This window comes from Tursiops truncatus, chromosome 8 (genome assembly GCF_011762595.2).
Source record: "Tursiops truncatus isolate mTurTru1 chromosome 8, mTurTru1.mat.Y, whole genome shotgun sequence".
Classification (NCBI taxonomy): domain Eukaryota; kingdom Metazoa; phylum Chordata; class Mammalia; order Artiodactyla; family Delphinidae; genus Tursiops; species Tursiops truncatus.
In genome coordinates, this window is record NC_047041.1 from 9,692,622 (window position 1) to 9,980,979 (window position 288,358).

Sequence of the window (288,358 nt, forward strand, 5' to 3'; positions counted from 1 at the left end):
CTCAGACGTCTTCATGACGCATGAAGCTGCCTCTCTGCCTTAGTCTCTCCCCGGCTGCCCCCATGACACACCTTTCTCTCTTGTTCTCTCTGCCTCCTTCCAATCCTTCCTTTCTCTCAATTTCCCTCTCCTGATCTCCTGTACACTTCACTCACCTTCCTCTGTCCTCTTTCTTTCCAGCCCTTTTCCCTGCCCACCTCTTCCTGCTGTGTCCACGTGCCCTGACACCTGGGTGCCTTTGCCCGTCTTTCCCTGTCTTTGCTCTCTTCCCTGCCCTCCTCTGAGACGCCCATCCCACTCCCACATTTGGGAGCTCCTGGTAACACTGTCCCCGTCCCCACGTCCGAGCACCATTCTGGTCCTTTTCTCCGCCCTGTCCCCACCTCTACCCTGTCTTCTCTCCTACACCCTCTGCTTCTCTACCTGCAGATCTATGAGTATCGGAACGGCCACCAGGAGGTGGAGAGCCCCTTCCAGGGACGCCTGCAGTGGAACGGGAGCAAAGACTTGCAGGACGTGTCCATCACTGTGCTCAATGTCACCCTGAACGACTCCGGCCTCTACACCTGCAACGTGTCCCGGGAGTTTGAGTTTGAGGCACATCGCCCCTTCGTGAAGACCACCCGGCTGATCCCCCTCCGTGTCACCGAGGAGGGTAAGGCTAGGGCACAGGCTCCCTTGGGTGCCCTGCTCTCGGGGGAGGGAGGACAGCGGGTTTCCACATAAATGAGCCCCTTGCAGAATGCAAAACCCCATGTATCTGGAGTAGTGATATCTAAAAATGTCACCACTGGCTTGTCCTCCTGGGGCGACCAGCTTTCTGCAAGCCGCCCGAAAGCTTGCCTCTCTGTGTCTTTCCTCAAAGCAGAAAGGCTTGGAGATGATAGTGCAGTAATCTTGACCTGGTCCCTGGACTCTCACCTTTAGAGAAAGAGGACAGCCTCCCTGAAGCCTAAAACTGCCAAGACAGTTACACCTACTCTGGCCTGCACTGAATCTCGGACTCAGTGGGCTCAGAGAAATCTCCTGAGGTTCTCTAGAGGTCATCTACCCTCTTGTCTGTGACTCATCCAAACCTCTGAACTAGCGGTGCTCAAACTTCAGCCAGCCTCAGATTCCCCTGCAGGACTTTTTTTTTTGCGTTATGCGGGCCTCTCACCATTGTGGACTCTCCCGTTGCGGAGCACAGGCTCCGGACGCGCAGGATCAGCGGCCATGGCTCATGGGCCCAGCCGCTCCGTGGCATGTGGGATCTTCCCGGACCGGGGCACGAACCCGTGTCCCCTGCATCGGTAGGTGGAATCTCAACCACCGCGCCACCAGGGAAGCCCCCTGCAGGACTTCTTAAACCCAGGCTTTCTGATTCCGTAGATGGAGCATGACAAAAAAAGTTTCCAGGAAGTGCTGTTGCTTTGAGAACAACTGCTACAAACCAAAGTCTGACAGCCTCTGTCTTCTGTCTCCCTCCACAGTAGTCATACAAGAAATCCCCTCCCCATCCGTGGCGTCTCTCGTTATATAACCTCACTTTCAGCTATGAGAAGGGGAAACGCGGTTTGCTCTCCAATCTTTAAATTGTCCCGATTTCCCACAGCTGGTTCCTTGTTAGGCTGGGAAGTTCTTTCATCAACCTAACTCAAAAGTTTCTGTTGCGATCGAATCCAGAATCTTGAGGGTGAACTTAGAACTGGTCTTGTTCTGCTTTCCATGGACTCACTGTTCAGAGCACTGTGGCTTCTCACCCCTTGCAAATGTTCCTTCATGTGGCAGAGGAGCGATATACGCATCTCCCTTTGTGTTTTCTCACCCAGGCTAAATGATGACTCCATTTTACTTAGCCCTTCCTAGACGATCTATTTCCAGCACGTTCTCAGCATTATGGCTGCCCCAAGATGCAGGTCAGTGAACAGGCAAAAGGTGTGGGGCAGGAAAGAAAGGAGAGGTCAAATTAAAGCCAGGCTCTTCCTAGAAAAGGATGCCAGGATTCCCGACTTTCAGGCCACAGGTGTATTTATTTTTTTATCGTGTTATGGTGATTAAATTCATGAAGCAAACGGGAGTGCACAGCAGAGCGAGCGATGTCATGATTTAGACAAGACTAAAACGGAAGGTAGGTCAATCCAGATGCTGCACAGGGACTCTCAGGCCACTTGGCTCAGACCTGATGAGCCTCTTCCCCTCCTTGAGCCCGTCTCCTCTTGTGTGAATCGAGGGGGTTGGACTGGGAGCTCTCTAAGGTATTTTTTTGTTCAGAAGTTCCATTATCCTCTTCTGTTTACACACCTGTGCCCCCGGGGGAAAGGGAGCCTGGCGCCCTCTGCTGTTCACCCTCGGGACTGTCGGCTGGTGACAGCCAGGCCCTAGGAAGCTGCCTCTGTCTCCACCTTGTGCTCTCAAAGGCTTTTGCCTCCAGAGACCTTTGCGCAGCCAGTGGAAAGCGTGGCAAAGCGGAGCCAGTCTGCCTGCCTGCCGGGCACCAGAGCCAGACTTGGGTAAGAACAGAGGGAAAACAAGTTTGTCATCAGAGCCACAGAGCCTCTCGGGACGTTAGGGCTGGAAGGAAGCTTGGCTGTCTTTCAGTCCAGGGGTCTGAACAAAGAGCTGGCATCGGAATCACCCAGGGGCCTTTCCTTCAGTGCAGAAGGCCCCATACCACTGCTGCGGTGTGAGTGCAGCAGGTTGGGGTGCGGTCTGGCGAAAGTCAGTTGAAATGACTCCCCAGGTGGTGGGAGGGTGCAGCTCTGACGCCCTCATGTTGTGGCTGGGAGACAGAGCTCTGGAAGAGGAGGGCTTGCCCAGACATGAAGCATGTTAGCACCAGAAGCAGGACTGCGGTCCAGATCTTTGCCTCTATTACCTGTGTTTCCACTGCATCTTTTCCTTCCACCACCACCCACTCCCTGCCACTTTTTCTTTTTCTCTCTTCCCCCGACCCCGTGACCCCTTTGGCAGCCCTCTGCATCCCCACCCCCAGATATTCACTGCTCTCATACTGCTGCATGCTCCACCATGACATATTCCCCACGTCTGCTCCATCCCTGTGGTCCCAGAGAATCTCCCTGCTTCTCTTTGCTCAAGCTGGACTGATCCTGGCGTAGGCTCTCACCTCCTGGCTCTAAGACAGAAATCTGAGTTCTCTTCACCTAGAGGTAAATAAAGCTACTGAGGACAGCTTCCTGTGGTACTACTTCTGGCTACTGCATTTAAAAAGAAATAGGGGGGCTTCCCTGGTGGCGCAGTGGTTGAGAGTCTGCCTGCCGATGCAGGGGACACGTGTTCGTGCCCCAGTCCAGGAAGATCCCACATGCCGCGGAGCGGCTGGGCCCTTGAGCCATGGCCACTGAGACTGCACATCCGGAGCCTGTGCTCCGCAACGGGAGAGGTCACAACAGTGAGAAGCCTGCATACCACAAAAAAAAAAAAGAGAAAGAAATAGGGTGCTTGAAGTTGAGCACATCGCAAACCAGACCGTTGTCAGCCCGTGAAAAGACATTTGATGTGTCTGGCATTCTCCTGTGCCTCAAGCTGCATCTGTGACCTCCAGCTCCAGTTAGGAAAGCTGGGTGATCCTGGAGCCCTTGGACTGCTTCTCTGAGGTGAAGGTCATGGCTGTGCCTATATTGTGCTTTTAATGAGCAAGGCCTTGAGGATGACTTATGCCCTATGAATAACCATGAATCTAATTTGCTGCTGAGAGCTAGCAAAGGGAGTTGTGGCTGCAGCCTTCCTTGCCACTAGGAAGGAATATATGTCGGGACATTTGCCATGTATTATGTTTCAGTTATTTATTTATTTATTTTTGTCTGCACCACACGACTTGTGGGACCTTAGTTCCCCAACCTGGGATTTAACCTGGGCCCCATCTGTGGAAGTGCCGAGTCCTAACCACTGGGCCGCCAGGGGATTCCCTATCATGTTTTATTTGTCATTTTTGTTGGTTAGGAAACAAGGAAGGTCAATATTTATTTATATTCATTCATTCCACAAATACTTATTGAATACTTCAAGTATTCTAGGATTAGGCAACAGGCTGATAATTCAGAAATAAATATGTTCTTAGTAAGCATACAGTCAGTAGAGAAGAGAGATAAATACATCACAGTACAATCTGGGAAGTGTTATAATAGATGGATGGAAAAGTGCCTGGAGAAGAACGTGAATAATAACTGCACAAGAAGTTGAGGAAGGCTTCACAGAGGAGGTGACTTCAGTGGAGTCTAGAAAAATGGTTGGGAGATTGAAAAGCAGGAGGCGATGTTGGGACAGAGGTAGCACTGGGGTGTGAGATACGATCTAGGAAGAGGGAAGAGAAAGAAGAAACGTCCACAGATTCCAAAAGACCACAGCGTGTGTGAGTAGAGAGGTTTTGCTGGCCAACCGAATGGAAATGAGGTGAGGAAGGCTGCACGGCGAGTGGCCTCCTGTGCCCTGTTAAGAGAGTCAGGTCTCTATGCTGAGGGTGGTGTGGAATACTGGAAGGTTTTCAGTAGGTATATGGCAGGATCAGATCTGTGCTCCGGAAGTAGAACTCTGAGGACAGCCTGGTTCATATGTGGAATTCTCCAACCCTCATTTCTGTTTGGGTTTGGAATGACTTGGAGGGAAGATGAGCTGGGAACGTCCTTGCTTCTCATCCAGACATGCTCAGGTCACTGGGTGGGCTGACGGCACTGTCCACGTGGCCCTGTCCATGTTTTCCGACGCCCTCTTCCCGGGGGTACCACACTCCGCCACCCTAAGCTCAGAGGACAGAGTCGGCTCAACTGAGACATGTGCGTCATGTGCGTCACACCTGTGCAGACTTTTACATGTCCCAAGGTATCCTTAATGCATCAGGTAATGTGTGGTATGAATTATTACCCTCACTTTACAAATTAAGAAGCTGAGTCTCAAATCAGGGAAATGACTGTTCACACGCCGGGAAGTAGGAAAACTGAGACCCGGCTGCACGTATCTCAGCTCCAGGATTCCTTCCAGCTCTATAACTTCTTCCTCCATCCATCATTCTCCCTCATGCCTCCCTCCAGAGCATCTGAAGAAAGTCAGTGAGCAAGCGGACAGGCAGGAGAATTAGGGGATGTTAAATCTCATTGGTACCCTCTTGCGTTCCTTTAGACCCAGTGCTTATTTAAGACATACCTAGAAATAGGCCTCGTGTATCTCAGACCTCAGGGACAGCTCTGGGCTTGTGGGACATGCATATTGTGAGCCTCACTCTCCCCCTTGCAGCTGGAGAAGACTTCACCTCTGTGGTCTCAGAAATCATGATGTACATCCTCCTGGTCTTCCTCACTCTGTGGCTGCTCATCGAGATGATATATTGCTACAGGAAGGTCTCAAAGGCCGAAGAGGCAGCCCAAGAAAATGCGTAAGTCCAAAGATGCCAAAATGATGATAGCTCGCCCCTTCCGAGCGCCTGCTCTCATGGGTGAGGTGGTGAGCAATTTACACAGTCCTCCACTTTCCTCACAACAACGTTTGAGGTAGGCAGCACGAATATACCCATTTTACAGATGCGAAAGCTGAGCCTGGGAAAGTTTGCCCAAGACCATTATAAGAGGCAAAGCCAAGTTTGACTTCGTGCCTGCTACCTCGTGCCCTGCACTCTTAACCACTATGTAAAGCCCATCCGCTGCCACCACGATCCCATGACATTAGCATTATTATGACCATTTTATAGATGCTGAAGCAGTTCAAAGAGCTTAAGTGGCTTGCTGGGGCCACACAGATAATGAGAGGAGAGGCTGGGATTTGAACCGAAGCCTGTCTGGTGTCCTTGCTCTTCCCGACACATTCAGCTGTTTGCTGTAAACCACAGAGCTCATCAGGCCACCTGGGCTCTGCCGTCTATTAGCTAAGGAGCTCCAAACATGTTCTTCCCCCTGGAGCTTGGCCGTGATTGAAAACCCAGAGATGGGCTCTTCTGCTCCAACGTCCGGACTGTACCTTGGCCATTTTCACCAAGGCCCTAGTCACTCGAGCACAGGTAACAGATGATGGGGTCTGAGAGTCTAAGGGGCCATGTTGGCTTGTTATTTGGGGAGAGGAAAGATAGAAAATAACCCTCACAGTTTTACACAGTGGAGGTGATAAGCTAAAAACCCTAAGCTATTATCACCTAGAAATACTTGATAAAGTATCATTTTTCATGATATCTATGATCTCAGGAAAGTAAAAAATTATAACTGACCAGATAGAAGGAAAGAAAGGATATGCTGGGGAGGTTGTCATTCCTGGTGACCTGGGTGATCAGATTTCAGTGCTTGAGCATAGGAAGTGCCCACACTTGGACAGAAAGTGCCCACACTTGGACAGGAAGTACCCACAGCTGGCCTTGCACAAGAAACAGAGTTGGAACTGAGGTCACCAGCAGAACCAGGATCCTCAGAGGGCTACAGCTCGTGCAAAAGATAGATCAGTAAATAATCATCAGTCCACCAGCCCAGAGAAAAGCCAAGGAAACCTATCTACCTGGCCTGACTCCAAGTAGAAACATAAAAGATTCTTGAGAACCGGTAACCACAAGCCTGCTCTCACAATGTTTGGGATTTAAATTTATGCTACCCATGTGATCCAGGAACCTCTAAGCTGAGAAAGTCAATAAAAAAAAAATTAGTCCCCAGACAGTGATAACCATGTAGACGCAAATGAAAAACTATTTTCTGAAGGGACCCACTTTTAGCTGAGGCTTAACAGTGCTCCCCAGATAAAGCATTGCTGAATCTGATTCCACAGTCTCATCCAAAACTAAAAGACACAGCAGGAAATAATCCAGCATGAGCAAGAGAAGTAACAGATGGCAGGATTAAACCCCGGGAGCTTCAGACACAAGAAAGACCTGGTAGAATATGGAAAAGAAATTTGCTTAAAAGAGTTAAAACAAGAGTAGGAACCAAAACACAAGAATACAATAAGTTATTAAGAAAATAGAACAGGCAGATTTGAACAGGAGTAAAGAAAAACCTGGAAATGAAAAATACAGTCAATAAAATTCAAAACTCAATGGATTGGTTCACCAGAGATTGGATACTGGTGACCAGAAGATAAACATAAGGAAGTTTCACAGAATGAAGCACAGAGATATAAAAAGGTGGAATATCACAAAGAAATAGGAAGACAAAAATTGAGAAGATCGATTAGCATAGAAGAGAGAAAATGGAGGAGAGACAATATTCAGAGATACAGTGGCTAAGGAAAGGTATGACTCTTCAGATTCGGGTAGCACAATGTGTCCTGAGCAAGATAAATACATATAAGTCTAAACCTAAACACCAACCATCTTTAAACGGATTAATGGCAGCAACTAGTATAACCTACAGCAAATATCATCTATGTGGCAACTTTAGAAGAACTGCGTGTAATATTAGAAATATGTCAAGGATACCTGCTTCTATTCTATACTGGAGATCCTAGGTGGTGCACTAAGTAAATACAAAAAAAAAAGAGTATGAATTGTAAAGAAAGAAACTAAATTATCATTCACAGTCAATACGATTACCTATATAGAAAATCCAAAGGAATCTATAGACAAACTATTAGAACTAGTAAGGTTTCATAAGATTGTTGATACAAATCAAAATATTTATAAATATAAATATAAAAGCATCTATATTCCAGCCACAACAATTTAGAGAAACATCTCAATATTTAAAACATTTTAAAAAATTCAATTACAATAGCAACAAACACTCTCCAGCACCTGGGAATAAATCTGATAAAAACGTGTAAGATATTTAAGGAGAAAATCACAAAATTTTACTGAAAGATTTGAGTTAAATAACTGAAGACTAAAACCTCACTGTTACAAACATAGCGATTCTCTTCCAAATTAATCTGCAAATTCAGTAAAATTCCCATCAAAATACCCAATGGATTGTTCAAGGAACTTGATAAGCGGATCTTAAAAGTCATACAGAAGCCCAGAGGCTAAAACTAGTCTAAGCCAGAGGATGGTCAGATAGTAAATATTTTAGGCTTTTCAGGCTACAGAGGGTCTCTGTCCCCTATTGTTCTTTCGTTTTGTTTGTGTGCAACCCTTTAAACAAGTAACAGCCTTTATTAGCTCATGGGCCATAGTTTGCCTGTTTCAAAGAACAATAAGTTTGGGGGAGGTGGCTGGTAGGAGTTTTCCTGTCAGATATAAAGATTTCTTATACAGCTATTAGAGTAAAGATTTTATGATACTGGACTTCCCTGGTGGTGCAGTGGTTAAGAATCCGCCTGCCAATGCAGGGGACATGGGTTCGAGCCCTGGTCCTGGAAGATCCCACCTGCCGCGGAGCAACTGAGCCCGTGTGCCACAACTACTGAGCCTGCGCTCTAGAGCCCACGAACCACAACTACTGAGACCACATGCCACAACTACTGAAGCCTGTGCACCTAGATCCCATGCTCCACCAACAAGAGAAGCCACCACAATGAGAAGCCCGTGCACTGCAACGAAGAGTAGCCCCCGCTCGCTGCAACTAGAGAAAGCCCACGCGCAGCAACGAAGACCCGACACAGCCAAAAATAAAATAAATAAATTATAAGAGGAAAAAGAAAGGTATTTTCAAGACATGGAATCATCAAAGAAAAAGACAAATGTCTCAGAAGGAAAACTGGTAAAGCAAATGAAGTCATATTGCAGAAGTACAAACCCAAATTGCTTATAAACTTATGAAAAGATGCTCAACTTCACCAGTAATCAGGGAAAGGAAAATTAAAAGATCTATAAAATGTAATTTCCCATCCATCAGTTTGGCTGATTTAATCTAACAGTACTAAGTCCTGAGAACAATGTGGATAAATGAGAAGACTCATAGGTTGCTGGTGGAAGGAAAAAACAAAAGTATTTATTATTCTAGTCTGCTGAAAGGGCCATTCTCATTTTCTCTTGGGTAACATGGTGAGAAAGAAGAGCAGAGGTGTTCTAGAGACATCCTTGTTCCTGGGGCCCTTGCTCCTTCCCTTTTCCTGTGTTGGCACCTCTGGGTACAAATGCACTGATTTTCTTCCCCCGTCTCTCCTCCAACAGGTCTGACTACCTGGCGATCCCATCGGAGAACAAAGAGAACTCTGCGGTACCAGTGGAGGAATAGGAGGGGGCAACTGGAGGTGATGTACAGGGAAGGGAGGGGCAGGTAGATAAGGAGGCAGGTTGTACAAGTGACCTTGACACCCACAAACCAAAATGACTTTAGATTTGGTCCCTTAGATTTCTACCCTACCCAGAATCCCCACCCTCAGGGTACTTCTTTAAGTTGATGCCCAAGTAGTCAGAGCTCTGTGCGAGGTTCAAGTCCTTCAGAAGGTGAGTTGCTTTGGCCTGAGTGTTGGGGCAACTTGAACTCCTTACCCACAGTGACAAAAAATAATTCCCCATTCTCTCTCCTATGTAAGGATCGTGGATGAGGTCAGAGAGCCTTTGGCTGGGCTGGACTGGGCTGGCAATTCTCAGTGAGCTGTTTTATCACTGGTAGGTGGCCTGAACACTGAAGCGCTGGCTACCCCATGTTCAGTGATGTCAACAGCGTCAGGAGGGTGCCCCAGGGGCCACATCACTTCCCTTCACACGTCCATCCTTCAGTTCATTCATCATACATCCACTCACCTCTGAACTGTCACCTCTGACTTGCTAACTCCATCAGACCTCCACACACAAGACTTTGCGAGAACCAAGGAGCAAACATTTCTACACGACTCAAACCTCAGCCTGCCCTTGCTGTCAAGCAAGCAGCTCCCATGCCAACTGGACCCCCCCACCCTGTGCTCCACCCGGCTTTGAACACGTGCTGGAGCCGCTGATTCTCCATTGCCGCAAGTGAATGGAGGGCTTAACGGAAGGAAGCTGGAGTGATTAGTCTGGGTTAAAGCAAAAGAGTGACATGAAGTGGGATTCCTTGAAGTCAGTTTTTCTAAGTTCCTGGTCCACTTGGCTGGAGCATCAGAGCAAAGCATGCGCTTCTAGGCCCTCCAGTGATAGAAAGGTCATTAAGCATGGACTAAAATGTTCTCTGGACTATGGTGCTCCAGGGCTAGATCCCAAGAGGTCTCAAAGGCCTGGGTTAGTGTCAGTACTTCAAGAAGCCGAGAGCAGGGGACTTGGGAAGTCATACAACACGTTCATGATCCTCCTGGGGCAACGTGTGTGCCTTGCCAGGTGAACGCACCGCCGGAGATGGCGGGGTGGCATTGTTTTCCTGTGGGCACTGGGACTGCAATTCCTAAGTTCTTCCTCTCAAAATTTCTGTGGGTCAGTATTATTACTCATACAGGAGGCAACGGAGACTCAAGACAGGACTCCACTGATAAGAGACTTCAAAGGATACACTGGGGCAGATAGAAGCCTAAGGCGCGGTCCAGTTTACACTTCCCGAGATGGGATAATTTTGTCCTTGAAAAGACTTTGAAATTGAGTTTGGCACAGAACTCGGTGGATTGCCTGGATGAGGTTAGCTCTGATTCAGGCCATTAGAAATTGGCCAAAAAGGCAGAGAGAAGGATGGGAGGTAGATTTGAAGAATTTCTTTAGTGAAAAGGTTTGTGAATCTGAGACGTCTTCCAGAAGGGGAACGCATCCGGGAATGGCACTTAACTAAGACACATGTTTTTAGCCTGAGATAGATGATGGCAAATGAGTGATGTGATAGAGGAGGGACAGGCTAGGTGGCTTCCAAATATTTCACCTGTGAATTCATAATGTCCAAGGTTTTTTTTGTTTTCCCCTAGATGTTAGGAGAGCAGATGAACACTGGAAACATTTTAGTCGATATCTCATGTTTCACTTTGAGTAACTGGTGTAAGTGCGATGTCCTTCTGCACCTTGTGATGAGAGGGGGAAGGATGCTTGATGGGATGTGAGAAGATGAAAGTGACTGGGATTTGATGAACAAGATGTCCCTCAGATCCAGGGGCATCTATGGGGAAAGATCCCACTCTCTTGGCTTTGGGCCTCACCTGACAAACTCAGTTCATCTCTGCCATCCCTGGGAAAGCACTTGAATTAGTCCTTGTTTACATATTTGAGAGTCTGATCTTATCGAAGAAAATACTTTCAATAAATTCAAGGCCTTTCTCTTTGGTAATTTCCCACACAATCTCTCTGAAATAGGAGACAGAATATAGATTTTCCTTACTTTCCTGTGAGGAAAACGGGCCTGGATTACTGTGAGGTTTTCCCAGTCACGTGGATGGCGGATGACAAGCCTGCCGCAGAAACTCCTTTCTACCCCTCCACTTCCCTCTTGCGTCAGTAGACCACGCATCTAACTTGTGATCTAGAATGCACGTTTTCTTTTCCTTTTTAAAAGCCCAACTCAGATATCTCCTGGGTGATTTTTAATGAAGCTGAATGGTACCTCTCTTTTATTCTTATCCTTTACAAGTAATCTTCTCTAGTCTTTTCCTCCTCCTAACTTCTCAACTCTTCTCATCTTTAATGCTTTCTTTATTAAGCTATATGATTTACCAAGCATTTTAATTATCTTATTTCTTCTCCACAACTAGCTCTGTGAGGTGGATATTGCTAATACGTTAACAAATAAAGAAACATGCTGTCTGAGGTTAAGAAGCTTTACCAAATCCTAAGTTCATATAGTGGGTAAACAGAGAGCTGGAATTCAGGTCTTCTGAGCCCTCGCCCAGCTCTCTTTCCACTGAGACCATAGCTGCTTCCTTTCCTCTCATTTTTCTTTTTTTTTTTTACTTCCATCTAATCTTTGCCTCTCTTGCTTGTCCTGAGATGTTAAACATCTTCGCTCACCCCTAACCCCACTCCACTGCTCCTCTACCACTCTGCTTCTTGGTCCATGCTAAAACTGTGCTTTCAGAGTCTTAATCTCATGTTCGTTTCCCCTTTCTCGTTGGTTTGTACCTCATTATTTCTCCTGAATTGCAATTAAACTCCTTCCTGGGAGACTTGATCATGACTATAAATCCACAAGGTACTGTGATCACCAGCCTACTTCAAATCCTCACTCCCTCCCTGTTCCCCCGCATATTCCTACAAAGGACCCAGATAAACGTGCACTGCTCTGGAAGCTCTATCTGGTATGCTGTTCTATTAAAGGGCTTAGAAACGTTCTCAAGGGCTATCATCACTCTAGGAACCCCACCTGTTGTCTTGGTGCTGGATAATTCCCCCTGACTGACGCTTAATAATACAATTCCCTCAAGGCCAGCTCGGCTGGGTCTGGTTTTCCCTCCCTTGGGCTTAACAGCCATGACCTTCATTGCTCAACTCTGCTGGCCCTGTGAGCACCTCGCCCAACGGACCTTTGCCGTCAGCTCAGCCTTGCATCGCAGCCCCAACTCTCGTGTGGAAATACCTTGACGGTCAGCACCTGTCCCAACACCAGCCTTTATTTTCAGTCCATCTAAAAGCACTGTCCTTTAGAGTCACCACCCCCAAACACCCACACGCCCGGATTTCTGACTCTCTTGAGTTTCTGGTTTCTCCTTAGATGCCAAACTAGAAATGTTAGTAGGAAAGGAGTTTTTCAGAGCAGGAATGTGCTGAAAATATGTATAGAGCTATGAATGGTTAAGAGAAGAGACAGTAGCTCCTTTTTTCCCCCCAGAACTACGGGATCAAAAAGGAAAACATACCCATCTCAGAATCTGTGAACCCACCTGACATAAATCAGAGAGAAAAGGCCGTGTTACTGCATCTTGGCAGGAAGCAGCAGCAAGGAGCTAGACCCATTTCAGAATATACCTTGGCTCTCCTTCCCAAGCGGAAATGGAAAACTAAAACAAAAAACACCTTCCTCTCCCATCCCTTTGTAAATGAAAAGCCCCCAACCCAGTGGGTCCTCCCAGTCACGGCAAATGTATCTGTGTAGTACTTGGTGTCATTACTCCGATCACCCATTCATTCTGCATTTCGGCACCCTCTCTGCGTCGGGCACCAGTCTAGACCGAGTGTGCCCTGCGCCCTTAGGTTTTAAAAATATCATCATCCAAGCCTTTCCTAGTCTCTAAAACTCTACCATGGCAGACGACCCATGTTTGGCACCCCTCCCCTTACTTGAGGCTGTAGTAGGACCCAGTAGATGCACATTTGAAGCGAGTCTGAGCTGTAGCTCAGACTCAACCCCTATCGTAGGCCAGCGAAGCCTCAAAGCTGGTATTTCTCTTTTTTGGGCAGAGTGACAGGGAGGGAGGCACTGAAGGACGAGCGCTTGTAGGTTTGTGAGGCACCAAACACAATCAGCAAATTCGTACAGCCATGGAACTCGTCACCGTGTTGTCACCTTCGTGTGGCTTTTTCTTGATTTTCCACAGCCAATCTTTTTCTGAACTTTAGAAATGTTGTTCCTGACCACTCAAGCTCTCAACAACCTAATGCCTGTATGTGGTGTTTTTCAGTAAACTCCCTGTTCATGTCAATAAAGTGTCTCTAAACACTGCTTGCTCTGGTTTTGCTCCACGGTGTGTGTCTGCTACACATACTATGGCTTCTACCTGCCTCCCCAGCCCACATCAATTCCTGAACTCACAATCACTGGATATATGCCCAGAGAATGAAAAATACATTTAATAGTCTAGAATGAAACATACTGTCTCCCTTCTTTCCTTCCCTACCCAAATACAAAGGAATCCAAGAGCCAGAGTGTTCTCACCTGAATGACATCAAGCAAGTTGGTGAGGGGCTCCCAGCAAGGAAGACCTAGTGAAGGGAGGGACCCCACTCCCTTACCAGGTTGGCTAACATTAAGGAAATAAAGCAACGCTGTCCCCCAATGTGTGTCTTCCTAGAAGTGCCAAGGCCCCAAAAGGGAAAAGTTACACAAGAAATTGTCACTGGGATTCAGTCTACCATACACTCCTAGAACAACAATACTACTGATTGATGATTAATAATGATATAAAATCATTAATAATGATTAATAATGATATAAAATCATTAACAATGATTATAATAATGATATAAAATTATCTTCATATAGTACTAGCCACTATACTAAGAAACACAGACACACACACATATATTTTATGTTATCTCTAAAATAAACTGAGGCTGGCAGTAACGGTCGGGGCCCAAGGACACAGCTGGTAAATAGTGGTGCTGCGATCTGGACTCAGATCTGATTCCCAAACTTCTCATCCGTTCCACTTCATCAGGCTGCCGCCCTCCCCTGGGAAGGAGGTCCTGGATGCCTGGCTGTGCACGTGTGTCTGTGTGTGTGCCTGTGCACACATGCCTTCAGGGCTTGCTGTGATCACACCTGGGAAGACCAAAGACATCTGGGGCCACGAGGACTAACGAATCAAGCAATGGACACACACCGTTTATTACATGTAGTTCAAGACTTTTGCTTTTAATTCATACTGTACTTCCATGGCTCTGGCTACTTTACATGACGATTTGACCGGAAGCCTTGTTGGTCTCTAGGTACTAGCAGTTAAGTTTTTAGACCTTGTGCACAGCGCCAGGCAAAGTACAGTTATAGCTCCAAATACAGATGGCCAGACAACTCAACTGCAATCAACCTGTGTTCTTTCCCATAATGGCCCAGGGCAGGGGTTGGGGATGCTCCCTCTGCCTCACCCCACCCCCACCCCCATGTCAGGATTCTCCAGGGGCCGCAATGGCCTCGGACCCATCCCTCCCCACCTTGGAGTCTAGGTTGAGTCGGGGGGAAAGCACCATGGGTTTGGGAAGATGATCTGGTCCATGCAGAGAGTGGTCTGGCCCTAGAGTGCAGGACAGAGAAATGTGGGGAGCCACACACTGTCGCTGGCAAAAATGCTTGCTTTTACTCTGCCATCTCAGTGCGTGGCACCCAAGCCCAGGGCCAACTCCCCAGACACAGCCAGCTGTCTTGCCTGGTGCAGAGGCCACCATTTTTTGCTTCTGCAGTGTCTCATCGTGTTGAGAGAAGCAAGGAGGGCCAAGGGGCAGAGGTGACAATGTTCTTTAATGCCTTCACATGTCGGGTACATCGTCTGGCATCAACTCCTCTTGGCAGGCAAAGTGCTTCTCGCCAGCAGCCAAGCCTCCAGTCCAGGCTTCCAGGCCTGCTGAGGACCTCAAGTCGCAACAGAAAACGATGGCCCAGACCCCTGAGCTTCCCCCGGAACGCCAAAACAGGGAGCTGGCTGGGTCCATCGCAGCCACGGCTGGAGCAGGAGTGAGGTAACAAGGCGGGCAGAGAGGTGGGGAGGCGGGGGGCAGCTCTCTGCGCCGTGGGCAAGTTCCTGCTGCACGTCAGGCAAGCAGGGCCGCTAAAAGGTGGCCTTCCAGAAAGTGCTCCTCTCGGACCCAAAAATGCATCTTCTGGAAGAAAACCTAGAGGTGGAGGGGAGTGGGGCCAGCCTGCTGGAAGCTGGGGGATGAGGGTCGGGGGTGTTAAGTGGTGGATGGGATGATTGTCCCACAGCCTAGAGACGAAGGACGGAGGAGGAGAGAGTCAGGAAGAGAGGTCCTCAAGCTTCCTACTGGAGTGGGCAGGTGGAGTCAGGGGGTGCCCTACCACCTGGGGGAAGAGAGGAGAGCGCTATTTCTCCTGGGGACCCCTAGGGAGGAAGGGCTGGCCTTGGCTGCCCTGAAGAGCTAAAGACACAGCATGGTATGGCGCAGAAAGGATACTTCTGAGACCACACAGTCCAGAAAGATTCTCTCCCTAATCCTTCCTCCAAGATTTCACCCTAGACGTGCTGCCTGCAAACGTATGGACATGGTCAAGCTTGGGTCACAGACAGGGCAATGGAGAGAATCCACTTCTATCAAAGCATTCCTCTTGCGCTTTCTTGGTCCTCCCCCTTCCTTGTAATCCCAAGTTCTCAGTGTCAGCGCTCTAAGGCAACCCAAGGATTTTAGCCAAAGCTTCACACTTAATCCAAACCCCAACAAAGCTGGAGACAAAAGAGAGGTGGTAGAAGCAGGAAGGACTTCTCTCCACCGTTTGCTCTAGCAAGGAGGAGGGAGGATGGACAGACGGATGGAAGGCTTCCCAGCCCAGGGACGGAAGGTGGGCTTAATCCAAGCCAGTGTCCTTGCCACCAGCCTCCTCTTCCCAGCTGAGAGAAAGTCCAAAAGGACGCTTACAAAGTAAGACTAGGCCAACAAAGGAAGAAACACCCTCCTAGGTTAACACCGAGCAATACGGCAAGCTTCATCTTTCTCCCTCTCCCTCCCCCACCCGCCTCTCACTGGACCTCCCTGCCCCTCCTAGCGCGTAAAGAAGATTTAACCACCCTGGATTTCCTGGAACCCAGACCCTGCCCTATGACTCATCTAAACTCCAGGGAGGCTCTAGTCCAGAAGGCTTGTCCTCTCCTGGCAGGGCACCTTCCAAGTTTGAGAAAGCCCAGCCTCGCCAGTCTCTGACCCAGCCTCCAAGATCATGTCAAAGCTAGAATCCACCTTAGGGACAGTCCAGCTCAAGCCCCTCCTGTTACATATGAGGCTCCAGAGGCTCAGAGACCGGGGCTATGTGTGTGGGGGTGTGTGATCTGCCCAACAGCGGAGCCAGGACTCAGGCCCAGGTCCCCTGAACCCCTCAGCTCGCTGCCCTTTCAGAGAGCTCTAAGTTGCTGACCTTGCTGTCCTGGAATGTTATCCCTTTGTCCCAGGGAGTGGGATGGGGGAAAGGAGAGAGTTACAGACATGACTGGCCTCTCCAACACCAGTCCCATCAATTCCCCCCCAGTCAGCAGGAGTAGAGTGCAGACGCGCTGCTGTTCTCACCTGTCTAGAAACGGCAAAATCTTTGAAACTGAGTGCAAGCTCTCGGATGTCTCACCACATGAGTCCTCGCAGAAAGACTCCTATATGACTGAGTTCTTACGTGAAAAACGCCAAACAACAACAAAGAAAACAAAACAAAAAAATGCCCTGGCTGGAAGAAATAACATAAGACATGGTGGTTTTAATGCTCGCTTACGAGCCAGGGCTGCCAGCCACGAGTCACAATATCATTTACGTGTTTCACTCCCAGACTGAGCTGCCAGGGCAGAGGCCCCTTCTCTTTGACAGGTTCCTGAATAAAGGGGAAAAGCTTTTGTTTGGGAGTGAACACAGCTGTTGGTTTTCTCCTGGTTTGAAAATCAAAAAATTACTAGACTAGAAAGCTCTCACAAACGATCCTTGATCCTTAGAAACGAGGCAGGCCAAGAGATGCTCCCCACGTGCACATACTGTCTCCCGGGTTCAAAACCCCAGAAATCAAGAGGGTTCCTTGGACATCCCTCCCTGTCACCTACTCCTTCCTGAGAGGTGCCCGAGAGGTGAAGCAAAAGCCGGACAATTCCGCGTAGCCAGGCCCACTATACCACCTTACTCCCAGCAAAGAGTCCTTTTGAAGTCATCCCAAAGGTCCCAATATGGTACCTTTAATAATTGAATAATTTAAATAAATAAATATGTATGGAATAAATTAGAGAATTTATCATGTGTCCTTTCCTTTCAAAAGTTTCGGGGAATAATTTTGACTTCTGGTTACTCCAACCAGAAAATTCCTAGCAGCCTGCACTGTTTCTCCTTCTTTGGCTCACAGCCCATGAACCCTGACCCTCACCAGCGTCTCCCATTCGAAGTCCCGGACAGGGACAGGGACAGATATGCTCTTGAGCCGCTGGCCCGTGGGCATATGCACACTTCACAAGGATTACATGCAACTCCATTTGCTCATATCTCCTTTTCTAAAGAAGGGATATCAACATTCTAGATGACCATTATGGAATCATCTATCTCATCGTACTCCCCCTGGGGGGGATGGCCTGGGTGTGTCTCTTCTGTCTTCTCATCCTGCCCTTAGGGCAATAATGAGGCCCTCTTCTCAGACAGACTGAAGAGTCAAAAACTTTCTTTAATCGCTAAAGTGGGATGCTCAGGCCAGTCCAAGAGAATACAACATGCTCTTCTTTTGGGCTAGATCAGTGATCAAATCTACCTTTCTTTCCTCTGCCCCTTCCACCAAGGGGTCCACTAGAACAAGTGATCTGGAAGAGCTCTCCTTGCCAAATTGGTATAATCCTTTCCTGATCAAGAATCTCTACAAGCTCTGCCTGGGGCTGGCAGGATTCCTTGGGTCATCACAGGGAGAGATAGTAGTTAGTGTGTGAGGGATGGTAAGCCTGCCCAGATGGGCCATCAGTTCTGAGCCAGCCCCCAAAAGGCCCTAGATGACCCACTTTCCTAACCCATGGTCTCCTTTCTACCCCTTAGTGGTCTCATACCTCTCTGGGGCCAGAGACTAGAGAAGGCGCTGGTTACTCCCTCTGCCAGAACTTCCACTCCCAACTCTCAGAAACAGGGTTTGGAATGGCCCTCTGTGGGGTAGACTCCATCTGGCTTTTTCCTGCCCAAACCTACGCACCTTTGCCAAATCCATTCCCTCCAAGGCTTAGGTCTTCTTTCATGTGCAAAGTGTCTCAGACGGTTGTCTCCCTTGACTAAGCTGGTTCCTCGCTGAGAGGAAATGAGGCTGGCCGCCAGAGTGCTTGGATATAGGTGCTCGCGACCCATAGTAGTTCTGCGGTTAGACCCTACAATTCTTACACGGCTAGTGCATTCACTCTCTCAAACCCTGGAGGCCCTAGAACACACCCTGATTCATCCTAGAAATCAAATGACAGCTCTAAGGGAAGGGGTTAGAGCCACAGACCTGACTTGCTTACAATCGCTAAAGAGGTTTAACAAGATCAAAAATGCTCCCACCCTGACGAATAAACAATGTGCTCTTAGGGCACAGAGGAAAAATAGGGCTTTAGGCACTAAAAAGTGACACTTCACCCAGATCCAGCCTGGGAAAAGACCAGAGAGAAGGGGGGGGAGGGGGGGAAGTAAGAAATCCCCAGCCCTTATTGGGTCCACACCCCACGCAGGGTAGAGGAAGGTACAGGGGCTGATGGAGGAGAATGCCCTTCAGAACACAGGCCCTCAGGACCTGTGGCTACGAAGCCCAAACCCTCCAGCGCAGCCTCCCCAGCTGTCCCGCCGTCCTCTGCACCTGACTCGCGGTGCACGGCCCACATACAGGGGGCGGCCTCATATGGTAGAGTTTAGCTTGCGCCCTGCTTCTGATGCTTCCTTGTTCCCGAGAGAACACTTGGGGAAGTGTTGGGTGGGGAAGAAAAGATTCTCGTTTATTTTGGAAACAAATCAAAAGGGGATTAGGGAGTGAAGCACCTTAAGCGATGCCCCCTTGAGACTTCTTTTCACGACCCCAGGGTCTTCACAGGCATAACTCTGGCTCCACGTCTCCCTTCTCAGAGCCAAGAATGGCCAGCGAGGGAAAGGGTGGGGACGAGAGGACGGAGAGGAAGAGGCTCAGGGGAGGTGGGTGCTGAGAGGGGGTCCCTGCCCTCCTGGCCCCTCCGCCGGCCAGCACAGGGGGTGGGCCCGCTCCTTCTCCCTGGTACATAGGCATCATCTCTTTTTAAAATCTGTATATAATATATATATTTATATTCTCTCTCTATTTATACATATATATTTATATGGTCTATGTACATGTATTGCACAGGCCTCCTGCAGCTGCCCCCGCTCCTGCCTTGTCAGTGATAGCGGTTCCTCTTCTCTTCACTTTCTGATGTGTAGTCACGGGCCCTGATGCCGTTCTGAAGATTGATGAGGGAGTCCTTCATCTGTAAGACAGGGAAGCCCGCCCCAGCCCGGGTTTGTGCCCTTAGTGGGCTCCTCCATTCAGAGCACCCACCACACCCACGTCTGGCAGGTCCCCCCGCCAGGCCGGGCAGCTAAAGGCAGCAGGCTCCCGAAACGAGGGTCGCTCTCAAGGGACACAGTCTCAGGCTGGAGGGGGACGGCCGATCGAGCCCTGGGAACCCCTGGGGTAAGCGGTGCTGTGTCTCAATGACTTGTGGTCCTTGGTTCACGAAATTAAGAATTCTCTCGAACGTTCCGTTGCCATCAGGACCCGCGTCCGACGCCACTGATCGGTCTACTCACTCGCCTTGGTTTCCCTGTGATCCTGAATACACTGTCCTCCTCTCCTGGTACCTTTGCCACACTGTTCCCCCAGCTCAGACTCCTCTCTTGCCCATTCAACCTCACCCAGCTACTATCAAGGCCCAGAACAACTCCAAACTTTCTCTGGCTCACAGCCATCTCTCTCTCTCCTGGCCTTTCATGGACCCCTCACTAGGGCTCTGCGCTGCAGTCATCTTTAATGGCTTTGTTTCAGCTGTGTTGGGACTGCACTGTCTTATCCTTACCTTGTACACCCCAGGTGCCAAGCAGAAAACTGAGTAGGCTCCTAGCTGTACCCATGTCATTGAATTAACTGAATCTTAACTGAATTTCTTAACCTTCTTTAAGAAATAGATACATCCCACATCACGGGATGAAGTTTACATGGGACAATTCCAGCGGTAGAATCCTACCCTGGTTCTAGGTAAGCTGCCTTGTTAACACAGGAGGGTTAACATTTCACAGGTAAACAGTTATGGATTTTGAGAACCTCTGATCTCTCGGCCTAATCTGTCACTTTCGTCTCTTTAGTTCTTCGATATCAGGTGGGATGAAGGGCCCATTAATGTTCTTTTAAAGGGGACAGAACGATGGGAATTCCCTGGTGGTCCAGTGGTTAGGACTACGGCGCTTTCAGTGGCAGGACCTGGGTTCGATCCCTGGTCGGGGAACTAAGATCCCACAAGCCACGCAGCGTGGCACGCCCCCGCACCCCCAACCCCCAAAAAAGGGGGAAAAGAAAAACGAAAAACAAAATCAAGGGAACGGAACGAGACACCGATCTTAATGCTTGTAGAGTCGAGTCTACGAGGCTACAGGTCTGCCTGCCCCAAGCTCCTTCTGAAGGAGACCCACCCTGAATAGAATTCCACAGCTGGAAGGGGACCGGGTCATCCAGTCCAACTACCCGCCGCCTTTAATTCATAAGTCCCTCACCCCACATCATCACATCGCCCTCTGAGCACTTTCAGTCCTTCAAAGCAGCCCGTTCCATTGCTGGACTGCTCTACCCATAAGGAGCGTGCTTTTCGTTGATGACTCAAAAATCCGACTCCCTATAACTTCTGGCCCTAGTTCAGTCCCCTGGAGGTTCACAGCAGCCTAACCCTTCTTCTAGATGCCAGACCCCAACGTCTGAAGACTGGCCTGTGCTGCTCACCCACGCGTCTTCCCTGCTCCTGAGCACATCTTTACTTCTCTCAAGCCTTCCTGATAGGCCAGAGCTTCCAAACTCCTTGCTGTGTTGTCTGCCCTTGTTTGGTTAAAAAAAAAATGCCCTCCTTAAACGTGGCTCCAGTGTTATGCATGACACTCTAAACCCATTAACCTGGATCATGATAGCTGCATCAAAATTCTCTCTCCTTAATTTAGAGCTAAGAAACCAAACCATGAAGGGGAAGTAAAGTTGAATATTAACGAGTGCCTCCCGCGGGCCATCAGACCAAATGCAACAGCAATTTCACGAAGCAATGGTTATAATTCCAATTTTATAAATGAAGGAACCGAAGGTCCCTAATACTAAATCCCTTGCTTGAGGTCACAAAACTAGTCAGTGGCAAGGTTAGGATTCCACCTCAGTCTGATAAAATGAAGCTAACTATTGATTTTGCCCCAGAACGACTTTTTTAAAAAGACGCATCTAGTTTTTCAGAAAGAAAACCGTACCAGGAAGAAGACGTTATGAAAAGGAGACACGGTACCAGCCATCTTCCCAGACTCTCAGCACAGCCCCTGGGGAGGGGCCACGGCCTGGGCGTTGGGTGTCCTGTGCATGTGTTGAGGGCAGGAGGTGGGGGAGGGGAGCACACGTCAAAAGGAGTTGTTAGAAAGACACGCCCTCTGGGAAGAGCAGTCTCTGCGAAAAGGGGGTTATCTCTTTCAAGGCCTGTCAGATTATGGGTTACCAAGAAGAAAAATTAGCTCTCCTTCCATCTAACCTACAGTTTTCCTACTGCAAATCCAGTGTGTTATTTCACTGACATAATTTTGGGGAATACACGGGTGTCTCCCACAGCTCGCTCAGGGGTGGCTTTAAAATTAGAACAATGGATGGCCTGGGGGAAGAACGAATGGGAGGAGGGCATCTGGTGGACGATGATGGAGATGGCGCTCTCCTCAGAGCACAGGGCAGGAGTCCCATCTCCGTGAGACCAGGGCAAGGAGGGACGGAGGGGGCATCTCACCTGGTCAAGAAGCATCACTGAGGACTTGATGATCTCCCTCCATTTTTGGAGCTCGGTATCGTGGTACTTTTGCTGGGACTCTAAGAGCTGGGCCCACTCTGTCTGAGACTGGGGTAACCTGTGGGGTAGAAGAAGGGGTACCCCAGCAGCTGCAGTTATGGCCCGTCGACTGTCCTATGCGCCCAGACCCCTAAAGGACAGAGAGCCACATCAGAGCGCTCTGTCCTTTGCTCAGTGCCCTGGTTCCCCTGTGCCCCAAATCAGAAGCAGACGGAAACTACAGGGACAGTTTTCAGAGCCTGCCTAGGCACTCATCCCAGAGGGTTATCCCCCGGCCAAGGGCAGCGGGGCCGTCCCAAGGAGACTGGGAAGCAGGAGCCGGGACACAGTACTGGCTGGGGTGAAGGTGGGAGCAAGGGGGAGAGGCCAGGATTACCTGTCCTGGAGCCTCAGACCCTGCCAGGCAGTGAGGGTCTGGGTGGTATATTCCAACATCCAGAGTTTGTAGAAGAGCATCATGTTGAGGACGACCAGCAGCACCAGACTAAGAAGACGACAAGGGGGAAAGCGAGAGCCATGAGCCGGCGTCTGGGGGAGCCCCTCCCTCTCAGAGCCGGGCACTCCCCCGCCCAGGGGCCGCTGTCCTTGACCACTGGGTCACCCGACGCATCACAGGGAGTGGTTAAGTGAGCCAGAGGGATGCAGCGGAGGCGGGGGGCGTGGGGGGGGGAAGAGAGAGAGAGAGAGAAGCAGTGTCATCTGGAGGGGCCAGGAAAGGGCCGTGGAGAGGCGTGTGGGGTGAACGCAACAGAAGGGAGAGACATACAAGTCACCCGGAACCTGGGTGCTGGGGGAAGCGAGGTAAGATGGAGAGGAAAAGAGATGATGGGGTAAAAGAAGCAATCACAGAGTCAGCACCTGAAACAGATCCCAGTGCGAGCAAGGAAGAAAAACAGGGAGGAGGCAGAGGTTAGAAACAGGCTCGTGTGGGGAAGGGGAAGCCCGCTCAACCCGAGGCAGAGAGAAAGTGAGCGTCCAGGACAAAGAAAGGGCAGGAGCAGAGACACAGCAGGATGGGGACATCTAGCAGGAAGGAAGGGGGGCGCGGGGAGCAACTGTACACAGACTCTTAGCACTTCAAGGGTGATCAGTCGAGACAAGGTTCCTCCTACAAACCCAAACCGGGGGAGGAATTCCAGTGGGATTCCCAGCTCTGCCCCGATACGCCTCCCAGATGTTAGCACAACTGCCCGAGAGCTGCCGTCTCCTCCGTGCGCCTGCCACAGCCCTGCACGGGGCACGAGGACCAGTCGAGGCTTCTCAGGGATGGGCTGGAAGTGCTCAGAGTCAGGGAGGTGGCAGGAAAACCAGGGGCCGGGGGACCCAGTGGGGAATGATGAAGAGTCACTGAGGCCTGTGGGAATTCTCTTCTCTTGGCCTCAGTGCCCTGAAGATCATTTTATAACAGAGGTTCGTGGGATGGAGAGATGAAAGCTCTGGGAAAGAGAGGACGCAGACACGCAGAACTGGGCACAAAGCCTGGCTCACTGCTGAAACATCTCAACTTTCGATCAAGTTTCCTAGCTTCACTGAAAGCCAGTTCCTTCAACAGGACAATAATACCTACCCTGCTGAGGTTGTTATGTGCATGGAAGGAATGTACGTGAAGCCCTCCACAAGGAGCAGTTATTTTCATTAAAGGAGGAAGTACAGACACACAGGAAAAAGAATGACAAAAATGGGAAGATAAAACAAATAGATGGAAAGAAGACCAAAAAAGAAAGAAAACCTATACTAAGCCTCTGACCTTTCAAAGTGTGTGCTGCATGTGGTGTGTGGTGTGTGTGGTGTGTGTTACTGTGTTTCTCACCTGGGCTTCCAGCACTACGGAAGGCGGCATTCCTTAGAGCAGCAGCTGCAAATCCCTGGGGCTACTCAGCTGTGTTCTCGGGGCTCTCCTGAGTTTTCCACGAGAACTTCTTAATGTTGTACTGAATTTCAATGATACCACCTTTAATTGCATCAGGACGCCTGGACCACCTGAATGCCACTTCCTCAGAGTGTGCTGCACACAATCTTAGTACTTGCGTTTGGGTTTGTGTTTACAGTCCTGTCTGTGCTCAGTGGAGGTCAAGGGACACCCCTGCCTGCTTCCCGAGTGAAGGCTTGGGGGTGGTCTAAACGGAGAAGAGGTGGGAGGCTGGGGTCACCGCAGGGCAGGCTTATGGCAGCCGGGGCCTCTAAGACGCAGGGCAACCTGCACTGTACCAGGAGGTTCCACTCACAGGCTGGGAGCAGACCCAATGCCTGGGCCTTCTAGGGTTGAATGACGAGGCCCAATTATCCTAAACTAACAAAGCACCAATGTTTGTTAATATGCTATAAAATTTACTCAGGCCACTGGCCTTCTCTACTAAATAATGACAAAACACAGAGAGAGCTTAAACAGAACTAACCCAAGGTTAGAGTTCTCTGTTGACCAAAATCAACATCAGAGATTTAGTTTTAACAATGGATGAATCACATTAAAACGATGCTGCTAAACATGAATTCTGCTGGCTTTACGGTTGTCCTTGTGTTTAATTGTGTAAAAATAGGTTGGCCTCTTATGCCATAGTCAGAAGACTTTTGCATCTACTTTTATGTTACATATTCAGGTAAGGTTAGCAAAAGAGCCCCCTCGTGACCCTCAAAGGCCCCTCTCCCTGCGTGGTCCCCAGGTCTGTCCTCAGCCCATTTCCTTCCTCACGCTCCATACTCTCCTCCGATGATCACTCTCATTCCCACCATGGCTCTAACGCTACCGACAATTAAATCTGTAACTGCAGCCTGAACTTCCCTCCTAAGCTCCAGGTCCACATCAAGAAATAGCTATCTGTCACATCCGCCTGAACAATCTATGGCAGCTCAGAGACATCGGGAACTGACGGCATCTTCTGTGACAACTTTCCTCTAAGTTCCAGGTTTCTGTCCATGACACAACCATCTACAGGCACGCAGATCAGGAAGGCCTCTTCCTTCGCTACGTAACCAGGTGTAAGGAGCCTTCACCTTCGGGGCCCTCTCAGCCCCAGGAGGCCCTCATCTCAGTGTGACAGCCCCTCCCGCCGAGATCACTGCCGTTTACTCCTGTTGGCCCCCACTGCCTCCAGTCCGTTCTTGTCTAGCCCATGCCCCATACTGCCATCTGAGTGATATATATATTTTTTTTTTAAGTGTAAATCCAACCATGTCAGTCCAGGGCTTCCTTCCCAGATTCCTGTGGGCAGAGCTGTGCCCCTGCTTCTGCAATCCTGAACAATACTTTAGTGAAGGCATGAAGGGCTGGGGGTGGGGTGGGAGTCACAGAAGCAGGACAGAGCTACGCACAGTCTAACGCCTGGTGCACACCTGGTAGAGCCAGCGTCTGGGCAGCTCCTGAGCACCCCCCAAGCTATGCCGCCACGTCTCACAGCACAGCCCAGGCAGGAAGGGCTGGGCAGCCAGGCAGTGGGCCCGGCCAAGCGGAGGAGCTGTCTGTACTTAGCTGTCCAAGCTGCTCCTACTCAAGGTTTACCAAAGTCCTGAGCAGGCTCTGGGCTCACACTTCAGAAAGCTGTCTTCCCATCTTACACCCTCATGTTTCTCAACGAACTTGCTCCCTGGCCCAGCATCCTTCTGCGCAAGTTACTGAGCCCACAGCTTTACAGCATTATGGCAGTGATTATATACGGCTTATATTAAAATAAGCATACACTTTTCCTGGACTCTAGTCATCGATTGTGTCCGGCCACCCTGCCAAAGGGTGGGCCCCGTAAGTGCACAGTCCCGACGCCTGGCACAGAGCAGACACCCAGAACGTCTGTCACAAACAAATGAATGGGCTCCTAAAATGCTCTGTGGCATCTCTATGTTAGCATTTATTCAACAGTGTAGCAACTGTGAATCTCCTGTCTGTTTGACCCACTTGAAATTGAGCTCCTGAAGGGCATGGAGGCTGCATGCAGCATTTTCTTCTGAATCCTGAAGGCCTAGCATACAGTAAGTGCTGAGTAAAACAGAGAAAAAGCAGCAAAGAGGCAAGGAAGGACAGATAGAGCAACCGATCTGGAGAGGGACTAGAGGAGAGGGCAAAAACCAGGGCAGCAGCGAGGGTGTTCGGATGCCTGAGGAAGACAGACGGGGAGGAGGTGGCAGGTAAGAAAGGAAGGCGGCCGGGGCAGGGCGGGGGAGGAGAGCCGGAGTCCCTTACACACAGCTGATAACCAGCAGTAGCTTGGACACACTCTGCAGGTGGAAACCATTGGGGCTGTCCTCGGGGATGTGCCGTGTCTGCGTGGAACCTGTGGGGAGAAGGAACGAGGTCATCACCACGTGGTCCGCCAGCCCACCAACGACCGATGTGATGCTGGTCACGCACAGAACTGCCCGTGACACTGTCGTGGCAACGATGCGAGATGTGGACCCGGCCCTCAGGGAAGGGAAGCTCCTGGAGGGCAAGGGGGACAGGAAAGTGACCGAACAAATGAGAAAGTCACCTGACCTCTGTAGCTAGGACATGCAGGTGCAAGACAAAGCGACCTGCAGCCATGGAAGGGAAACAGCACTGGGCTGGGACCAGAGACAGCTTTCAGCTCTGGCTTCATCCATAACTGGCCGCGGGACGTTGAGTGAGTCGCGTAATCCACTGAGGGTCAGTTTATTCGAATGCCAAGTTAGCCAGGAGTCCTGTATGTAAAGCTCACGAACAACGTGGGAGCGCCCTGGCTGAAGCCAGGGGAGGGACAAGGAAGGCTGGCGCCCTCCTCCTTCCCCTGCCCTGCCCCACCCAAATCTGATGAACATCCGGGGAAGTGCAGAGCACAGCCTGAAAATCCCTTGCTGCATGTTTCCGCGACCGAGCAGAGACAGGAGGTTGTGAATGGCTGGATGGGACGAGGGAGCCCCACTGCCTGGCAGGGGCCCAAGGAGGGGGCTGCCTCGCACTCCCTGACCTTTGTGTCATGCGGTAACCCTGGGGGCTGAGCTTTGGCTTCTCCCTGGAGCATGTCCCAAGAGCTCGGAAGCTGCAGGCCTGAGCCGAGGCATGCAGGGAGCCGTGGAGCTCAGGGAACATGGAGGCAGAAACCCAAAGGCAACTTCTGTTCAGCAGAGCACACAGGGGGGTTCAGCAAGGGCTGAGGAGCTTAAGGGCAAAGGGAAATGGCAGAGCATCCGGAGCCTCAGATGTAACGAGTCGTGAGCCAATTATACACAGTCCACGCCAGGCTGCAAAATGAGCACGCCTGTGCGCCCGGCGTAGGCACGCAGCTCCCGCCCACAGCCCTGAGCCACGCCTCCCCGGCCCCCACCCGCGCACACCTGCCACGTGCTTGATCCTGTGGCCCACATCTTCATCGGTGGGTGTGGTCACGGGGCTCATCACCTCTTCCAGGTGGGGCACCCGCAGGTGGGCATGGGGACGCTTCCTCCTCCGCACCGACGGGGCCTTACTGGCCTTCTCCTTGGGAGACTGTCTGTGCAGCTCAGCCAGGTAGGTGCTCTCCGTTTTGGTCAGCTCGCTCTCTGTCAGGGTCCAAAGGCCACATCAGAGGACATCCGCCCCTACCTCCAACCCAGCACACTGGCCTCCAAAAGCAGCTGTCTACTCCTAGCCGAACCTTCTCTAAGGGGACCATTTTCCCCTATTGTACTCTGGGATGTTGCCTGGGAGGGCGGGGATCCCTCAGGGATGCCCGTGAGCCCCAGGAAATACTCCTGGGACCCAGCCCAGCCCAAAACCCTCTCTGGGTCGTTCAACAGTGTGTAGAGACAAAGGCTCCCAACGTGCACCCTCACGTATGCAATCTGGGGCACGTCACGTTTCCCAGTGGACGCCTTCTCGGGCTACTTCCTTCTCATAACAGCATCACCACCAGTGAGCCCGGATCTCAGGCTCATTTTGGGGGGGGGGGGTCACGGATCCCTTCATGACGACGATCTCATGAAGGTCACAGTCAGAGCCTCTTCAACGTGCATACGTTCACACACGTGCTGAACTTTGCATCCGTTTCTGGGGCAGACTCAGGGACCCCGTGAGGCCCGCTCACTGCCCCCGTCTCTCCCCGTGCCCCGTGACTCTCAGGCCCTGAACAGTGACAGCGGAACGGTTCACCCAGCACCAGGGACGGTGCTCACCCAAGTGGCGGAAGTAGTCCTCCAGCCCACTCCAGAAGTTCTTCTCGATGAACGTTTTCACCAGTCCCCAGGGCTGTTTTCGATAGCGCAGCTCCGTGGAGACCCTGAGAAACAAGCCACAGACTAGATCAGCCGTTTGCTAGGCGGACCTTCCTCTGCTGGGAAAAGGAAACTTCAGGTTTAAGGCCGAAGCAGCTTCACATGGGTGCTGCCCTTTACAAGTTAAAAAAAAGCCCCTTCACATCCACATCACCTGACCTCCCTGGCCACCCCCTGAGGTAGGTGAAGCTAGTGGATTTACCCTCCTTTCATAGAAGAGAAAACTGAGTCTTAGAATTTGTAAGCGGACCAAAGATTAACAAGAAGGGCTCTGACTCCAAGCCCACAGCTCGCTCATGATGCCACTCGGCCTCATCCCAGGAGGGCTCCGGATGGCGGGCAGCCTGCCGGCCCCAGGGCCCTTCTCTCCTTCTCCAGAGACTTTTAGCCCCGGGCAGGCTCTCGGGCTTCGCGGCTTCCACCTCTAAGGGCTTCATCAGCTCCTGGCCTGGCCCCTGCCTCTCCACCCTCCCCGGGACCTCGCCAGCTCCTGCTCTGTCCCCCGCACTCTGTCCCCGTCGTGGGCACCTCCGCTGTCCCGTCCCTGCAGCATCACCTTCTGCTGCTGCACCGTCACGCTGCTCTGCCTCTCCTGAAGGTGCACTTTCATCGGTTACTAGATGCTCCCAGTTTACGCTCCCCACGTTCAAGGCTCCCTGCTCTGTCCTCAGGAGGAAGAAGGGACCTCACCCCCAACCCTGGTCCGACGTGTGTGTGTCCACGGCCACGTCACCCCCACCCAGCAACTCTTCCCTGGATTGAAGGTGGGCACCTCTCTGTAAAGGTCTGTCTGGAGAAAGCTTCGTCCCTTTTCAAGGTGTGGGTACTCAGATCTTCCCGATTCCCCAGAGACCTCTCGCAGCCTTTCACCAAACTCCTATTTTATTTGAACGTGAGTGAATTTCTGCTCCGTATAACCAGAAGAACTGGCTCTAAGGTACAGGTACACGATCGGTTATTTTCAAATGGGTGTGTGTCTTGGCTTTTCAGTCAGACTACAAGCTTCACAGAATGTTAGGGTCTAAATTTCTTCCTTCCTTGAATGCACGTCACAGTGCCCAGGACAGGACTCGACCCACAAACGGCATCTAACTAATCATTCAATCAACCTTTTCTGACTCTGCTGTGTGCAGGCCCCGTGCTGGGTGCTGGGAACACAGTGGTGTGTGGACTGGGACTCCTGCCGGCCAGGATGGCCGGAGCTGCCACCCAGGGAGACACATGTGCAGGAACTCGCAACAAGCCCAGCACCCAGCAGGGTGGGAAGGGCAGAGACTTGTTTTTCTGAGACCTGGATTTCAGCACTTTTGACTCTTGGAAAAGTTACTGAGCTTGTATGATCCTCAGCTTTCTTATCTGAAAAGTGAGGATAAACCCACCTCCTTGGGTTATTCTAAAGAACCAGCTCTTGGAGGTGAAGTACCTACACAGTATCTTATAAACTGCAGACAACCACTAAAAAGCAGTGGTTGTAAAAGTTTTACTAAAGGGACACATAGAGGGGTAAAGGGAACACATGGTGGAGAGAAGCATGAACCGTCAGGATGGGCGGGGGGGGCGGGGGTCTCGGAGGCTCCGGAGAGGAGACAGAATAAAGGCTGAGGCAGCAGCCGGTACACCCAGCCTCCCCCTCGTCCCCAGGAGCACATCCACGCTTTCTGCTGCAAGCTCCCCCAGGTGCACAAGGAACTTGCTCCGCACCCGCTCGGCCGTAGAGACAGCACCTGAGTCGACTCTTGTTCCGGGCCACGCGGGTGAGAGTGTAGCGGTTGATGGTGTAGAAGTAGTCGTGATACGGCACGTCGTGCGTGAGGACCTCGGCGTCGACCACGTAGCACTCGCTCTCCTGGCTCGCCTTGTACATGGTCTGTGGGGAGGAAAGGGTCGTGGGACGAGGCTGACGAGCAGCAAGACGGGAAAAGCTCCTCCTTCCTAACCTCCCCAGCCCACCCCCAACTTCTGAACGGGGACCCAGAACCACGGGAAACGGCAGCATCTAGGCATGTCAAATGCCACCGTTTCAGGGCTAAACAACACCGTCACCCAGACACTCCTTGCTGACGTCTCTCCTGAATCCTCCACGACAGAACAGAGGCTTCTCCAGCCCGCCCTTACTGGCCTCTGCCCGGGGCTCACCTGTGTCTCCCTGACAGTGGCAGTTTTGGGAGCCAGAGGGTTGGTGAGGGTGATGGTGTAAAGAATCACTCGGCTCTGGTTTCCATTGTCTTCCTTCTTCCACGGATGGAAGATGATATCTGAGGGGAGAGAGGAGCCGTGGGATGACGGAGGGAGAGAGGCGTGCCATCCCCACATCTGAACGTCCCCTCCAGTGCCCTCCTCTTGACCGTACTGACTGCCGACTGGCCCCCAAAAGGAAGCCAACGGGAGCCTGAGGGCCGGGGGAGGAGGGTGAGAGGAGGGGGCGTCAAAGCAGAAAGAAGCTCATTGTAGCATGGCCGAAATCCTACACAGGGCTCCACAATGTTGATTGTTCCGGGGCTCGGGCAGGAGGTCCTGGGGCCACCTACGGGGGAGCTGGCAACACTGGAGTTACTGTGATGAGGGCCTGGGATCCTTGGGACCAAGCCCTCTGCTCCGAGGCACGACCTCCCCGTGCCCTCGGCTCTCCCCTCCTCCTGGCAGAGGGCTTCGCCGATGCCCAAGGGCTCTTCCACAGACCCGGACCCCGAGCAGCCCTGCCGATCCCTGCGGTGCGGCAGGGGCAAGGAGCACACAGGTGCCAAGCATCAACTCTGAGAGCTTGAGGTATGAGTCCCAGCTGGGCCCCTTCCTAGTAGCTGCATGACCTTGGGCGTCTAATAATGGTCTGAGTTTCAGCGTCCTCACTGGTACCGTGGGGATCACAACCCTGGCACACAGGGCAGGCTGGAGGACTGAACGAGACAGTGTAACGGGCCTGGTGGACAGCAGGTGCCGACAGGACGTGGTGGCTGCTACTCTCTACTAGACGGTGAGCCCTGGCGGATCCTGTTCACCGCCGAGCCTTTGGGGCCCGGCACCAAGGGTCTGGGCACCACGGACGAGCGTACAGCCGCGGTGGCGCGGGGAGGAGTAGCCCGCAGGGCCCCGAGGAGCTCCGGCACCGCGTGAGGCCACAAAGGAGGCGCCCCGGGCCATCAGGCGGCCTGGAAAAGGAGGGCGCTTGGGAGGAGAGGAAAGGAGAGGGGACAGAGCGGGAAGGGGTGGGAGGCACCAGCCCCAGGAGGGACGGACCTGAGAAGCGTCGCTGTTCCATGAAGTCCCGCTGGAAGGGCGAGTCGGTGAACAGGAGGTCGTACAGCTTATCCACGCTGAAGTTGAAGACTTCATTCACGTACTGCCGGCCACTCAGGTCCTCGTAGAAGGCCTGGACCTCCCCTGCAGAGAGGATGAGGAGGGAGACAGGGAAGGTGAGGGACACCTCAGGGACACCCCCAGAGCACCCTCTGTGGCTAATGTGGGAACGGCCACCAAGGCTCAAAGGAGGCCGTGGGGTGGGGCAGCGGGGCCCTGGCCTCCGCCGTCTGTGGCTTTGCGTCAGCCGGCCTCCTTCCTCAGCGGGCGTGCACGTTATGGACGCTATAGCTTTACAAAGAGTTTGGGAATGTGCTATTTGCCTTTACACTCTCAAGCCTTCCTAATTAAAGTGATCTTAGACCAAAGTCTAAATAGATGACTACTTCCTGGGCTTGCCGGAACCCAGAGGATCAGTTATCAAGAGTCTGTAAATTAAACCACAATTGACAGCAAATGTCATCGCAACCCATGGCACTGGTGTGTCCAGGGACGCTGATGAATCTGTTTTTACAAAAGCTTCTGAGGCTGGTCTGGTCTGCAGGGCCGTGATCTCTGCACAAGGTCTGCTCTCCTTCCATAAGGCAGCCTATACCCCCTTCAAAAAATTTCTTTTTCTACAGGAGAAAGTTTCTGAGTACAGGTGAGTTGCTCAAACCCCGGCATTCCTCTTGAGCCCTCGGCACCCCACAGGCCCTAATTACTGCCCCTGCAGGGGCTGTTATCTGATCTCAAGAAGAACGCTGCCATTTCTGGCATCCCTGTGACCCTGAGAAGGCCAGAGGGGAATTCACGAGCATCCTGGAGCGTCCGTGCGCACGACTGCAGGATCAGGGCTGTGGCGCACAGCTCGGGTGCACTTCGCAGTTTACATGACGGCACCCCGGTTCTTAGGCGGTGCCCACCTGCGCAGTCCTTTGCACCGACCCTGCACCCGAAATGGCAGTGGGCAAGCCCACCACAGGTGAGAAAACCCCTACAGGTGACTCGCAGGAGACCGTCCACAGGTGGGTAAGTGAGCACTGTCTGCACAGCCTTGCAAGTCAGAACCCACCACCAACTCAAAGGAGGTAAGCCATCAACCATACTCCTGAACACTGAGGATCTGGCCTGGAATGTCAGCGGCAGCGAGTTCCCGAGGGAGGGCTAGACGCCAACCCTACACAGGAGGGAAGTAAGAAGCTACCCACTTAGAAGTATGAGAGAGAAGGGCGGTCTCCTCAGTCTGTCTGACCAGGCAACAGTCTAGGTCCGAAATCCCCATGCTGGAGCCACCGAAGCAAGTGTCTGTTAAAACGTGTTTCCAGGGCCAGCGGACTAGCACTTTGCTTGTGGCGTATACGTGTAAACACTGTGAGGGGCAGAGCTGCAGGGCACGCCGGTGCCAACAGGGGGCACATGGAGTGACGGACTAAATGGCAGACAACCTAAGACAACACCGTAAAGCAATCATACTCCAAGAAAGATGTTTAAAAAAAAAACTGAAAAAAAAAAAAAGACAAAGACAAATATAAAACGACAAGGATACTACGGTGAGGGCCTGAAAAAAGGGATGTTTGCTAATAACAAGTGCACCTTTTTTAAAAGAGCTGTTTTACCCACCCACCCTTCCGCCAGGAACCCAGACTGACTCCAGCCTCCATATGGGAACATCCGTTAAGCCTTCAAAATGTGTGGAGACAGGAAGTGCCATTCTGCCCCCGCTGCCAGACGCCCACCTTCGTCGTGGGTGTCGGAAGAGTCACTGAGCTCGGTGGGGATGTCCTCGTTGTCGTTGAAGTCTAGCGAAGGGGAGTTCACGGGCGCGATGATCTCAATCTTCTCCCCGATGATGCTGTCGATGGCGAGCTCCTTCTCCAGGGACCCGTCGCCCTCCAGCACCTCCTCCTCCAGGGGCAGGCCGTCAAACTGGGGTGGGGACAGAGCGGTCAGACTGGTCTACTCTCCAAGAGGGAGTCAGAGAGCTGGCCACGGGAGCCCACACGTTCAGAACGCAGCTGCTCGGGGGCTGGGCTGTGGGGGTCAGGGGTCTCCCCAGCTCTGCCGGGGAGGACAGGACACAGCACAGGGCCCTGCCCTTCTCCTGACACCAAGCCCCACGCGTGGGCAGAGGCAGCTCCGTAGTCCAGCTCCTCTCCTGGGGCCAGGCCTCCACCGTCCTGTAACGACGTGGGCCCGCCTCCAACTAGTGCCCTGTTTTCTGAGAGGTTCAAAAGGCTTCCTAAGCAGTTTTTGATTCATTCTCCCATTAGCCCTGGGAGGGAATGGGTACAACCCTTTACATTTTAAAGTCAACCTCTGAGACAGAAAATGGAGATAGGCATCAAATGGATGACGCTTTCATTCTAAGGCCAAGTGGTCTGACCCCTAAGCCACTGGAATACAAGGCTCCCTTTTCTGGGAACCCTTTCTTCTTCCTGCCAGCTCACACCCAGACACTTCCCTCACCAAGCTTCTATCCCCTCTACAACCAAGTCCCAGAGGACAGTCCTTCTTATACATTTCTGTCTCTTCTGCAAAGTCTAGCACAGCAGGAAGATAAACCGGAGTGTCGACGCCAGGAGCTCCGTCACGATTTACGGAATGAATGAACAGAGAGAAGTTCTGCAGTCCTCTCTGCATGTACAGCTTTGACTTTAGATCGAGGCAGTGAAAAAACAAAGACCTGGAATAGTTCTCCACCAGTGGGCTGACCACAGCAGCCCACCAAGAGCAGAGCTCACACAGCGGACTTGAAATGGTTCTCATCTGCTCCGAAGCCAAACAAAACCTGGAACCCGAAGCACCAAGAACCCAGCTCTGGATTCTACACTCATCTGAATGCAGAGAGTCCCTCTGCCCAGGATGCCGCCCTGCGTAAACCGACCACAGTGTAACCAACCTCCCCTCCACCTGCTCCCCAGGTTGGGGTCCCGTGGAGTTAACAAGGCTGGGAAACACCGCCACTGGATTGGGTGGAAGCAAAGGGCTCCCCGCCCGTACCGAGACGGGCGCTTCGCTGCTCCCCGTGGATGTCAGCGTGCTGTTGGTGATGGACTTCTTGGGCAGCTGTGGACTGGCATCCGGCTTGGTCTCTATGCTGCTTTTGGAGGAGCTGTCATTCACTTCATTCTCCTCTACAGGGATCTCCTCACAGTAGCTGAAAAGAGACAGTGTGAACCCACGTTAGCCTCAGTGGCCAAGGCGGCAGACTCACAAGAAACTCACACCCACCGATCCATCCAAAACTATGGGCTTTCCTGCTTCTTTGCTCTGTGTGTGACCTTCCGCAAACCTCTCGCTGCCCCTGAACTGCTCTCCTAAAACCTCCTTCCCACCTGACACCCCCTCCCCATGGTAAAATTCTGTCCCCAAACTCACCTTTTCTAGGCACCCTCCTTAGATTTATCCCCACCTAAATAAGAAAACTGTCTTAAACTTTCTTTTTCCATTGGCTTCCCATCCCACCCCAACCTGACCATGTGAATCAAACATCCGGGCTCCGAGCACACATCTGATTTCCCACAGTGACCAGGACAGGACTCTGGACATGAGTGCCCTTCGAGGGGACCTGCCCAGATTCTGGATCATAACTAGCAAACTTCTCTGCATTGCACACCTGAGGAAAAACCCTCCTTGAGATAAAGGCAGGTGCCCTTCTGCGGACAACTTCAGGGATGCCATCGGAGCCTCCCCCAAGGGAGAAATGGTCATCACCGTCGTCATCGGCATCTAATTTATACTTTACATGTGACCTCATCTGGACGCATAACAACTCTGAGTAAATCATTCCATGCGTTTCAGAGATTATCAAGTAGATATTCACAGAGGCTAAGTGATAACTACTATTAAGTGTCAGAAGTGGTACCTGAGCCCTGGGCTATGCACCACACGTTTGACGTTCTTTCCTTGCTGTCCATTCCTCTTGCCTCTCACATGACCACCAAGCCTCTACCTTCCAACCTCAAGCATACTGTATCACTCTGCAGTCCCATCTGTCTTAGCCTGCCAACAGCACGTGGTGCAGCGACAGCCCCTTCTCCTCACAGCGTCCTTCCCTTGGCCTCCAGGATACGAAAACTCTCCTAGCGTTCCTCCTCCCTCACTGAATGTTCTTTTGTGATTTCTTTTGCTGCCTCTTTCTCTTGTTGAGTGTTCCCAGGCCCAGTCCCTGAGCTTCTTCTCATGTTAATTCAGTCACCTGGTGGTCTCAGCCACTAGTAAGCCCCAAGGTTATGTCCCTAGCCCAGACCTCCCGGTGAACTCCACACTCACACACACAGATGCTTATGTGACCTCTCCACGTGGCTAACAGTCATCTCAAACTCAACTCGCCTAAAACCAAGCTTCTGACCTTCCCCCGCATCTGCTCTGCTTATAGTATTGTCCATCTCAGTTCAGAACAACCCTATCCTTCCTGCTGGTACATCCTTAAAGCCACCTTTGGATCCTTTCTGGGCCATCAGCAAATCCTTCAAAATATGTCTGGTTCTATCTTCCAAATATATTCAGAAACTAACCACTTACTGCTGTTTCTACTGCTACCTTCCTGGTCCAAACCACCATCACCTCTCATCTAAGTGATCTAAATGATTCGGCAGCCTCTTAGCCAGCCTGCCCTGGCTCCCCTTCACTCTATCTTCAACCCAGGAGCCAGAGTGATGTTAAAATGTTATGTCAGATCTCATCAATTATCCATTCAAAGCCTTCCCTGGCTTCTCATCCCCCTCTGAGGAAAAGCCAATCATCACGCTGACCCAGCGGCCCTGAGTCCAGCCCGACCTCCCCGACCTCCCCGCTTCCCACCTGCCCTTTGCTCGCTGGCCCAGCTGCCGCTTCCGCTCCCTCCGCCTGGGAGGGGCCTCCCGGGGCCTCCCTCACTCCGCCAGGGCCTTACTTAGACGCCATTCCCCAGCCGCCCGCACCCCTCTGGAGAGGCTTCCCCGGGCAGCCTGCCCTCTGCCTCGCTCACCCCATCGTGTTGAAGTCGTCGTCGGGGGGCACGTAGTCCTCGTCGTCGCTGGTCAGGCCCAGCTCGTTCCCGTAGCACTGGTGAACGAAGTGCCAGAGCTCCTTGGGGCACAGGGGCTGCAGGGGCGGCAGACGGGCTCTGACCCTCCCTCCTCAGGACCCCACTCTCCACAGAGGCACTGAGCTGAGCTGGACGCCCCCAAGGGTAGGAGAAGCCAAACTCCAGGCAGCGCCTCCACAACAACCCCACCCCCCGCTCTTCTGATCTCAGCAAGACGCCCATCTTCCCCCTAAGAATACGGCTTTTAGTAAAGCCAGGAGCTTCGCCTGTTCCCTCGACTCAGGTCTGCATGGTGGGACCAACGGGCCCTTGAGGATGGCAACCGCCCGCCTCCCGCTCCTGTGGGTGAGGTCCGGCATTCAGCGGCACAAACCAAAACTCCTCTGGGGCCAAAGTGATCACAGAGCTTCTGACTTGGACTCAGAATGAGCACCAGAGGCCCCTGGGCCAGTCTCGCCCACGCTGCGGAAACCTCCTTATACTAACAGTGGTCACACAGGTCCTCACGGACCTGACCCAAGATGGATCAGGTCCAAGAATGAGGTGTGACCTCAAAGGTGGCCCATTCCACAGTCGGGCAGCTCCTGTGCTTGGAAAGAAGTCTACATTCTCACAGTTTCAGGGCCTCAAAGGTCACTGCATCCAGCCCTCTCTTCACTACTTGAATACTTCCTCCTTTATTCTTAATTACAATCAGTCTGCCTACAGTTCTATGTATTAGTTCCATAAAGAGTTTTTCTCATTTCACTGCGTGTCTACATGTCCTCCTCAAAAGCACTGTCCTAAGAAGAGTTAGCTCTCATTGAGGTTCAGAGTTTCGGAAAAGAGGCAACAGAATGTCAAAGAATGAAGGTCAAAGGTGGAGACCATGGATGAGTCCAAGGTTGGGAGGAGGGAGAGAAGGTGGGAGGGATAAGTATGGGAAAAAGAGAAGCGTTAAGAAAAACAGAAGCAGGGACTTCCCGGTGGTGCGGTGGTGAAGAATCCGCCTGCCAATGCAGGGGACACTGGTTCGAGCCCTGGTCCAGGAAGACCCCACGTGCCGTGGAGCAACTAAGCCCGTGCACCACAACTACTGAGCCTGCGTTCTAGAGCCCGTGAGCCACAACTACTGAGCCTGCATGCCACAACTACTGAAGCCCACCTGCCTAGAGCCTGTGCTCCACAACAAAGAGAAGCCGCCGCAGTGAGAAGCCCTCGCACCGCAACGAAGAGTAGCCCCCCGCTCGCCACAGCTAGAGAAAACCCACGCACAGCAACAAAGACCCAATGCAGCCAAAAATAAATGAATAAATTTATATAAAAAAAGAAAATCAAACTTAAAGAATGTTCCCACCAACGGATTTGATAAGGAGTTTGAGCTTTCTCTGACCCCATCCTTTCGAGGTATGGTTTAAGAAGTACGCAGCTGGCAGGATGCCATGAGCCAGGTCTCCGCGTTCCCGGCTGAGGAGAACTGCCTGGAATGGCCTAGTCGGGGCTCTCTGTGAGCCGGAAGGGTCTGGCGTGGCAGCTCTCTGTGCTGGCCGCACCCCCCACCCCCCGCCCCAGCGCCAGAGGGAGGCACCTGCTTCTGTACCTGGACCTCCTCCCTCCTCCCAGCAGCCTTTACATACACCATCCACCCTGCCCGGGGCACATCCGCGTCTCTGCCAATCCACGCCCTCCCCTTCTCCACAATTCACCTGCTCCACGCAGCCTTCCCTGACCAGCCCCACCAGGCTCAGCTTGTCTGATCGCAGCCAGGCCAAACACAAAAAGCAGACCCTGCTCATCAGGCAGAATTCTGACGTGATTTTGTGAGAGTTTTTGCGAACCACATGGATGACCCTCTGTCTTAGTTACAAATGACAGTGGTTGTGAGCTGAAAATTCAGACCTGCCAATGGAGACTCAAATGCATTTCTCAGTTTACCGTTATCCACGGCTAACAAAGGTAGACGATCAACTCAGGATAAGTTACCAGGATTTACACGAAGGCTACAGACTTCCAGGTTAGAAGAAACTCTAAATAACAAATCTATTTAATTTTCTTTAGACAGTAATAAGTTTGGGCTAGAGTCAAGGTGGATACACACATAAATTTAAATACATACAAGTCACATATATAATTGTAATTACAATATTATATAATTATATTACATAATTGTTCCCCCAGGTCTCCTTCCCTGGCTGGGAGGCTGTTTCTCAACACCCCCGGCATCTGCGTGCACAGGCTGCACAGCCACGTCTCCATCTGCATCTCCCACAGTGTCCCCTTCATCCAGGTGATCAACCGGTGGCTGTGTTAACTCTATCTTCCTATTTTCTGCATTTCCTTAAAACTTATTCTATTGAAGTATAGCTGGCTCACAATGTTGTGTTCATTTCTGCTGTACAGCAAAGTGATTCAGGTATACATATACATATGTATATAGATTCAGTTATATACATATATACATACCTATGCTTTCTTTTTCATATTCTTTTCCACATGGTTCATCACAGGATATTGAATATAGTTCCCTATGCTATACAGCAGGACCTTGTTGTTCATCCATTCTGTATACAAGACTTTGCATCTGCTAATCCCAAACTCCCAGTCCTATTTTCCGTATTTTTGATGCTCTAGCATCTGAGGTCTTGCTGACTGCGGAAGGCCTGCCCCTTGCAGGGCTAGCTAATTCCTAGAGATAGAACTCACCCTGCCAGGGAGACTACCTTCCCTATGTAAACAGGCCAAGCCAAAGCCCACACACCGAACCACCTTGTTTTTCTAGCTCTTACATACCAGGCCAATACTCTCTCGCACTAATTACCCCGGGACAGTCTCTCTGGAGACGGTCTCTCTACCCTGAAGCCCAGTGAAACATTCGAACTAGCCAGTCCAGTGAGCGGCTTGGCCAGCTCCCCCCGCCTCACTCATCCTTTCCCATGAAAACCTGCAATGAAGGCTCTTGCCCCGCTTCCCCCTCACTCTCCCTGCCTCCTGTCTGACCTCGAGCTTCCCCGTGTGGCCCTGGCTGGCATGCTGGGGCCTCTGCTTCTAGGGATCTGTGAGTATAAAAACCTCTTCCTTCATGACAGTCATTTCTGTGTCTGGGCGTCTTACCGCGCCTGATTAAAACAAACCCCGGTGCGTTTTAAAACGGCGGGAGTGCACTGCCCTGTCAACAGGGCCTTGCTCCAGGCGGCAGTGAAGCTGTTCACATGAGAGGATGTGCTACTCTCAGCACCTGGGTCACCAGCAGTGGAGGATATGTTACCGCGAGCCTGGAGGACTTCCAGAACCAGGAGAGACATGGGCTTCTTTGGAGCAGGCCAATGTCACAGTAAGAGCAATCACTCCAGTGGACCCCCACCCAAGCGGAAAGAACATTCTAGGTGGGTGTGCATCCTGAGGCTGAAGGAGCTGGGCGGGACTCACCTTTTCCAGGAGAGCGTTCTGCCAGAGCCGGAACATCATCATATACGTCCTATCCCGGGCCCCAAATGAAGTGAAAAAGTGCTGGATTGAACGAGAAAATGGCAAGAAGCGTCTGTTAAGACTTACAGTATAGTGAATGGAGACACGGTACTCCTTCCTTTAAGAAAGGCTCCTGAGTCCATCCTCAAATACTGCGGACTCTCAGTCACCCGTGATCACAGCACAGGGGCTCTGTAGTGAACGGGGTCAGCACACCAGGGACCAGGGCCCTGGGACCTCTGAGTCCGCACTGTCTCCATGTCCTTCAATGTCCACCCACACTTTCGTCAGTGGTTCTCTTTCTGGTTTGAAGTTCTCACCTCCATAAAAAACTTCCTGCGCCTACGTACACGGACTGGGCGAGTGGTGAGCTGGGAACCAGCCCAAGGGAAGGAGAAGGCAAACCCACTAACCCACTCACCCTTTGATTCACCAATTCAGCAAATACTTGAATATTAGTGTGTGCACTCTTCTACACGTACACACACTAATACGTGTGCACACACTCTTCTACATGTTTTGGGCACAGTAACAAACAAAACAGAAAGCTCTTATGGAGCTTACACATTCGTGGGGACCTTTTATAATGTGCGGGAAGAAAGCGACAGAGAACCAGATTTTACTGAACACATTCCAGGTGCTTCACAAATGCTCCTTCATTTAAACCACACAGAAGCTTTGGGAAATAAACGTAACTGCTAATCCTTAATAAAGAGAAACCGGCTGGTGAGGTTAGGTGACCTCTGTAATCGCAAAGCTGCTTCGTGCCAGAAACAGAATTCAAAGCAAAGGCTATCGGACCCCTGAGCCTCAGGGTTCTTGCCTCTGAAGCGCCTGAGTTCAAGGGCACTGCAGACCTGCGTTCAGTCCAGCCCCAGCCCCGAAGCTACCAGTCTTCAGGCTCTGGTTAAAGGTCAAAGATCACAGTGTTTCCTCCGCTCTCAATTTTATCTACCACATTTTCCCCATGCTGACGATATGGACAGTCTGTCTCCCATCAGACGCCTCATCCCTCTCGATGAGCTGTCCTGCTATAGGATGATACGGCTGACATTTGTATAGCACTTTGCAATTTAGTGTTTTCAAGTGTGTGAGGCCATTTCAGACTGTTAAACAGGCATTGCCGGCTCCGTTTTACATTTACAAACTGGGGCTCAGAGAGGTTCCGTAATGTACCTACAGCCACGGGACTCTAATTCAGGTGTTCTGGTTCCGAGTCCAATGTTCTGCCCCTCCACCTCGCCCCCTGCTCAGACCCCAAGCACCCTGCCCACCACGGAGGTGGCTCCCGTAATCTGCATCACCTTACCACCTCTCACCCCAATCCTACTGGCCTCCATATTAGTGCAACTGAAGGGCAGAAATCCAGCAGTAGGGGGACTGGGGTTTGGGGGAACAGAAAGTCCAGGATCAGGCTCTACTTACCTTTTCCGAGTCCGTGCAAACTTGGATGGCATTGGGAATGAGGCGGGCTGTTTTTTCTTTAGTCATGGAGCAGATGTCTTTCAAACGAACGGTCAGCTGGCATCCGCACAGAAACAGAGAATGCATAACAAGCAAGAAGAGGCATATTAATAGAGTCAGGCAAAGAGTGTTCACAGGGCACCAGTTCAGACAGAGGAAATCAGATCACAGGCTGCATACTTCTAAACCCAGAAGGGACCTCCTTAGAGATCACCTGGTTTGGCCCCTTATTTCAGACGCCACACGGCGAGCCTCGCCCAAGGTTCTCTTGATTCTTGGTCCGACGAGCTTTGCTTTCTCATTTCTACACAGCCTGATAAACGTGCAGAGGTCCCATCACGATTTGCCACTTACAGAAACACAGGACACTGGCACTGGATGGGACCTTAGAGTCATCTAGTCTGTCTTTTCTCACTTTATTTTATAAGATTAGGAAACAAGGCAAATAAAGGACTAGCCTAAAGTCACACAGCTACTGGCTGCAGAACCAGAAAGTACAAGCCCGTTCTCTTGAGTCCCAAGGCCAGTGCCCGTTTTACCCTACACTTCTGCCTCCGTGGTGACTCCTGCCAAATATTTACCTGCACTTCCCCCAAATCAAATGCTCACCCGAGGAGGAGGGAGGGGAAGGCATGGTAGAGAGATCCATCCTTCAAGATTCAGGCACGTGCTTTTGTGAATTATGCAAAGGCTTGGGCAGAGTTTGAAATCAACCAAAGGACAAAAGCGAGGGCAGCTTCCGCAGCCACAGCCCAGGGGGACAGCCCCAGGGAGCAAGCCCCAGGTCTTTACCAGAGTTTCCCAGCGGAAGATGTTGCTGTAGAAGCAGATCCAGTTTTCAGAGAGGTAGAGTCGGCCCTGAAGAAGAATGTCTCTTTGGAGTGCACAGGAGTAATCTGTGGTAGAACGGGGGACGGAGCTCAGGGACAGGGAGCGTTCTCGGCAAACCAGTACAATCAGGCAAGCCATCCCCCAACAGCCCCGGGAAGCCCAACTGCCCACCATGGACTAGGTGTGTGAAACACTAGTCTAGCGGCCAAGGGAGTCCCTGGCATCTCCTGATCAGGCAGGAGAAGGATGTGAACTACGTCAGAGGACGAAAAGGCCGATATAATTCAACCAACGCCCCTCCCCCTCCACAACTTCCCAGCCCCTCCTCCGCCGGGCCATCTGCAGGGACAAGAGTGGCAGCAACGCCTCCCAGGCCGGGCTCTCTGGAGGCCATCACGCAAGTGGGGCTCAGCCCTGAGTCCCCACCGCTGGGGCCAGCTCCCTGGACATCCTCGCTCCCTATTCCCAGACAGATGCTCTTACTTGGGGAACCTGTACTCAGAAGCAGCCTGATTGCCTTCCTGCCCCCACACGCAGGTCACCCAGCTCACCAACGATGAGGCGCTCCGTGTCTGGAAGTTGCTTAAAGAGCTTTCTGAAGTCTTCATTTCTCTGCTTGTAAGTGGGGCTTAACACCTGCGTGACAATGGCCAAGGTTAGCAGGATGTTCCCAGGTTCACGGGCTGGGGAGGAAGGTGTGGGAGGAGGACCTGCTTGCATGTTTCAAGGCAAAGCTGAGGCTCTGTTGCGCCAGAGACCCCAGGAGTTAGGCAAAGGGGGCCTGGTATGGAAAAACATGGTGGAGAGAATTTGATGCTGTAGAAGGCTTTATACCCAGTGTCCATCAGTGAGAAAATGTCAAACATACTAAGCAGGGCCCACAGAACATCCCAAGTGGACAAAGGGAGGAGGGACAGCCCTGGCCTATTGCTGTTCTGCCTCTGACAGCAGGAAGCACCACGGTGACACTGAAGCAGGCCCAAGGGGACTAAGGGGACCAAGGGGACCCCCACCCCCACCCCCCGGCAGGACCCAGGATATGACGGTGCCCAGTGTAGCCCTCAGAAGAAGCTGTCATTACGAGTAACACAGTTAGCAATTGGCTGCGTCTGAACTTCATGATTGGAAAACAGAAATCATGAAACATAAGACTAGTACAATGTTACGTCAATTATAGCTCAATAAAACTGGTGGGGGTGGAGCGAGGAATTACACCTTTACAAAGAGTGGACTAAAAAAAAAACCCCATAAAACTAGTACTAGGGCTTCCCTGGTGGCACAGTGGATGAGAGTCTGCCTGCCGATGTAGGGGACACGGGTTTGTGCCCTGGTCCGGGAAGACCCCACATGCCGTGGAGCGGCTGGGCCCGTAAGCCATGGCCGCTGAGCCTGCGCGTCCGGAGCCTGTGCTCTGCAGCGGGAGAGGCCACAGCAGTGAGAGGCCCGCGTACCACAAAACAAACAAACAAACTAGTACTAAAAAAAAAAAGCACACAAGTAGGGAATTTAAAAGCATATCTTGCGGGCTTCCCTGGTGGTACGGTGGTTAAGAATCTGCCTGCCAATGCAGGGGACACGGGTTTGAGCCCTGGTCTGGGAAGATCCCACGTGCCGCGGAGCAACAAAGCCCATGCGCCACAACTACTGAGCCTGCACGCCTAGAGCCCGTGCTCCGCAACAAGAGAAGCCACCACAATGAGAAGCACGTGCACCGCAACCAAGAGTAGCCCCCGCTTGCCGCAACTAGAGAAAGCCCGCGCATATCAAGGAAGACGCAACGTAGCCAAAAATAAATAAATAAATAAATAAAAACATATCTGGCAACTTGAGGTACCCAAACTTCACTCCCTCACCATCCCTTAGAAGACTGTCTAATCCAAACCTTACGTTACCAATAAGGAAACTAAGCCTGGAGAGAAGTCCCTGCCCAAAGTCCTCTGGCTGGTCAGTTAGCAGAAGTCTCGATCCGTGGTTCTGTACTCACCTCCCACCATCACCTGTGCTGCCAGGCACCCCTGAACCCACACCTAGCGTTTCGGTGCCTCAGTGAAAACTCAAACCCATCAACTGCCTTAATGAATCCTTCTTGGAAATTCCATGAACCAGTTGAACAGACAGGAATCCTGCTCTTTCCAAGCTTACAGCCAATCGCGTGCCCGTAAGTGAAAGGCACCCAAGGATGATACACGAAGACAAGTGCACAACCCGGGAAGGGCCAGGCCTCGTGACAGAGACATGTGCACTCCACCCAGGTGACTTGTTGACCTACTTATGCCAGGAACACACGCAGGTAGACAAACCGTCCTGCTGTTGCTGACAGATGGGTCTTGGCCATTTACACTTTCTCACCCACTTCCCCAGGAATCCACTGGCATACAGCTGGAGTTCACAATGGAGTGAACTCTGCACTGTTCGTTTCTTGGCTTTCTGCAAAGCTAACAGCCCATGAGACAGCTGAGGCTGCAGCCTGACCACCCTGGCAGCAGGCACTGACTACCTCAGCTCGGTGACTACCTGTGCCAGAGGAAACAGGAGGATTTCAGGAAGTTGGAGGAGAGAAAACAGCATGACTTCAGTTTGGGGGCGGTTTTCCAGGTAAGAGAGAAAGAAGAGGAGGAGTGCTTTCAACTACTTTGTCCATAGTTAATTTGACATTTAAACTCTTGTTTTGGCTTATTTATTTATAAAATGAGTTTTGTATGTGCAAGTGGACCCTCTGCTACCTTCCCCAAAGCAACAGATATGCTGTAGAATCCCAAACTTCAGAACTCACCGACCATATGTTTGAACCAAGTATCGGGGTCATTGGGAGGGAATGTCTGGAAGCCAGCTCATCCCGTGACTTCTACGGCTAGAAAAGACCTCAGAAGACAACATTCCTCGGACCCATCAAACTGATACTGAGGTATCCAATCTCAGTGGCCCCCTGGCCTCACAGAACAGAGTCCACACACTGAAAACCCTTGCCTGAGCACCTGACTGTCAGGAAGTTCCTAATTATGTCTAACCGACCTTGCAGAGCTAACATGGAGTGAGATATGACCCTGCATCAAACACTATCATAAGCCCTTCACAACATCCTCTCACCTGACCACAGGGTCGTTTTTACGATCCCGTTTTAGACGCGAGGAAGCTGAGGCACAGAGAGGTGAAGCAACTTGCCCAAGGCACGTGGTTACTAAATGCGAGTGTGGAATATGAACCGGGCGAGCAGTGTGGTCCACAGCTCTGGGTCTGAGCCATCACTCTGCACTGCCTCAGGATCCTTGCGCCAAGAAGGAAACAACAGGGATGCCCCAGCTGAGCACACCCTCTTGTGGATGAGGTGTTCACTTACGCGTGGGGCCCCCACTAGCCTTCCATGCCTGCAACTGGGGCTTTTTTGGGGCGGGGGTATAGTTTCAGTTTTGCAAGTTCTGGAAATTGGGTGTACAACAATGCGAACATACTTAACACTACTGAAATATATATTTAGAAATACCTAAGATGGTAAATTTTATGTTATGTGTATTTTACCATACTTCTTTCTTTTTTTTTTGGCCACGCCATGTGGTTTACGGTATCTTAGTTCCCCGACCAGGGATCAAACCCAGGCCTTGGCAGAGTGAAAGCGCACAGCCCTAACCACTGGACTGCCGGGGAAACCCCACAATTTTTTAAAAAGCTGTATCAGTCAAGTCGGTCTTAAAGTTCCAGTATCAGCCTGAGGACCAGCCTACCAGGTGGCCCCAGACCCCCTTCAGTTGAAAGTGGACATCAGGCATCCAATTGCCTGCAGCCTGGAAGTCCTCCCCTTTCTAAATGTTCCCTCTGTGGTGCTCTGTCACCCCTGCTCCTCTCACATCCAGTGAGGACTCAGACATGGACAGAGATGCAGGCGCAGGGAGTCTGGCCCTCATCTCCAACCCAGAGGCAAACGGAGGGAGCCGCCTCTCCTCCCCTCGGAACAAAGCCGTGGCTATGGGGAGGGGAGGGCCCATCCAGCCCTGACCTCAGAAGTCAGCCAGTTCTGCGAGGGCTGCCTCGGCGGGGTGTAGGAACTCCTTAACCCAGGCCCGCAAGTCACTGCCCTGATTCGAGCAGGCTGCCAGTGTGGAAGGTAGGCAGGCTCGCCTCCTAGAGTCTAAAGTCCAGAGATCTTAGTTGGCCCCGCCACCATCTACCTTCTTGTCCCGGGAGACTGTGACCCTCTCTCCCTGGCGCCCTCGTGCTCTTAAAGCCGTCTCCTCCGAAGGGGAGGCACGGCTCACCTATTTTCATTTTAAATGGCCAAAGACTTCTGGTCCAAGGCTTGTCAAACCCGGGGCCCTCTCAGGGAGCAGGGCCAGGTGGAGAACGACAAGGGCGCAGCAGACCTGTCACACGGCGCAGAGAAGTGAGGATGCGCACTCACGGCTGGGATTTCCTCAGACCCGGGCCGGCAACAGAGTTCCGCGCCGGCAGGTCCATCCGTCAGTTTCTCCAGGCGCCGCTGCAGGGGCTGGCTGTCCTGCTCCAGTAGGAGGCTCCAGAGGACCCCCGATTCCGTGAGAGATTCCATCCCGGTCCTCGAACTCCGACCCCCCCCCCCACCGTCCCCACAGGATGAACCAGTCAGTCTCGCCGGGGCTGGACGCAGAGAGGTGGCCTCTGGCTCCTCGGCAGCGGGTCTGTGTGACCCTCGCTGGCCCCCCTGGTGCCCCTAGAGCCCGGTTCCCGGCGCAGAGCCTCACGGGTGGGAGGGTGCGGTCAGCAAGGTTCTCAGGCGGCCTGGCCAGAGTCTCCAGGGGCTGGGCTCTGCCTCATCGCACTCAGCTCCCAGCGTGGCAGGTCTCCAGGCTGCGGGGGACCCAGATGGGACGTGAGGGGGCCCCTCCTCCGGGTCAGCGTGGACAGCCGCTCCGAGGGGCCAGCTGCGGCCAGGACGTGGAGGACGGGGCAGGTGCACAGGGCCGCCAGAGTCCCGCCCCACCGTTACTCACACACAGTAAGTACAGTGGCTCACGGCTGGTCTGAAACTCCAGGGAGGACAGACGCCCAACTCCCCAGCTCTGTCTGGCCCGTCCCGTAAGGCAGCCTGTTCAACGTGCAGTCGCTGCTCTGGGCGGGCGCTGGTCGCTGTGACTCACGGTCCTCACCCAGGCAGCGTGGCCACTGCTGGCTGGGGCACCAGGGCCTGCTCCCCCCCACACCCCCTTTCCTCCCAGACGCGCTCCTCTCGGCTGACCAGCAAACAACTTCTTTGTTAGAATCGCCCGTGGCAGGAGGGAGGGGGGGGAGGCAGGGCGGGTGGGCGGGCAGGGCCGGAGCCCTACACACGCTTCGAGTTACAGGATCTGGGTGATGGTACCGGCCAACGTCCTCCAGTAACCCCCGGCCTAGCCTGGCCTCCCCAGCAGATGTTTCCTGCAATGGAAAGTAGCTGGCCAAGGCTCTGCGTCGGGGAAGGGAGGGGAGGAGGTGCCAGGGGCACTGCTGTTGTGATGAAATCTGAAATGTGAGACCTGAACAGCCAGGGACTTCTTGGAGACACGCTCTCCCCTCACTGGCCCATCCATCCACCAACTCCCCCGTAGCAGCAGCAGCAACAGGAGACTTGGAAGTTTAACTCATCCTGTTTCAGATGTGCCGGTGGGGAGAAGCTGAGGCCAACAGCTCCCAGGTGTGTGGGCGGCATCGCCTTCCTTCCCAGGGACGCCGGGAGGGCACCCACTCAGCCTCTCAGACCTTGAGGGCCAAGGAACCATGCTAAGAGCAGAGAATCTGGGCCAGCTCCAAAGGAGACAGACAGGCTGCAAGGAAGCTGAGCCCTCTGGAGAGGAAAGAGAGCCAGGCCAATGAGGGCAAGAAGGGCTCTAGAAAGAGAAGCTGGGGCAGAGGTCAGACAGCACTGGGGCCGGGAAGATTGGATTCCCAGGAAATGTCAGACTCTGGAGACAAACGGGGCACCTCCCTCGCCCTCCCCAGTTCTGCCCGCCTTGCCAGGAGGGTCTCCAGGCTGCACAAGAGGGAGGACGTTGCCTTTGTCCTAGGAGTCTCAGCTACCGGTATTTGACGCAGTAATGCTCAAACTGTACCGTACTTAAAAATGATCTAACCATCGTATTAAAAGTATAGATTCCTGACTCCCAACACCCAAAATTGTGCTTCAGAGGAACCTGGGGTCTCCCAGTTAAGTCGTGTTGGAGGGAGAGCCTGAGTCCTCCCCAGAACTCCTGTTCGCGTCTCACTGTGCACACCTCGGACGCAGCCACCTCCTCCGCCCATCCATTGCGCAGGGTGATTCCTCTCTCAGACTACCATCTTCTCCAGGAAGAAGCTAACGCCCCCAACTATCTTCTCCAGCACCTGGTATGGTGGGTTTCAAGTCTCCGCTGCTCAGAAACTATTTAGCACATGAATGCATTCCTTCTGCGCCTCTTACACTGTCCCTATGTACACATCCACACACATCCCCGCTCCTCTAGGCACGGGCCCCTCAGCACCCAGTCCCTGCCAACACTCTCCAAGCCATATATCCGAGCTTCTCTCCGTCCTGCATCAGCCCCACCGTCAGGAGTGGGGGAGGAGAAGTCAGCAATTCCGTTTTCCAGGGTGACCGGAATGCTTCTCTCCTGGGCCTCAGCAGACCCCACGATCTAGGCAGTGCCAGGACCCAAGAGGGCTGAATCCTTACAGAAATTCCCTAGAAACACTTGAGTATTGCTGCGGCCAGATAAGGGGATGACTGTTTGGGGTCCGATGCAGTGAGTCAGGGGCAGGACACACTCAGAAAGATAAGCCCTGGAGATGAGTCTCAGTGCTCTCAGCCTTTGTCTCCTACGCCCCTCACTGGGCAGGGCAGCGGGCAACTTCCGGCCTGGGGAGAGGGAACTGGCCCCAGGCTAAACATTAACTCCAAGGCAAACACTGGGAGCTGGGACCAAGTGGTACCCCTCCCTAGATAGAGCAGCGGGAGGGAGAGGGTGGAGGAGTCCAGGAAAAAAACAGATGGATCTTGGTGACACATTGGCCTCACCTAGGAAGAAACCAATGGAGACCCTCAAAGGAGACGCTGGACTTTCAACCAGATCTGGGTAGGGAGGAGCCAGATGTGGGATAAGGGGCAGTGGAGACGGGGGAGGTGACCCAGCAAAGGAAGGAGAGAGGTGAGTGGGAGAGAGCGTACATAACAGAGAAAGGCGGAGCGGAGCGGGACAGGAAGTGGTCTCACCTGGAGACGGGGCCGCTCTGGAGACAGTTAAGATGGGGGCACGGGGGTCCATGGGTAAATAACAGAGGGAAGCTGGACGGAGGCAGAGGAAGCAGAGGCCGTCCCCGAAAACAAACAAACGAACAAAAAAAAAACGGGCGGCCAAGCTGTCCTCAGCGATGCCTTTCAGGGCTCTCTCCCACTTTCCTCATTGTCCCCCATCATTTGAATTTCATTCCTACAAAGCTTCGTCCTCTTGTTCAATAGTATGTCTGCCAGCCCTGCCTGGTCATTCCACAGGGCCGGCACCATCCCTCTTCCCCACTGGATGGCCAGCATTCCCAACGGGGACCAGCAGGCCACTTGGGCCCTAAAGTCTCAGGGCAGCCGCCAGCGTCTGGGCTCCCATCCTCTGACCTCAGAAACCTTCCTTTCCCTAGGTTGCCACGGAGATGACTGACCCTCCAGGAAAGAGGTGAGGCAGGTGAGGAAGCACCTTTGTCCACCTGGAGCACCGGGGAAAAGTCTTCTGTGACTTGCCTTCATCCAGGATGCGAGAGCCCGCTGCGTCCAGTGGGGCCATCTTTGGGGGGCAGATTGCAGCCCTCTGGCCCCTAACTCTCCCCTTGGTCCGCTGTTTCTGCTCATCCTTCCACCTGTGTATCCCCCAAGCTGGGGGCCTTGACTAATAAAACTGGGGTAGTCAAAGGGGGGTTCAGGGGCAGTAGATGTGATGATGCCTGGCAGGGACTCAGGCAGATGGCCCGGCCTTCAAACTCCACTCTTGACCTGAATATCCCTGGCTGGAGACCAGAGGCTCTTGCCTCAGTCCTTCCACGTGTCCCTGGGGTCCAGCCACCTCCCTCCGTGGAACCCACGCTTTATAAAGGCCAAGATGGTTTGTCATCATGGTGACAGTTCCTCCCTGGCTAAATAGGTAAAAGTAAAATGCAGAAGAGAGGCAGGTGGAGGGGGAGGCTGGGGAGGGACAGGGCGGGGTTGGGGGGGCTTCCTCTCACATCAGAGCTAGGCCACTCCAGTGGGCCTGAGATGTTCTCGCAACAGTCGGCAAGCACGTGCTGACCCTCCCTGTCCTGAATCCGGCCAGGCATTTCTAACTGTCCCTAGGGCTGGGGAGACAGAGCCTTTGCTTATCGGAAGGATGCCCAGTGCCAGCGATGGAGCCTCAGGCAGCAGCATAGCTGGAGAGCCACCAGCGGATCAGAGAGGGCTGTCGCAGAGCTGAGAAGGAGACACGGGGTAGCCTTCCTGATGGTCAAAGTCCAGCCCCCTAGGCCAACGCAGTGGTGAGGTAGGAGGACCGAGCAGATCGAGGGAAAACAGAGAACCAGGTCACAGCAACAGGGGCAGGGCAAGGGCCTCCTGAGAAACCAGGAATGGACTGGGGGGGGCAGTGCTAGGGAGCGCGGGCGATGAACTGAAGTTTCCTGATGGGGCCTCTGCGCACGAGCGCTGACACACACACACACACACACACACACAGCATACCGCAGGAGCGCAGGCCCCCGAGGACGGGGGTACCACACACCCGTGGGCATGGACTCAGGTGGTTCTGAGCTCAGGCAGGGAAACTCCCAGGACCTGGCTTCCCAGTGGAGTCAGGGCATCCAGCCTAGGGCCACAGCCACGCTCAGGCGGCGCCCACGGAGAAGCGCACTGGTACCATCAGAGTGGGCGTCCACGGGGGTGCCACTGTGTGAACACACAGCATCATGCTTCCTCCACGGACACCCAGGGGTGGACCAGCCCAGAGCTGGGGCACCAGCCTCAGGACGAGAGCAGGGTTTTACTTGGAAGAGGGGGGTCCCGGTGCTGCTTGAAGCCGGCCTCTCTAGAGCTCTACCCATTGTGGCAGCTGATGACCCTCCGGACGTGAAAACACGTAAAGAAAAAATGCCGAGATGCACTAGACACAGCCCCTGACATCTGTGGCTCAGGCCGGCTGGAGACCCCTGTGCCTCGCAGCTTCCCTCCCATCTGCTCAGCTTCTGCCGCTGCCTCCCAAGGCCCACCCGCCATTTCTCTCTCCCTCCCCGACGCTGGTCCATTCTGCTCCCTGTTCCGCCCACAAGTCACGATGTCCACAGTGGAAGTCCGGCAGGACCAGGAAGAAGGCAGCATCCCGGGGCCGGGTGGCAGACACAAGGGGCCACGTGTGCCTGGCAACCCTGAATCGGGGAGCAGGGGAAGCAGGAGGGCAGCAGGAACACACTTGTGGATGGGCCCCATGTCTGGTATGGCTGAGCTCCCAGAAGGAGCCCCAGTGTGAGAGCAGGAGGCCGGGAGGGGATCTCTGAACGCTGCTCAGCAGAGCCCCTTGTGCACTTGGCCTCTGTGAGTTAATGATTTGTGCTGGGTGGAGAGTCAGTGTCTCTGGAATCCATCTGGGGTGAGGGGTGGAGGGTGAAGGGAGACAGCCTAGGATTAATGGAGGGTGAGGGCAGGAAAGGCCTGGGAACCGGGTGGGTTCTGGAGGACGACTGTATAAGGAGATTTACGGAGCGAGTGAGGGCGGGCTGTTCCAGCACGTCTCCGCTGCAGGTGGAATCCACCAGGAAGCAGCGCTCGGCCATGCCGGGCTCCTCTGTCTGTCACTTATCTGCCATCAGAACGCCTGGCCTCTGGCCCCATGTGGCAGCTGGCCTACCACCACCGTCCAGCCAAGCGGCAGCATCTATTTCTAGCCTGTTGCTCTGCTGAGGGCTCAGACGCCAGTTCTCCTCTGTGGGGCTGAGGGAGAAATTAGGAGTGAAAGGAGGGGAAAAGTGGGGTGGGGGCGGGGGGGAGTAAACCTGCTAGAACCAGAGAGGGAGAGAAAGCCAGCCCGGAGAAGGAAAGTTAGAAAGGAGAGCAGCAAACGGAGGTGGAGAAAAGAAAACGGGGGAGTCAGCGAGGAAAGGGTAGGCAAGGATTCAAGGGAAGGAAACGTGAGACGGAACAGAAAAGCTTGCTGGAAAGAGGAAAGGAGAGAAAGGAGTAGATAAGAGGGAGAGGGTGGAGACGGGCAGCAAGGCTGAGGACCTGCCCGTCCAAATCTGGTCGATTTAATTGTCCCCTGGGTCTGCAGCCACGTGTTCCCTGTTCCCCTTTGAGGCACTGATTTTACAGTACCCCTCGGGAGCGTGGAAGATTTCGTGACGGAAAGGATGCTGGAGGCCCCACCCACTCCCAGGAAAGCATTCTCCATCCCCTCTACGTCCTCCCACACAGGAGCTCCTCTCCCCTCCAGGATGTCAGCTCTAAGCCACGGGGAGGCCACAAGCCCAGGTGAAGACCACTGTGGGTCCGAGGGGGGCTGAGGGGCTGAAGTCCGGCTTCTCCCACCCACAGGCCACCTAAGCCCTCAACTCCCCTCCTGCCAGCACAGCCCACCAACCTCTGCCTTGCCTGTGCTGGGTGAGGCTAAGGCTGGGATCCATCAACCCTACTTCTGCTTGGTCCCCTGAGCAGCAGGAGGTGGGAAGCCACGGGGCTGATGGACATGTGCTTGACTGTGGGGAACCGCTGAGCCCTGTGGGAAAGCACCCTCCACACAGCGATTCCGGCCCAAGTCCCTGCGTTAAACCCAAGCCCCTCCCCCCTCCTCCTGCCGCTCCCCCTCGCCAGAGCGTCCTCAACGCCCGTCTCCCAGGCGCCCGCTCCGGCACCTTCTCCAAGTCCATGCGACCTGCTGCAGCAGGGCCTGGTGTTAGGGGAGCGGGGAGGATGCGTCCACGTGACCATCAGGGTCAAGCACAGGCAACAGCAAGCTCAGGGATGAAAGACAGTGACCTGAGACCGGGCCACGGCTGCCCGCCCATCCACCGTGCAGCCGCAGAGGCCGGCGCACGACCGGGCAGGCCGCTGAGACTTCAGCCAGCTGCTCTTCACGGGAAAAGTTCAAAACCCTGTGGCCCCGGCTCTGTGACCCAGAGGATGTGGCCTCTGCAGGGACCACTTACTCCACGACTGGCTTCCGCGTAGGAGCGCCTGGCTGGACACCGCAGGGACGACCCCAGAGCCGGGGATGTGTTCTGGGAGGAGTGTGCCCGTGGGGCTACTGGGGGGACCCAGGGACAGAAGTCACATTCCGTTACATGAGACACAGCCTCGCTACAAACGGGCAACTTGTCTGACTGCTTTTCCCCCAAAATGTCTCAGTTAAGGGGAGGAAACCTCGGCCCTAAGTTTAGGCCCCAGGACTGTCCCGTCCCAGAGTTCTGTCTGGCCTTGGAATGCCTCCCAGCCCGGTCTCCTCCGTCAGGGCTGGAGGGCCCTTGTCGGGGATTCTAGCGGGGGGGATGAGGCAACCCATCCCTGCTTGGTCTCCGGGAATCGAACCCTCCCTCACCAGCAGTCCTGTCCTGCTACAGAAGAGAATCACGGTGTCTGGTTTTTGAGGGAGGGGGTCTGGTCAGGGGAAAAGCCCACCTTGCTAGGCCCCTAAGTTTGCCCGAGCCCACAGGGAAGCCACGCTGCGCCCCCCATGCCTCCATCCCCCGAGCACGGCCACCCCCCACCCGCCTTGCACGAAGCCAACAAGCAGAGAAAAGGGATACTTACGTTATACCAGCTCTGGCTTTTCTGAAAAAACAAAGTAAGAGAAGCAACGTTAGTCAGCGAGACACGGCGGGAACGGCCAGCGCATTCCTGGCTCCAGAGGGAAGGTTACACAGACAGCAGAGGGCGGGCGGGGAGGAGGAACCCCAAGGCAGCTGAAGGCTCCCCGTGTTGTTGCTCGGGGTGGGGGTCCTCCTTTCTCAAGACAGCTCCCGAAAGGAGGCCCAGGGAGCGGTCCATGCTGGAAGCCCCCGCGGCTGGGATGGCAGGCAGCGCAGCACCAGCTAGAGCTCGGCCGGAAGGGAGCAGGCCCCATCACAAGGTTCTTCTGATGGGGGCGAGGGATGCACTGCAGGCATCCGAGACCCAGTCCCCAATGGGCCCTGATCAGAAGCAAAGTACCCACGGAGACCAACACAGCCGTCCCCCCAAGTCGGCCCCCCTGCAAGGCAGGGTGGGACCCTCTGGTGTCTGGGAGTCAAGGGACTGCCTAGAAACTTCCCTCCAACTCAGTAAATTCCTCCTTCTGCCCAACTGGCTGATCACGTAAGTGACAGTGGCCAAGGAGTGGTTGGGGGCTGTGTGTTGGGGGGAAGGCTGAAGCACATAATTGCTAAAGGTCCTTCCCGACTTCATGGGGTTAAAATTCAATACCAACAAACCCTGGTCCGTCCCGACTCCAGAATTCAGGTGCTCTCCATTCCCAGCCCTGAGCAAAGGTAACAAAGTTTTTTAGGGAAAGAGGAGGGATGGCTAAGAGGAAGGATGGCCTAGTCTATCTCCCATCTCACTGGCCAGGAGTCCTTTATACATACACATCCCACTTGGAAGACAGACAGAAAGACAAGCAGATAGAGACAGACAGACACACACACGCACTCGCACACGCACACGCACACCCCTGCCCCATCCCTTCAGGTTTAGATTGGGTAGACTGGGGCTGGGGTATTTTCAGTTTTAAAATGCTTGCCAAAGGTGTATAATTCAGGAGGAGAATCACTGGGTAGAAGGAAGCTTTGCCTATGGGTCCACACATCTTAACTACAGGCACACCTCGTTTTACTATGCTTCATAGATATTGCATTTTTTACAAACCGAAAGTTTGTGGCAATAGGGTGTCAAGCAAGTCTATTGACACCATTTTCCCAAGAGCGTCCATTATTTTTCACTTAATTTAAAATTGTATTTTTAATGATAATTTAAGTGTATACTGCCTTTTTTAGACATAATGCTATTGTATACTCGACAGACTACAGCACAGTGTGAACATAACCTTCACATGCTCTGGGAAATCAAAATATCCACGTGACTTGCTTTACTGTAACGTCTGCTTCGCTGTGGTGGCCTGGAACCCAACGGCAGGCTCTCCGAGCTACGGCTGCATACGCAGAGGTGTGGATCGTGGGCACCCTTGGCAACCTTTATCCCACCCACCTGGTCTTACAGGGTCCCTACTCCTAAGGGAAGAAGGCAGGCGTGCTCTCAGGAGGTCTGCTGTGCGGTGTCTGGAGAGGGTGAGGGTGACTGCAGTGGCGAAGGCCTGGGCGTGCGAGCGCCCCCCTCGCTGGCTCTCCCATCCGGAAGAACCTTCACTCTGAAGAGGAAGCGTGTCAGCAGACGAAGGACAGGCGTGGGTGGTGCTGCCTCTGAGTGGCTTTGTTGCAACCTCACACCCTATCTCACTGGCCAGGGGGCAGGTGGCAAGGCAGGTGCTCAGTCCTCCTCTGCAAGATGCTCTCCTTGGTCGTTTCCCAACAAAGGCTGTCACCACGGCCCCACCCGGAAGTCACATATTCCCACCACAGCCTCATCTTCTCCTCCAATCCAGAGGGCCTAGCAGGTAAGGGGCCAAATCCAAATATTCAAAGCCAACTATCCCACCACTGAGGGAGAATGGGAATCGTGGACTGAAAGTTAGCCTCTAGTCATTCTGGAGGAGCGTGGATGGGGCAAGGAGGCTGCAGCGGACTCTACCCTGCGCCTCAGAGCATCTTAATTCTTGGGTCCTCATTCTGAGATCACAGGGCACGAGGCTGTACAGGTATCCATGAAAACACCTCTCTCAGTAGTGGAAAAGCACGCTCTAGAAGCTGCCGGCCTCAAGCACCCGCAGTTCGCCTGCGTGTCATCAAACCAAAGCCAGGTCATCAGACACCTGCTTCACGGCTGAGAAGACTCTCTGTACCCGCCCCCAGTTGCTCGCCTCACCGTCCTGGCCTCCACGTGAGACCCTTGGAGGAAAGGGGGCAGCAGGAATTTGATCCTTTACTTAGGCTCCCCTTCCTAACTCGAGTGAATGGAAGAAGGAGAGTTTCGTGCACTGCCGCACAGATGCACGGCCCTTCTGGATCTGTCTGGAAAAAGAGCTTCAGAGTGACAAAGAGCCTGCATCAGGGAACCTGGGCCCACCTCTGACTAGCTGTGTGATACCTCTGTGTGGGTTACTTGCTTGTGTAAATACGTGTTCACAAGTACTGCAATGTCAGACACACAGAGCGAGGACTTCTGTCCCTCAGCCTGAGACTCTGCCCCGATCCAGCGTTCTGTGGGCAGCTTGTTACCCATCACCACTGAGGGTGTCCAGCCCTCCGGCCAAATCCACGGCAGCCCCTGGGAACAGCCATGTGGGTGTGAGTCTCCCTGAACTCAGTTTGATCTCCGTGGCTCCGCTTTCCAGGACTGAGTCCTGGAGGAGCTGCTGGACCGGAAGGGCCCAGCTCACGGGGCAGGGAGGCCAAGGAGCGGTGGCCCCGGAGGGTGAGAGGGGTGTCCAGTGGCACTCGTGAAGTCTCTGTCCTGGTGGGTTCTCGAAAATGTCCTCCTGTGCAGAGAGGGCCAGAGGCAAGGGAAGAACAGAACGAGGGAGTGGGGCGAGGGCTTTCTGACAGGTGATAAGTGGATTTGGGCAAAGCGGGAGGACGGAGTCAGGAAAACCGCCCAAAGGCAGAGCTGCTGGGACAGGGCTGAGCTGAGCAGGTTTCTAAACTCCTCGCCGAGGTCTGAGGAGCAAGCACCTATGGGACTCCAAGGCCCCTGGAAAGAGACAAGTTCCTTACACATCCCCCCAATGCAAAGGCCCGGGAGTCTGGAAGATGGGATGTGGGCAGAGGAGGGATGGAGGAGCTAGTTAGAGGAGTTGGGGGGAAAGAACAATTTCTTACTTTGATCAGGTTAAGTCTGTCATACTGGAAAGGAAACCACAAAAATTAGGATTGAACAACAGGGAGAGAGTCAAAGGTGAAAAGGCGTGCCAGAGCCACAGAGCCCACGACACCGTACACCCAGCGCGGGGAGGCACAACGCGGGGGCCAAGCAAGGACCTGCCTGGGCTCCCGGCACCGCAGCGCCCGGTTCCAGAGCTGGCGGAGCAGGAAACGGCTGCGGGCTCCCCCTGGCGGCCATAAGCCAGCACTACAGAGCGGAAGCTAGGCGGTGGCACAAACTAAGGGGTCCTGGAATAGACCTGGGCCTTGACGTCTAGCCTAGGGCTCTCGGCAGGGCTGGCCGGGGTTAGGGCCCGCCTCAGCAGGACAGCTGCAGAGTCACAGGAGCGGGGCCTCACCAGCTACCTCGTCCAACCCCAGTGGACTAACACACGAGGAAATGGGGGCGCAAGAGAAGGGCAGGCAGACACTGTGAGCGAGGCCTGGCTTCAGGGAGAAGTGGCGGCACTCTCCAGCCGGCCTGAAAAATATGAGGTCACCTCCTCTAGCGCACAGGATGCAGGGAGCAAGGTGGCCTGGCTGTGAGAACAGTGGCAGTAGCTCTGGCCACCAGACCCCTCGCTGCGGTTGCATTCGGTCAACCTGAGAAAAGGCTCTACCGGGGGAGGGGTATCCCCACCACAAGACTCCCCTCCCTCTGCTCACCTCACCCCTGCAGCTCTCCCTCGCTCCCTGCTCCGGACCCTGACCGCGCAGAGCCTAATTCCTACACTGGTCCTCGTGTGTCTTCTCTGTCCCGCACGCACACTTCCCAGACCAACCACGGCTGCCACCACGTCCGCCTGGGGTGGCAGGCCGCCCTCCCCGCCACAAGTCAGTCCTTGTTAACTGCTGTGCTGTCGGTCGGTGACGATGGTCACGGCTGGGGAGAGGATGGGACCTCAGTCTGTGGCTGATGGGTTCAGGCACCGCCTCACCCAAGCTCTTCGTGGGGAAAGAAAACTTGGACCCCGCCAGTCACCTCCCTCTTCAGCTCCTTAGCAAAGGGGCTGAGGTGCACTCTGGGCTCACGCTCAGCTCTTGGTCTCTTCCTGATGCCTCGTTCTGCCCCTCCACAATCCCACTGGGAGTTCCAGCCTGGTTCCGTGCACCCGCTCCCCGCCTCCGACGTGAGCTCTCCCGCCTCCGACTTCATCCGAGCATCCCAACTGCTCGTGTGGTTCTGAAGGTCAGGTTAGGTTTGTGGATAATCTGGACACAAATAATCAGGATAATCTGTGTTTCTTATCTCCCTTCCCAGACTAGACGCTGCCTGGGGGTGGGAACCTGGTCTTCATACTCCTTTCTTAAGGAAGACCTACCATTTAGGGTTTTTTAAAAATCCTCACCATTGGCTACTCCCCTCAACCCATCACCTGACCAAAAGAGGCGCTCCGTTAAGTGCTGACTTCCGTGCTGTAGACCATAGATAAGTATTGCTCTGCTCACTGAGGGCCTTGCTAGGCACAGGGGTAAGAGTGTAAGGAAGCTTAGGGCTTGACCTTAGGATGGAAAAGTGCGTAAACACTGTGGGCAGAGGCAGAGACATGGAATAACTGGATGCCCTGTCCCGCCGCATCTGCCCTCTCCCCAGCCAGAGGCATGAGGGGCTCAGGAGGGGCTGACGGAGGTCATCTCCAAACCCCGTCCCCAAAAGGCCTGCACCTGCCGAGCCCCCCGAACCCACAGGGGACTCCTGGGGGCCTCCTCGGGGCAGGCAGAGCTCCTCCTGCCCTGCCCACAGCCAGCAGCTGGTGGTTTAAAATCCTCAGAGCTAAGATGAGTTTTTAGCCTGAAGGTCACAGACTGTAGGATTAGCCCTGTAGCCACTCGCTCATCCCTCAGTAACCAGAACAGCTGTTGAACCCTGCTCCTCCCCAACACCCTTACAGAGGCTTGAGACTATGATTAAGTCACCCCCCAGCTCTCTCTTCTTCAGGCTGTAGCCACCCCCTCCTCCCGTGGGTATCATTTCCTGAGCCCCGCTACTGTTGTAAAACACCTATTATTCACCCTCCATTCCCTCCAAGTTCTCCTCAGGCCTCTGAAATCCTGGGGTCCTGGGCAGACGCTGGCACGGGCTCCCTGACCTGGTTGCATCTGTGCAGGGCCTGAGCAGGGACAGCTCTCAATGTCCACGACCTCCCGGGGCTGATGCCACGCCCTGTGAGAGAAGACTTCTCCTCTGATCACCAGCCAGGAGCCTAAGAACACCACGAGCCCCAGGCTGGATGGCGGGTGGAAGCATTAAGGGGCGCTCAGGCTGAGCAGCTCTCAGCGGGCAAGCGGAGGGAAGGAGCGGGCCAGGGCGAGCTCCTGGGGTCGCTCTACTGCACCAGGGAACTCGTGTAAGGGAATTTGTGACCCTCAATCAGTTCGCCTGGGGAATCAGGAATCGCCCACCAGAGCAGGTACAAGGGGGTATCAGGACCTGCAGCCCCACCAGATCACGGGGGGGGGGGGGCGGGGGGGCTCCCTTCCCCAAAGGAATGAGACTAAGCCCTGGCAGGACTCTGCTTCTAGATGGTTCCAGGAAAGTAGGGAACAGACGCCCAGCCGAGGCAGTGTTTGGGGCGCAGGCAGAGACACGGGGGTGGGGGGCGGGTCTGGTCTCCGACTCCGGGTGCAGTGGGAATGGTCCGCTCAGTGACCTCAGCCAGCCTGCCAGGGGCAGTGGGGCCGGCCCTTCTGGGAAAGGGGCCAAGCGAGACGCATGGGCCAAGATGGGCGAGGGAAGAGGGAGGGGTGCGGAGCACTACAGACAGTCCAACACCGGAGGGGAGACCGAAGACAGAGACAAAAGATGGCTTACTTTTGAGAGGCGCTTGTGAGACTAAGACCATGCATGCAAAGAAGGTATTTGGGAGATGGGGGGGGGGGGGGGAAGAAGAGGAAGAACAAGAAATCAAACGACAAATTCAGGTGGGAAGCCAGCTCCCGAGCCTCCCGGGGTCCCTCCCCTTCCCAGGGCCTGTGAGTCCAGCAGGTAAGAGAAGCTCTTAAAGGAGCATCTAGGCAAAGACATCTCCTGCTTCCCAAAGGACTAAGGGGGTGGGGGAGAAGAAAGTCTCTGGGAACCATAAGTGGCCAGGTACCCAAGGCTTACTTTATGCCCCTCCTTAGGCAAAGGCCCGGGGCTCAGGTGGCAACTCTGACACACTTGGGAGGGATGGAGAGCCCTGTCACCGTCCTCTTGGCCAGTTGAGTACCAAGTAGGTTATTACCAAAGGTCAGGCAGGGTGACGGCCAGGGCGGAGGTTAAAACGGCATTCCGCAACCTTCCCTGAGGACTCCCTTCCTGGCACTACAGTTGTCCCAAATAAAGTTCCCTTCCACCCCAAATTTGGAAAAGGTAGCAGGGCTAAACAGATGACCCCTCCTGACCCCCAGAGCACCTCTCCACCAAGTCTCAAGGCCCGTGAGGCTCCCTAGCCCCTAAAGAGAGATAACGGTCATTGCGGAGTCATTTTTCCAGCTCCCGGGGCGCTCTCGGAGTGCTTAGCTGAGACGATACAATTTAACTAGGGTCTCTCTCCCCTGCCGGCCCCGCCTCGCCTCACTGAATCAAGGCTATCTCTGGGACACTAGGGGTCGGTCAATCACGTCAGGTCCCTGGATGACGGGGTTCTCTGCTTCACTGTCCCCCCAATGCCAGCTTCCCTGCAGCCAGCCAATGAACAAGGACAGAGTCCCCGGTGGGGTCTGGCTCACCTTGGAGTTCTTGCCACCACTGCGGCCGGACTGCGAGGGGCAGCTGCGCTGCACGCCCTGCTCCGGCGTGGATGGGGACTTGTCCGAGGAGTGGTCTGAGCCCTTCTCCACCATGCTGTCTCCGTCCGGGTTCTGAGGGGGTGGCGAGCGAGACCGCTTCCGGAGGATGGGGGAGCAGGCCGGCGTGCTGCGGTTGGAGTTACTGGCAGTGCTGCAGGGGCAGACAGAGAGAGGGGGCGGGGTGGAGAGGGAGGGGGAGGAAAGACAAGCAGTCAGTGACTGAAGGCCAAAGACGGGTCCCAACGAGCCAGCTCAGGGAGCCAGGGTTCGGGGCTGGGGAGAAATAGGGAGCAAAGGGCCCAGCTATGGACTTGCTGCACCATAATACTGCTGCTGGCCAGGAGGGGGCGGTGGTGTCCACGTGAAATGGAAATAGCAATAGGAAGGGGTAAGTAGGGCAATTAGACATGGAGAGATTCGTTCACCCAGCCATCCATCCGACCATCTGTCTGTCCATCCATCCATCAGATACTGTCAGGACACCCCCGCCCCCCCATTATATGCCAAGAACTGTCTAGGGAACACGGAATTTAAGATCTGAAAGGCTCATCAGAGGTGATATCAGTACTATCAGCTCATTTTATACATGCTGCAAAATCCAGTTTCTGCATTTGGTTTTGGAGATATTTGCCCATAAAAATAACAAAAATAATCCCACTTTCCAAAGCATTCACAACATATTATTTCACTGGGTCCTTAAATCATTCCATCAAGGTAGTAATGACGAGTGCCATAAGACCAGCGCGTGGCAGAGAGAATCAAGCGTCCTCTGATCACAGAGGGCTTGGAATTCACTTGCAAAAGGTACCTCGTACATCCCACCGTACCAAATCCCCTCACGTCAAGGCTTATAAAACTGTGTAAATATTTAGCTTGTGTTCTTAATGGACTAGAGGAGATGAAGAAAGGAAGAGGAGAGGAAAATTAAGTGCAGTTAAGTTCTAACAGGTGTTTGCTTTGCTCTGAGAGAATGGAGGAAGGAAAGAGACGGGGGAAGGAAAGGTTATGGAGGAAAGAGACGGGAAACAGGAAGGAAAGTCCACGTGAGACTGGAAAGCCAAAGCAGCATGCGGGGAGGGGGTGAAAAGCCCAAGGCCTGGCACAGGGCAGTCAGGGCAGGCTTGGGGCTCTGGGCACAGCCGGATGGATGCGAGGCTGTCAGGACCCCAGGAAGCACCCTGGGAAGCTGCATCCCCACCTTCCCTCAGCGAGTGAAGTGCAGGGCAGGGAACACTACCATTTGCATGAAGATCCAGCTGCAACCTCAGATGTCTCACTGGACCCATCTGCAATGAAAACCACTCCCCTTTCAGCAGAAGCTTCCACCTGGGGATCCTTGGCAGAGAGAAAAGGAAGGAAGCCCAAAGGCCCAAACCAGCAAGTGCGGGAGGAGGGCAGCAGTGGGGCGAGGGCAGGGCTCTGACTTTTGGAAGGAAACGGATGGAGAGAAGAAACAAAAGGAGACCAGAGTAAAGGAAGCCAAATGTGACCAGAGGGCGTATGGGGACACTAAGGCCGAATGTTTTGCTTCATCCCCAAACAGAATTTGAATTTGGAAACTCAGTTATAATACCAACAACAACTGTGATTCAGAAAGCGGCCCCTCAAGTTCTCACTCCACCGCCAACATCCGCATCGTCTCCGACTTCTGAACTCACCTACTACCATCTCCAGCCAAACCCTGGACAAAGGAAACTACGTTCTTCTCCCTCGGTTGGAAGAGCTGGGCCTTCGAAGAGCAGCAAGTGGCTCCTGGGACCCGTCCGGGGGTGGGGGCTGGGGGCCTCGGGATGGGCCGAGGAACAGAATCAGGCGCTCACCTCTCTGGGGGCAGCCCCGCCCCCTCTCTCGGGCCAATCGCAACCCACGGCCAAACACTCCAGGGCTGAAGCCGTCTCCTGGCACTGCCTCACTGGAAGGACAGCCAGGACCTCTGCCCCTCACCTCAACTAGTTTGCTCCGAGAAGCGAGAGCAAGGGTGTGGATGACACCAAGTGCACGCCTGTCTCGGACACGCGAACACACAGCTGGGCTCCTGTCTTTTCCCGAGATAAGGGACATCCTCACACATGGTGATTCCAGACCCAGGAATAGAAAGGAGCTCCCTTTATCCTTCCTCAAACTCTGAATCCCTGAGAAAACTGCCTGTTGAGGAAAGATTCGAGCAAAGGGTAGGCAAAAAATTCCAACCGGGAGGAAACTCACCGCAACTATCCAAAACCGCGTGAATCTGGGCGCTCGTGGTCGACGTGGCTAGATGTTCTCCCCGCCTAGTGACCCCACATCAGCTGACCCTCCATGTGCCACCCGACGGGCACCAAAAACTCTGCTTTCAACACTTCAGTCAACAGACAACTTATACTACCACGTGCCATTTTCCTCTCTCTGCTTCTAAGGCTGTAGATTTGTGTTGCTTTTGAAAATCTCTCCCCTTCTCCCTGATGCCGCACACCTCTCTCTTCCATTCCTCTTGCTGTCTCAGCAGCTGGCTCCTCCCTTGTCCCTCCACCTGAAATTTAGTCCTTCCCCAAAGGTGGGCCCTTCACCACCTGAGCCGTTTCCTGTTTTCCATGACTTCAACTATGCCTGGAAGCAGAGGACTCCTCTACCTGCTTCTGGTCCTGTTAGCTTCAGCCCAGCAACCTGTTGCCACCGTGACATTTCCTCCAAACGTGTCTCACGAGCACCTCAGATGCTCCAAACTGAGTTTGCCGTCTTTCCTCCCAAGCCGTCTCCCACTACTGCCCAATCTCCGTGGCATCCTCATTTCCTAGTCTCTCAAGCTGCAAGCCCATCTCTTGCATCTCACCCCACAGAAAGTGAGCCACTGAATCCCATCAATTCCATTTCCCTAAAGCTCCCATAACCCATCCTTCCCTTCCACCCCCAGGGCTCGGGTTCAAGCTCTCAACGCCTCTGGCCTAGACTTTTCTAATAACCTTCTAAGTAGTTTTCTCCTCTCCTTTCCTCTTTCATGCCCATTCACACCTTTGTCCTTGAATCTTTCTAAATAAAAGCCTGATACTATCTTTCTGCCCCCTACTAGCGTTCCTATTAAAGTCCAAAATCCTCAGAATAGAATTCAAAGCTCTCTACTGAAAATAATTTGACACTTCCCTAGATCTCAATACTTTCTCCCTGTACTCGCTCAAAGGGTGCCCATCTTCTCCTCCTACTTATCTTCCCCTGGTTTTCTTAATACACATTCTTCTTCCCCTGTCCCCTCCCTTCCCAACGGCTCACCACTTGTGCGTGAAGCGCCCTCTCCCTTCATATGTACCCAGTGGAGTCCTGTTCATCCTTTAAGACCCATGTCAAACCCCACCTTCTCCAAAAAGCTTCTGTAAACCTCCACCACTGAACTGACCAAAGCATTTAACACTTTGGTGTTTAACACTTCACTGGTGTTAAAGTGAAGACCTTCACGCTCCTGGACGCACACCTCGGAGCCTCCTCCCTGCTCAACGGGACGCTCTGTAAGTAGTATGAGCTCAGCTAACGCCTGAAGCGAGTCTCATTCTAGTGCACACCCACGGCTTTAACAACCCCCAGGATCACGACAGCTCCCAAATCTGCACCTCCAACCTGCTAATATTAATACAAACAGCTAGAAGTTTAGCAGTGCTTATGAATTCCTGGCACAGTGGCAAGCATTTATTAAGGCATTCTCTCATTTAATCTTCCCACCAAACTGTGAAGTATTAATGGATATTACCAGTCCTGTTTTTCAGGTGCTAAACTGAACGACTGACAGATTAAGTAGTTTGCCCAGGGTCACACACATGGGTAAGTGGCTGGAGAGGCCTAATCAAACGTAGGCCTATCTGATTATAGAGCTTGTTCCCAGAACCAAGCGCTCAGTAATGTCTGTTTGCTGGGTGACGAGACAGGAGGATAGAGGAACAGGATTGATGGGGAGCTGAACGGATGGAAAGAAAGAAGGAATCAACTTTCGGCCTCTAGCCTTCCATCCATTCTCTATTTCACTGTCAAAATGAACTTTCCACAAAAAGTAAATGGGTCATTTTTGGCCCTCCTCTGCCCCTGGTTAAAGCTCTCTATGCTTTTCTATCTCCCTGGAATAAAATCTGAACTCCAAACTATGATACAGAAGTTCCCCAACTGTCAACTCCAAGCTGCCTTTGAAAGCTCCGGCTTGGCTACTTCTCCCAGGACACACTCGGACTCCGCCACCAATCAAGGCCTATTCACGGACCCCCTGCCACGCTCCATCACTCCTGCACGTTTTATCAGTCTTTCCCACCCAACACTTACACTCAAGACTAAGCCCAAGTATTGCCCTCACGCCCCACCCCATGCTCCACCTCCCCTCTGATCCTTCGCTAAACAAGAAGAAATGTGAGGAGCTACTACAGTCCTAACTCGGCAGAATCACAGCTAGACTCGTTCGAGTCCTAAAACTCTTACTTTTACTAAGCTTTCTTATTTATTATTTTTTCCTTTGGCCACGCTGTGCGGCTTGTGGGATCTTAGTTCCCTGACCAGGGATGGAACCCGGCCCGCGGCAGTAAAAGTGCCAAGTACTAACCACTGCATCGCCAGGGAATTCCCCCTAAAACTCTTTTAAAAGGCACTCCATCATCCTACAGATTCGGACGTCCTGCTGAGCAAATAAAACCAATTCTTATGAATCTCATAACCTGTAACACAGTTTTTTCAACAAACTCTACAATGTGTGCCATTAATCTGATCCCGCCACCCTTATTAACAATAGTATTACATTATATTTCAAAATCCTTGGATTTTAAAGCTAAAAATGACCTTAGGTTTGCTGTAGAAAGAAAGGAAGACACGGATTTTGGAAGGGCTATTGGAGTAAGACCGCCCCCACTTCAGATTTCAGAATTAACATAGCCAACTCTTAACTTCACATATAAGAAACCTGAGAAATAGAGGTTAAAGGTTAAGTGCCTGGCCAAGGGGATAGGACTGCACATCTGGATCTTCTGTTCCACAAACATTTACTGAGCACCTGGCATAATACTAGGCGTTCAAGTTCATACTGATGAGTCAAAAGTATCCTTGTGCTTAGGACATTATCATCTGGAAGAGCTAGACACGTATTCCCCTCATTTTAATATAAGCAACAAGTGGTGTGACAGGAGAGAGGAAAGGAATCTCAGTCAGAGGTCAAGAAAGACTTCCTTGAAGATACGGCCCTTGAGACTTAAGCTGGGTCCTGAAAAATGTGTCAGAGTGAGCCAGGTGAAGGGCGTGGTAGTAGGAGGGAAGAGACAGTTCCTGAAAAAAAAAAAGACAACCCACAAAAACCAAAACAACAGCATGAACAAAGGTATGAAGGCCTAAAACAGCATGGAGTACACAGAGCAGTACAAGGAACTGTGTGTTTTTGAAACATAACATACTTGAGCGAATGTTTAAGAGATTCTTGTCCTCATCAACTCTCCCCAGTAACAGGTCAGCTGAAACGCCCCCAACCACCTTCAACCCACTGCAAGGGGCCCAGAGGTCATTCACTAACTTCCCGTCTCTCCTATTTTATTTTATTACTATTATTTTTTTTGATACGGACCTTTTTTTTTTTTTTTTATAAATTTGTTTTTGGCTGCGTTGGGTCTTCGTTGCTGCGCACGGGCTTTCTCTAGTTGCGGCGAGCGGGGGCTACTCTTCACTGTGGTGCGCGGGCTTCTCATTGCAGTGGCTTCTCTTGTTGCAGAGCAGGGGCTCGAGGCACGGGCTTCAGTAGTTGTGGCACGCGGGCTCAGTAGTTGTGGCTCACGGGCTCTAGAGCACAGGCTCAGTAGTTGTGGCGCACGGGCTTAGTTGCTCTGCGGCATGTGGGATCTTCCCGGACCAGGGCTGGAACCCGTGTCCCCTGCATCGGCAGGCAGATTCTTAACCACTGCGCCACCGGGGAAGTCCGATACGGACCATTTTTAAAGTCTTTATTGAATTTGTTACAATGTTGCTTCTGTTTTATGTTTTTTGGTTTTTTTGGCCACGAGGCACGTACGATCTTAGCTTCCCGACCAGGGATCAAACCCGCACCCCCTGCAGTGGAATGCGAAGTCTTAACCACTGGACCGCCAGGGAAGTCCTCCATCTCTCCTATTTTAAAACCTCCATTAAAGACTATGTCACTCCTCCCCTGGTTACTTTGCTAACAAACAGTGCTTCCTTAATTCTGGCCACAGTATCTCATGCTACACTTTGATCCTGCTTCCCATAGTTAGGTCTGGCTGAAGTCCCTGAGAAACAGGGGCACATGGAAAGAGGACCAAGGCTCTTGGGCTTTCTGTGGGGACCCTCCTGGCCGCATCTCCCACCCCCACTCGAGACGTGGGAGCCACGGCCCCGGTCTGCTTGGCCTTCTGTTCCCATCCTTCTGCCTGTGTAGTCCTGCAAGCCAGCTCCCTGATCAGCCACCCACACAGTTTCAGACCCCCGAGCAGAGCTGGATAGTCAGCTGGTGTCCCAGTGCTCTTCATTTTTTTTTTAAATAAAATTTATTTATTTATTTATTTTTGGTTCTGTGCCGGGTCTTTGTTGCTGCGTGCAGGCATTCTCTAGTTGTGGCGAGCGGGGGTTACTCTTTGTTGCGGTGCGCGGGCTTCTCATTGCGGTGGCTTCTCTTGCTGTGGAGCACGGGCTCTAGGCACATGGGCTTCAGTAGTTGTGGCACGTGGGGCTCAGTAGTTGTGGCTTGTGGGCTCTAGGCACGCAGACTCAGTAGCTGTGGCTTGCGGGCTTAGTTGCTCCGTGGCATGTGGGATCTTCCCGGACCGGGGCATGAACCCGTGTCCCCTGCATTGGCAGGCGGATTCTTAACCACTGCGCCACCAGGGAAGCCCTCCAGTGCTCCTCATTTAAGTTAACTTGTTTGCTTGCAGCAAAGTTAACTGTTTCTGCCCCAGGGATTTCAAGATCTGTACCTGTCGCTCCACCCCCAGAGGCTCCTTTCTGGCTCTCAGGCCACTGTGGGTTCCGGCCCTGGCTCATTCCCAATCAGACCCCCTCCTTCCTACCCCTGGACACTTCATGTTCACTCTATGGTTCGCCCTGAGCCCAGCTCTGCCATGACCTGGATGATCAAACGTACGGCTGTCACAACTTCAGTGCCCCATACTGGTAATTTTTTAAAGACTGCCTAATACATTCCAGTGCACCCCACCCCAATAGAAAGAGCATTTAATTAGAAATGTAGAAAGCCAGTTTCAAATGAAACGTTTGTTTGCTGAAGGCCTGCTTGGGCCCTGCAGGGTCAGGATTAATTGCTAGTGTGCAGTGTAAGCAGGCTCAGCGTTGAGTCCCAGCTTTGCCACTTGCTGTGGGACCCCGACCTCTAAGCCTTATTTTTCCTTCCCATAGGAGGGACCAAATCTACATGGGGTGCTCTCTTGAAGTGCAAAATCCCAGCTCCACCCCCACTCAATAAATGACAATCTCCAGGGGATGGTCTTACGAATCCACATTTTAAACAAGCACCATAGCTCATTCTGATGCACCCCGAAATTTAAGAACCAGTGTTCCCAAGGACTAAACCATATAAGGATCAAGGGATCAGTGACCGTATCTGCCCCAGATGACAGAAACCTGCTTATAACTCTCTTGAGCGCATCAGCTATTCAGTGTCCGCCGGGTGGGTGGACTCGCTGTAACAGAAAGTCAGTTGAGCTTGTCAGAGGAAGCGCCAATGGAAGAGACCCCCGGGCTGCTGGGGAGTGGGCTTGAAGGTGTGGTTCTCAATGTAATACTACGACTCAGCACACCTTCTTTTGGTGCAGGAGCCTGACAATTATCATTAGATCCCACGCCCACAGCCATATTACAAACACCGCTCCCCTCCCTGCCTTTAGTAGCATCTAGTTAAAGCGGATTCCGATATCGAGCGCTTCCTAATTCCTAACAGCTGACTATTCTGTTATCTAGCTATGCCCGCCCCCATCCCCATGCCAATTCTGAAGTTTCATCAGTAATCCTCCTCAGCTCTTTATAATAGCACTGCAAATATCCATGCAAATTAGCCAGCTCCACTTTGAATTTTCCCACAGCACATGTTCCGGTGTCTGAGATAGGATGGCCATAGGTGTATTTGCATAATAGTTGCATGAAATTTACATGCTTCCTGCAAATGCCTCCATTAGATCTGTCCACCTAAACTGGTTCCAAATTCAGAGTTGACGAGGATTCCCTGAAGATGGTTGTTTTTCAATCCCTTTCTGTATTCCTGCTTGTCACTTAGTGTCTCTGTACCCATAAATCCACAGCACGGTAGATGGGAAGGGCAGACCCAACCAGAACTTTGCAGAGGAGGAAAAATAGCCCAGATCACAAATCCCAGCTGGGCCCCAAATTCCCCTTGGGCCAAAATACCAAGTCAATTAGAAAAAAAATTTCCCAGGCCTGCTTCAGTTCTTGTTATGATGTCCCGGAGCTCCAGGTCTTGGCCCCCTTTACCCATGAAAATAAAACAACAGTCTCAGGTCCCCAAGGGATGATTGTTGCAGAGAAAGAGTCAGAGTCCTCTTACTGTTATGGATGGAAGCACAGGCCCAGGGAGGTGATGTGACTGTCCAGCAAGGGGTTAACAGGCAGCTGGACAGAGTGCTCAGCAGTGTAAGTCTCAGTAGCTTTTTCCCCCCATGCTTTTTAGGATACTGGATGGGGTGGGGTTTTGAAAGGATGGAAAAATGTACTATTGTTTCTCCTAAGAGGAGCTCCTGGTGACCATGTATAGAACTCACTCTTTGAGAGCCTATCACTTAGAATCTAAACCTGGCAACCACTCTGCCATTGGGTCCAATTCCTTCTCTCAGGGAGAAAAAGCCAACTGTGCTTTTTCTGTCAAACTGTGATTACCTGGTTGAAGAAAGGGGCCAGACAGCTTCTGAAGAGATGCCTTTTTGTTGTTGCTGGGGTTTTTTGTCGGTTTGTTTATGGCATAGAGGTTCTCTTCCCAGCTTATGCTAAAGCAGGTCTCTCTCAGCCTGGTCCCAGCATGCCACACTTTGGCCTGGATGTAGCATCGTGTTGCATTTCAGCAAAGGGCAGGCAAGGAGAGGAATCCTGGGATAATGCCTTTCTTTCCTAACACAGTTCATACGGGGCAACTGCAGAGCCTGACACTGAGCAGGCCTCCCTCCACTGCTGAGAGAGCAAGATTTAGACAGAGATGAACATCTCGCTCCCTCTCTTCTGTTCTAGTAACTTGCTGAAATGCCCCAGCGGCTTTCCAAGTTGGGCCTTTGGGTGAAATACACACAGTGTTCAGGGAGAGGTTCTGTCTGAAATTTGGAGCCAAGAAGGTGGAACTAGACTGTTGCCAGGTCAGACCATGGGCAGAGACACCTTACAAATGGAAGCCTGACAATTCTCCAGACTCACTATCTGGCCACTGGTCATCCAAACATTGGTTCACAGGGTCCACATGGCCCAGGCCCCACCCTCTCTCTGCACTGTGCCCCTCATTGGTCCCCATCTCTGTAGATAATTCAGGGCACTTCTTATGGCCAGTAAGTTCCGTGGACCCATTCTTCCTTCCCTATCTTGTTCAAGTACCTATGGAAAGCTAATTTTCTTAAATCTTACAAAGGGAATGAAAGGTGGCAGAGCCCATCCAAAACATCTGCAGCCAGCTTCCAGGTACACCTTCTAGGTACATTCTAGATACATTCTCATTAGGGAGCTACTTAAGCCCGGAAGGAATTACTTGTGGGGAAAGTCTTAGCAGTGACTTCAGTTGTTGATGAACTTATTAACTGAGCAATTCATGAAAGGGCAAGGTACATGGAAAGCGTCTGGCCAAGGAGAAAGGCAGAAGAACATCAGTTACCCTACTCTTGGTGTTCTTGGTCCAGAGAGGTGATAGGTGAAGACAGGGCTGGAGAACGGGCAAAGGTTGTCTGCCTTTCCAACACAAGCCAAGGAGAGATCGCTCATCACAATGGCTGCAGCCTCCATGCACCCTACTCCCCCACTCCCTGGCTTTCCTACAGCTTCTGTTCAGCCCAGAGTTTGGAATTCAATCCAGGAACAGGCATGACAAACACTATTTTTCATTTCCATGGAGACCAGGGCCCGCAATAGAACCAAGACTCCATGCCTGAAATGCCAAAACAGCCTGACCCACTTTTCCTCCTTCCTACAAAAACAAAATAAGTTTGTTTGGGTCCTGCCAGAGCTGAGGGAGAAGCCAGGGCTCCAGTTATCTCTATGGACATTTCGAAGAGGAACAAATGATGATAACCTTTGAAAACTCTGATGACGCTACAGAACCACGGTCAGAAGTCAGAGGCAGACATGAATTGTTCTGCACAAAGGTTCACAGGCCGCACCCTATCCATCCTGTGTCCTTGTCCTAACCTTCTGGAGGGATGGACTTAATGACTAGCAATCCAATTCCTGGGATCCAAACTCAGGGATCTGTTTCCTCAACTTTCTCTTGTACCACTTCCTCCCTCACTCTATTCTGGCCTCCTTGGACCTTTCTGCCCCTCCAACACACCAAGTTCACCCCTGCCACAGAACTCTCACTCTAGAGTTTTGAATTTTGATTCCTTTTCAACTTTTAGATCAAAGTTCAAATGTCACCTCCCCCAAGCAGCCTGTCTCAAAGGGCTACTGCATCTACCGCAGCCTCCCTGTCTCCAGGCCATCACGATCACGTCGTGCCATTTCCCACCTTCACGGCACTTATCCGGAGCTGAAGCAGTCTTATTTTTTGTTGCTGAGTTGCTTACACTAGATTGAACACTCCATGGGGGCCAGGGCCTTGTCTACTGTGTGGTTCCCCAGTGCCTCTAGCTCAATGCCTGGGGATCACAGATATGTACTGCATGAATAAAGGAAGGCACTCATTTTAAAGCCCCTGTTCAGCCACTCTGTTAGATATTGCTTTCTTAAGCCTGCCCCAAGTCTGCCTTCTTATAACAGCCCAATGGTTCTTGTTCTGACTTCTGTATCCATGAAAACTAAAATTTGACATCACTTCCAGACTTTGCTGGCCTGATCACTTTGTCTAGACGTAAGTGTACATATTTGAGTTTAAATACTGAGCTGTTTTGTGCCCTTGAGAAAAGTCACTTTATCCTTCTGTACACCTGTGTTCCTTGCCTACTGGAGGCTCACAACCTAGCTTACTAGGGTGACTGGAAGAAGCTAAAAACAAACAAACAAAAAACCCCAACTAATTAGACAGTGCATCCCCAAAGTAAAGGGCTTCCTATAATCTGCTCATGGTGGGAAAAAGGGGGTTAGAAGTAGGAAGTCAGTTTCCAGCTAAGGAACTGCATCCTGTTTCTAAATTCTGTCCTGTCCACGAGGCAAAGACAAGGGATGAGAATACAAATTGCTGGTATCCACATCTTCAGCTAGTCCCCACTTCCACAGGGCTAGGAGGATACAGACTTAACATGAAGTTGAAGATGCTGAAATTAAACACAGGAACTTACTGGTGGTGTACAACTTCCTTTCTCTGAGTTTGTTCACAGCAGGATAAACACCTAACATTTGGGAAACAGTCCTGCCGGATTCACAGGCAGTGTTGACCGAACTGCTCTCTGACAGTCTGCAGTCTGGAAGGGGACTTAGTGGTCATGTAATCTCACCTCCCACTGGACACAGGAATTTCCTCTTTGAGGCCCTGTCAACAGCCACGTCCCCCCACCCCCACTTCAGGCTTCCTAGGAGAGAGCACCCATTAGGTGGCCGTACATGTGTTGGAACAGCTCCAAAGGGACTTAATTTTAAGCGCCATCGTCCTTACTTCTCCACGATTCTCCGTGCTCATTCTCCATCCAGCTCTCTCTGAGCTACACAGTTAAGCTGACCCTGTGGATTGGATGTCATTAAACAAGCATCTACTGAACACCTAGCATGTGTCTCCTACTGTGTGATACGTATTCATCCTGAGGGCCCCACAGGGCAGCGACTGTGTCGTGGTTCTTTGTAGATACGCAAGGGTTACATCCACAGTACTAAACATGCTGGGCACACAATAGGGTCTTCATGCGTTTACACTTTTACACTACCAATCTCAGTCAAATCTAAGTACAATCTACCCAAAGTATTTCAGAAGCCTCAACACTCAGGAGAACGGGACCTTGTGAACGTGGAAAGGTGCCAAGCTATTCCAGGCAGCCCCTTCCTTGAAGGAGATTTCCAATCCATTGGGGGGCCACCAATCACCAGAACAAGGCAGGGAGGAGTTCAACTGAATAGAACGTCCAGCTGCTTCTAAGTTTGCTCCACAAGGACCCCCCTCCCCCATCCCACGCAAGAGAAACGTTGCTACTAGAACTGAAAGGAACTCGTGCAGGATCCATCCGTCCGTCCAACCATCCAACCATCTGACAAACAGCTGAAGAGAACATGCTCCAGATAATGAGGGAAACAGGCTCTACCTCTAAGGAACCCGCCGTCTATGAGAGAGACAGACATGTAATTAACCCTGCGGTTAAGACCTACTTGGATTCAGTCAAACAGTGCCCCTCATCACCTGTCAAGGGAGCTGGGCAGTCCGACTCGGCCCCTTCGCTGTGTATGATCTGGGGGCAAACCCCTCCTCCCTGAGCTTCGGCTTTCGTTATGCAAGAAGAGTGAGTGTGAATATATCTTAAGCCCCCCACAGAGACAGAGACGTGAGAGGGGGTGACAAAGAGCGTATAAAGGACACACCGCGAACTACTGAGAAGAGCGGCTTCTCCGAGACACAGGGACCCAGATCTACATCTGGCAAAGGATCCAGGAACAAGATCCAGGCTGTCTGGGCCCCTGGTTAACTCAGCATCGGCAGCTTTCCCTCTCGTCAGGGCCACGCCATCTCAGGCGCCAGAGCCCGCTGCCGTGCTGTCAGGAGAAAGTTCCCAGCCGGGCGGGCAGGCTAAGGGGTGTGCAGGGTATATACAGGTGGATGGGGCTAAAGAGAAGCACCCTTCCCTCCCGTCTCTCCTCCCCAACCAAGCCGTTTGAGCCAAGGGTATGGCTCATCCCCTCCAGAACCTATGGATTCAAATCCAGTTCTGACTCACTTTCTGCCAGAGATCAAACAGAAACAGGCTGAAGAATAAACATTATGTTAAAATCATAGAAATTTGAGAACAAAGAGGTCTGTAGGAGGGGTCGGCCAATCTGCCCGGTTGCAAGCAGATACCTATGTCACCCAAGAGAGGCTGTGTGCTCATTTAAAATATATTCAGAGTACAAAATTCCAGGGCTTCCACCTCTGATCCTTCTGACTGGCTTCTGCTACCATCAGCAAGTTCTTTATGATTAAAAAAGAAAAAAAAAAAAACCTGCTAGAATTCCTTTGGGTGGAATGAATCTAATGCCTCCAACCTATTTTTAGAAGCTTAAAATCATTTCTCCTACATCTCCACCTAATCTTTGTTTAGCGTCTACCTCAAGTGACAGAGAGATAATTAAATGATGATGTAACTCACTTCACCTTAGGACAACTCTTCTTATTTTAAGCTCAATCTGTTTCCTGTGGCTTCCCACCAAAGGTCCTATATCTATCCACCCGCTTGGCAGGTGTAGAATAAATCTCACTCCTCTTCCACATGGCGCTTTTGACGTGGCTCTCAGGCTCCCTCAGTCTTTTCTTCTCCAGACTTGCTGGTCCCTCTGGCCATCCCTCACACAGCACGACTATGGACCCCTTGGCCACTGGGTTCGCTCTCCTCTGAACGAATTCCAGTTCATCTCAATCCCCCTTAAACTGTGGAGCCCAGAAATGGCTGTAGGACAGAAAAGAAGTGCTCTGATGACCTCAGAATAGAGCAGAACCATCACTCCGTGTGCTCTGGAAATCAGAGTGCAAACACAGATTTTTGGAGTCATATTCTGAATCAGAGGAATCTGGAATTAGTCACTCTTCTCTTAAGAGTCTCTGGCTACAGCCTCCAGGCTAAGGAGAGCGCGTGCCCGTGTAATGTATGTATGCATCCCTACGAGGGACACTCCCCGCCCCCACCATTCCTTCCCCCAACCAGACACACCCACGTTCCAGTGGGATGAAGAAGAACCCACTCAGTCCTCAGCCCAACTCAGGTGATACTACAATTCGGAACGTTTATATGTATATTTCCAGGCCAGATACAAAACCACAGCCCTTAAGAGATTCTGGAGATGTCACGTCCTTAGCAAATGTTTTCCCGTCTTCTAGTCCAAACATTTGCTCCTTGGACCCTTACTGCCTGACTTACAGAGATGAGGTTTCGCCTGACTGGCCGAGAGCAATACTGTGAGGTTCTGTCTGAGGCCATTAGGAAAACTGAATCCAGCCCTGTCTCATCTGTCACCGGAATAGAAGGGTGCGTGTGTGCGAACACGTGCACAGTGAAGGCTGCTCACGCCCTTCACACTTTCCTAAGGAGGTCTCAGGTAATTATCAGGCCGCTCAAATCAGGACTAACTCATGGGTCAGCAAACTACGACCCACAGGCCAAATCCGGCCTACCACCCGTTTTTGTGTGACCCACAAGCTAAAAATGGTTCTTACATTTTTAAACGGTTGGGGGAAAAAAAAAAAAAAGAATGTCTTGTGACATGTGAAAATTATATGAAAGGGAAATTTCAGAGTCCATAAATAAAGTTTAATTGGGAAAACAGCCACGTGCGTTCATCCTTATACGTCTGTGGCTGCTTCCACTGTACAAAGCATTACAAGAGAGATGGCCTGGCCCACAAAGCCCAAAGTATTCACTCTCTCGCCCCTTACAGAAACACCTAGCAAACCCTAGTCCCACAAAATGTGTGACCTTGAAAGGTCTGTTCTGTGAGTCTGCCTCTCCTCCGTCAAGTTGAAGAGGAGGTACCTGTGTCCCACCGACAAGGCACCTGTGCTTGACGACTCCACAGTGGAAGGAAGGGGCTGCAGGCTGCCTGCCGCCTGCAGAAGAAATTTGTAGGGCCAGGAAAGAGAGGAGGGGTTTTTTTCCAGGTAGGGTGACAGAAGCTCCCACTCCTTCAGTCTCTCCCAGTGGGGTACCCAATGGGGTACGACCGTCCATGGCCTTGACACTGACACTCTCCTGCCAACGGCAGCTCCCCAAAACGTCCCTTTCTCTTCCCTTCTTCCAAAGCCAGCTCTTTCCAGCCCATCCCGAACTTCGCTAACCTATGGAGTGCTGTCCAAGGCAAAGGAGGAAAGCATGCCCACCTTAAGGCTGCCGGGAGAGGAGTGGCGGGAAGCAGAGGGGCCAGGCGGTGTCCACAGAAGCGATCTGCTAACAAGTGTCAGAGAAAGTAAAGAGGCAAAGATCCCTTTCCCCAGCCCTGGCTGGGCGCTTGGCTGAGTCCCCAGGGAGACAGAGCTTCAAGTCCTCCCCTACCCTCCACTTACCTAAATTAAGCAAATAACTAACAATACAAGGAGGCGTGGGGGAGTAAGGCCCCCCACCCCACCACTGGGTATCTATTTTCTGAAAACACACGGCAAATCTCTGAGCCAAATGCTGGCTAAGCCAAAGAATAAACAAATCTCTTTATTCCCCTGAGATGGGAGCTATTGACTTCCCCTCTGGTGCCCCCCTCCTGCTAGCTGGACCCATCCACCCGTCCCAGGGCTCTTCCCTGCAGGAGGAGCCGGATCTGTCTACATCTGAGAGGGCGGCCTGCCTTCTAACCCTCCAGCCCGCCTCTCCTCCCTTGCTAACCACTGCTCTGGTCACCTCTCCCCCACCAGAGGCACCCCAGAGCTAAGTCAGCGGGTGGAGAACAGGAGCACATGGCCTGTCCACACCTCCCCCAGAAGCTCCGGCCAGCTCTCCGTGACGCACCGCTAATGCAATCCTCTGCCCTCTTTTCTCCAAGTTCAGGGACCCTGAATAAGTCTTGCTGGCCAAGGGGACCCCACCAGCCTCAACCCAAGCCCTCCCTCCACCAGCCCCAGGCCCACCCCTCAGTGCTCCAAAGCTCAGCTCGGGCAGTGCTACTCTGAGGGCAGGGCTACTATGTTGGAGGTGAGGAAGGGGGGGGAGAAAAAAGCCAGGGAGGAAAAAGAATGTGGCATCTCTGCAGCATGATGTCACGCTGGCTGCTTTCAGATCCCCCAACACAGAACAGAAGCAAACAACATGGACTCCAGATTTACTGAGCCGGGAAAGGTTTGTGTTCTCAGCAGCTCCAGCCGCCTGCGCCAGCTGGAAAAAGCACACAGCCAGATAAGACAGGTCCCCCACCCGACCCCTGCATAGGCGCCCCTTCCAAAAAAATGCCTGGAGAAAACAAAGATGGACTGACATATACACACACACAAGCGTCAGCACGAGTGAGCACTAACCTGGCAGCCATTGGGAAGGTAGTGGAGAGCAGGGCAGAGCTCATTCATTCATGCACTGGGCAGTGGGGGGAGGGGGCGGGGAGCGGGGGGCCCTGAGGATGCCGGAGGGCACGCACCTCCATGACCATCCCACAGCCCTGTGGCTAACGGCGGGGGCAGGGCTCTCACAAGCTGGGGGAGCTTCCTTTCTCTGCTGTTTCGAAACGCTCTGGAATTGTTACGCGTGACTCCCCTTGAATTTCTTCCCCCCACCTCCTCTGCGGCCGGTGCCTGGTGTGGTCGTGCGGCCACGCCGAGCCCCTCTCTCCCGGCCCTCACTCCCTTTCTCTCTCTCTCTCGGACTCCCTCCCAGACAGCTGTCCCCGAGCTCCTGCACGCACGCGCATAGCGCACAGACACACTCAGACACGCACCCCTCTGGCGCGCAGACACACTCGCACACACGCACGCAGACACGCGCACGCACACCCCGCCGCCTGCCGCTTTACATAATGCAACTCTCTGGTGCACAGTCAGCTTGCCAGCTCTCAATTATTCATGCCGTCCTGGAGGACAGGGCCGCTGGGGCAAGAGCGTTATTTCCTCTCCATCCCCGAATCTGACAAAACACAGGATGATGCCCCTGAGAGATTCTGCTCCCTTCGCCGCCACCAGTTATTTCCCAGGTGTTGCCTATTAGGTCAACCTGTATCAAGGAGGTGATACCAAATCAAAACACAAGTGCCTGGCTCAGAATAGAGCCTTGCACCTTTCAAAGGATGACAGCTGCTCTTACTGCCTGAGCCTCAGGAACAGAGGAAAGGAGGAAGGCGGCACCGGAGACCACAGTCTTTAAAAGAAAATGGCAACGGCCTCTTCAGGGCAGCCTCCCCGACTTCCAAGGCAGCAGGCCGTGATACCTGCAGGTCAGACCCTTAACAAGTAAAACACTTACATTCATGACAAAGCACAGTCATCTGAGTTTTCAAACTCTAAGCAGCACCTCCAAAAATTGTTTTTTTTTTTCCTGTCCATTCACTGGAATGTAGCACTAGTACTGAAACAGCCCCCAGATGAATGTTCTTTCAGATGAGGCGTATTCTATTCAGCAAGGATATTAATGAATACTTTGAAAGTCATTCGCGGCTTACAAAGCACTTTCACTCACATTAATTCATTTGATTTCCACAACAATCGTATACATAGGCCTTGTGATGACAACTAACATAAGGATGCTGAGCCCTGGAAAGGTGGAGCGTCCCCACAGCTGGGAATCCAGATCACCTGACCTGAAATCCCATGACACCACAAGGATGACTGTGAGAATTTTGAGTACCACTGTCATCTTTTGAGGGGAGGAGCAGAGGAACCCCAAACCTGGGCCCAACACAACAAAAACAATGGTGACGGTTAGCTCAGTGTTTCTCGAATTTTAATCAGTTGAGGGTCTTGTTAAACCACAGCTTCTGATGTAGTATCTGTGGGAGGGATAGAGGGCCCAAGAGGCAGCCTTTCTATCAAACTCCCAGGTGACGTCCATGTTGCCATTCCATGGACCACACCTTGAGTAGCGAAGTGTTGGTTTGCGCATTCTCACTCCTTGGATGTCCCTCAAGGGCAGAGTTTTGTCTGCCTGGCTGCAGCTGCACAGGGTAACGTGCTGAAGGTGGATAATAACTACAATTCATCAGTGCCACCTGTGTCCTGCTCACCAGACTCAGGCTGGGAGTTCATACTTCTTGGGCATCTGTTGGCAAAAAGGCTCACTCTATGATTGCCAAGCCCTACAGGCTCATCAAGAAAGGTCTTTCTAGGATCGTTTCTACCTGCAACCAGTTGAGAGAATAGCAGCTTCATGGTGTTTAGGAAGCACCTAGGTTTGGTAACTGTCCCGCCTCAGTTACATAGAGGAATTTCAGCGCCACAGAAAGGTGTGCTGGCAGTGCCCTGGGATGCAAGCACTGCCCCATTTCTACCCGCTCCCACTTGTCTGGTCAAGTCCCACCTCTTCTGAAATGATAATCTCGCTGTGGACCACCCACCCACCTCCCCTTCGGTTACTCCAGGGAAAGATCTCGGACTTCGGGGGTCAGATCTGCATTCAAAGCTCTGCTTTGCTGCTTTCTGGCTCTGTGGCTCCAAGTTGCCCTGCCACCCCCTTCTCAGATGCAGTTTGTTCATCTGAAAAAGCCAAAAATAGGTATTTCCTCTCTTACAGGGCTGAAAAAAATGGAAGACTAAAATAAAGGTATGAAAAAGCACCCAGGAGAAGCTGGCTACATCCTCCACCTCTGAGCTACAGAATTTAGAACTTAATTGTAGATTCTGTTGTTCATTCTGTTGGTTTGATCTCCCTACCTAGGAAGATTGTAGGCAACTTCCTTCATGTCCCTCCAACTCTTAGGAGTACTGGGTACAGCACAGGTATCTGTAAATATCCTTGCACTGACTGTCCCGTCCTCCATTAAGACAGTAAACAAAAGGGTTGGTTGTCTTGCCTTCTCCATTCACTTACTCTGTGACTTTGGACAAATCATACTGACTTTTTGGAGGCTTTGCTTCTTCCGCTATAAAATGCACAGATTTCACCTTTCTTCTGAAACAGCTCTACATAGCCCAATAGTATCAGTATCTTCATGATTTAGATTGACAGCAATGGGTTAAAAGGGCAGACACAGAGATCAGACAAACCTGACTTCAAAAGCTAGTTCTCTCAATTACACTAAGTCCCCTACACACGAACCTTCAAGTTGTGAACTTTTAAAGGTGCAAAACGTGCCCATGTATGCTAGCTGTTGTACTGTACTATGGTACTTTTCAAGGTACTGTACTGTTAAGATTAAAAATGTTTTCATCGTTGTGTTTGCTTTTTATGTATTATTTGTGTGAAAAGTAGTATAAACATATTACAGTACAGTACTATATAGCCGATTGCATTAGCTGGGTACCTAGGCTAACTTTGTTGGACCTACGAACAAATTGGACTTAGGAACACGCTCTCGGAACAGAACTCGTTTATATGTAGGGGACTTACTGTACTAATTTTGTGACCCTTGAAGTTAGCCTCTGGCTTCAGACTTTAAATTCTTTAAGTAGTCACAAAAATAACAATATTACTGGATTGTGTGAGGATTAAGAGAGGTATATACAAATAACAAGCTTTTCATTGTATCTGACACAGTGTCTATCCAATAAATGAAAATTATTATCAGTACTGATTTAAAAAATAGCTATTTTTTAAAAACACAACAAAAGATATCTTCTAGTGGTGAGACAGGCATTCAGAAGCCTTCAGTTGAATCTGGATCTAAGAAAGATCTCAGTTCCTAAAGATGCATGTGGTATGTGCATGATATTTCCTCAGTTTCCAAAATGTTCTTTGCCTGCTCCTCCCAAATTGGACCTCATTAAATAATAAGAAAGTTACAGGGGGCTTCCCTGGTGGCGCAGTGGTTAAGAATCCGCCTGCAAAAGCAGGGGACACGGGTTCGAGCCCTGGTCCGGGAAGATCCCACGTGCCTCGGAGCAACTAAGCCCGTGTGCCACAACTACTGAGCCTGCGCTCTAGAGCCCATGAGCCACAACCACTGAAGCCCGCGCGCCTAGAGCCCGTGTTCCGCAACAAGAGAAGCCACCACAATGAGAAGCCCGCGCACCGCAACGAAGAGTAGCCCCCGCTCGCCGCAACTAGAGAAAGCCCGCGCCCGGCAACGAAGGCCCAACGCAGCCAAAAATTAAACACAAAAAGACAAACAAAAAACAGAAATAGAGTACTTTCTACACGCAGTGCAATTCGCTAAGTCTCTGATGTGAATGGTCTCATTTAATTCTACCAGCAACGGTAAGAAACAGGTACTCATCATCCCCGCTTTTCTGATGAACGAAATCCATGAGAAAGAGGGTTTAATAACCTTCCTATAGTATATGGTTAATAAACAGTAGAGCATGTTTCTGAAACCCAGACCCCCTTAGCTGGGTCCTACTCTTAACCATTAATTGTGTATGAAAAGAAGGCTACTGACTCCTCATGAGGAGGGAAGGGGCCTTTTCAAACTCACAGTGTTTATAGATTGCACTGTTCGCCTCATCCTTCCTGAAAGTCCCAGCGCAAACTCCGAAGAGGCTGGCTGAGCCTCAGAGCGTTCGCGGTGGCCAGAACAGAGCTGACCGGGCAGGTGGGACTCCTGGTCCCGGACTCAATCTCCGCGTTCCAGTGGCTGGGCTATCTGTTGCCTAAATCCCCAAGCTGCTTTTCTGTCAATGAATTGAGGAAATTGAGGTCAAAGTAGTTATCTTTTTCTGAATTAAACCTTTGCCATAGAGATATGGAAAACTGACATCAGTTTCTATTTTTTAAAGGAAAAGAGGTTTCTGAGAGTCTTGTACAGTATCAAAAGCACTTTCCAAAGAGCACCCTGGAGGACTTGGGGAAGAAAAAGAAGTTAATGTATGCCTGCAAATCCAATTGAACCAAGTGGTCCCATTCAACCCAATCCCATTCGATCACAAGCTATAAAAAGAAGGTCGGTGTCTACACAGCATCTGGTTCACCTCAAGTGCTTAACAAGTGTTGTGGACAAGAATGGGAGGTAGGGAGGATAAAAGATAAGGTCTTATCTTTGAATCCTACTCCCATCCCGACAAAAACAAAAGAATTTTTACATAGCGAATACTTCAAAGATTTTAACTACTGAATTTGTTGAATTATGGGGAATGATAAGCAAAAGTGAACCTGACTCTATCACGACCACCATCCAAAGCACAAGTGCTTTTCTGAAGCATAAGCATCCTGAAGATTCCTGAAGTGTGTGGGGTAAGTCAAAGGAACAAAGCTCTAACGCCTACTGAGACTCGACCATGTGCTAGTCACGTAGTTTACTTTATTCTATATTTACTTGTAGAACTTTTATTTAATCAAATAAATGAAGAAACTGAGTAGAGAAGCCTCTCCTTACCCAAGGTCACACTAGTATTTCTAAAATCTGTGTTTGCACCACACCATGCTATTTCCATAAATAAACACCTACTAAGGAAAAAGGCACTTCCCAGGTCACTGGCACTTAATCATAACCAGTTACTATCATAATACCGCATTTAACCTCAACACAACCCTGCAAGGTAAGTTCTATCCTTCCTCTTTACTCAGGCCGGCTATCCATTTATTGCCCCTCAGCTCCAAATCCACCCTTCTTTGCCTCGCCTTGTGATGCTGGAGCTGTGCCCTGTGAGCGGTTCACCAGCCTCCCGGGAGCATCACTGGCGTCCCGTGGGTGGTTTTCGGTTTATGTGCCCCACCCTGCAGCGTCTCAGGAACTTTCTGTGCCATATACTGGGCAACAGCCACTGCCCTCCAGAATGAGCTCTAAGTCTTAGCCCTGTGTAAGGGGCCACCCTTACAAATTTGTTCCTAGACGTAGTGGCTGCTCCCTACCTCTGTTATTCCTGCATTCCTTAGAGTCTGCTGCACTCGTTTATACTTGTTAATGATTCTTCATATTAAACTTTCCCTGTTCAACTTATTGGTGTGGTGTCAATCTCCTGACTGATGCTCCCTGATATATTACTACTCTACAGGGATGAGCAAAAAGCAGCTTAGAGGAGTAATACACCATCCTTGCCCTTGAGTTATTCAGTAAGAAGAAAATGGCTAAAAGCATCTAGAGCACTCTATGAGCCAGACAGATTTTATACATTTAATATGCACTCCCTCATTTAATCCTCACCTCAACCCTCCTTTACAGATGAGGAAACGGAGATATCTCAGAGATTAAATAATTTCCCCAGATCTCACAGTGGACAGAGAAACCAGAGTTTCTGACCCCATAGTCCATTCTCAGCCATGCCATGCTACAACGCTGCCACCACCAGCTGGCTGCAGTCAAAGAGGGAAAGGGGTGCAAGGAGGCAGAAGTGGGACACAGAAACACAACAGTCTTTCACGAAGTTTGGAAGAGCAAAAAGAAGTTAAATTGTTGTCCAGAGAGGTCCACCTGTCTCCGAAGGATTTAAAATATGAGAAGGGACCATTAAAGGTCTTTTAAGTCAGTCTCTTAGTGTAAGAGACTTGGTGTACCCTGGTCATCAGGTACTCGGGAGACCCTATTAAATACCTCTTTCAGAATTAATGCTTGTCCATGTTTTATGAACCATTAATGTAGAAGAACTGATGGTCCACAGATTTCCACTCTGCCATGTCTGAGGTCCCAAACCCAGACTTTAATCCATGGAACCTGGGTCAGGGGTTCCGAATAGGTATATTGATTGCCTCTGACCCAGCTGTAACCCAAGACATCTCATGAATACTGCAACTCTCACATGAGGAGCAGTGATGTCTACATAATTAAAACCTGAAGCAAGAAATGCCTGGAAGGGTGGGGAGAGAGGGGTGAGGATTCAGATAGCTCTAACACCAATCCCACCCTATGGTAAACCAACACTGCCACTAAAACAATGCCCACCCGTTAGGTCAAACTTTAGTAGGATAAAACCTTTCTCTAGAGCCAAATGCAGCCCCCTAGGATAAAAAGACCTATCGCCTAGCCCACTGGGAAGAGAATTCGCCGGGGATGGGGATCCTTCTGTATATTAGTCAAAGCCCGCATCACCATGCCTGCCAACACTCTCTACCAATTTTCTTATAACCCCATCCAAATAGAATAACTAACTCCTGAGTATCTCCTTTTTCAAAAATGTTCCTGACCATCAGCCCTAGATTTTCAGCCAGGATCAATTATAAACCCACTGAATGGTCTATGCCAGTGATTGCCAAACTTTACTACACCTAGTAGTTTTTACATATCCCAATGCCGGGTCACACCCTGTACCCGATTAAATCAGAGTGTCTGGCGGGGCGGGGTGTGGGTGTGGGTGAGAGCTAGGCTTTGGTAAATTATTTTTTAAACATTTATTTATTTATTTTTGGTTGTGTTGGGTCTTCGTTGCTGCGTGCGGGCTTTCTCTAGTTGCAGCAAGCGGGGGCTACTCTTTGTCGCGGTGCGCGGGCTTCTCATCGTGGTGGCTTCTCTTTGTTGCAGAGCATGCGCTCGAGGCACACAGGCTTCAGTAGTTGTGGCACGTGGGCTCAGTAGTTGTGGTGCACGGGCTTAGTTGCTCCGCGCCATGTGGGATCTTAGTTTCCCCAACCGGGGATCAAACCCACGCCCCCTGCAGTGGAAGCGCAGAGTCTTAACCACTGAACCGCCAGGGAAGTCCCTCATTTAATCTTATTATTCCAGTTTCACAGAAGAGAAATTAAGTCAAGAGACTATAAGCGCATCTACAAGTTTATTCAGGACACCTGTGAGACTTCAACAACTCTGAAAAGATCAAGTCATCCCATGTTATCTTTTCCCTGATCTTTGGGTTTTAATTTAACCCAATTACCTTTGCTCTATTCTTTTGATTTAGAAAACTGTTCTCTCTACATGAAAAGACAACGTCATGTACGTGTTTGGTGACATTCTGAAACACACGGAAAAACAGAATGAAAATCCCTCCATTTCCTAGATCTTCAGAATGAGAGTGAGTACTCAGAGGCCATGACAAAAATCTACACAAGAAAGCAGGCACTAGAGACTCGTTCAAGATGGCGGAGTAGAAGGACGTGGTCTCACCCCCTCTTGCAAGAACACCAGAATCACAACTAACTGCTGAACAATCATCGACAGGAAGACACTGGAACTCACCAAAAGATACCCCACATCCAAGACAAAGGAGAAGCCACAGTGAGATGGTAGGAAGGGCGCAATCACAATAAAATCAAATCCCATAACTGCTGGGTGGGTGACTCACAAACTGGAGAACACTTATACCACAGAAGTCCACCCACTGGAGTGAAGGTTCTGAGCCCCATGTCAGGCTTCCAAACCTGGGGGTCCGGCAACGGGAGGAGGAATTCCTAGAGAATCAGACTTTGAAGGCTAGCGGGATTTGATTGCAGGACTTCAACAGGACTGGGGGAAACAGAGACTCCACTCTTGGAGGGCACACACAAAGTAGTGTGTGCGTCGGGACCCAGGGGAAGGAACAGTGACCCCATAGGAGACTGAACCAGACCTACCTGCTATGTTGGAGGGTCTCCTGCAGAGGCGGGGGTGGCTGTGTGTCACCGAGAGGACAAGGACACTGGCAGCAGAAGTTCTGGGAAGTACTCCTTGGCGTGAGCCCTCCCAGAGTCTGCCATTAGCCCCACCAAAGAGCCCAGGTAGGCTCCAGTGTTGGGTCGCCTCAGGCCAAACTACCAACAGGGAGGGAACCCAGCGCCACCCATCAGCAGACAAGTGGATTAAAGTTTTACTGAGCTCTGCCCACCAAAGCAACAACAAGCTCTACCCACCACCAGTCCCTCCAATCAGGAAACTTGCACAACAAGCCTCTTAGACAGCCTCATCCACCAGAGGGCAGACAGCAGAAGCAAGAAGAACTACAATCCTGCAGCCTGTGGAACAAAAACCACATTCACAGAAAGAGAGACAAGATGAAAAGGCAGAGGGCTATGTACCAGATGAAGGAACAAGATAAAACCCCAGAAAACAACTAAAGGAAGTGGAGATAGGCAAGCTTCCAGAAAAAGAATTCAGAATAACGATAGTGAAGATGATCCAGGACCTCGGAAAAAGAATGGAGGCAAAGATCAAGAAGACGGAAGAAATGTCTAACAAAGATCCAGAAGAATTAAAGAGCAAACAAACAGAGAAGAACAACACAATAACTGAAATGAAAAATATACCAGAAGGAATCAATAGCGGAATAACTGAGGCAGAAGAAGGGATAAGTGACCTGGAAGACAGAATGGTGGAATTCACTGCTGTGGAACAGAAAAAAAAATGAAAAGAAAATGAAGACAGCCTTAGGGACCTCTGGGACAACATTAAAAACAACAACATTCACATTATAGGGGTCCCAGGAGGAGAAGAGAGACAGAAAGAACCCAAGAAAATATTTGAGAAGATTACAGTTGAGAATTTCCCTAACATGGGAAACAAAATAGCCACCCAAGTCCAGGAAGCGCAGAGAGTCCCATACAGGATAAACCCAAGGAGAAACATGCCGAGAAGATTACATAGTAATCAAATTGGCAAAAATTAAAGACAAAGAAAAATTAATGAAATCAGCAAGGGAAAAACGACAAATAACATACAAAGGAACTCCCATAAGGTTAACAGCTGATTTCTCAGCAGAAATTCTACAAGCCGGAAGGGAGTGGCATGATAAACTTAAAGTGATGAAAGGGAAGAACCTACAACCAAGATTACTCTACCTGGCAAGGATCTCATTCAGATTCGATGGAGAAATCAAAAGCTTTACAGACAAGCAAAAGCTAAGAGAATTCAGCACCACCAAACCAGCTCTACAACAAATGCTAAAGGAACTTCTCTAACTGGGAAACACAAGAGAAGAAAAGGACCTACAAAAACAAACCCAAGGGCTTCCCTGGTGGCACAGTGGTTGAGAGTCTGCCTGCCGATGGCAGGGGACACGGGTTCGTGCCCCAGTCCGGGAAGATCCCACATGCCACGGAGCGGCTGGGCCTGTGAGCCATGGCCGCTGAGCCTGCGCCTCTGGAGCCTGTGCTCCGCAACGGTGAGAGGCCCGTGTACCGCAAAAAAAAAAAAAAAAAAAAAAAAAAAAAAAAAAAAACGAAAAAAACCTCAAGACAATTAAGAAAATGATCATAGGAACATACATATCGATAATTACCTTAAACGTGAATGGATTTAATGCTCCAACCAAAAGACACAGGCTCCCAGAATGGATACAAAAACAAGACCCATATATATGCTGTCTACAAGAGACCCGCTTCAGACCTAGGGACACATACAGACTGAAAGTGAGGGGATGGAAAAAGATATTCCAGCAAGTGGAAATCAAAAGAAAGCTGGAGTAGCAATACTCATATCAGATAAAATAGACTTTAAAACAAAGAATGTTACAAGAGACAAGGAAGGACACTACATAATGATCAAGGGATCAATCCAGGAAGAAGATATAACAATTATAAATATATGCACCCAACATAGGAGCACCTCAATACATAAGGCAACTGCTAACAGCTATAAAATAGGAAATTCACAGTAACGCAATAATAGTGCGGGACCTTAACACCTCACTTACACCAATGGACAGATAACCCAAACAGAAAATTAACAAGGAAACACAAGCTTTAGATGACACAATAGACCAGACAGATTTAATTCATATTTATAGGACATTCCATCCAAAAACAGCAGACTACACTTTCTTCTCAAGTGAGCATGGAACATTCTCCAGGATAGATCACATCTTGTGTCACAAATCAAGCCTCAGTAAATTTAAGAAAATTGAAATCATATCAAGCATCTTTTCTGACCACAATGCTATGAGATTAGAAATCAATTACAGGGGAAAAAATGTAAAAAAACCAAACACATGGAGGCTAAACAACACGTTACTAAATAACCAAGAGATCATTGAAGAAATCAAAGAGGAAATCAAAAAATACCTAGAGACAAATGACAATGAAAACACGATGATCCAAAACCTATGGGATGCAGCAAAAGCAGTTCTAAGAGGGAAGTTTTTAGCTATACAAGCCTACCTCAAGAAACAAGAAACATCTCAAATAAACAATCTAACCTTAACACCTAAAGGAACTAGAGAAAGAAGAACAAACAAAACCCAAAGTTAGCAGAAGGAAACAAATCATACAGATCAGAGCAGAAATAAATGAAATAGAAACAAAGAAAACAGTAACAAAGATCAATAAAACTAAAAGCTGGTTCTTTGAGAAGATAAACAAAACTGATAAACCTTTAGCCAGACTCATCAAGAAAAAGAGGGAGAGAACTCAAATCGATAAAATTAGAAATGAAAAAGGAGAAGTTACAACAGACACCGCAGAAATACAAAGCATCATAAAAGACTACTACAAGCAACTCTATGCCAATAAAATGGACAACCTGGGAGAAGTGGACAAATTCTTAGAAAGGTATAACCTTCTAAGACTGAACCAGGAAGAAATAGAAAATATGAACTACACAAGTAATGAAATTGAAAGTAATGAAATTGAAACTGTGATTAAAAATCTTCCAACAAACAAAAGTCCAGGACCAGATGGCTTCCCAGGTGAATTCTATCAAACATTTAGAGAAGAGCTAACACCCATCCTTCTCAAACTCTTCCAAAAAACTGCAGAGGAAGGAGCACTCCCAAACTCATTCTATGAGGCCACCATCACACTGATACCAAAACCAGACAAAGATACTACAAAAAAAGAAGATTACAGACCAATATCACTGATGAATGTAGATGCAAAAATCCTCAACAAAATACTAGCAAACATTAAAAGGATCATACACCATGATCAAGTGGGATTTATACGAGGGATGCAAGGATTCTTCAATATACGCAAATCAATCAATGTGATACACCATATTAACAAATTGAAGAGGAAAAACCGTATGATCATCTCAATAGATTGAGAAAAAGCTTTTGACAAAATTCAACATCCATTTACTATAAAAACTCTCCAGAAAGTGGGCATAGAGGGAACTTACCTCAACATAATAAAGGCCATATAGGACAAACCCACAGCAAACATCATTCTTAATGGTGAAAACCTCAAAGCACTTCCTCTAAGATCAGGAACAAGACAAGGATGTCCACTCTCGCCACTATTATTCAACAGAGTTTTGGAAGTCCTAGCCACGGCAATCAGAGAAGAAAAAGAAATAAAAGGAATACAAATTGGAAAAGAAGAAGTAAAACGGTCACTGTTTGCAGATGACATGATACTATACACAGAGAATCCTAAAGATGCCAACAGAAAACTACTAGAGCTAATCAATGAATTTGGTAAAGTTGCAGGATACAAAATTAATGCACAGAAATCTCTTGCATTCCTATACACTAATGATGAAAAAACTGAAAGAGAAATTAAGGAAACACTCCCATTTACCACTGCAACAAAAAGAATAAAATAGCTAGGAATAAACCTACCTAGGGAGACAAAAGACCTGTATGCAGAAAACTATAAGACACTGTTGAAAGAAATTAAAGATGATACCAACGGCTGGAGAGATACACCATGTTCTTGGATTGGAAGAATCAATATTGTGAAAATGACTCTACTACACCAAGCAATCTACAGATTCAGTGCAATCCCTATCAAATTATCAATGGCATTTTTTTTACAGAATTAGAACCAAAAATCTTAAAATTTGTATGGAGACACAAAAGACCCCGAATAGCCAAAGCAGTCTTGAGGGAAAAAAACGGAGCTGGAGGAATCAGACTCCCTGACTTCAGACTATACTACCAAGCTACAGTAATCAAGACAATATAGTATTGGCACAAAAACAGGAATACAGATCAATGGAACAGGATAGAAAGCCCAGAGATAAATCCATGCACCCGTGGTCAACCAATCTATGACAGAGGAGGCAAGGATATATAATGGAGAAAAGACAGCCTCTTCAATAAGTGGTGCTGGGAAAACTGGACAGCTACATGAAAAAGAATGAAATTAGAACACTCCCTAACACCATACACACACAAAAAAACCCTCAAAATTGATTAGAGACCTAAATGTAAGACCAGACACTATAAAACTCTTAGAGGAAAACACAGGAAGAACACTCTGACAAAACTCACAGCAAGATCTTTTTTGACCCACCTCCTAGAGAAATGGAAATAAAAACAAAAATAAACAAATGGGACCTAATGAAACTTAAAAGCTTTTGAAAAGCAAAGGAAACTACAAACAAGACGAAAAGGCAACCCTCAGAATGGGAGAAAATATTTGCAAACGAATCAACGGACAAAGGATTAATGTCCAAAATATATAAACAGCTCATGCAGCTCAATATTAAAAAAACAAACAACCCAATCAAAAAATGGGCAGAAGACCTAAATAGACATTTCTCCAAAAAGGATGTACAGATGGCCAAGAAGCCCATGAAAAGCTGGTCTACATCACTAATTTTAGAGAAATGCAAATCCAAACACAATGAGGTATCACCTCACACCAGTTAGAATGGGCATCATCAGGAAATCTACAAACAACAAATGCTGGAGACGGTGTGGAGAAGAGCGAACCCTCTTGCACTGTTGGTGGGAATGTAAATTGATACAGCCATTGTGGAGAACAGTACGGAGAGTCCTTAAAAAACAAAAAATAGAATTACCATATGACCCAGCAATCCCACTCACTACTGGGCATATACACAGAGAAAACCATAATTCAAAAAAACACACGCACCCCAATGTTCATTGCAGCACTATTTACAATAGCCAGGTCATGGAAGCAACCTAAATGCCCATTGACAGACGAATAGATAAAGAAGATGTGGTACATATATACAGTGGAATATTACTCAGCCATAAAAAGGAACGAAATTGGGTCATATGTAGAGATGTGGATGGATCTAGAGACTGTCATACAGAGTGAAGTTAAGTCAGAAAGAAAAAAACAAATATCGTATATTAATGCATATATGTGGAACCTAGAAAAATGGTACAGATGAACCGGTTTGCAGGGCAGAAATAGAGACACAGATGTAGAGAACAAACGTATGGACACCAGGGGTGGAAAGCGGGGTGTGTGTGTGTGTGTGTGTGTGTGTGTGTGTGTGTGTGTGTGTGTGTGTGTGTGTGTGTGTGTGTGTGTGTGTGTGTGTGATGAACTGGGAGATTGGGATTCACATATATACACTGATGTGTATAAAATGGATGACTAATAAGAACCTGCTGTATAAAAAAAGAAAGAAGATAAAATTCAAAAAACAAAAGAAGGCAGGCACTAAAGTGCTCTACCCCAGAGAGAAAGCCCAGACCCCAACATGTTCCAGAACATTACACCTCATATGTGGAGAGGATCGGGGTCAAGGACCTGGAGTTGATGCCTGGGAGGAAAAAATGGGATTGAGGAAAATGAAGATAATCTACGGTCATGATTCCGTGGGGGAAGCAGGTGGTAAGAGGAGTCTGTGTGGAGGCCAGGGAGCACTGAGGAGTTAAAGTAGAAGAAGAAAAAGTGAGGAGGCTGACAAATGGGATACGCAGCGCAAGGGAAGAACTCAGGCTCACTGACAAGGGACCATCGTAAGGCAAGTCTGTCCTCTCTCCAGGCGATCCTAGCTGCCCAAGCAGGAAGGCCCTGAATGGAGAAACTGCCAGCAGGGTAGCTACAAGTGGGGCTGGAGACCTTTAAAACCTGGGCACAGAGCTAAGCGAATGACTTCATCATGCAAATGAAAGTAGTTTAACTTGCCCACAACCCCAGCGTTAACATGGAAGAGGATTACATAATAATACACCTGCTCTATGAGAGGGTGATTGTGAGGAAGAAGAGATGTTAAGGCCAAGTGCAACGTCCTTGACTCTGAGACATGTGCAAGGACATTATAGTGAAGCAGTTACCTCAGTGCGCTGCTCCCTTCCATAGAGAGGCGCTCATCTCCCTGTAGTAAGAGCTGCTGGTGGGTCACACCCTAGCTCCTCTTGGGGCCCTGCCCTTGACCAAAGAGAGCAGCCTCACAGGAGAGTATGCCCCCTCCCTGAGGACAGACCACCCCTAATGGCTAGTCCCTTGGGAATACGAAACTTGCCCCTTTGAGGATAACTTTTTTGGGAACCTTGCCTCAATTTGGGATAACTCTGCAGGGCCATCCAGAACCAGAGCTGTCCATGGGATTGGCCCAAGTGCATCAAAGTTTAACTTCTCCCTCTGCCCAATCCTGATTCCCTCACTCACTTCCAGGCTTGTTCCCAAGAAGTACTTCCCCATAAACCTCCTGCAGGCGAATCCGTGCCCACGTCTTTCCCAGGGTCTCCTTCCAACCTACGACACACACCAATTACCATGAAGGAGTGTGTGAATGGGGGGGTGACAGGACACACTGCTGAAGTGTAAGAAAAACGCCAAATTTCAGCCTCAAGAAATCAGTACCAGCCTGGAATTTCTAAAGAGACACCTGGTCCCCTGGGACAGGTGGATGACCATGCTATGGCTTCTACCTCTGTCCACCTCCGGGTATTAGGGGAGACTAAGCCCCGCTCCGAAGAGGTAACTGACCTCTCCTTAATCCTGGATTAAGGTCTTAGAGAGGGACGGCTGCTTGCTGGTGCCCCAGTTAAGATGCTGACACACTGTATGTACTTAAGGACAGACTTCAAGCCCTTCCGGCCACTGGCCTGAGGCTTGGGCCGCATGACTACCCCCTCCATCTCCCTCTACCCCCTGCCCACTCTTCCTTTAACGGAGAGAGAAGCAGCCAGCTGTGGCAGCTAACAGAGCTCACGTCATGAAAACACTATGGTGAGGCCCCTGCACCGCACTGGAGCTGGTGAGGAAGAGAGGGGATCGTGACGAGTGAGTTAGGAAGGATCCTCGTCACACCAATGACCCTGCCCCAGCTGGGGGTCCCCGGTGTGTTCCGGGGAGGCTGCTGTTGCCTCCTGGCCCCACTGCACACACCCCCGCGTCTCAGGAGTTTAGTTGGTCAGTGAAGCCGGGACACAAAACCCAGGTAGAAAGAAAGCACCAGAGCTCACTGGTCACGCACACCCTGACCCAGCTCTTCTTTAATTCACCCCAGACTCTGTGGAGGACTACTGGGAGTGCTCTCACACGGGCACCGACAGACCTTCCACCATCTCTCTCTCTTTCCTTAGGATGGCACAGTGGCCTGGACCCTGTGAGTGCTGCCTCAAGCCTGGCTTCAAGCTTGTGTCCAAGCTGCTCTGTGAGGCTGCCAGACCCTGTTTGGGCTCCCCTACGATGTGAGCTGTTCATTTTACGACCATCTTTTCTCAGTGTCCATCTCTCCATACATGGCCATGGCAGTTAGTCTGCTCAGCCACCCTTCCCAAGGGCAGCACCTGGGCTGCTTTGGCCATTGTCCCCAAGACAGGCCTCCTCCTAGCTGGGGACAGAGTATACACTTGACTCTCGATGAGGACGATGCAGGCCGTGGAAGGAGTTACTAACAAGCTCCAGTCCCAAACTCACTATATAAGACAGCGTCCACCTTCATGAGGTACAGGTACCCAGTTGACACTGGTGGTGACCTTGGATGTGTCCCACCTTTTCTCCAGGCCTCAGTTTCCCCCTCTTTTATAAGAAGGGGTTGGTCTAGATGACCCCCATGAAGACCTGTGAGCATTCTTCACCCTCACACATCTCCAAGTGCTAATAATAAGAAAAAAAAAAAAAAAAGAGCCCTGTGGCCACAGACTGAGGTAGAACGAAGCAGCAATGCTGACCACAGGCGACGGGGCCAGGGCCCGGCCATGAGGCTGCTCTCCTTACACTTTCTCTCTTCTGAACACATCGTTGCCTTGGACTACCTGCCTCTCCTCTCCCTTCCTCTGTATCTCCTGTCTCTCCAGAGAAGAAGAGCTAAAACGCTGTGGGGGCGGTTGTGCTGGGCATCTGGGAGCCAATGCTCATTAAAGAGTTTGGGCCTGGCCTGACTCTCCATTCCAAACCTGACGGGGGCTGAAAAGGAACAGGTAGCGACAGATGCGACTAAGGAAGTAAGTAGCCCTGTGGCAAGCTGGGGACACCAACTCACCACGTGCGTATGCTGTGACACCCTGGCGGTACCATGCCCTCCAACCAAAATCAAATCTAAGCAAAACCAACTTCCTTTCTTACAGTCCACACGCTGTTAACCATTCAGCCACGCACCCCAGATGCTGGAGGCTCCCCGATGCAGAATAAGCCCCGACTTACGGTAAGGGCCTGTTTTCTACAAAGCCTGAAGGAATATAAAGGTAGAGTGGGCAAAGATCACAATGCTCGGCACGGACCAAAACTACATGTGGCTGTGAGAGTGACGAAAATACACCTGGGGCTCGTCAACAGAAGCAGGTAAAGGGAGGCAATAAACCCCCTGCAAATCATACCTAGGAAGGGCACCACTCTTTACGGGGTCTATTGCTCAGATAAGAGAGACGAGACAGTGTGGGTCTGGACAGCCTGCCCTACGCAAAACTGTAAAGCAACTGGGAATGCTTAGACTAAAGGAGAAATGCCTTAAAGCAAGCAGGATATCAGGTAATTGAAAAGAGGAAGAGAGAGAGAAAGCCAAAGGAGAGAAGAGTCCTTGTTTTGTTTCTCTAGAGAGAAGTTATCAGATTACATAATCGGGTTTGAAGTAACATGGAATATTCTAAAAGTTTAGGGTGCGCTTCTAGCCAAGAGGCTGGCTTCACATCCCGATCTCCAGGCTGGTCCGGATGATCTTACAAAACCTCCTGACTCTGAGACATCCCCTGTGCTGAGCAGCGCCCAGTCACAGATGACACCCAGTGAGCCTACAGGGTAGGAATGAGCACAGGGCCTTCTGATTTTCGCACTGGAAACCAGCAGGGAATCTCCACCTGCTCCTATTCTATGGATCCTTCTTCTCTAGATTGAGAGGGAAGGGCTTCCCTCCATTGTTAGGGGCCAGAGATACATCCACAGACTCCACGAATCTCCAAAGTGGAAAGGCCTTTTGATCTCACTCAGCCTAATTTTTCACCCAAAGCAGTGCTTTCCTCTGCAGCCTCCCTGGAGGAGAAGGAAAAGAAACCAAAGGACCTCTTCCATTAGCTTCCAAAATAATGAATCAATATTCTTAACTAACGGGGCAGGTTAGCCAAACCCTTCTCCCAAGAGAGGTGGATACATGGCCCTCAATCCACGGAGGTCCTCCTTCTGCCCATCACTGTGGGTCTCAGAACCACCAGAAGTACCAAAATCCGCCCCCCAACCAAGAACAGAAATGCGCCTGTGAAGCTTCCTGGAGATCTTGTGAAATGTGCTCCAGTGGGAGTGAGTGGATGAGGGAAGCTCTGCCCACTGCTGGGTTCCCTGTGTGCTGACATTTGTGATCAAGATGGAAAATATCCACGAGACGTGCCCTGGAGACTGGATTGTATTCTTCTAAATCATCTTGCATTCGACTCACCAAAAACTCTTGTAACGGTATCTATAAAATACCACCGTACGGCATTAGAATGCTCTACTAGGCCAATGGCCTTTTGTCCAGCCTTGATTATTTCCCAGAACACCCTGGGGGGAAGGCAGAAAGGAAGAGCTCAATCCTCCCAGGTTGAGTGTCTCTCTCCCACCCTCCTCCAGCCGCATGCCAGGCCCATAGCAGCCGAATCAATGTGACTCCTGAGTAACGAATGCAAGAAAAATTAGAAGGCACAGGAAGAAAAAGAAGCCTTGAGCTGGATACTAAACATGGAAAATTTTAGTCCAACAGAATCGTTTTCAGAAAAGTAGTGGTTGAGCAAAACCAAAAGCTTATAATAAAACCTTGGATGCGTGCTGAACCGTAGCAGTGCCCACTCTGGCTCAGCGGCACTCCTAAGGGTAGCACCACCCACATACCCCGGGTTACCCACACACCCCCCGAGCCCCCATGGATGCTTGTGTGCTTGCGTCCCTTCTCCTTCCCTGAGGTCAGGAAGGCTAGGCAGAGGGCTCAATTTAACTCAGGGGATGGAGCTGGGTGTGGGTAGTAATTAGGATACCTTGTATTTATGTCTAGCTATTTCTGGCCTGCGGCTTGTTTTCTCCTCCTTCAATTCCCTCTGAAGAGGTCAGTCAGCCTTACAGATGTGGATTCTGGCCTTCCTGTGCCAGCGATCCAGTGCTCATCAGCATCACCTCGCCCAGAGGTGGAAATTAGGCCAGGATTTTTGTCCTCACTACTGGCCAAGTGACAGGGAGAGCAGACGTTAGGGACACCTTCTCCGAGCGAGTCACACAGACGTACCTGAGAATTGCTGCTCATTTACTAAAGCATATAAGGCTTCCCTTCCCAAGGCCAGCTTAGCCAGGGCACACCGCCACTAACAGACTATTCAGATCGTGATCTCCTGGATGAAACCTGGATGACCAGGTTACCAAAAAAAAAAAAGGTTTCACAAAAAAGTCTGCAGTACTACTGATGTGTTAGCTCTGTTGTGCTAACTTTATAAATATCAGCTTTCATCCTCATAACCACCCTATACTGTAGGGACTAAATTATCCCTATTTTAAAGGGGGAGACAACTGAGGCACACAGAGGTTGAGAAACTTACCCAAGATCACAGAGATAGTAGCTGGTGGGGCCAGGATTCAAGCCCAGCGGACCAGCCCCGGGGTATACGCTCGAAACCACTGAAGAGAAGCCGCCTTGCTTAAATTCGTGGGCCCCGTGCAGTTACTCTGATTCAGCACATGATCCTGAGGACCAACCAGGTTTGCAGATCGCTAATGAAGTCGGTGGCTCTCAAACTACCTACGGTGTGCTTGTGGGTATTCAGATTCCTGGGCCTCAGAAGTTCTAGAATTGGAACCAAGAATCTATAGTTTTAACAGGCGCCTAAGATGAGGCCAGTGCAGGTGGTTCACAGAAGGCCCGTGCAGAGAACTAGTTCCATCACCTAACCCAGCTCACCTGGGACAAGTAAACAGCTCACTGGGGCACCTCAGGGCTGCCTGCGTTGACTGTCCCTTCTTCACTGGAGCAGCCCTGGGGGAAGGGGAGCTGGTGGCCGTGTGAGGGCTGCTCTGTTCTTTGGCCTTGGTGACAGGCTGCGTTCAGACGGTGGAGGAGGGGGAGGGGGGGACTGAAGGGAGCTCACCGTCCCTCCACCCTCGACAGGCTGCAGCACATCAGAGCGGCACACGCAGTGGGGAACGGGAAAAGGAGAAAAGACTGGGCGGCCTGGGCCCCCATCTCCTGTCACCGGAACAATGGCCTCTTCAAATCCCTGGCATCTGAACTGGCAGTCGGCCACCAGGGAAGAAAAAAGCCTGCTGTCCCTTTAAGGACGCCCTCTCTCCACAAAGGTCAGAAACGCCAGCTCAGCCTGCCCAGCGGCTGCCATTTTGCCACTTTGGTGCCCTGGGGCCCTGGGCTGTGAGCCCCGTTCCAGCTGGTTCTCCGGGCACCTGCTGTCTTCGGGAGAAGGCACAGCACCTGCGTGACAGCTGCGGCTCCAGGAGAGGTTCAGAGATCAGGCAGGAGGCGCCGGTGCAGAGGAAACCCAAGACCTCATTTGTTTCTCAAACTCATCCTCCTAGGGAGAGTTAGCCCCAAGGAAGTGGGACTTGGCGGGGGGGGGGGGGGGGGGGGGGGGCGCAGGTCAAAGATGACCGCGGGAGGGGTGGGGGTCAAAAAGAAAACGGACCAAGGAATGGGCGCTCCAAGAGAAACATTTCATCCGAGAGAGCAAAGGCTGACATGACAGATCCAGAAATCACAAAGAGAACAGGGCAGGGAGTGGAGGTTGGCAGGAAATACAGGGGAGTGGTCAGGGTTTTCTCCCACAGACTGAGTTCAAATCCTGCCACTTTATGTAATCTGGGGCACCATTCCTAACTTCGCTGAGCCGCAGTTCCTCTGCAATATTGGCATATATTGAGCAGTGAATAAACATTAGAAACTAATACTGTCTATTATTAGAGTACTAGCCGCTCAGTGTGTTCCTCAAGAGGCCTGAATCCCAGAACACACCACTGGTTCCAGTAAGTCATCCTGCAAATATGTGCCGTGAGGAAAGGGGGCGCTCATTTAGGAAACTACACGGTGAGGCAAATCATGATTCTCATGAGAAAACAACTGAAAGTTAGTCACCTATTCATAATATAATGCAAGGGTTGGTGAACTCTTTCTGTAAAGAGCCAGGTAGTAAGACCATACAGTCTGACCATCCTACTGAACTCTGCTGCTGCAGGGTTAAAGCAGCCATAGACAACGTGTGCGTGAAAGAACATGGCTATGTCCCAGTAAAACCTTATTGACAGAACAGGCAGCAGGCTGAAGCTGGCTGACCCCTGAAATAAAGGATGGCATTAATAGAGGACATGCTGAGTCCTTACGGTGGCAGAGGCCCATTTCTTGCTCTTCTCATGGAACTGAGAGTATTTTACCCAATTACTTGACGTCCAGGAAGAGATTTTAGCCAACACCAGCTACCTGCAATGACTCCTGTATGCTGGTCTCCTCAGCATCTATGTCTGCAGTTTGCCCAGTACCTCTCTGCACTTCGCAGCGTTCTTTTCCTTGTTCTTCTGCACTTCCTCTAATGCTTGACATTGGGAGCTCACAGGGCAGGGTCTCCTCCTCCTCCAGCAAGCACGGTGAGAAACTGGCTGAACTGGCCACCCCTCAAGATGTCCTCCTTGAAATCCCTCATTGCAAAAATGCCCGCCCCTCACCCACCTTCCCAGGCCACAGTGGGTTGGATCCTACAAGTCTGTTCTTCATCAGCTTCCTGAACAGCTGCGCATCTCAGGGAACCCAGGCAGATTTTCACTCATTCACTGATTTATTTAAATAGGGGAGTGCCCACTGTGTGCTAGGTAAACCTTAGAAAACACAAATTTCCCCTCCGCTTTGAGTGGAGTTGGAGAGAGGCTGCTATGGCCGGAATCTTCTCAAAAGGCTGCTGTGAAGCCTACTTATTTCCTGCTCCCTGGTGTCTTTCTACCCGAGAGCTCAAACACTTCAAAAACAACCTTCTCAGCAGTACTAACAACTTTTAACACGATGATTTCTAAATGGCACTAAAAGCAGGAAGGGGCTTCCCTGGTGGCGCAGTGGTTAACAATTCGCCTGCCAATGCAGGAGACACGGGTTTGAGCCCTGGTCCGGGAAGATCCCACGTGCCGCGAAGCAACTAAGCCCGAGTGCCACAACTACTGAGCCTGCGCTCTCGAGCCCGCGAGCCACAACTACTGGACCCGCGTGCCACAACTACTGAAGCCTGCACACCTAGAGCCCGTGCTCCACAACAAGAGAAGCCACCACAATGAGAAGCCTGCACACCTCAACAAAAGAGTAGCCCCGCTCGCCGCAACTAGAGAAAGCCCGCGCACAGCAATGAAGACCCAACACAGCCAAAAATAAATAAATAATATAAATAAATAAACAAATAAATAAATAAAAATAAAAGCAGGAAGGATAAGAAAAGCTGAGAATGAGGAAACGGTGAGATTCAAAGCAACGAGGGTAGAAAGGAAGGCAAAAAATAAAAATAAATCATTATTTCAAATTAAAAAAATATATATATTGCTTACTTATATCATTCTCTCTGCATCAAATGACCTCATTCCACAAGTCCAACTTGCATGGTCCCAGCCTTCCTTCAAAGCTCTGCTCCCAATGCATCTTCCCCAGGGAGATTTCCCTGATAAACTCCCCCCAAATCTCAAACTCTCCAGCGTCCCTTGGAATTCTCCAGCACACCTCCCACTTGTTTATGCACCTTAAGTGTGGTGTATGAGAGCCTATGGGCTCTGTCTTAACCCTTGGACTATCACCTTCTCAGAACCCCTATCAGGATTTTTCCTTCTTCCACATTCCCCATGGCACACTGTAATTGGCAAATGCTCTCCCTACACTGTTGCTTGGCCAAGGCCCTGCTTCAACGGAAGAGCTGCTGCTATCTTACAGTATCCTCAGCGACCTGCCATCACTTCTCATACCACCATTTACTCATTCATTCATTCAGCCATTCACTCAACAAAACTGATGCAGACTGTTCGTGTGCCAAGCAGTGTGCTGTAGGTTGTCTTATATCTCATTTGCAAATTGATTTAATCCTCAAACCAGCCTACTTAGATAGATATTATTAATATGTAACTGGCACACAATAACACAGGTGATTTCAGAACGGATGACGGAAAGTGTGGGCAACTGATGGGAAGGGGTAGACTATCATACTCTGGAAAAGAGGTACCCATCTACCTGGGCTGCTGCTCTGATGCTAGGAAAATGAACATGACGTATGATAGTCCCTTCTCGTCCCATGGCTGAAAATGTAGTCACCTGAGTTTTATAAAAGTATCAACTGATACAATTTTATACGAAATGGACCAATGCATTAAATTTAAAAACAAACCACAGAAGAACTCAAAGCTTAAGTGAATATGTATACTGTTAAGGTTGGGAGGAACTTTCTATGACTAATACACAACAGGGGAAGGGAGACTGACCTGATCACATTCAAACAAACAAGCTGAAAATCAGCCTGACATTAAAAGACAAAAAATCCAGGGAAAGTACTTACAACATGTATGACTAAGGGTTACTAGCCTTACTACCTTGAAGAGTTGTGAGCAAGGAGAAAGACAAACACCTCAACGGGAAGGTGGGCAAAGAACAAAAAAGGCAATTCACAGAAGAAATATACATGGGTAATAAGGAAATTAAAAGCATGTAGTCAATGATCAAAGAAATGCAAATTAATGCAACTCTGAGACACCACTTGTGGAGTATCAGATTGGCAAAGACTAAAAAGAATGGTAATGCCAGGCAGGCAAAAGACAAGGGGAACAAACACTCTCATAACTTGGGGGTGGGCGGGTAAACTGGAACAACCTTCAAGGACAACTTGGCACATGTGTTAAAAGCTGTTGACCTAGAAATCTGGCTTCTAAATTTTTATCTGAAGAACGTTAGTATGACATTATTTTTAATCTTGAAGAATTAGAAATAAGCTAAATGTCAAATAAGAGGAGACAGGACAAATACTTGCATATTTGCACTGCTACCCTTAAAAGTAATTAGGTAAGTCAATGTTAGTTGATTACAGAGAGATCAGATATTAAAGCACTTAAGAACAGCATATAGAATGAATGATCAATTTCAGCTATTTCTATCTTCCTATGAAAAAATAGCTCAAAGGATATAAAGTAAAATGTTAATAGTGATTATCTCTGAAGGGTGGTATTATGACTGATTTTTTAAAAAATATTTTCTAATTTTTCTACAATGCCCACAATTTTTGCTGCAAAAAAAAAAAATCAAACAAGTTTAAAGTTCTGATAATTTTTTTCTTCAAAAATGTCTTTAATTTTGATTTTCAAAAGACAAGAAATCTATAAAAGAACTTTGAAAAGCAAAATATAAATATAAGAATACAATCAATTATCCAGCAAATATTTCTTTGAGCACCAACTGTGGGTAAAGCCCTGAAGAAAGTACAATGAGGGGACTTCCCTGGTGGTGCAGTGGTTAAGACTCCATGCTCCCAGTGAAGGGGACCCGGGTTCGGTCCTTGGTCAGGGAACTAGATCCCACATGCATGCCGCAACTAAAGAGCCCACAAGCTGCAACTAAGACCCAGCACAACTAAATAAATAAATATTAAAAATAAATAAAGTCTTAAAAAAAAAAACAAAGTACAGTGAGAATCAACAAGGACCTACTGTATAACACAGGGGACTCTACTCAGTATTCTGTAATAACCTATATGGGAAAAGAATCTGAAAAAGAATGGATATGTGTATGTGTATAACTGAATCACTTTGCTGTACACCTGAAACTAATACAACATTGTAAATCAACTATACTCCAATATAAAATAAAAATTAAATTAAGGGACTTCCCTGGTGGTCCACTGGGTAGGACTCCGAGCTCCCAGTGCAGGGGGCCCTGGTTCGATCCCGGGTCAGTAAACTAGATCCCACACATATGGTGCAACTAAGCAGTCCGCATGCCACAACTAAAGATCCCGTGTGCCGCAACTAAGACCTGGTACAGCCTAAATAAATAGTAAATAGTAAAAAAAATTAAATTATAAAAAGAAAGTACAATGAGAAAATAAAACAAAAATTAGAATAAATCTCTACTCTCAGAGAAGGCTTAATGTTATAAAGACAGAATGACACCTAATCCAACACAATGTAATTATGGGAATCCAAGCAAAGTGCTCCTATTTGGGGGATAAGCTAAATCTGGGAAGACTTTTTCAAGGCGGTGACAGTAAAGCTAAATTTTGAAGGATAGATAGGATTTCCATAGGCAGAGAAGAGAGAAGCATGAACAAAAGAGCAGTGTTTAACTCTGACTGTAGTTCTAGGAAAAGGTATGTGAGATGCTCTGCAGAGGATAGGTCTGTTAGGGTGGCGGGGACAGCAGATGGAGTGGATGACGAGGCTGGACAGTCAGGATGGATGGAGCCAGACTGGAGAAGGCCCTGAGTGACACGCCAGGGTGTCAACTGCATTTTGTAGGCGACACGAAGCCAAATTCAGGTTTTGAAGAAGGGCTGGAAATCTGACCTACGTGACAGCTGAATGAAAAATGGACCCAAGAGTTACGGAAGAGATTAGATTATTCAGCCACAAAAAAGAAATGAAGTACTGATACATGCTACAACTTGGATGAACCTTAAAAACATAATACTAAGTGGAAGAAACCAGTCACCAAAGTATATGCATGTGTGTGTGCATATGTATACACACGTATATTTCATAAATGGAAAATATGTATGTATATATGTATATGCATGTGTGTATGTATACATACACATGCATATATTACATGAAGTCCAGATTAGGGCAATCTAGAGAGACAGAAAGTAGATTAGTAACTGCCCAGGGTTGGGCTGGGAGGGTTGGAATGTGCCAGCTAAAAGGTATAGGGTCTCTTTTTGAGTGAAGAAAATGTTCTAAAATTGGCTGTCGTGATGATTGTGCATATCTGTGAATATACTAAAAACTGAATGGTACACTTTATTTATTTATTTTTGGCCGCATTGGGTCTTAGTTGCGGCATGTGGGATCTTTCGTTGCAGCGCAGGGGCTCAGTAGTTGCAGTGCTCGGGCTTAGTTGCCCCGCGGTATATGGGATCTTAGTTCCCCAACCAGGGATCAAACCCGTGTCCCCTGCACTGGAAGGCAGATTCTCAACCACTGGACCACCAGGGAAGTCCCTGAATGGTACACTTCAAATGAGTTAATTGTATGGTATGCGAATTAGGTCTCAATAAAACTGTTAAAAAAAAAAAAAAGAAAGAGGGAGGAGATCAGCCAGGTGGCTCTTGCAACAGTCCAAGTAAGACATTCAAAGGTTATGAATTAAATCAGTGGCAGTAGTCATGGGAAAGAGTGGAGGATGATCAGAGACACTGCAACGACGGAAGTAACCATGTGGGGAGTGAGGAAGAACAAGTGAAAAAAAAACAGCTCAGAAGTTTCCAATGTGAATGACTAAGAGAGGATGTGAGGGGAAGGCTGGATGGGAGACTATTATAAATTTGCTTTTTACGTGAAAAAGCAAAAGTGAGTTTGAGCAGCTTAAGACCATTCCCGGAAGTAAGGGAACAGAGAGAGAGGTGCAGAGCTGGAGTCGACAGCCCTTCTCCTGCCAGTGGAGACTAAGAGTCTTTTGTGACTGGTGACGACAATTATTAATTATATTTAGCACTAATGACCAGTTTAAAGTGGTCCTAACTTATGCCTAGAAATATGCTTAGGAGAATTTAGCCAGAGAAAGAAGTTAAGATTGAGGCAAGCAAGGAAAACCAATTCTATAGCTGCACACAATATTCCAAGCATTGAAAAGAGCTGAGTATTTACTGCTCCAAGTAGGGATTTTGGTAAAAAGGAGTATTATCATTGCAGCTATAAATGTAATGGTTTATACAAAGACTGCTCAATAGCTGAATGGCAGTAGTTGCTCCTGTTACTAGAGGGCCTCACAGGAGCACAAATTTTGCTTGTTTATATCAAAGAAGGAAAGAACATGCAGTAGAAACCTCGGTTCATAAAATCAGAGAGTTAAAAAAAAAATCATTTACACCAAAAAGATGACTAAGGAAAATAAGGCGCAATGAGCAAAGCAGATCACCTTCAAAAGCCCAATGGTCACAGTTCCCAGAATTTTTATCCCGAGGCTTGTCGAGTTAAGCCTCCGGGAAAACAAAGGGGTTTTGCATGTCATGTCATAATGCCACCGGATATACACCATGATCATTCATTCAGTCAGGATAAAAAGTTGAGGTCGCTGCAGGGAAGCTATTATGAAACAATGAAGCTCCCAGTCTCAGGAGAAAGGGTCCAAAAAAAGATCTTAACTGAAAGATAAATCTATTTGCACTACAGCAGGAGAGGCATCTGAGTCCCTCTGTGGAATTTTCCTATACTATGCAGCATCGGTGAGACCCTACAGGGAAGGGAGTCCAATTCCGGCTCCCCCTCTACTGAAGCCTCACTCCAGGGCAAGGACCAGTCCTTCTCATCTTTGTGTTCCTACCACCTAGCCCAGTGGGCGCACAAGAAACGTTCATCCACTAAACAGATGAATAAATGAATTAAAGGGAAGATAGGAAGAATCCAGTAGGAACTTGGGAAGAATATTAAAGGGTCTTGTACTCCAGAGATCCCAGCCCGAAGTCCACGGGGATCCAAAAGAGATAAAGTCTGCTGCTCTAATCTCGCCTATCGTCTTAGAGAGGAGCGCACTGGTGCCTTGCCCAAGGTCACACAACCAGTGAGCGGTAGGACAAGTTCTAGCTCCCAGTTAAGTAACCAAGTGACCATATCCATGTGGGACAGGAGACAGGAGAGCTCCAGCAATGAGACTCAAACATATGATATTGGAGGCTGTTAACTTGAAAGGAGGGTGAAACTGACTGATCGTGGCCTAAGTTTACTGTCCCTGGCTATCAGGGAAGAGAAGGATCAGAATTCTCGGTATCCAGCTAGGGCATGAGAAACAATTTTGGATTTTAGGTGTGGAGAGCGAGGACCATGACCATGCTCTCTCTGAATGATGCCAAACATAAAACAATAAAGATTTTAACAGCAGCTTAACATTTTATGAGGTGGTTACAATGTGCCAGGTCTCCTCCTAAACACATTAACAGGAATGATCTCATTTAATCCTCCCAATCTTTACAACAGCCCTCCAAGGTAGGTGTGATTAGCCCCATTTTATAGATGAGAAAATCAAGGCTTGGGGAGAGTAAGTACCTTGCCTACAGTCATACAACTAGAAAGCAGCAGAACCATCTGCATCCGTCCCCTGGGGTCCACATTTACGGAGCAGCCATTTATGCCAGTGTTAGAACAAAGAGGTACCTGCTGAGAAGCAGAGCCTGCTTCCTCTAGGAAGGCAAGTCCCAAACCCAGATTCAGGAAAGCAGTCAGTGCTCAGCTCCCAAGATTTGCATTTTCTGAGGCTTGACCTCCCAGCCTTTGAATATTTCCATAAATCTTACAAAAGAAACACATAAAAACGGAATGACTTTCAAAGGTTTAGGTAATGTTCTCAGCTTAACTGGATGGTGACAATGTTTAGGTATGCTTCTTTAAGCTGTACAGATACATGATATACTTTCTTTTGCATGCATGATACACTTCATAAATTTAAATAAAATTTTTTTTTAAATAAACCCTGATGCAGCCCTGAAGTGACAGCCACCAGAACATTGATGACTAGGGTCATGGCTCACCATGGCGGGGGTGAGTGCACTGGAAAAACTATTCTACTGCATGATTGAAGGACAAAGGGAGCACCACTGCCCAGAAAGGTCGCCCCACCTCCTCAGCAAACCTCTGCTGAAATGCAAAGTTTAAAGCATTTCTACCAAATAAACACTCTTCACACTGTACGCAAGAACTAGAGTATACAGGTTAAGGGCACAGGGCTAAACATCTTCGGTTTTATCCCAGTTCTGCCACTTACCACACGGTCTCAGGCCTGTTACTTAAACCTCTTTGAGACTCAGTTTCCTTACCTGTAAAATGGGATGAACACCACCTTTCCTGTAGGGTTGTGTGAGGGTTATATGAGATTTTTTTTTTCCCCATGGAAAGCTCAGAGAAGCATTGTTATTATAATTTCTAATGCTATTCTTCACACATGCTTCCAAACTTATTCCAGTTCTCGGCTCCAGATCAGCCTGCCCTCCAAGTTGGGAAATGCATCCCCACGCTCTTCAGTCATCCTGAGCCTGAGGGCTTCTCACGGCTGAGCTGAGCAAGCCCACAGCCTCTGCCTCACTTTGGATGCTGTCGGCAGGTGAGCCCCGACCTGCCTTTGAACTTTCTGCTCTGTTCTGATCTCTGTATCCACCAGGCCCTCATCTGGTTTCTGTGGCTCAGTTCTTGCTTCTTCCCTGCCTGAGAGACCCACTAAATCCTCCTGACACCTCAGTGGCCTCCACCCTTCAAGGATCAGCCCACATCCCACCTCCTCCATTCAGCCCTTCTCCATTGATTTTTGCCCATTACCGCTCTTCCCCTGTCTCTGTTCTTGCACATCATTGGTGCTTATAATTTATATCATTAAACGTCTTCATAAATTACCTTAGCATATTTCTCTAACTTTTCACAGGTATCAGTCTTCTCCCTTTTCATGGGCAAAGACCTGTCTTCCAACTGCTTTGTAACTGTAGTGGTTACGAGCACGGGCTCTGGAGTCAGACTGCCAGTGTGAATAATTCTGGGCTGTGTGATCTCGGGCCAATCACTAAACCTCTCGGTGCCTTAGTTACTAATTTGTAAAACCTACATAATAATGGTACAGAGCCCAAATAACTGCTATGAGTTAATATACAGAAAACATTTACAATATGTCATATAGTCAACTGTTATGAAGTACTAGCTATAATTATTACTATCTTTATCGTCATCACTATTACTATGAAGGTGCCTAGAACAAGACTGCCAGCTAGGAGGTGGCCAGGAAAAGCATATCACTTTGTTGCACCTGAGAGGCATCTCTATGTGCCTAAACTAGGGGGCAGCAAACTTTGTGTAAAGGTCCAGACAACAATTATTTTATCTTTGGGGGCCAAAGCTCTCTGTCACAACTACTCACCTCTGATGCCGTGGCATGAAAGCAGCCACACACAATGCGTAAACAAAACTTTATTCATGGATGCTGAAATCTGAATTTCATACCATTTTTACATGTCATGAAATAGGACTCGATATTTTTTCAACCATTTAAAAATGTAAAGAAAACAACATTCTTAGCTTGCCACCTGTGTAAAAACAGGCGGCAAGCTGAACACAGCCCTCGGCTGAGCGTGCTGACACCTGGACTAAGGTCACACAAGGTCCCCCCTGATATCACAAATTAAGGCCCTTGTTCTCCAGGCAGTAAGAATACATCGTGGGATTTTAAGTAGGGGAGTGCGCCCTCGCCCACACCTCCATAAAAGCAGCTGTGGTGGGCATTACTGGTGCTCAACAATACTTCTCTGCCTGCCGTCAGAAGTCTACATCTCCCAGCGTTCTGGCTGTCAGGCAGGGCCACGTGACTAGTCCTGGCCAATGTGCTAAAAGGGCAGTGACAGTGTATTTGCTTCCAAGGAGAAGCATTTAAGAGGCATGCTCTCCTCCCGCTGCAATGATGGTGGAGGAGATGCCAGGAGATTCTACAGCCTGGACCACTGAGCTACCACACGGAGGATGGCATCCCTGCAGAGTTTTCCAGAGTCTCAGAGGGACCTGGAATGGTCAGAAACTAACTTTCACTGAGTTAAGCTGTTGAGTTTGCGGGCGGGGGTCGTCATCACAGCATAAGCTAGCCTATCCAGTTTAATTCAACATCCTTCTGCAAATACAAACCAAATAACAGCGCGAAGGATAAGTGAACACAAAAACATCTAGCCAATACCTACGTTATCATACGCTTTCACCGTAACAACTCATTTAGGAGACCAATGCCCAGCCTTCCGGACAATTTAGCAAGAGATCAGAAGCATTCTTCTCTTCCTCAAGTTCTGTCATGAGAAACCCTAAATCATCCCTTCCAGCAGTAAACTGCAATGACAAGAAGTCTCATAATAGCCAAGAAGCAGCGTTTCTAGCCAGCAGCAAAGAACCTGGAGTGCTCATCATCTCATTTGTTTGACAACATCTCTGCCATCCAGAAGCTTACATTTTTTTTTGCTCTACGTGGGCCTCTCACTGTTGTGGCCCCTCTCATTGCGGAGCACAGGCTCCGGATGCACAGGCTCAGCGGCCATGGCTCACGGGCCCAGCCGCTCCGCAGCACGTGGGATCTTCCCAGACCGGGGCACGAACCCGTGTCCCCTGCATCGGCAGGCGGACTCTCAACCACTGCGCCACCAGGGAAGCCCCCAGAAGCTTACATTTTAATAAGAGTAAATCTCTTTCTTCTTAGGTAATAATGATGACAACAACAAGAAAGCAAGGCAAATAATGTTTAGCGTTGCTTATTTCAAGCCAGATGCAGTTTCCCAAAGGAGAAAAAAACCTGGGTAAGAGGTAGGAAAGGCCTATCCTTTTAAGAAATCTGCAGAGTCAGAAGATTTGGTCATTGCCCTAAGCTGTCCTGATACTCAAGGGATTTAAATGCTTGGGTGACCAGTACTCAGTGCCCTGGATTTACCAAACCATGGGAAATCGCCAGTTCCCATCCCACCAAGTCATAAAGTAAATCTCACACTGTTAGCAAGAGGTGTGCCTGCTGGGGGATGATGGTAAATGAATATTGACTATTTTCCAATGAAGGTTTATTTTTAGTGTCTCCTGCTGGCTAAAGAAGTGCACCAATGGCCCACATCACAAGGGACCCGCTCTGTCGGGACGGCGGCCTTTGTTTAAACCATTGCTGAAAGGAAAGCTGACAGACCCACTCATCTGCTACCCCACTTTCCAGACGGCTACCACCCAAGGCAAACGGAAGTTACCTAACACGGCCACACGGCAGGTCAAAAGGCGATGACAAGATTCAGACTCACGAGCTGGCTTTCCAGAATCTCGAGCCTTCACCCTAGCTCACCTTCTGGTAAACGTGTGAAGAGCTAGGAAGCTTGGGGCTAAAGGGGTTGTGCAGAGGCCATGCCCAAGGTTTCCTCCTCCTCCAAAGTAAACCTCACAGAAAGGGCCTCGAAAGATAGATACACGTCCTGAGCTTAATGCTCCAGAAAGTCCAAACTCTTTCCTTATGTCTAGTTTAAATCCTCCCTGCTGCAACCCAACCGTTTCTTCTTTCTTGGGTCTAAACCAGAGCTGAAGAAGGAACAGCGCTCCACTCGTTAACAGATTTAAAGAGAAGAAGTACGCTGGACCAGTGACCTCGTATCAGATAAAATATGGCTGGCCATCAATCTCCATGAAAGATGGAGGTGTGCAAAACGGACTCTTGTCCCAGTTACCCAGTAACAACGTAAGTGACTGGGTTCTCTCGCACGGCGTTCACATTCCTAAAGAAACAGTGTGAAGTTGCACGACTGCTCACTCACCTGCTCCAACACAGAGACAGACTCGAAATTCCTCTCATCTGTGGACCAAGACCTGGCCACAGAAATGCTTCCCCTGCTATGTGTCTTTACTCTGTTTTTTTTTTCACCAAATGAAATTCTTCCAGCATGCTGACTTTCCTGAAGGTCTGTCAGAGCCCCCAACAGACGTGAGGACAGAGAACCGAGACAGATGTCACGACAGGCTGTCAAGTCCTGTGGGGTCGAAACAGTCTGTACAGGGAGCAGCCCCACGGGACTGGAGGCTTCCTAGTGGCTGGGTTTCTGAAGCTCTACGGGAATTAGGGACAGCTTTACATCACACACACATACAAAAAAAAAATTAACCATGTAGAAGCTAAGGAGGCCTAGTGAAGTGTCCTTTAAAAAACTTACTTGGCTTCCAAACTACACGCGCCACGCTTCTGCTTGGACACAGCCCTGTCTGCATTCGGACCTCCTTCCACGATCTCCTCCCCGCCGCCTTCACCTTGCTCACCAAGTTATCAGGAGATGGAATCACAGAAGCATCTTTTGGGAGAGCCTAAAGCCCCTGATCCAGTGAGGGGGAGGCTGGATTGTGGGGGGAGGATTTCTCGCTCACAATCCAGCCACTTGTCAATCACAGACACGTATCTTGATCAGCTTCATCCAAAAGCATCCCCTGTGGTAACCTTGTAACTCCAAGAGGTGGGGTAATAATGTTGTACACAGTACAGCCTCCACTCACCTAACGCTGTCCAGGCTTCACACCCACCCCTCAAGTGCCAATTACTTCAAGAAGCTTCTCTGCCACCCAAGCGGAAATAAATTCCAACCTCCTCTGGATTTCTAGAGTGCTTGTTGTTCATTGCCCTAGCATTTACTGACTTGTTTTGTGTGTGTGTGGGGGGTGTGTGTGTGTGTGTGGTCGGGTCTCATTCTGCCCGGGAGGCTTCCAGTCCCTAGAAGTGGGAGGCAATGTCCTTTACATTTTTTCACCCCCCTCAACGCCTAAGCACAGGGCTGTGAAAACAATAATTACTTGGTCAACATTTGTAGTATGAAGGGATGGATGAATAATGAATTTATAGGGCTTCCCTGGTGGCGCAGTGGTTGATAGTCCGCCTGCCAATGCAGGGGACACAGGTTCGTGCCCCGGTCCGGGAAGATCCCACATGCCGCGGAGCGGCTGGGCCCATGAGCCATGGCCGCTGAGCCTGCGCGTCCGGAGCCTGTGCTCCGCAACGGGAGAAGCCACAACAGTGAGAGGCCCGCGTACCGCAAAAAATAAAAAAAAATAATAATGAATTTATAGACCTTGACTCTGCCCTGCTCTCTGGAGAAGTATAGGTCTAACCTTGTTGTTGCTGTGATAGTTGCGAAACTGAAATAATGGTCAAGTAATAAGAGTGTGCATCCTGGCCTTCCAGTAACTAGTTGCAAGAATTTAGTCAAAACCCTTTATCACTCTGTAGGTCAGTTTCCCTAGCTCTGAAATGGAGACGCCACTTGATGGAATTATAGTGAGGACTGGGATAACACATTTCCATACACTTTTAAAAGCCTAACTGGACTTCCCTGGTGGCACAGTGGTTAAGAATCTGTCAGCCAATGCAGGGACACGGGTTCGAGCCCCGGTCCAGCAAAATCCCACATTGCCACGGAGCAGCTAAGCCTGTGAGCCACAACTACTGAGCCCTCGTGCCACAACTACTGAAGCCCTCGCACCTAGAGCCCGTGCTCCGCAACAAGAGAAGCCACCGCAACGAGAAGCCTGCGCACGGCAACGGAGAGTAGCCCCCGTTCACCGCAACTAGAGAAAGCCTGCGTGCAGCAACGAAGACCCAACGCAGCCAAAGATAAAATATAAATAAATTAATTAATTTAAAAATAAATAAATAAAATAAAAGCCTAATCAACTAACAACAAAAAGAGTAAGGCAAAGAGACAGCAAAAAACAAAACAGCCAATATGTACTAGACGTATATATTCACATGTATATACATATAATACAGACGAAAGTAAACAAGTGAATCACTGGGGAAAATTCCCTGCAAACCCAAAGCCAGATTCCTATCTGTACACCTTTAGGCAGGTTACTTAACCTCTCTGTCTGTTTCCTCGCTCTGTAAAGTGGGGACCTTAATCATAACACTGTAGGCACTACGTGACTTAATACATGTAAACGGTGCTCGACACATGGTAAGCACTCAAATGTTCGTTGCCATTATTATTATTGTTATTATCATTATTATTGTCAGCATTTTTTATATCACTAACACATAGGAGGCATTCTGGAAATGTTTCTAGAAATGATTCAAAGGTTAGAAAGTTAATTCATACCATCCACTTCCATACGCAGACAGTTTTATCCAGAACAAAACAGCCAGTGTATTTGTCACCTTGTTTCTAGCAAGTCTCCCTATTGGGAGAGTAGAGGGTACCCCGACATGGGATCCCACCAAAGGGAGCCGCATTTCCAGTCCAAACATCCACATCACAACTACAAGGTCTGGCCCCTGGGCCAAAATGGACTGATAAATCTGTACCTAATGACATGGTGAATCACGGGATCTGACAGTACCCAGGCAGACCACATACACAATTTCCCCATCCTGGTAGCATTTTACTTGGCTGAAAAGGACAAGGTTACCCCAATTACAGTTCCCAGCCTAACACTGCTCTCCTGTTGAAATGCATCAAGAGGTGCTCAAGGCAGATTTGTAAAGGTAAACATCTCGGCACATCCCTGAGAGATCAGCCCGGGCTGTGCAGAGAAGCGCTCTGCGTTAAAGTGATGTCTCATCCTGCATGACAGCCAAGCACCCCTCAGCTCCAGCCCGGGTGCGCTGACAGCAGGGGCGCAGAGGAAGGCTGAGTGACTTCTGATGATGAGGCAGTATCCCCACTCTCCCAGCAGCACCTGGGCTCTCCTTGGAGGCCTCATCCAAGTCACAGACCCAGCTCGGCTCTGCTGAGGAATAAAGGGGCAGCTTTGGATGCTGACCGGGCCTGCTAACAGCTTCCAACCCAGAAGGAACAGGAAAGCTGGACCCAAGAAAGCAAGGGCAGGGATGGCACCATAGTACCTCTGCCACCCTTTCTCAAACTCAGAGGGGGCTTCAGCATAAGAGTCGATACAAGAGGCAGTGATACCAAATCCTAAGCAGCAGAAGCTACAGGCTGGGCGGTCACTGACATGCACCACTGCTGGGGACCTCACAGGTATGAAGAGTTAAGGTTGCAGGAACTAAGCTCCTCCCCTTCCCTTCCACAAAGTATCTTTTCTGAAGCGCCTTTTCACTAAAGGACCCTCTTGCCTAAGGGAGGAGGGCTGGCGTAGACTGATTCTGTCAGGGTTTACCCTGGCGAACCCGGCTTCTGCAAAGCCAGAGGTGGCCGAGAGCCAGGCTAGGACTCCCTGCATTAGAGTGCTCACCCGGACTCTCACAAGCGCCCTCCAATCCGGAAAGGTGACCCAGCTACCACCCCGCCCACGACGGCCGGCGCAGGGAAGGCAGGACGCAGCCCTGCAGGGAGCGCTCTCTCGCTGTTGCCTCCTCCCACCCTCCCCTGCCTTCAAGGAGAGGAAGCTCCATCTCCAGCCCCAGGAGCCTTTCTCCTCCGTGCTGCGCACGCCGCCCTGCAGACAGTGGCAAAGTTTTCCAAGCAAAATCTCCAGTTGCTCAAGCAGATAAAACGCCAATTCACCCACCCAGCTGATTCAAAGGAGAAGAGGGAGAATACGGGTTTTACTTCTAAAATGGAAGGTAAAAATGTTCTGACGACTTCTGCGGCTACAATACAGATACCCCACACCCCAAGCAAGAGGAAGAGGGGACTGCAAAGCCCCAAGGCGCGTCCATGTGGTGGGCAGGGGGACGGCCCGCTCTCCTTTCGACACCAGGCATGCTAGAGGTTGGAGCCTGGCCCCCCAGGACTCTCTCCTCACAGAGAAGCCTCTAAGCGGTCAGGGACTGCCCACCGGGGGGAGGGTGCCCAAAGCAGCAGGGTGAGGAGGGCCCCTCTGGATGTCTGTCGGGTCAAGAAAGTTCGCACCGCCAGCTTAATGCGGACATGCAGGACCTTGTGAAAGGTTTCTTTCTTTATCCAGTTCCCTCAGTGTTTGGCACCCCTCAGCCCCCTCAGAGTCGGAGCCTCATTTCAGCTGCAGTTTGATTCTCTCCACCGCGGCCCAACTTCCACAAAACCCCTCCCCCAGGAAGATGCTGGCAGAAAAAATACTGCAGCAGTGCAGAAGCTGGGGGGAGCCAGACAGGGCAACCCAACTTTGTAGAGTGTGTGGACCCCGCCTTAACCCCTCGATACCCAGCTAGGGAGAGGGGCCTACCTGAGGGAGACCTCTCTTGAGGATGCTGAGGTGCTGGGGGGCGCACAGGGGTGAAGAAAGACAGCGGCAGGGGAAGGTGCCTTATCCCTTCTCTACTCACCAGGACAGCTTGAATCCTTTCATTAGTACAGTCACGATAATCCACTGACCGTGTCCTTAGCATCCCGGGCACAGCTCCGGAGGACCCAGGACATATTTGAAAAGATGATGAAGTCCCAAAAGAACAGAATCCCATGTAATGTGACTTGAACCCAGAGAGAGAAAGAAAAAAGAGAGAGAGAGAGAGAGAGAGAGAGAGACACGGGCAGCCCCAGCCAGAAGAAGTGCTCCGCTGCTTTCCCCCCTTCGCCGTTCCCAGCTGAAAGCTCGGCGAAGAGGCAAAGGACAGCTTCTGCAAACCCAGCCCGGGGCTGGAGCTGCCTGCCTGAGCGGTTGCTGCCACTGCCAGTTTCTGATGAGGATGGGTAACGCTGGCAAGGCTGCAAAACAAGCCCTGGAGTTGCCGTCAACAGGCGGGCTGGCCGGCCACCCTACCCTCACCTCACGCCGGCTCAGCGCAGCCTTGGTAAAGGAACCCAGGGAGAGCCCGGCAGGAGAGCAAAAACCTAGCAGAACCTGCACCTCTCCTCCCCCAGGCGGCAGCTCCCGCAGCTCCATATAACCTCCTAATCAATGCAGTACCCAGGCAAAGCGCTGCCAGCCACTTCCGCCCATTTAAAGACACAGCACATGTTTTGTCCCAGGATGGGACAGAAAGTCGGGGAGAGGGTGGGTGAGCAACGTGGGCGCTGGAGAAGGAAGAGGAGAGGGGCAGAAATATCTGAAGACGAGCACTTCCCTGGGCATCGCCAAAGGGTTAAAAATGCCCCACGCCTAGAGGCGGAGGGGAGCCTTGCCCCCAGGCCCTTTGCCAGCCCCGAATCTGAAGCTGTGCCGACCTGAGAGGCCGGATGCCTAGGTGTCCGGAGGCAGGCGAGCTGCGCGGGACCACCTTAAACGGAGTCCTGGCCCTTTTCTCCAGCGAGGCGGGGCGGGGCGAGCTCGGGGCTGCGGCTGCGAGCTCCCCGGCAGTTCACAGCCCACGGAACACACAGTTCTCCTCCCTGCTGGGGAAGTCGCCTGCCCTGACTTCTGGGGCTCGTGGTAAGGCAGCAGCTTACGGTGGCCCAGCAGTGCCCCCAGTCACCCGGAGCCAGGGAACTCTTAAGCTGGCCACAAAGGCCTGGTGTAGGATTTAAACAACATTTTATCACCAATGCAGGGCGCCGCGAAGATTCAGACCAGGCACAGCACCGAGATTTTCAACATCAGCTCGGAACACGCAGTTCCCAGGAAAAGGGGAAACGACTCTTCTTACAATCCTCCAAGCTGGGGCCCAGGAGTTCCAGCACCAGCAACTTCCCTGGCTAGGTCATTCCTTTTTGTCCTCCCCTAGATTACTGACTATCTGGGTCAGTAATGCGGATGGGTGAGAATGAACAAAGAGGAGATTAATTATGACATGGCAACCTTCAACTCAACCATAATAAGCCTTTATACCCTGTAACTTGCCCCAAAGCAATCTAGATATTCATTTGTGTTGTATGCACACCATCTACACTTGACCCTCTAAGGCGATGCTCTTAAGAAAAACTGCAGTGCAGATCCCCGTTGGTAGCACTCATTGTACGTGTAATACTTGTTTATTATCTGCCTTCCTCCTTTTACATGGTCAGCTCCATGAAGGCAGGGGCTGTGTAGGGGTTCAGCTCTATCTCCCTGGTGAGTAGGCGGGCTTGCACAGTAGGGGTCCGATGAGCAAGTGTTTAATTGAAGTGACCTCATTCAAACCTAACTGAAACACTGTAGTCTCTCTCTCTAGTGTCCAGATGGTTCTGCAGAAATACTCTTAAACATATCCTTGGGTGATGGAATTTCCCTCCACCCATAGCCCCCATGCCAGACAACAATGAAATGCTTTCAAGACTTCTGAACACATCTGGAATCATGTTTTTACAGCTCCTTGAGCCTGTACCCAGGCCACAGTGTCAGCCTAGGTATTGTAGGGATGGATGCAACAGATTCCAGAAGTGCATAGAGTTCTCCTTTACAACCTAGATAAGTCACCCGAAGGGCTTCCCCAGGACACGTGACCCGGCCCCTAGACTAACGTCACTTAGAGCACTCCAGGTAGATGAGAATATTCTCATTCTGCTCCGTCAACTGCTCTGATCACAAGTGACACATAAAACCTGGACCAAAGCTTTCCAAGTATTACGTTAGAGACAATTATTGTAATGTTAAAATTCTTTAGCTTTTACCATGTATGCATTTTTTTTGTTTAAACTCTCCTTTGCTTCGCAGCTATCAGTATGAATTTATTGAGGGCAAGCAGTATCTCATTTAATCGTCACACACATAATGAAGCAGTTAACTATCGTTACTTTCCAGGTAACGCAGCAGAAAACTAGAGTGCAGTATCTTGATTTGTCTAATGCCAAACAACAAGCTGCAAGCTTGGGATGTGAATGCAGGCACATCCAACTCCCAAATCCACTCTCAGTCATAATGTATGTTTATTAAAAAAAACTTCACTATCAGACAAGCTGATCGTAAGTGCTAACATGCTCCCAGAACAGAAAGAATCCAAGTAACAGGTAAAAAAAAGGAGACTAAATCAAGGCAGCTTCCTCTTTCTCTTACTGATGAGTTAGCTGGCTTGCGTGTCACTGTACGTCTGTGATGTGAGAAGCGCCCTGAGCCTCCTCATTTAATATATTTTCCTTGTTTTATCTTCTCATAGAGGACAGTCTGTTTTGTATGGTTTGAAAAGTTCCCTGATCAGTAAATTGTCAGCACTGACATAATTCTACATTACTCTGTATATGATCAGGCAGGTGCATTAGGCTCTCCTGCTTCTGCCTGACTCTGCAGTCTGGCTGGCTGCTCCCTGACATCTGTATTTCAGGAAGGGCAATAATTTAAAAAAAAAAACTAAATTCAGAACACTTCCATTTCTGGCAATATGGCAGACTAGATATCCTGATGGTCCTTCCTGTTAACAACAACTAAAAATGCAACATAAAATAAAATATTAACAAAGGGGGGGGGGGTAAGATTTTTTTTTTTTTTTTTTTGCAGTACTCGGGCGTCTCACTGTTGTGGCCTCTCCCGTTGCGGAGCACAGGCTCCGGACGCACAGGCTCAGCGGCCATGGCTCACGGGCCCAGCCGCTCCGCGGCATGTGGGATCTTCCCGGAGCGGGGCACGAACCCATGTCCCCTGCATCAGCAGGCGGACTCTCAACCACTGCGCCACCAGGGAAGCCCAAGAAATTCTTTTAAAAAGCTTGATGAACTATCAAAACAGTATGGAATATTTAGAGGCACAAATGTAGTGAGGGCAGAAACCCAGAAAATCAAGGAACGCCTAGAGGATGCATTTTCTAGAAGGCATTTGCAGAAGCTGTGAAATTGGGCTTTGGTTTTTATGGCCTCACAAAGCACAGTGGACAAGAGACGACTTCTCCAAAAGCCCACTAATGTGAAAGGTCTAAGGGGAGATCTGGTAAAGCAGGCCCTGCTGGCCACACCCTCACCCTAAGGGTGAACTTGAAAGAAACAGTAGGGTGGAGGATATAAAAGGAAAACTGTCTGTCTTCAACCCTGACAGTGAGTGAATGAAGAAGGAAGGAAAAACCATCTCCCCTGGTAAGTCATGACTACAAACGGATCCTCACACAGATTGTTGTCTGAGGATTTCCTAAGCAATTCACCAAAAACCATGTCCAGAAAGAAGACTGTAACCACAGTAAAATTAAGAACATCTGATCGTCAACATCGGTCACAGAAAAGACAAGATTTTTCTGGGAGAAGATATGTGTGACGTGTGTAACTGGAAAAGGAGCTGTTCACAGAGTTTATCTTAAAAATTTTACAAATCAGTAAGAAAAAGTAACACAATTAGAAAAATAGACAAATGATTTGAACAAGCACTTTCAGAAGAGGAAATGATCAATAAATATATGAAAGGTGCTCAACTTCATTAGTACTTAGGAAAATGCAAAATTAAACTTCAGTGAGATACCATCTCATACCCATCTGATTGGCAAAAATTAAAAAGTCTAACAATATCAAGGTTGGAAGGGAACTAGCGCAGGTGTATATTGGTTTGATTCCCTAAGGAAACTATTTGGTACTACGTAGTCAGGTTGAAGAAATGCATCCCCTCACACCTAACGGTTCTACCCCACTGACTGAAGAAACTCACATTAGAAATTTCACACGGGGGACTTCCCTGGTGGCGCAGTGGTTAAGAATCCGCCTGCCAAGGCAGGGGACACGGGTTCGAGCCCTGGTCCGGGCATGCCATGGAGCAACTGAGCCCGTGAGCCACAACTACTGAAGCCCGCGTGCCTAGAGCCCATGCTCCGCAACAAGAGAAGCCACCGCAATGAGAAGCCCGCGCACTGCAAAGAAAAGTAGCCCCTGCTCGCCGCAACTAGAGAAAGCCCGCACGCAGCAACGAGGACCTAACGCAGCCAAAAATAAAGAAATAAATTTATTAAAAAAGAAACTTCACACGGTACTGGATGTAATTACATGGTTTGCAGAAACCAACCAAAAAACTGGGGGGAAAAAATTTCTATCAATAACAGAAAGGAAAAATACCTGTTGTATTTTCTTAATGTGGGATGGTATATAACAGGAGCATACAGAAGATGTATAAATTACTGTCACAGGCAACAAGGTGGATGCATCTCAGAAACAATGTTGAACGGAGGAAGCAAATCAATGAAGAATGCCTACAGTATGATTTTATATGTATTTTATGTGTGTATATAGCTAAAGAACACATAAAATAGATGATATTTTATATCCATACAGATACAGAATCTGTACAGATGTTCTGTATCCTTAAAATGAAAACTCAAGGGAATGACACACTCAGCATTCAGGGAGGCGGTCACGCCTGGAGCGGGGGTAAGACAATGTGGTCAGCAGGACAGGTAAAAGGTACACCTGTGTTCACCTGGCACCAACCTTCTCCTATGGGTTTTTGTGAGCAGACCTGATGGAAGGGCAGGATGGTGGTGAGGGAAGGATTGACAATGACAATGTTTTGTGTCATCTGCATTTTCAAAACTCTAAGTTCAAAACATTGATCTTCCCAGCCCCACAAACATTCACAAGTTGCTTGTGTTTACAAGGTGTGGCTCACAGAAGGCTGGTTTGTAACTCTAAGCTTCTTGCTACAACGGTTCCTTCCAAACGGGTTTGGCATGAAGGTTGGAAAAAGTTCCTTTGTGATTTTAGCTGCTTTGACTGCCTCCTGGCCCCCAGAAGCCTGAAGGTCTCACTCACCCTGGTGCTGTTCCTTTCTTAGTCCAACAAAACCACGACTGGCCTTCCTTGCCTCATCCGTGAGCAGGGGCCAGACGGTGAGAGAGGTCTTTCAGCCAGAGCACGCTGCCGGTGATGTGTCAGCAGACACCCAAGGCCCCCAGCCAGGGGACACCTAGCAGCTGGGAGCCCCCGGGAGGACTCAGCCCCCGTGACTCCCACCTCCCCACCAGCGGCTCTTCCCAGCACCAGACACCAGAAGCGCACGCCTCCTCATGACCTTGGGAAGTCACGGGGAGCGTATCTGGAGCAGAAAATAGATGGACAACGTGGTCCCTGAGGCTCGCCTTCTCTCTGGTTCTCGGGTATGTGCTGCCCTCCCTCTGCCCCTGCTCCTACGGAGAGGAGAGCCGCAGCGCCAGGGCAGAGCCGCATGCCTCTAGGAGCTGGCGAAACTGGGGCAGAGCAGTGCTGCAGTCACACATTGGGGAATCAAAGCTCCAGGCTCAGGCAGGGGAGTCGACAGGCGCCGGGAGTGTTATATTTAAGGAGCGTTTTGGAGGTCAGGAAGCTAGCGAGAGGAGCAGCCTCCTGAACATTTCAACAACAAGCCTCCTCCTCGGGCTCCAGCCAGAATCCTCTTCCACATTCCAACTGCAGCCGATAGAGGCTGTGTGAGGGGACGGCAGATGGCCGGAGCTGCGCCCATCAGGTGCTCCCCACTACCTCCCTGTCCCCTCCTCCTCCCCCCCCACTCTCCTCTCCCCACCCTCGGCCACAATTAGCCACTGGCTCTGGGGTGACGGCGTGGCCCGCAGGCACTGGCCTTGCCTTCTGACCTGTTCACCTGTGCCAGCACCCAGCCCGGAGCCTCCTGCGCCTGCCCCACCCCTCCTGCGGCAGGACCTGCACACACCCCACCCTCCAGCCCCACCGGCTACTGCAGGGAGAGGCAGGGAGGGGCGGCACAGGCCACAGAGCCGCTGGGGTTGAGGGGCTTGTGGGGAAAGCAAGGCAGGCTCTGTTCATTTGAAGAATGCTTCCTTCCGCCTCTGTGACCCCACGGATTTGCTTAGGGTACTGGACAGACTTACCTCCCCCATCCTTCTTTGCCTCTCCTTCACAATCTGCTAATCCAGAAGGTTCCTTTGGGCAACCAACAGGACAGACAAGGTCCAAGTCAAGCTCCGGTAGGCTTCATCCTGCCCCCAGGTGCTTCACCGACAGGGTCGACTGGAGAGGGAGGCAGACAGGATGGAGGCAGCCAGGGCTTCCACCGGGTGTCTGTCTGTTCACGCGCGAGTTTAAGCTGGCCTCCCACACGTCGTGTCTGGGATTCTCACAAAAACCCAGTGAGGTGTTACTAAACCACACTGGACGGAAGAAGAAACTGAGGCCCCGGGAGGCCTAGTACTCAGCCGTGAGATAAGGTGGGAGTTGGTGAAAAGAGCGAGAAAGCTACAAAGCAAAGCCCTATGCCCAGGAACCACAAAGTGCCCGCTGCCTCTAGCCCAGGCACCTCCCCCTCCCAGCCAGGCCAGGAGAACTGCCTCCCCTGCCCACCTGGTACAGATGCCAGCTGAGCTCTCCCTCCCCGCCTGCTGAAGCTCTGCTGGACATCCCTTCTCCACGGAGACCCCCTGGCTTGATGCAAGGAGACAGGAATGTCCCGGGCCCCACTCTCTGCGACAGTGGAAATCCCACAGAGGACCCCCTCTCTCTACCCTACCTTTCCCTTCCCTTCCAAAATCACTGCCCGCTTCCCGAACGCCTCTGCCGGACTCAGGTCTCCTTCATTGGTGTGCCCGGGATCACGACTCCTCCTGCCAAAAGACAGAAGGGCGGCCTCCGGACACGAAGCCCTCCTGTCAGGAAAGACAGCACACCTCGGAAAAACACCCCCCAGGAGAGGGAAATGCGGCCTGGTTTCACTCCTCATTCTAATTACATTCGTAATAGAAGAAAACATGTCTCCTGCCAGATGGAAGAAACAAGGCAGATTTCTAATTATGCCCCCTGCTCCTCCTGGTTTATTCTCTAGAGGAATTCGGGGTGACTGATGGTGTCAGGGACCCCAGAGGGTGTTTATAAATTCAGGTTTTCTCAGGAAGGGAGCACCCATATATCCACAGCCAGCTGCTTCCTGCTCTCCTCCCACCAAATGGAGATCTTTCTTTTCTCAACTAAGCTACATATGAGAATTACCATTAACAGACAGCTGAATCGAGTGTTAACTCATGTTCACAGCGGAAGTCTCCAGACCAAGGACAAGACCAGAATCTGTTGTGGGCAGAGAAGCCATCTGCCGATAGGACAAGCCTAGGAAAGCCGCATTCTTAACTGACAGGGGCCTGACACCAGTCCCAGAGCTGCACTCTGTGACCTAGCACAAGGATTCTGAAACTAGACTTGAGTTCAAATCCGTACTGAACAAGCTGTGTGACCTTGAGCGACTTGCTTCATTTCTCTACGCCTCAGCTCTATCTATAAAAAGGTGATGACAACGATCCCTGAAGCTGTTAAGAGTCAATGACACGACACACGACGTAGGATTGAGTAAGGGCTCAACACCTTTTCACCCTTATTATGATTATTCCCAACCAGTGTCCACAGACCACCACTACCCACTGCAAGAACCAGAGGCTCCGTTTCTACGCTTCCTGGTCTACTTTTTCTCCTTTACCTAAACAAAGTTTCTCATTCTTCCTATTTTGTTGGGGATATTTTTGTATTTTTGTTTTGTGATACTTCTGTCAGGTCAGTCAGCTATTTATTTATTTATTCAACAATAACTATACTTATCGAGTACCTAATGTGTTCATGACCTAGGCAAACCAAGATGCTATTTCAGTGATCCATCCAATATCGTCCTTGATCTCTAGAAGCTTATAATCTAATAAGGAACACAAGGCATGGGCATTAAGTAGTTATATTAAATAATTCTAACATACAGTTTAAAGCAATAAGTCCCATAAGAGAGACACAACTAATCAGAAGGGCAGAGTACTTCTGTTTTCCAAAATGAAGATGGGTTTGTAATCATTATGCCAGTTTTTCAATCAACTAATGAGTAATGGTGAATGTTGTCAGCTAACCTATATTAAAGCTGTGATCATCATTTCTCGATTAGTATGGTCTTAGAAGAGTTAGCCAGAAAAAGGATCCAATATTTGTCATCATCCTTTAAGGAGACCAGAACTTCCTATTTGCATGACAGGTGTCCAGAAATAGTGCCTTTGGAACATACTGCTACAATCACTGCCAATAAACACAGGTTTGTGTGGATGGAGTAGGCTGTATCTAATGGGGTGGATTTTGAAGTTTCATTTCCTCCATCAGGATATCTTCTCATCAGCACCATAAAGCCGCAAACGAAATGCTCAGAGATGTTTCAGGCCCCCATACCCACGATATTCTCTTAATATCACAACGGACATGAGACTGGCATAATCATGAGTAAATGTAAGAGCCCAGGCTCCAGAGCTACTCAGTAAATGCACCTGTGTCCTTCCATACTCAGCCACTGGCTACCGCTGCTGCTTCAGGGGCACCCAAGTGCTGGCGTTACCATGATGAAGTTTTTACGTGGATCCACAGACAAGTGGGGAAAAATAAGGGCAACGTGGTAAGTTTCTAAAAACTAAAGATACTGAACCTTTAATTTTTGATAATTCATCCTTTTAAATTTTGGGTTTAAATATTCTCTAAATACAGACAATGGTGGTGGTAGTTTTATATTTTAGTTCAGTTTAGTTCTGTTGTTACCCTTTATAGGTGCAATAAATATCTGGCAATTCTGTGTCAGTCCACCAACATTTTTCAATTTCTCTACAAAATCCACAAGTTCAGACTCTCCTATGAAGAAGGCCTTCTCAGTTCCAAGATCTCACATTCTACTATAAGGAGAGCCTCCACCTCTTAACTGCTGTGATGGGAGATCTGAAAAGTTTCTCCTGTCAACTCCCTAGTCCTTGGGTGGCCATCTAGGTCACAGAGGTTCCTAATCTAGTCTTTCTTTTTTTTTTTTTTACTTGAGATATAGTTGACATATAACATTATAGTAATTTCGGGAGTACAGCATGCTGATTCCATATATGTATATACTGCAAAATGATCACCAAAATAAGTCTAGTTAACATCCATCCCCACATGATTACAATTTGTTTCTTATAATGACCTAATCTAGTCTTGACTGTTTGAACAACGCCTTGGAGATAAGACTGTGCCTCCCCAATGTATATACATATATATATATACAACTCTGACCACTCCCCTGACCTCAGACACAGATTCGCGATTGTTCCTGAACACCTTCACCTCGATGTCTCATGGGCACTTCAGAGCCAGCACGAATAAATGAAACTCCGCACTGTCCCTCTACCTCTCCTTCTGACCCTGACCTCCCGTGCTTATCCCAATAGATAGCACCACCAACTATGAAGCCACCCAGTCAGACAGCTGGAATTCATCCTACATGCTTCCTCTCCCACCTCCCATTTAATTAGGCACAAAGGCATGTCGACTCTAGCTCCCTAATTATGACTAGCGTTTGTCTCCTGCTATCTGTTATTACCTGCCCTTCAATCCTTATCTTTAGGTTTGCAGTTGTACTTACCCTCTCCTACTTGTTTGTTCATTCACCAAATATTTATCGAGCATCTATCATACACCAAGTAATACGCCAGGTGCTAGGGGTTTTGTGGCTTAAAAAGCAAAAATGCACAATCCCTGCCCTTAAAAAGCTTATAGTCTAGTGGGGGGAAGACAAACATGTGAAAAATAAAGTGTCAGAGATGGCGCAAAATGAGGAAAATCTTAACAATCCGTCTACCTTGCAGTCTTGTAGTCAAAAGCAAACCTGAGGATATCTTAAAGTCCTTCAATTGTTCCCAGTATCTACATGGATGAGGCTGTCACAGGGTGTCAACTCCCGCTTCCTTCTCCAGTTTCACCATCTGCCTCCCATCTTCCACATGCGACCTGCGCTCCAATCAGGCCCAAGTCCTTGCAGTGACCTGGGCTTTGCCACATGCGTGCTGTCTCCCTCTCCTGCCTCACTAGTGTCCAGTGAACACCTATGATGTGCAGGTATTTTACCTAAGTTATCTCATTTAACCCTCACAACAATCCTATGGGGTGGATGGTATCACCCTCATTTACAAAGGAAGAAACTGAGACTAGGAAAAGCCAGGATAACTCGCTCAGGTTCACTGAGCCAGAAAGCGGCAGTGCCAGCGTTTGAACCCAGACATGCTCAGCTCCAAATCATAACTAGATCACCTCTCTTGCCTCGTCCACCCGATAAACTCCCACCCATGCTTCAACTCAAATGTCACTTCCTTAGAAAGCCCTTATGCCTGCCCAGGTAACATCAAATAGTTCTTTTGTGCTTCCCTGGTGACTCGAACTTCTATTACAACCCTTATTACCTTTGTGCCACCATAATTTGTTTACTCATCTGTCTTCCCCAAGAACCCATGAGCAGCTAACTGCTCACAGGGATCGTGTGTCATTCATTGAAAACCTCCACACTGAATCTCTGCTGGCATGTAAGCGGCATTTAATAAACATTTGTTGAGTGAATGGATTAATGAGTGCTTACCGACCTCTCTTCTCAAGGCTGAAAAAGAAACTCTCAGGACACAATTTATCATGTACTTATCTTAACACAGTTATGTCAGGACATCAGACGGCCCCAGTCTGAAACTGCAACCTTAAAAAAAAAAAGGAGGAGCTCCACAGCAATGCAATAATCCAGACTCCAGGAGGTGAAGTCACACTTCCAAAAGCCCTCCTCCAGGAACTGAACGCAGTCTACATAGGCAGGGCTGTCATCAAGAGTGGCCACACCTCCAACCGAAACTACTTCATTTGGGGGTAACTGAACCCAATACACTGGGGGCTAAAGGGATCCAGGGAATAGGACCTCAGGTATTACAGGGGAAAGATAAGGTGAGGGGGGTGCATTTACATGTATTTAGACTTTTAAAAATGATACCCACATCATCTTAAACCAGTTACCAGTGAGTCACATTATGAATTTTTACTCCATGGTTCCTGCTTGTGCACGGCATTCTCCAACGTCACTGTGTCAACCGCAAGGTATAGGTTTTCTTTGTACCTGGGTTGCAAAATGCAAACAGGCTCTTTATGGGAGCATCTTGATCAGTTAAAGAGTCTTAAACTTTTTTGAGTCATAAGCCCTCTGGAGATCTGATGAGAGCCATGGATACTCTTCCCAGAAAAATACAGAGACAGAAAATTCTGCCTACAAGTGGTAGAGGCTCATGGACCCTCTCCTAAAGTCCATCCCAGGACCTTAATGGTTCACGGGCCCAGACTGAAAACACGTGAACTAAACTCCCTCCAAAAGGTTTGGGCTAGAGAAGGTTAAAGAAAACGAATCCCAGTGCCAGTGTTAAACGTCGCCTGTTTCTGTGACCCATCAGATTCACTCCTGTGGTCAAGGTCCTGATCGCAAATGCTGGCCTCAGGAATGGTCCAGCTCCAAGGTCTGATTCTTTGCCTGATTAGATAATCTGCAATTTGGGCGAAGGGATGGCAAGAGCCTGAGAAAAATGAAGCTGACTCTGTTTCTACCTCCATGTGCAAATGGAAACATAAACGCGCATCTCCAAACTAACTGCAGAATAACTCCCCGATGCCCCCAAAGCTCACCTTTCCCAGAGCACTCACCACCCCTGGAGGGCCAGCTGCTTGGTCCCAAACCACTTACAACTTTAAGAGCTAGTGGACTAGCAGGTTTGTAAGCCTGGCAAGAGGTGACACTTGACATCACGGAGAGAAGATGCGTTACAGCCAGACAGCAAACTGCTTGGAGCAAACTGTTTTGGATCCAAACACAGCTGCAGATGCCTTGCTCCCGTGGCTGCCACTGCACACAGCCAAGGGGGGTACAGCACCTTGACCAGCCATGCTCAACGTGGCTCCTCAAATGTTTGTGGAAGGAGGTAGAGAGAGAGGAAGGGTGGGGGGACTGAAGAGTGATGTGGTCCAGGAATCCAGGGAGGCCTGTTCTCATTTAGTTTTGCTCTCCCTAGCTCCTTTCTGCAAGGAAAAGGCAGTATTTGACAGACCTAAGCTGGTTAAAACAACATACGCATGTAATTCTCACCACTATACAGACTAGGCAATGAAAGCCCAGAGAGGTTAAGTAACTTGGATCAGATCACACAGCATGTGGGAGTGGGAGAAAGGGGCTGAGAATCCAGTTCTGCGATTCCCAGAGATGTGTCCTAACCACTTTAACACATTACTGCCCGCAGCACGGTTGCTGCTTGGACCTCCTACCTCATTCTCTCTTTCATACACACATGGGGTACTCAACCTGCTCCAGAAGTCTGAGCCTCGTCCAGTCTTCCATCTTTGAGAGAAAGGAGACCCTGCCATCTGGCCAGAGAGGAAGGCCCCCAAACCCAGCACTGAGATATTGTGGAAGGACCACAGGTCTCTCTCCCTGTACACAGGGGCTGCGGCTTACAAACTCAGCCTGCTTGGCTCCCCCATCCACTCTCAATGGCTCTAGCTCCTTGTTTGGAAGAATGCACAGAAAAACAAATTTCAAATTGCAAGCAGGAGTCAGGAGACATCAGAAACCTATCTCAGGGACGCCCTCTAGCGTGCCTACAGGGTGCGTGCAACACAGCACCCGGGCACCGTTCCCTAGAGGTGCCCAGACCCGCACTTCCATTGGGGCTCCAGATGAGCGGTGGGAGGGGACAGCTGCCGCATCTGCCACTCAGAGCCAAATCCCAAGGCCACCTCACCAATCCCAAGGCCAACATCTGCTGCAGGATGAGAGGCAGTCTCTGCTCTCAAGACTGTCCATCCCACACCGACCCCACCCATTCCTTACACAGCAGGCAGAGGGAAAAGAGAAGCAAACAGAGGGTGAAAGTGTGGAGATGGCACAGATGGGTTAAGAGAGCACTGCAGCGTGGGGAAGAGGCAGAGGAAGAAGACAGAGAGGATAAGGGAGGGGGCGGCTGAAAAGAGACACGGTAAAGATAAAGGAAAACCAAGGCAAGGCTATCGAGAAAGACAGACACACGGTCAGCCCAGACAAAGCTACAGGTCACCGCCCCCGCCTACCAGGCTTCCAGGCACACAGAGGTGAGGAGTGTGCCTAGGAGGGCCCGGCCTTCCTCCCCTCCCCTGAGGTCCTCATTCTCGCACCGTTTCCCTCCACTCTGACACAGCCCCTGGATGCTCCGGACTGGTGGGCTGAGGGAGAGGAGGGGAGAGAAAAGTGAACCAAAGGCAGAACTTGCCAAGCGAAGCCACTTACGCACAGTGAGGCCGGCAGCATTTCCATCCTACCTTTGCTGTCGCCATATCAGCCGGCTCCATGATCTCAGCTTGGCCTAAGGAGCAGCGGTACCATCCGGAGAGAAAAGGCAGAGTCACAAAGGTCCACCCGGAAAGAACCAACCACCCCTCTGGAAGATCGGGGGAAACGAGACCTAGTTCTAAGCTTTGGCCCCGGGACCTCCTCTGCTGGGGGGGAGAGCGAAGGGCCTCGGGGTCCCCAGCAAGTCAGGGGCCTGCTTGTGTTCCCACAGATGCCCACATCAGGCTAAGTCAGGGGGCGTCTCCCCTTGCCTGGTACTTCTTCCCAGGAGGCAAGTGCGGGTCTCGCCAGGGCTCCCCCTGCTGGGGGAGAGCGCACAGAGGTGGAGGCCCTGCCCTCCCATCACCGGGTCAAACTGGTACCCACGGGTCAGAGAGAGGGGAGCTTGTGGGAAGAGGCCGGCTGGCGGGTGCTGAGCAAGTGCTGGGGGGGGGGGGCGGGAGGGGAGGAGGCTAGGGGTCGGTGCGGAGGCGGGTGTGAGAACCTCAAGAAGAAGGTACAGGCACTCAGATGGAAGCAGAAGGTGCTGTGCAAGGAGGTGCCAGAGCCACAAAGCCAGAGCCCGCCAGGCAAGGCCGAGAACGCAGAGGGAGAGGAATGCGCCCGGTGAAGCCACTCACCTTGCAATAACATTCAGACTGACTGAGGCCTACACAGGAGCCAGAGCGGGCGGTTCACACCCCCCCACTCCACTCCCAGAGACTCACAGCCTCTGTCTAAAGGTACATGAGAGCAGCCGGCAGCCCGGCTGGATCTGCAGAGGCCCCTGGCTCTCTCGGAGCAGCCTGATTGGAGGACCAGGATGACTTCATCCGGCCCCATTCATCACTCTAGGTTTCCTGCCCAGCGGGGACAGGCCGCTCTGCTGCAGTGACTACCGCTTCCTCTGTGGCCCATTTTACTCGGGCGGCCTGGGATAGGCTGTGGCAGTCGGGGGCGGCCAGGGAGAGGGGTCAGAGTATGTCGGGCCCTAGAAGAAGGCGGGAACAGTCTGCTCACATTTCTAGGGAAGTGCAGAACCTCTACTTAAAGCACAGCGCATACATCCATTCCTCCGTGAGTCTGCCGGTGCCGGCCCCGGCAAGAACGCAAAAGAGCCACTCCCCTCCTTGAAACCAGCAAGGAGACCAGGTTGTGTGCTCTGGTGGAGCACCGGTCTTCCCGTCAAAGAGTTCAACCAGACACATTCGAATCTTCAGATATTTCTCCCAGTCACTGAGAACAACCTATGGACAAGCAGGTCGATATCCTCGGGCATCCCTAAGTACCTCCTTCCATCAGTTCTCCCTGTCAGCTCTCCTAACGTGCTGACCTGGGCTTGCTGTTAAGGACATGCATTCCTTCAAGCCCATGATTTCAGATCCACAAAAGTTTGCAGGTGGATGAGACCTTAAAGCTTCGCCTCCTGGAAACCAAGGCCCAGCAAAAAGCAAAAGGGTCAAAGAAAGGTCTCCCAGCACTTGTTCCCCAATTCCACAGAGATTTTCCCTCAGAGATGGTGAGCTCCTGAGAGAAATGATGCCCTCATTTCCCCCTTACCTTCTGATCCCCACAGCTCCCAGAGCACAGAAAACCCAGCAAAGCAAGGGTTAAAGGGAGAGATTCAAATATAAGGGAATGAAAAAAGACGGCAGTGACCGTGAGGTCTCATCCACTACCACCTGCACTGGCCCTCATTCTTTCTAGTACCTGCTTCTGTTCAAGCCTAACTTCATCACAACGAATCCATGCAGTCAGGTAACCAACACACCAAGGAAAGAGTTTTCCAAAAGAATGATGACATCAACAATTCTACCAGTTTATTTTACCAGCGTCCTAGGGTCTGGCAGGAACAATAATAGTAGCAACTCCCATCGGTACATAATTTACATGTTTTCAAATCCATTACCTCATTTGATACTCACAGGCATCCACTGAGGTAAGTATCGTCTCCCCCATTTCACAGATAATGAAACTGAGATTCAGAGACTTGAAGGGACTTGCCCAAAGGTCACACAGACAGCACAGCAGAGCTGGGACTCAAACCCATGTTCACTGACTCCAAATCCCCTTCAACTAAATGTCATATTATCAAATTTCCCACCCCTCAACCTGCCCCCAACTCCAGCTCCCCATGACTATAGACTAAAAGAACATAAAACCTCAACGAATTTACAATTTCCCTTTGGCACCCCCTTTTTGTGGAAGATGACAAATTAGAAAATACACTATCAAACACTAGGAAAAAAAAAATCTTAGGCCTGCCTAGAGGTTACTGTATACATTTAGCAAATCTCCCGTGTCTGATGGAAACTGCTTTTAAAAAGAATCACCAAAGATTCATTCATGATCGCTTTATTTAAGCAGGAAAGTGGACCAAGACACCTGACCAAATTGGTCAACCATCAGGATTGAAATTAAGGAGGAAAAAAAAGATGTGTATCCTGGTTCCTGGAGGTACATTATTTTCCAGCCATCATAAATACCGAAGGTATCACTTCTGCCTTCCCTTTCCCGTCTTAACTCTATCTGCCAAGGGCCGCCAAGTTCCATAAACCTAGATGAAAAAGGACGAGGATGAGAGTAACAGGAAATCATTTAGGCCCATGGATTGTTTTTCATTAACTCATTGCCTGGTTTCTATAAGCCCTAAACTGTGGTCACAGATACAGTCGACCTGAAGTGGGTAAGAGGCTTTGCTGGTGCCGCAGCAGCGATATTCCACCATAGGCCCACAACAGTAACGAAGGTGTAGGGCCGTGCCAGACCCACACATGTCAGCTCTGCTCAGAGGCCTGGAATGCGCCTTCTGGCTATCGCTGTGGCCTTCAGTCCTCTCCGTTCCTGGGCTGACAGTCAAGTGTACAAACAGATGGAGAGCAGAAGGCTAGTACCCACGAATGAGGATGTTCTGTTTCATCAGATTCACACAGAAATCAGACCCACGTTAACGGGACTCCACCCCGTCTCCCAAATAACCACACGCATTCACCTACTCAGTGCTTAAAGTCATCCAGCTGTCACACAGCCCTGGATGGTGAACGCGGAGGACGGCATGGAGAAGACCTGCTCCGCCAGGAGCATCCACGTCTATTTTACAAAGCAATTCATGTGTCCTGAATGCAAAGCAGCACAGAGAGCGCTATTAGCCATAGAACAGACAGCCTAGAAGATGGGGCAGGGTGGGAGGTGGGGGACAGTGCTAGGCTTTAATGGGAAGAAGAGGACTATGTCCCAGAGTCCAAAGACAACTCCAGGAAGAAAGACGGAAAAGAGAACGACACTGAAGGGAAAAAGGAAAGAAAAGCTAATGCAGGGTATCTAAGTAGTCATCGAATCTGCACCTCTGCTACTTCCCAGCAAGAAACTGATCTAGATGACTCCTCATAGGATCACTCACTCCTCTATTCCATGCATTTGCCTTCTGAACTAGAGACCAGAAGCTCTCTCTTCTACAGCTGCTATAATCTCCTTCCATTTTGCCTAACATTTAGTGAAAAGACAGACAGACAGACAGGCAGGCAGGCAGAGAAAGGGTGGGGGGGCGGGGGGGAGCCCCTTTATAACGTCATCATACCATTTTCTCTCCAGGGCAATTATTCGTACTAATTACTTTACCCTACGTATTACATTCTAACTCCTTAATCGCTGTACTTAGGTATAAAGTTAAGAAAGTGGGGGGAAAAAAAATAACCCAGATGCTTGAAAAGAGGCTAGAGTGGCTATGGGCTGGGGCCACTCAAGCTGTGGTGGGGAGTCCGGGCACCCAGTTCCCGGAGGACAGCTCAGAGGCTGACGCTGCACCTTCAGGAAGCCCTTCCTCTGGCAGCTGTGGGTGGGAAGCGCTGCCAGGAAAGCGGGCAAGGCTGTTTCAAAGCCTGGTGGGATCAGCCTTGCCTGCTGCGCCGTGGCGTGTGCGGCTCTCCGAGTGAGGGGCAGTGGGCTGGCCTCATCGGCACTGCTTATGAAATGTGCAGCCCCATCACTCTGCCCGTCCTGAGACCACAAACACAGATCGGGTGCCTTTTTGCCAGAAAGGTGAAATCCCTTCTCTGACTGATGCCTGTAAACTGAAAAGACAGGGATGAAGCGGGGAGAGTCTCCCAGCACGATAGACCTTGAGAGGTCACTTGATGTCTTCTCTCCCCGAACACAGAAAACGGCAGTTTCTTCTGAGAGAAGAGACAGAAAAAGAAAGAGGGAGGCAGGGTGAAAGTGAACAGGGGCAGAGCGTGTGAGTTCCCACGATCCTGCCGTGTGACTGTGCGAGTCTGAGGGGTTGCAAGGTGCCGTCTCCTCTCTTGTGCTCGTTGGCCGTCAACCCTCAGAGGCAGTTGATCCTGATGGACAGCCTGCCTCTCAAGTCATCCTGCTTAGGTCTGAATTCTGACTCAACGACCCACCGCCTGTGTAACCTTGGCCATGTTACTTGGCCTCTCTGTGCCCCCATTTCCTCATCTGTAAGACAGGGGATGCTATTCCTCAACTCATCGGTGCCTATGAGGATTAAATGTGATAACATACGGAAAGGGCTTAGAATTGTGTCTGGCACACAGTAAATACTACTTAAACATTGAGCTTTTTTTTTTTTTAATTCACTGGTTCACCTCCTGTCTTCTGTCATCCATATGACCTCTCCCCCGCAGAGCATGACATTTTAAGACCCTGTTGATGACGGTAGAGGTAGACTGGACAGAAAACAAACCCACTTGCTTTTTTCAGGTGAATAAAGGCGTTAGAACCAGCGGGGTGAGCGTCATTATAACAAGGAAAAGGCAGAAAAGAAATCAGGGAAAGACCAAGGGGAGACACTTCCAGGTAATGCTGAAGGGTAGTGGACACTGTGGGGGCATGTAGAGGAGTTTTGGGGGGAAAAGCCATCAAAGAACAAGGAAAGAGTCCAAATGAAAATAAGAAGGGAACGAAAGATGCACAAAGAAAATCAGGAAACGGATCGAGTTGGAAGTGGGAGGAGAAAGGAGACCAGGCAACGACAAGCTCAAAGTGGAAATTTCCATGACGGCGTTTGACCGAAGCGTCTGAGAGGAGCTGTGGCTGGAGAGAAACAGCCAGGCACAAGGGAAACTAGGGAGACGGCAGCTAACCCTGCAAGGTTCAAGGCTGACTTGGTCTCACACAGCTGAACTGCTCTCTGGTGATGTCAGGTGTGGGAGGGCTGGGGTGGAGGAGCTTCTGACGAGTCAGGGCAAGGAGAGAAGGAGATTCAGGTTCTAGGAGGAAAGGAAACAGCCAGGGGCCAGTCACCTCTGGGAATGCACCCTCTGCTGGCCGGAAGGGACAGTGTCAGGCCGCCCACCTCCCCCATTGGCGCCCCTAGGGAAGCCCACAGCTCAGGCCAGACTTGGAGGTCTCTGCTTCGGTTCACACTATAGCTCCTCGGGAAACCCACCTCCCTCAGCCGCTAGCACTTCCTGGGACCTCGCAAGCAACAGGAATATCCGTGATAGCGCATGGACATCATCCTCTAGAACTGGACAGGGCAGTGTTGCCTAGTGCTTAAAACCCAGAGTCAGATGACCTGGGTTCCAATTCCAGCCCATCATTTAGCAGCTGTGCGCTCTCATGCAAGTTACGACACCTCTCTAAGCCTCAGTTTTCTTGTCTATAAAATGGAGGCAATAGTTATACTACTGGATAGGAAAATGGGGAAATTTAAACAAGAGCACAGTGACTGACACATAATAGACACATTCAACAAAGGTTAACTAAAATAATGTCGCCTTTATGATTACTATCTGAAGGGTACTCAGGGGGCTGGGAACAACGGGAACTCTCCGAGCTCCCCCAAACCTCCGAGCCATCTGCACTTGGCGCCAATGCAAAGCTGGCACTGGTCTGGTTACACAACTCCTGCCCTGACCACCCCCCCTCCCCCCCCCCGCCCCAGTCTCACCACCTCCAGCCAGCAGCTGGTCCCTGAACTAGACTTCCACATGACAGATTTGTGTAAGTGCTTCAAAAATGGAAAGGCTCATAAATGCCTCAGGTGGATAATCCTCCCACTCCCTGCCCTGGAGGTTTACTCCTGTGCCTGTACCAATTTTCACAAAAGACCTACAGCCGGGGCGGCAGAGGATGTCAGAGACTTTCGCATCGGGGTCAGGGTGAGAACAGATGAGAAGCCACAGGATTAACTGAGCAGGGAGTCAGCAGGGAGCGGAGCGCGGAGAGAGCCAGTCACGCTGCCTGACCTTTTTACGGTACATGGTAAACGGGAGCCACACACGTTTCCATTGTACAACCAAAGACTCTACTGCAGATGGAGGTGGGCGCTGGTGGAAGAGCCGGTGCGGGACAGGTGGGGGCCGTCTGAATGCCACTGGGACATCACTGGACGCTGGACTCGGGACCCACTAGTGACTACTGTTGAAACTGAGCAAAAAACAAGATAAGGTGACAGACAGAGGTCACAAGACCCCTGGGGCAGTCCAGTGAGCGGCAGCAGCCTTGGGGGGGCGGGGCTGGGAGCTGTAGGGGCGCTGTTGAGGAGTGTTTCACTCCCCCATTGTGCTCTGCAGCTGCCAGGCCAGGCGCGTGGGAGAGGTAAGGGGGAAGCTGAGGGGAAGTCTCCCAGTGTCCGCCTCTGCATCCCAGGTTTCTCCCAGAGGACTGGGAACAACGCTGAAAGATGCGGATACAGATGTGCGCCAATCCCTGGGCCAGGGGCTGGGGAGGAGATGCGAGCCGGCAGCACACGAGGGCAAACGTGGAGGGGGATGCTTCCAGAGCCCACCACCCTCTCCAGACTGTCCTCAGCTTGTCTTCTGAAGGTCACTGGCTCCAATCTATCCTTGGAGCTGCCACTGCAGCGCTTACATCCAGAAAACAAACAGGCCATGAAGCTATGGAAGCTCGTGGGGTGGGAAAGAAAAGAATGACCAAGGAACATCTACTTAAATGTCCAAGGAAGAACTCATGGGTCCCCGAGGAATCTGAGCAGAGGGTCTAAGAAGAACACACAAACCTGTCTGCACAGCAACGCCAACCAGCGATTCTTCCTTTGCACTGGCAGTTCCTTTCCCCCCTCCCCCGTGTCCTCTCTTCCTACGAGGTGGGAGCTGTCCTGCCAGGCAGACACCCCTGCCTTCCACAACTGAAGAAGTGGAGTCCAGGCCGCTCCCTTAGCCTTCTCTGCCTGCTGACTCACAGCCGATCTCATTACTGAGGGATCAGATGACCACTCCCTCCTCTCCTGGCAAAGCCACCACCAGCAGGGGGTGCTGGCGAGCCCAGAGGGAAGATGAGTTTTTGCAGGTCCTGCAGATGCCTACAGGGGCTTCAGCTGGTACCTGCAGAGACGTAAGAGTAACAATGGCTCCGTTCTGCAGTTTAGGCATAACAGTGAAACCGAAAGAAAGTTTCAGAAAGAGATACTGTCAAACAAAGAGGTGTACTGGAACTTCTGTACATATAAAATCCTAAGGCACTTCTCAAAATGAACAAGGCATAGGAAACATACTCAAGATTAAGATTAAAAAAGAAAAAACCTATTTGGCCTTCAGGCACATTTAACTGCATCATTCAGAATCACTGGGGTCTATCCTCTCCCTGTTTGTTTCCTGTTCTGTCTGGTTTTGAAGCTTTCCGAGAGATAATCTTCATTAGTAGACTGGCTCATACACCTCCACATCCGGAGCTTCAATTCTAGCAAGCTGGGAAAGGCAGACCCATCAGATATAAGGAAAAGCAGAAGGTCCCGCACTGGATCCCCACATGTATCCTTTCTTAACGGGAAGTCCTAAAGCACTGCAAATAAAAACTCGAGCTCTGGAGTCAAATCTCAGCTCTGCCACGTTACAAGGAAAGGCAATGGACTTTGCCTTATCTAGAAAATGGGTAGAGAAGTAACTTCCCTTCCTGGGTCGCTAATATGATAAAATAAGCACAGCATCGAGCACAGAATAAGCTCTCAAAATAGAAGCTATTCTTAGTAATAACAAATAATACCTCAGAACTGATACTGTGCCCACAAACTAAGTACACAGACATTCTGTGCTGTCTTGCCTTTGCTCCTCTCATTTGTAGATTTGCAGTAGTTTCTTATAATTATAGATTTCTTTACTGAAAAAGACCCCAATTAATTTCCTTAGTCAATTTCCCATTATGGAAGTTATTCATAGAGAGGCAGAAAACCACTTGACATAGAGAGTGAAGAAGAAATTCATCAATTAGGAAGGAGTAGAGAGTGTCTGGCCCCTTAAATTCCTTCTTAAGGGCTCCTTCTGTAGATCTCTGTTCTGTACCCTATTTACAAGGACAACTGATGTCAACTCTCAGCCGGAAGCGAATCCACCCGTTGTTTAAGATGCCAGGAAAAGAAAACATGGATAACAGTTGTTTCACTTCCAGAGGGAAAGGAGGTGAGCCGGTGAAACTGTCCACTTTGTGGAGCCCAAAGCAAGTCTAAGGCATGGAGCCAAACTAATAAACTAAGAGTTTCTAAAGTCCAACCCCGAATTCTACTTACTAACTCACCCACCACGCTCACACAAAGAATGACAAGGGGAACTTCTGTGTTTATGTATGGGCAGGCGGGGTGGTACTCAGAATGCCTCCACTCCCTCAGCCCCTTCCCTGCAGCCGGGAGGAGGAGGGCCGTTCTGAACCAGGGTTGCAATGGGTTTCTCTGCATCTCAATGCAAAAGTTGCCCCTTCGGATTAAGGAGGACTGGCAAAGAGAGGGAGGGAGCCCCAAGCAGTTAACTGCTTGTGGCTCCCCTGCCTGAGGATAAAAAGAAAAGAGGCACTGAGCAACCTGAAAAGTGATGACAGATAAGATGAAATGATTAACTACACAGCCCAACCCACCCACCTTTCTCCTCACTGCACAATGGTGATTCCTGGGCTACGCAGAGGATAAGGGAAAAACAGAAGCCACGCACTGACCCCAGCATCCCAAGCTGGGTAAAAAGGCACCGAGGGTCTGCCAGAGGTTCCCTAAAACTGATGTCACAAGCCAGGACTGGGACAGCTAGGCTCTCCCTGGCCCAGGCCTATTAAATTGGGTGCTTGATACCAGCTAGGTTTCAGGCTACGAAGTGCGTTTCTCAAACACCACCGACATGGAAATCACTTGGGGTATGTGTTATCTGTGCAAATTCCTAGAGGCTCAGAATCAGAGAGAGGGGTCCAGAAATGTGCATGCTGAATGAGTTCTGCAGGTGATTCTGACACCCCCTCAAAGGCTGAGGACCACTGCCTTAGAACCCTGGTCTCCCAAGCTGGAGGCTCATTATCAAGGGGATATGAACACTTCCTCATGCAGTGCAGGAAGAAAATATGAGAACTTATATTTATACTTCTTTTTAGCTCATCCTTTAAAAATGTCTACTTAATTATATAATATACAAAATACTTCATACAGCAGTGCATGCATACAACTTACGTAAATACGTTTACACATGACATCGGTGGTACCGCTCAGAAAATGTTTACTGATGGGGATTTGCAACCAAGCTGGAGTATCAACTTCTGGTACAACGACTGCTTCAAAGCAAAGAGTGGCCTCTGTAAATACCTGCTCTGAGCTTACGTTATTCCTCAGTGACCAGTTAAGAAGAGAACCCAGGGTTTTGGGCCTCCGACTGCATCTCAGCCCTCGTGTAAGAGGGAGGAAAGAATGCAGTGCAGAGCAGAGCAAACCTGCGGGCGGAGTCCGGGCCTGAGCCCCGAGCTGTCACCCACTCACACTCCTTCTTCACCCTGGCTGGTAGGAGGATACTATTTCTCCCAGTAGGAAGTGGAGACGCTGGGGAACGAAAGTTACCGTTCATCCTGCCAGTTGCCCCAATCTAAATCCCAACTATGGCATCCGCAGAGAGAGAGTGGTTTGCTGAGCTATAATTAATAACCCCGCTTTCTCAGGCAGAAAGGGAGAAATGCTGGAGTAGGAGAAACGCAGAGCAGGTGATAGTTACACCTGCAGACAGTTCTGTTGACAGCAACAGAAGCAGCCGGAGGGAAGCTACAAACTGGGAACTCGGGCGGGAGGGGAAGGCAGAAGCACCCTGCCCCCCAAAGTCAGAGCTTAGCCCAGACCTAAAATAAGTTCTCCTCTACTATCCAAACGCCTATGTGCTGTCTGCCACAAGACCGCACCGTCCTCTAAGCACACGTGTATGTGAATCAGAAAAAGGGGCACACGGATCAAACCATTTCCAGGACCATGAAACTGTCACAACGGTTAACAGATGCATTCATTAGGGCCACAGCGGCCCTCCTTCTGGGCCATAGTCACAGAATCCCATGATCATAGAACATCAGAGCTAGCAAAGCCTTACACACGTATTCACGGAACAGATATTTGCTGAGCGCCTACCATGTGTCAGGCTCCGTGCTGAGTGCTGGGTACACACTAGCAAATAAAACAAAGGCGGTCCCTGCTCTCATGGAGATTAGGACGAGCGGGGGAGACAGACAACAACCAAGTCAACAAATAAATACAATTATGACACCATTAGTGCTAAGACGGAAAGGAAGCTGGGGGCCGGAGTTGATGTGACTGGCTTTCCCGGGCGACTGAGGAGTCATCAAACGTCACCTCTCCTGAACTCACTCTAACCAAATCTCCAGCTACGGTTCTCTGAGAACTTACCTTCCACTCACCTCCCAGGCGTGGCCCGAGCCAACAGTTTGCTGACAGTAACTCTAACAGAAGCTACCATTTACTGTGCGTCAGACACAATGCCAAGTGTTTTCCCCCTTTTTTCTCATTTTGATCCCCCCAACCTCCACAAAGTAGGTACAATTATCTCCATTTTCAAAGAAGGAAGCAGGCTCGGAGAGGATAAAACGTTGTGAAAGCACCACAGCCCACAGCCAGTAAGTGGCAGAGCCAGGATTTAACCTGAGGTCACTCCTTCACCTTCCAAGCAGGGTCCTGAGTCCCACGTGACCGCTGCACAGATTCCTGTCCCTGACGCCAGCACCACAGGATCAGAGACTCTCTGGTGCTGCCGTGCCCTGCTGGGGGCCGGCTGCAGGGCCACAGCGCTGGGTCGTCGGGGCCCAAGGAGCCACCTCCTAAGGATGCAGACTGGGTTTCTGTTCCCCACCCTCAGCCTCCGCCTGACAGCACCCTGGGGAGAGAACCCTCGTCAACGACGGCTGCACACCTGTGGGCGTCTGTGCCTGGGCGTGTGTGTGAGAGAACTGTGATCGTCACCAACCACCTTCGAGCCCCTACCTACCTTTGAGATCCACTGAGCCTCTCACTGCCTTTCTTCTTCCTGTCCTCCCCTCACCCCATCTGTCCCATCTGTCCTCTTCCTCGCTGCTGCTTCTCTTCAAAACAAAACTGCCTGTAAGTTTACATGCACCTCTCTCTCCGATGCCTGCCAGCCCCTGAATTTAACTCTGATCCTAGAGGTTGCAACCTCCTTCTCCTCCAGAAAACCTCCTCCCCTCTGCTTGTCACAAAGGCCAAGGCACAGCGTGTCTGGCAAGGAAACACCGCCCCACGATTCTGCCAGGTTCAGGGCCCACGTTAGGGAAGAGAGCCCCACACCTGGTTTATGCTCAGATCTCCCTGGCAGCTGCTCAAGCAAAGTCCCAAATGAGTGGATATGAGGTGTGAACACACAAAGGCAACACCCCCAAAGGTCCCTATCCATAGGTCCCTATCACTGGGAGGGAATCAACACCCCCAAAGACATGAGAGAACCCGAAACCAGGCAGAACACACCATTCTCTTCAGCACCTTTCTCTTGGGACCTCCAAGCTCTTTACCAACTGAAGTAATTCACCATCAGAGAGGAAAAGAGTGCCCCCTGGCATGAAGAACCCAGAGAGCCACGGAAGCGCCTTGGAGACGCGGCGAGGCCCAGTCAAGCATGCCGTCCACTGAGGAGCACGCAGCCTCATTCATGCCCCACCCCTTCCCCTTCCCCTTCCGCCTCTGGCAACAGAGCACTCTCCCTCTTGCGGGCCTGTCACTAGCAAGGAACTGCAATATCCCCAAACGTGGGAGACACCCCAAAGCACTCCCACCTCTGTGAACAGCCCCGGGTCATCCCAAACCAGCCAAGGGCCAAGTCCTCGTGCCCTGATCTCCAGGGCCCCCGGCCACCTACTTGGCTCGTAGAAAGGACAGCTTCTTCCTCAGGGAGGAGACATGGTGATGGCAGGCCTGCTTCACAGCTGTGCTGCAAGAGACCGTCGGGGAGCGCAGGTTCTGGACCATGCTGGGCTCACCGGGGGGCCTGCCACATGGCCACAGGGACCTGGGGGGCCGGAGGCTCACTCTGGGGCTGCTGGCCGGGCAGCTCCTTCAGCTGTCGACCTGGCCCCTGCACCTGAGCTCTGCCTGACCTAGTGTTCACACAGAACACAGGCGGGTGGAGGGCCCGGCCTCAGGCTCCGTGTTCCCGGGATGCCCCCTGCCTGCCACCCGGGCTCTGCACAGAGCCCTCCCCCATCCTCTCGCATCTGGCCACGCGCTCTGGGCACTCAGTCTCCTCTCCTCCTTTGTCCTCAGACAGGGAGGATGGAGCTGTACCTGCATGTGATGTCAGCTGCTGGAAGGAGGGGAGGGCCACGGGCACTGCTCCCAGAGGGTTTGCTACTCCTGGCTCCTTCCTCCTGGTGAGGGAGCTGACCCGAGCCATCACCTCTGTGTCCACGGGGCCACAGGGAATTTGGCGGCCAGGCAGGTAGACGGGGCTAGAGTGCCCTGGAAATATGCAACTTGGGGACAATTTCTGGGACAGAATTAAAAACATTTTCCTTCTAGTGGGAAGCTATCTATTCCGGTGGCCAGACCTGAGTTGGAAGGAGTGGGCCTGCTTTCTGGCCTTGCTCCAGCTCCGGGGGTTCAAATTCCATTGCCCTGGTTTCTGTGTTTGTTCATTCATAAATTCCACACATATCTGCTGCTGAGCACTTACTCTGTGCCTGATATAAGAGATACAGTTTCTGTTCTCCAGGGTTTCATGGGCGAGTGGGGAGATGTATAAGTAAACCAAAGAGTGCACAGCATGGGGCAAGTGTCCGGCATACTTAAACACAGCCCGCTACTACACATAGAAAATAGACGTGATGAAACTTCAACTTGCCTTCCCTTCCTTATCTGGGAGAAATGAGGGTGCGTTCCAGTAAGACATGTAAGACTTGAACGTCTTTTGAGCTAGTCAGAGAAGAGGTGATACAAGAAATCCCCAGGGCTTCCCTGGTGGCACAGTGGTTGAGAGTCCGCCTGCCGATGCAGGGGACGCGGGTTCGTGCCCCGGTCCGGGAAGATCCCACATGTCGCGGAGCGGCTGGGCCTGTGAGCCATGGCCGCTGAGCCTGCACGTCCGGAGCCTGTGCTCCGCAACGGGAGAGGCCACGACGGTGAGAGGCCCGCGTACCGCAAAAAAAAAGAAAAAAGAAAAAGAAATCCCCAAATTAATGACACCCCAGCCTCACAGTACTCCCATTCACCTTCCTTGATCTTCCGAGATGATCTTTTTTCCTATCACACAGAGAAAATAGCTATTAACCTCCTCACTGTCCTACCACATCACCTGTGAGCGCAGCTGCACTCACATCCACTATTCTCTCCTATTCAAGGCTAATCCATTCACCTGTGATCTAGGTCCAGCTTTTCTTGCTTCCTCCAAACCCGTTTCCTTATCTTTCAGCAGAGGCACTCCCCAGCAGGGCAAGATGGAATCCCAGGATCAACTCTGGAGACCTCCCTTCTCTCTTACACCCTTCGTCCAGTGCATCACCATGTCGTGGGCATTTTATCCCCAACATGTATCTTGAATTCATCTTTTTTTTTTTTTTTTTCCACAACCAGCATCCCAAGTCCAAGCTACCAATACTCAGTCCTTTGCCTGGACTATTGTAACAGCCTCCCAACTGCCCCAGCTGATCCTCTGCATCCTTTCTCCGAGCTGCAATCTTTACAGAATGCAAATCTGACCCTGTCAGCTCCCTTCTGAAGACTTCCAATGAAAATTAAAAATTAAAAAAAATAAAGACTTCCAATGACTTCCTAGTGCTCTGAGCATAAAGACTCAAGTCCTTGTTGTGGCCAACCAAGCTCCTCTCATCTTATCTCATCTCATCTGTCTCGTCTCACTGCTTCCCTCCCATCTCAGGCTCATCCTTCTGGCCTTAGATCAACCACCACGCTCTCATACCAACCCCACTTCAGTCCAGGCCCAATTTATTTGATACACTCCCTCGTGGCACCATGTTCCCCTCCTTCAACACACACATCCGAGTTTGTATTTTCTTTGTTATACACTCAGTTATGTTAACACTGTCTCCTCAACAAGACTGGGAACGTGATGAGTAGAACATATAGTACATAACTGGTAAGTGTTCATTGAGTGAATGAATGAATGATGTCCTCTTTAAAATTCTCATCCCTGACCTACCGGTTTCTACTTGAGGTTAAAAATGTGCTGTGTCTCCCTATATTAAAATAAACTTTCTCCCCAAACACCCCTACGTACCATCTGTATTTCTCTTCTTCCCAAGCAAATGTCTAGAATAAATTCCCCACATTCAGACTCTCCTTCCTCCCCTCATATATTCTCTTCTAAAACTGCTCTATGGTTATCAACGACCTCCTAATTACCACGGCAGAAGATGCTTTTTAGTTCTTACCTATCTCTACCCTCTTTGTCTCTTCTTCCTTGCTTCTACGATATTTCTGTCCCCTAGTTCTCCTAGCTTCAGTGGGCAATCTTTTGCAAATTCCTCCTTCCCTTATCTTCTGCTTAAACTCTGCTCATTCTAAGACTCTTGGCCTCAACTATATTCTCATTTCCAAAACTAAAGAAGTTTTAGTCCTGTCTCCTGAGCTTCAAACAGGTGTGGCCAACGACACAGTGTATCTCTCCAGCTGCACACTCCATGCTCAAACTCCACACATCTAAATGAAACTCACTACCACCCCTGCTCCTCAAATCTTCCCGCTTTACCCAGTATTTTAGTAACAACAGCATTATTATTAATAACAATAATAGCAAGCACATATGTAATACTAGCCATGCGCCAGGCACCATTCCTGTTCTAATCATCACACATATACACATTCAACATTCTCAACAACCCTATGAGGTAGGACCTATTATTATACCCATCTTATAGATGAGGAGAGTGAGGTACAGAGAAGTCCTCTTTTCTATTCTTCTACCATAATTCAGAAATGTGCCCATCTGGCCTCACCTTAAATGTCACCACAGCAGTAAGCCGTCCCTCCCACCCAACTCACAGTAGTCCCAAAAAGCCTTGGTCCACCACCTCACCTTTCCTCATCTTCTCTACAGCACTTATTACTACTTGACGTTTTCTTGTTTATTATCTATCTTCCCTCACTAGAAAGTAAGCACCGTGAAAGGAGAAACAATATTTATCTCGTTTATAGCTGTAGCCACCAATGCCCAGAAGAGTAGCTAGCGTACAGTATGTGCTCAATAAATCCCTTATTCAGTGAGGGAACGAATGGGTGGACAATTGCCACAGTACCCTTCCTTGTCTATCTGCTTCCAGTGTTTGTTCCTTGAATCCATCTCTCACACTAGGATGAAAAGGATTTTTCGCACAAGAATATCTGGGAGAGACTCGGGTACCCCTTCCTCCAAATCCCTCACTCACTTCCCCCATCTATAAATACGGGTCACTCTATCATGGCAGGATGTGACATGATCAGGCATCTGCTTACCTGTACAAAGATGATTTCCAGCCGCTTGCTAGCTACCCCCACTCCTGGGACATCCTCGGCAGCACTACTGAAGTATTTGCCGTTCCTGAACATGCCTTGCTTTCTCACGCCTCCATGCTTATGTACATCTTGTTCTCTTGCCTGGGAACGCTGTCCATGTGACGGACTCCTACTCACCTTGCAGCTCTCAGCTGACGCACAGCCCTCTCCCCCTCTCCGTGGAGTCTTTCTGGATACCACTGCCCTCTCTCTCCCTCCTCCCCAATCCTCGCCCCAAGCAGAGTACCTGCATTACTTGGGCCAATTTCTTAACTCCACTGAGCCTCAGTTTCCTTAAACTCTAATATGAAGATTATAATAGCATCTATTTGATAGGGCTGTTGAGGGGTTTTATTTAAAAGTATATGCAAGATTCACTGCACAGATTAGGTGCATTAGTCAACAAATTCTTTAGTTCCACTACAACGAAATTCTATCAGACAAACTTCTATCTGTCAATTATCACACTACGTTAGACTTGCTTACTTACAGGTATGTCTTACCATAAGACAAGAAGGCTCCTGAGGGCAAAGACCATGCCTTACTCTGTTTATCCTCAGAGTCAATATCTGATATTTTGCAGATGATCAATATTCTACACAGTCTTTCTGTCTCTGCTTCTTCAAGGACAGAACACAGATCGGCTAAGAGAGTGAGAGTAAAAACTCACGATAGCCAAAAGCAACCATCAGAGTACCAGCAGCCACCACACTGAGCACCTGCTAAGTACCAGGCATTCTACACATGTTACCTCATGGACTCTTTACAGGAAAAGGCTTTTGCAAATGAGGAAGCTAAGGTTCAGTAAAGCTGAGGAAAATGCTTTTAAAAATGCACAGTCAATATGGAAGAAGGCAGACAAAACCATGTCTGCTGACTGAGACTCTCACTCTTTCCTGCACACCGCAGGGCCCAGTGGCACAGGGCAAGCCTCTTGTTCCTGCTGCAGCCTGGACTCAGGCAGGCTCCAGCATGTTGAAGACATTTAATAAAGGTTTGTGGCACACATGCCCGCATGCAGCAGTGAGTACGTGAACGCATGGAGCCCTGCCTTGGCCCTCAGTTACACTCCAGCCCTCTCCACGTCTCATTTTCCTACCACGAAAAGGCTTCCTGGTCAACGGAGACCACGTTCTGTTGAAACTAACATCCTGTACATAAACGGTCCTTAGTAAAAATAGCTCCTTTTTCTACACTCCTGGCTTTGTATGAAAGGTCCTGCCACTGGGTGAATGTACTAAATAAATAAAGACCTGGGCACCTCAGAAACCTTACCAACAGTTCCAGTTTGGGCTGAACCTGGGAACTAGTGTTTTGTAAGTACACCCATGACTTCACCTCGATGCATGAAAATGGATTAGTGTCCCAAATTCCATCGCACACACATACGCGCTTTGGGGAAGTTAGATCTATTTTGCTTTCAACCAGAAACCTGAGGGGATTATTCCTATCTCTGAGACAATCCCTGTTTCCCAATAAACTGATTCTTTTCCCCAAACTACCCCTTCTCCCTGATGCACACCTGCCCAGGAAATGACCATCTCTTGCACTCACCTACCCAAAGACTTCTTTTCCTTCAGGACAGAAACTGATGTGAATGAGGAAAAGCACAATTCTTAGAAGCCCTTAAGTTTGGATATCTTATTGAGGCATTTCCCTCTTTGCTGTAACGTGGACTCTTCTTCCTTTTTTTGGTTGCATTGGGTCTTCGTTGCTGCGCCCGGGCTTCCTCTAGTTGTGGTGAGCGGGGGCTACTCTTCGTTGCGGTGCGCGGGCTTCTCATTGTGGTGGCTTCTCTTGTTGCAGAGCACTGGCTCTAGGCTCATGGGCTTCAGTAGTTGCAGCACGTGGGCTCAGTAGTTGTAGCTCGTGGGGTTTACGGCGTGCGGGCTTCAGCAGTTGTGGTGCATGGGCTTAGCTGCTCCAGTGCATGTGGGATATTCCCAGACCAGGGCTCGAACCCATGTACCCTGCATTGGCAGGCAGACTCTTAACCACTGAGCCACCAGGGAAGTCCTGTGGACTGTTTTTAGACTACAGTAGAGTAGCTATTTGTCTCTAAATATTATATCCATTCTGAACCTTGTACAAGAAAAAAGAAAAATCAATGTTTTATTTAACCAGTTGAAAGTTATCTCGTACTAAAGGGTTATAATTTTGATCTTTAAAACAGAAGAAATCAGGACTTCCCTGGTGGCGCAGTGGTTAAGAATCTGCCTGCCAATGCAGGGGACACAGGTTCGATCCCTGGTCCGGGAAGATCCCACATGCCGCAGAGCAACTAAGCCTGTGCACCACAACTACTGAGCCTGTGCTCTAGAGCCCGCGAGCCACAACTACTGAGCCCACGTGCCACAACTACCGAAGCCCGCACGCCTAGAGCCCGAGCTCTGCAATGAGAGAAACCTCTGCAATGAGAGAAACCACCACAATAAGAAGCCGGCACGCCGCAACTAGAGAAAGCCCCCGTGCAGCAATGGAGACCCAATGCAGCCAAAAATAAAATAAATACAATAAGTAAATTTTTTAAAAAAACAAAACCAAAACAAACCAGAGGAAATCAAACTTTTTTTTTTTTGGCCTGCTCTATGAAACGATCCTTCATTCTGTAATTGACCACATGGTTTGGAGAATTAGGAGGGGCCACAGAAAAGGGTCCATATTACCCACTTCATACTTGACCATTTTCAGCCCTGCTCTACCTGCTTCCCAGGGGAGGGGCAAAGAGTAAACGAGATGATCTGTTGGTCCAGGAAGGCCTGGCCAGTGTGGGGAATGCCGCTGGAACCAGCAGGGTGTGCTGTCCATCAAACTGGGCCCAGAGCAAAGGGCACAAACCAGATTCCCCACCACCGCAGAAAATCTCCACAGGGCTCAGATCTCACACTTGCTCTAGGTCAGGATATCACAGAGTAAGATCCAAAATGCCCCAGAGAGTCTCTTAATTGGGTGGAAACACGTTAGAGGAAGGATTAGGTGCAGGGTGTAAAGGTTTGTGCTGAGCTGGGGCTGAGTGATTAATTAGCACTCTGAGGACTTGCTCTCTCCAGGAGAACCCACTGGCTGAGAAGGGAAAAAAGAATTCATTCAGAAACGCCATGGGGAACACACATCCGTCCTGAGTTTCGAGGGGAGGGGTCCACAGGGACCGCCACAAGAAGCATCCTTCTGATCCCAGCCCTCTCAGTTTCCCATACTGCCCAAGGTGAGCTAGTGCAGAACTGTATCCAACATCCACCGTGAAGAGTTCAGGGGGCTGTCGGTGGGCCAGGGAGAAGAAAGGACCAGGGAAGACATTTAGAGGATTTTTCTGGGCAGAGGTGTGGAAGGGAGACCCTCCATAACATTTCACTTGGTTGGGGGAGTGGGCAGAGAAGGAGCTAGAATATAATTTTTATCAGCATACAATCCCAACTACTGAACAAAAAGGCAGGGCTCTCTCCAGTTAGCAAGCAGCCTTGGGAAAAATGCATGGCAGAGTATGTGCAATTTGGCACTTATTCATCTCTCCCAGGAATGCCCTAAGCAGCTGGGATAAAACAGAGCGACCCGAGGAGCTGCCAATCATAGGGCAGATAGACGAGGAGCAGCTGAAGGTATGATGATCAGAAATGGATGGAACGCTTCCAGAGATGTTTGGCGCCCAAGCACAGGGAAGGGAGTTCTGCTGGGCAACTCTACGGACCCTTCCAATTTTGAGAGTATGGTTGTCGAAATCCAGACAGCACTGAAAAGAGAGCGAAGGCCACTCTAGAGACTGAGGGCACTGCCATCAGATCATAACTGATGAAAGCATCTTTACAAGAGTGATTAATCTTTGCCCCTTGGAGGCCCCATGCCTCTGCCTAAATTGATGAGCTGAACTGTTAATTTTGGTTAGTAACAAGCACAAAACTGAGAACTAGCGCAGAACTCATAAAACTTTATAAATATAAAGGGAAGGTCCCACCCTCCTGCCCAGGATGAAACCCTTTTCATGACATACCATCTAGCTTTTGTCTGAACACCTGTATGGAGGAGATAGTTCATTACTTTACAAGGCCTGTTCCATTGCAGTACAGCTCTCGTCATGGAAAAGTTCTTTCTTATCCTGAGCTGAAATCCTTCTCGCTGTAACTCCTACCCCTCTAGTTCTATTTCTTAGGCTTTCAGATATTTAAAGAGTGCTGCTATAGTCATTCTAAACCTTCTCTTTTCCAGGCTAAACCTGTTTCCTTCAACCAATCCTTATAATCACATAGTTATCATCTTGATCATTCTTTTCTGAACTCTAATTTATCAATATCCTTTTCCAAAGAACGGAGAATAATACATCCGATATGGTCAAACTAGTACAGACTACAGTAAGACCTTTTTTTTTTTTAAATCCATGCTCCATCCTTCCAGTAATGAACTCAGACTTTTACAGATCATTTGGTACTTGCTTCAGATCACTGGCTCATATGCGGCTGGTTAAAAAGTAACCCTTAAGTTCTTTCCCACATGAAATCCTGTCAAGTTAGGCTCCCCGTGGTAACCCTACACTCAAGAAACTATTCTAATATAAATATATAATAGCACATTTCCTTTTTTAAAATACTCCGTGTTGTTTCCACCTACTGTTCTATTTGAAATAATACTAAGTCTTGGCTCTATCGTCCTTGGTGTTCTCTCTACTCCCTCTCAGCTGAGCAGCCACCATAAGTTTGACAAATGAGGTAAAAGTACCTTCTGCATTTTCATCCGGTTTGTTGATGAAAATGATAAGCAGAGCTAGACCAAAAGCAGAGCCCCGCGGCCTGCCTGCTGAGACCCCCTTCCCGTGAAGGTCAGCACGGTCCACCTTCGCTGGGCACAGAAGTTTAACTTGCTGCAGCAGACCGCTCCCTCTGTCTACCATTCAGAGGCGCTCCATGCCGCAGATGCCACCTGGGGCCCACAGCCCCAGTCCCACCTCAGAGCCTCAAACGGGCATCCAGGAGCCTCCGTATCCTCAGGGCCCCCTGTACACCCCACCTCATTCTCCGTTAACCTCTGACACCTACCATCCACTCCAATCCTGGTGTTCTGCTGTCATCTTGCAAACAGATAGTGATACCGAGCAGGACCCTGTGGGGCTCCGGGGCACAAAAGCCTTTCTGTGCCCCCCACTTCTTGATTACAGGAAATAGGCTTCATTCAGCCTCCATGACCTTCCCTGAGTTCCAGTGGGCAGGTTCAAACAGTTGCTAATCAGGGAAGGGAGGGGATATGGAGGCGACAGGAGAGGAACAGTCAAGAAACAATAGTGCAGCCTTGGGGCAGGGTCCTGGATCCCCCTCCAGGGATACACACAACAATATCCTTGAGCTGTTTTGCAGATACAGAAACCCCAACCAGGTGGGAGAAGTTAACAGGTTAATGATGCTGACTCCCACGTGCCCCCCACCCAGGTGGAGGACGGAAGGATGATGTCCACGCTCCTCACCTCAATCAACTAACGCTTGAACTCTGTCGACCTCTGTCGCAAATTCATGCTGAATTCTCCTCAGCTCAAGCCCCTCATGAATATGCATGAATACCCTTAGCTTAAAACTTCCCCAGTTTTGCTGTGAGGGAAACACTGCTTTGGGATAACTCCTTCCTTCCTCCGATCTTTAGCTTGGTTGTATCTTTTGGTTGACACCCACCAAGAGGCGAACCCACCTTTCAGGTACCACTCTGATGCCACACACGCATCCCCGGCCACGCCGTTTTCCTCGGGCACAAAATACCCTTTCCCCTCTCGCTCCACACCGTACCCGACCTCTAGAGTGTGCCTCAGGTGCCAAGTCCACTCTGACATCTTCCCAACGGACTTGGTTTCCACACACTGACTTCTTCCCCTGCTGGACACCAAAAGCCTTTAGAATCGGTCCCCTCTACTCGGGTCGAGGGGGAGCATCCTCCTTCTAAGCCGTGTTTGAGCACAGAGGTCTGGCGGGCCCCTATTTCTCTGCAGTTTCCCACAGTTCTCATTCGCGGCAGAAGCACTATCTTCCTCAAACATTTTCCCCACCCACTGTAATCGCTGCTCCCATCTCTCCCTCCTCATGCGATCTTACCTTTCTTCCCGCACCCGAGGACTCAGGAACCTGCTAGAGTCATCGTCATGACTGCTCTGCTGGCTGCTGAGAAAAGACAGGATGTGAACCGTTAACGTTCCGCTTCTTTCTCAACCCTGGGGGAGAGCATCTAGACTTCAGCTCAATGGAGAAATGGGGTTACAACATCTTAAAGGTAGACGTTCCCCGGGGAAGTTTACACAGAGGGTATACTGCCAGATGGTGGAACTGAGACACATTTGGTGAAAAACCCACCCATCATACCTAAAGCACAAGAGGAAGATCCTGACCTATCACCTTCTTCTTCCCAGGCCACACAGTCTCAGAGAGTGAATGCCTCTGGCATTCTCTGTACCTGGGCCTCTAGATCTGTAGGACAGAATAATCCCATTCTTCCGCCTCCCCTGAGACACTCAAGGTGCTGGCTCGCAGTCTTGTGGGCAGGAAGGGGAGGGGTGCGGGCAGGAGGGAATTCCAGCAGGAGAAAGACTTGAGACTTGATGGAGTCTGGGGCCACCCGGCCTGCTTCCCTGCCTCCAGGGAAGGCTGAAGAGGGTGAGGGACGAAAGAGGGATTAGAAGGTGGAGTCCCTCCACTCCTTAAAGCCCTGTAGGCACGAAGATTATAGAGCTTCAACTCACAAGAGTTCTTGAAGTGCTTACTTTAAATGACTGTGGAATTCAACAGTCATTCATCCTACTCAAGAGAAAGAAAAGCTGTTCAGACACCTTATGACACTAACTGAACAGAAAGCTGGTGAACAAATAATTTTTATTAATTGCTAATTATTAAGTACTCCAGGTTTCTAATCAAGAGTCTGGAGGCCCCGTGGGCTAAGAATGGTGTTTGCTTTTTTAAATGGCTGGGAATAAACATTTTTTAAATGATAATAATATTTCATGACATGTGAAAATTATATGAAATTCAAAATGATGTCATAAATAAAGTTTTATTGAAACACAGCCACACCCATTCATTCGCATACTAACCAGGGCTGCTTTTTTGCTACAATGGCAGAGCTGTGCAGTTAAGGCAGAACTGAATAAGTGCAGTAGTGAGGCCATTAGACCCACAAAGCCTAAATATTTACTGTATGGCCCCTTACAGAAAAAGTTAGCAAACCCCTGTTTGGCATAGATTCCATTCATAATAAATTCCTGTTACCATAAATGTCACTATAACCCAGGCCCAGTACAACCACACTTGTTCCCTTGTTCTGGTGGCTTGTTCAGCCATAAAAAGCACTGCTCTCTATAGAGTACACTCCTTAGACTAGATCCCCAGAAGATGGCAAACTGTGAACAATCTTGTAGGGTAGGTGCCTGCCCCAGTGACTGCTTCTCCACCAAAGAAGCACGCGATTTTACAACCACGCTCTGATGTTCTGATTTTTCAGCAAGAAGTAAATGAACTTAGAAGCAATTTACATCAAATTTTCAAATACACAAACATACACCTACACACACACACACACACACACATGCCAGACATCAGAACAGCACCACACACAAAGCTTCCAGTTGCTTGGCACAACCAAGTGTGTACACAATCCTGTGTTTTCTTTTACTCTACACAAAGCACTTTTTTTTTTGCCGCTCGTTCCCTGTGGAGAACATGTGGCTACTCATCATTCCCTCTTTGCAAGGTCTCATAGACTTGCCTTTTAAAAACTCCTTATAACAAAATTATACTGCTGTGTTGCTAACCCGTGGGATTTCTTACATTGGGACTGACCTGTCATATGTATCAAGCACCCTCTTCTATACAACTTGGAATAGGTGTTAAGACTACAGTAGGCAACCCACAGATGACTGGAACTCCAACTCCACAGCAGACTCAGCATCAAGAGAGAAAAACCAAAATAACAATAATAATAATAATTTAAAAAGAAAAAAAAAGAGAGAGAGGAATACCAGTCTACACCGTTGGCAGTACATGTGAGGAGAAGTAGGAGGGAGGGCTGTCTGGAACCCAGTGGTTTACACTATCTAACACCCAAAGGGGCTCAACCAACCCAATGACCACAATCAGCATTACGGCCTCTTCACGGAAGAGATCAAACTGGACTCCATTTAAGCTATCTATAATGGGGCTGTGCTTCCTTCTCACCCTACCCTCACTCTGGCAATCAAGGCTTAAAGTAAAGCTAATAGAGGGGCTCCCAGAACTAAATGAGAAGTACCAGAGTTTCAGAAAAATAATCGTGAGCTGATTTTAGCAAGTTATCTCACTAGATGGCACTGCTGACTTCCAAACCAGAACCTGAACGAGGCCAAGCCATCCAGCTTCTGAAACCAAAACTAGAACCAACTTTCTGGCGCCCCCTTCTGGCCTTCCCATTGCTTAGAAAACCGTTCAGAGGGTGGAGATGAAAAGTTAACAATGGATCACCTTCAAACGATTTATTGGTTCCAAATAACTAAGAAATATCAACGTGCATGCATTCAACAAGTATTTCTCCAATGCTCTCTATGTGCACATATGTCAAAAGGCAGCATCCAAGTTAAGTCAATACTTTGGAATACGCTGCCTCAGGTTACATCCAACTTCCTCCACTTCCTACTTAACACAACCCTGAGCAAATTAGAAGTCATTTTCCTTACCTACAAAATGGAGATAGATGTTACGATAGTTCTTACTGTTGTAAGGATTAAAGAATGTAAAGCTGCTGTAAGAATTAAAGAATGAACATATGTGAAGTATGGAGAATACTGCTTGGCACATACTAACTGTTGTACAAATGCTATTATTATGTGCAAGTCATCGTTTTGTGGGTCATGGAAAATAAAGACGTGAATCAGACAGGGATCCTGCTCTCAAGGTGTTTACAATCTGGAAAGTAAGAGTCAATATAAACTATAATTTTAAACTACATTTAAAAGTAGAAAATGATAACTCTTAGAAGTAAATATTAAAAGCTACAGAAACATAGACCAGAGAAAGATCACTTCCTTCTGGGGCTGGTAAGAGAAGACCATCTCAACAGCAAGGGTTTTTTTGCTGACACTTGAAATTTGAACAGATTCAGGATGAGCAGAACTGAGAAGAGAGGGCGTTTTTTTTTTTTTTTTTTCTTAATTTACTTGGCCACTCCGCGTGACTTGTGGGATTTTAGTTTCCCATCCAGGGACTGAACCCAGGCCCCCGGCAGTGAAAGCGCAGAGTCCTAACCACTGGACCGGCAGGGAATCCTGAGAGGGCATTCTGGTTCAGCTCGGCTCACCAAACATTTACCACCTACCAGGCACTGTGCTAGAAGGCTGGGACGTAAGGAGCCCCAGTCTAGGAGACACAAGTGTTCCCTGAGCACTGCGATGCAGCAACACCAGAAGGATGAAGGGGCGCAGGTCGCAGACACTTCTGCTGGGGAATTTCAGGCAACATATTGGAGAGGAGAACGTAGAACAGAAGGAACTACGGGTAACTCCACAGCAGCAACAGCTGCAGCACGCATAGGCTCCCTCCTCCTCTAGACACCCCCCTGCCTCCCCACCCGCCAAAGGAAGCTGGTCCTCTCTCCTCCCATTTTCAGAACTTTTTTTCCCACCGTCTTTAAAGGTGAGATAGACGCCAACCACTACCACTCCACCCAACCCCATGAAATGATCATTGTTGAGCAGAGATTCAGACATGGCCTTGCTCTCTGGCAAAATTCTCAGCTCCTCTTTTATATGAGCCTTTTCAAACAGTACAGACCACCTGGACGCTGGGCAGCTCACCCTGCTCCCTAAATGAAACTGCCGGTCTTCTGAGGTCATGCAGAAGAGCCGTCACCACGGTAGGGTGCTTGCAGAGGGCTGTGGAAGGCCAGAGGTCAAGGGCCACGTCCACAACCGCTCCATTTCAGTCAAGGCCTTGGAGGGACAGGTGGCCAGTGCGGGCTCTACAGCTTAAGGAAGCTGAGAAGAACTTGAAGGAAGTCCGGCAGAGGGCGCTCACGGATGAAAACGTCTCTTAGAAAGTCCGTAAAGAAACTCCAAACACCTATTTGGAATGACTTAGCCTGGGCACCAGATGACTGAAAGTCAGCTTAACACTGCAAGGAAGGGAAGTTGTATAAGCAACCGTTTGCCTTTCCCCCAAAAGAGCTAGAAAACGCATGAGGATGACTAAAATCCCTCCTGCTGTAAATTCAAGCTGCTGATAAAAACCACTGTAGAAATTAAATTTTGAAACAGCACACTGTGTTACTAAATACGGTGGGGAAGCGCCTCTGTGCGTCCCGCAATGTTCCGGAGGGAAAACAGCTGAAGCGAATCGAATCTGGAGTCCTGGTTTAGTTCTCTGCCAGCAAGCTAGTGCTGGGAGCTTATCCTAGAAGGTCACACTGAACCAGTAACCCTGGCTGGGAAAAATCCATTGTAATCTGAGGCAGAGCACACTCCAGAGGCAGAAATTCACAGGATACCGAGCTAGCAGGAAGCTCCGCAAGGCAGGCTGGGTAAATTCCCATGATTCCACTGGTCTCCGTTCCTCCCTCCCCCGCCCCCGGGCACTGGCAGGAAGGTCAGCCTAAACCCACAAGCCACCAGGAAGGTGTCCTTCTGCCCTCTGCAAAGTACAGCTTCACTCCTGTGGAAACTAAATTTGGCACTTTTTCTGAGCTGGTGCTTCCTAAGTAGAAACAGTTCTTTCTCGCCCAGACAATACTAATGGGGTCTCCTAAGCCGGGAAGGGGTTTTGGGAGATTCAGGGGATTCCAAGCAGTTATGGGGCTATGCGAGATGTCATTTAGTATTTCCAGAGCCTAATGGAACCTGTACATTTATCGACACGAAGGCTGTGCACTCATTTTTCGCATTTCTTTGTTTTCGGCTCTAATCAGAGCAATCTAGTGTGTTAATACCAATTATCTTATGCTAATTAGAAGCTCTGAAAAGCTCAGAGTGGCTTTGATTGATAAATGTTTGATTAATAAAAGTGGGGGATATGTATACGTATGACTGATTCACTTTGCTGTACAGCAAGAAACTAATAACACGATGTTGTAAAGCAACTATACTCCAATAAAAATTAATAAAAAAAATTTTTTTAAGTGGGGGAAGAAATTTAGTGGATGTAGTAGAATAGCATGGAGACAGACAAACCGAGGTTCGCCCTGGCTTTGTTTCTTATTGGCCCTATAACTTTGACCAAGTCCCTTACCCTCTCTCAGCCTATTTCCCAGCATGAGTTCAAGATCTGGAATCAGGAAGACACAAGTTCTGCCACTTAGCACAGTGATACTGGGCAAATTATTTAACTTTTCTAAGTGTCAGACATGGGTATACACCACATGGCTTTAAGGACTGCAGTGGGGATTAGAAATGGTAGAAATCATCTATAGAAAGTGTCTAGCGCCACGTTTGGGCCTTGGTAGGTGTACCAGAAATGTTGGACATCAATTGTACTTAATATTCACAGTTAGTTTGGCAGATAAATACTTTGAAACATCCAATACATGGGAGGAAATTAACAGAAGAGAACCTTATGATAAAAAATGTTGAGAGCCACTGACTTGAAAAGTAGAGTTGCACTGTCACTGATAAAAGGCTGGATTTTCATGTTGAATTATATCTGCCTGAGAAATGACTCTAGCGTCTACCATTTCAGTTTAAAGAGGAAGGGCATCTGGGGGAAGAAAGGCAGGTAGCCTGTAAGTAGAGAATAAAAGAGAATAGTTTCTGTTTGTCATCTGGCAAGCGGGTATAGGAAAGTCTAATAATAGAAGATAAGTAAACAGATGTGATTTGGGACACTGCCAATGCCTGCCAGCTTCTTATACAACATAACTGAATATTCTCAATTACTACTTAGAAAATAACATGCTCTGTGTGAAGATTAATGATCTGTCTACAAAGGTAGCAGGACTGCTTCTGCTTAATGCCTTCCCTGGGAACAAGTAGCAATGTGAGTAGCTGGTCAAAGATTGAGGGATTCAGAATCCAGCTAAATATCTTTTAACTCATTACAACTCACTAATGTTTCTCTATTGAATAATTCTTCTGCCTCTAAACATACCCATGTCTCTGTCTTTAAAAAATAAAGTCTCTCCCTCAACTCCTTTATGTTTCCTTCCTTCCCTACAGGGCCATATTTTATTGAAAGAATGCACTATTTGGTGACTGCCGAACTTCCATCAAAACTCTATCAGAGATTTGCATATAATGTGTTGTGATAATTAAGCAGTTATTAATAAACAAAGAAGAAATCCTCATCTCCCTATTTCAGGCATATCTCATTTATTGATTTTTCTATGTAATTTAAAATTGTTCATCTTTAAAACATTTTAATGCTCCTAAGGCAATCAATAAACTAAATTACTTAAAAAAAAATCTGTATCAGAATAAGCTAGAAGCTTTTCTATGCAGATTCCTTGGCCCCCTCCCCAAATTTACCAAGTCAGAGTCTGAGCCTGTCCAGGAATGCGTATTTTTTAAAAGCTTCCCAGTGATTCTGGGGAGCAACCAGGATAGAGACCCACTGGACATCACACTCACTGCCTCTGCTTCCTCACCATAGATTTCGTGAATTAGTCACTGTAACCTGGACCACACCCTTACCCCTCCTTGGTTTGATCGACCAAGACCTCTGTTACTGCCAAAGCCAATGACAACAGTTACATCCTAACCTCATTTGACCACCCAGGCAGGTCTGGCATTGATGATTATTCCCATTCTTTAAACTTCACCCTTCTTGCCTTCTATGATAAAACCCTCTGCTCTTTCTTGGATTTTTTTTTTTTGCGGTACGCAGGCCTCTCACTGTTGTGGCCTCTCCCGTTGCGGAGCACAAGCTCCGGATGCACAGGCTCAGCGGCCATGGCTCACGGGCCCAGCCGCTCCACGGCATGTGGGATCTTCCCGGACCGGGGCACGAACCCGTGTCCCCTGCATCGGCAGGCGGACTCTCAACCACTGTGCCACCAGGGAAGCCCTCTTTCTTGGATTTTATCCTACTTTTGTTTTTCTCTTCTTTTTTAGGGAACTTCATGGACTCTTCTTCTGGTTGGTCCTAAAATGTTTCCCAGGACTCATTCAGCCACTCATTTAATAAATTATCTGATACCAACTATAGGCCAGGCATTGTTCTAGAATCTAGATACCAAATACAAAGTAGCAAATGAAACAGATGAAACCTCCACGCTCAAGGAGTTCACATTTTATTGGGTTTCTTGCTCTTCCAGCTTTACACCCGGGGAGCCTAGTTTCTCTGAAATTGTTATATCACACATTCAGGGGAGAGGGTTTATAGCTCTCATCCGATTCTCAAATAGAGAACGCAACCCACAGAAGATTAAAATCCACGGCAATGTATCTCTGGGGAATCATGTCCACACGCAAGGCTTCAATTATGATGGATAAGTTAATGACTCCCAAAGACAGCACAGCACTGAGCTGTCACTAGTCACATGTGGCTGCTTAAATTCATTAAAAATTCAGTTCCTTAGTCGTCCTAGCTACATCTCAAGAACCTGATGACCACATGTGGCCATTAACTTCCATATCAGTGCAGCTAGAGAACATCTCCATCACTGCAGAAGGCTTTATTGAACAGCGTAGAGGTGTCCAGATCAAACCCAGGATTTGAGTTCCAGTTCTGCCACTTGTTATCGGAGTAACTCAGAGCAGCCTGTTAACCTCTCTCTACATTCCTGCCCCCTTGTCTTTTAAAATGTAAGTCACTTCACACACCTGTTTGGAGGATTGACCAAGTTAACTGATATAACGCACTTAACAGAAGTCTTGGCAAGTAATAAGTACCTCCAAAATGTTAATAATACTTATTTTTATTATAATACATTTGCCATGGTGAATGGGTCCAACAGGAATCTCAAACTGAACATGCCCAATACTGATTTCACCATCTTTTTGTCCTGTCCTTGGACTCCACAACTAAGGATGCCTGCAAACCAGAAATGCACCTCCATGTCAATTTCACACCAGGTCCTGCAGATGCTACCTCACCATCCCTCAAAGGCATCCCATCCTCCCTTCAACACTGACTGCCACTGCTTGAGGTCAAGCTCTCATCACTCCCTGCGGGGATTACTTTAATCGGCTCCTGACTGCTTTGCCTGTTGCCAACCCGGCCCTGCTCCACTCTGTCCTTGACACTGATACATCAGTGTTCTTCCTGATATGCAGATTTGATCACGGCTCTTCCTGGCTTACTACTTTATTTTTTTTGACCGCGTGGTTTGAGGGATCTCAGTTCCCCGGCCAGGGATTGAGTCCGGGCCCTCGGCAGTGAAAGTGAGGAGTCCTAACCACTGGACTGCCAGGGAAGTCCCCTCCTCCTGGCTTAAAATCCTTTAGGTGTCTCCTAATTTCAGAACAAAGTTCAAAAACTCCTTAGTTTAGCCTAAAACTAAGCTATAAAAGCCCAGTAAGCTGACTGCCATCTACCTTCCTAGCGTCCACATCTCCCACATCTCCCTCACCGGCTCCAGGATTTCACTCTCCACTCCGGTCATTCTGCTGGTCCCTGGCTTTGACTTTGCTCTTCTCGTGCCTGGTTTATCCTTTTCTCCACTTCCCCTCTTTGTTTCACTCATTCCCATGGGCTGAGGCAGGATCTTCAGGGATTAAGCCTGAGGGCTCTAGCCTTAGACGGTCAGCACTCAAGTCTCGATTCTTCCACCTACTCAACTTCACCCGCCATAAACTGGGGATGATAAAAGTATCTTCTTCACTGGGGTGTTGTGAAAATTAAATAAACTAGTACCCACAAAATACTTAGAAAGGTATCTGGCATTGAGTAGATACTCAATATTATAGCTATTATCATCCTCCAAAAGTAGTACCTTCTCAGGGAAATCTTCCTCGATGGCCACCACCCACACTATGGTCCCTATATCACCCTGCCCTGTACTTTCCTTTATCATAACACTTATCATACTCCTTGGGATACAGTAATTACTGATTCAGTTCTGTATACCTTCTACCACACTGTAAGTTATTTGAGAACAAAGATCCCATTTTAGGTCATTTCTTTCCATCCCCAATGCCCAGCACTGTACTTAGCACCTATTAGATGTACAACATGATAAATTAATGTACAAATATCTAGCCTTGTCCTCCCTCTGAGGTCTTCACTTTCTGCTGAATACTCCCCGGCCAGTCAAGAAAGACACTTCGCTGAGTACAGATTACATGCTCCCTCTAGATTACAATGTGCTTCCAAAATGCTCATCAGCCTTTTCTGGACACCTGTGTTCAAAGTATCCTGCTAGTCCTTACTGGATTTGTAAGGCCTGGTCTGTGACCTCAAGGAGCCCACCAGTCTGTATGAATTCCTGATGGACCATAAATTCATCCATGTTTCCAGCAGACTAAGCTTCAGGGTTTGGTGCTCTGGAGATGCCAACTTGAATTAGATGTGAACCTTCTAAATAAAGCCACCACTGTAAGCAAACCCATGAGGGCTGGCATGGCCCTCCTAACACCAGCCCTCCTCTGCCCCACCCCTATGCCAGAGTTGTGGCCCAACTCTCAGTTATCCAACATGAGGAAGCCGTACCTCATGCTTGACAGACTCCATTAGAGGGCGAACAGGAAAGAAGGTGGCCCTCCAATTAGACATCACAGGTATTCGTCAGTGGGAAAAGATTCTGAAGCCCAAAGCTGCAACATTTTTTTTTGTTTCTTTCTTTCTAAAATGCCTATGACTAGTAAACTTTCTCTTCTGTTAATTTAAAAGAATTTTAATTTTTATTTATTTGATTGAGGTATAATTGACATAAAACATTGTACTAGTTTCAGGTGTACAACATAATGATTCGATATTTGTATATATTGCAAAATGATCACCACAATAAGTCTAACATCTGTCACCATACATGGTTACTTTTTTTTTTTTGGCCGTACCGCAAGGACTGCGGGATCTTAGTTCCCCAACCAGGGGCTGAAACCGGGCCCCAGCAGTGAAAGCACCAAGTCCTAACCACTGGACCGCCATGGAATTCCCACAGTTTTTTTCCTTGTGACAACAGCTTTTAAGATTTACTCTCTCAGCGACTTTCAAATATGCAACATCATATTATTAACTATTGTCACCATGCTGAACATTACATCCCCAGGACTTAGGTATTTTATAGCTGGAAGTTTGTACCTTCTTTTTTTGGTGACATTGGTATTCCTTTTTGTTTCCTTTTTTTACTGAAGTATAGTTGATTTACAATTTGTGTTAGTTTCGGGTGTAGAGCAAAGTGATTTGGTTATACACACACACACACGTGTGTGTGTGTGTGTGTGTGTGTGTATATCTATCTATCTATCTTCTTTTTCAGATTCTTTTCCATTATAGTTTATCACAAGATATTAAATATAGGGCTTCCCTGGTGGCGCAGTGGTTGAGAGTCCACCTGCCGATGCAGGGGACACGGGTTCGTGCCCCGGTCCAGGAAGATCCCACATGCTGCGGAGCGGCTGGGCCCGTGAGCCATGGCCGCTGAGCCTGTGCGTCCGGAGCCTGTGCTCCGCAACGGGAGAGGCCACAGTGGTGAGAGGCCTGCGTACGGCAAAAAAACAAAACAAAACAAAAAAGATATTGAATATAGTTCCCTATGCTATACAATAGGACCTAGTTGCTTACCTATTTTATATATAGCAGTTTGTACCGACTAATCCCAAACAATGCATTTTAAATTTTCATGCTAATCCCTGGGTCTCAAGAATATAGATAATCAAGCTTCGGTTGGAAAAAAAAAATTTTTTTTCTCGAATGCCCTGTTCTGAGATAGTTTTCACAGAGGTTAAAGCATCCCTCACCTAGGCCTCTCACCTCACACAATTAAAAGACTTACACCTACCCCATTACATCCCCTGAAGGCGCCATTGGGGGGGGGGTAGCAAGGAGAATTGTGCCAGCTTATCTCTCCTCAATTGCGCTTAGCTAAAGGAACACACCACCTCTTTCTAGTTTCCCACATCCCAGTAGCTTCCTTGGCCTCAATCACTACTCAGCGTCACACGGAAATCTTAGACCGTCTGAAGAGAGTAAATACAACTTCACCAGGTCTCCTGGTAGTAAACCTTTACTCAGGACGGAACAGGGTCGACGAGTTGTTTCCCAGGACCTGAAGTCTGTGAGAATTCGCCAAGGCCCTGGGCAGCAGAGTCTCAGAGGCCAGCCTCCTCCCTCCCCAGCCCCCTGGGGCCCCTCTTGCCTTTAGAAAATCCCTTCCTTCCCAATCCAGAGCCTTCACATTGGAGAAGGAAGGAAGTGCCAGGAAGCTGCAAAGAGTTCTCAAACCCCAGGAGAGCCAGAAGCCACTCTGTCCACAGATAACCTCAAAACCTGATCTTGGACAATCATCTTTTTTGGGGGGGCTGCACCACGTGGCTTGTGGGATCTTAGTTCCCCCCAGGAGAGCCAGAAGCCTCTCTGTCCACAGATAACCTCAAAACCTGATCTTGGACAATCATCTTTTTTGGGGGGGCTGCACCATGTGGCTTGTGGGATCTTAGTTCCCCGACCAGGGATCGAACCCGGGGCCCTGGCAGTAGAAGTATGGAGTCCTAACCACTGGACCGCGAGGGATGTCCCCTGGACAATCATCTTGATCCTGGTCACTTTATCTAAACTGCTCAAGATGGGTTAAAGTTCCTTCTCCGTCGATTTCCCCTCACAGGAACAAGTCAGGAGACTTTCCCAGGACACACCAAGAGCCCCTGCCTGTGCTCCCCACACATCCCTACTTCCTCCACACCAAGAACCCTTAAATTATATTCCCAACAATCAGGTTTTGAAAGAGATAACTGACAACACACTATCTGTCTCCTGGTTAATTTGTGAGCGTGTTTTTAGTCAAAGGCACACAGCTACCATTCAGGTCAGCATCCAGTAACACACCTCACAACACTGGGTTGATAGAATTCAAATGAAACAATGTGTGGTTTCTATTAAGCCTTGGAAATTTTGTTAATACCTAAAGGAACCCCGCCCTCCAAGGAACCACTGACTTCAATAATCAATATACAAACTGGTGTTCGCTGGATCTCCTCTTGGCTCCGCTTCTACCAACCTCCGCATGGTTAGAGTTTTGCCCACAGTCACCTTCTTTTCACTACACATTCTCCCCCCGATAATCTCGTGCAAGTCCATGGCCTCAACGACCCACATGTTGACTCCCAAACCTGTACCACCAGCTTGGACCGTTCCACCAAGCATCAGTTCCCCGGACCCAGCTGCTTACAGGACATGACCAAAACCCTGCGTCCACGCGCTCCTCAAGCAGCATGTCCCAAACTGCCTGCTCCCTCCTGCACTCTCACCTCTTCTACCGAACCGCGCGTGCATCCTCTTTCCTTCGCTCAGCCACCTGCATCACTATCTATCCACTTAGCTATCCAAACAAGGAAACTCAGAAATAGTTTTAGCGGTTCCCTCTCCTCCGCTCCCCACCTCCAATCTGTCGCGGAGTTCTGTTGCTCCTACCTTTGAAACATCTTTTATATCCATCCCCTCCTCCCTACTCCCCCTGTCCCTGCCCCGGTCATACCAGACTGGCTGCACAAGAACTGACTGAAAACTTTTTTAAAAATAGGTTCCTATACCCTCACTTGCCCTGGATTCTGATTCTGGGTGTCTGGGTGGAGCCTGAAGGATTTTTAAGGCATATCCCAAGTCTGCAACTATTGTACTAAAGTCCTACCCTACTGAAATGGCCCCTTAACTGTGCTGGATAATTTTTTTTTTTAATAAATTTATTTATTTATTTTTGGCTGCATTGGGTCTTCGTTGCTGCACACGGACTTTCTCTAGCTGCGGCAAGCGGGGGCTACTCTTCGTTGTGGTGCACGGGCTTCTCATTGCGGTGGCTTCTTTTGTTGCGGAGCACGGGCTCTAGGCGTGCGGGCTCAGTAGTTGTGGCTCGCGGGGTCTAGAGCGCAGGCTCAGTAGTTGTGGCGCACGGGCGCAGTTGCTCCGCGGCATGTGGGATCTTCCCGGCCCAGGGCTCGAACCCTGCGTTGGCAGGCGGATTCTTAACCACTGTGCCACCAGGGAAGTCCCTGGATAAATTTTTAACAACCAGCTTGAAGGGGAAAAGGGAATGACTTGTATCACTTGTTGACTTCTGTGCTGTAAATTCTCCCACCACGTGTGATTTCAAGCACCAACGTGATGTCACTAAAAATATCACACTGGGAAGCTATGTGCACAACTGGCGGATGCAAGCTGGTCCCGCAAGGAATTCGCCTAGACCACCACCTTTATCTTCTAAAACAGAGCTAGACATGCCTCTTCCCAAGTCCTCTGAGGGTTTCCCCTAATGTCACAGATGACAGTCCAAAGACCTTTGTCACTCACGAGGCCTTACAACACAAAACCAACTTCTCAACTTCTCCCCACAGGAAGTTCCGCCTACGTTCTGTTGACACTGAGCCAATTGTGCTCTCCAAATACGCCACATCCACTCATTCCTCCAAGCTTTGTCCATATCATCCCCTAAATGTCTCTTCTACGTGATCCCACAGACCCCACCTCAATAACTGCATCTCCCACCTTGGCCAATCGAGCCCCATGTCACACAGAAGCCTCGCTGTCTCTCCATGGCCTCATTGATGTTCTCTTCCTACCTGACCCTTTGAGCTGCAGAGCTGTGACAAATCCAAGCCTGAGCAGCTATTGCCAGTGTTGACGGTGGCCCTGCCCGAGCCTTGGTGGCCCTGCCCGAGCCTTGGAGATAACCTGTTGGCTGCATCAGAGAAACCCTCCTTCAGCGCAAGTACTGGCTGCTTTGTTCAGTGTAGTCAAGCTACTGCATACTAATATGTTTAATACTAACAGTAATCCTTCACATTTAAACAGTGCTCTCCAGTCTACAAAGTGCTTTCTTGTACATTCTTCCATCTGATCTTTCCAACCTTATAAAGAAGATAAAATATATGTGTGTGTATATATATACATGTATATATATACTCTGATCCTCATTTTATTGGTTTTTTTTTTTTTTGGTTTTTTTGGTCGCACCGTGCGGCTTGCGGGATTTTAGTTCCCCGACCAGCCGACCAGGGATCGCACCAGGGCCCTCAGCAGTGAGAGCGCCAAGTCCAAACCACTGGACCACCAGGGAATTCCTGATCCTCATTTTAAAGATGAAGAAAATAAGGATTCAGGGGAATATATGACATGTCTCAGGGCGAATGGTTGGTAAGCTAAGGAATGAGGATTTCAACCCAGGCTTTCTACTCCAGAATTCCTGATTCTTTCACCTTGAGCACATGACCACGCCGGGCCATAGCCTTCACTTAAGACTGGGAAGGGCTGGGCGGCAGGGATGACCTCAGTGATGAGACTGGGGGAGATGTGAGCTTGGGGTGGGGGCACTGGGAAGAGCCTGAATGTTCATTCTGCTGAAATTGCCAGTGTCTCTGCCCTGCAGGTGGCAGCCCTTAGCCAGAAAGCAAGAACATCTGGGAGGTCCAAGGCCACAGAAACCTCGAAACGAGAAGTGACAAGCGTTTTGCCCGCACCAGTCAACAGGCACTGACGTGAGACGGGACCGATAATGCAACCTGCCATGAGGTCTCAGGGCCACAGGTGAAATCACAGAAATAAACAAGTGTTTGATGATAACTGAAAAAAATAACTTATGGCTCAGAGTAGAGCTGTTTCATCAGCCAGCTGGTGGAAAAGCCACAGGCACACCAAATACACCAGAGCGCTGTGCCCGGTGAGAGCGCAGGACTTCCTAGAGCCAGAGCCAGGCCTCGAGAGACTTCCAGGAAGCCAGGGGAGGGTTGGCCTGAGCCCAAGGGGGAGGCTTTGAAGACCAGGGAGGCCAGGACCATCTCATTTAGGTCTGAGAGCAGGACTCAGGAAGGGTAGGCCAGTCGCAGAGCAGAAATGCAAGTGCCCTGAGGGCCTCTTCATAGAAAGAAGCGTAGGAAACACTTGGCAGTGCCAACTTGATTCTACTGCCAGCCGAGGTGGGGGCAGCTTGATTTAGGGGCCAACCTGGAGTAGACTGGGCAGCTGGTGAATTCCCACAGGAACGTTCCAGATTCACCCCCCACTCGCCCCCCCCCCCCAAAAAAGTGGCAAGAGTCTATTTTACAGCTGATTGAAGATCCAACTCAATTAAAAAGAAATATGTTTTCAAGACATTTTATGACTCTGGCTTCCCAACTGGCAGTTAATTTTGTCACCACCTGTCTGTTTCCCTCTAGTTAACAGAATTCAAATCCCTTAAGCTGAAAGTGTAGGAGTCCTAAAGGTTAAGGTAGGCAAGATACAAAAAGCCTTGTGTTCTGCCCCAGGGACCAAGGACAGAGGCACCCAAGGAGAGGAGAAGCAGATGCATCTAGAAAGAAGGACGAATTCTTGAGTCCTACAGGACAAAGGACACCTGGGGGAGGAGGCTTGTTTATGCAGAAACCCTATCACAGACAAATGGTCAAGATACTATGCAGGGACCATGGAGTTCAAGGGCAGACTGCAGGCCGTGCTGTTTTCCAGAAAGAGGCCTTTCAGCCTCCTTGCCTCCCCTTCCCTGCCCGACTCTCATCCCCATCCCCTTCCATCCCCCATCCAACTTTGCCCTTAGCCCCAGGAAAAACCGGTTTATAGTAAAACTGTTATCATGGGTTTTTTGTTTTTCCAATTACAAGAAATAAAAACAGTTCTAACCAAGAACTTTGGTCATTTACCAACTCACAGGGAGCCCCTCAGGGGCCTGGGAAGAAACAGTATGGACTGGACCTAGAGTGAGGATGTCAGGGTCTAACAGCCTGATCTGTTTCCACAAATGGTTTTCCACACAGGAGTAAATGCCTATCTTTTCAGCCAAGCACTTTGACAACTTTCTGATAAGGTATAGGCCACTCATTGTCTTTTTTTTTTTTTTTTTTTTTTTTTTTGGCCGTGGCATGCAGGATCTTAGTTCCCTGACCAGGGACTCAAACCCATGCCCCCTGCAGTGGAAGCGCACAGTCCTAACCACTGGACCAGGAAATTCCCCCATTGTCCACTTTTTACTAAGCAAGAAGGCAACAGGTACTGGAACACCTGTTATGGGAATAGTGAACAAAAGAAAACAGAAGTTGAATAAACCACAAATCGTTACTTTTTGGTTTGAGAATGTTAATGAAACAACCTCTCACCCCGCCCATCGCATCCTGTCCTACATTCAATTAACCCTCTCCACGTTCTGCTCTGGGATTCACCCACATGGACAAGGGCATAAAATAGATTTTGATGATCTACAAAGTGGATCATTCATTCACTTAAAATTCATTTAAAGAACTCTTTGAATGGCAGCCTGTAAACAGGGAAAAGATGAGAAAGCAAACTTTGGGTAGGCCAGCTACTGTGCTAGAAAGCAGCAGACACAGAAGTACCCGGAGACGCTACCCTCAAGAGCCCTAATGTGTGTTGAGAAATGAAGCTGAAAGGCTAAAGACAATTGATTATGAAGAACCAGAAGTTTGTTTCATAGAGGAAAGGGAAACTAACATGTACTGAGTGCCTACTCTATGCATTTTTCACATTATCTCACTTAAAAGTCAGTATTTGAAGAAATATTTTTTATTCAAATTCTGTTCTATTCTTCTTGATTTATTTAGAGCAAGATTACAAGGGTCCCATTTAATGTAACCAAGTCCCTTCATCTGCCCTAACTCCACTGTAACTATAACTCATCTAGGATGTTCTTTCTGACCAACACAGCGCCCCTCCTACGACAACGTCCTTTAAACGCTTTTCCAAGCTCAGGACTAGGCCGGCGATTGTGCTGGAAGATGCCTGAAGCCCACAAGAGTGTTGAGTCCTCTAGGTCTGAGTCCTCTATGTAACTCTGCTGGGCTAAGAGCATATACATTATATGGGAGCAGAATTTGCAACCCTAAAATATGTCTCTTCGGCACATCGATTGTTTTAAGCTGGTTATTTTCTGAGAAAACAGCAGACCAGGGAAGGGCTCTAAAAACCCAGTAGGAGTTGCCCTTCTGTAAGAGACTCCTACATTTGTAAGGGAAATCTCCATCTATCAGGCTGTCTCTCTCTCCACCTGGAAGAGGAGGAAGACCACATCTCCAGCAACTCTTATCAGTGGGGAAAGGAACCACTGAGATCTGAATCACAATCACCCTTGTTCACTGTGCCTTTCCCAGTCACCTCCCAGAACTGACTCTGCCCACCCTTAGCATCCTCTTTTGTCTTTAGCTGAGGATGGTATTTAAGGAGAGGGCTTGGGCCATTATGGCAAATTACTCAGATTTCCTGGGTCTCTCCCACGTGCACATGTTATTAAACTTCTGTTTGATTTTCTCCTGTTCATCTGTCTCATGTCAATTTCATTCTTAGACCAGCCAGAAGAACCTAGAAGGATACAGGAAATTTTTCTTCCTCCCCAACAACATGAATCACTGGCTAAGGAGATCCGACTCAGAGTTGAGGGGAAATCAGAGGAGCACAGTCCAGAAGCTCTACTTCCATTCTGTAATTGCCCATCTTCAGAGTTGACACTTAAAAAGTATTCCACGTGTACATACATACCCTACACGTTCTTGTCACTCAAAATGCTCCTGTTCTCCTCTCTCTTTCCTGCTCATCACTCACATTTCAGCAGTAAATGAGAGGGCGGGGGGAGGGGCGGTTTACAACAAGCAGGGGAAACCCTGGCCCTTCCCTGTTTCTTTAGCTAGGATTCTTCAGATCAAAAAAGCCATCTGCTTCAGACTCTTTTTTACATCCAGTTCCTTCTCTGGGCAATCTGAGTGAGAAGGTAATGAATGACATTGCATGGGCAGGCTCCATTCCTGAGCTCAGCTGCCAGTCTCGTTTGGATGAGACAAGTTGGTATTTGTGATGCCCGGTTGCCCCAAGAGGACGAATATTCGCTCCAAATGGGTCAGACTATTTTGGTTGCATCATACTTCTTGAAGCTACCCACCTTTTTCTCTTTCATTACTCACCTCCCCGAACTGGTGATCCCCACCAGCTGCGTCCACTCCCTCTCTATTCACTTCACCCCCTACAATCAAGCTTCCAATTCTACTGCCCGATACAAACTGTTCCTTTATCAAAGGTCACCAATGACTGCCTAATGGCCTTTTTTCCTATCTCAATTCTTTCTGACATTTCTACAGCATTTGGAATAACTCTTCCTTCTTGGGGTAAAAAGTATTCCATCCTTGACTTAGTTTCAATAGTACTTAGTGAAATCACATCTTTCATTCAAACCAGCATTTCTGGAGCACTTACTATGGGCTAGGCTCCATTTGAGGGAACACAGAGAGAAAGATACATTCCACCCTTAAGGAGTTTACTGCCTAGTGGAGAAAGAGACAGTCCTTTGAACAATGAGATCACACACAACAAGGGAACTGCTTCACAGAGGGCACGATGGGGAAAAGTATGTACAAAGTTCAGTACCCATACCAGTGAAAGAACACCTGGGTTGCACGGGAACACAGATAGCACTCCACAGAGGAGGAAGCATTTGAGCTGACATTTAAAAGATGAGTAAAATTTGACTAGCAGACCACATTCCAAGTGGAGAGATTGGTACATGGCAAGAAACAGATGCAAGCTCAGTCAAGGACCTTGACCTTAGCACGAAACCCACACTGTTGGAGGTGAAGGAGGACGTGGGAATGGCAAGAAATGAATGTGCGCAAGTAAGCAGGGTCTGCATCACAAAGGCCCTTGTGTGTTCCAGAAGCGGGAGGAAATTTCATCCTGTAGAGGACAAGGAGGCATTGAAGAAACCTGGAGAGGGGAGTGATTTGTTTATTAGAAGAAAGTAAAGGGTTAAGTGGGAGGCCTAGAAGGAAGCCCTCTCAGTAAAGCAGAGGGGATGAAGGCTCAAGCTAAGGAGATGAGGATGGAGAGAACCGACGAGCGGGGAAAGAGGCAGGAGGTGCCTGACTGCAGGTGATGGGAGCAGGCGAGGGAGAAATCTGGAAGGTCCTGCTTCCTCTGCCTGTTAGCGCTTGAGGGCAGTTCTAGCTCCTTCTTTGGCATTCCCACCACTTTAGCACAGTGCAAAACAAATGTGCGGCAAGCAATAAATAGCTGCTGACTACTTAATTATTACCATCTTCATCAACTAATGGTAAGATAAGTCTGTAGCAAACCTTCAGTGAGCCTTGTATCTGCAGCGAGAGCAGGAGGGCTGCTAAAGTGGGTTAGGGCTCCCAACTGGGTTCTCTATAGCATCCATATACACTCATTTTGGAGTCGTGCGTAAAGCAACACTCGCCTATTAAGAATAAAAACATGGAAAACAGAGCACAAGTACGGTGCAGCAATAGTGCTGGGGCTGGGCTCAGGAGTCTGGGTCCAGCTCTGGCTCTGCCACTAACTCGGCAGCACACAGAGCAAGTAGCCTCACCGTTCTGAACCTCAGTTTGCTGAGTGTGCTGGATGACCACAAAGGCCCCTTCTGGCCTTAAACATGCAAGGAAGCTGAGTAAGGTTTAAGTAAGTAAGGATATCTGCAGGGAAAATCAGTTTGAAAGCTCAGTGATGGGCGGAGAAGGGAGTTGCATGAACTGAACCAGGAGGGAGTGGAGGACCAGTGTCACTCAGATACCTGGAGAGGCGTTTCACGGGCAGAGACAGAAACCGTCCTGGCCCACTTCTGCAGACTCCTGTTGAGCCCTGCTTCCTTTCACTGTTACTCTGTCTACAGCTTATCATTTTATCATCGTCTATAATTCTACTAATAAAGTCATGGACCAACCCTGACAGCAAAAAGAGGCCTAAAAGATGATCTTGTCTGGACTTCCCTCGTGGTCCAGTGGGTGAGGCTCCGCACTCCCAATGCAGGGTGCCCGGGTTCGATCCCTGGTCAGGGAACTAGATACCGCATGCGTACCGCAACGAAGATCCCGCATGCCGCAACAAAGACCTTGCGCAGCCAAAATAAATAAATAAATAAATATTTTAAAAGGGGGAAAAATAAAAAAGAAGATCTTGTCTACTTCTTTCCCTTTCAGAACAGGAAACCAAAGGCCAGAGAAGTTAAGAGACATGTATAAAGCCACAGAGGTATTTAACAGCATTGCAAAAAATAAAACTCTAGTCAGCACACTCTTAGAGCAGAGTTCTGCCCACAGCTGCCCTTCGGGTCCGAGAATATAAACTCCTAGAGCAAAGAGGAGGTATTTTACATTTTTTTCCTAGCCCTTTGGTGCACTCACTCATAATGAGGATAACTACCAACCATGGTTCATTCCATAAAATGTATGCGTTCTGTGCTGTCGTTGAGTGTTTTCTAGGTACCAGCTCTGTTCTAACCAGAGACATAGTAGTGGCCCAGGCCCCTGCTCCTAAAGACCTCAAATTCTTGCGGCTTAGCAGTAGAGCTGCAGAGATGGGATACGGATCATCGACAAAGACAACCTAAAAAACAGGATCATTTCAAAAGTGGCAAATATAATGAAGATAATAAAATTGGGCGGTGAGAAGAGGAATCTCAAAAAAGAAAAAAATATGTCGAGTTCACATCAGTATTAAGTGGCAGATTCTACCAAAGCAGACTTAAATGTTTGCTTTCCTATTTTCCTAAATATGAAACATGTCTCTTACACAGTACATATTCAAACAATATTTATCACTGATGTTGATGGGGATAAAACAGATCACAATATTCCTACTAATATAAGACTAAGTGCTCATAAAATATTCAGATATAACAAGTTAAAGTGTTTCTCAAACTCTAAGTTCCCCAAATAAGCCTCATGAAAGATGACAGAAGCACCACAGAGCACACACAAAATCAATCCTAATCTCACAAATGCTTCCTATGTTTTTAAACTTAATTTTTAATGTAATTTTTAAAGGTAACTTTCATTTAGTTATTACAAAATATTGGCTGTATTCCCCATGTTGTACAATACATCCTTGAGCCTATCTTACACCTAACAGTTTGTACCTCCCGCTCCCCCCCGCCCCCCCCCCCCGTCATCTCTCTCTTAAAGACTGTCTTTAAATCTTACCTTCTTGGCGCCTCCTTACAATTTCTCATTTTTCTAAAAGTTCTCTTTCTGCATCTTCTCCCTAGCACCAAAAGCATCTTCTCGCCTTATTATCCTGCATGTCAAAGACTGTCACTCATCTCAATCTCAGAAGAGAATCCTGCCCTCCAGCATTTAGTCCTCCAACAGAGCCTTACGGCAGCCCTGATTAAGCTGAAATCAAAGATTCATGAAGCCACATCACAGGAAACTCAGCACAGGCAAAATACGTGTAACGCCTGCAGCGCTGGTTACTTGGCCCCCTCCCTTTCCCGTAAGAAGGGGGATCGGGTTCCAGAAGTGCATGGGGAAATACTGAGACAGGACAGGCTGCCTTAGCTATCACACACCGCCCTAACCACCCTCTGGACCACTATTTTTTCTAGGTCTGCCAACCCCAAGTGACTCAGCAAAGGTGGTGCAATGACAAAAAACCACAAGTCCCAGGGCCTGTCCTTCAGATCAGATAAGCTTGGCCCCAAAGGACACCAATATGAAAACACCTCTTTCCCTTGAATTTGAAGGGGAGGGAGATAAAAGGAAACGATCAGAAAAGTGAGCACGTACTGTGCACAGACGAGAGATGCCTTGCCTTTCTTAGTTCATCTTCAAACCAACCTGCAAGGTGGGGATTATCATGATCCTCCATTTATGCGGGAGGAAACTGATGATGCAAAGCAGCCCGAGGGAAGAAAACTTGCTCCAGGCTGGAATTTTACCCCATGGAAGCAGGCTGGAATTTGCTACTGGAATAAAATTCAAAGGCAGCCCCTGGGAAGTCATCTGTGTAGATAGAGTGAGGAACAGAGTCGGCCTGGGAAGTTACGGACAGTATTTTGCAGAGGAACAGGCTTGGGAGAGGTAGAAACATCCTCTTCCTCAGCTGCCCCCATCACGCTCTAATTCACAATCAGTCGCCACCTGTGCCTCCAGACCCTTCATCGCTCAGCCACGGGTGGGCTTATCCTGTCCTCAACCAGAACAGGGCAGGCCAAGTCTCTAAGTCTCTGTGACGTGGATGGATCTAACCGGACCGCGGACATCAAGACAAGAATCGTATTCAATACGCAAATTAAAATTCCTTGCTGGTAAATGTGAGTCACCGTCCCATGGCCAATGGGACCTCACTTGCCCTATGGGACACCCAGGGTTTAAAAATATATGTATATGTACATATACGTATGTGTATAAATGCACGCATACATATGTAATATTTACATGTATTAAATGCGCAATATATTTATTTTTAAAGGTTCGTTCATTCAGTCATTCTCCATTACCTATCCACTTAACCCAGATGAGTGGGGTTTGGAGTTCCCTGCATGGTGCCAACTATTTCGGGTTTTTTTGTTTGTTTGTTTGTTTGTTTTTGCCAGTTCCATGGGGAGCTTTGACCTAGGATGTCTTTTTGGTATCACCCAGGTTGAGGCAAAGGTGCTGAGACTTTGGACTCCCATATCAGCTCATCATTGGCCACAGCATGTCTCTTTTTTCTTTTTTTTGAATTTTATTTATTTTTTTATACAGCAGGTTCTTATTAGTTACCTTTTAACACATATAAATGTATATATGTCAATCCCAATCTCCCAATTCATCCCACCACCACCACCCCACCCCGCTTTCCCGCCTTGGGGTCCATAAGTTTGTTCTCTACATCTGTGTATCTATTTCTGCCCTGCAAACCAGTTCATCTGTACCATTTTTCTAGGTTCCACATATATGCATTAATATACGAAATTTTGTTTTTCTCCTTCTGACTTACTTCACTCCGTATGACAGTCTCTAGATCCATCCACATCTCTGAAAATGACCCAATTTCGTGCCTTTTTATGGCTGAGTAATATTCCATTGTATATATGTACCACATCTTCTTTATCCATTCATCTGTCAACAGGCATTTAGGTTGCCTCTATGACCTGGCTATTGTAAATAGTGCTGCAATGAACATTGGGGTGCATGCGTCTTTTTGAATTATGGTTTTCTCTGGGTATATGCCCAGTAGTGGGATTGCTGGGTCACATGTTAATTCTATTTTAAGGAACCTCCGTACTGTTCTCCATAGTGGCTGTGTCAATTTACATTCCCACCAACAGTGCAAGAGGGTTCCCTTTTCTCCACACCCTCTCCAGCATTTGTTGTTTGTAGATTTTCTGATGATGCCCATTCTAACTGGTGTGAGGTGATACCTCATTGTAGTTTGGATTTTCATTTCTCTAATAATTAGTGACGTTAAGCAGCTTTACATGTGCTTCTTGGCCATCTGTATGTCCTCTTTGGAGAAATGTCTATTTCGGTCTTCTGCCCATTTTTTGATTGGGTTGTTTGTTTTTTTAATATTGAGCTGCATGAGCTGTTTATATATTTTGGAGATTAATCCTTTGCCCATTGCTTCATTTGCAAATATTTTCTCCCATTCTGAGGGCTGTCTATTCATCTTGTTGCAGTTTCCTTTGCTTTGCAAAAGCTTTTAAGTTTCATTAGGTCCCATTTGTTTATTTTTGTTTTTATTTCCATTACTCTAGGAGGTGGATCAAAAAAGATCTTGCTGTGATTTATGTCATAGAGTGTTCTCCCTATGTTTTCCTCTGAGTTTTATAGTGTCCGGTCTTATATTTAGGTCTCTAATCCATTTTGAGTTTATTTTTGTGTATGGTGTTAGGGAATGTTCTAATTTCATCCTTTTACATGTAGCTGTCCAGTTTTCCCAGCACCACCTATTGAAGAGACTGTCTTTTCTCCATTGTATATCCTTGCCTCCTTTGTCATAGATTAGTTGATCACAGGTGCATGTGTTTATCTCTGGGCTTTCTATCCTGTTCCATTGATCTATATTTCTGTTTTTGTGCCAGTACCATACTGTCTTGATTACTGTAGCTTTATAGTATAGTCTGAAGTCAGAGAGTCTGATTCCTCCAACTCCGTTTTTTCTCCTCGAGATTGCTTTGGGTATTCGGGGTCTTTTGTGTCTCCATACACATTTTAAGATTTTTTTATTCTAGTTCTATAAAAAATGCCATGGGTAATTTGATAGGGATTGCACTGAATCTGTAGATTGCTTGGTGTAGTATAGTCATTTTCACAATATTGATTCTTCCAATCCAAGAACATGGTATATCTCTCCATCTGTTTGTATCATCTTTGATTTCTTTCATCAGTGTCTTATAGTTTTCTGAGTACAGGTCTTTTACCTCCTTAGGTAGGTTTATTCCTAGGTATTGTATTCTTTTTCTTGCATTGGTGAATGGGATTGTTTCCTTAATTTCTCTTTCTGATCTTTCACTGTTGGTGTATAGGAATGCAAGAGATTTCTGTGCATTAATTTTGTATCCTGCAACTTTACCAAATTCATTGATTAGCTCAAGTAGTTTTCTGGTGGCATCTTTAGGATTCTCTGTGTATAGTATCATGTCATCTGCAAACAGTGACAGTTTTACTTCTTCTTTTCCAATGTGTATTCCTTCTGTTTCTTTTTCTTCTCTGAATGCCATGGCTAGGACTTCCAAAACTATGTAGAATAATAGTGATGAGAGTGGACATCCTTGTCTTTTTCCTGATCTTAGAGGAAATGTTTTCAGTTTTTCACCATTGAGAATGATGTCTGCTGTGGGTTTGTCGTATATGGTCTTTACTATGTTGAGGTAGGTTCCCTCTATGCCCACTTTCTGGAGAGTTTTTATCATAAATGGGTGTTGAATTTTGTCAAAAGCTTTTTCTCAATCTATTGAGATGATCATACAGTTTTTCCTCTTCAATTTGTTAATATGGTGTATCACATTGATTGATTTGCGTATATTGAAGAATCCTTGCATCCCTCGTATAAATCCCACTTGATCATGGTGTATGATCCTTTTAATGTGTTGTTGGATTCTGTTTGCTAGTATTTTGTTGAGGATTTTTGCATCTATATTCATCAGTGATATTGGTCTGTAATTTTCTTTTTTTGTAGTATCTTTGTCTGGTTTTGGTATCAGTGTGATGGTGGCCTCATAGAATGAGTTTGGGAGTGTTCCTTCCTCTGCAGTTTTTTGGAAGAGTTTGAGAAGGATGGGTGTTAGCTCTTCTCTAAATGTTTGATAGAATTCACCTGGGAAGCCATCTGGTCCTGGACTTTTGTTTCTTGGAAGATTTTTAATCACAGTTTCAATTTCATTACTTGTGATTGGTCTGTTTATACTTTCTATTTCTTCCTGGTTCAGTCTTAGAAGGTTATACCTTTCTAAGAATTTGTCCACTTCTTCCAGGTTGTCCATTTTATTGGCATAGAGTTGCTTGTAGTAGTCTTTTATGATGCTTTGTATTTCTGCGGTGTCCGCTGTAACTTCTCCTTTTTCATTTCTAATTTTATTGATTTGAGTTCTCTCCCTCTTTTTCTTGATGAGTCTGGCTAATGGTTTATCAATTTTGTTTATCTTCTCAAAGAACCACCTTTTAGTTTCTTTGATCTTTGCTATTGTTTTCTTTGTTTCTATTTCATTTATTTCTGCTCTGATCTGTATGATTTCTTTCCTTCTACTAACTTTGGGTTTTGTTTGTTCTTCTTTCTCTAGTTCCTTTAGGTGTAAGTTAGGTTGTTTATTTGAGATTTTTCTTGTTTCTTGAGGTAGGCTTGTATAGCTATAAACTTCCCTCTTAAAACTGCTTTTGCTGCATCCCATAAGTTTTGGATCATCGTGTTTTCATTGTAATTTGTCTCTAGGTATTTATTGATTTCCCCTTTGATTTCTTCAGTGACCTGTTGGTTATTTAGTAACATACTGTTTAGGCTCCATGTGTTTGTGTTTTTTACGTTTTTTTCCATGTAACTGATTTCTAATCTCATAGCATTGTGGTTGGAAAAGGTGCTTGGTATGACTTCAATTTTCTTAAATTTATCGAGGCTTGATTTGTGACCCAAGATGTGATCTATCCTGGAGAATGCTCCATGTGCCCTTGAGAAGAAAGTGTAATCTGCTGTTTTTGGATGGAATGTCTTATAAATATCAGTTAAATCTATCTGGTCCGTTGTGTCATTTAAAGCTTGTGTGTCCTTATTAATTTGCTGTCTGGATGATCTGTCCATTGGTGTAAGTGAGATGCTAAAGTCCCCCACTATTGTGTTACTATCGATTGCTCTTTTAGAGCTGTTAGCAGTTGCCTTATGTATTGAACTGCTCCTATGTTGGGTGCATATATATTTATAATTGTTATATCTTCTTCTTGGATTGATCCCTTGATCATTATGCAGTGTCCTTCCTTGTCTCTTGTAACATTCTTTATTTTAAAGTCTATTTTATCTGAGTATTGCTACTCCAGCTTTCTTTTCATTTCCATTTGCATGGAATATCTTTTTCCATCCCCTCACTTTCAGTCTGTATGTGTCCATAGGTCTGAAATTGGTCTCTTGTAGATAGCATATATATGGGTCTTGTTTTTGTATCCATTTAGTGAGCCTGTGTCTTTTGGTTGGAGCATTTAATGCATTCACGTTTAAGGTAATTATCGATATGTATGTTCCTGTGACCATTTTCTTAATTGTTATGGGTTTGTTTTTGTAGGTCCTTTTCTTCTCTTGTGTTTCCCACTTAGAGAAGCTCCTTTAGCATTTGTTGTAGAACTCGTTTTGTGATGCTGAATTCTCTTAGCTTTTGCTTATCTGTGAAGCTTTTGATTTCTCCATTGAATCTGAATGAGATCCTTGCTGGGTAGAGTAATCTTCGTTGTAGATTCTTCCCTTTCATCACTTTAAATATATCATGGCACTCCCTTCTGGCTTTTAGAGTTTCTGCTGAGAAATCAGCTGTTAACCTTATGGGAGTTCCCATGTATGTTATTTGTCATTTTTCCCTTGTTGCTTTCAATAATTTTTCTTTGTCTTTTAATTTTTGTCAATTTGACTACTACATGTCTTGGCGTGTTTCTCCTTGGGTTTATCCTGCGTGAGACTCTCTGCGATTCCTGGACTTGGGTGGCTATTTCCTTTCCCATGTTAGCGAAGTTTTCAACTATAATCTCTTCAAATATTTTCTCAGGTCCTTTCTCTCTCTCTTCTCCTTCTGGGACCCCTATAATGCGAATGTTGTTGCGTTTAATGTTGTCCCAGAGGTCTCTTAGGCTGTCTTCATTTCTTTTCATTTTTTTCTTTATTCTGTTCCACAGCAGTGAATTCCAGCCTTCTGTCTTCCAGCTCACTTATCCGTTCTTCTGCCTCAGTTATTCTGATACTGATTCCTTCTAGTGTATGTTTCATTTCAGTTATTGTATTGTTCATCTCTGTTTGTTTGTTCTTTAATTCTTCTAGGTGTTTGTTCTTTAATTCTTCTAGGTCTTTGTTAAACATTTCTTGTATCTTCTCGATCTTTGCCTCCATTCTTTTTCCAAGGTCCCTGATCATCTTCACTATCATTATTCTGAATTCTTTTTCTGGAAGGTTGCCTATCTCCACTTCATTTAGTTGTTTTTCTGGGGTTTTATCTGGTCCCTTCATCTGGTACAATGTCCTCTGCCTTTTCATTTTGTCTATTTTTCTGTGAATGTGGTTTTTGTTCCACAGGCTGCAGGATTGTAGTTCTTCTTGCTTCTGTTGTCTGCCCTCTGGTGGATAAGGCTATCGGTGCCAACTGTTTCTTATTAACCTTCTGAGGATACTACTGAGCTGATTAAGACAGTGAAAGTGAATTATTTGCAAATAGCACCTGTCAAGCAAAGGGGCCTTAATCTAGCAGGCAACTGCGGGTAGAGGCTCTAGAACTCTAGATTCTCTGTGGCTATGAGGGAGAAAAATGCAGTTAACAAGCCCAAAATACCTAAATTCTGAATCACTGCATCAACAATGTTTGTGAGAAACAGAATTTTTGTTTTTCCTGCCCATCCTCTGCTGGAGAAACCAAAGGAACATTCAATGGTTCTATGTCCAGCAGAAAGTGGAAGGAGCAGAAAAAGCCCTGGTTACCCCCATGTTCACAGCTGGGATTCTCCAGCCAACTAAACATGAGCCATCTTTGCCTATTCTGTGAAATGACTGAGCTAGACCCTATGTTGTGAGGAAACTGCTTCTGCTCTCCTAAAACAAAATGTCCATGCAACCCCACTTCCTCAGGAAGATCTTCTACAGAGAGGATGTCCTTCACAACAAACGCTGGCCAATCACCAGAACTACCAAATGTTAACGGCTACTGGTGTCCCCTCTGTGGAAGCACTGGCCACATTTTCAAATTTTACATTTATGTGTATGACTTGCATGGACTGCCTAATAGACACTCTATTAAAATCTGTTATTGAACAAATGAGTGGATGAATAATCAATACACTAGACTAAACCCTTCAAGGGCACAGGCCAGTCAGAGCTCAGTGGCGGGCACAGAGCAGCCAAGCTGTCAGATTTTGCAGAATTTGGACCCGCCTCGCTGTGACGGCCTGAAGGTTTCATGTGTCCCTCCAAATGGGAAGGGAATGGAGGGGAAGTAAAATCCAATCAAAGCTTTTCACAGGGTGAGGCATGCTGAAACAGCCACTTCTCATATTTGGTCTTTACTTACCATTTCCTGTGGATTTTAATGACCCACATCGTCAGCACACAAACATCAGCCTTGGTATAATGCCAGATGTATACATGTTTGTACAATACAGAAAAAGGCCTAAATTAAAGGTGACAGGACACAACCTTTTAGAGTCAGGTTTCCATCATTACTCAGTTGTATGGATGTGGGCGTGTTTCAATTCCCTTAAATCCAAGTGGACATACTCATTACATCCACCCCCTAGGATGCGGGAACAAATGAAGTGGTGGAGCGTCGTGCCAGAAGCATGTTACTGGAAGGCTCGGTGTGTGCCAGGCGCTGTGGTAAGTGCTGGGGCAAATACAAAAGAATAATTATACTCTGGGCCGGCTTCCGGAGCCCGGGGCCTTGTAAATCACGGAGAAAAGGATCAAATGCTCCCCACATTGAGAGATTATCACACTGCTATCGCCAGCACTGCGTTCATTTGTGTCCAAGTGGGCACCATTCTCTGCCGCTCTGACCAGAATCTCCCAACAGCAGGTGTCAGCATCCCCTCTCTCCTCTGCACCTCCCCCCAGGCTCCCCCTTCAAGGCTCCATACTCTATAGTCCCCCAGTTAATGGCATTCCCAACCTGCCTTCAGGGCTCTCATTACACGACATAAAGAAGGGCCATTTGTATTGGCAGCCCTTTGGCTCTTGGCTTCCACTGGAGCAAAGAGGAAGAAAGAAGCAAAACACCAGGAGAACAACTGCCCTGGCACCTGACAGCTGCAGAGAGAGGCCCGGCTTAATACCATGTCTCCCTAGGTCTTGGGAGAGGTCAGAGAAACAGGTGCATCTGCATTCCAGAACTGAATGAAGTCCTACTGTCGGTGGGAGGGGAGTCAGCCCCCAGCTCCACGCCCAACATATCTCTCTCCAGCGCAGCGTGGAAGGCATTCCTTTTACAACTCCTGATTTCCCAATTTTAGAAAACACACTAATTCCCTTTCAGTGATGTGCTCAAGTCACTTGTTTTTAAATAAGTAGGGATCAACGTTGCATTGTTCATTTGTTTACTGTCTTTATCCCCTCTCTAGGATGTAAGCTCTCTAGGGCAGAAACTATTTTGTTCACTATTGGTTCCGGTGTCTAGAACAGCACCTGGCACGTAATCTGTGTTCAGTAAATATTGGTTGGATTAAGTAGGAGGGAAAAAGGGTAGAAGGAAGGGTGCATCTATCACAAAATCCTTCTCTCCTGCAAGAGGAACAACTGTTGTCCTGACCTGGAATCGGAAGACTAGAGAAAATGTACTGTGTTACCACGGCAACCACAGCTCCAAAAATAAAAATAGCCTTCAAAGCTGCCACAGGTCTTTGGTGGGAAAAGGCTAACCACGATTGGTAGACTGTACCTGGGCCCCGGGTTGACTACAAACCGAAATATTGCCCCCAATGTGCTCTTGCTCTCTGGAGCCTCGTTTTGGGAGAGGTCAACCACTCTTCACCTGCTGATGCCAAAGCTGTCTCACCAGATAGAGAACACCCTTAGAAGAGCGGCCATGTCTGGTGTCTGGGCACTTGCAGTCTGAGGGAAGACACAGTACAAGGGAAAAACCATGAACGAAACCAAAAGACTTAAAACAGACAAACAATACATAGTAATCCAGATTTACATAAATGGCCCACGAGGGCATAATCATTCAACTTCAAGCGGACTTCCTGCTTTGTAAAATGATTTCCAATAGAATTTCGTGAAAATCAAATTTCCTTAGAGTCCTTCATCCATTTGATGATTTATTCACTCCCTAAGTATATGTTTACTACATTCCACGCAAAGAGCTTAGCAAGCACTGAATAAAACAAACGCTGAACACAATTAACTCTGCCCTCACAGCTTCTGATCCAGTGAAAGATACAATGTGATCAAGTAGTCACAACTTAAGAACACAGATGTAATAAATACGTGAGTCAGGAAATACTTGCTAGAGGGACAATAACTAGGGTGAGATCCAAAGGAGAAGAAGGGCAGGGGGGCCAAGGGGGTCAGTGTTACAAGAGAGGAATTCCACACAAGGGAACAATGTCTGTGAAAACCTAGAAATAAAAGGAAGCATCCAAGGGCTTCCCTGGGGGCGCAGTGGTTGCGAGTCCGCCTGCCGATGCAGGGGACACGGGTTCGTGCCCCGGTCCGGGAAGATCCCACATGCCGCGGAGCGGCTGGGCCCGTGAGCCATGGCCGCTGAGCCTGCGCGTCCGGAGCCTGTGCTCCGCAACGGGAGAGGCCACGACAGTGAGAGGCCCGCGTACCGCAAAAAAAAAAAGGAAGCATCCATCCAAGGCACTGAACGGTAACTGGCTGCAGGGTGAGCGGCATCAGGGAGACCAGTTAGGAGGACGCTTGAATGACATATGTGAGAGATCGTGGTGGCCCAGGGAGCCGAGATAGTGGTGGAGATGAGAAGACAGACTTCCTCCAAAGGAAGGAAACTGTGCAAAACTGAAGGGTACCAACCCTCACCTCAAGGAACAGAGTGAGAGGAACTGGTTTGGAGGGAAAGGTGAAGAGTTCAGTTATGGACTGTTCTGAAGAACATGCCAATGGAAATGCCCATCAGCCAGTTGGAGAGATGAGCTGAAGGCTCAGGAAAGAGATGAGGTCTGAGATGTAAGTGTGAAAATCATCACCATGCAGGAATAATTAAATTCAAGAGAGTGAATAAAACAGTCCAAGGACAGTATGTAGATTCAGGAGAAGGAAAGGGGGTGGGGTGAGGTAGAGGGAGGGGAGACAGAGAAGGAGAAATAAGCCTGGATTCAGAACCTTAAGCAGACCAACACTGAAGAGACAGACAGCCAAGAGCAGCCCACAAATTAGAAACTCATTTTCACCACGTTATCAATATATCAGAAAAGTGACATCTCATCAAAGAAACAACAAACCACTGTTCAGCTTATACTAACCAGACTAGCAGACTCAGAAGCCTCATAGACCACCAAAGAAATCTCAGTTTTATAAACTAATGATAACGTGAGCATAATTCTTCAGACACATCTACTGAATTCTGTCTTACAAGATGAAGAAGAAACGTATACTCTCCATTTTACCAAGGAGAAAGACACTGAGGCCCAGAGAGACTGAGTAACCTGCCCAGGACCACACAGCAAAAAATACATAAATAAATAACAGAACCAGAGCCTCTACCTCCGATGCTGCCTCAGACAGCCCCCTGGAGTGGTACAAAGGCAGTCGTCCTAGGACAACCATCACCCTGCCCCTAACAATGGATGAGGCCTGTCTGAGCTTCCTGGGTTTGCTGATGAAGATATGGCTCCATCCTGGGCCAAGACAGGCTCCTAGGGACATGGGGTGGGCAGAATACGATAGTTAGGTTGCAGGAGATCAGTATTCTAGAGCCATCTCTGCCACTGACCAGCTTTGTCCACTGACCTTGGACTTCTCAGTTTGCTCAAAGGTGAAATGACCACACAAATCTCATCTACCATGAAGACTAGATTCTCTGAGCGAGACGCAGACCAGAACTGTAGGTACTAAGGGGTGACAGCTGAGTGCGAGAAAAGTAAGGCTATTCGGGGGTGAAATCTAGGTCCCAGGACCCTCCTCCCATCTCCCTCCCAGCAGATCTTTTCCTCAGACCTTTTTCTTTTTTTATGTTTTAGTCCAAATTCCATATTCTACTGAAATTATCTTTTGCACACTAGTTTCCCCCACAGGCTGTGAGCTCCTCAAGGAAGGGCCACTTGTATCCATCTTTGTGCCCCAAGCACCTAGGACAGCACCTGATTCTCTGTAAGTGCCCCAAAAATGTCTGTTGAACTTGAGAATTACTTCTCCTGAGTTATCTACATTTTCAGCCTAATCTCTCTGGCTGCTAAACAAAAGGTGTATCAACTAATAGAGGCATTTGGGGAAGGAGTCCAAGCATGGAGAAGGCACTTCAGAGGAATTGTCCAGTGTCCCTAAGAACTTTCTGAACGGGCGGGCCACTTCCTACTCTGCTCACCTCTGAGACTGGCTCTGTCTTCTAACGTGCGTGGTTGCCAATTCCTCCACTGTGTCTGCAGGGCTCCACAGCCTACACCGGAGAATCAGGGAGCACCAAGTAACTGGTAGCCCAAATCAAGGCTTCTCTTACAATCTGGAAGCAACAGCCCGAATTACTAACAATAAGTCTCTGAAGGAATATTCTCAAAGGATAATGACCTGATAGTCTCTCATCTTCACTGAGGACAAAACAAGAGAGAATGAGTTTGAATTATACCATGGGGGATTTCAGTTAGATCTTCAGCAGAACTTTCTCAATAGTAGGTCTCGAAAACATATTAAGAAGTAACCAAGAGAGGAGAGGTGGTGCGATCTCTTTCCTGGGGCCTTTTTTTTTTTTTTTTAATGAGATCTTCACATGTCGAGAAGATGTGTTTCATCATAGACAGAGAAAACACATGGTATCACCCAAGCTAAGGGCAAACTGTTCTCTGGAGAAGCTCCACCCTGTTCAGAGTAACCTTTATTACTGCCATTCCATCCAATCCCAAGAATACAGAAAGGTCAGGAAGAGCTTCCCAGTGTAATGACCCAGCTGGGAAACAAATGCTTGCCGGGTCAAGGCAGGCTGCTTTGAGGGGTCAGACTGGCACTCACGCCAAGCTTGGGTTACAGAGAACAGGAGAACGAGGCTAAGAGGCATCTTCTTTGATGAGAGGGCTCATATCCCCCCCTTTGGAGAAATGTCTCATTCTGATGGTTCCTCCAGAAACAGTGCTTCAGAAATCCTTCTATTTTCCTTATTTCACAGACTTAACCTGTCCTTAACCTTTCGATTTATGTTCTCCCTTACTTTATACAGGTACAAGGTGCAGAAGAGCAGATGAGAAAGGAAAGTCTCAATTAGAAAGAAACTCTGGGGAATTCCCTGGCAATCCAGTGGTTAGGACTCCACGCTTCCACAGCAGGGGCCAAGGGTTTGATCCCTGGTCAGGGAACTAAGGTCTCACAAGCCACATGGCATGGCCAAAAAAAAACGTCTGAATGAGAAAAAATACCGGGGGACAATACACCAAGCATGCTCCTAATGTTTGGGTTAGCAGAGTAAAATGATGAGCTCTTGTCCTTTTCCCTACTGTCCAAAAGTTTTACAGTAACTAGTTATTTGATCACACATACAATATTCGTTGACTTTTATCATGTAAAAATTTCTTTTAAGACAAGCTGGGGGGACTTCCCTGGTGGCGCAGGGGTTAAGAATCCACCTGCCAATGCAGGGGCCACAGATTCAATCCCTGGTCCAGGAAGATCCCACGTGCTGCAGAGCAACTAAGCCCTTGAGCCACAACTACTGAGCCTGCATGCTGCAACTACTGAAGCCCGAGCACCTAGAAGCCCGTGCTCCACAACAAGAGAAGCCACCGCAATGAGAAGCCCGCACACCGCAACGAAGAGTGGCCTCTGCTCGCGGCAACTAGAGAAAGCCTGCACGCAGCAACGAAGACCCGACACGGCCAATAAATAAATACATACATAAATAAAAACAGTAACCTGAGTAAAAAAAAAAAAAAAAGACAAGCTGGAAAACCCTTGGAGAGACTCAAAAAAGTATTGCTACGTATATCCCCATATCCCCTCCCTCTTGCGTCTCCCTCCCACCCTCCTCATCCCACCCTTCTAGGTGGTCTTAAAGCACCGAGCTGATCTCCCTGTGCTACGCAGCTGCTTCAAAAAAAAAAAAAAAACTGTATTGCTAAACTAACCGTCCATCGTCTTTCTGTATTTTCCTAACTGCTGGAGCAAATAATACGTGGGTTACCACACTCACCCCTGCCCAAAAGGGGCCCCAAGGCAAATTCTTTTTGCATAGTTGCAAAAGAAAGTGGAAAAACCAAGTGGGTTGTGGATTATTTTTTTCAGTCCCCTCACTCAGCCCCCACATTTCCTGACTAAACTCTGGAACCAGAAGCAGCAAGACCGAAAAACCTCTGTGGTCAGACCATGGAGGAAGGAGGCACCAGGCTAGAAGAAGCTCCAGAGACATGACAGATAGAAATTAGCCCAGACTTTAGGTCAGAGGCCTGAGTTCCAGAGTGTAACCCAGATCTGCCACTGAGACGTGCCTAACCACCCGTTTTCTTTATCTCATCCACAAAATCAGGGTGGAACAACCAGAGCCAGTTAGAATACATACAAAGGATGCAGAAGAAAGGGCTTCCCAGCATCTGACCCAAAAGATGTATCAGGGCCTCAAATGAAAAAGCCGTGGGTGTCCTCCTCTGTCTCCTCTTTACCACTGGTCTTAGCTAAGGAACAACCACCTCTTCCTAGTGATGATTTTGATGAGATGACCCAGACACATGGTCTGAAAGCAGGGAAGAACATTTGACACCAGGGCTATCTTCAGGAGGTGGCACCTGGCTGCCCGCAGTGGCATGGAGGCTGGCAGGTGCAGGCCGTGGCCTGACATCTCTGTGCCCCAGCTTGAAGCATGTCCATCCTGCCTTCCTTCCACATTTGATTTTCTGTTATGCATCCCTGAAGGAAGCTTCACCATCTCCTCCTAGAGAAGGAAGGTTCCTTAGGCTCCAGAGTCACAGGACAAGAGCTCAGAGACCTCCCCCCGCCCCGAAAGGTGTTGAAAAGCATCTCCCTTCACACTAGGTACAACTGCCCCTTAGCGAGTCACTGCACTGATATGGGCAATGGAGGAAAGAATCCCAAGAGAGCAAAGCCTGCAGACTTTGTAAAGCTCTTGTACACACAGCAACCAGGCCAGCACTCCTAGGCTCTCAGGCCAGCTTGGCTCTGTATCTGAACGCCTGCTTCAGCGCCCAGCGGCTCACCCACTGGGGTCAAGGAGGAAATTCCCCACCGGCAGCTCAGCCATTCAAGCGCCCTAAGGAAAACTCCGGAGTTCCCCTAGAAGCACTTATCAGTGGCCAGCATAGCAACTGGCCTATAGACGGTAGCTGGGAGAAACTAACCGAGCGGGGCAGGGTTATCACCTGTTAACCTGCCCCATGAAAATCCCAGCCTCTCCCCTGACACGGAACTGGCACTTCCTGAGTGCGTAACCACCACGGAAACTCTCAAAATACCAACTGCCATGGAGGAAACTGGCCAGTGTGAATCAGCCCACGGGGCTTAGATCTACCTTCTCAGTTTCCACAGACTGTTTGAATGTGGAAACCACATCTACAGCCCAAGGTCGGCTGCTTCTCACGGAGCAGTTCACCTACGCCATGTAGCACCACCCTCACACATCCCCGTGCTGACCTCTGACCTCTGACCTCTACAGACATCCTCAGTGGCCTTCCCATCCTCCCGACCTCCTTCAGAACCTCCCCTTCCACGTGGATGTGATCTCAAACACGCAAGGGCCAACTATTCCCAGGCCCCGGGGAGATGGTTCAGTGTAACTGTAAACAGCCCGGGCTCTGGAATCAAAAGAATGTGATTCAGATCTCACCCTTGCTTCTGTGCGACCAGGAGCAAATGAATCTCTGAACTTCAGGTTCCTCAGCTGTAAAACCCACCCGGGGGTTTGTTGTGAGGATTAAATGTGTATTTAAGGCGCTTAGCAGAAAGTAAGACGCAGTCCCCGCCCTCAAGGAAGTAAGGGTCCGGGAGAGAGGTTTTTCCTAGTTTAACCTTATCCAGCACCAATAGTTTATTTAATCTGCTGACAAATCACAGGTCTCCTGTTTGATGCTTTGTGTGAAGAAAGCCATGAATTACCTCCCTCCCACACTCTCTGTGCTTCTCCTAGATGTCAGGGTCCACACGGAGCTGATGGGTGTAGCCCACATCAGCCTCCTCCCTGGAAACTGAGCTGAAACCGAAAGCAAGACTCCCTCCGAAGGTCAGAGTGAGGGGATGAAGACTTACGATAAATATACCAATGAGGAATAATCGTTACGTGCAAACCCACGTGCCAGCTAGACTGGCACCAGATAGATAACCAGGCTCACCAGGCTGGCAGAATCAGTGAGAGCTGCCACCTGAGGTCAGGTGTGCAGCAGAACAGAAGTCATGACAGGGTAGATGTGTCACACAGAAGAGGGGACAGAACTGCCATGGGAAAGTGGTGCAAGAGGTAATAATAAGGAGGGCGTCCTGGGGAGACAGAGCAGAGAAGCGCTTCTGTGGCCCCCATAAAGACAGCCTGCCGTCGGGCAGCCACACCTACACCCTTGTCCCTTGTCAGCTCTCCTTTCCCCCTCCAGAGAATGATGTCAGGATGCCATCACAGAGACACAAAAGTTGTGTCTCTGTCCAATTCTGACCTCTTGCCATAATCCAGCAGGTGAGAGAGGGACTCTAATCCTCAATTTGGGTTTTGAACAATCACCACAACCAGTTATGGCCAAGGGATTTGGGCAGACACGCAGCTACTAGTTCTAAAAGCCTGACCCATCAACTCAGACTACATTATCCGTGGAGCTCAGAGGGCAACGCGGTCAGCAAAAAACAGTGCCACCTTATGTTAAACAGTGGCTAAGATGACAATTCCCAGCTGTAACAGTAAGTGCTGGAAGAACAGTGCAAGGCTCAGGCCTCTACCTCACACCTGGTTCACACAGAACAGCAAGAATTCGTTGCCTCCAATACCATTCTGAGCATATCTCTCCTGGGTTCCGGAACCTACAATGGCTCCCCGTTGAGTTGAATCCTCTTTGCAGACAAAGCACACTGTCCATAGGATCTCAATACATCTTTGTTGACGGCCTGACTAATTGAAATGCAAACCCTTCAGCATAAATCATAGTCTGTTGGCCCATCACCACACCACCCTCATTTTTCCACATCCCTCATCAAGACCACACTTGGTCATCCATCCCCATCTTCAAGCCAACACACCAAAACTGCCTTCACCAAGAGGCTTCTGGTTCCCCTTCAAAACTCAGCTCTCCACAGAAAGTAGATTCGTGATTGCCTAGGGCTGGGGGCAAGGAGTAGAGGGGGATTGAGGGTAATATATAAAGGGTATGGGTTTCTTTTCAAGGTCATGAAAATGCTGTAAAATGGACTGTGGTGATAGTTACACATATTTGTGAATATACTAAAAACCACTGAATTATGTACTTTAAAACTGACTGAAGTGCATGGCATGTAAATTATATCTCAATAAAGCTGTCACATGTCAAAAAAACTCAGTTCTGGACTCATGTCCTCCAGGAAGTTTTCCCTGATTCATGAATAAGGATAATTTCACTCCAAAGAGGAAAGAAAAAGGAATCATTCACTCAATCGTTATTAATTTACCCATCAATAAACATCTATTGATCATGACGAAAGGCCAAGTACAGTGCTAGACAGTGAAGATCCAAGGATGAAACAGAGAAAATCGGACTCAGAATACTGGCCTCCAAGGTCTCTGCTAACGTCACCATTTTCTCTACTTCTTTCTTCCCAGGATTAAGGAAAAGAAAGGGGTCTCCTGATTCTCTTTATATTTTCATCTTTGTGCAGTTAAAATCCACAAGCTGAGGCCCTCTTGACACCGTGCCTTCTACCACATCAGACAGAATTGCACCGCAGGCCTCAAAGGGGCTTTTCTGTGTTGCAGAGAGGCAGACTTGGGGTGGGGACAGTGAAGAGGAAGGACGCTGCGTGGCCTGGTGTGCTCATTCCCCTAAACCAAGCCTGAGCTGGGTCACTTTCCAGTCACCATATCCAAGTCATGTAACGTGTGAGGAGTCCCAGGTGCTGCTCCAGGACACGTGAGTATGTAACCTATACTCTCAAGCACACACCCATTCCACGTGAGCCACTCACAGAATGATGCCAATAATCCTTCCCCCTTGCACAGCAAGAGGACGTTTACAAAACAGTTCCACATCTATCACTTGAGACCTCCCATTCATCCACAGATGGAGCAGACGAAACAGAGGGGAAGGGAGGTGCCCAAGGTTCCACAGCGAAGAAATGACAGACCTTAAAATTTAGACCCACGTCTCCTGACTTGAGTTCCAATTCTCTTCGTGCCCTATTGCCTCTAAATGTCAATTCCTCCTCAGGGGATCATCTTTGGCCATTTACAAGCACCCCTTCACTTGACCGCTTCTTTTCTTTCCAAGAAGCCGTCTACTTCCAAGGCCTAAAAGAGATGGGTTTTTGTTTTGGCCACAATCGAGACAGAGTCCAACAGGAGGCAGTTTAACAGTGGTTAAGAGTAGAGATCTGAGTCAGACAAACTTGGGTTTGAATCCAGAGGTTGTCTTTTTATACATACATGCATATATTCTTCTAATCCAGCAAGCCGCCATGGAAAACAACTACCATCTGGGGGTGTGCTGCGCCATGCGGCCTGTGGGATTTTAGTTCCCCGACAAGGGATCGAACCTGGGCCTTGGCAGTGAGAGTGCGGAGTCCTAACCACTGGACCGCCAGGGAATTCCCCAACTGCCAGTTTCTAAACTACTCCTAGAAGGTGAAAACGCTTCCTGATTTAAAAGTATGTTTCCTGCTCCAACAAAAATGAAGATTCCACTAAACCTTTTTTTTGGCCACACGGCTTGCAGAGATCTTAGTTCCCGGACCAGGAATCGAACCCGTGCCCTTGGCAGTGAAAGCGCAGAGTCCTAATCACTGGACGGCCAGGGAAGTCCCTCCACTGCACCTTTAGACAGACTCTCTAAACCAAGATAGACTTCCCTAAATCTAACCAAACCCTCCCCTATCCCTTCCCCGGCTACCAGCGTAAGAATCTTCCCCATATTCTGTCCTCAGTGTACATGGCAGAATCTCAGGATCAAAATAGGGTCTCTTTTAGGGTTTCTCACATTTGAAGGGAAAGCTGACAAACCCGGATGAACTATTTTAGTTCAAGATTAGCTCCCACCAAGCTTGCCCCATTTCCCTCTACTCTCTGGAAAAGGTGACAGGATGAAGTAAGAGTACAGAAAGAATTGCTATCCTCAGGTCCCCAAAAAGCCCCAGAACAAAGCTTTACATCTGCGCCTGCAGGGATAACCACATCCAGTCATTACCACCAAATAAGAGAAAGGAAGCCTGGCAGGCGTAAAACGCTCACCATCTGCGTAACCCAGCCCAATTCCTCAGCGTCCCCTCAACGACACATCTCACCCTGTTCTTATGCCTTCATCTGTACTGTTCCCCTTTCCTGATCTCATGCCCCTGACATTATATTCTTCCTGTTTTCTACTACCTATGTGTACGTGTTGTGGTTTGAGCCTCTTCCTTCCAGAAGTCTTCTTCCTCTCTTTGCCTGACAGTCAGTACCACATGGCACACAGAGTATGTGTCTTCCAAAGATTCCATCTCCTCAATACCAAGGAAACTCACATGCCGTGATTTCTTATCCAAGTCTCCTCCCATCCTCCTTCTCAACTTCCACATCCCCACACTCTACCCAGCTCTACCCACCCTCCCTCCCTGCCTCCTGGCCATAGCACCGTTAGCTGGTACCAGACTGAACTCACAAGAACATCCAATAAATACTTGTTGAACTGAAATGAATGGAATTGAACAGACTAGGAAGAGGAGTCCCGGGGAAGGTGGCCAATCACTTGCCTGCCCCACGCAAAGGCACAGACCACTGTTTGGTGACAGGGCCCTAGAGCCTGAAGGTAAATACGGAGGGTCCAAGACATCAGTGCACCACTGAGGACTGCCCACCTCCTCCACCAGGTGACGGGCTTGGCTCAAACACAACCCCTGGCCCAGGCTGTGTGGAGCTGCCCTACGGTCTTCTACACCAGTCCTCTGCGCAGGGAAAGCAAACTCCCCGACTACTCAGATGCCACGCTTGTCCAGACAAAAAGTAGCTGGCACAAACCATCATGGTGCGGACCAGGCCTAGATGTCTAAGAAATGTGACTCACTCAGTGCGAATACTCCGCCACCTCCTCTACACATGGGGGCCAGGAAAGGCAACCTGGGGTGGCCAACAATGAAATAATAAAAATTGAAATGGAGCTTAGAAACTGAAGTCTGAGTGGAGGAGCCACTTAACCTCTCTCGCCTTCTACGATCCCTGTCTGTACAATGGGACTGACAGGGAGTAGCGACCTCAAAGAGGTTTCGTGGGGACTAACTGTGGAGATGGACTGTGATGTGCCCATCATACTGACCGAGAATGATAAAGGCTCGGTAAACATCAGCTGCTACGGCTGTTACTATTCATGTTGCTGTGAGGATCCAATGGGATGGAACGCAGCATGAAGCCCCGAGTACCCGTGTAATGGAAAGTCACCGGCCCCCCGGCCTGGACTGGGGAGATGGGTGACACGTGGGGAAGCCGTCCGCCCTGGCGAAGGGCTCCTGCAATCCTCGGCGAGGTTCCCCGGGGTGCCCTGGGCACCCCCCACCCCACCTCCCCGACGGCTGTGGGGAGGCCGGGGAGGAAAAGGGAAGACGGCTGGGGCGGGACAGGCACGTACCTGCTTTCGCTGCACTCCTTCCGCTCACTCACCCGCAGCCACTTGCGGAGGAGGAAGCGTTTGCGGCGCGGGGAAGCGCTGGGCGTGGAGCAGTTGGACCACGGGGTGTCCTCGTCGCTGGAGGGCGTGATCTCGATGGACGGCAGCTGCAGAAACTCCTTGCCCGGGGCCAAGACGCCGGGCAGGTCCCGGCTCAGCCCGGCCTCCAGGCTCGGCTCCTGCACATTCTTGGTGCGGCGCATCTTGAAGCGCCGGCGGCGGAGCGTGGGGGTCGACGAGCTGGACCAGACCCGGCTGCCCTCGGGCGCGCCCGGCGGCTCGGGCACCTGCAGGGCGGGCGGCTGCAGGCTCTCCATCATGTTGGCCGCCGGCATGGGGCCCGCCGCCTCCGCCCGGCGCCTCGCCGCCCGCCGGGCCCGCTCCCCGCCCCTCGCCCGCGGCGCCCGGCCTCTCACGTTAGGAAATGCTCGCCGCTCGAGCCGCGAGCGGAGCAAGTTCGTCTCCCGGAGCGCCGCGCGGGAGAGGGGAGCGCTGGGGCTCGCGGCGCGACCTCCCCGGAGTCTAAGTCGGCCGCCCGGCCGCCCTCCGGGGCTCCCCTCGGGCGCCCGCTGCTTTTCCTTCGGCGGCGCTCCCTCGCCGGCTGGCGGCGGCCGTGCCCGAGCGGGACTCGGCGGCCCGGGCCCCAAGGGGCGGCTCGGCAAACTCTCAGCGGTTTGCGTTCGGCGGACTAGGCTGGGGAGCCGGTCTTGGCGCTGCAGGGAGGCAGAGAGCGGGAGGAGGAGGCAGAGGGAGAGAGAGAGAGAGAGAGGAAGCAGACGCTGGATGAAAACAAAAGAGGAGGAACAGGGGGCGAGGAGCGAGGGTCACGTCTGTCCAGAAAGGGCGTGCACAGGCGGCGACGGCTGGCGTAACTGTACCCGGGATCCCTGGGGAGGGACGCTACCTCCGAGCCAAGGCTGCTCCAATCAGCCGAATGAAATAGGATCACAGCCCAAACTTTCTCAAAGCGACGGCTGGCCAGGCAGCTCTCATTAATCTAACTCCCTGCTTTTTCTTTGAGGGGGAGCAGGGGAAGGGAGGAACCGAGGAATTCAGTCAGGATACAGGGTTGAGGGAAGACTAGGGACTCTTCGGCTGGATCTCCTCTCCTGAGAAAGGTGCTCTCTCTGAATAACTTGGGGTGCAGTTCTGGACACCGCTTCCAAAATGACAGGCTGAGAAGAGAGGACAGCTCTGTGGAATAAGCCGAGGACAGCAGACATGACATATGGAGGAAGGACAGACAGTAGGACCTGAGAGACACAGGACACACAGGACCAGTCAGGAAAAGGGAGTGATCTCCGTGCATCTGGGTGACCCCGTCAATACCAGAGCCCCATCCCAAGCACAGAATGAAATTAGAGGAAGGTGAGCACCCAGAAGGTGAAGCATACAGCAAAGTGAGTCTCAGGGAGCTAAGGGTACTCCCTTTACGTTCCTGGGGGCTGGATCAAGTCTGCTTCAACCTGCAGGGGGCATGGACTGCGTCACAAAACGTCTGTATGTCCCCAGGTCATGGACCCTCGAAAGTGTGGGTCAGTCCTGTCGTGTCCCAAGCTATGCTGAACCCCTCACTCCCTAGACCCAGGTACCACCCTAAGAGATTGGCCCTAGAACTGATCCACCTCACCGAGGAGCCCTGTTCAGGACTGAGTCTAAAGCAGCCCAGCTCCTAGATCATAGACTGTTACCGCCCATCTTTCCTCCCAGCCCACAGCGCATGTGCCTCTCCAGTAAGTCCTGCACGTGAGAGCCAAAGTAGAGAGGATGGCTTTCAAAGAGACCAGCAGGAGTACAAATAGTGCAGCATTAAGTCCACAGCGCAATTCACCCAATCCTCTCTGCCCCTCTCCGTGAGTCCAGTAGGGAAACAATGCCCAGCTTCTGTGCCAGCATGAAGGTCATGAGAACATTTCACAAGTGTCCCAAAGCTGAGGAAAAAAAATCACATTCCTAAAGACCACCAGAACTCACTGTAAGAAAATATGTCCCTGCAGTTCAAGTGTGACAGCTGGCCATGGGTCCACCATGCCCTGCAATGACACATGGGGGGAGCTCCAGGCATTGTGACCCCGCACAACCTCCATGAGGCCAGGAATCTGAGGGAAGTATGTTTTGCTCCAGAAGAGAGAGAGACTGAAGCCGAAATGCCAGAGCCAGGCCCACCTGTAAATGACTCCCTGGAACAGCGGGCCTGTCTTATTTCTGACCCTTCTCCACATCCGGCCACTGGCTCTCTCAAGGGTGGCTTGGTATCACTCTATTTTAACTCCTGGATGTGTCCCGGAAAGGATCAACTCCTTCCCATCAGGTGTCAGGCCTGGCAAGCGGCAGGACACTGCTTCCGGCTCCGGAATGCCCAGGAAGCCAAGCTGTCCCTCCAAACTTCAGGGTCCGGAGCGAAGCCACAGAGCTGCTCACTGCCTTGGATTTCCTCCAAAGATGAGCGGGTTGCCGGGGATCTGGTAACTTTTCAGTTCAAGGAACCTGCTTGTTAAGGGGGCAGTTGAACTAAGAGAGCGGCGTCTCGGGTGTTTAAGGGGCAAAAGGAAGGTGGGTGGGCTCACTACCGTTCACTGGAAAGCCAAAAAACAAAACAAGATGGAACAAAACAGGAGGGTGCACACACAGGGGCCAGAGGGTTCCATGGGTATTTTGGGGAGAGGGAGATTCAGCAAGGGGATTGGCCCCCTTAAGGGGACCGTGCGCCCTCTGAATTTAAATGTACACCCCTTGAAAGGAAGAAAAACAAGCAGCTTCCTCCTCCCACACACTTCAGCCCCTTTTCCACCCACAAGAGATGCTGGACCTAAAATCTAAAACCCTGTGAGGTTTAATTTAAGCCTTGTGCCCAGCAGTAGTTGAGTGATCATTTACATTTCTCCTGGCCTGAGGGAAAACCTCCTCCACACTAAGTCTGCAACGGTTTCACTTGGGAAGCAGATACCCAGAGTACCTGAAGCCCCCAGCCACTGTCCTAGCTCACCTCCACCTGCAAGTCTCGGCTTAAAGAAAAGAAGGTACTTGTCACCCAATAAAACCCTACTCAAAACACATCCACCAGAAACTAACACAACATTGCAAATCAACTCTCCTTCAATAAAGAAAATTTTTTAAAAAAAAAAACACATCCCCATCCCACCACCCTCAGCTGTTTCCTTTCCACTGTGGCACTGTCAAGGAAGATGATAAATGGGACACTAGTTTGCAAATGAAATGCCCTCCAGCTGCAAGTCATCATTGCTGTGAAAACTACACACATTAAAGGAAGGACCAAGTTTGCCCTCCCTTTGATTCTGTCCAGTGTCCTGTGTGTTTTGTTTGTAAAGCAACCTTTACACTGTCACAAAGGCTTTCATCTGTAATACTTTATCTTCCCAGTGACCCTAGCAGTGAAGACAGATGTTATTACCCTCATTTTACAATTTATTGAAGTGACGCACAGGAAGATATCCAAGGTCAGAGATAAAAACACAATAACTGATCCATGACAAAGCCAGAACTTGAACCTGGGTCATCTGAAGCCACTTAGAGGCCACCCAAATCTCATCAAATGCATCAGCTCTAGAAAGCAGGTCCCTTGGAGCACCAGCATTTCACCAGCCCTGATTTTAGTTGGGTATGTCACGAAACGACGTGTAGCTACTCAGTTCCATCCGTATTTTACAAGTGTGGAAAGGGAAGTGCAAAGTTCTGCAAAACAATTTCTCACAGGAGCTGGTGTCAGGGGGTCAGGACTAAAGAGCTTCAGAATCTGAGCCACTGCATTCCTCCCAAGTCCCCCCACCCTTCCACTTGTCTCCCATATTTCACTCTCAGCCGACTGGGCGGTTCTCCAGGAAACTGCCCTCACCTGTGGCCCCTCCAGACAGGTGTTGCCAGACCAGCCAGGCCTGCCTGCCCCCAGCTCACACAGCCAGGCCTCTGACTTTAATGAAAGGAGCTCATGTTACCAAGCAACTGTTGTTTATTCTCAACTGTTCAGGCTCCCTTTTCCTGCAGACACAAGACATCCAACACCTGTCTACTACTTCTGGAGCCCTGCAAACTCCAAAGTCCATTATTCAGCAGAAACTTCCAGGAGGGAACTTAAGTGAAAAATAGCAGGTGAGAAGCTAGATTTCTCCTGGGTGCCCACCCAGGCGAGTGGGAGGCAGAAGGGGCAGGTCCCCACCCACACCCACCCACATCCCTCCAGCCCCAGGGATGCCAAGGGCAGGCAGCTCCCAATAGCACGGACAGGTGTGTCCCCTCCAACGCGGCTGCCACAGGACAGTCAGTCCCCCCCTCAAGGTGAGGACACAGACTCTCTCTCCCTCAGGACATCAAAATAGCCAGACCCGTGGGCTGGCTCACGGACCAGAGAAAGAAGTGGGCAGTGGGCATTCACGAAGAGGAACTTGTTGCTATCAGAGAACTGGAAATCCTGATAGAAATGTGGACGAGGCCACAAGAGCAGCGTAATGAACTGTCTTCAAATACAAAACGAAGCACGGCCGGATCATATACTGAAACGCTTCTTCCGTTGCCAACCAAGAGGAAATGAGTTTGTGTAGTACTCTGTGTGGGAGATTCAGGTTAGATGATAAACATTTCCCGAGAGAAAGGCCAATTAAGGGCTGGAATGGATGACCAAAGATGGTTTAGAGGGCGGCTTTCTCTGCACATCTTTAAAGGTAACTGGAGCACAGTTAGAGGTAGAAGCAGGAAAGAATGATCTCGTAAAGGCCCAGCCATCGTGGGTCTGTGGGCCCCAGATTCTCTCTCTTTTAAATAAAAGCAATTCACGTATGCCTAAAACAAAGTCCATTTGAACTGATGCATTTCTGGCCCAGGGCGTTTTGATTGCTGGATACTAAATACCTCCCTGAAACCCACGGACAGCTTTAATATCTGCACTGTGAAACAGAAATACGAGGGTGGTGAAGGACAAGGGGCTGGGAGTGGGGACTGCGGGGACGGGTGAAATTGGAGAGAGCAAGCTTCAAGCCCTCCCCTGGTAGCCTGAGTCTGTTCCCTCCTCTAATCCCTACCTCATCACCCTGTGCAGCAGCTCGTCACTGAAGCCATCAGCGCGGTTTCTGCACTCAGTTTGTGTGATTAGAGAGTGCTGGAGGATGCTGGCTAAGCACAATCTAAATAAAACCACAGTGGACCAGCCTCCACGTCCAGCTTCTCCTTCTGAGAAAAAGGAAGAAAGAGCTGCAAGACTTTTCCCGGGTCTCAGTTCCCAAGGATGGTGCGCTGGCGAGGTCTCTCAGCCTTGGGAAACGCGCAAGGTTGGCAGCACGCTTCCGCCAGCCTTCGGTGGCCGATGCCAGGGTGAGCAAAGACGTCACCCCAGGAGGACTGTCACCAGATAAGCCTGCCTGGTTTAACTGCTCATCGAAAGGCTTAGGAGTCAATCCAGACTATTCTGCACAACACTTGGCTGACCCTGATTTTGCAGACAGACATCATCACTTGTCCTCTAAATCTTCCAGAGGACATCAGGGCTGGACAAGACTTCCTGCGGCCACCCCACCCGTCTCCTTGCCGTCCATCCCGGAGGAGGCAGGTGGCCTGCTCTGGGATGCCTGCTGCTTTCCTCTGAAGGGTCCAAATACTATGGGCACCGTAAACTAGTGACTGCGTGCACAGGCCCACAGGCCTGTTCTCTGAGCTTCTGACCCTTTGCACCACTTACCAGCTGTTGGATTTGGTGATGAGTTATTTAATTTCTTTGTGTCTCTGTCTCCACACCTAAAAAAAATCAGGATAATTAATAGTGTCTGTGGGACTTCCCTGGTGGTCCAGTGGTTAAGACTCTGCACTCCCAATGCAGGGGGCCCAGGTTCGATCCCTGGTCAGGGAACTAGATCCCGCATGCCACAACTAAGACCCGGCACAGCCAAATAAATAAATATTTTTTTAAAATAGTGTCTCCCTCCTGCAGCTGTTGTGAGAGCATCTGAACAGCGTAGGGCATTTAGAATAGTGCTTGGCACCTAGGAAGTGCTCTATAAATGTTGGCCTTTTTGTACCTAATTAAGTCTCCATCATAAGACCTGTGTTAGGAAACACGACCACTCGCGTTGATTTTCCATTCAGTTTAATTCTAAGAGTACACGTTAAGCTACAGCAGCGTGTGAGCTCCTTACTAAGCGCTGGGGAGACAGCAAGACAAGCATGACACGGGATGTGCGTTGGAGCATACAGCCTAGCAGGGCAGAATTAATTAAGTGCAAAGCATAAGCGCTAACAGCTGTGAGTGGAAAATGGATAAATTTTAACCAGAGGGAAAGAGGTGGTCTGGGAAGGCTCTATGGAGGAATTAGTATTTAAGTGAAGACTTAACGTATGAATTTCAGTAGAAAAGAGGAATGGAGCATTCTGGAATAAAGGAAACATTTGAGTAAAGGCACTGAAGAGAAAAAAACCCATGGAGAGTTTTTGAAAATAGGAAGAAAGAAGTCAGGGCTTATGGAAGGACACAGAGGAGATGAGGATGGACAAACAAGAGGGTCATATTGGTGAGTACTTAAAGTTTAGTTTATTCTTTAAACAAAGGGATGCTATTCAAGTTTTTTTTCTTGGGGGGGGCAGGCAGTAACATTATCAACCTGTATTTGAGGAACAGCAGTTCTGGTGACAGTGTGAAATATATACTGGAGAAGCAAAAGATGGGACACACAGAGGCCAATCCAGAGACTGTCATTCAATCCGTCCATATTTTTGGAGTATCAACTATGCACGGCAAACAATGCAGGTAAATGATGGAGAAAATGTGAAATAGGGCGGGAGAAAAATGTGGGATGAGAGGAGGTGGGCAAGGGAAAGAAAAGTCCTATGAAGATTTATTCAGAGTCACAGATTAGAAGAAAACCAAGAATGTGGGATGATTCGGAAGTCAAGGGAAGGAAGGAGCCAGTGTTTGTTGAATGACTACCGCAAGCCAGACACCGGGCAAAGTGCTTCACACACAAAATCCCATTCAAGCCTCCCAACCACCCTGAGAAACAGATATCGAAAGTCCCATGTTAGGGGCTTCCCTGGTGGCGCAGTGGTTGGGAGTCTGCCTGCCGATGCAGGGGACACGGGTTCGTGCCCCGGTCCGGGAGGATCCCACATGCCGCAGAGCGGCTGGGCCCGTGAGCCGTGGCCGCTAAGCCTGCGCATCCGGAGCCTGTGCTCCGCAACGGGAGAGGCCTCAACAGTGAGTAGGCCCGCGTACCGCAGAAAAAAAAAAAAAAAAAAGTCCCATGTTAGGATGAGGAGAGATTTTAAAAGGTGCCTGACTTGCCCAAGTTCACACAGCAAGTGGAAGAGGAGCACAAATGTAAACCAGGGTCTCCCTGCTTTAAAGTTCATGCTTTTTCAATTACACCACATTTCAGAAAGATAAGCGATGCCCAATGCTATAATGAAGTCAGGCAGGAGGAAGACTGAGATAATCCCATTAGATTTTGTAATTGGGTCGTTGGTGACCTCTGAGGGAACAGCGGGGGTGAGGGCAGGAGATGGAATGCGATTGCCAAAGGTGGAAGAGCACGGAGCGAAGCAATACATGGAGGCTGCAAGAGACCGTGCTTTCCAGAAACCAGGCAGTGGAAGGAATGCCTTTCATTTCTATTCGTTCTTAAATAGTTATTGAGCATCTTCTATGTGATAAACACTCTTCGAGGATCTGGAGTTAGACTGGGAAAAGGTGTGTGTGTGTGTGTGGTGTGTGTGTGTGTGATTGTTGGCAGATGTTATGTTTCAGAGGAACAAAATGTGACTGTACGATTATGCCGTTTAAAATGGAGTTCTGCCTCTATCTGCTAAGAAAATTGAAGCTTGGGGGTGTACCTGGTAATCTAGCAAATCAATCAAAAAGTATTTAATATGCCCAGACTCTAAGCATACCATAATACTGGGTACCGTAAAAGGTTTCTGAAAAGTTTCTGCAAAACTATTTATTTATTCCTCAAAATAATTTTTGAATGTTTATCAGAGATGACCCTGGCCTCAATTGCTTCAAATCTTGAGGCAGGGGGGAGAGCAGAAAACCAATCCAAGAACTACAGTTTGGTAAGAAAATCCACTTCAATAGAAGCATGTACCAAATGCAGTGTGAGCCCACAGGAGAGAGAGCTTGATCCAGAAAGAACTTCATGGAGGAGACAGTATCGACCCAAGGTGGAAGGTTAGCAGAGGAGTTTTCCAGCTAGACCAAGGGGGGCATGCTTCCAGGCAGAAGGACCACTTGTGCAAAGGCACTGAGGTGTAAAAGAGAGCAGGGTATATTCCTGGAATCACAAAAAGAACAGCCTGGATCATAATGTTCCATTAGGTGAGGGATGAAAGCAAGAGATTACATCTACTATAAATCTTCCTTCATTCACCCATTTAAACACAAATTGATTGAGCACGCTATGTTCTACGTGCTAGAAAACAAGGTGGGGGTGTGTCTGTGCACATAACCAAGTCTGTGCCCTGGAGGAGTTTACATCCTGGTGATCACAAAATTCCAGAATGATGGAACAGAGATTTCAAAGATCTGACCCAACCATCACTTTATCTCCACTGTTCCTTCTGTTTCAGAGATTAGAGAAGGAGGCACAGGGAGGTTACAGACATTTACTAAAGTCGCGTATCAAACAGCCGAGGATTCACAGATGATAAAGTGCTTTGCAAGCAAAGACCAAGACAAAGACCTGGAGGCTTAACTCACTCAAAGAGAAGGGCCCCAAAGCTCTAGGAAATGATTCCTTTCGAGCACTGAAGCAACCACCTAAGGCTTTTATTTCTGACAGAAACGCGGGCTATTCCACCTCCCTTAAATCAGAAAAGTAGCCTCCTTTTACAAAGACGCAAACCCGGATCCAGAGCAGTAGAGATGTTGGAACAGTGCTTCCAGGGTTGACCAGAAGCGTGGTAACTTCTTGCCCTGGGGTATGACGCTGAAACTGTAAAAGCTGCCCAGTTTGTTCTGATGGATACAATGGCATGTTTGACGAGCATGACAGGGACGCTAGCCTTTACATACCACTTCAAACCAAAAATTCGAGTTATTTTGTTGTGACACAGGAAGGGGCTAAAGAAGGCTGGGCTCAGGAGAGGTATTTTAGCCGCAGCCCCTGTAATCCACATCTGGACAACGATTCCCACTGCAACCTGAGTTATTTATCCTTCTGCAAGGAACACATCTGGAGGGAGTAAGTGTAGATAATTCATTCCTGTAAAATTCTGCATTTAGTGTGAGCTGTTGCCTTGAAATGAAAGTCACACTGTCAGATGTTCCCACTTTTCAGGAATAAATAGTCCACCACCCTCTACCCTGGCTGTACTCTGCCCGCAACTGCCCCCTAGTAGCAACGCCGGTGCTTGCATTCCCCCACCCCTCCTCTAGAAGCTGAGACCCTGGACCAATGCCCACAAAATTCACAATTCAGTGACTGCTTGGAATTTTAAACACTCTGAAATTGGGATTTGGGGATTGGTTATGCTGGGTGATCTCTGAAGTCTCGATTGTAGCTCTCACAGTCTATGAACTGGAAAGGTCTACTTTGCTTTAAGCAATCCTGGTGTATGAAAACACAGATTTTAAAAATGTATGCACTGGGGGTGGGCTTCCCTGGTGGCGCAGTGGTTAAGAATCCCCCTGCCAATGCAGGGGACACGGGTTCGAGCCCTGGTCCAGGAAGATCCCACATGCCGCAGAGCAACTAAGCCCGTGTACCACAACTACTGAGCCCAAGTGCCACAACTACTGAAGCCCATGTGCCTAGAGTCCGAGCTCCGCAACAAGAGAAGCCACCACAATGAGAAGCCCGTGCACCGCAACGAAGAGTAGCCCCCGCTCGCCACAACTAGAGAAAGACCGTGTGCAGCAACGAAGACCCAACACAGCCAAAAATAAATAAAATAAAATAAATTAATTTTTAAAAAAATAATAAAACAATTAAAAGGTATGCACTGGGGGGACTTCCCTAGTGGTGCAGTGGTTAAGACTCCATGCTCCCAATGCAGGGGGCCCGGGTTCGATACCTGGTCAGGGCACTAGATCCTACATGCATGCTGCAACTAAGAGTTCACATTGCCACAACTAAGGAGCCTGCCTGCCACAACTAAGACCTGGCATAGCCAAATAAAAATAAATAAATACTTTTAAAAAATGTATGCATTGTAATGATCATCTTATAATACAAAGCATTTGTTTTACAAAAAGGATTCATTAAGATAGATTGTTTCTTTAGGTGTAGGAACATTTTTATTCAATTAATCAACTTGAATACAGCACACTCTACGAGGAGACCACCATTGAACACCAGATGTCCACATGAACCTGAAACGTCACTGAATGCTGAGTGATCTTGTTTCTTCATAGTTCCAGGAAAAGAAAGAGCTCCGTTTCCCATACCCTCAACCACTCCCTTGATGTAAGTTAGTACTTTGGGAAGACATATTAACTCTGTCTGACAGTTGGAAAGTTTTATGAGCAATAGAACTTCCTTAGGCAATAGAATTATAGGCCTGGAAGACACATCAGATACTTAGTCCAATTTCATTAGCTATCTGGTCCATTCTTCCTCTGCCCTGTCCCACCCAAGGTCACAAATGAGAAACTGAGGCACTGGTAAGCTCAATCTTGGACCAAGGTCATAAGGGTGAAATGGAAATTTCTTTCTGTTAAGTCAAATATCTTTTGGTCAAATTCCACCTTAATTCCTTCCAGTGTTGTTTTGGAGGTAGTATTTTGACCTCAAAGAATAATTAAAAAACAAATGGTACTCAGGAATCCAGATACTCATTCTGCTTTTGTCCACACACATTCTGTGTGCATCTAGTTCCCTCATAAACCCACAGAGAGCAAGAAGTTAATGAAACACAAACACCTCCCTAGAACTGATCCCAACACGTGAACGTTCAGATTTGCACAAAAGACATCACAGTGTTTATTGCTTTTGCAAAGGCCTTTTGGCTTTAAACAAATAGAACTCCTTGATGTGGGAAATTCCCCTCGTGCATTTCAAATATTGCTCAATTGATACACAATTTTGCAACAATACTACTCCTTAATGAACATATGTCTGTGAATGATCAACTTACATGCTCATATCCTTTCATTTCAAAGCAAATATATGATAACGATGGCTTGAACCAAATGAAAAATCTGTTTTAGCCAAGCATAGACTAGAAATGTTCCAATGGCCTAAAAATTTGCAGATTCATCTAAAATTTCTCGAGCCAGGCACTGTATTTTCTCATTGAAGCCTCACGAAAATCCTGAGGTCGTGCCAATTTTCCCATTTTAGAGATGAAGAAAACCAAGCCCAGAGAGATCAGCTTTAGGTGCTAAGATGCGATTCAAACCCAAGTAGTCTGAACCCCAAACCGGTGTTTTCTGCACTCCTCCATGTTACTCTATTTCAACTTCCTGTAAAAAATATGTTGTCAGTCACTATTCAACTGGTTCTCCTGCCATTTTTTGTGAAGACTTTGGTTTGCAATTTGGTAAATAAACTGATACTTGTAGACTGTGATTCTACAAACTGAGACACTGTTTTCCCGTCTAATGCGGTCAGTTCCTATTTGTTCCCTATCTAAAACACACCACAAAGTTAATACCAATTTCCTTGGGCCTTCCTATTGAATTCTAAATACTCTGAAAAGAAACTCTATCCCAAACATTTAGTAGGATTCACTTGGTAGAAGTGCTTGCAAGAAACACTTTATTTATTGATTTATTTTTGGCTGCATTGGGTCTTCGTTGCTATGCGCAAGGGCTTTCTCTAGTTGCTGCGAGCGGGGGCTACTCTTGTTGCGGTGCACGGGCTTCTCATTGCGGTGGCTTCTCTCGTTGTGGAGCACGGGCTCTAGGCGTGCGGGTTTCAGTAGTTGTGGCTCGCGGGCTCTAGAGCGCAGGCTCAGTAGTTGTGGCACATGGGCTTAATTGCTCCGCCGCATGTGGGATCTTCCCGGACCAGGGCTCGAACAGTGTCCCCTGCATTGGGAGGTGGACTCCCAACCACTGCGCCGCCAGGGAAGTCCAAGAAGTACTTTGTATTGGCACGTTCTGGTCACGTAAGCAGTTTCTCATTTGCAACTAAAGAAGTCAGTGAAGCCCTAATTCCTAATTTGTACCCAAGTGTCTCTCTCACACCTCTTACCTGTTAAGAAGTCCACCTGTAGATCTCAGGTGAGTCAGCAGGGCTCTGCAGGTGCTGGTGCCTGGAGGCTTCTGTTACTGAGATTTTTCCACACAATGCGCCAAGCAGGGCCTGTGCACAAACAGGGCAGTTTGAGGCTCCACTCAGTTGGTTTGCTTAAAACGAGGCTTGCCACCGTCTGCTGAAATGGTAGCTGAGTAAACATTAAAGACTTTTAAAAGTATTTTCTCTGTGGTCTTTGGGTTCTAATTTAGCGTCCACAGGTAGATCTAACTTGTTTGCAGGACTTAGGAAGGCAGTAGCTTCAATCTTGCTAGCCAGGGCAAAGTCTCTGTTCTTGAAGGCTGGCTCACATGATCTCACTCTGTGCAAGTTCACCCTTGCATCCTTGGACCTTGGAACCAGCACATTAGACTCCATCCCCACCGAAATGAAATCTCCCAGCTTAACCAAAGAGCGACTAGTCAGCACTCCTTGGTCCCACTGTCCTTCAGGCAGGGCCCCACCAGGATACTGAAAACCTAGGTTACTGCTCTGCCTTTCTCACTCTCTCTCCTCTTCTCTTTCTTCCCTCTCTCTGTCTCTGTCTCTTTTTTTCTCTCTCTCTTTCGCACACACACCCCATTCTTAAGAGATTCTCCCCCCTTCCTTCAATGACCAGACACTGTGCATCCAAAAATAAATGGTGGGTTCCCCATCGGGGAGGTGTCCAAGCAGAGACTGAACGCGTGGAGGACATTCTCACATTGAGGTTGAGACCAGATGATTTCGGCGGGCACTTCCAGGTCGAAGGCTGATAGTATCCCAGAGGTTCCAATGTGCTGGAACAAGTCCACAATAGCTTCTAATTGTCCTTTTATGACTTCTCCTTCTTTTCTTTTTTGAGAATGTCCTCCACATTCATTTAAATCAATCCTTACTTGTATAAAAAGACCTTGGCGCACTTTACCCACACTGCTTTGCAACACATCTTTTTCCACCCTGTATCATAATTACTCGTGTACCTTTTCCACATCCCCTCAGACTGTAATGCCCCCAAGGCAAGATTTCTGTCCCATTCATCTGTGTCATCCTGTTACGGAGCTCACCGCCCCACATGGTGTATCTGCTCAGTGAACGTCTGTGAGTGAAGAAATGGTGGGTGGGGCAGTGTTGGTGGAGGGGAGTCAGGAGGACTGAAGAGGCACCCAGTGCAGTTAGCTTCCCAGCCCCATGCTCTCTGGGGGTTGCTTGCCCTCCTGGAGAGACGAAGGCTGAAGAACACGGTCCATCTCAGCCCTGCAGTGTCCCCTGGGACAGCTCTGACCATGGTCGTACTTTCCCTCAGATCATCATGACACACTCATGCTACATGGCATAGGAGGTCTCAGGAGGAGTCACCTGGGACTATAATGCTCCCTGCCCAGAACATCCATTCCTGATTAACTAAAAGCTCAGGTTTCTTAGGTAAGGGGGTTTGGACTATGAATCTTTGGGGAGCGATTAAAGGAAGGAACAAGAATGCATTTGGAAACAGCTGCTTACCTATCAACTCTTAAGAAAACACCCTGAAATGGAGTTTGATCAATTCTCCCTCAGGGACTGGGGAGGGCCTCAGTTTAACCACTCCTGTGAGAAAGGATTTCATCCTACTCTCTTGCACAGATCTCCAGATAGGCCCAGCTCCCAGCTTCCCCTTGTGGGAAGCCCAGGCCCACTTGAGTTCTGCGGCTGCCCTGCACTCCAAAAAATAACCACCCTCTTCCATGGTTTCCTGTCCCAAGGATGTTTGCCAATCTTGATTATAAGGCCAATGTTAAGTCACGATTTAGTTCCACAATTAAATGACTGTTCATTCCGTTTGAGTTTCAAAGGGGAAAAAATACCTTAGAGGAAGCCACCCGCCACATTTTATAGATAAGGAATTCAGCTCAAGAAGTACCTCTCTGTTGGCTGTCTTTGTTAGCCTGTTTGCTGCGGTACAAAGACGAAGTTAATCCGTTAATTACGGAGGAGCTGAGTCCAGAACCACAGTAGCACATACTTTGTAAAAAGATAAACTTTAAGAACAGTTTTTGATTTACTGAAGTTACCACATGCTTCTACACGTTAAACTGCTTCATCCTTCCTGTTACTGTTTTACTAACAGTGCTCTCTACAGCACACTGTCAAAATAATTTGTTTTCCATTTTATGGGCACTAAGTGCCTTATACGGGTAAGAGTTTGGCCCAGGTTCCAGGAACAATTTGCTTGTTTTCTGAGGGGAAATGTTACAAAGAGCTACTGACGTACACAGGTTCTATGCCGAAGGTGGGAAGGGAATTTTATGTAAACTAGACCAATACAAACACAATCATAGTACGACTAGCTAACATTTACTGCACACTTACTGTGAATCAGGCATGATCTCAATTAATCCTCAAATCACCCCAATGAGGTAGTTGTTACCCCCATTTTCAAATGAGAAAAAATGAGGTTTGGAAAGGTCACGTAAAGACACACAGCGAATCAGCAGCTGGGTTGGGGTTCAAACTGCACAACTGAAACCAAGCAGGACCCTGTGGGGCTCCTGGGTACGAAGCCTTTCTGTGTCCCCCGTTTCTTGTTTGTAGGGAACAGCCTCCAGCCTCCATGACCTTCCCTGAGTGTCAAAGGGCAGATGCGAGCAATTGCTAATCAGGGAAGGGAGGGGATGCAGAGACAAAGGAGGAGACTACCTGCGGCCAGATTAAAGCAGTGCAGGCCCTGCACACACCCTGATTCTTATTAGCAACTCTGTCCTTGAACCGTTGCTATAAAACTCCTCACCAAATCCCCCCAGGTTGGGACACAGAGTTTCTGAGGGGCAGGAGTCTGCCGTGTCCGCCTTAGCCTGCAAAGCAATTCTTTTCTACTTCACCCAAAACTCTGTCTCCGAGATTCATTTTGGCACCAGTGCGCAGAGGCCGAGTTTTCGGCATCACAATCTGATGCCAGAGTTTGTGCCCTCCCATGGTTAGCTTGGTCTCTCCTCTGGTGTGCAATGATCTCTGTCTTCAATGGCAGCATCTTGGTCCTAAACTGTTACCTGATTTGATAACTCGTTCATACGCCTATCCTACACAGTTATGGCACGTGCCTTGTAAAAATATGCATTCTTAATATCCATCACATGACCAGTTTGCGATAAATGTCAGTACTGGTGTGCAGATATGAATTCCCAAAGCTGGCAGACATATCTGCATATCCTTGACATTTACAGCATACTTTCCAGTTACATTGAGCTTATAATAGTCCTTTATTTCCTCATGTATGGTTGACAGTATGACCTAGCAGTTACGTGCAAGGTTCTGAATTAGAGTGGCTGGTTCAAAGCCTGGATCCACCATTTATTAACAAGTTAGCTAATGTCTCAGTGCCTCAGTTAACCCACGTGAAAAATCAGACTGTTAACCACAGTGCCTGTGTTACGGGCTTGTTGTAAGAGATAAACAAGATCATACACATAAAGCTCTTGGCACAATCCCTAGCACATAGTAAATGCTAAGAAAAGCCCATGGAGGTATAACTTTTGCACCTGCCATCGTGTGTATAAGCATTGCACACTCATCGCTAATGCAATAAGGGCCATCGAGCAGCAAGGGATGTCTGGTTGCACAGACACATCGTACACACACCAGGGAGCCCTATAAAATCCACTTCGCACAGCGCTACACAGGCTGCATGTATGAAACCCACGTGTCATTTCAGTAGTTCCCCACTTACAAAAAAAGAGATGAATAAAGACGGAGGTCAACTTCATAGCTTAAAATACAGGTTTTTTCATTTTAAGGCCTGTGGAGAAGGGGGGAGGTGGAAAATGGTAACAATTGAAACGATCATGATCATGACCATGATCACTAGTAGGAACAGAACTCTCAGCGTCCAGCATCTCAGATTTCCGTACTCGCCTTTTCTAAGGGAACGAGAGAATGCTTGCTTCCTAACAATGGAATGGCTTTTGCCCGTTCAATTATCAGCTCCATCACACTCCACAGAAGTTAAAAGATGGCATTTGGGTCTTCTATTCAAGCGGGTGATCTTTCTATCCCTTTCATTACAGGAGAGGCAACTGGCAAAGTTAATGCAATGTACTGTAACTAATGCCTTGGAAATACCCCGAGCACGACAGTCTTAACCCACTTTGAAGGCTAACTGTATTCAGAATGTGAGGCTTTATATTAAGCTATATATTACAGTAAAATCAGCTGCAGGGGAAAATTCTCTTTGAACCAAAGAGAAGCCATTTTTATTTATTTCTATAACTTACAAGACACTGATGCCAGAGGGAAAAACCGCAAACAAACCTCAACAATAAGATACCAATTTAACCCTTGGCTGGGCTACAGCAATGGCAGCCGTGTGGACTTTGCACAAAGTCCATGTATGTGTGCATGATATCTGGAACCCTCATGGGCATCACGGAGTCAACAATTAACAGGGATTCTTAATAGGAAATACTTAAAACAAAACTCGAAGTCCAGTTTTACCAACAAAAAGCAAAATGGCAAAAGTTAGCGATTAAATGGTGACTAACAAGAAAGGACTCTTGCTCATCGTGCAAGTTCTGAGCTCCTCAGAGAGGACCCAGAAGAGGGAGAGCTCCACGCTTTCCCTCGGATCCCTCCTCAGGTGCTTCGTGGAACGTTCCAGTCATTCCTGAATTTCAACAGACAAAACGGGATGTGCAAATGGTCCCTGAGTTCTTGTGGAAGTTTTCCAATGTCCCCTCACCACCACCACCACCCGTCCCATAATTACGCTTCCTCATGTTGGTCGATCAGTTCTCTATTCCAGACACATTCCCCCAGCGCAGCCACCAATGCGACGAGGGAAAGGCAGGAAAGATCACAGCAGAGAGCCCCATAGCTCTCATTTTGACAGTATTTGTGCTTTGCTGCATTTCTCAAAGGTATAAGGGGTGATACTGAATAAAGAAGGAAGTGGAACTTTTCTCCATTGCTGGCTTGGAGGGCAGGAAACCACGTGTGTCCCACCTTCCAGGAAGGGTGAGAGTCCTTACCCTTAGGTGAACTCAGGGCAGACTGTGATATAATTGACGTTCTTTTGCAGGCAGGTAATGCTCAAACTCAAGATGGATTCTGTCTAAAAACAATACTTATAAGGTAAGGAAGAGAATGGATACAGGTCTTTGAGTTTCTTAGCTTAAAAGATGAAGTCAGACAAAGTTATGGGGAAAATAGTATACTTAGGGAGTGGAGCTTTATATAATAGTACCAAGCTTTTGGAGAGCAACATGGAAAAATTTAGTTAGAGCCTAACACCTTTGCCCTTACATTCCTGCGCTTACCAGCTTTGTTATTTGGAGGAATAGGGTTTGGGAGTTAGGGAGACCTGAGTATAAATCCTAGCTCTATATTCACTGCCTACGTGACTTAGCCAAGCTACTTACTTTTCTAGGTTTCATTTTCTCTTCTGTGCAAAAGGAGAAAAATAACACACACTTCCCGGGTTGTGAAATTAAGTGATACACTACAAGTAAAGTGCCTGGCACGTAATAGGCACTCAACAAATTGCTTTAGGTTTTGTTTCTCTTTTTTCAACAGTAATAAGAATTATTTCTTATGTAAGAGAGAATGTTTATTTAACAGTGAACAGTTGCCAATAACCAAAATATTAAAAACAGAATGACTAAGGAAATCATGGTATTTTCACTCAAAGGAGAAATGCAACTATTTAAAAATATAAACATTCATCTACTATATATTTAATCACTTATGGTTATTTGCATAGATTTGTATATATTTGCTGGAAGTGGAAATATATTGCACATACACTAAAATGATAACATCGTGTTTGTGATTTCTATATTGTACTAAGTGGTATCATTATAGAGTTCACTTGCTCATAATAATTGATTGTTTTTAAGGTAATAAAATATTTTTAATCTAAAAAGTGTCAAAATTAAATTCATTCCTTAATTTAAAAAGAAGAAAATTAGGGATGTGCAGATGGTCCCCAGGTAGTTCTCAATCTCTGGCGAAATATAACTCAAGCCAGTAACGCCAAGCCCACACCTGCCACATCAAGACTAAATAATAGCAGATCAGTTCCAGAGCTGACATGATTTCTAGAGATCTACCTGCTGGATTCCTAAAAGGAAACCATCATCTGCCTTGTTTATTTGATTATTTGATGCCTGTTGCAGATATCTGTTATGCCTGCTGTACTCTAGGTACCATGCTAGGAGATAAATCTGTAAGTATCCTGCCCTTGAGGAGCATATAACCTACTAAAGAAGGTAAACTATCCAAATATTTAAACAGAAGGCCCTGGGAAAGTGCCCTAAGAGGTAGGCAAGGCACTTTAGGGATAGCATCCATTGTCTTAATAAACCACAGGTAAGCATGAAGGTGGAGATGTGTTTCACAGGTAAAAAAAAAAAAAAAAAAATTAAACCTTGCCTGGAAGCCATTTAGCAACTAAGGGGCAGAGCAGGGGAACTTGAACTCTTGTCTTCCAATGACACACTCTCTGCTCTCATCACTTCTCACAGCCTCTCCCTACAGACAGTGATCTGGGAGTTCTCTTTGCCAGCATCTTCTCTCTAGGTCTTCCTTGTCTTCCTCAAACCCTGAAAAAGCATGTGATGTTCCAGCTCTCAAGAAGAGGCGATGGCTATGCTGCCTTTTAGGGATGTGGGATGCAGCTGCCACTGCCTGTTAGATCAAGGACGAGCAGCAGGGTGTTCTGGGTTGGTGGAGACCTGGGCGCTCAAGAGGCTTGAATCCCTGACGGTCTTAGAAGCGCAGATGGGGCATCTCAGGGGCATCTGGGCACAGCTGATTTAGCTCTAAAGTATTTGTTTCTGCTCTGTCTCAGTAGGAGGTTGGAGCAAAGAAGTCTCCTAGACCCTCATCTTCCTCCTTTTACCCCATCCTGATTCCCTCACTCCCCCTTTCCTCCTCCATTTCTTTCATTTCTCCCTTTCTCGGGAAGATTTCTTCCCCTCTCTTTTCGCCCATTTCTTCTTCTGCTTCTATAAACTCCTTTTTTTCCTTGTCCTCGAAGCTTCCGAAGGGTCTGGTCCCTGTCTTCATAATCACAGCTCTCCCACCTCGGCCTCCCTGAGCTTCTTAGAATCAGAGATGTCCCGTGGGCGGTGGACATGGAGAACCCACTTGAAAAATCTCATCTTGAGACTCAATAATGCTAACTCCACCACAGTTCGAAACTAATTGAAACTCAGTGAGGGTAAGTCACGCACCTGTTATTGACCTCGAAAGACAGGGAAGAAGGCTAACTACCTATGGAGAAAAAAAGACTGTACATGCTCTAAATGATTGTTGTGAGTTTTGTGGTTGTTAATTTGTTCCTTGTGAACTCTATTTCCAGGCACCTAAGTCACCAACTTTGAAGGTGGAAATAAGGCCCGTCTCTCACAAGTAGATGTTAACAGGAAGCCACACTAGCTGCAGGCAAAGGTCCTTGAGTTTGGAGCCAGCAGGTCATTAGGCTGTTACGGTAACTCAGCACCGACAGCCTGGACAAAGGGCATATTCTAAAAACCAAAGACAAATAAACAATTGACCATCAAGTCTCCTTCTCAGAAACTCTGGGTCTGGGTGTCAGGGCAAGAAAGGGCAAGTAAAACAGATAAGACCAGACAAGACCCTGAGGGCCAGGTAACAAAATAAAAACCCACATCTGTATAGCCCTTTGTAATTGAAACACTTCCACACAAATGAGCAATATGATTTTTATAACACCCCAATAAAGGAAGTAGAATAGGTATAATGTTACTTTACAGACGAGAGGGCAGGATCAGAGAAATTATAGGACTTGCATGAGTCCCATAGTAAGAGGCAAAGGCGGGATTTCCAGCCAGGTGCGTCCTTTCCAAATAACCACAATTATGGAAAGTGCTTACCTGGTACTTAGGTGGTAAGACAATGACAGGTTGGGGCTTCTTAATTCCCCTTCAAAGGTCTCTTCACTACCTAAAAATGCCTACGTCATCAAATTATGTAATCAAATTTCTTTTTCTCTGGCTTTTGGTAAAAATTATTCTAATCAGTGCTGCCTCCAGGCAAATAACAGATAAAATTAAAAAGAAGACAAAGACTATAGACCAGTTCAATCCTTACGCTATTACTTCTAGTCTTCTGAGACAGTGACTATCGCACTTTATCTGGAGGTTATAGAAGCAGCGTTCTACTTTCGCCTGCAGTGGGCTTTCAACTAAAGAGGACCTCTAGTCTTCAGAGGTGTGGCCTAGAAGAAGCCCAAGAACCTAAACTTGACCCGCTGGATCAGTGTTGTTATTAGGAGGCAGGGTTATCCCTGCACGAATTCATGCTCAGCCATTTAGAGACAGTCCAAATCAACCTAGCAGATTCCCTGTACATCCCAGTTATTGCACTTAATTATAAATGCTCATTACCCATCAATGCCTTCACGCATTGGTAATCCTGCCAAACTTTTTTAACGTGACCTATGGGCGATACCCACCCCCCAAAAACAGTCTGGGACAAGTGCGTCCCAGAATTCTTCCCTTGTTCCATTCTATTTTTAAGAAAGTAGTGAGCTATAACATGTCATCCATTTACACACTCAACTCATCCAAGTTATTGTGAAAAATAAAATAAAATCTGATCTCTTGGTTGGATAATTATTGACTTCTGGGTTCCAATACTATAGTTTTAACATAACCTAGACCCTGTGTCTACACCAAATAAGAGAGGTGGCAGGGAAGCTACGAACCACGCAAACAACCAGCTGTTAACACATGGCAAAGGGGCTAGCAAAATCCCCGTGGGGATTCTAGACCGGTGTAATGCCTCACAATATCATTCTCTTCCATCTCACTTAGTTTTCTGTTAGTGTCCTGGCCTTTTCTGAGAGCAGCTGGGAAAACTTGGGTCCAGAAACATTGATCAGTCCTGCAAGTTTACAACAGCAAAACAGTGATTCCTGACTTAGGATTCACGATGAGCCTATACAGTCTGCTCCAACTGGTGTTTGAAAATTTAGCTATAATACCAAAGGCATTTCCTAAATCTCACTGACAGAGATCTATATTCTCTCATTTGAAAATGTCAAGATTATGATCCGCTCGCTCGCCTAGAAACTTCACCTCACTATAAGAAAACAGCCTTAGGACCTTGGATTCAGGACCATGTGAAACCACCTTGGGGGCAACAAGCCCTTTGTCTGTCATTTATGGAAAAACCTAGCCTGTGAGGTCCTGGAGAGCAGAGGCTTTGCCTTGATGAAGGTTGGATTCACACAGCTAGCTCAGTACTTGATACATAAAAGGATTCAATAGATACCTTTTGAATCAGTGAATGGACCTGCACGTTTACTTTTGGGAGATTGAGAGAGAGGAGAATCAGCCAACTGACTGCTTATAGCCCTGGCGTTCAGGGGCTCTGAGGTGGCCGGGCATATTTTGAAAAGGTCATTTTACCAGCCTATAACTGCAGGCTAAAGTAGACGGGAATGGCGATCATTGGTGGTGTGGAAAAACAAGTTCTTACTGCCCCCTGGTGGTCAGGATGATTTCAGATTCCAAAGTCCTCTAGCACTCCTAGCACTGAATTTAAGCATCCTGGTAGCCAGGGGTCTGCAGGTTTCATTTACCCAACCCCTTCTCCAAACAGCAGAGTTCTCGGCTTAAAGGCCAGAAAGATGCCACCCCAATCCCAAAGTCCTCGAAGGAGGCTTTTCATCTCTATACTGAGAGAAGATGAATATGTCAAGCTGAAACTGAACATTTTAAAGTGAATTGCCTTTCAGTGAATGGTCTGTGGTTTCAAGAGCTCCTAGAAAAAAAGGAAAATATTCAAGGAAAATAATAATTTCCTGTCTGGAACATTCAGATGTCTATCTATTTAAGATTATCAGGTCAGGCTACCCTTCTGAGCAAAAAAGACATTCTGGAACCCTTCAGACTTTGAACTGTTAGCATTCCGTGATTGCATTCCCACTTCATCGAAGGAGAAACTGAGGGTCCAAACCAACTTTTGGAAAAATGATAACTATCCTCTCAAGTCTACAGAAGTTTTCAGTTTTATTTTGTTTTATTTTAAATGTATGGTAAGTGAAAAAAAAAAACAAAACAAAACATAAACTGCTACAGAGGTTTCTAAGGCAGCATCACATGTGCAGGGAGTTTTGTGTTTTATCCCACTTGTTGCCTCGCCAGGACCTAGAGCACTGTCTGACTCATCAATACATATTTGGTGAATGAATGAATGAATGAAGCCTAAAGAGAAAGAGCTGTTTTTTAATGGAAATTATTGCTTGTTGGAGAGGATGTCATCTCCTTCCTTGAGAACCTTTAAAAACAGGTTGAATTCTCATTTACCTTAAAAATGATAGAATCTGACACTGGAAGGAACCTTAGAAATATCATCAGTTTAATTTCCTCATTTGGTTTCATTCATTCACTTCACAGATGAGGAAAATGAAGGTCAGAGAGGTTAAACAACTCACCATAGGTCACACAGCAATTACATGGCAGACCCTACAGTGACTCCAAGTCTTCATTCCTGACACTTTCTAAAAGAGCAATGATGTTCAAAGTTTTTGGCTGTGACTTACAGTAAGAAATACATTGTGACCCAGTACACACCCACACAATTACACACACACAACACTAAAAATAGTTTCCTGAAACAATACTCACCTTCTCCCTGTAATAACGTACCCTGGTCGACTGTCTACTCTATTTCATTTTTTTAATAATATTCTGATCACAACTCACTAAATTAATTTCACAACTTAAAATTTTAAAACATTATAACCTCTCAGGCTGAAGTCCTCCAGAATCTTCTTCCAAGGAGAAAAGAACTAGAGTGATCAGCTTCTTGGGACTCCTTGGCCCAAAGATCCCAGTTTTATGACTCAGCAGAGGCAGTAGTATCTCCCACCGTCAAGTTTCATTTCACTTCCAAGAATGCAGTCCAAGCAACCCTGCTCTCCAGCCAGGGTGAGTAACCACACTACTGTGTTTCAGGACACAGACCAGGGCCATTGGTAGCAGCTTTGTCCTTGTCCTTGACTAGCTCCCTAACCCACAAGTTAGCAGGGATTTGCGTCCTTACATAAAAGAGCATGTCCTTATCTCTGCTGCCGTCACTCTCCCCTAGCCTAGGAGCCTGGGGGGAGGGGGCGGAGAGGGGAGCAGGAATAAGAGGAGCCCGGAAGGGGAAGCGCAGGACAAGTAGGTGGGTCTGAGGTCATCAACTACGTAAGTAGGTGTGAACAGACGGACTGCTAAACAATCTCCAGGAGCCAGGCAGCCTGCCCCCACCTGCGCACACGGTTACACAGAGCCTCCTTCTCCTAAGCCCATTTGATCGTTTCCCCCCATCTCTTCCCCTGACGTCCTCTACCAAACATTCTCCCTCTCTCTCTCTCTCTCACACACACACTAAGATGCTAAGATCGTTCACATGGTGGGGAGATGGCTTCTCAGCTATTTCCCTTCTAACTGACAGGTTGGAACTTTCTCCTCTGACTTCCCACTTTCCCGCTGAGAGTCAGCAAGACGGGATGTGGCAGGGGGCTGCTTTGCAGCAGCCAGGGCAGAAAGCCTTCCCATAGCAACCTGGGCACATTCCCATGACTCCCTGACACAGGTGGAATTTCCAGGGCTGGCAACTCACCCCCTCTCAGAAGCAGCGCACAAGCTGCAGGCTACCCGCCTCCCTTTCCAGTGAGTCTCAACCTGGCTTCGGGCCACCCAGTAGTGAAGGCAATGAGCCAGGAAGGGTGCTGGACAATAGTTCGAATATTTATTGGCCCTTTCAGATATCCTCAGACAGCTTTGGAGTCTACGGCTCCAGGTCTTGAGTTCTGCTCGTGAAAGGGGAAGATTAGAATGAACTGGGAGGCAGCAGAGCACTACCCAGCTCTGCCATCAATGTGCTGTGTGATGTTAAGTCAGTTACTTAACCTCTCTGGCTCTCAGTTACCTCATTTTTAACATGAGAGATTCAGTTTTCTAAAAAACGACTTCTCAACATTTCTTTATTATATTGCTATGCTTAAATAAAATTGTATCATCACTCTCATAGTATACAAATCCCAGATTCACAATGAAGACATGCATCTTTACCAAAATAAGTACAACGTAATTAAAAGTCTGTTTCTGGAATTGGGCATTTTCCCCCATAATGAGATTTTTTTAATTTAACCATTTTAAAAAAAACTGAAGTCTAGTTAATTTACAATGTTGTTTAGTTTCAGGTTACAGAAGTGATTCAATTATATATATTTATATAAACACACACATACACACACACATATATACGTATATTCTTTTTTTCTATTTTAACATTTACTCTTTATGGTGTTGTATGAAGTACCACGTAATACAAGCATGTACTGTACTAAAACACCCGTATTTCCAAATAACATTATGTGGTGTAGCCCACAGTCTCTGCAGAAGCATTGTGTGCCTTTACACTTTACAATCAATCCATTGTTGGCTGCTGTGCAAAGTATGATAACAGATGAAGAAAAAAAAAATAAAGCTAAGTATGAATACATTTTTCCAAACATACACATACACAGCTTAGAATGGAACCCCAATGGAAAGTCAAATGACCATATTTGATGTAGTACCTATAAAATGCAGACTCTGCAATAAAAAGCCAAAGGCACATAAAAATATATTTTAACTTTAAAAATAACTTAGTTACAGTAATACTTTGCTTGTGTCTTACCAACATGTAGCTGACAGTCAAAATTTTGCAATATAGATATAATATATAGGGATATCTAAGAGCTACAAGCAAATCCCCGAAACCCATAAAGTTGTTCAAATGTGAAAACAGAGAAAAGTTCTAACACGGAAGAATTTGCTACGGTGAGCCCAAACAATATAATATAGAAAACAGCCTAGAAAAAAGGCGTGGGTGTTAAATAAATTTTGACTTCCTCGTGCTCAGAAAATGCCAGAGTACTGTAAAGGTCCTTCATGTGACTGGCACAGCCCTTCATAAGTAGTGCCAGTCCTGGCCAAGCCAGATTTCTTACATGTCTGAAGGCCTGAAAACAAAAAATGTGAGCTGTACGTCAGCAATGCCCGCCGAAAATGGGTTCTGACTCACTTCCTCTCTTTGCCAGCATAGGTGTTTTTGTTTCTTTCACTGTTTTTGCAAACAGGGCATATCAGGTAAAAACGTATTCTGTAGGAACATCATTTTAGAAAACCCATCACGTGACAGCAAGTATAGCCAGCGAAGCTCTTCTCTTTGACTGTGGTTAGTTTTGTTTTGTTCTGGTTTTTGATACCTTTTATCCCAAAGGAAAAGAGCCGGCGGTGTCCTGTTACTTACTTTTATCCATGACATTCAGCACCTCATCCAGAAATGAGGGCCCAAGATCGAGCTGCAAGGAGAGGAGGGAACCCGTGAGATCAGAGAGGGACTCCTCTGATTTAGTCTTTTCCTTGACGAGCTCGCACGGGGCGGAATGGTCAAACAGGTCCTCCGCCGCCCAGTCGGGTACTGTTCGGAGAGGCTGCCCCTGCCCTGGCTGGACTGCGATGCGGACCCGCTGGACCCCCACGAGATGTCCCCCTGGTGGACCGTCCCGTTCTCCAACGGACTGCTTTTCTCCGGAGCCTTCTCCTCCATGACCTGCTCACAGCTAAGCCGGGGCAGCCTTCCCGGCCCTGAGGACTCCTGTTTGGAACTGAATGTCGCCGGTGACAACAAGGGCAACATGAGTGCTTGGGGCCCTCTGATGGTTGGGAGGGAGATGGCGTTTTTGAGCACCGGGGAGGGCATTTCTGTGAACATGGAGTCGGAGGTACTGTTGGCCCGGAAGAACTCGTTATGCCCAGGGAACTGGCCCGTGCATGCTTTCTCCTGGTTTCCAGGTAGAAGCTCATTTCCTCGAAGAAAGGAAATGTCTCCAAAGACAGTAGAAGCTCATTTCCCTGAAGAAAGGAAATGTCTCCAAAGACGGTAGAAGCTCATTTCCTTGAAGAAAGGAAATGTCTCCAAAGACGTCGTGCTGGCCCTCTTTGCCGATGCGAATGGTGTGGCAGAAGTCTCCAAGGGAAGGGCTGATCGTATCCGGAGACAAGATGTCCCTCAGTTTACATTTCTTTCCTTTCTTGTTATTGGCAGCTTTCAGGTACATTGGGGTCTTGGCTGGCATTTTGGAGTTTGAAGATGTCAATTTTGCAAAAGGGAAAAAGGGCCACTTTCTTCACAGATGTTACAGGTTTCCCGATATCCTTTTTGATAGGAGCGGTCACATCATTTTTCTCAAGTAGCTTCTGAAGTGGCTCTGAAACGAGATGGAGGTCTAAAAGGACTTCCTGGACTTACAGCCAAGCAGGGGTTTCTGGAGAGCCGGTTACATCTGCCAGTCCCTTCCATAGCACGGAGAAACCAGCGGCGCCAAGGATCCCAGCCGCTGACCCCGGGGCCGGGCGCCCGGCACCAACAGTCCCCGAGGGCGCATGCAGTCCCTGCCCGCCACGCGCAGCTCCAGCCGGGTCAGCCGGCGCGGAGCCTGCCTGCTCACAGCATTATGCACTCCGAGACAGCGTGAAGGCGCCCAAGGCCGGGGTCTCCGGACTCCTATACGTATATTCTTTTTCAGATTTTTTTCCATTATAGGTTGTTACAACATATTGAGTATAGTTCCTTGTGCTATACAGTAGGTCCTTGCTGTTTATCTATTTTATATATAATAGAGTGTATATGTTAATCCCAAACTCCTAATTTGGAGAGATTCAATTTTTTTTTTGAATTTTATTTCATATATTTTTTATACACCAGGTTCTTATTAGTTATCTATTTTATACATATTAGTGTATATATGTCAATCCCAATCTCCCAGTGCATCCCACCACCACCACCCCCCTGCCGCTTTCCCCCCTTGGTGTCCATACATTTGTTCTCCACGTCTGTGTCTCTATTTCTCCCTGCAAACCGGTTCATCTGTACCATTTTTCTAGATTCCACATACATGCGTTAATATACAGTATCTGTTTTTAGAGAGATTCAATTTTTAAAACAACAAAAATTAATTGGTCACCTTCAATGGTCCCTTCAGTAGTTCAGGGAATTAATTCATTATCTTGAAAACTAGCGAATAAATGAAACAGTCAACATTTGTTGGGTTTTTTCCCCCCTATATCAACTACAACACTAGATAATCAAATCGTTGCCAAGGGGAAGCACCTCCTTTTTAAAGTATTCCAACAAATACATAAAAAATAAATGATGGGAAATCACCATTTTGCAACATCTGATGAATTGATGAATCTAGACAACGAGCATCAGTGATTACTAAGGTCCATAAAAGAGAGACAGATGTTATGTGCTTCCCACCCACGAACTTGCCGAAAAGATCTACTCAGATCAAACCTAATCAGGTCAAACTTCTGGGTCCAGCAAGAAATTTGCAGGCAAGAAAGTGGACAGAGAACAGTTGAACTGCATTGCAAGTGTGCAGACAGCACATTCCAGACTGCGAGGAACTCCACAGGCCATGTGCCCCGGGTTCCTCTCAAACTAAAGTGTAAGGAAAAGAAACTGACGAAAAGTGAACCTGGAGAGGAACAGGGACTCAGAAGACATGTCGACTTTTTAAAATGGAAAAGACTACACTAGCATGTCGAGAGAATTGTGGTCAAACGATAAAGCTAAAAGGAAACACCAGAAAATTATGACAACAGGAGTCAGCAGGGCGATTACTTTCAGGGCGGGGAGAGTCTATGGTTGGATCAGGAGACAGCACTGAGGGGGCTGATGGAGTTCTATTGCTTGGCTGTCCTCCCCTGCATTTGTATTTTAATTCATAATAAGGCGATTTTCTTAAATGAGAGAGTAGAAAAATCACCTTTACTTCCTGACAGAGCTAGAAGGCTGAGTTCTGGAATTCTAAATCTGGAAAGTGACAGGTGTCGTGATGACGAGGTTGGTTGTGGGACTGCTAAGCGGCAGGAGGCGGGGGGCGAGGGGGGGGGACAGGAAGGCCAAGGATGTCCTGGCTGCAGAGCTGCGGAGACTTGGCCTTGACTCCTGACTGCCACTTCCTGGCTGGGACACCAGAAAACTCAGCTAACCTCTCTCATCTCATTTTCCTCATCTACTAAGTAGAGATAATAGTTCTTGCCTTGTCATTATGACAATCAAATAAGATAACTCATCAGCGCTCATAGTGCAGAATCTGGCGCACAGGAAGTACTCAATACGATCATCCTATTATTATTACTAGTACTACTACTACTATTGTTATTATCTATCTGATTATTAGGATGCCCCTAATGTGGACAGAAGTAAACCAGAAGGTGGAGTTCTCCTTCAAAAAGGGAATACGGGAACATGGCCCCTTTGGGACACTAGTGACCGGGGCGGTTGTAGCAGGTGCAGCTTTGCTAGCCTTCCGCTGGCTCTCCCCAGTGTGACGTGTCCCCATTGGACATGCTCCCTCCTTGATCCACTCATCCTCTTCCCCATTAAGCACTCAACCAGGCTTCCACTCAAAGCCACTCTCATCAGAAGCCACTCATCAGAAGCCACGCTCATCAGTCTGATGGCTTCCTGTTCTTGCTGCTCTCCAGGGGGTGCGGAAACCCCAGGGCACCACTCACCGCGTCCATTAGTCACTGGAGCCACTTTGTGTGAGGAAGCCTCCGGGACAAGCAAACACCATGAGAGGCAGGAGAGCCTGGTGGCTACGGGCATGAGCTCTGCACAGGGCTGATGACCCACACCCGCCCTCGGGTTACCTTAAGGATGAAGTTCTGAGTGGACACACACAGCCTTTGGAATCTGGGGAGCACCAGACCCTTGTCAGGAATTGCTGTGATGCCTCTGGCATCAGAATGGCCAGATGTCTCCTGCTCTCCTTACTTTAACTTCCTGGGCAGGGAAAGTAATAGATTCCTGTGCCATTTGGGGCTAAGCGTAGTCAGTCTTCCTTCACGTTATTATTCAGACAATTTCCTCATACCTGTGAGACCATGGGCAAGTTATTTAACCTCACTGCGCCCCCATTTCTTCATCTATAAAATCTACATAAGAGAATCTGCTTCATACGGTTGTCATGGAGAGTAACTGAATTAAAAAAGACAAATTGCTTTAAACAATGCCTGGCACGTGGTCTGTTAAAAAAAAGGCTCCGTTTCACAGTTTTCTGGATTCAAGTACAAGCTCTTTCCCTTATTAGTTCAATGACACTCGAGAAGCTGCCTCGCTTCTCCACGTCTCTGCTTGTTCATCTATCAAATGGGGATAATAATAGGGCCATGCTTGCTGGATTGGCGTGAATATGAAATAGATAATGCAAAAAAGATCCTGGCTTACACAAAATATTTAATAAACATTAGATATTATTATCCCTATAATACCAGATAATAAGCAAAGTTTTGTTTTTTCCTCGCTATCCAAAGAGAGCAAAATGCACAAAATACTCCAACAAGATACTGGGTAGAGATCCTCCAAAGCAAAGTCCTCATCTCCGGGCACTGAGATATTCTCGCACACCACGAAATGGCACTGCTGGGATCAAGGACAGGCAGGTCTCTCAGGATCCATCCCATCTCGGGGGACAGTAGAGCAGTGAGACACATGGTGTGGCACCTCTAAGCCACAGGAAAAGGGGATGGATAAAGGGGAACCAGCAAGCAGATTTTTCCACGGAAGGATGGTGAGTAAAGGGAGGAGGAAGGCGTGGCAAAGAGGAGAGAGGCTTCCTTTCCACCATAGGAGGTGCATTCATCAACCCAGCCTCATTGTTCCAAAGAACGACCGAACCATCATTACTGAGAAACAGCAGCTAGAGCCTACTGGGGTAACAGGATTCTCAGAGTCTTGATCTCTAGTTGCCTTTTCGTTCTGATACTTCATTTGATTCTCTCAACAGTTCAGCAGGACAGAAAAAAATGTGAACGGGAAACCCTATTTCACAGATGGACTGCAGACAGAAGAGAGAGAGAAACTTATCCAAGGTCAGAAACGACTTGGGTCTCTTCACCCGTTACCCAGCGCTCTCTGGCTGAGCACAGGTGTTCTCATCCTGGGCTGCTCGTTGGAACCACCTGAGAAGCTCTGACAAGTACTGGTGCCCGGGTCTCCCTGACGGAGATTCTGATGAATTTGGTTTGATGTATTCGGTCTGGACATTGGGATTTCTAGACACTCCTCATTCAGTTTAATGCACAGCCAAGGACAAAAATTACTACTTGAACGTATTTGATTTTGTGGATAATAAGTCAAATCCACACTTCACCCAGGGCAGCTCTGATATCTCCTTTGTCCTTTTGGGTAAGGCAGGCAGATAGGGAAAAGAAACAATGTAAAAATTAATTCCTTCCTTGAAAAATGAATCCAGGCATCTTTTGGTTATCTACCAAGAGGGGTGGTGTATCTGAAAACTTCAAAGGAGGGAAGGGTCCACTGTTTCCCTCTATACATTTCCAAAATTTGACTACTTAATTTCATTTGTGTTTCAGCTGAAAAAGAAAACCACTTTTAATAGAATAGCCCTTCCTTAGTATGAAAATCAAGATTATCTTTCCATAAACTTTCTTTTCCAGAACCTGTTTGATTTCAATAAACTAAAATTTATTAAGGATCTACAATGTTCAATGGCTCATGCCACACTTATTGAGATTTTGCTAAATGAGTGTGACATAGTTCTATACTCAAGGGATTATAAACTTGTAGGGAGGACAGGAAAGGTACACAGATAACTACCAGCAGAAAGTTATGCCAAGTGCATGGAAGTAATTAGGACAGCGCTTATCACACATAAGGTGCTCAGTCTTTATATGGGAAAAGAAGAACAGGAGGGGTAGTGGGAGGAATTGGGAGATTGGGATTCACATATATACACTATTGATACTATGTATAAAATAGACAACTAATGAGAACCTACTGTACAGCACAGGGAACTCTGCTCAATGCTTCGTGGTGACCTAAATGGGAAGGAGATCCAAAAAAGAGGGGATACATATATACGTATAGCTGATTCACTTTGCAGTACAGTAGAAACTAACACAACATTGAAAAGCAACTATACACCAATAAAAATTAACTTTAAAAAAAAGAAGACAAGGAGAAAAGAAGAGAGGTGGGACGAAGGACTGGAAGGATGGGAGAAGTAAAAGTTTACTATGGATTTTTTGAGATGAAAGTCCATAATGTGTTGGGAGGGGGTTGCAATGGCAGCTTTGAGAAGAGGTTGGAGTCACGAGGTTTGGAAGTGGAGAGGCAATTCCGTTTGGAGGGAACAGTACACACAAAAACAGGAATGTGCAAAGGCACGATTGTGTTTTGGTTTTTGGTTTTTTTTAATATTTATTTATTTGGCTGTGCTGGGTCTTAGTTGCAGCACACGGGATCCAGTTCCCTGACCAGTGATCGAACCCAGGCCCCCTGCATTGGGAGCGTGGAACCTTAAGCACTGGACCACCAGGGAAGGAAGGCATGACTATGTTTGGGAAACACAAAATGGTATGACTGGAGAGAGCAGAAGAAATATCAACACTGAGAGTAAGAGAGCAAGTGGTGAAAGAGAAAGCTGTTGCCGGTATGAAAGCAATGGACAGAATAAGGTTCTTATTCCTAACTGGGAGGCAATGGGATGAGAGCAAGTCCTGGTTTTCTCAAGACAGTATTCATTTACATCTCTGGTTCATGCATAATTACTAAGAACACCCTGCTTCACTCTCAAAAGTGCTGTGGTTTGGATAATAAATTATATGATCATCTTAGCAACAAGAAACCTTTAAGCTCCTTTAAAAAACAGAGGGCAGAGAGATTGGTTCAAGATGGCAGAGTGGAGGGGCGTGTACTTGCTCCCTCTTGCGAGAGCACCAGAATCACAACTGAATGCTGGACAGTCATTGATGGGAAAACACTGGAACTCACCAGAGAGGATACCCCGTGTCCAGGGACAAGGGAGAGGCCACGGTGGGATGGTAGGAGGGACGCAATCACAATAAAATCGAGTCCTACGACTGCTGGGTGGGTGGCTCACACACTGGAGAACACATACCACAGAAGTGCACCCACTGGAGTGAAGGTTCTGAGCTCCACGTCGGGCTGCCCAACCTGGGGGTCTGGCGACAGGAGGAGTTCCTAGAGAGCCAGACTTGGGGGCTGGTGGGATTTGATTGCAGGACTTCGACAGGACTGCGGGAGGCAGAGACTCCACACTTGGAGGGCACACACAGGGTAGTGTGAGCATTGGGACCCAAGGGAAGGAGCAGTGACCCCAGGGGAGACTGAGCCAGACCTGCCTGCTGGTGTTGGAGGGTCTCCTGCAGAGGCAGGGGTGGCTGTGGCTCACCGTGGGGACAGGGACACTGGCAGCAGAAGTTCTGGGAAGTACTCCTAGGCGGGAGCCCACCCAGAGTCCACCATTAGCCCCACCAAAGAGCCGGGCAGCCTCCAGTGCTGGGTTGCCTCAGGCCAAACAACCAATGGAGAGGGAACCCAGGCCCACCTATCAGCACACATGCAGATTAAAGTTTTACTGAGCTCTGCTCACCAGAGCAACACCCAGCTCTTCTTTCTCTAGAAGAAAAGGTGGGCAAAGAGGGAACCTAACTCAACATAATTAAGACGATATACAACAAACCCACAGCATATATCATTCTCAATGGTGAAAAACTGAAAGCATTTCCTCTAAGATCAGGAACAAGACAAGGATGTCCACTCTCGCCATTATTATTCAACATAGTTTTGGAAGTCCTGGTCACAGCAATCAGAGAAGAAAAAGAAAGGAATACAAATTGGAAAAGAAGAAGTAAAACAGTCACTGTTTGCAGATGACATGATACTATACATAGAGAATCCTAAAGATGCCACCAGAAAACTACTTGAGCTAATCAATGAATTTGGTAAAGTTGCAGGATACAAAATTAATGCACAGAAATCTCCTGCATTCCTATACACTAACAACGAAAGATCAGAAAGAGAAATTAAGGAAACAATCCCATTAACCAATGCAAGAAAAAGAATAAAATACCTAGGAATAAACCTACCTAATGAGGTAAAAGACCTGTTTTCAGAAAACTATAAGACACTGATGAAAGAAATCAAAGATGACACAAACAGATGGAGAGATATACCATGTTCTTGGATTGGAAGAATCACTATTGTGAAGATGACTATACTACCCAAAGCAATCTACAGATTCAGTGCAATCCCTATCAAATTACCAGTGGCAATTTTTACAGAACTAGAACAAAAAAATCTTAAAATTTGTATGGAGACACAAAAGACCCTGAATAGCCAAAGCAGTCTTGAGGGAAAAAAAGGAGCTGGAGGAATCAGACTCCCTGACTTCAGACTATACTACAAAGCTATAGTAATCAAGACAGTATGGTACTGGCAAAAAAAAAAAGAAATATAGATCAATGGAACAGGATAGAAAGCCCAGAGATAAACCCACGCACCTGTGATCAACTAATCTATGACAAAGGAGGCAAGGATATACAATGGAGAAAAGACAGTCTCTTCAATAGGTGGTGCTGGGAAAACTGGACAGTTACATGTTAAAGAATGAAATTAGAACACTCCCTAACACCATACACAAAAATAAACTCAAAATGGATTAGAGACCTAAATATAAGACCGGACACTATAAAACTCAGAGGAAAACATAGGAAGAACACTCTATGATATAAATCACAGCAAGATCTTTTTTGATCCACCTCCTAGAGTAATGGAAATAAAAACAAAAATAAACAAATGGGACCTAGTGAAACTTAAAAGCTTTTGCAAAGCAAAGGAAACTACAAACAAGACGAAAAGAGAGCCCTCAGAATGGGAGAAAATATTTGCAAACGAATCAACGGACAAAGGATTAATCTCCAAAATATAGAAACAGCTCATGCAGCTCAATATTAAAAAAACAAACAGCCCAATCCAAAAATGAGCAGAAGACCTAAACAGACATTTCTCCAAAGAAGACACACAGATGGCCTAGAAGCACATGAAAAGCTGCTCAACATCACTAATTATTAGAGAAATGCAAATCCAAACTACAATGAGGTAACATCTCATACTAGTTAGAATGGGCATCATCAGAAAATCTACAAACAACAAATGCTGGAGAGGGTGTGGAGAAAAGGGAACCCTCTTGTACTGTTGGTGGGAATGTAAATTGATACAGCCACTATGGAGAACAGTATGGAGGGTCCTTAAAAAACTAAAAATAGAATTACCATATGACCCAGCAATCCCACTCACTACTGGGCATATACTCAGAGAAAACCATAATTCAAAAAGACACATGCATCCCAATGTTCATTGCAGCACTATTTACAATAGCCAGGTCATAGAAGCAACCTAAATGCCCATCAACAGACAAATGGATAAAGAAGATGTGGTACATATATACAATGGAATATTACTCAGCCATAAAAAGGAACGAAATTGGGTCATTTGTAGAAACGTGGATGGATCTAGAGACTGTCATACAGAGTGAAGTCAGTCAGAAAGAGAAAAACAAATATCGTATATTAACGCATATATGTGGAACCTGGAAAAATGGTACAGATGAACCAGTCTGCAGGGCAGAAATAGAGACACAGACGTAGAGGACAAACGTATGGACACCAAGGGGGGAAATGGCGGGGGGGCGTGGTGGTGGTGGGATGAATTGGGAGATTTGGATTGACATATATACACTAATATGTATAAAATAGATAACTAATAAGAACCTGCGGTATAAAAAATAAATTAAATTTAAAAAAACACAAACAACAACAAAAAACAGAGGGCAAAGGAGTTGAATAGGGATGATATTATCAGAGTTGTATTTTACCAAGACTCACCAGGCACTTCTATGGGATTTATGCTCAGTAGGGAAAGAAATAAGATAGGGATGCGACGATCATTCAGAGGCAATAGCTTTATTCTACGCAAAAGTTAAAAGAGCCTCAACTGAGGTGGTGGCCAAATGTGGAAGGCAGCCTCTGAGCTGGCCCCAGTGAGCCCCATCCTTCTGCCTGAAGAGGGCTGACCTGTGTAACTAACAGGGTATCACAGAAATGACGGAGTATGACTTCGGAGGCCAGCTCCTAAAAGACACTGTGGCTTCCTTCCTGTTCTCTCCTTCTTGGATCCCTTGGTCTGGGAGAAGCCAGCTGCCATGTGGTAAAGACCCTCCAACAGCCCCATGAAAGGTTCATGTGAGAAGGAACTGAGATCTGTCACCTCCAGCACAACTTCACAAATCTGCCAGCCCTCTGTGTGAGCCAGCTTGGAACTGAACCCTCCAGCCCCAGCCAACACTTCAGATGACTACGGCCCCAGGTGCCATCTAAGTACAAACTCACGACAGCTCCTCAGCCAAACCACCCTGCCAAGCTTCTCCTGATTTCCCGACCCAGAGAAACTCTGAGATAAAAAATGTTTACTACCATTCTAACCTGCTAGGTTTGGGGTAATTTGTTATGCAGCAACAAACACTAGATCGTAAAAATAAAAAGGAAAGGGTAAACTTGAATTGCATGTGGAAACCTAGAGTAACTGGCATGTGAGTCCTCCCCCCAGTTCCTCCTTCAATTAACTGTGTGATGTTGGTGAAATGACTTCACATAGAAGAGTCTTGGTTTCCTCATCTGCAAAATAAGCAGGCCTGACCAATTCCCTTCAGTGTCCCTTCCAGCATCCAAATTAAGTGATCCCATTCTTCTAAAAGCACCCTTATTAGTCGTTGAGCAGGGATTAGAAATTATCCCATTATCTGGAGGGCTCTCCATGTCTCTGACCTCATCCTGTTCAACCATCTTATCAACAACTGAATTGAAAATACAAAAGGCATTCTTGTCAAAATCAAAGATGTTGGGAAACTCTGAGGGAAAGCGATCACTCTGCTGAAGCAACATGCTTAAAAAATTTGAAATTCAGGAACAATGAACCAAGCATAACAAGACACAAAAATGTAACAGACTCACAGACAGCCTGTGAAGGTCTGAAAATTCATCCCTAGGAGCATCAGAGTGTGGTAAGAGTAACATTCACTCTCAGTCAATCATGTGAACTGGTTGCCAAGGAATGAATATGCCTTTCTTTTGCTGAATTTATTCAATAATCATCCAGGCATGGTACTAGGCATTAGGGCTACAGCAATGACTAAGACACAAATTCAGACTACATTTATAGAATTACAGAACCTAAGAATAAGGGAGAAGGGAACCCTATGCTCATCCTTGCTTGGTCAGATCATATTTGATCTATAGAAAAATCAGAGTTTGGTCTGAGAAGAGTTAACCAGAATGGACATGGAACTCAAAGTAATCAGAATCAAACAACCTTTATCCAGTGGCTGCTCTGTGTGTCCTGTCCAGGGACAGTCTGTCCAGAGAGAAGAAAGGGTGGCTTAGGACAGAATCTTGCCGAACGCCAATACATAAAGGACACACAGAAGAGGAGGATCTGCAAGGGGCTGCGTAGGAGCAGCAAGAGAAGTAGGAGAAAAATCTAGAAGCTAAAACAAAAATGTGTTTCCAAGGTCACAGGCATGTGATCTGGTGCTTGCCTCTTCATCCAGTCTCCTCTTCTACCCTTGTAACTCATTCATTCTAGCCCAACCACATGGGTCTTCCACTTGGTTCTCAAATACCCCACACTCTTTCCTAACTCTGGGTCACTCGTTGTCTTTGCCGTTCCCACTGTTTGGCATGTTCTTCCCCCAGATCCAAGAATGGTTCAGTCTCTCACTTCATTCAGATCTCAGCTCAGATGCCACCTCCTCAGAGGGCTGACCCTGATTCTATCTTACCCTGTGTCTCACCCTGATTCATTTCTCTTCTCAGCATTTATCACTCACCTCCTAACATTTTATAAATTTGCTTGCTCCTTTATTTATTATCTCCTCATCTCCCCCGGCCCTATATATACACGTTGATTCCACCTGCCTCTTTCCCTGGCGGATCCACACTGCACAGTACATACAGTGTCTGGTACACTGTAGGCGTTTTGTGAATATTTGATAAAAGAATTAAGTAAAATCAAGATGCCAAGGAGGACTCCGGTAATCTTGACAAGAACAATTTCAGTGCAGGAACAAAAGGTCAGATATATAAGGGATAATAGATTAAACAAGGCCTGAGAAAGCAGGAGGAGATGAGATATGAAATACCGATGGTGGAATTAGCCTGAGATGGGAGATGGGAACCTTAAGAGGGGAGGAAAAAAAGGATGAGTACAGTTCCTTGGTATGGGGTTAAGAAGGTGAAGGATTCCTCACTTCATGACTGTTGTTTTGTTTTTAAAGTAGTATTAAGGATTCATCCACTGAGATAAAGTGGGGCAAGCGGTGGGACCATGGGTTTGAGGAAAGTGGAGTAAAGGAAATTTGAAATATTCACTGTGAGAGAAGCCAGGTGGCAAGGTGGGTTCAATAAAAGGGCAATGAGCATGGGAAGACAGTGGCCGAGTAAAGGCTCATAGAATTAAGTGGGGAAGGAGGTGAAGCCAGGAGGGAGTTTATAGATGGGGGCATACAAAGTGGTCAAGAGACTGGCCTCTATGGGGTCAAAGAACAATGGCCACCCTGTCACTAACAACCAGTTGAAGGGACAGGGAGTATCTGTCCTGTCAAGAAATAAGCCATGGGGTGGGGGAGAGGAAAAAGCACCTGTCTTGAAAAAATGGAAAAAACACCATGGAAAAACTGTATTTGACATGAATTCTGCATGGGACTAAAGCCGACAGATAGAAATTATAAATACATTTGACCCAATGTGAAAAAAAAAAAATGCTGAGAATCATAGCAGTCAGTAAAAGTCATAAAAAGATAAAGGCTGTCTTTCGGGTGGGGGGATACTCATTTCTAGAGGTGTTCAGGGACAGATTAGGATGTTATGGGGAGGGAGGACCCAAGGAGAGCAGATGATGCCACGGAGAGGCTGGCGATCCTTGGGGCTGCCTCAGAGGCAGGCAGGTGGGGAGGAAGCGGGCCCAGCAGGTACAAGCAGGTGAGGGCTGGGGTCCACCACTTCAGCCAGAGCAAATCAACTCTGCTCCACTTCAGCCAGAGCAAATCAACATTTACTCGTATATAATTGAACGTCACCTAATATTTTGTTTAAATAAACTGTTTTGTGTAAATAAGTATTAAAAAGCATTGGACTAGAGACCTCACTTAGTTTAATGAATTGATTTGAGCATAGCTATTATTTAAATAAACTTTTAAATTTTAGAATAGTTTTATATTTACAGAAAAATTGTGAAGATAATACAGAGAGTTCTTATAAACTCCATACCCACTTCCTCCCTTTTTTTTTTTTTTCTGGCCTCCCCACAAGGCTTGTGGGATCTTAGTTCCCCAACCAGGGATGGAACCCAGGCCCTCAGCAGTGAAAGTATCGAGTCCCAACCACTGGACCGCCAGGGAATTCCCCCACTTCCCCCTCTGCCCACCCCCACGTTATTAACTGCTTACATCCACAGGGCATACTTGTCACAGTTACCAATATTGATACATTATGATTATTAACTAAAACCCATACTTCATTCAGGTTTCCTTAGTTTTTATCTCATGTCCTTTTTCCATTCCAGGATTCCATCTAGGACACCATATTACACTTATTCGTCATGTTTCCTTAGGCTCCTCTTGACTGAGAGTTTCTTAGATGTTCCTTATTTTTGATGACCTTGACAGTTTTGAGGAGTCCTGGTCAGGTGCCTTGTAGCATGTCTCTCAACTGGGATCTTTCACTGATATTCTTCTCATGGTTCGACTAGTGTTATGGGTTTCAGGGAGGAAGACCACAGAGGTAAAGCACCGTTCTCCACACATCATACCAAGAAGACACACTATCAACATGACTTTTTACTGTTGATGTTGCCCTTGATCATCTGATTGAGGTACAGTTTGTCAGCTTTCTCCACTGTAAAGCTACTGTTTTTCCCCCTTTCCACGCAAACCATAGTTTTTGTTGTTGTTGTTTTGTTTTGTTTTTATCATGTACGATCTGCATTTGTGAGGTTGGATATTTCAAAGAAAAAACGTTGCAGGTTGTGATGGTTAATTTTTTTTTTTTTTTTTTTTTGGCCATACCTCACAGCATGCAGGATCTTAGTTCCCTGACCAGGGATCGAAATCGTGCCCCCTGCGGTGGAAGCGTGGAGTCAACCACTGGACCAGGGAAGTCCTGTGATAGTTAATTTTTATGTGTCAACTTGACTGGACTAACAGATGCCCAAACAGCTGGTTAAAACATTAGTTCTGGGTGTGTCTGGGAGTGTGCTTCTGAGGGAGATCAGCGTTTGAATGAGTACGCTGAGTAAATAAAGATCACCTTCTCCCATGTGAGTGACCATCATCCAGTCAGTTTACTGGCTGAATAGAACAAAACGCAGAAGAAGGGTGAATCCGCTCTCGCCCTGAGCTGGGACACCCACCTTTCACTGCCCTTGGACATGGGCGCTCCTGATTCTTAGGTCTTTTGACGTCAACCAGGAGTTACATCATCGGCTCCCCTCGTTCTCATGCCTTCAGATGAGGACTGAATTACACAACCAGCTTTCCTGGTTCTCCAGCTTGTAGATGGAAGAACCATCTGTAAACCAGGCCTGAGTCTTTTCTTCCTCTGTCAACTGATCATAGGTAACTCCTCACGAGGCCACACGTGAAGGTGGTTGGGGAGAGAAGGCAGTCTAGCGGCCCTTTGGGCCACTTCTTCGTGTAACTTACTTGCGCCTTAGGGCCTGCTCTGGCCCAATCACTTCCGCTTCCATTTGATGATGGAGAATGGCCACGCGTGCCCACCTTTACGGCTTGATGCGTCAGATAATACGCATTTTGTGAAGACCAGCCCGGGTCTCATGATAAGTTGGTGGCCCATGGTCAAGTATTCAGCCTCTGCTAAGGACCAGTAGAAAGTGAAGAACTGTTTCTTAAAAGGAGAGCGGTTATCGGTAGAGGATGGTGGGGTCTTGCTCCAAAATCTCAAGGACGTGTGTTGCAATTCACCTACAGAAACCTGCCAAAGGCTCCCCACAGCACCCTTATCTGCCTCTGACACTTCAGGCACCACTAGATCTGCTGGATCATGAGGCCCAAGTGGCAGAGCAGCCTGGACCTGTTGTAGAACCTTCTCTTGTTCTGGGCCCCACTCAACACTAGCAGCTTTTCAGGTCACTCAGTCAATGGGCCGGAGCAATACACTCAGCTGAGGAATATGTTGCCTCTGAAATCCAAAGAGGCCACTAGGCCTTGTGCCTTTTTCTCGTTGGAGGAGGAACCTGATGCAGCAACTCACCCTTCATCTTAGAAGGGACATCTCCACATGCCCCATTCCTGCTGCCAATTCGTCTTAATCCATCCGGGCTGCTAAAACAAAAATACCATAGACGGGGTGGCTTACGAACAACAGAAGTTTATTTCTCATGGTTCTGGGGGCTGGGAAGTCCAAGGTCAAGGCACCTAAAGGTTCAGTGTCTAGTGAGAGCGTCCTTCCTAGGTCATAGACGGCTGCCTTCTCCCTGTGTCCTCACAAGGTAGAAGGGACATGGGAGCTCTCGGGGGTCTTTTTTATAAGGACACTAATCCCATTCATGAGGGCTTTGCCTTCATGACCTAATCTCCTCCCAAAGGTCCCACCTCCAAACACCTTACACTGGGGATTAGGTTTCAGCATATGAATGGGGGTGGGGGGGCAATGCATGTATTCCACCTACAGCACGAGGCCACATAGGGTACTTTGGGGGTCTGAGCAGACTGATGCTTGTTTGTATGCATACTGAGAGCCAGAAAACAAAACTCTGAGACCTCTGGGGATTCTAGAGCCTGACTCTAAGGAGTCAAGGCCTCTGTCATCCTGTGCTTTGTGGAACCCTAACTGGAGAGCGGAAGCTGGCGTGGGTGCTCTGTCCTTCGAAGCCTTCGAAACCCACTCACCTTGGTACAAGACCTCACACCCCCCAAAATGACCACCTTTAACTTGCCAAAGAATGCTAATTCAGTGTCTTCGGGGACTTTTTGGTTCCTCCTTTCCTCCCAAATCGTCTGTCTGTGATGATAAACAGTGGGTCTCATGTGCGTGTGCGTAGGCCTGTGTGTCAGCAAACACGCTGCCTTTCTGAAAGGCGGGGCAGGCCGCTGTGAGCCGTGACTCCACTCACCAGAGGACTGTGACAAATGAGTCCTTCTCTGAAAAATCTTCCCAGGGGTACTTCGCATCCAGTCATTACTCATGAAACCAGACGATGCCTCCTAAAATGCCAGCATCCTGGTACTCAACAGATTCACACACCCCAACTGGGGTGACCTGCAATTCTTCTGAGAGGCACAGAGACTGCCTCTGGCCGCCTGGGACTCTCTCATCCCACCTGCCTCCTAAAAGGAACCCAAACACAAACCACTGCCAAAAGGCCCTCTGAGCAAACAAATGCCTACAACCTTCAGCCGGCACTCAGCAAATGCACGGTGCACTCATTCGATGCACGTAAAATGGACTAGGCCTCCCTTTCTGCTCCCTTCCCACACGTCAAAGACGGGGGCTGATGTTACCACCTCCACTTACAGATGAGCCAGAGGGCTTAAAAGATCTGCTAAACACCTTGCAGCCGATGCAAGGGGTTCGTCTGGTGAACATTTTCTGGCTAGCTGCTGCTACTTCCCATCCGTCCAGGCCAGGAGACACTGGGCAGCTTTCTGTGTTTTAAGACAGAAGTACATTGTGAGTCACAGTCAAAGTGAAATTCTAAGAATCTGGGGTTGGAGGAAGTTGAGTGCCTTGAAAGCACAGAGAGAGGGATTCCCTTTGGGATAGAAGGCCCCTGGGTTCCACTCAGGAGTCTCCTGTATGGAATGCTAGAAGTGACCACTACAAACGAGTCTAAAACTCTTTAGAAATAACAGAGAAAAAAATATGACAGAGGGAAGGCAGATAGGGATGGGGAAAATATGTATATAAAACCTAATTTCATCCTCATAGCAACCCTACAAAGTTGGTATTAGGATGTCACTTAACAGATGGGAACTCTTAGAAGCAGAGAGGTTTAATAACCTGTCCAAGGTCAACAGCTAGGTCAGAAACTAGAACTCCAAAACTAGGTCAAAAACTAGAATTCCAACTCAGGTCTGTCAAACTTCAAAGCCTATATACTTTTCTGATATTTCAGGATGTTTTCCTGACAGAGGTGGACCAAGAAACCGAGACAGTATTTTCCCAGACCTACTTTGGCCCCGTTACAAAGCATAATGGTGAATCCCAGGAAGGAACCAAAAGAGGCAGGTGCAGGAAGAAGTGTAATTGCACGAGGGCACAGACATACAGTGATACAGTCAAGGACCAAGGATCTCCACCAACCAATGGGGCTCATCCCACAACCCCAGTAGAGGGTCTTTTGGTTAAAAATGTATTCAGTTCAACAAACAATACCTCCAGGTGCAAGGCCTAAAATTCAATGTGAATCTATAAGGATGAACATCCCTGCCCTCGAGAAGCTTGCCACACTAAGGAATATTGCCAAAGAAACTCCTGGGCAGGAATATTGAGATAGGCCACTAGAAAAGCAAGAAAGTACACCAGCCCAGAAACCAAAACTAAGGAGGGGAAGAGAGGTGTAAACAAGCAACCAACCACACCACAAGGCAGAATGGGAGCAGCAAAACATGTGATTCACTCAGGCTTGGGAGGCTGGGGAGGGCCTCCCACGTAGGTAGGATTTGATCTGGGTCCTAAAGCACAAAGATTTTCGTGGGCAGTGGAGACAGGAAGGGTATTCCAGAATGAAAGGAGAGAAAGAACAAAGGCATGAAGAAATGAATGGAAGCCAAGGAGAGGGTGAAGAGGCTGGAAACTCTGTTAAAGGATTTAAGCTGGGGACTTCCCTGGTGGTGCAGTGGTTAAGACTCTGTACTCCCAATGCAGGGGTCCTGGGTTTGATCACTGGTCAGGGAACTAGATCCCACATGCATACCACAACTAAGAGTTTGCATCCCACAACTAGGGAGCCCACAAGCCGCAACTAAGGAACCCACGTGTTGCATCTAAGGAGCCAGCAAGCCACAACTAAGGAGCCTGCCTGCTGCAACTAAGACCTGGTGCAACCAAATCAAATCAATCAATCAATCAATATTTTTAAAATTTTATTTATTTTATTTTATTTTCAGCTGCGTTGGGTCTTTGTTGCTGCGCACGGGCTTTCTCTAGTTGTGGCGAGTGGCGGCTACTCTTTATTGCGGTGTGCGGGCTTCTCATTGAGGTGGCTTCTCTTGTTGCAGAGCTCGGGCTCTAGGCATGCAGGCTTCAGTAGTTGTGGCACGTGGGGTCAGTAGTCGTGACTCGTGGGCTCTAGAGCATAGGCTCAGTAGTTGTGGCGCATGGGCTTAGTTGCTCCATGGCATGTGGGATCTTCCAGGACCAGGGCTCGAACTCCTGTCTCCTGCATTGATAGGCGGATTCTTAACCACTGTGCCACCAGGGAAGCCCAATAAATATTTTTAAAAATTAAAACTGACAAAAGCACAAGCAAACCTGATTAATTATTTTTTAAAAAAAAGGAATTTAAACTGCAGTTGGCAGGTAAGAGCAAACTGGGAAAGGTGTGAGAGGAGTGAGTCAAATGGCTCAGGCAGACCTGTTCAAGAACAATAGGGATCAGGGATTAGGAGGCAATGCAGTCATCAAGGCAGAGTTAATGAGAGCTGGAGCAACAGCGGTGACTGAGTGAGAAAAATTACAGAAATAAATGGGTCAGAATTTAGTTGTTGATTGGCTTGGGGGAAAGAAAGGGTAAAGATGAAGCTAACTCGGGTTTCCATCCTGGATGACCAGAAAAGTAGAGATGATAGAAACTGAGCGGACGTATCACAGCAAGTGGAGGGGCTTTTGGAGAATGAAGAAAGAGAGGGTAGTAATCTCAGGTCAGACAAATTGAATTTGAGGTGCCGTTAAGTCAATCATGTGACAATACCCACTGACTGGAAACACGAGCTAGTGAAAGGCTCTGCCAGTTCTGGCCCGGGAGCAACGTGTTTTTGTAAATAAAGTTTTACTGGAACACAGCCACACCCATAGGTTTACTGCCTGTGGCCACTTTTGCTCTACAACAGCAGAGCTGAGTAGTCATGACAGAGGCTGGGTGGCCTGAAAGCCTGAAATGTTTACTATCAAGCCCTTTAAGAAAAAGTTTGCTGACCTCTGATCTAGAGTTAAAAAAAAGAGGTCAGAAATGTTTATTTGGGGAGCATGTAGTTGAGAAGAAGGCTAAGAAAGAAACACTGGAGGAATATTATAATCCATTCTCCATTCAAATAGTATTTTTGAAAAATTTTTTATTGGAGTATAGTTGATTTACAAATATTATGTTAGTTTCTCTGTACGGCAAAGTGAATCAGTTATACATATATCCACTCTTTTTTAGATTCTTTTCCCATGTAGGTCATTACAGAGTATTGAGTAGAGTTCCCTGTGCTCTACAGCAGGTCCTTAACAAATAAGTGTTTGTTGATCACTTACTCTAGATCCAGCACTGGGACACTGGGCTAAGGTGATGGGACTAACACAACAAGCAAGACACACAAGGCCCCCACCCCCCTGAACTTTACAAGAGAAGCAACAGGAGGAAACAATCAGATAGCAACAAGTTATTCGTTATTTTGATAACCGACATCTATATTTTGCGGGTGAGAAAGAAAAAGAGAAGTGAACGGGAGGGAACACATCTGGGCAGGACTACCGAGATAGGGCAGCAGGAAACCAAGAACGTACACCAATCAGCACAGAAACCAAAGACAAAGCATCTTTCGAGAGGAAAAATGGGACTGGGCATGTCAGATGCTGTAGACAGAGGTCAAGAAAGAGCCCATCGGATTTGGCCTTTGGGAGGTAATTAGAGAGTTCTGAGACGATTTTTGGCGCAATGGTGGAAAACAAACAAGTCTGCAAGGAGTTAAGTCAAGAGGGCAGTGAGGGACTTGGGGAAATGAGTGTGTGATGATTTTTAAAGAAAATCAGAATAGAAGGAGAGAATAGTAGCCAAGCTATGGCAGGTTAGAGAGGCATTAAATGTGAGAGAGAGGTTTCTCTGTGAGTATATTTATAAAGAGGAAAGAAGCACTGAAGAGCAAGAGATGGAAGATTTAGGAAATAATTCATCACCCAGAGCTCAGGCAGAGGATTTATGAGGAAAACAGCCAGCATTTATTGGACACTTAGCATGAGCCAACCACCACACTGGGAGATCTAGATACTGATACAGATAACTAAGAGATAAGTAGTCTTTAGATCTCAGATCAACCATGAAAGTTTAGTATTACCCACTTGTACAGATGAGGAAACTGGAAGTTTAGAAACTCTCCCAAAGCCCACGTTTAGTAAGGAGCAGAGCTGGGATTTCAAGCTACTGTTATTTAGCTCTTGAGCCCATATACTTTCCACTCAATCGAGATGCCACATTTTGGAAACAAGGTTCCTCCCTGACACGGGAGGAAAGAAACAGAATGGGTGAAAAGAGAGATTCTGAGATAGAAACACTTTTTAAAAAATTTTTCTTTTATATTGGACTATAGTTGAGTAACAATGATGTGTTAGTTACAGGTGTATAGCAAAGTGATTCAGTTATACTCATACAAGTATCCATTCTTTTTCAAATTCTTTTCCCATTTAGGTTATTACAGATAATGGAGCCGAGTTCCCTGTGCTATACAGTAGGTCCTTGTTGGTTATCTATTTTACATACAGTAGTATGTAGATGTCAATCCCAAACTCCCAATCTATCCCTGCCCCCCCTTCCCCCTAGTAACCATAAGTTCATTCTCTAAGTCTTTGAGTGTAGAAACACTCCTCAGTGCAAATCCAGGTGAGCCTCGGTGGACACCTCAGTGTTCTCAGAAAACAATCTCACCTTACCTGTAATTACACACTTGACTCTGGGCAAGTGCTGGAAATTTTCCATGTGCGCCCCAGATCTACTGTCTCTGTCTCACCATCTTGCTCTGTGACCCTGGAGGCTGACTTTTAGGAACAATACAACTGGCTCCCTTGCCTTCTGGCTTTTCTGATTGGGTCCTGCCAAGGGAGGGCAATGGCTGGAGACAGGAGAACAGGGGATGGGGACATGCATTGGACCCCAGCTTCCTCCTTGCCATGTCACCAGGGATTGACCACATCCTTGTACTAAAGGCCACAGCTCTAGTCAGGCAGCCCTCTGCTACAGCGGTTGCCACCCTTCAGGGTGCTTTATTATCCTTTGCCAATTTCCCTTAACTCCCCACTCCCCCTACATGTCTAAAAGAATCTATTAAACTCTCCGCCATTACCCTGTCCAAGTGCGCCATCTCCATCCTGCTGAGCCCTGACAAGCCACCGGGTCACATACACTCCCGGATGCTCCCTCACAGTGGATAATGCAGGCACCCTGACATGCATCCATTTCCCACACACTTAAACATCACGTTCAAATGTGTACATCAACCAACTGCAAGGCCTTCAGAATGGAAAAATTGAGACATTTTTCACAATATAAGCTGAACCTTGGAGCTCAATATCACTTTAAAACTCACACCCCAAACAATTTAAGAACCAATGATGTTTAATCATGGATCTTAGCATTCTCAACACCTCTAAAAATCCCCTAAAGAAACGAATCCTGGATTTGACTGACTCAGGTTCTGAAGCGGAGAGAAATGCACCAGATCTGAAGCTACAATTAGATTCAAGTTCAAAGCTCTTCCCGGTTCTGGCCTTGAAAGGGATGCCAGCCAGTCTTCCTCTATGATTCACACTCTGTGATAGAAACGTAATTTAAAACATTAATTTGCGTCATGCTGAGTGAAGTAAGTCAAAGAGAAATATTGTATGATAACACTTAACATGCGGAATCTAAAAAGAAATGTTACAAATGAACTTATTTACAAAACAGAAACAGACTCACAGACTTAGCAAATTTATGGTTAGCAGGAGCAAAGGCAGGGGGGAAGGGATAGTTAGGGAGTTTGGGACTGACATGTACACACTGCTGTATTTAAAATGGAGAACCTGGGACTTCCCTGGTGGTCCAGTGGTTAAGACTCCATGCTCCCAATGCAGGGGGCCCAGGTTCCAACTAGATCCCACATGCCGCAACTAAGATCCCGCACACGGCAACGAACAACCGCGTGCCGCAACTAAGACCCGGCGCAGCCAAAATAAATAAATAAATAAATATTTAAAAAAATAATAAAAAAATAAAATGGATAACCAACAAGGACCTACTGTATAGCACACAGAACTCTGCTCAATGTTATGTAACAACCTAAATGGGAAAAGAATTTGAAGAATAGATACATGTGTATGTATAACTGAATCACTTTGCTGTACACCTGAAATTATCACAACATTGTTAATCAACTATACTCCAATATAAAATAAAAAGTTTAAAAAGAAAAGAAAAAAATATTACTTTGCTTTTCAAAAGGGTAACGAAAAACTGGATGCCCTCAGAACTGCTGCTTCTTTGCCCACCCCTCTCTTCCCCCCCCACCACCAGCAAAAAAAAAAAAGACCCTTAGTTTTTTTATTGATGTCATTCACTTATTCTGGGAAGGTGAAACCACTCAAGCTTTACTTTTTTATTTTTTTAATAAATTTATTGTTTATTTATTTTTGACTGCCTTGGGTCTTCGTTGCTGCGCACAGTCTTTCTCTAGTTGCGGCGAGTGGGGGCTACTCTTCGCTGTGGTGCACAGGCTTCTCATTGCAGTGGCTACTCTTGTTGCGCAGCATGGGTTCTAGGCACGCAGGCTTCAGTAGTTGTGGCATGCGGGCTCAGTAGTTGTGGCTTGTGGGCTCTAGAGCACAAGCTCAGTAGTTGTGGCACACGGGCTTAACGGGATTCTTAACCACTGCACCACGAGGGAAGTCCCCAAGCTTTACTTTCAATGTGTCATTTCCTTCTTGGGCTCTGAGCGAGCACTGCCAGGCTGGTCAGAGGAGCCCCCTTTGCACCAGGGACTGCACCTCCCACAGTGTGGGCGTGCAGAGCAGTGGCTCCTGACACCAGCACTGACCCTGCCCCAAGCCTCCAGGTCTAGCTTGTGACTTCAGTCCAGTCACCATTTCACTCTTTCTTTCTCTCTGAGCCCCCGGTACTTCATTTGTAAACTAACAGGTTTACATTAAATCAGTAGTTCACAGATTTTTTCAAGTATGGAGGGTTGCTTTTTATCATTAAAGAAATAGAGAGATGGTGGCTGCGTTTATGGGCCTGGTCTGCAGGTTCAGTGCGGGCATGGCTTTGTAGTAATTCCACAGCCCTCTGGGAACACTTAATACATGTTTAACACATCTTAGCCACACGTTAGAACCTCTGGACTCCAAAACCTCCTCCAGTTCCAGCACACTGGGTTTTTTGTGAATGCCTAAGACTTGGCATTCATATAAAGAGCTGGCACTCGAGAATCTCAACATCTTTCCATGCCAGGCTTGGCCCAGGACACTAAAAGGAATGGCCCTACATCTCAGGCATGCAAGTGTCTAGTTAGAGGCAGACCTAATCTACTCAAGTTGCCCTGCGGCATGTGGGATCTTCCCAGCCCAGGGCTCGAACCTGTGTCCCCTGCATTGGCAGGCGGATTCTAAACCACTGCGACACCAGGGAAGCCCAGATTCAAGTTTTTCTGAAGCTGCCAGACAACCACCAGCAGCAGCCTCCTCCTAGAGCTGCAACTTTCAGGGCCATTGTCAGCACCATCTGTTCGGTCCTAAGAAACAAGTCTCCGGCCTCCCAGAGCATCATACAAAAACAGATCCAAGAGCTGCCCAGGGAAGAGCTGGGGAGGGAGAGGAGAGAGGAGTGAGGGAGACATTCTCAGAGCCCCACAGAAAGGAGTAAAGCTCTATCATCTCACCCCTGTTCAAAAGTCCCCTACCTCTGGCCAGGAGTTTCCATGGAAACCTTGTAAGTCCTATCTATAGGAAAAGAAAAAAATTAAAAAGAGGAAGCGTCCTGAGGTATGTATGAATTAGCTCCAAGGAAGGCAGGCAGAGGAGGAGGGAGTGGGGGGTTCACGTGGGAAGAAGCAGAGCTGATCATTATCCTGATACATAAAAAAGGCTCTGTGAAAACCAGGCTGCCTTTCAGTCACAGAATCAGGAGGGAGATGGGGTAGACAAGTAGGTATGAGGCACTAGGAGGTTGAGGGGGGGGAGCACTAACATGTGAAAGTAACTACAAGGAAAGGGGGGGACTGAGAGTCAACTCATGAAGGATCTCAGGCCAAAGGTTCTTTCCAGAGGAGGAAGGACAGGACAGCAAGCGGAGAGCAGAGCCAGTGGTATGTTTAGATGGCGACAGACAGCAGCCCCCTATACTCTTCATCACCTCGGGCCACCTGCAGAGTCAATCAGTCTAGCACCCTAATTTCCATGTTTGAACACCTTAAAATAATAATAAAATGTCTGGAGGTGTTCTGTACATCTTTGTCTTATAAAATTGCAATGCTTTGGGTCACTTGTAAAGAAGAACTCTGTTAAACTCTTTTTCTCCTAATCTTGATTTTAAGATGAAATTTGAGTGAGGAGGGAGTCTCTGAGTCTTAAATGTCATGCAATTTGTTTTTTAAAAATAGACCATGGGCTTCCCTGGTGGCGCAGTGGTTGAGAGTCCGCCTGCCGAGGCAGGGGACGCGGGTTCGTGCCCCAGTCCGGGAAGATCCCACGTGCTGCGGAGTGCCTGGGCCCGTGAGCCATGGCCGCTGAGCCTGCGCGTCCAGAGCCTGTGCTCCACAACCGGAAAGGCCACAACAGTGAGAGGCCCGCGTACCGCAAAAAAAAATAGATCATGAGGAGCAAAGAGATCAATGTAACAGCTAAAACTTTTAAACTCTCAGAAGAAAACATAAATAGGCATAAATCTTTGTGACACTGAACTAGGCAATGGTTTCTTAAACATGACACCAAAAGCACGAGCAATAAAAGACAAATAAATTGGCTACCATAAAAATTTAAAACTTTTGTGCTTTAAAGGACACTCTCAAGAAAGTAAAAGGACAACTCAAAGAACTTGAGAAAATTTTTATAAATCGTATGTCTGACAAGGGACTTGTATCTAGAATATATATATAAAGAGCTCCTACAACTCAATAATTTTAAAATAAGCAAAGGATCTGAACAGACATATCTCCAAAGAAGATATACAAAAGGCCAATAATTACATTAAAAAGTACTCAACATCATAAGCCATCAGGGAAATACAAATCAAAAACACAATGAGCAAGACTTCCCTGGTGGCGCAGTGGTTAAGAACCCGCCTGCCAATGCGGGGGACATGGGTTCGAGCCCTGGTCCGGGAAGATCCCACATGCTGCGGAGCAACTGAGCCCGTGCGCCACAACTACTGAGCCTGCGCTCTAGAGTCCGCAAGCCACAACTACTGAGCCCAAGTGCCACAACTATTGAAGCCCATACGCCTAGAGCTCGTGCTCTGCAACAAAGAGAAGCCACTGCAATGAGAAGCCCGCGCACCACAATGAAGAGTAGCCCCCACTCACTGCAACTAGAGAAAGCCCATGCGCAGCAACAAAGACCCAACACAGCCATAAATAAATAAATAAATAAATAAGTGAATTTATTTTAAAAAAACAACAACACAATGAGGTATCACTTCATACCCACTAGGATGATAGTTATAATAAAAATGATGATAACAAGTTATTGGTAAGAATGTGGAGAAATTGGAACCCTCATACATTCCTGGTGGGAACATAAAATGATGCAGCCACTTTAGAAAACAGTCTAGCAGTTCCTAAAGAGCTTCTACATAGTTACCATATGATCCACCAATTACCCAAGTATATACCCAAGAGAAATGAAAATATATCCGCACCAAAACTTCATAACAGCCAAAAAGCAGAAACAACCCAAATGTTTACCAACTGAAGAGCAGATAAGTAAAATGCGGCATAACCATACAATAGAACGTTATCCAGCCATAAAAAGGAATGAAGTACCGATACACATGCCACAATGTGGATGAACCTTGAACACATTATGTCAAGTGAAAGAAGCCAACACAAATGACCACATATTGTATGATTCCATTTATAAGAAATGCCCAGAATAAGCAAATTCAGTCCATAGAGACAGAAGGTAAAGTAGTGGCTGTCTAGGACTGGGGAGATTGGGGGGAAATAGGGAGTGACAGTTAATGGGTACAGGGCTTCTTTTAGGGGTGATGAAATGTTCTAAAATTGATTGTGGTGACGGTTGCACAACTCAGTCAATATACTAAAAACCACTGGAGTCTACCCTTTAAATGGGTTAATTGTATGGTCTGTGAATTAGAGTTCAATAAAGCTGTTATAAGAAAAATAGACCAGGAGAAACTGTAATATACTGATCTTGTCATTTAGAGTTTTGATATTCAGGATTTTTTTTGCATCATTATTGTTTCAAAAAATATATTGCACTAATATTTTATCTTGATACCTAAGTTTTTTTGTTACCTTCTTAGATTTTGTGCTCGAGGCCAGTGCTTCACTTGCATCACCCTAGCGCAGCCCTGAACTGGATGTGGTAGCAAAGACATCATCCTTTAAAGAGCCTTTTCTGATCCCCGAAGGGGTCTGTTGGAGGCTTCCTTCCACATTCCTCAGTTTTCTCCCTTTGCCTCCCAACCTGAGTTGTCAGATGCATGCTTCACCATTAACCCTCCTGACGCCCTTTTGCTGCTCCTTCATATACACTTTCTCCCACTGGCTTTACGTGTGCATATGTACGTGTGTGTGTGTGTGTGTGTGTAATTATGCAGAATAAAAATGATTATGTAAAACTGAAAGTGGGCAACTACCCCAATTTTTAAATAATGAGAAGCCAAGAAAGCACATTCTACAAGTATAGACCAGTGAGCATGAACTGGATCTCCAGCAGAATTCCAAAACTACATTATTTCACAAGACGAGTTTATAAACATTCAGAAAGTGTAGCTGTTTCCAAGAGCAGCCAGGAAGGTTTCGCTAAAACCGAGGAATGTCAGATGAACCTCACTGCCTTTTTTGACACAGTTATTAAACTACAATAATAGATTAGGGAATTGCAAAACAGTGAATATTCAGCCTTCAATAACGCATGCAGCAGTACGTTTACATCATTGCTAACAAGATAAAGAAATGTAGGTAAGATGATTGCATATTCAGAAGAGTTGCAGCCATCTGATTGACGGTATGCAAATTTAGTTCACTATAAGCTCACTGTATGTCAAAAGCATACAGCAGCTGCAGAAGAAATTTAGGTGGACCTTGGGCTACAGCCATGTCCAAATGTCCTAACGCCTGCTCTACTCTCCAACTGATTTCCCAGGAATACTGTGCTCATTTCTGGGGGTTCTACTTTTTAAGGGGACACCAACCAAGTGAAGTGCTTCCAGAGGACAGTGAGGCTGGAGTAGAGAATCAAAAGATTACAGAACATGTTTAATAAAAAAAAAATCAAGGTCAGGTCTTTCCTGTGCAGTAGTGAAGCCATGAGTGGAACATGATGGCTACTTTGAAATATGTGAAGGACTCAAATAAAGGAAAACAAAACGGAATCAAGTTGATGTAACCCAGAAGGTCCAAACTAAAGCCAGACAACAGAAGTTTAAAAAAACAATCAGCTCAGGGCTTCCCTGGTGGTGCAGTGGTTGAGAGTCCGCCTGCCGATGCAGGGGACACGGGTTCGCGCCCCGGTCCGGGAAGATCCCACATGCCGCGGAGCGGCTGGGCCCGTGAGCCATGGCCGCTGAGCCTGCGCGTCCGGAGCCTGTGCTCCGCAACGGGAGAGGCCACGACAGTGAGAGGCCCGCGTACTGCAAAAATAAATAAATAAATAAATAAAAATAAATCAGCTCAACTGAAAGAAGGGCCCCTCCCCCCAGCCTGAGCTGTCCTGCAGTCAGATGGCCTGCCTTGGTAACTTGGTAACTGCCTTGCAGTTACCTGCAAAGACAGCTTTCAAGTTAGCCTTACTGGGATGTTGTAAGGCTTGGGATTTAAATAATTAGATGAGGTCGGAGCTCACGACTTACTGGGTCCCTTCAAATCAGAGAGACTATGAATCTCTGTTTCTTTTCTTCTCTCCTTTCTAGCCTTTCATATGCTTTCTACTGCACTGAGCATTTGAAAGATGTTCTTAAGCCATAACCCATGGTTTTGACCTAATTGCATCCCTCTAACTCTGTTCTCCAGCCCTCCTTCCTCCCTCCCTTCCTCCCTGTCGCCACCTTCCCTCATGCCTCTTGAGGCTGACACAGTACAGTGCTTCAAGCTCCTCCGACACCCCCCACTGAAACTGGTTGATGTGAGGAAAAGAAAGAATAGGAAAAAAGAAAAGAATAGTAGGGACCAAAGACTGAACTCAGGTGGCATACTGAGCCTGTTGTATCTGCTGTGAAATCTCTAGTGCTTGCTGGCTCTGAGACACATGCAGACCTTCATGGAACTGACTGGATTGAGTTCACCTGAATTAGCCTCAGGAGTGTCTACATATGCTGTTATATTTCTGCATAACATTCAGTGCTTGTAACATATCCCATGTCTGTCTTCCCTGCTCTACTGGTAAGTTCCAAAGGCCAGACCATGCAGCTTGGTCTCTATCCCCAGGGAGGCACTCAATCGCTAGCAATTTAATGAAGAATTTCTCTTATCCTTCCCCCTACATCTAGACTGATCAAGATTACGATGCTGCTGATGAAAGTCTTGCTTAAGACTAAACATTAGACAGTGCATAGAACTTGAGAGTTAATAGAGATGTCAGAAAACACCTAGCATAACCCCTCCATTTGACAGATGAACAAACTGAGGGCCAGAGTGAGGAAATGCTCAGCTAGGAAGCAGCAGAGCTGGGAATCAAAACTAGTTCTTCTGGTCTCTGAGAGACAGAATGTCACAGGAATAGAAAACACAGCTTTTGGAATCACATGAAACTGGGTTCCAATGCCAAGTCTTCCTCTGACTAATGCCATGATCTTGGGCGAGTTAATCAGGGTCTCCGAGCCTCAGCGTCTTCAGAAGTGAATGGGAAAGATAATACCTTCCACCAAGTCACCAGCACACAGGATACACTCAGTGAGAGGTAGCTTCGATAACTATTACCAAGTCCAGTGCGCTGCCCACTACAACACACGGGCCCTTGGCTTTGTGTCTGTGCCATATGTGGGAAAAAAGTGGAAAAAAAAAAGATGGGGACACACCAACCCCGAGCGCCTCCTATATGCTAAGCACTTTTCCATTCTCAATCTAAAACACAGAGGAGCCACATACAAAGCGGCAGAACAAGTACCATCCACACGGATGCCCTCTTTCAGCTGGGAGCACGTGGCCGTGAAGGGAAATCCACTTCATTCAAGTTCAATATCTTTCGTGAGTCTTTTCTTTGGGTATCTGACCTTTCTCTTCAAGTCCCTACGTTAGGACCTCCCATAGAGAGAATAACAGAGAGCCACTGAAACTTCTAAGTATATATTATCTTCCAGCTATTCTGGGTGGCACTTGTGGGCACAGGGCAGGGCGCACGTCCAGTTCAGAGATCTGTCACTGTGGGAGCTTAATAAAAGCCAGGAACAGTTAAACAGGGCATGTGGACAGCTCACACCTTCCCTTACAGCTTGCTTCCTGCCTCCTCATCTGCTGCTTCTGATGTCCCCCAGACCTGGTTCCAGCTTCCCTGGTGACAGAGTCTCCTTCTCCTCTTTTCTGATGGCATTACTGCTGCGATGTCACACTCCAGGGACTCTGTGACTCAGTTCTTCCAAGGGAACTTCCCTTTTTCCTGCACCCAGTCCACACTCTGCCCTCTTAGCATTAATGCTTGGTCCACCCAGAACTTCTCATTCAGTTTGCATGAGTGAGATAAATTCTGGAATTTGGCTGCCGACATTTTGAGGCATTTATCTTTAGATTTTCATAACAGCTATCATCCTGGTGCGACATGTATAGACAAGACAGAGGAGGTGTTTCCCAAGATAAATCAGCCTAAAGGAAATGAGTGCAATAATCTTGTCTTATTGGATCTATTTATTCTACTGTCAGAGGAATTCAGGAGCTGAGAAGAGGAATGGTCAAAGGGAGGTGAGGTTTGTTTGTCAAAGTAGACACTGGTGTTCTTTTAGAGCAGCTCTTGGGAATGATTTAAGAGGTAGGAATGGGTGGGAGGGAAAAGGATGATACTGATTAATATGGTAGGTGGAACCCCATGTAAATTTTGTGGGTGTAAGACTTGCAGAACTGAACTACAAGAATTGTGGACTACAATAATTCCACATGTGTTACTTTAGTTAACCAGCAGTTACTGAGTTTCCAAAATCCCATGGTAATTCTAAAACAGAGCAACTACTTGGATCACAGAGTGAGCAGGGATAGCAACCCAGACACAATCCCTGTGGGAGGAGAGAATTCCGATTCCAAGAACTTGGTCCAAGTCCCTCACTTCCCGTAACCCAGAAAGTTCCTGTTCCTTGAATAGCCACCAGACCAAAGGGCAAGACTTGGGCAACTAGAAACAAAAAACAGAATCATGCCCATGGTCACGAATGAGAGAGACTGTCTTTGCACTTAAAATGGTTCGTCTTAGGGTTGGAGAGGACCACAGTGACCCTTATCTCACTCCCAACCATCAGGGTTCCAATTCTTGTCAAGTCTCCTGATTCCATGCTAAGATATTTCCTATTGTCTGTATCAAAGCTCAGAAGCTACACCTCAGAAGTAGTGTGCCCCCAAATCTGCATAGCCCCCATTGCTAATTAAATAGAGAAAACGGAAAACACTTCATAGTAACAACAACGGGAGTGAGGTAGCACACCTTGTTCTTGCATAGACTGTGCATCAGTATTCAGCGACTCAATGTATTTTTACAAGCTCTAACTCTGTAAATAAGCAGGATGCAAAACCGTGCCCACTTTCTCATGACAAGCATGCAGAAAAGCATTACTTCCATGATAAAAACTACATGAGGTTACACCTCAGTTATATTAGGGAGGTAGGATTACGGGTGATTATCCATTTCTTCCAAACATTTCTGTAATGCTGTCCTATGGCGTTGATGTTTTTTCAAGTTGAGAAAGAAATCAACTGAATGGATATGCCGGAGCTCTTCTCTCTCCTGCTGACATGTTGGCCAGGGAAGACGGATTGGAGACAGGGTATACTCCAGCAAGTGTGTGTGTATCTGTGAAGGTAAGGTGGGGGGATGGGGAGCTGCTGACCAAACACTGATTCCTGACATGTTTGCATGAGGCAGACCAGCCAGACAACTCTGCAAAGTAGTGCTGAGAGAGGTCCAGTGGTGACACCCGACCTTGAACCACTAAAACCCAATCTGTGAGAGACCTGTGGGCCCAGGCCTGGTTGCTGACACTATGCTGAGCATTCGCTCCCATCTTCTCTTATACGAGTTTTAAATTGTTCCATATAGAGATCAGGAGCAACCTGAGGAAGGACGTGGTCCTTATTCTTCTGCTGTTACATCCTTAACTCCATCCTGCATATCCTTCAACAGTATCTAGCATCATTCCAGCACCGGAATAAATAATTGTTGAAGCCTAGTGAGGCATGCAAAGAGGTAAAGAGAAGTCAATTCTATGGCAGAAAGCTGGGTTTTGTCAATTTTCAACAGCCAACCTGGGCATGAACCAGATGTGTACTGGTTCAGCAGGGAGAAGGTCGTTACCCAGGCCACAACCTTTGCTGATAGCACCCAAGCCCCCACTGCCCTTCCTTCCTGGCTAAAATAACTGAATGCTTCCTATAAAAACCACACTTTCTTTGGCCCCTATGACTTTGCTTATGTTTTCTCTGCCTAGATGGTTCTCCCCACTTTTCCTTGCCTACTCTGTCTTATCCGTCAAAATAAATGATTAAGCATCACCTCCTCCAGGAAATTTTTCTCCATACTGCAGGAAGGGCTGAGTGTCTTCTCTATTACTAGAGCACCTGGACATACTTCTATCTTTGCCCTACTCATGTTAGAGATAAAGTGTCTGTTGACAAATCTTAACTTCTTCCCTAAACAGTGAATTTCTCTAACAACAGGGCCTACAGCTTTACTCTTCTTTGCAACCCTAATACTTAACACAGAGTCTGGGACACAGGAGCTGCTACTGTGCTTCAGGTGTGTGTATATACACACGTACAGACATACATGTTGCTGGGTGGATGAATTTTTGTGCCGAACGTTCATTCATTCATTCATTTCTACGAAAGAGAAGAGCTTCAGTAACCCAACAGCGCTAAGTCACGGAGATAAAAGTCTGAAGCAAACAGCCACATAGACAGAAATTTCTTTAGAGTGTTGCAAACACACTCAACAAGAAGTTCACTTGCTTCTTGAGTGAACGGTTCCAAAGGTAAATGAACAATCATTGCCATATGGTCCCCGTCCAGTAGCAGGCGAGTTTAAGGATAATATGCACTTATGGTTTAAGGGCAGAGAACTGAGTGGGGATGTGGGAAGGAGGTTAACAGCTGGTACCAATGAAATCAGCCGGTTTTTAAAAGTTCTACTCATCCAGGTATCATTAGAATACAATGCTATACAATCCCCGTGCACAGACAGGAAGCAAGCGCTCCCTTCCATCTTTGTAACAAAAAGTTGTTACATCTTTTGTTTTCAATTTCTTCAGTTTATTCTTCTGTCTATATCCTACATCTTCAAATATATACTGGTTTAGTCCATTTTGAGAAAAAAAAAATCTTTGATTAATTCTGTGACCCTGTTCTTAGTATCTTCATGCTCTCCTGCTTTGGCCGTTGACCTTGTAAAACGGGCAGGCTCTACTACTGTGACCATGTTCTCTCCTTTTGCTCATTATTCCTCTGCAACAGGGCTACTGTCCCCACTGCATTATTGAAACGTGTTCTCCGAGATCACTGATGGACCAATCGTCAAAGTCAGTCATCAAACTTCTCTTGGTCTGCAATCTCCTTTTCTTCCCCTTGTTGCATCTTAACACCCATGACCCGCTTCCCTCCACACTTTCTTCAAACTCTCTCCTTCTGAGCTTTGGTGACTTGACAGTAGCCTAATTCCCCAACCGGTCCTTCTCTGACTTTTTAATAGGCTTTCCTTCTTCCCCCACACCTTAAACAGGGCCATTCTCCATATAGATAAATGGATGTCTTTGTCAGAGGGATGCCCACCCCTCAATGTGAAGTCCAGAAAAACCTAAGGAAGGGGGACATGACAGAGGCAACCAGTTTGAAAATTTGTCAGAGGAGGTTTTAAAATCCATCTATAACTCCGAGACTACAGACTGAAAACCTTGAGTCTACAAGGGAAAGTCCCAGCTCCTGAGCTTTATATCAGTGAGGCTCTAATCTACATTTTCAACCTTATCTCTCACCTTCCCCTCCAGAACACCTCCACAGAGTAGACATTCGTCAAATATCTTTGACCAGACAGATGAGTACACAAATATTTCATGCATGGACAACATCATCTACCCCAGCCCCATCACTCTCCACCCTTCAACAATATAACGTGGCTTGTACTTGCTCATCCTTAAGATCTGTTCACATCACCTCCCTTGTATGAGATGCTTTTCCTATTGATTTCTCACCTATGTAAACCTTGCCCACTGTTCAAGGCCCAGTGTGAATCTCACTTTCTCCAAGACCTCCCCTCCTTATCCATACGATATTTACTATGTTTCACCTTTTGGGCATTTAGTGTGTTGTTAATTATGTTTAAATGACTTCTTGCCCAACAGCTTTTGGAGCCACGTGGGGATGGGGGGTATCTTATGCTTCTCTGTGCCTCCGTAAGCGTAACTTCCTCCGTAAGCGTAACTTCCTCCGTAAGCGTAACTTCGTACTTTTGATGGAGGCAATGCCCAGTAGTTTCCTAGAGCTTTGTTTCATGTAACACAGCTGTGTTGGAAGCTCAGGCTTGAAATCAGACCTAGATTAGCATCTCAGCTCTGAACTGTAGGCAAAGAACCTTGAGGAAGTCACCAAATCTTGGTTTTTCTTATCTGTGAAATTGGGAAATTAATAGTAGTGACTCATGGTGGAACGGTGAGCTAAGTGAGACCAGGAATGCACTGTGCTTAGCGAAGGGTTTGGCCCATGATAAAAGTTTCAATAAAAATCGTTGATGATGACAAAAAGGATGATAATTCTTCGGATATAGATTAGACCTAGATCAATGCCAAGGCCAAATGGATACCTTTTATCAAAACTCTGTGACTACGTTGAGGGAAGCTCACTCATAGAAGAGGAGTACTCCCTTGCTCTATCTGACACTGAGGAAGACAGATGCCATCATGCCCCGCCTAAGCTGTGGCAACTAAGCAACAGAGCTTTAAATGATGTTTTACATAGCTCATTCCTAGGGTTGCTTCTCCCACATCTGTCGTTAAGCGCTCAGCACAGAGTGACAGCCCATCAGCTCTACACTGGGTGATCTGGAAACAAAAGCAGAGGATCACCGTCAGTTGCTTTGTGACAATTTAACCAAATGGCAGACAAGTGCACCAGGAGGCTGTTACCAAAGTAAGACATGAAGGCTGTCAACCCGTAGGGTCAGTGATCTGAAGGATGCCGAGACTATCTTTACCTTGCCCTTCCTGCATTAGACGTGAGCTAGGCTGCTCTCCGGCTTTTATTCCAAAGATAGTAAATCTGTGGTTGGAAATCTCTAGACCTTAATGATACCCACGTTTGAAGGACGGCTCCTTGAAACTCTGAACTGTGGTTTCAGTTAAGAGGTCAACAGAGATAGTGGTTTATCATAAGAAAGGGACCTCTAAGTAGTAGAGTAATGTTTACTTTGTGTTCACATTTTCCATCTCTGAGACTCAAGAGCAAAATGGTCTACCTTGGAAAACTAGACTCAGTTTGACTGGGGCAGGGGGTAATTGGGCAGACAAAACACAAAATTACTGAATGAGTAATTTAAGAACAGATGGAAACAATAACACGGATAACACAGGGTCAATCCAGATAACAAACACATACTTCATAACATTTTGGAAGCAGTTAATAGCATTTGAACAAGACCAGGAAAACTGTCAAAGCATAGAGACCATCGATATATTGAAACACCTACCACATCTCACACTTCTCTTCACGGCTAGCATGTCTAAATACACACTCAGTAAAGCTATTAACATGGATGGCTACATGGCTGTTAACTGACGTTCTGTCCAGATGGGATTCTCTCCGGGGAAACCAAATCAGAGAACAAAATAATCAGCAAATAGGAAACAATTCTCCAAATGACCGTGAGTTCTGTACAGCTAAACTCTTAGGGACCTCAAGCTCTGGCAAAAAGAGCCTGGATGATTTCTTTGAGGGTTCCACAATATAGGTTATTAACTCATGTTCCAAGGAGACAAGGATGGGAGACCAGAAAACTTTCTCAGCAGACTTCCGTAATTTTCTTATGAGCAGTTTAACGGGTTTCCATATCTATGGTCAAATGATCTTCTCCGACCTACATATGTAAGAGGTATACCTTGGAGAGTTCCTTCTTTCTAAGCATGATTCACCCTTTTCCAGCATAATGCCTTTCCCGGGGAATGACGAGAGTCATTTGCTTAGTGCCAGCTTCCGCAGCCCTAAGTATGTAATCCATCAAACTGACTGACAAGGCAGTGATCTGGGAGAATTTCCACTTTTTCTGAAAGGGAAAGCACTGACTCAGATTCCCCTTCAAGTGCAGGTCATACAGGGAGACCGTGCCATACTTTAGCAGGCCAGAAGCTGGGTAACTGAAGACTAGCCATCCGGGAAATCTGTGCCCACGCTATTGAAAATTCATCCACACCCCCAAACCCTTCCAGCTATAAGACCAGGCAAACTTTACTGCTGCCGTGCCTGGCTCTAGTCTCTCTGCTGTGTAAGAAACTAACAATGTTGTAGAAAGGGTCAGCTCGCAATTATCAGCACAAATTATCAACATGAATCTCTGCCTGTTAACAGAGGGTGACGTTATAAATAATCAGGTGATTGATTTTTTTTTACATCTTTATTGGAGTATGATTGCTTTACAATGGTGTGTTAGTTTCTGCTTTATAACAACGTGAATCAGTTATACATATACATATGTTCCCGTATCTCTTCCCTCTTGCGTCTCCCTCCCTCCCGTAGGTGATTAATTTTTACTTGCTGCTAGTGTGCATATGATTTTTAAATGTGTGGTGGTGAGACAAAATCTACCTGTTCAAATTGCTCTGCCTTAAACATACACCCACAGACAACGAGGGGAAGAGGAGACAGATTCAGGGAGCGCAGGATGAGAACTTTACAAGATAATCTACGTAGAGGGCAGACTGAGGACCAGAATACTGAACGGGTTGCCCCACAGTCTGTCACCTTAAATGCGAACACCATTCTACCCTTCTTCAAAATACCCTTCTTCACGGGAGATTCCATTAATGACTCTAAACTCTGTGCCTGGAGATGGGGGCGCTGGTCCAGGGTCTGCCACCAACCAGTTTTATGGACTTGGATGACTGACTTTTCTCTGAGCCTCATTTTCCTCATCTGTAAAAGGTTAAATGAGATGATTCTAGGCTCCTAAATTGCCAGGAATACATGAAAGTGAAGCCACAGAAGGCAACTGAGATCTTAATTTTTAATATTTCTTATCCAGGATTCATCATAAAACTAAGTAATGACCGAGTACTTAGAAGGACACTTACAGATTGTTTCCTGGGTTACAGATTGTTTCCTGGGTAATGTGTCTGCATCTACATTGAAGCCCTACATTTAGTCTCCTACTGGAACAGCAGTGGAAGAAATGAGAAATACCTGGAAGAAAGGATAACAGACTGACAAAGAAAGGGTGCTTTAAAACCTTGCTTCAGTGCCCTGTAACTGAAGTAAACAAATAAACAGGCAGAGGAAACAGGGCTGAGACATTTTTTTCCCCCTTTTTCCCCTTAAAGCTCTTTTTGGATGACATCAGCTGTTTATAGATACCTAGAGACTTGTGTTCTTTTGATTTGCATGTAGAACAAAGACACACAGTCGCACCAAACTACAGATGTTGTGATGATGCAGCAAAAGACACCTAGAAATGGGAAGGGGGAGGGGACGGGGACAGAGGATGGATAAGCCACAGAGAACTCTAAGAGAACAAGTCAGCAAGGGCCAGACAGCCCTGCTGCTGCTGTTCCCTGAAGGACAGAAAGATCCTTTGTCTGCCTCAGCAGGCCCATCATTTGCTTGGCTTCTGGTGACAACACTTGTAGGAAGCATGTGGCTCAGTAGTGAATCAACCCTACATTTCCATTGGATGAAAATGGAAACCATTATGTTACCTGCCTGGAATGGAGGTATAGGGAATGGTCTAAAAAATTCACTTCATGGGGCTTCCCTGGTGGCGCAGTGGTTGGGAGTCCGCCTGCCGATGCAGGGGACACGGGTTCGTGCCCCGGTCTGGGAAGATCCCACATGCCGCGGAGCGGCTGGGCCCATGAGCCACGGCCGCTGGGCCTGCGCGTCCGGAGCCTGTGCTCCACAACGGGAGAGGCCACAGCAGTGAGGGGCCCGCGTACTGCAAAAAAAAAAAAAAAAAAAAAAAAAATTCACTTCACGAACCTAAAATTTCATGAAGTAAGAGCTAAGAACTGTTCTCTGGAAGGGACAAATTTATTTTAAGGCATTGATGATGTAAAATTAAATTAAATTGAATTTAAAAGCCCATTTAAAAAAAAAAATGATTCTGTGGCTTGGACTTTCAAAAGTCCAGGTGGAAAAAGCTTGCCATCACGTGTTTTTGAAATTTTTCAAAATACGTGTTCATTGGGCTCTGCAACTGTACATCATCATAAGACTTAGTGGCAGATAGATCATGAGATGTCATCCAGCACAGCATTCTGTTTCCAGTGAGGTCCACCCCTAACTAATCCCAGACGGATGGGGACTACCCAATGTTGAATTCACAGCCTTTCTTGGTCGCCCACCCAACAGTAAGGAGCTCCATCTCTTGATTATACAATTAAGGCGACGCTGATTTAAGGGAGACGGTCACTGGCACGCAGCTTGCTGAAACAACCTTTTATCCAGATATCAACCCTAGAATCTCAAACGACCTCTGAGATGTGTCACCAGGATCTCAAACTCAAACCCTTTGAAATTTCTCATTCTACTCCTCCCTTAAGTCTCTCCTTCTGTCTCATCATTCTCCCAGTTTATCAGTCATCTTCTGGCTTCACTCTCCTCTAGGTCACTTTCCTCAAGAACAGTCTCACCAGCACCCTCAATGCCTTGTGGTTTTGCCGAACCTTCCCAGTACGTCTCCTACCCAAGAGAAATCCAACCAACTGCTCTCTCTGCCCAGGTATCAGCTCTGTATGGAAATTTTTTGCTTGCCCACAGTCAATAATCTTGAACTAAAACTGTTCCATTCTTCTTGAACTCACTACCCCACTTCCTACTTTATTCTCAGAAGATGGTTTCACCTCTTCTTCACAGAGGACACAGAAGTTACCTCTTAAAGTTACCCCTGAACTTATCTCTTGAAGTGACATCCAGTGGTCCTTCACATCTGCACGTCTGAAAGCAGCACTCATCTTTTGCTACTTTCCTATTTTTTCCAAGAAAGGGGCATTCCTTCTCTACCCTTACAGGGTTTTAATGAGAATTAAATCAATCAATCAATCAATGTAAGATACCTAGCACAATGCTTAGCAGGGTGTAGATAATATCGGTTCTTTTTTTTTTTGCGGGACGCGGGCCTCTCACTGCTGTGGCCTCTCCCGTTGCGGAGCACAGGCTCCGGACGCGCAGGCTCAGCGGCCATGGCTCACGGGCCCAGCCGCTCCACGGCATGTGGGATCCTCCCGGACCAGGGCACGAACCCGTGTCCCCTGCATCGGCAGGAGGACTCTCAACCACTGCGCCACCAGGGAAGCCCAATATTGGTTCTTTTAAAAAAATATTTTATTGAAGTATAGCTGATTTCCAATGTTGTGTTTAATTTCTGTTATACAGCAAAGTGATTCAGTTATATATATATATATATATATATATATATATTCTTTTTCATACTCTTTTCCATTACAGTTTATCACAGGATATTGAATATAGTTCCCTGTGCTATACAGTAGGACCTTGCTGTTTATAATATTGGGTCTTAGCCATTCTTCCCTCTACAAATTTAATCTCTCCTATCTATCTACCTATCTTTTTTCTTTTTTTTACTAGATTCTGTTACCTCTTGAGTTCTTAGAGACCCTACTCTCTTAGCTGTCTCTTCTCTTTCCTGTACCTTTAATCTCTCCCTTTCTGTCTAGCTGCCCCCCTTTCACGGACAGACATATTGAAGTGCTTCCCCCCTCTTTAAAAATCTTGTTTTTATTCTTACTTCTCTTCCAAAGGCCCTCCTTTCTTTCAAACACTGAGAGCAGTATTCCTAAACTCTCTGCTGCCTTCAGCTCTGGGCAATGGTACCCTCTTGTTCTTGATCCATCTTCCTTTACAACTTCAATAAAACTGTTTTAGCTGAGTTTACGAAGGACGCCCTGCGTCTCTACTCCAATGGCCTGTTTTCAATACGCATCCTGTTCAGATTTTGATCTCTTTGCCCTCCCTTTCAACTCTGCTTCTTTTCTGATACTTTGTATCTCAATTTATGGCTACTGACCTAGTTAGGATAACATCAAGCTAGAACGTTAAGGCAAGCCGTGGTTCCTCCTCTCCCCTCCCTCAGCCTCGACCACACCTCTGCTACCAAATTTTGATGACTATTTTTTTAAACTACTTCTCAAATCTGGATAGTCTATTCCAACCTTTCTTGCCAGAGCTTAGACGCCATGTGACTTTCCCAAACCTCACTGCACTACTCAGCAGCCCCTTTATGGCAACTGGTCTTGAGACTCTCCCTGTTTTGGTTATCCTCCACATCGCTGCCATAGTTAGTTTCCTAAACACGTGAATCTGTTCTTCTCACTCTCCTGCTGGAGAATGTCTGGGGCTCCTACGTGCCTCTCTGAAGTACAGCTATGTAACTGCACCTTCAGAATCCGACTCCAGTTCACTGCTCCAGGCTCATCACCTCTCCTACAGCACACCTGACGGTCTGAACACGTCAAACACCTCACAACTCCTGCTTTCTGCACAGGCTATCTGACTGAAATATGATTTCCCCCTTTCCCATCTGGAGCCTGCCTACTCGCCGTTAAAGCCCCCGCTCAAATATAAGCTCTTCTGAAAAAGCCTTGTCAGACACGCCTCCTTATCCTTTACCACTTTGTAGCCATTAACAAGTTGTCCCTGACTCCTTCACGCTGCTTACCTCCCTCACTAGACCCTGAGCTCTTTGAAGAAAGAATTATCATATGCAACTCGGCATCCCCAATACCCATTTGGTTTCTTGCTTAACAAATGTTTGCTGCAAGAATATAAAGAGAGGATGTAGTTAAAAATATATGACAGAAATAAACAAGAAGAGAATAAAATGGTGGTGAGAACACGTTACATCCTGTCCACAACTGGTAAAGATAATATACCCTGGTAGAAAAGGACGAGAGAGAAGGATACTTCATCAGTGCTTGGAAAAACCTACATTCTCGTCCATCAACTCATGTCTTTCCACCGTCGACACAGGAATCAAATCCATAAAAAGTGTTAATGCCTGTATTCTTCTCTCTCCAATTTCAGGCTTGTGGGTACCACTTTTTATCCTCTCCCAAGATCAGTTGTCCAAACTTGATCATGGTAACGTCATCAGTGCAGGTACATAAGATGCCCAAAGGCTGGGGACTTCCCTGGTGGTCCAGGGGTTAAGACTCCGTGCTTCCAATGCAGGGGGCCCGGGTTCGATCCCTGGTTGGGGAACTAGTATCCCATATGCCCTGCAGCGCAGCCGAAAAAAAAAAAAAGATGCCCAAAGGCTCAATGCCTAAGTTAAATTTGCCTGTTGCTAGGAGATATCAGGCTTCAGACAGAAGAGTCAAAACCTGGCCCTAGAGCTGAACTCAGGTGCAGGAGGCATCCAGATGTGTTAAGAGTGATCATACTTGGGGAGAAAATAAATAGGTAAGATTATTTTAAAGCAATTTTATAAATCCTCTCATCTCATCCTCCACTGGGCAAACACTCTAAGAAAACAGACCTGTTGTCCCTGCTTACCTGTTCTTGCTTCATGACAAGCCAATATAGATCATTCAGATTGGGGTAGGCTAACTGCTAAATAAAGCCATCAGCACAGCCTTATTTACCTGGGTTTGTACTTTCTCAGACAAATAGCAGGGAGCTCATGCATGAAAAAGAGCAGTCAGGACCAGAAATGAACATTCTCTATTGATTGCTGCCAACTGAATTCAAATGGAAGGAATGGCCTTGGCAAAGATGAAGAAAGACCTCAAAAGGTCAAGTACTAGAGACTTGAATCCTAAGGGCTCTCTTTTGGAAGTGGTAGTTTCCCTCAAGTTCTATCACTTTTTTGCCTTACGGAAATTTATTTAGCCACTGGTTTAGCTGGAGCAGCCCACGGGGTAGAGCTCTTCCTTCAGAATAATCTAGGAGGAAAGGAGGGATAACACAGTTATGAGAAGTAGGTATAATGCCAACTTCCATTCAGTATTTTCTTTGACTTAAATGTCAAGAAAACTTGGCAGTGGGTTAACATACCAAAACCTAAAAGAAAGGCAGTAGGTGTCAAGGAAAGTAATACAGTCTGCCTCTCTGTTCTGAATTCATTTAATTAGTTTTGCACGGGTGTCCATATTTTAAGGAATCCCTTGTATACCCCTACCTGCTGAGATACAGAGAACTAATGAAAGCTGATCAGAAAGGCTATGAGAAAAAAGATGGCATTGACGATTTAGGGTAGGATCCACAAGCGAAAGAATGATATCATGGTATTTAAGAATGGATTATAGTGTTTAAAAATAGAACATTGGTTTAAGTCCTGGCTCTACCACTTCCTGTCTATGTGATCTCTGGCATCATGTCTGTATGTCCCAGTTTCTGCAACTATAAAATGTGGATAATAATAATTTATTCCACATAAGGTTCTCATGATGATTAAATAAAATAATAAAAAAGCTCTATAATATATGATACAAATGATATTTTAGTTGTAATAAAATAATAAGGATGAGGAGTTCAAGGTACTTTGTTTACTTCCACTCATGAGATGGCTATGTCAACCTCACCAGGAAAGGGGAAAGTTTTGGATAAAGACTTTGTATCAGCTCTCTACTTCCAAACAACTTGAGGAACTTGTTCTGAGGATTCAATTGAATAAAGACTTGAGCATGAAAAGCTCAGGGTCCCAGCATAGAAGTCTTGGGAAAACATAAGACAAAGCAATGATGGAGACCGTCATGTCCGGCTACAATGGCTATGGGGCTGACACTGTGGAATTGTGTTCAACCGTGAGCACAACGCAGCTGAGAGGCCTGACTGAGAGACAGGGGCTTTATATCTGGGAGGCCGTACTTTAAACCTGATGGTAATAAAAGAAGTCCTGACTTGAGTTCATCTTTTTTCCCTTTTCCCCAAGATGCATAAAAGTGTCCTCGGCTTCAAAACCAGGCCAAGTAAACTGCCCTAACCAGATAGACAAGAAAAAAGAATACAGAGAGAAAACACACATGGACGCCCCATTAGACAGAAAGGAAGGAAACTGGCTTCTGCTTTTCTCTTAATGGACTGTCAATCCTTCGTTTCCCCAGGTCTTTGAACATACATCCATATGGCACATGTCAATGCTCTCAATTGCTCTCTGCTTCAGAGACGAAGATACCTTTTTACGGTCGCTGCAGGGAGTATTCTCTGACTAGTAAGCCTGTTCAGTTCTGGAGGGAAAGATCAGTCTCTACAAGGCTAGCCGCAGGAAGAAGAGTTCCTATCTGAGTCCCACTGTCCCATCCATCCTTCCTTCTGAAGTCAGAACTGACTCAATCGCAGTCTTTACTGTTACCCGCTCTTGACTGCTAGACTTGTCAAAACAGCATTTTAGAGGTTAATAGATGGTGAATCATATAAACATTCAATGCGTACGGCAAAAGAGCTCATAAATACCCTATTAGATACAAACATGTGCATGGGAAGGGACAAGTCTTTTGAATAGCCTGTCATTTTCACATCTGCCCAACCAACCTTGTCTTATTAACTAGTCCCCTTAACACGCACTGCTGTTGTTGTTGTTTTTCCTACAAAAGAATGGTTATGGGGCTTCCCTGGTGGCGCAGTGGTTGAGAGTCCGCCTGCCAATGCAGGGGACACGGGTTCGTGCCCCGGTCTGGGAAGATCCCACATGCCGCGGAGCGGCTGGGCCCGTGAGCCATGGCCGCTGAGTCTGCTCGTCCAGAGCCTGTGCTCCGCAACAGGAGAGGCCACAACAGTGAGAGGCCCGCGTACCGCAAAAAAAAAAAAAAAAAAAAAAAGAATGGTTATGTGCAAAGGGACGTGCATTTAATTGCTACTCAACCTCCCGGGACTTAAGGAAGTAAGTCTAAACCAACCATGTCTAAACCAACAAAGCATTATCTCCTCTGTGTTCTAACCAGGAACAAGACGTACAACATCGTTATTCTTGTCACCTAAGCACTGTCACACCAGCAAAGTACACACGAGCTTCCCTGACCTGACCAACAGACAGGGCAAGCACCCAAATTCTAAGCCAGGCTTCCACTCAGGGCAAGTTCAGCCAAAGTGGACCCTTTTCTGCCATCAATGAGATCTCCAAGGAGAACTGGACCAAGTCTCACAAAGGCTGGAATCAAAGCCAGTGCAAAAAAAAAAAAAAAAAGGTATGGGAGGGGAAACACTGGGCTCCTCCAGAAATCAGTTAACTGGAATTTCTCCTGCTAAGAAGCCCAAGTGAGCCAGTGGACAAGGTTCCTTTCCGGCTTCTGTCCACCCTCCTCCAAGCAGCTCTTCCGAAAGCCCAGGCTTCTCCTGAGGATGCCTTCTTATCTGATTAAAGGGAATATTATGCGAAATATTCAGCCACCCCGGCACTGGCTGTGTGGGTGTGCTGGATAAAATCTGCATGAAACTGCCATCGCAGGTCATTTGTTTAATTTCAATTCTGCACAATGTAAAAATAGAACGAGCTGCCATGAAGGGTTGAGGCTTGACAGCTTCAATGAGAAGAGGCTCCAACAGCACAAAAGCCACGCTGTTCTGCTGGGTCGCCTGCTTCCTCCCCGTGACGGAGGAAAAAGGGGAAGAGAAGAAACCTGAAAGCGAGGTACAGCTTTCACGATATTCTGCTCTTTTCCCCCTTTGCCCCCTTTCTTGCGCTTCTCCACATTTTCCTCTTTACTCCATCTGTTCCCTCTCTCTCCTCGCACTTGGCTTGCTTCCTGTCTCCGTCGCCCCACTCGCCTGCCCCTCCTTCATCGTTTCTACGTGTCATTTCTTTTTCTCCTTCCCGGGGACTGGCTCTCCTCCCCATGCTCCACACCCTCACCGGGGCTGCCCTTGCCTCCCCGGGCTGCCAGGCTCCCGGGGTCTCATCAACTTTTCTAGGAATTGCTCTCCTATACCCTGTTCCCCTCTTTATCCCCTACCCCTTCCACCAAGTCCCAGACACTGAAAATGTTTAGAAAGTGGAATTTCAGAGGTCAGGTAGATCAGATGGCAGGTGAGCTTCAGGGACTGCCTTTTTTCATACTCCCTCATCTAGACAACTATGTTTATTATTCACGGAGCTCAGCAGCTCCTGGCAGGTGCGCAGGCGGGAGGTACCTCGCTGGTCTTGCGTTCTGGACAAATTAGTTTTTAATTTTATTAAGTTTTTAAAAATAAATGCCCAAGTTGCCCTCTCCAGTTCGGACCCCTGAAGCCCGTAGCCACCTCCACATCAACCTTAGCACAATCCCGGCTCAGAAAGGGAAACTTCTCTTTAACCAGGGGCTCCAGAGCTGCGCCAGAAGAGTCCACATGGGTGCTGAGAGGGGAGACATGCTTCCTGCTCCGTTCACCCCCACTGGGGTCTCAGAATGGTCCCACTATTTGACCTAGTTTCAAACCAAAGGATTAGGCTGTTTCAAGTCTGTTAAGACGGCTAATGGAACCAACGCAGTGGAGCTCCTTCTCTGTGCCCAGAACGGGCCCCTCGCCTGTGGAGCCATCTTTCTCTGCTACGGTGGGTTGCCAGGAACCTCCTCTCTGACGACAGAGCTTCACAGTTGCTCTGGGGAAAGCCTATCAGAAAAGCTGGTTAGCGGATCACTAACTCACAGATTCATCAACGTCAACCCACTGAAAAAGCACTCCTATTTTTACTGCTATCTTCCAGATCTGTACTCGAGTCCAATGCCAAGTGTTCCCCTATCTAAAGAACTTCATTTTCACACACACCAAATGAGGCTTCAGTAAATCAGGGGGACCCTCGTAACAGCATATCCCATTTCCTAAAACACCCGGCTCTGCTGTAACACTGTTTCCATCCTCCTGCCTTTTACTGGCCATGTTCATTGATAGGCAGACGTGTAACGTGTATCCACAAAGCAGAGTGGGTACAAGGGCATCCCTTAGAAGCCAGAGTCTTGTATACACCAACATAAAGGGTGTATGGAACCCTGACATCTCAGAGATACATGTGGTGTTTCTGCTTTGCGCCTGTTAGGGCTCTGGGCCAAGTCAAGGACATGATGACTTTAGTACAATTTGAAGAATAATCATGCCTAGGCAGAAAATGAAATGTGGTTCCCGAGGTACCAATCCACAGGTGCAAAAGGGGGAAAGGAGAGGAAGAAAGACAGGATCCTGATCAGGGTTAAAGGACCATGAAAGTTAAAACAGAGTATAAACCAGAGCAGGCACCCCAAGAGAAGGAAGCACCCTCTTGGCCGGGCAATCGGAATGGGTGATAATTCCTAGCAAAATTGTAAATAGCAGCCCCAAACCACAAACAGCTGAAAACGACGTGCCGCCTGCGTGAAAGCAGCAGACGGTGGAAGCAGAGCAGTGGAAATGCCTCTGGACGGCAGCTGCAGCCCTGGGCTGGTGGTTTCGGTTATAGATGTACACACTACAGATGTGTCTGACCGCACAGCCCTGATGGGGGAGTCAACAGTGAGCTGAACTGCAAAGACATCATGTGACTGTGACGGTCCAAAAGCAAAGACAGGAAGGTGGTGGCAGGGACCCCCTTTATTATGTGGTCTCCTTATACAGACGAGATTTCATTCAAGGCCTATCATCCTTGAAAACAACTGAGCAAGAAACCAAATAAGGCACTCACATTTGGTGACGAGGGCACATCAGGGTATTATAGTAGCGCCCCAGTTTGGCTAAGTGTTGATCAGTTGCTCATAATGGTTTCTTTCCACCACTAACACCAAAGCCTGGCCCCAAATCTCCAAAACCTAGCAGCCTTTGAGTGTGGACAGGGGAAACCAGAACTTCCCCATGTCCACTGGAGACCCTGGATCTCCTGAACACCAACGATGCCCCGCAGAGCTCTTGGCCCAAGTTGCAAGTTGAGGACAAGGTCTTCTGAGCAAGTTACAAAGTACCTGCGTCTAGGGCAGGGGCCTCAGGCAAACACTGGTGACCTCACTATACACCATCAACGGCAGCCAGTTCAAGTTGCAAGAAGCAGTGAAGGTGGCGTGGATAGGGACATCTGGTACGGGCAAGAGACCTCATCTTCAAGTAAGAAACAAAGGCAGAGGCACCGCTGAACAGGCAGAATAAACATTATCCTCAGCCAGAGCACAAGACTGAACTCCTCACACAAGAGATACACATCTATACGCTGCCCTCTAACCTTCTAAACACTGTTTAATGAAAAAAAAGAGAGAGAGGAATGGGTCACATCAGAACAGTGTGGACACCCTTCTTTGAGTGCACCTGTTCCACAGTAAGCCTCGAGATCAGATTAGGGGCAAAGTGGGACAGAAATGCAGCATTTCCAACTTGTTTCCAACATTAGTTTCCTGAGCTCAAAGGGACAGCCCCAGCTGAGATACTTCCCTCCTGAAAAGCCCCCAGGCAGAGGGCTCTTCATCCATAAGCCATCCTTCTGTAGCTCCAAAAGGTGATGTGCCCACGTGGGCACTGGCAGGGGAGACAGCTCAGCCCTCTGCACTAATGTCTTCGTTCTCACCCAGAGTGGTGGGAGTTTTACATCTGTTGCTGTCATGAAAACATTTTATTATTTTTTTTACAAGTTTTTTTTTTTTCTTTTCCTTCTTGGATAAAGCTAGGGATCTTCTAAGTATATGTGATGTGCACAGTCCTCCCAACCTAGCCCTCTCCAATTCTGGGTGTGTGATGGAGCTGCCTCTCACAGCTGCTCTGTCCACCAGCACTCAGACCCTGGGAGTACGCTCCCAGCTGTTGGTTCACACAAGGCCTCGGAGCCTAGGCACCTGCTAAGGAACTTCTGGGGGGAATGAAGTTTCTCCACGCATAAGGCTGGCTGATGGTTGCAAACAAGTTGTTTGGGCTCCATCACCCTCATTCCAATGGCCACACCCTCTCATCCCTTCATCTACTGCGTAAGAGTAACTCCGTTTCTTCTAGAACGGGACTCCATGCATCCCTCGGTCCAAACCAGGAATTCCTCCAATTACTAGACCTCCACCTCCACCCTGCGAGAAAATTAGGAAAAGCAGAACCTCTCCCTAGTCTTATTAGGTACCAGCAGATAAACCGCATGATGTCTACTTTGTCTTTCTTCCAAATCTCGGACTTTCACCATGAGAGGGGAACAGGCACAGACTGATGGGGGTGGCCAGGTGGGGTCAGAGAGGCACTGCCCAGAACAAGGAACGCCAGTGTCCCCAGTTCAAACTTTTGCCAGAAATCTGGAGAGGATCATACACAACGCCGTGCCCACAGCCCTGCCCTCACCACCCGCCTGAGCACGTCTCCAGAACTGAATGGACCATGAAGCCAGCTTAGTTCTCTCTGGAAATTCATGAAGAAGCAGTCGCTCCCAGGGGTTTCCTGGGGACACCAAGTCTCAGGCGTGGACACCACAGCCGCGCCACAATCCATGTTAATAGCTTTACTGTGCCCTCCGGTAACTTTGAGGTCGCTCTAAGAAAATTCAGACGAGAACAGCACCCCCGCCCCACCCTATGTTCCCACAGCTTCCAGGTTCCCGGGGATCCCTCAGCCTCTCCCCCAGCATCCAGGTGTGCCCCGCGTGGGGCTCAGGAAGGTCAGGAAGTTCTTACCTGGCTCTGCTGGGAGAGGCACTCATGTGGCCTGGCGGGCCGGGCGCGTCGGTCGGCGGCGTCCAAGGCACTCTGCGCTGCCAGCGACCGCTCAGCACGTCTCCCCGGGAGCCTGGCTCTGCGGACAGGAGAGCCAGTGCCACCTGGGGGAGGAAGGGGAGGGGCGCGGAGCCCGAGGACGCGGAGCCCGGCTGGGCTGGGGCCGCGGGGCACCCGGGCGGGCGGCCGTCTGCGCGGGGGGCGGGGGCTCCGGCGGAGGAAGAGGAACCCCCTCCCCCTCCGCGGGCCGCGAGGCTCCCGCTGGCTCGGCGTCTACGTGTCGCGGCGTCGCCTTCCCGCTTTCTATAAATATATATTTGCCCGCGCCCGGCGCTTCTGCGCCGCTCTCCGAGTCGTCCCCGACTCTACCTCCGTGGTTTCCGCTCCTCTCACTCTCTCCCTCCTCCCCTCCCCCTCCCTCCGCGGGTGAAGCCGGCCGCCTGCCTGGATTTTCCCGGTGTTGCCTCGCTCCAACATTTAGCACTGCAGTGTAACTCGGGGACACGCGACCAGACAGTTCCTTTAAAACCAGACCATCAAATTTAGTGCGGAAACCAAGCCCAGAAGTGCAGCTCCCCGTGGCTGGGAGGAGACGTTAGCCCGTTTGAAAGCCAGATCGCCGCGTTCCACGCAAAGCTATGAGCAGACATGTGAGGAAGGCGAATGGCAGAGATTTGCACGAGTCCACAGGTGACCTGCAGGGTCTCCAGAATGGGGCGGAATCTGGATGGATGGTGTGGGAATCTGGGTACTGCAAAGCAGGACAGGACCTGACGAGTCATCGGGTTCAAAGCCCTCATTTTGCAGCTGAGAAAACTGAAGCTCAGAGAGGTGCATTGACTGGCTCAGGGTCACACAGCTGGCGAGGGAAGTGGAGACCTTTAGTTAATGCGATTGTCAGGGCATTCACGTTTCCGTACCTAAGAAAGAACTGTCTGGGTGTGGAGGGGCCCCAGAGGGACAGTGTCAGTCTCTTTCATTCACTCTTACCCAGGGCACCCGTGTCTCAGGGAGCTCACCGGAGCCCAGGAAGAAAACATAATTAGCCAATTTACAGGTTAACACTCCATTCTCACCAGAACCACTTCTAAAGCCACCCCGTCTTCCAGGAAGGCTGTGAAGAAGGAAAAGCACCAAAGGAGCAGCAATGCTTAACCCACAAAAAAGTGAAATGGCAAATCCTTCTTCATTGCCGTCTTCCAGAGACCCGGCTAACAAGATCTGCTTTAAAACCCCCATTTTCCACTTATATTTTCCACTTTCCTCTCCATCCTGCACATCATTCTGATCACTCTCTGACACAGATACTTACACATTACACACAAAAGAGCACACATTTTCCCCCATCTGCTTCTTACGCCTACACTAATACTACCTGGCAGTATCAGCCTATAAATCAAAGGGGCTTTCTCAGTGGAAGACTGGTGAGGGGGTCATAGCATTAATTCCCTTCCCAGAAGATGTTATTATGCCTGGCAGAATCTTCTCACATATGTCCTTCCCTCGGGCATTTCACGACCTCAATGACAGAGCTCCTCTGGAAGGGCTTCCCACTTCTGGCCAGGTGGGGTCCAATATTTTGGATGCACTCATATACTCTCTTTGGGGAGGTTATGACAGCTATTTCACAAGTATGTGCACCGAGGTAACTCAGAGAAAAATGAAACCTCCCCAGGAGTTATACTGTAAATCAAGAAGGGGTCCTTTTGTCAAATGCCATTAAGAAGGAGGTAGCAGAGTGAGGAAGAGTGAACTCTGAGTAGGTACCCCAGCACCACCCTTGACCAGATTTGTCAACGTGGACAATTTACTTAACCTCTCTAAGCCTTAGCTTCCCTACATGAAAACTGGAGAAAGTAACCAACCTTGCCCCAGGGGTAAATGAGATTCTGAATGCACACTGCCTGGGTTGTGCTACGTCTTAGCTGTTATTCATGTTGTTCATATTGCTTTTCAGGGCCAGACAGTCCTCTTAGCGACCTCATACTTACACTTACTAGCTAGGTAACTCTGACCAAGTTGCTTAATCCCTCCCTGATTCTCTCTTAATCCAAGCTATCTTAATCTCCAAAATGGGGATAATTACATGTCCTTTGTAGGACTGTTAGAGGATTAAATTAAATAGTGCACGTCAAACACCTAGCAGGGTACCAGATACATAAAGAACATCCAAGATAATATATTCGTTCCAGCTTCTTCATCTCCAGTTAACCAAATGTGTAATCCTGCACAAGTTAACTTTTCTAAGCCTCATAGGATAGCAAAGATTCATATAACACGTGCATATTATCCGGTACATAGTAAGTGCTGAATATATGTTAATTACCTCCCTTCCTTTTGAAACTGCTCAAAATTTATTTTTACCTGGAAGCATTCCCACCACATCTCAGTCACTCATGATCTCATGCATTCTTTAGTTATACCAATTTTGTTTCATTTAAATGTGTTTACATTTTTCTCACATCCCCTTATTTATTTAGCAAAAATTTCTTGAGCACTTATTTGCCACCAGGCACTGTGCTCTGCTCTGACATGCATGTATTTCTTTTGAATGATTTTAAATTCCCAGGAGCTGGGAACGTGTTTTAATCTTTCACCACCTCCTACAGATGTAGCCATAGTCAGAGAGTCATTGAGCTAGAAGGAGACCTAGAGATTATATTGGTTGACATTCTCATTTTACAGCCCAGAGTGGATGATTGATCTACACACATTTTAATGCTAAAGATGGTGGTTTCTTGCCTCCTTAGCCAGTGCTCTTTGAACTATGCAAACTGTTCCATGAACACCAGTTCTTGCCAGCTGTTGCATGAACACTAATTCCTTGGAATGCTAATAGGTGGCACTCCAAAAAAGAGTTCTATGGCCAAGTGTGTTTGAGAAAAATGGGTTAAAGAAAGTAAACCAAGTTTTATTTTGTTTGTTTGTTTGTTTTTCCTGACAGACTTTTCAGAACCTTTATTATGTTTATGAGCATTGTGAATTTCCAAGGGATATAGTGCACCTCACTTGTTCAATGCAGTCAATCAGGAAACCCTTTCTCATAAAGCATTTGGGGAACTAGGGATCGAACACACAGATTTAGGGAACACGATGATGAACGCTGGAAATGCGACCAACCAATGTGACTGCTCTGTTTGTGTGACCTCCAGAGAAGAGTCTAGTGTTAACACATCCTGGGCATTTGTCAGTCCCCTTTCGAGGTCTAGGAACTTGTCTTCTAGATGCGATCCTCAGATGAAGGGGGCATGAGTCGCCATGGGTCCCCTCTTCCCTGAGCAACTTGCTTGGCGTGGGGAACGGGACAGACTCATCACAGCTATCAGGACACAGTTCTTCCTTCCCTGCTTTGATTCAGAGCAAGTTTCCAGGCTGCTTGGGCTATAGAGCACAGTGGTTTGAACGTGGGCTTTTGAGCTAGACAGTCCTTGGGTACCAGTCCCATCTCTACTTCTCACTAGCTGTTGGATATTTATTAGGCAAATTGCTGAGCCTCTTAAGCCTCAGTTCTTTCATTTATGAAATTAGCATAATGATGCTGGATGGAAATAGTGCACTCAAACCCCTGGCACAGTGCCTGGCACAGAGGAAGCACCCCAAAACTCTGGCGGTATTACTAAGAATGACAATGGTGTATGGTAGAGTACTTGTGGCACTTAGTTGTCAACAGATAGCACAGTGATACAGCTGAGTTTTGCTGAACCCCAAAGCTCAGTCCTTCTCCTCTTCCTTCTCCCCCATCACAGGGTTATGCCAATTATAGTCACCCCATCAACTACTCTGCTCCCTCAGATCTGGGAGGAAACTAGCGGTAGATACACTTTGAGCAAACTCAGAAATGAGCTAAAAAGGATATTAATCACTGACATAAAAAGCTTCCTTTAATTGAGCAGCTGCTAAACACCAGACACTGAGCTAAGTGATTTCTATTTCTGCTTCTGTTCATTATCTATTTATGTCTCTATCTGTCTGTACTCCTTAACAACCACTTGAAGAGGGAAGCGTCCACCTCCCCACTGTGAAAATTTAAAAACTGAGGTTCAGAAAGTTTATGGGGCAAGAGGCCAAATTCACCCAAGGGCAAAATGAGTAACTACCAGTTAGTTCCCTGCTGCCATTCCAGTCCTCGGGGCGCATAAGTACATTGTGTGTTGATGTGCTGTGGACTAGAACACACATTGTGGGACGTGGCTGAGCTGGGATGATCTCTCTCTCTCTTATGGACGGGGCAGCTGTGGAACAGATGTTAATTAATGCCCAGTTAAGTAAGAAATGGAGCCAAGAAAATTCCTTTCTCAGTTGCTTCCTCCAAGGAAGGGCTCATTGACTGGACTCTCTGCCTGTCAGCCTATTATATGTGAAGGATGCGGGACTCCCATTAGCCTACTGGAAGAAGCTATGCTTATTGTGCTAATCTTCTCACAATGTATGTAAGTTGAGTCATTATGCTGTACACCTCAAGCTTACACAGCGCTGTGTGTCAATCATATCTCAGTAAAACTAGAAAAATAAATAAAAGGAACTATGGTATCAGGGGATCAGAGAGGACATTTTATATAAACAGAGAAATGAAGACATAATTTCTTCCCACCAGTAGCAGGAACCCAGGCATGTGGAACCAGGACAGTGAATTAATGCTTCCTCTTTCCCTTTCACTCTCACCCGCAGTATCCTTTCAGACTTCTCCACCCCCACCTCATCCTTCATCCCTGGCAAGAAAGCCATGCCCAGGGTGAACATGTGACTCCTTCCAGACTAAATCTTCCTGATAACCCGTAGTTCACTCTTCCCGGTCTGTTCCTGATGGAGTCCAGTCAAAGCACCAGATACCCTTTGGCTGCATCCTCAGCTGAGAAAAGGACTGATTCTGCCTCTTCCAGGAGATCAGAACCCTAAAGGCAGCCATGGCTGGCTCCAACTCCTGGCAGAAAACATAACCAGGCGATTTTTTTTTCAAGGGGATTTGGAAAGAAACCAAGCTAATAAGAGACAAAAGGTACGAGAAGAGAGAACAACTTTGCTATTTCCTCAGGTAAAATATAACGAGAAGCTTCTGTGATAAAAATTGCACCTGCATGGCTGAGTTTGGAGGGTACAGAACCTCCCAAAGTCCACGTTCTCTCACCAGAGAATTCTACTGTGTCTGTGGTTCTCAGAAACACCTGCTGTGTGGCTATGTGGGCTGCATGTATTAAGGGGCAGGGGTGCAGGATGGGCATAACCCTAACATCTTATAATAACTACTACAGCGCATCAGATCTTGTGCTGAATGCTCACAGTATAAGATTTGCTGGGCTTCCCTGGTGGCGCAGTGGTTAAGAATCCGCCTGCCAATGCAGGGGACACAGGTTCGAGCCCTGGTCCAGGAAGATCCCACAGGCCGCAGAGCAACTAAGCCTGTGCGCCACAACTACTGAGCCTGTGCTCTAGAGCCCACGAACCACAACTACTGAAGCCCACGCGCCTACAGCCCATGCTCCACTACAAGAGAAGCCACTGCAATGAGAAGCCCGCACACAGCAATGAAGAGCAGCCCCCACTCGCCGCAACTAGAGAAAGCCCGCGCACAGCAATGAAGACCCAACAGCAGCCAAAAATAAATAAATAAATAAATTTATATATTAAAAAAAAAGATTTGCTGCCATCCTTATTGTAGTCCTCTGAAGTTACTTTCATTATCCCCACTTTATAGAAGAGAACGCTGAGTCTGTCAAAGGTTAAGCAACTTGGCCAAAGCCACGCAGTATTTGATGTGGCAAATAATCATCTCAGCTACCTCATATTTCAAACATGTTCTTCCTGGATAGCGAACAATCTTGTGAGGTCCGTCAAACACTTCTCCCAGTGTGCACAGCGAGGAAACTGAGGCTCAGAGAGTGGAAGGAAGACTACTGAATTCAAACAGGTAGAAACCAACACAGTTGGGTCTTGAATTTTAGGCTTATTCTACCACTGAGTCACGCTAGCAAACAGAGACTTTCCAGGTTTGGGGATCCTGATCCCCAAGAATCAGAAAACACGTCACTCCTTGAACAATGCCCCTGCTAATATTCCCATGACCAAGCCAGTCACCGTGAACAACAAATGCTAGAGGGGAAGAAAAGCCACAGAAGAATCCCTGGGATTTCCAGTCACTGGGCAGGAGGTTCCAGGAGCCGGATCTTCTTTGTTTCTGTCTCTCACGGACCTTCAGGCCAAAGGTTCAGTTTTTCCTGTGTAGACAAAAATATGAAACATTAATGATCACAACAATAAAAGCATACCCTCTTACAAATTTCAGGCACTGTTAAAAGGGATTTACATTTTATTTACTCATGGAATCTGGAGTCATGCTATGATGTAGGGATGTTATTATCTCCATTTTGTAGATGTGGAAAATAAGGCACAGAGAGGTGAGGGAACTTGCCCAATTGCAAACACTGCTAGGAAGAATAGAGATGGGATTTAAACCCAGGGAGTCTGGTGCCAGGTTCCAAGTGCAAAAGAGCTAGTGGCTCTCCAGGATATCATTAGCTGCTCTGATGAGGTCCTCTGGGCACCAGTTTACCAGAATAGATAAGGGAGACCCTGGGGGTAAATGCCTGCATCTGAGGGAGGGATGCTCTGGGACCATCTTTCCCCCTCCTGCAGGCTGGTCTTTGCCCACAGGCAGTTGGCTAATTCCTCTGCCCATCTCCCTGCCAGAGTCACCAGCTGCCCCTTGTCAGCCCAGCACAAAGGGAAGCCAGATTGGTTGGGTGTGGGGTAGAGGTGCCTCTCCCTCCTCTTGCCAAGCAGGGGACTTCTCTTCCCCTCCCCCTTCTCCTGGGAGCGCTCATCTGGCCTATATCACCAGCTGATGTGTGCTTAGTAAAGCCTGCTTTCAAGTGAGGGCAATGAGATTCAGTTCCCAGAACCATGTCTGTTAATCCAATCAGGGGCATTTTCCCTGATTGTGAACACCCCGCAATCCTGCAAGATCTACTGCTTTGAAACACAGCACCACCGGGAGTGCAGCCACAGAGGGGGATCCGGCATCTAGGCCTCTCTTCGTGGGCACATTTGACCTCAGGGATTTTAGGATGACTTCCTCCACCCTCCCTTTCCCCACTGGGTGTTGTGACACATTGTTGAGAAATAGAGGCAAAAGGATATGGGTGGGGTATGGGAGAGTGGCAGCCTGAAGTGGTGGGTAAATCAGAGCTCAGGAAGCCCAAACTCAAGTCCGAAGTTCACCGGAAACAAGATGTTTGAACTTGGGAAAATAATTTCTCTTCTTCAGGCCTCACTTTTCTCACCTAGAAAATGGGAGAGTGGGATTAGATAGACCCTGTGAGATTCCTTCCATGTTATGTGAAATGGAAAGACTCCTCTAAGGGACACTTTTTTAAGGAGACGATGGGAAAGGTTGGTCTCCATCCCACGGCTCCTTCTCCCGGGGCATCTCCTAAAACACGGAACTCCTGTCCTCCAGGACTCCACCATCGACAGGACACGGTAGGCGCTGGGCAGGCTGCTGGGCCAAAGTCCCTATTCCTGGAGGAGGGACTACAGGGCTTCACTTTGACTCCACGCAGCAGGTGCTCGGAGTCTGGGTTCTGAGAACTATCCTGTCCCAGGCTCCCTGATGCTCTCAGCTGAGCCTCCTTGGCTGTCAATCTTAGAGTTAGGTCTTTATTTGCCTTCTGACTTTGCTTTCCTCTTCTGATCAATACAAAGAAAAAAACCTGATGGGCCCTTACGGGTACAGGCAATTCGCTAATCAGAACTCTGGTTAATAAGCTTTGCAACATGAAGTGTCTCACGGAGAAAGTCTATCAGGCCGCTCAGCCACGTCAGGCTCTCTCCCTGACAGGCAGTGGCTACTGAGGACTTAGATGCTTTATTTTTAAAAGGCTTTTTCTGGCTCTAATTTCCTCTACTCTGAAAGAAAAGAGACGAGGCTAAAAAGAAAACCAAGTCAGAGCAAGTGAGGGAAAAGCTGAATTAGGAAACCAACATGGTATCTTGGGGTGTATTATAAATCTCAGGGGTGGGTGCTGAGTCTTGATTGGATGGCTTCGAACCACACTAAGTATGGTCCCAAATACCTACGAGCAATCAATAAAGGCTTTTAGTACTGAGGACTGGTGATGAAATGCCCTGTCCTTTGTCAAAGTCCCATCACTCATTCTCTGTCCCCAGGTGTTTCGCCTAATGGCAGGGGCCACCAGAATTCGAGTTTGGCTGCAGGACATTGCAAACGAAGAGTCTAGGACCCAGTAGTTAAGTCTTCTGCCACAGAGGAGGCCTGTGCTTGGGGACAGATATGGCAGCAGATAAAGAGAAAAGCCCATCTAGACAGATGGCACACGACATCTGGAGGGGATGGTGACAGGCACCAGGCAGTGATCCAGGCAGGGAGGTCCCCAAACGGGAGATGCTCTGAAAGGAGAAGAACAGTGACAGCAACACGAAGGTCTGTGGGGTGCCCAGCTTCTGGATCCCACTCCAGAAAGGGCTACGGAGGAGAAAAAAGGGTCCTAGCCCAGAAAAGCTGGGTACTGGGAAGGTTACAACGTCAGGACCATTTACAGATGAGAACACTGAAGACCAAGGTTGCATCACCGGCACGTGGCAGAGCTGGGATGCAAACTCAGCCCCCCAGGACCCAGATCCTGGAGACTTCACCCCTCTACCACTGACTCCCAGAGCAAGGCTGGGGCTCTGTGTTTAGGCAGTTTAGGGGCCAGACGGGGGAGCATGGGAGGTCATTACAGAGCCCATCCTGCAAAATGTTTACCGAATGACTATAAACCATTACGTAAAGAGCCTCTCCTGAGGGTCCTAACGGGATACTACAGGCTCAGAAGGCACACGATACGAACCAGGAAGTGAAACCTCAATTCAGTGAAGAGACGCTAAGGAGAGCCTCTAGTCACTCTAATTCCAGGGTCCAGGCTCAGACAGTTTCATCCCAGAGTGCTGAAATAACGTACCAAATGCAACCTTAGACCCAGAGTCAATGATTCTGAGAAATTGTAGGAAAGTGAAGGACAAAATCCCTGAGCTAAATTGTAGTTTCCAGAAAACTGGAGATCAGAGAATCTCTAATGAGGTGCTAGGAGAGAAGATTAAATACATAACTTAATGCTAGCAAAGGAGGGTCAACCTAGAGTCCCTAGGAACCAGTCATGCCAACAAAAGTTAACTTACCATTTGGATAGACTTACTATGGAAGTCAAGATATGCTTGTTAAATCCTTGTGTATATCTTTCATTCAACAAACATTAATTGAGAGAGATATCTATGTGGGATAACATTAATTAACAAGACAATTAAACATCTTTTTGCACACTCCTATATTCATCGCGGCACTGTTTACAATAGCCAAGATGTGGAAACAACCTAAGTGTCCATAGATGGATGAACTGGGTAAAGGAGATGTGGTGTATATATATACAATGGAACATTACTCAGCCATAGAAAAGATGAAACCTTGCCATTTGTGACGACATGGATGGACCTTGAGGGCATTATGCTAAGTGAAATAAGTCAGACAGAGAAAAACAAATACTATTTCACTTACATGTGGAATCTAAAAAACAAAATAAATGAACAAACAAAACACAACATAACCAGACTCATAGGTACAGAGAAAAGGTGGTGGTTACCCGAGAGAAGGGGGTTGGGGAGTGGGCAAAATGGGTGAAGGGGATCAAGAGGTATAGACTTCCAGTTGTAAAATAAATAAGTCGTTGGGGTATAATGAACAGCATGGGGGGGTTAGTCAATAACTTTGTATTAACTTTGTATGGTGACAGTTGATAACTAGACTTACTGTGTGATCATTTTGCAATGTATATAAATGTTGAGTCACTATGTTGTACACCCAAAACTAATATAATAATGTATGTTAATTATACTTCAATTAAAAAATCTTTTCTCTCACTGAGTCTCCTGGGAAGAGTCAGAAAACAAACACGTAAACAAACAAAATTTCAGATAAGGGTAAGTGCTAAGAAGAAAATTAATGGACTAGAGAATGATTGGGAGTGAATTCTTAGCTGGCTAATGATTATTAGCCAGAACGATGGGGAAGCTTCTCTAACGGTATTTGAGCAGAAGCTGGGGTGATGAGAAGGGGTCAGATGTGTGGAGATCTGGGGGGAAGTTGTTGCAGGAAGAGGAAATGGTAGGTGCAAAGTTCCAGATACTTGAGTGAGTTTGGCATGTTTCAGAAACCCAAAGAAGGCCACCGTGTCTGACCTACAGTGAGGGAAGGGGACGTTGCCCCAGGTGAGCAGGGATGCGGGCAGCTTGGCAAAGCTTTGTAGACTGCAGTCAGGAATTCAGGTTTTGTCCTCAGTGAAATGCAAAGCAGTTGAAGAACTTAAGCAGGAGAATGACATGGTTGAAATTACATTTTAAGAGATGGCTCTGGCTGCTCTGTGGAGAGCTGTTTGGAAGCAGAGCAGAGTGGACACAGGAAACCAGTGAGAGACCCAATGCGTTTGTTTAGGGGAGAGAAGTTGGTGGCTTGACCAGGGGTTGTCCCAATAGAGTAGGTGCAGTGGGTCAGATTCAGGGTATATTTTGGAGAGATAGATAATACCTTCAGCTTTTGAGCAAATACAATTTTTTTTATTATTTTTTATTTTTTTTTTAATTTACCATCTTAACCATTTTTTTAAAAATTTTATTTATTTATTTATTTTTGGCTGTGTTGGGTCTTCGTTTCTGTGCGAGGGCTTTCTCTAGTTGCGGCGAGCGGGGGCCACTCTTCATTGCGGTGCGTGGGCCTCTCACTGTCGTGGCCTCTCTTGTTGCGGAGCACAAGCTCCAGACGTGCAGGCTCAGTAGTGGCTCACGGGCCTAGTTGCTCCGCGGCATGTGGGATCTTCCCAGACCAGGGCTCAAACCCGTGTCCCCTGCCTCGGCAGGCAGATTCTCAACCACTGTGCCACCAGGGAAGCCCCTACAAATTTATTTTTAATTTTTATATTTATTTTTTTTAATGAGCTGGAGCTCCCTTGGGCAGAATTCTGAAGGAGTGCTATTAGATTTTGGCCTTGGCCTTCTCCTGTTTGTCAGTACCATGAACCCCCCTTTAGGATTATGACCTGCACAGTAGCTTCTGGTACGGTGTCTCCCTCATGGCCATCCCAGTAACAGACCTAACCTGGCTCCCGAATTTGTGAACTGCACCTCTGATGGGATACAACACACTTGCACTGCAGCCAATCTCTAACCAGCTCTGGCCAGGGTGATGGGGGGTTAGGCGGGCAGAATATAATGTATAGCGTATAATGGCTGTTGCAGAGGGGAACCCAGTACCGGGTGAGAATTTATGAGTCTCTGGCCCGTTTTACCATGTTTACAGTCTAACTGGGTTTCTCGATCATTCCCAAGGTTTCTAAGCTACAGATTTGATTGGTCTACTTCTTCCTAGACGGTGTACCATTTACATACAGTCTTTTGTTTTTTCCTGCACCACCCAGAAAAGCAGCCTGGATGCACGTGGCTCTTTCAGTAACTGGGCACAGAAAGTTTGGCTATCACTAGGCCCACAGAGAGTGGAGCCAGTTGCCATAGTGAGAAAAAGGGCTTCCGGAGGATCTGAGGTGTTCCTTTTCCTCTCAATATGCCTGTGAGAGAGAGTTCTAATAGGGGGGAAAAAACTTCTATGAAGTTCAAAGATTATATAAATGACCAGTTTTACGCCAAGAAACTAACTTCAGATTTCACTGGAGTTGCAGTTACTGAGTCTACCCTAGGAACCTATTTCTCTTGCTAAGAATCTGGCATCTTTTATTACCCATCCCCCCGAAAAAAGGAGCAGTTTACTCTGGAGACAGAGAATCAGGTAGGATAATAATCCCAGCAGACAAATGGGAAGAGACAGCAATAATAAATATTCCTTCTAAAAGAGCGTATAAAGGAAGTAAAAGCTTGGAGCAACTTGGGAGCACCAACTGCTTAATAATAAAGGCAATGATTCCTTGGCCAGGCTGCAAACACAGTTTTTAGTTATAGGTGTCAAAACCCGAGTGTCAGGACCTTGCTTTATTACTGCCATTTAGTAAGCTGTTGGTGTCTACTCCCAGCACAGACATTTTTCTCTGATACCAGAAACACAAGGCTTTTTCTCTCTGAATTCCCAAAGTCTTCCAATCCTGAGGCCCCTTTCCTTCTCAATTTTCTCCTAACCCAAGATTGTCTGGTTCTTCTGCTACAAAGAGAAAGGAAACTTGCTTTCCAGAAAGGCTTAAAGGATTGCATCTGAGTTCGTTGAACTGTTAAGCCCTGGTCTGTCTGAGGGCTGGGGTGGGGTATACAGTTACAGAAATGAGGATAGTAAACAAAAGCTATTTTCTTTTTAATTAATTCCATTTATTTGTCAATAGTAAAACAGCAACTGTTTTCTTTTTAACTCAATTCCATTTGTTGATCACAAGCCTGAAGAGTTATAAGAAGTGAGACAGCTCCCTCAAGGAATTTGCAATCCAGGAAGAAGGTTGAGATAAGCACAGGATTATAGTATTATTTATTTTTAATTGGGGTATAGTTGTTTTACAATGTTGTGTTAGTTTCTACTGTACAGTGTAGTGGAGTTCCCTGTGCTATACAGCAGGTTCTCATTAGTTGTCTATTTTATACATATTAATGTACATATTGCACAGGATTATAGTATTATAAGTAGGAAGTAAATGGAATGAAAATAAGTGATCCTATGGGCTATAGGATGGTAGCATGTGAGGTGAGTCTTAAGAGTTGGGATGGAGGTAGGGAGTAGTATAAGGAGGCTGGGGAAATGAGCCAGGCCTGGACGAGAAGAGAAATTGTCTTAGCTCTAGAGCTATTAAGGACAGCTGGGCAGTCCTAGGCCCATGGCTGTGGATGAAGAAAACTTAGGTGTAATTCAGAGAAGGATTGATACCAGGAAAGTCTTCTCTTTCCTGGACACAGAAATGTGAAATTCCAGGTGGCCAGGTAAGAATATTGAGAAAAAGGAAGCTTCACTATGATTCTAGGAGATCTGAGTGATACTTCCTGAGAATAACTAGAGTTATAGGAATTAGAATCCCATTCACCAGGGGAGAGGGTTGGCAAGCATGGAAGTAGTCCCTGTCAGGTGGGCAGGGTTTAGGGCCAACATTCTAAGCTTGAAGAGAGTATGGAGAATTATGCAGGGTAACAGATAGACTTTAGAAAGGGGAGTAAGGTCCAAAGCAAGAGCCCAATTTGGGGACCTGAATCAAATTGCGGAATCCAAAGGGCTACTCCTCAGAGGTGTCCTAGCATCCGAACTCAGCCCGATCACATCAGATACTCATTTCTGTGTAGCAATATGACTCAATGCCAAGCCACACCAGATGGTAAAGCTGAGGTGCTGACATTTTTTCTTCCCTGAGCAGGCACTAGGGCTTGTATATCTGTGGGCAATGCCCTGTGTGTGTAGTGTCAGAGATGAGAACAGCAGGGGAAGGGAGACAAGGCAAACTTCTTTCTCTTCTGGCTATGTCTGACTATGTGCTCCAAGGGGCTCCTGCTACAGGACAGCAACGCCTGGTTAGGATACATTATTTGAGACATTATTAGCCTCATAAGAGCAAAGAGATAAGAAGCAAGCAAGAAAGAGAGAATGAGAGAGAGGTCAAGGCTGACCTACCAGAGGGTGAACACTGGTTGCAGTAGTGGTGCCAAGAGACTGAGCTTTGGGCCAGACTTGAGGGGCAGAATGGAAGTCTGGGACCCCACCATACACTGAAGCCCTCAAAGGAGAGCAAGGAGCGTACAAGGGGTGGGGCAAGGTCACCAACATGGTTCCAAATTGGCTGCACCCCCTCATTACTGGCAAAAGCAAAAGCAAATCTTCTCGGCAAGAAAACTTCTCCAATCCCCAATTTAAGCCCTCAGATGTTCCATCTATTATAACAGACAATGAGCTCACAAAGATCACTAGATATAGAATGCAAGCCACTGTTACTGAGAGTTGGTGGAAATAACGTACAATGAATTTAAAACCTTATGGATTACAGATATGAGGTCTGTCAATTATAGAACATAGAACAGCTATGCAAACACAAGGATGATCAAACCCACAAGAGACTTTTGAGAGTAAAAAAATGTATTTGTGGGAAAAAATGAAACCATAAGAAATTAACATTGTAATTGTTGATATAGAAATATTAATGAGTTAATTAGCAGATTAGACACAGCTAAAGACAGAATTAATGATTTGACAGTTATACCTGGACAAATTACCCAGAATGCAATGCAGAGAAGGGGATGAAAAATATGAAACAGACATTAAGAGACTTGGGAAGTGTAATTACACATCTACTCAGAGTACCAGAAAGAGAGCGTAGATGAAGTGGAGAAGAGAATTACTTAAAGTGATATTGGCTACAAATTTTCACAACTTGTAAAAAATATGGATTTACAGATTCAAGAAGAGCAGCCTATGCCTAGTAAGTCAACAGTTAAAAATCCAGGCAGAACATCAAAGACAAAGACAAGATCTTAAAATCATCCAGAGAGTGAGTGGAGCTGGGGAATTCGTGTGGAAGTCAGAGTGGAGGCAGGTACGAATGGGCTGAGAGGTGAAATCCAGCAAAAGAAACACAGCTGCCAAAGTTATTAAGTCCATTGGCAAGTTCAGCCTGGCCTTAGAATTGAGCAGAAATGGTCAGTGTGAATACTGGCCACAGGGCTGTCACCTTTGTGTGGTTCTGTAAAGTTCAGGACATTGTAGTAGGCAAAAGGACTAATTTTCTTATCTCTTGGGAACAGAAGCCAATCATCCTTGACTGCTACATAATGTACCAGTAATCCCTGGAAAGAAAAATTTATAGAATGTCAATGTCACGCTTTGCATCCTTTTCCAGCCAATTGCCAGAGTTTCCTCGCATCTTCATCAACAACAGAGAGAGCTATAGGTCAAGCATGGGCTTCCATCCATCACTATGGAGAGCCTCAAGTGAATGCTGGCTCATCTTGATGTCAGAAAACCAACCATGCAGAGACAGCTGGTCCCAGACGGGTGAACAATGAATTATCCAACATGTCCTTGACACATTTGACCACTGGGATGAAGTTTTCAGAGCAGGAGAAAACCAAATAGTGGCACAGCAGAAAGCAGAGGAGGTCAGATTCGTGATAGAAAAGACCAAGAAATAAACAAGGCAGTGCCAACAAAATTCAATTAACAATCCAGTTAAGAAGAAAAAAGGGAATTTTATTCAGGCCAAACTGAGGATTATAACCTAGGAGACAGACTCTCAGAAAGCTCTGAGAACTGTTCTGCCTGTTAGAAGTTAAAGGCACAGCCATACACATTCTTGAGACAAAGGATCGCACATCAAAATGACATAATGACATTTTACATAAAGTTCACCAAAGGTGCATAGTCCAGGTAAGCACATGCAAAGCGAGCAGCAAGTCGCCGTGACTCCCTGTAGATCTGGGAAAAAACACTAATCGTTTAAGCAGGTACATTGCTAGCATCAGAAGAAAACAAAAAAGTTGATCTTTGCAGCCAAGAAGACATTCCCATCTTTGAGGAGGTCTGGCTAATGTGCGTCATGCAGACGAACACTACATATTACAGAGGGAGGGAGGAGGCCCAAATAGACACAGAAAGAAAGAAGTTTATGCTTTCATTTTCTTGTCCTGCCTTAAAATATAAATTTTTATTTCACCAGCAGCTATCATATCTGCCAAGGACAACTTCAAAGCAGCTGAACTGGGCAACAGTCTGAGCTGCATAGGCTGGAAGTTCAGAGGACATTGTGTACCTGCTTTCTTGCTTTTGAAACATTAGCTGCCTGCCTACCTCAGTGAGGTCTGTTCTAATCTCAACTCCTCCAGGTGACCAGGCCACAGCTCCAATGCTTAACATAGCCTTCCTGTATCATATAATAGATGTAAGTTTAACTGCTTCAGAAGCTGCTAAACTATTTTCTAAAGTGGTGAGAGTTCTAGCTCCTTCACATCTTCATCAACCCTTGGTATGGTAAGTCTTTTACATTTCAGCCATTCTTAAAGGTGTGTAGTGATCGCTCATTGTGGTTTTGATTCAATTTCCCTAATGACTAGTAATTTGGCACATTTTTTCATGTGTGTATTTGTCAGATATATATCTTTTTTGATGTGGTGTCTGTTCAGATCTTTAGCTCATTTTTAAATTGGGTTGTTTGCTTCTTTATTATTGAGTTTTAAGATACTACTTATTGACTGAATTTTGTCTCCCTCCAAATTCATATGTTGAAGCACTAACCCCTACTTGACTGTATTTGAAGACAGGAGTTTTAGAGGTTAATTAAGGTTAAATGAGGTCATAAGGTTGGAGTCCTAAGAATTAGTGGCCTTACAAGAAGAGAATGCATGTGCATGCCATTTGAGGACATAGCAAGCAGGTTGCCGTCTGCAAGCCAGAAATAGAGTCCTCACCAGGACTCAACCCTGCTGTCATTCTGATCTCAGATTTCCAGCCTCCAGAACTGTGAGAAAATAAATTTCTGTTGGTTAAGCCACCCCGTCTATGGGATTTTGTTATGGAAGCCCAAGCAGACTAAGACAGATAACATATATCTGATTTACAAGGATATACATAGATATATAGATATATACATACACATAGATATATACATACACACATGTATATAACATATGTATATTTTCTTGGTACAAACCCTTTATGAGATATATGCATTGCAAATACTTTCTCCCAGTCTGGGGCTTTTCTTTCCATTTTTAAAACTGTTTTTAAAAGAGCAGATGTTTTAAGTTTTGATAGAGTTCCATTTATTAATTCTTTCCTTTTTGGATCATGCTTTGTGTGTCAAATATAAGAAATCATTGCCTAACTCAGGGTCACAAAGATTTTCTCCTGTGTTTCCCCTTAGAAGTTTTATAGGTTTATGTTTTACGTTTAGGTCTATGATTCATTTTGGGTTAATAATTGTGTATGCTGCAAAGTATGAATCAAAGTCTGCTGGGACTTTGATTGAGATTTCATTGAATATATACATCACTTGGGGAGAATCAACATTTTAGCAACAGTGTGTATTCTGACCCTTGAACACACTATGTCTCTCTGTTTACTTAGGTATTTATGTTCTCTCACTGATGTTCTCATTGTGCAGGTCTTATACATCTTTTGCCAGATTTAGCCTTCTGTATTTCATTTTTTGAATGTTAATTGTAAATGATTTTTTAAATTATTTCAGTTGCCAATTATTCATTACTAGTAAACATAAATACAATTTTTAAAATATTAATCTTGTATCCTGCAAACTTGCTTAGTTCACTTACTAGTTCTAACAGCTTTTTTCGGTAAATTCCAACAGATTTTCTACCTAGACAATCATGTCATCTGTGAATAAAGACAGTTTCATTTCTTCCTTTCCAACCTAGATGCTTCTTTTTTCTCTGTGCTTCAAGAAACTTTTGATCACACTTAGTATAACTCATAATTGTACAGATGCAACTAAAGCCCAGAGAGGTGATATTTCAAGTCTCCTTGTACGGCACCTAAAAGACAAAAATGAGATTCTAACAAAAGCGACAGAACCTGCCGAAAGTAACACTTCTAGGCTGATATGTACTGTCATAATAATAGTACGTGACAAGCAATCCCAAACCCTCAGTAGCATACAGCAATACGCATTTATGTAGCTTGTGAATCTGCGGGGTTTACCTGATCTAGGTTGAGCGTCTGCTACAGGTTGGCGAGGTCACTCTATCCTGTCTGGGCTCACTCTCAGGCATGGCGTTGGCTGGCTGGTGGCCGATCTAGGGCACAGTTGGAATGACTGGGGTGAATAAACTGTTCGACATGTCTCTCACCCTGTATCAAGTGAGCCAGGTATAATCTTCTCATGGTAATGACAGAAGGCAAGAGTAATAAACGGAAATACACAAACCTTTTTCAAGACTGTAAACGTTTTGCTAACATCCCATTGATCAAAAGCCGTGGCCAAACCCACAGAGTGGGAGGACCCTATGAAGTTACAAGACAAAGGACATGGGTATAGGGAGGCATGAAGAATAGGAGTCATTAATGGTTAGAACCAAGGGGTTAGTACAGATGATAGCAAGGAAATACCATAAATCTTGGCTCTGAAGCAATTACATTTGCATTTTACCTTCTTTGGTAGAGTGACTACTAACATTTACCATTAATTCTTTCCCAGATTGCTGTGGTGAGATCTGAGGAGTTCATAAGGATAGAGAGTAAAAGGTGGGTTCTGAGTGGACAGTTGTATATGTACAGTTTTCAAGAAATCTTCAAAGGCAGAGGAGACCAGGCAATACTGAGGGATTCATTAAATAAGTGGATTCCAGTGTCCAGAATATCATATGTTAATTGGAACATTTTTTGTTACAAGTGACAGAACTCCAAGTGAAACTGGTTCAAACCGAAAGGAACTTTATTGCTCCCATAACTGAGAAAATTTAGGAATATATCAAGCTTCAGCTACAGCAGGATCCGAAACCTCAAATAATGACATTGTGACAGTTTCTGTCCATCTCTGGACTTGGAATTTCTCTGCCTTCTCTCTCAGGCAAGCTCTCCCCACAGATGGCTGCCAGCAGCTCTAAGCTTACATCCTCCATTTTAATAATTCTGTGGGAAAAGAGCTTCATTTTCCTAATAATTCCAATAAAGCTCTAAAATTAATTTCATCGTTCTAATTTCTATTACCTTCCCAATGCTGAATCTGATCTTAACCAAGGGAATGGAAAATGCTTATTGGCCAACCCTGCCCTGCCTTGGACTTGAACTTTAGAGAACCCTGCACATCACAAACACACATAACACACCACATATTTATTTATGAACACTGTGCCGCTCAGGAATTGGTTCTCAGCATGGGCACAGCACAACCCATAAACCTAAACCAAACCTAAACTCCTGTGACCCAAGTTAGGCCCAAGGGAAATATTCCCACATGTCTTGACCTGTGTCCTCAAAACAAAGGAAAAACTGCATCAAGACATTATGTTTTGTGGGCTCTGCTGCCCCTGACATTGGAGATATATACTGTTGTACTTCGGAGTAAGCAGAGGATTACAGTGGCAGAATTATTTAAGGTAAGAGAATAAGCACTTAGGTAATTTTATATTTTTAATATTTTATGAATGTTCTATGTTCTTCCTCCCAGATAGCATGAATGCTATAGATCTTTGCATAATGAAATATCATTTCCCAGTACTTCTAATTGCCCACGTTCTTATTTCTCTTCATGTTTCATTTTACGGCTCCACAGATAACAAATTAGCTTCATAATCACAAGCTGGTGTCTGAGCAATTTTACAATATTAAATTATTCATACTACTCAAACATTTATCTATACATAGATATAGTTATAAATGCAGCATGTATGAAGTGTGACACTGATTCTTATTTTTTTTATTGAAGTATAGCTGATTTACAATGTTGTATTAATTTTGGCTGTACAGCAAAGTGAGTCACTGATACATATATATACATTCTTTTTCGTATTTTTTTGCATTATGGTTTATCACAGGATATTGAAGATGGTTCCCTGTGCTATACAGTAGGACCTTGTTTGACACTGAGTTGGGTTTTTTTTTGGCCACACAGCTTGTGGGATCCTAGTTCCCCAACCAGGGATTGAACCCCTGTCCCCTAATTAGAGTTGACAATTTGCCAATAGGAGTAATTCTATCAAATGCTGCTGTTCTCTGATTCCAGAAGAAGGATTAATGGGGACAGGGAGGAAGATATTAGACCCGTGGATGAATAAGCAAGATATCTCATGAAATTCCTTGTCAGTGATGTGTTTGATCAGAAGCTCAATGGCCACGTCCAGGGTTCTGCAGAAGGGATTCGTGTGTTGGAAGGGAGGCTGGATGAGGTTAGCTTAGTCAAAAACAGGTTTGTTGGAACCTGTTACATCTCAGGTTCTACACAAGGTCCCAAGGTTTGGACAGTTTTATGATTTGAATAACCAGCTGAAAATGCTGGGAACACACAGACCAGTTCCCACTCTTGCAAATGTACACAGTTCAGAAACATCTTAGCAGGTAATCCAGCTCTGCTCTTAAGAAAGCTCTGGGTCTATTTATATATCAGAGACACACAAACTCAGAAGCTATCTCTGTAGGAGGTGGTCTAGGAAGTTACCGGAGGCCAGTCTATGGCCTTGACAGTTCAACTTCAGAAGGAAGGATTAAGCAATCTTTGTAACATAGATCCCCCAGATATAATTTTATTTCATCTAATCAGTCCTGCAAAGGCAAAAGGTGAAATTCTAACAAATTATATTAAAATGCAATATAGGCCACTCTGAGAAGTAAATTTCAAAACCGATGTTTCTCTGATTTCCTCTTTGAACCTGAAAGTTAAAAGGTCTATAGAGGGAAAAGGACACATCCTCTTTGATCAAAGTTATCAAATCAATTTATTCTGTTTCTAAAGGAATTAATGGAAAGAGAGGAGACACCAGTGTTTCATCTCACAGTAAAGGGAAAGAACAGGGTTTCTTTTTCATTCCTCACAGGATCTCTGGAGCCGGACTTAGGCAAATGGTAATGACCTGCACAGTCTGTAGGATTAGAATACTTTGCTTCCCTCCCTTCTTGCCATGCTCTCCTTTCTAGAGCATCATACCTTTGTCTTCAATCAGTCTCGGTCTAAACCTGTAGAAGAACTTCACTCTCAGAGACCATTATGATACACTTGACTCCCCCAAGCCAGTCAAAAGGCAGCTGTCATCTAATTAAAGATATTTAAAACCGGAAGGACCTTTGCTGTCATCTTGAAAAAGTCTTCGGTGCCTCAGCAAGTTAAATAAATGACTCCCAATTCCACAAACTTTTGGTAACAAAAAAAAAGTCTATAACCCAGATACCTCAACTTTCATTTAAATGTTCTTTCAACTGCACCACTCAGTATGATGGTAATAACGGAGGATTGGAGAAGCTTTCTAGGTAATCCATACATAAAATCCACTCTGGACTCCATTGTCTCTTTTTTTTTTTTAATTTATTTAATTAATTAATTTATTTTTTGGCTGCGGTGGGTCTTCACTGCTGCACGCAGGCTTTTCTCTAGTGGAGGCAAGCGGGGGCTACTCTTCATTGCAGTGTGCTGGTTTCTCATTGCAGTGGCTTCTCTTCTTGCAGAGCATGGGCTCAGTAGTTGTGGCTCAAGGGCTCTAGAGCACAGGCTCAGTAGTTGTGGCGCACGGGCTTAGTTGCTCCGCGGCATGTGGGATGTTCCCGGACCAGGGCTCAGACATTGGCAGGCGTATTCTTAAGCAGTGCACCACCAGGGAAGTCCCTCCATTGTCTCTTGAACTTTGGCTTGTTGCCCAAATCATCCGCAAGTTCTTTGGGGAAAACTTGGTTTTGTGTTCTGACTCTGACACTTCTTGGTTGTTGATCATGGGCTGATCTCTTATCCTTTCAAACCTCAGTTTAATCATTTGTAAATTAGGGATAATCACAAAAGCACCTTGTAGGATCATTTTAAGCATTTTATGAGATAATTATATAAAGCACTTCAGAAATTGAAAAGAGGTACGTATACGTCAGGTGTTATTGCCATTGCTGCTTGGCACATGTTTCTCCAAGATATTTCCTGGATCAATTTTCCACAATCCATAATCTCTGCTCGTTCCTCTCATTCATTCAATATTTACTGGGTATCTATTGTGTATCAAGCTCCATTCTACATGATGAGCTTAAAAAAGGAATAAGATAAAATGCAGCCCATCAGGAATTCCACTAACTAGCAGCAGGTGTATAAAGAATTACAATATAGAATGTGTGTATGGGTACAAAGTGCTATGGAAGCACAAAGGGTGAACTTACTGATGCTGGGGTCCTTAGGAAGGCTGGATAGTATGAGTAACATTTGGATAGTTTTAAATCAAAAGTAGAAGTTCTCTAGACAGGGCATTCCAGGCAATTGTGATGGATTTTCAGGTTTACACAAAAGGCAAGTAGTCTAGAAGTGGCTGATACATAAGGTATAACAACAACAACAGTAACTACAACTATCTTTTAGAATGACTTCTAAGCTCCAAACTTTTTAGCAACATATATAAACTGTACTACTCCCTTCAAGGGAGGTAGCATTAACTCATGATTACAAGTCAGGCATCTCAGGCTCAGAGAGGTTAAGCAACTTGCCTAAGATCACACAGCTGGTAAATACGGAAGTCAGATAGTGAACTTCAATCCTTCTGACTCTCAAATTTGTGCTTTTACTTAATTATCACCCTGCTTCTCATGAACTGGGGGATATTAGGAGAGGACTGGAAATGTAGGCAAGGGACAGAGTTTGCAGACCTTGGAATACCAAAGCCAAGGAGCTTGGATTTTATTCCACAGAGAGTGGGAGTCACTGAGGGATTTTTGAGCAGCTGTTTTAGAAAAACCAGTCTAGGGGCAGAGTGTATATTAGATGGAACAAGGAAGAGACCAGAAACAGGAAGATCAGTTAAGAAGTTGTTAACAAAAATCCAGGCAAGCGAAAATAAAGACCTCTTAAACTGGGTATTTATTTGCTCACTCACATGTGTGTGGGCACAGATTATTGTTTTATTAAGTAAGGATGTTTGTTATCTCACAGAACAGAAAGGCCACAGGTAGGGCAGGTTGATCAGTGGTCCATCAAAAGCCTTGGCCTCTTTCCATCTCTCTGCTCCATCTCTAGTTATTCAAATATGGGATCCCCCTGTAGACCAAGATTGCTAGCAGTGGCAGTTAGAGAGCTACATGCCCCCTGGTGCCCACCCTACCAGACAGAGGACTCTCTCCTCACAGACAGGAATCCAGTCTTTCCTTCAGTCTGATTGGGTCAACTTGGATAACATGAATGAATAACTCCTGCCAGTGGAGCTGCATTAATTGGCCTGGATGGATCAGGGCGCTCCTCTGGACCCGGATAGGGTAAATCTCACCGTGAGTTGTGTGGTAGAGGTCGGTACTGGAACCAAATAACCGCTTTGTTAGGAAAGGGGGAGTGGAGAGCGAATGCCAAATGGGCAAGTAATGGCATCCACTACTGTCACCAAGCTCTGGGCGTGGATGCTTGAAGGGAATGAGTTTCAGTATATCTCTTTCCTAAAACTGATCTTCCTGTGGATGTTTCCATGGTCAAGGCCTCAAGCTAGCTTCTTTCCAACTCCCCTTTCATAATCACCCTTCTCCTACTTTACAAAAGAAAGGCATACCTCTCACCTATTCCAAATATTACCATGGTGCATTGACTCAGGAAAAAAATTTTCTTGGGTGCCAAAAAAAGGAATATTTAAAATATTGCAGTTCGTATTGAGAAAGTGAATGGTTATAATGACTGGGTAACAAATACTTTTGCAAGTCAGGTGGTTTCTAGTTTTTTGAAATTTGAAGGAAGACATAACTTAGTTGCCATCTGATAGATCACTAAATATACTTTTTTTTAAGATAGGTCATAATGCTATTTTTGATATAGGATTATAAAAAGTAAAATAGGAATAGAATTAGTGCTGAACCATGTTTTATTCTAATAATACGTTATATTCAACCACAGATACATGAACTGATTGGGAAAACAATAAAAGTCCCATCTATCTTGTTAAGCGATGTATTTCCAATAAAATGCACTTTTATATTTAGTAATCAAAAAATCAACATATTTATGTTTCTGTTGATTGTATATTAGTAACAATTCTCATATTAATTCTTTTCTAACACACAGATATTTTTGGCATCAAAATAAACTTTTTTTCAACTTCAATTTATATTTTTGTTTCAGAGAAGTAAGAAGAGTGATAAATAAATGATTTCCAAGCATTAAAGTGGGGAAAGTTAAATGGAAATAATAAGTTCACGGAGAAAATATGTAAAAATTAAACCATTAAAAAAGAGTTTGTTCATGTATTTTCGAATGAGTGATTCTGAATATCAAGTCGAGAATTGGTCCCATTGGATATATTTTTTTAATGCTTTAATAATTTTATTAAATGCTAATACTTATACTATGTTGAAAACTACCTCTTGAAATACATCAACTTATAACAAAAAATTTTAGATGTCAACTTAAAACATGTGAAGGGGGTATATAGTTTTTCCAAATTATTTTAGGAGACATGAATCAGAAGTGTTGATCACCATTTGCTTAAAGGAGAAAACCAAGCTGGGTCAAATCACACCAGACTTGCTGTAGCGCTGGGCAGACTACTCATATCGTTCCATCTTTGTGCTGATTTTGAGGTTCCTATAAAACATCTAAGTCAAAATGATTCCAATTTTAGGCAATTGGAATTCAGCAGACGAGTCTGGACTAGAGATATATTGTTTGGGGGTCATACAAATACAGAGACTGTCAAATCAAAGACATTTTTGCCATCATCAAGAGAGAGTATGACAATGGGGAAAAGCAGCAGAATCGTATTTTGGGAAATAACAATGGCAAAGGAAAGGGAAGAGGGATCAGAGAAGCAGGAAGCGAGTAAGGAGAACAAAAAACCAAAAGGAAAGTTTTAGGAGGGAAGTTGTGAGCAATAGTGCTAAAAGAGGTCAACTAAGAGAAAAACTATAAAGTATCCATTGGGTCTGGCAATTAGACAGTTAGGAGATCACCTTAGTGAGGTCAATTTCGGTGGAGTAGTAGGACAGAAGCCTGACGACACTGGCTGGAGGGCGGGGGCAAGCGAGATAAAGATGAATTTGAGGTTCTGAATATGAGTAAAAGAAACCGGAAAGTCAGCAAAGGAGCCAAGTGATTGTTCTCCCGGTGGGAGGTAAAGACAAGAGTGCAGCTTCCCAACAGTTGAACTTATTAAACATGACTAATTTGGTTTTAGAAATTAGGGGGTTGAGAAAATCCAGGTCGAAAGGAACAATGAGAATTGAAGGTCTAAAATAAGAAAACGTTAGTGCTCCGTGTGTGAACAAAGGAATTCATCGTCTTTGGCAACTACTGTATATGAAGTATGCATTAGGGTGTGAAGGAACAAGAGAGAAATAAGACATCCTTTGCTTCAGTGTTGGCTGATGATGTACGTAGTACATAGATGTACGTGGAATGAGATCTGAGCTGGATAAAGAACAGAGGATCGTGGTAGAACCCTGGAGTTCAGTCCTGGCAATGTACTAGAGAAGGAGTGATCAGAGAAGTAGCAAAATCAGAAGATTGAAGCCACTCAAAAGCAAAACAAACACGAAGTTTCAAGAAGGTGGTGGAATAGAATGCTGCAGAGGGTTAAAGA

General features: G+C 47.7%; 2 protein-coding genes, 1 non-coding gene and 1 pseudogene across 4 annotated transcripts in view; 2 read left to right on the forward strand and 2 right to left on the reverse strand.

The window, feature by feature from the left end:
• The window catches only part of SCN3B (sodium voltage-gated channel beta subunit 3), a 23,402-nt gene extending 10,020 nt beyond the window's left edge, over positions 1 to 13,382 (forward strand). The window contains exons 4-6 of the mRNA XM_019941742.3: positions 430 to 655; positions 5,230 to 5,368; positions 9,017 to 13,382. Of these exons, the coding sequence (XP_019797301.2) occupies positions 430 to 655; positions 5,230 to 5,368; positions 9,017 to 9,080 (429 nt within the window). The 3' untranslated portion in view covers positions 9,081 to 13,382. The remainder of the gene's footprint in view (positions 1 to 429; positions 656 to 5,229; positions 5,369 to 9,016) is intronic.
• An 869-nt stretch (positions 13,383 to 14,251) lies between these two features.
• GRAMD1B (GRAM domain containing 1B) lies at positions 14,252 to 190,756 on the reverse strand. 2 transcript variants are annotated; one of them, XM_033861880.2, is made up of 20 exons: positions 189,933 to 190,756; positions 149,110 to 149,175; positions 61,046 to 61,256; positions 54,135 to 54,155; positions 42,952 to 43,036; positions 42,362 to 42,465; positions 41,531 to 41,626; positions 40,067 to 40,147; positions 36,602 to 36,717; positions 34,633 to 34,789; positions 33,369 to 33,558; positions 31,591 to 31,734; positions 30,493 to 30,611; positions 30,081 to 30,223; positions 28,258 to 28,361; positions 27,442 to 27,645; positions 26,333 to 26,423; positions 22,538 to 22,645; positions 22,102 to 22,219; positions 14,252 to 19,575 (listed from the first exon to the last, which is right to left on the reverse strand). In XM_033861880.2, exons 1-20 carry the CDS (start codon positions 190,304 to 190,306, stop codon positions 19,486 to 19,488), a joined length of 2,622 nt encoding a protein of 873 aa, XP_033717771.1. In that variant the 5' UTR covers positions 190,307 to 190,756; the 3' UTR covers positions 14,252 to 19,485. The 2 variants fall into 2 exon arrangements, with proteins under 2 accessions (XP_033717771.1, XP_033717772.1); XM_033861881.2 differs by lacking the exon at positions 54,135 to 54,155.
• Positions 190,757 to 195,752: 4,996 nt separating this feature from the next.
• Positions 195,753 to 195,825, forward strand: TRNAG-CCC (transfer RNA glycine (anticodon CCC)). The gene has a single exon. It is a non-coding gene; the product is annotated as a tRNA-Gly (tRNA).
• An 18,713-nt stretch (positions 195,826 to 214,538) lies between these two features.
• LOC101328509 (cdc42 effector protein 3-like) lies at positions 214,539 to 216,242 on the reverse strand (annotated as a pseudogene).
• Positions 216,243 to 288,358: the final 72,116 nt, after the last annotated feature.

What these genes read in the sequence shown, in the direction of transcription:
- GRAMD1B (XM_033861880.2), bottom strand. Translation starts at nt 190,306, where the DNA reads ATGCCGGCGGCCAACATGATGGAGAGCCTGCAGCCGCCCGCCCTGCAG. An exon ending in GACGACTTCAACACGATGGG is followed by an intron (nt 34,790 to 36,601) that starts GTGAGCGAGGCA and finishes GTCTCTTTTCAG; the next exon opens with CTACTGTGAGGAGATCCCTG. An exon ending in CAGTGATGCTTCTTGACCAG is followed by an intron (nt 19,576 to 22,101) that starts GTGAGATGCCCC and finishes CCTGTCTTACAG; the next exon opens with ATGAAGGACTCCCTCATCAA.